At 38.9% G+C, this 288,358-nt stretch overlaps 3 protein-coding genes and 2 long non-coding RNA genes across 20 annotated transcripts in view; 4 read left to right on the forward strand and 1 right to left on the reverse strand.

Moving 5' to 3' along the window:
- Positions 1-4,164: 4,164 nt before the first annotated feature.
- LOC139627230 (uncharacterized) lies at positions 4,165-108,950 on the reverse strand. 11 transcript variants are annotated; one of them, XR_011692527.1, is made up of 6 exons: positions 108,719-108,949; positions 108,153-108,224; positions 96,097-96,236; positions 14,717-14,799; positions 10,421-10,539; positions 4,165-4,867 (listed from the first exon to the last, which is right to left on the reverse strand). It is a non-coding gene; the product is annotated as an uncharacterized lncRNA (long non-coding RNA). The 11 variants fall into 11 exon arrangements; XR_011692528.1 differs by lacking the exon at positions 4,165-4,867 and adding an exon at positions 4,876-7,603 and having other exon boundaries at positions 108,719-108,950; XR_011692530.1 differs by lacking the exon at positions 14,717-14,799 and having other exon boundaries at positions 4,642-4,867; positions 108,719-108,945.
- Position 108,951: 1 nt separating this feature from the next.
- adgrl4 (adhesion G protein-coupled receptor L4) lies at positions 108,952-125,091 on the forward strand. Of its 3 annotated transcripts, none has more exons than XM_071487986.1 (16): positions 108,952-109,064; positions 112,763-112,912; positions 115,975-116,124; positions 116,881-117,036; positions 117,439-117,509; positions 118,335-118,514; positions 118,969-119,152; positions 119,317-119,430; positions 119,571-119,770; positions 121,408-121,587; positions 122,562-122,765; positions 123,092-123,312; positions 123,805-123,871; positions 124,008-124,099; positions 124,254-124,422; positions 124,605-125,091. In XM_071487986.1, the coding sequence occupies exons 2-16, from the start codon at positions 112,780-112,782 to the stop codon at positions 124,665-124,667; spliced, it is 2,184 nt and encodes a 727-aa protein (XP_071344087.1). In that variant the 5' UTR covers positions 108,952-109,064; positions 112,763-112,779; the 3' UTR covers positions 124,668-125,091. The 3 variants fall into 3 exon arrangements, with proteins under 3 accessions (XP_071344087.1, XP_071344086.1, XP_071344088.1); XM_071487985.1 differs by lacking the exon at positions 108,952-109,064 and adding an exon at positions 112,174-112,324; XM_071487987.1 differs by lacking the exon at positions 108,952-109,064 and adding an exon at positions 112,439-112,460.
- Positions 125,092-127,754: 2,663 nt separating this feature from the next.
- On the forward strand, positions 127,755-139,879 carry vtg3 (vitellogenin 3, phosvitinless). The gene is made up of 26 exons (XM_071487988.1): positions 127,755-127,966; positions 128,611-128,862; positions 128,956-129,117; positions 129,229-129,377; positions 129,471-129,621; positions 129,930-130,087; positions 130,876-131,041; positions 131,149-131,274; positions 131,978-132,196; positions 132,606-132,823; positions 132,911-133,008; positions 133,088-133,212; positions 133,308-133,409; positions 133,509-133,628; positions 133,767-133,956; positions 134,091-134,178; positions 134,366-134,551; positions 135,696-135,834; positions 135,934-136,102; positions 137,174-137,283; positions 137,375-137,461; positions 137,886-138,092; positions 138,571-138,716; positions 138,887-139,025; positions 139,150-139,263; positions 139,483-139,879. Exons 1-25 carry the CDS (start codon positions 127,778-127,780, stop codon positions 139,255-139,257), a joined length of 3,804 nt encoding a protein of 1,267 aa, XP_071344089.1. The 5' UTR covers positions 127,755-127,777; the 3' UTR covers positions 139,258-139,263; positions 139,483-139,879.
- Positions 139,880-142,642: 2,763 nt separating this feature from the next.
- Positions 142,643-161,009, forward strand: LOC139627233 (uncharacterized). The gene is made up of 4 exons (XR_011692537.1): positions 142,643-142,724; positions 158,382-158,568; positions 159,910-159,944; positions 160,148-161,009. It is a non-coding gene; the product is annotated as an uncharacterized lncRNA (long non-coding RNA).
- Positions 161,010-182,659: 21,650 nt separating this feature from the next.
- negr1 (neuronal growth regulator 1) overlaps positions 182,660-288,358 on the forward strand; it is a 138,555-nt gene continuing 32,856 nt past the window's right edge. The window contains exons 1-7 of one of the 4 annotated variants that reach the window (XM_071487989.1): positions 182,693-183,138; positions 222,599-222,837; positions 246,717-246,842; positions 263,466-263,597; positions 273,905-274,025; positions 276,694-276,842; positions 286,338-286,379. In XM_071487989.1, coding sequence (XP_071344090.1) covers positions 182,969-183,138; positions 222,599-222,837; positions 246,717-246,842; positions 263,466-263,597; positions 273,905-274,025; positions 276,694-276,842; positions 286,338-286,379 — 979 coding nt within the window. In that variant the 5' untranslated portion in view covers positions 182,693-182,968. Of the gene's footprint in view, positions 183,139-222,598; positions 222,838-246,716; positions 246,843-263,465; positions 263,598-273,904; positions 274,026-276,693; positions 276,843-286,337; positions 286,380-288,358 lie in introns of all 4 variants that reach the window. The other 3 variants (XM_071487991.1, XM_071487992.1, XM_071487990.1) reach the window with 3 other exon arrangements.

Here is a 288,358-nt window from a genome sequence, read left to right on the forward strand (position 1 = left end):
TCGACATACTCAACACAGTTTGCTTGTGTCATGTACTTGAGTTCAAACCTGTAACTGAGACATTGTCTAAGCTACAGTCTTGTTTGGTGTAAAGTGCAGATAAAAGGATCCGTTTTGGGACACATTTTCTTCATGTCACATGTCTTCCAGCTATCTTAGAGCACAAGTTCAAAGTGAAGCTTTAAGTACGTGAACTGCGAGCCAGTCGTGTTTCTTTCCATGCTTCGTTTGCATGAAATCCAGCAGCTTGATCTGTTCCAAACCAAGGGAAACTCCTCCACATCACAACTGCCCCGACTTTTTTTTTTCAGTATTCTCTCATCAATTTTGTCAAGCTGGCTTTAGTGGGCTCCTTGGATATCAAACTCTCAGAGCAGACTCATAATCAAAGAAGGCCTCTCTACACAGTGGAGACTTGGTTAATATTTATGTAGCCATGGGTAACCATGCAGCTTGGAGTTTCCACCTCACTTCTGCAACACCTCGAGGAGCTGCCCTGTTTCTTGCACAGGATGAACTGGGCACAGAGCTGATTTAAGGAGGCAACAGGGCTTGTTTTAGCTTTTTTTTTTTTAAATTTGAGGTTTTACTGTGTATAATGTAAATTCTGTCTGTCTGAATACTTACAAAGCCTTCCAGTAAGTTGTTGAATTTCAACCTGTGGCCAACGATGTAATAAATAATAGCCTATATAATTTAAAGCTCTCTAGTAAAATTGGGTTCCTTAGGGATTTTAAAATGAGAGGACAGCTGGATACCACCTTAATTTTAGGCTGGTTTTATTTACCAATTCTTTGCTATGAATATGTTGCCAAACATTTTGAAACAGTACATTATTATTAACTGTTGTTATGTTCAGCAGCATCCTGAAACAGACAAGTTGACAGAGACATTATTTTGCTTTCACTTTGCTGTTGGGGTTAATTAAAAATGAATGGATTATCATATGTTAATGAAAACCTGTTGTTGTGCGTTTTTTATTTGCTTGCCAACTACTGGTTAATCTTCTGAGGCTCATATTTCATCATCATTTCTAGTGCTTTTTTCATTAAACAGATCTAAGAAAGACAGCCCCCCCCCCCCCCCCCCCCCCCCCCCCCCCAAAAAATCTACTTCTGTCTCAATGTAAATCAACACGTGCTGTGAGCTGGCACACCAAGTAAAATATCAAATCAAGTCCCAATGAATGATCTCATCATTCTGCTCAAATTTCAGTTATTTAATCACTCTGTCTGTTCACAAAAAAAAATGCTGCTAGAGTCAGTCCCCCCTGAAAAGAGCCCAGGACATATAATTGACCCAGCAGACAGGAAGCAATTAAAAAGAAGTCAAACACATGAGGGGGCTTTGAGATCAAATTTGAAAAAAGCAAGGTCCAGTGTTGGGCACATTGGGCTCTGGTTTGCACAACTGTCAAATAAGTTGACTGTTAAAAGACCACACGACATAAACAAATCATTTTAAGCAAACTGTGTCGTGAGGTAAACATTAGAGAATATTAGCACTCCTTCAACTGTGTTCTATAATCAAACCTTTTTCAGAAACACACTCTCTGGTGCAAAAACAGCCTTTTGCTCCATCTGAGGTTTGATGTATGAGAGACATGTTGGTTTAAACAAGCACAGGAGAGCAACAGAAATAGGTGAAGAATCTCCATTCAAATGTTTTGTATGGAAACTTAGCCAAGTGGAAACAGATGTGCTTCACTTGTGACCTATAAAAAAATGATATATGGTCACTAGTAATATGATTCAGCAGAGGCCAACAGTTCCAATTTGCTTCACTTTGCCGTGTTGTACTCTGTGTAGTGTAAATGTGGACGTATTTTTCAAACAAAGGTTCTGGCATTTTGCACTACAAACCCAGTGAATGCTCAGTATACTTTGAAATGACTTGGTTGAGAGAAAGATCCATTTATTCATGATTGCAACACATTTGAAACCAATGGTTTTCTGTCGAGTACAGTGTTATCACAATTATAATTCATCACGTTGATATATTATAAATTTGAAAACTGCTCAGGAGCAGAGAACATCTGTGATATTATTTCCACTTTTAAGTTTTTCAAGAAACCCTGAAATAAAATGATTACACTTTTTTTTTAAAGTTACGTATTCCCACAGCACTGGGAAATGTGTTGGACTACAAATATTATGCAAATTGCTCTAATGTATCAATTAGATGTACTAAAAAGGAAAAAAAAAAAAGGTCAGGTTCTTCAGTGTAGCACAAAGAGAGCTATTTTCAACTGAGCCAGACGTTCACTTCCTTTAAAACTAGTCAGTATTCAAATGCACTTGGACAAATTCACAGTTCCCAGTCTAAAACCCAAGTTGAGATGATTTTCTGTCAGAACAAAGCAACTATACAGCAATCTTCATATCGACAGAATAACAATAAATAAAAAAAGACTTTTGCATGTCTGAAAGGACAAGGAAGACTAAAAAGCACTGATGAAGAGGAGGAGTAGGTCAGTGTGAGGAAAACAATGCTTCGAAATCTCCCTTTACCTGGACAGGCAATAATAAAAATCAACTTTATTAGTGAAGTGTGCAGAGGATAATCTGTCTGCGTTAATACCCTCTAGTACGAACAGAAAAACGCCTTCAATTGTTCTCTCTAATGAAGATGAATACTATACTGCAAAGACAGAGGAAAATATGTGACCTCACCAGTCCCTTTAGAGGTCAATAATCTTTTAGAATAATTGCCTGAAATTTTAATTGAAGCAAAATCTTACTTAAGCATTCATCACTGTGGACAGACATTCCTCCCTTCAATTTTGCATTCCGATTAATTCTACTAATTTAAAAGTAACTGCTTTGTGCTAGTATAAAGGAACACAATTATAAGTTTTAAATACATATAGCTTATTTCCATAAAACATTCCTGTTCTAAATACAGAGGCTGCTCAGTAAGGCATAAAAAATTTATCCTGGCTATTGCTGTAGATGCTTAAACTTATTACAGAGTCAACAACAATCTTTGAAGGTTTTTCAATTTGCCAAAACTCGCACATATGACTAAACAAATTGTTCTTCAGGGCTGATTACTTTTTTTTTTAAGAGGTGTGCTCCCAGCCACACGTTTCAGGAAACATAGGCTGTGTGCAAATGTGCAAGGTCGTATGTAAATAGTGACAATACCAAAAGCACCCGCTGTAAAACACATTCCTTAATAGGTCTGGAACTGCACTCATCCCAATCATTTGACACAACTGTTTATTAAGCCAAATTAGTCCGAATGAAATCTTTCCAGGCCAATCAAATAGTTTGCTTGATTAGTGGTGTGTTCTTCCTGGCACACTGAAGAACAGATGAATCCAATAGGGGAGAAAGACAAGCAAAGGAAGGGCAACTCTAATTTCTGAGGACAATGAACTAAATTGTTCTGTCCCAATTTCTCAAGAGATACTTTGTAATCACAGCTAATTATTGTTGCATGGTAAAGTAGCAGAGGAACAATAGTCGTTGTTCCAGACTTGCTGCAAGTTTTCAAAATAAAGAGATTTTTCTTTTTTTTTTAGAGATTTACAAAAGTACAAAATAACCGCATGCCTGAGACTGTCGCAAGTTCAACACTGCAGAGGACAAAATAAAAACAAGTCTCGACTGGAATGTTCATTTGTCTCAGCTTTCTCCATTTCAAACATCACGCTGCTCACAGCTCAACCCCAGCAGTGGAACACACACATTAATTGGAATATAAATACACCACTGCACACTGGTGGAGGAAATATTAGGATTCTTCACGTTAGTAAAAGTAGAAATAGTACTAGAGTATATATTACTGTATACTGATGTAGTTGGTTGAGATGTTGAGATGTTGGGACCATTGTATATGCTGTCTACCATTTCTATGCTACTTTACATGCTATTTTTTTTCATTTGTAACAGCGTGTCATATTTTTTTAGTTCATCGTATGTTTTGTATGTAAAATCTTAATCTTTAAAGTGGCCTGGGTGTTTCCCCAATGAATTTGGTGAGGAGACCTAGTATAAAACAGTATGAGACAGTTAGGGAACCTGAAGTGCAGGGACCTCCAAAGTACTTAAAAAGTAAAAACTAAAAGCTATGGCTCAAAGATAATGTCTCATTGTCTCCACAGTTTCTCACCTATTATGCTTTGACCTGCTTGATGCATTGAATTTTCTCAAGCAAGCATGCATTATACACTGTGTCAGTGTTTTTTTTTCCCACAATAGCTACTCTCTGAGAAGCAAAACCAAATAACCTTTACAGAAATATCACCTGGATTAGACTGCATTTGACAATTTCTTCACCGTTGGCTACCCTCAAATTTGTCTGCATTAGGGTTCACCAAAGAGAGGAAATTAGTCAAAGATGTCAGGACTAACGTAAATACCTTTATGAAAGAAGCAGAATAAATAGGGGTCAACATAATAAATGCAATAAATGTTCCACAGGCAAAAGGAAATGGAAAAATGGAAATGCGCAATGGATCCCATCCATATTTCAGATGATGGGATAGGCTTGCCATGTTTAACCTAACGCTGGGATGTTTGATTAACTGTGTTAATCATTTCCCATCTGCACTGGGCCCCTGTCTCTGCCTTTTGATTAAATTCTGACTAGTCTTGCATTGTTCATTATGTGTACTTGTCAAATAATTGACTGCTTGCAGGCAAAAAAAGAACGTACGCCTTTCAATCTTGATGAGGAAGTGCTTTAATATCATGTCATTCACTTTGCATGGCATGTCCAGGAGACGAGTGGAAGACACGGGGAGAAGTGCCTTTCCAGCACAAGCTCAGGGGGGAAAAGGTCACCATGAATTTGGCCCATCAGGTTTTCAACAAGCCTTTTTCTCCCAGAGGTTCATGTCCAGGGTCAAACACACCGACTTCTGCCCCGGGGAAGAGAAGAGTGTATGGAAGACACATGAGTGAAATTCAATTTACAATATGATCTCCAATGATGGCAGTGTAATAGAAACTGATTAATTAAATGTCTTTAAAAAGGTAATTATGAATGTCTTTGTCAACCGATTCATGACATATTGCACATGTCATTGATATTCATTAATCCACAAATATGTCATGACAGACAGCTTTACTGTATATGCAGTATGATTAGAAACACTGCTATAGCATATGGATTTACAGTGAACTGTTTTCATGCATTCAAATGAAACCTGGGATCATTTCAAAACACTGGTATAATGCAATAATACCTTGTGCAGAATTTATGAATACTACCATTTCAGATGTCTACTTTTCATAATGGAGAGTTGCTACCCTCCTTTTTAATTACTTCACAGCACAAGTGAATCAAATCATAAAGCTGTCACTAAGACCTGCCGCGATAATGATACCTGACTGGAATGACAGCTCCATGCTGTGTTATTCCTGGGGTTAAGGGTGTGTAACTCCGGGCTCTTCAGCGTCATCTTTGCTCCCGACTCTTAATACAGTCTTGTTTGTATAGTTCTTAATAAAGAAGCACACCACTTTGTATGCATGTGCAGCGTGTTGACAGGCACTCTCTTTTTCCTCCTCAAGGATAAATGGGTACACTCAACACAATTAGCCTTGTAACATAAGTATAACTCTGCTGGAGAGAATGTGGGATGAAAAAAAAGGGAAGCTGGGTTTATGGTCATGTAAGTTTCTGTTTCTCAACTCGGATATGAGCTGAGATCACCGCATATGTGTGAATAATTCATTCGTTAAAAAAACGCTTGTTTCCTGCAGTTCCAGTCAAATCGCCTCAGTGTGGATGTAAAATGAATTTACTCGCATGGTTCCACAAGAATTGTCTAATGATGGACTTTTAATATTATGGCTGCCTATTGTCACCACCCTGCTCACTGTCAAATCTACAAAAGAGGCTGGATTTAATTAAACAACTACTTGTGCATTTCATCTCAATTGCTATGGCAACATCCTAACTTCCCCTGCCAGGCTGAAGGTTTGTACTGCACCACATTTCTCGCTCCTTTTCAGCTTTGCACAGGCTGCAGCCACGAAGATCACAGAGGACGCAGTTTCACTCAGAAACTACTGTGTTTTCCGGGTAACGATATTATGTTGCTGGCAGAAAGAGAGCCAAGAATTTCATCCTTGTTATTTTGTCCATGTTAAAGGAGGGTGTCAAATTTTCCATTTCAGACACTATTAGTTCTCAAAATGAAGGTAAGGAAAAATAGTTTGAAAGCAGCGTTTGTGTCAGCTTTCCTTTTTGTAAATGTCCTTGTTAGGATCCAGAGACAGAAATACATTGAGGCAGATTAAATGGAGCTGCAGAGAGAGAGAGAGAGAGAGAGAGATGGGAGAATATGTCTGAGTGTGTATGGGAGGTTCTCCCCAAATTACGAGAGTGAACCCATAGGTCAGTGGTTTGTCATGGTAAACATAAGCTGTTGGAATTGGGTTCAGGAGCTTTCCCACCATCGCTCCGAGGTGGCAAAGGCTCAGCCACCGCTGCATTCTTGTGTGTCTTACCATTAAGACCCAGTGAATACCTTGGCGACAATGGTCATGTGGTCAATGAGGAGGCAACAGTGGAAGCAGCTCAGACATGGGCAAAGGGTGAGCACTTTGGAATGGACTCATTAAGTCACAGCTGTTGTGTTCGGAACAATGAGGCTAGGGCTCTTCTCAAACCTCTCCAGCACCCAAACATTACAACCTCAGTGGAAGATGTGCTGTAGAGCAGGGGAGGACTACAATGGCTGGAGGTCTGATGGAAAGCAATTGTATCTTTACTTTGTCTCTGAGGACTTGGTAAATACTTATGGGTTTTTGTGTCCATTCTGTGTTTAGAAATAAGTTTGCGGATAAGAAGATCTCACTTGAATAGGGATTCACTTGTCCTTCAGATGAATACAGAATTATGCATTTGTTATCAATATCTTTGTGGCACAAATTAGAAAGTCACATCACTACTAATAAATGAGAAAACATTTACTATACTCTTTTTATTTGTTAGTCTTTATTTCTTATCTGGATATCTCAAGTCATTCAAAGCTAACCTTGCCTTCGTATTCACAGCCCCACTCAAACCCACACCTCATGTCAACACAGTAAGAGGAAGCCAGAGAAGCAAAGCCAGTGACCTCTCCATGGTTTGGGGGTCTCAAAATTATAACACCCATCCTCTCCACACAAAGCAGTCCCCTGCTGCTGCAGCCTTGGTACTGCAATGCCAGCACCATTGCACTAGATTGGATTAGAGAGACAGCTAACTGAGATGGAGCCCAGGCTCACCACCAGTCCCATTTCTCATGTAAATGCCACAACAGTTCATGGTGCCCGACATAATAGAATGGATACAACACAATAAAAGGTTCCTTTGTCTGCAAAATTACAAACGGTGGCATCAGTTGGTGAGGATCTTTTTCTTTTTTTGTTCACTTTTGTAAAACTCTCAGAGTGCCTGGGAAATAACTAGAGGAGTGAGTCCCTGACTCATGTCATAGGGTATTACTCTGCCAGAGGTTTTCTTGGAGCGCTGCACTCTGGATTTGTTCTCTGTTTCCTTTTTCCTTTCCGTCCTGGAGTCGGCGGTGTTTGCTTTGGAGCTGACAGTTGATGTTTTAGGATTCCGGAAGCCAGCCCACCAGCAGGCATGAAATCTTAACCTGTAACAACAAAGTTGTTACGAACCAGCGTTTCTACGGCGGGCAACAAGACATCCTCACACATAAATGCTAAAACCATTCTGGCATGTAAAAGTGTAAACTTGTCTTTAATCCTCATCAGCAAAATGTTTTTCAGCAGCATTTCTCCAATGCATGGCAGTAAAAATAAGACATGGGAAAAAAAAAGAAAAGAAAAAAAAAGGTTACATAAACAGGGTACAGGAAGATCCAAAGAGGCTCAAGTGCAGGTCATCAAATCTAAGAATTCACACCTCATCACCTCAGAAGCTGTGAGTCAAGAAACCTAGTCTCCAGATGACAGAGGAGCTAACTTCCACTTAAATATTTATTTGCGTTTAGGTGTCTGCAGATTCCTCCTGTTTCTTTCCAGATGAGGTTTGTGTGAGATCACCACTGCACATCTTCACATGACCCCTCGTCACTCAAGACCTTTCTCGCATTTTCATAATAAGGTCCACCTGGATCCTATCACCACAAGTCACCAGAGCAGTTTGTTCTGGGCAAAATGTAATTAAAGTTAGTGGTTTCACATGTAATTATCACAACAGAGTCTGGGCCTTGTGCGCTCTGAGTACTTTGCTGAAAAAAGAAACCAATGTTTGTGTTTATCTTTTCAAATTAGCTGTAACGTACTTTAAAATTAAGTTGGATCTCTGAGGGTCTTTTTTTTTAATCGTCACAAATCCTCTCTAACACATGCGTTCATGCTTCGTCACATGCCTGCGCTGAAGCCTTTCTAAATCCTCACAAACTTGTAGTTTGTTTAAAGTGAGGAGCAATATGATAAGACATCTCCTGAGAGGTGGGAGTCAGCTGCTTGGTCCCGTTTCAGTTAAGTGCAGTGGTGTGTATTGGTTAAGCTGGTATTGGACCATCTCAAATTTGCCCCTTGGTGTAAGATTAGCATACGTTGTGACCCCCCCCCCCCACCTCCTCTACACACACACACACACACACACACACACACTGCAACTCACTCTCTAAACAGCACCCCCACACAGCTGTCTCCCTCCTCTGGGAGACTGTGAAGGCCAACTGTGCAGCCACTGAAATGAGCTGCTAATCCCTGTACAGGCTCCCAAGCATATTACAATGCACAGAGCCATCGGTCCATCAGCCACTGTGTGAGTGTGTGAGCATGTGTGTGTGTGTGCATGTGCCATCAGTCTATATGCATGCATGTGTAGGTTTAGGCATGTGTCAATCTGTTTGAGTGCCAGCTGCATACGGCAGTGTGTGTACATGAGAAGGTGAAAATGATTGTTGTTCCTGTCCTATGTGACCTCTTTAATAGCTATATATCCCTTTGCAGCATTTCTTAAGAGCACAACCAATTGCCATCACAGGAAGAAGATTCCACTTCTCTCCAACAAGTGTTCCAGCCTCCTGTCTCTGCCTTTCATTGGAGCAAAGTCATTACTGGCGCTTATGAAAGTGAAATGACTGAAAGCGTAAGGGGATGGATGGGAGGTCATGGCCTCGGGGCCTCTGGGGAGTGAGGACGAATAAACTCATCACCTACTACTGATGGAGGACTGCTCACCTCCAGCGCCATCTCCATCCCTCTACCCTTGCCACCTCCACCAGATTTCGCCCTCACCACAAAGGCAAGCACAAAGATATGAGGCAGGAGCAATTTTCCACTCAAGTGATGTTCACAAAAAGCCATAAATAACACATTTGAAGGCAACCCAGAGTGATCACCTGAAATCAGCATGATAAGGAAGTGAATACAGAGGGCCAGACCAGCGTGCCCTCCCTTTCATATCACTCCTGATTGGTGTAATTGCAAAAGTGAGCCTTTGTTTGAATGGGTTAATGTTGCTATCATGGAGCTGTTATGAAATCATGCATTTTTAACAAGGAGAGCTGATTTTAGTCCGCAAATACAAATCGAAATATTCATCTGCGTGACTGCGCCAAGATTAAAATTAGCTGATCAAAGTAATGTTTAGGACAAAAAGTGTAAACAGCTGCTGCTTTAACTCCACACAGGAACCTGTTAGGCAACTGGTAAAACAGACTCTCTTGTAACAGAATGGTCACATATGCAGTCACAAAAAAATGACTTATTTTAAAAACTTGAAAGAATTATTGTCCTTCAGCAAGGCACAGCTTTTTCACTGCTCATCTCTGTGTAACTCCCACCCTTAAATATACACATAAAATAACTCAGGTAATGTAGTTTGACTGAACAGCAACAGGAGTTTACCAAACATTTCATCTCACATAGCCAGACCTATCTCCACAGCGCGGTCAGTGCCGGAGAATGGCCTGGCCATTATCATTCTGCTATAGGGGAAAAACACAATGACTTGTTAGTATTTCTTTAAACCAGTGATAATCGCCTTGTGCAGGAGGCAATGACTCATTTGCACATGGAGAGGAAACACCAAAAAACAAAGGCAAAGACATATGTTGACTGTGTAATTGCACGATCCAAATCTTAATCAAAACTTACCCTTTTTCAATGGCAGGCTTTATATCCACAGCCTACATATCAACATCTCACACTAAGCTTTGCCAAAGCTCTGGTTAAACGCACTTTGCGCCAATCCCTCGTAAAAACCAGGCTGATTTATGATTGAACAGTTGACTATTCTCTGACAATTCAAATGCAGAGACCGTAGACTATGATGACCACATAAAAAAAGCAACAAATATTAATATATACTATTGTTCCCTCCTCTAAGGAGAACGGACTGTCAAAAACTCCTGCGAGGACCTTCTATTCTTTGAATTACACAGATACCTTGACTGTCTACAGGCATAACAGGGGCAATTTTTCACAGCTACCTGTCTGTGACACATTGTCCACTTATCCATCAGCAGGCCTCAAAACGAAAGCATTTGCCGTCAGTTTTCATCTTGTGCCTGTGTCTTCTGGCCAGTCATATCTCACACAAGTCTTCAGTCTATAAGAGAGGGAAGGGTGTAAATATTGCACTGAAACTGGTCAAAGTAAAACATTCTCACCACAAAAAAGAAAAATCGCTCCATTTCCATTTTTTAACGGTTTGTTAGAAAAAGAGAGAATTCAACATACTGAACAATCATCATTCAAACCAATCATCACAAATTGAAGTTGCGGATTGATGCACGTCTGGCAGCCTTGGCTGAGACAATTGTATATGTAATCAGCAATTACCCTAATGACAGTGCTGACATACGTTGGGGTGTAGGGTTCGTGCGAGTGTGTCAGTGTGTCAGGGGGCTGGTGTGGGGAGAAGGGCCAGGAGGACGGTGGTCTGCTGAAAGCCCTGTCGGTGTCTCTGAGTGATGGCTTGTCAACGAAGCACTCCTGTTTCAGACAGAGTCAAGGCTCAGGTGGCTCCAGCGGGCCCTTCCACCTCCACATGGTGTTTCTCAGGTCACACCCGTCCGGAGCACTGGCACTTTTCCACACCCCCCTCCATCTGTAGCCTAGTCCTCCCTCCTTTTCCCTCTTCTTTAAAAGCCTTTTTGTAATCTGCTCATTTTATCACCTAAACCCCTGAGTTGTGTTAGTTTCCTTGCCACATGCTTGAGTAAATCTCAAACACAAATACCCAAGGCTTTCATTTCACTTATTGGTCAAACTCAAAAAATACCTTCTTCCTCTGCACGTTCAGCTATGCTGTGTTTTAGTCTGCTGGAATTCACACAGGTAGAAAATACTGATGTTTTAGAAATGTGGACTGATATGTTCAATGTTGGATAAAGTATTCAAATCCTTTACTTGATACTGGTCAGCTACACAAATGTGGAAGTGTCCTCAGTTTTTGGACTATTTGGACACATCGTTTTTATGCCTCTGTGCCGGCGACAGCCAGAGCTGAAGGCATATTGTTTTTGGGTTATTGTACGTACGTCCATCCCATTCTTGTGGATGTGATATCTCAGTGATGCCTTAACGGAATTTCTTCAAATTTGGCACAAACATTCATTAGGAGTCAAGGATGAAATTAGTTAATCTTGGTGGCCAAAGGTCAAAGGTCAAGGTCACGGTGACCTCACAAATCGCCGTTTTGGCCTTGTGAAAGCAATATCTCAGTTAACACCTTGAGGGGACTTCTCTTTAGCTTGGGCACAAGTATCCACTTGTACTCATGGATGAACTGATTACATTTTGGTCTGCTTGGCGGAGGCCAATTACCACAAGGTGGTAATTTCCATCCATTTTTTTGTAACTTTCTATCTTGAGTCATTTCAATGAAACAAACTGAGAAGTTTGGAAGTGAAATAAGGTGAAACTGTGCAGTAGTTAGTTGCCATATCTGTCAGATAAATGTAGAGGAGTAAAAAGTAGAATACTTGACTGTGAAATGTAGCTGAACAGAATATAAAGTAGTAAATTTGAAATAATCACGTCAAGGACTTTCCATCCCTGTATATGTTCAGTCCTGTTTATTTGCACATAATGGAAGCCAAACACTATCTCCCCAATAATATACTTACATAAATATATACTCATTTCTATATACTACTTGCAATTTGTATTGCCAATAATGTTTTGTGGAGAAATGTAATTGCTACTTTGATTTTGTTCACTGGAAGTTTAGACAAGTAAAACTATGTTAATCTAATATGCGTATTCACCAGGAATATATCAGGGTGAACGGTGGGGGTACATAGCACAACACGCTTATAGAGTTCACATCCTGAGTCTTGGCTTAAGGTTATGAAAAGATTAAGGTTTTGGGTAAATGTTAATAAATTCAATACTGTGTTATTCTTGAATTTTTCCAGGATCACAATCTTTCCCTCAACCTATGTGAGTAGGCTACTGTCAGTGCCTAAATATAAAGAAAAAAGTTTATTCATGCTTTAGTTGCAACCACATTGTATTGCAAGGGTGGATAGGGAAAAATGTTTTGCAATGATGTTTCCTCATTATGTTGATAGGAAACATAATCCAGGCTACAATACATTTCTTTCGAAATGCATTTGCTATTGCAAATAATTATTATATAAATGTAATTTCTACAAGACAGGGCTGTGCTATGATGTGTGAAAATCTGGGGGTTGTTTCTCTGCATTTACATTGTGCAGTGCCTGTATTGGTTTTGTCAGGTTTGCCACAATTTACAATATTTTAATTTGCATTTAAAATGATTTGTTGCAAACATAGTCATAAGGCCTTACCACAAGCTGTCTGTATTTAATGTTGGCTCAACCCAGAAAAAGAAGGAAAAAAATCCTTCATTTGTGTATGGTATTAGCCATTTGCTGCTTGCTAATCAAACATCCCCCACTTTGACACATCACTTCAGCAATCAAATAGTTAAGCACATACACAAAGTATGAGAGATCTATTGTCCATTATATGCACTCGACAGCTTAAGCATAACTATTATCATAGAGGCGCGTGTGCAGCAGTCGTTCCAATTAGTACATGTAAATGAAAGGGCCTAATAACTGCTGATGAATAATTCAGATGTAACACTGGTGTCACATTGATTTGTTCATATCAGGAGTTGTGATAAAAACAGCCTCTTCATTATAAATGACCACTGAATTACTCATTTGTGTCATGGCCTGAAGAGTGATGTGGGCTTCAGCATAGTAAGCGCTCATCAAATTATATTCGGCAGGGCATAGCCTTCAAATTATATTCAACAGGGCAGAGGCTGTAGTTTATTTACTGACTCACAGGAGAAGTATTTCCAGGTATGTGGTGTGTTTGGTTAAACATACAAGCAATCTTTTGAGCTGTGTGTACTGATGAGCAAGTCCTACTGTGCATGTATTCATGCCATCTTTGGAAAAGTAAGGATACATTTGAGGTTGTTTACCTTGCTTTATGCTGATTGCATTTTCATATTGAATTTAGCCTGCTGAGTTGGATCCCGTTCAAAAGTGCAGTGTGCTGCGATGCAAATGAAAAAAATGGGATATTGAACCAGGCGAATGTGCATTTCTATTGGCAAACCAATGTGCTGTAGAAGTATTTGACTTGATAACATCATTCTTCTTTCAGTGTTATACAAAAGAAGTCTGCATGCTCCAGGGCACCTAATCCAAGAAGATCATTTTATAGAGACTGTTTCAGTCAGGCAGAAGCTGACTGAAAAAAACTGGATAAATTGTTTAATACAAAAAGATGTCCACACTAAATTTACCCTATCACTTTAAAAAAAAGACTGAGGCCAGGATCATTCTGGATGTGTTGTGTGTGTGTGGCAGCTGAGGAACGCCAGGGTTATCATTTTGCGCCCATGTTAACGGATTAGAGCGGACACACTGCCTGCGTGAGCTGCGTCGTGGCTGCAATGCGTGATCTACAAATTCAGCATCTTACCAATTTTTGACGTGCAAGGCATGGCCTTGCAGCAAAAATACACAGAGAAAAGACCTGTTGAAAATCATTTTGACAACATACCAGCAATATTATGCAAAACTGACACCTTCCAGTGTAGTCTCTATGTCTAGGCTGAATCTGAACATGTCATACACATGAAAGCATATAAATATATATATTTCTTTTACCATTTTAGCAGCTGCATGTGGAGACAGTGGAGTTTTAGAGACATTTTCTGTTAAAAATGAATTAAAAATGAAGAGAAATCCAACATTCAGTATCCTGCAAACTCTATGTAGAGAGATAGAGCTGGCAGTAGTAGCGATGCAGCAGACACGCAGCCAGTGTGAACATGCGCGTGTTTTTACGATCAGCAACGGCAGCCGCGACACACACACCACACATCCAGTGTTTCTCCTTCTATTTCTGTTGCTACTGACTCACACAGTGTTGTGTGTGTGTGTGTGTGTGTGTGTGTGTGTGTGTGTGTGTGTGTGTGTGTGTGTGCGGGAGTGAGATTGTCAAGTTTTGACTGTGACAGAATTTAAATAACAGATTGTTGCTGACCTAATTATGGTACATCTGCATTAGTGTATAATGTGCCTGAACCAGATGAATGATAAATTAGCAGTTAGTGCGCTAACTGATGAGACCGCTGCAAACTAGTTGATTTGAAAACACACAAGGCCGGTGACACTGGCTGGAGCAGCATTAGCGTAGTTAACCGGCGACTCCTGACAGCTCACAACAGGGGAAGCGTGTCATAGCGGTTCACGGGTCTGTGTATGTCAGATAGAAATGAAAGTGCTTACTGGATCATGTAGTATATTGCACTCTACGAAGTCGCAACAGCAGCACCTGTATCACCAAAGAGACAGGACAGGAAGTTTCCAACCTGGAAAAAGTGGAGGAGAAGCAAAAAGAAAGATAATACATAGACATAAACAGGAATAAAAGATCCACTGGGGGGGGGCAGACCTGAAGTGAGAACTGAAGAGAGAGGAAGACAATTAGAACTAGATTGTAAAGACCAAGCTACAACAAAACCTTCCAGCATGAAAGACCCTAACCACTATATCTCCTCCCTGATAAGGCTCCAGAAGCTTATCAGCCAATGGGTAATTTCAATTAAAAGGGGTTTTGCAAGACAAGTGGTTAAATACCTCAGAGGGAACCTGTCACCACAGGAGAGGTGGCAGGCTGCCTCCACAAGACAAGGGGAAGAGAGGAGCGGAGGAAGAACAGAGTGCTGCATGAATGGCTGGACTTGGCCCCGGTAGCGGCACATGATGAGCGTTATTGCATTAGCTCCTCGCCAATCACATAATGAACTCTCTGTCAGACGAGACAAAAGTCCGGCCACACCCCGTACAGCATGGCAAAAAAGCTAGAAGAATGCGATCGGTAGGATTAACAATGAAGGAGCCCTGGAGGGAGGCAGAGAGAGGCCTTTTGCCAGAGAGAGATAGGAAGATTCAGGAGCTTAGCGTTGTCAAATGTTTTATTCAGCCATGACCATGAGTGCTGCCAAACAGATTAGCCTGTTTACCACAGGTTCTCATTTAAGAGATAAATCTTTAAATGTTGGATTTGGCATGGGGAGGTAAGGAAGGGCAGAATCTATGTCACACTAAGTAGGAGTGGGTGGGGGTGCATCTAATGCAACACCATAACAAAGGAAGTGAGAGCAGAAATAAAACTTCTCATTAAGCTCAGACTTGTCTGAATTAATGACAGCTGTAAGCAGACTATGATCAATATGCCTCAGTATATCTCTCTCCCAGGATGAGATGAGGATCGAGCTATCCTCACAGAAAAGCAGGTTGAATGGCTGCCGTAGACATTGGGATGGGGGTGGAAGGGGTGTGGGGTGGGGGGTGGGAGGGGGGTGGTGATGATTTGACTGTGTTCTTTGTTGTAGCTCAGTGGAATTCTTGCCTCTCTCCTCTCCTTCCCTCTCCACTCCTTTTGTTCTTGTCTATTACAGCGGGGGTGATGAGGCTCCCCTGGGCGTGTTCAGCTACAGAAGCCCAATCTCAGTGGATAATCATCTTCAAGATACATCAACAGGGTGGTGGTAATTCTGAACGACTGGGGAAAAAAACCCCCAGCAAAGGTAGAGATAAAGGCAAAGAAGCGAAGAGAAAAAACTAAACAAAACAAAAGGACAGCTAGCTATACTGTGTATAGAATTATGGTTCTCCTAACTACATTTCCCATAAAATGTTTCCTTTTTTCATCTACAATGGCACATTCCCATCACATTTGCTTTCCTCCTGACAGTTTCTGTGCTGAACGCACCCACAGTTTGGCTGTGAAAGCTTCAGTTCTCGGTCAACTTGTTAGAAAAGGACCATGCCAAGCATTCCACACCATTTCCAATTAATGATGCTGCTCTTGGCAGCAAAGCAGTAAATGACTACCAAGAGGGTTGTTTTATTTCCCAAGATGAAGTATACACAGCTTCCGTTTCTCACTCAAGAATTGATAACTACCAGATCCTATATGACCCACTTTCTTACTAATGAGAGGTCATCACACACTGGGTATAAATGTCAGGGGAAAACGCTGTCATTTCTGTTGGGCAATTCTTTAGTGCTTTATTGACCTTAAGGGACAGACCAGGTATTCCTGGCAAGTGGCAGGTGGATGAGTTAGGGACAAAAAAGGGAAAACTACTGTAGGGCAACTTTTAATGGAACCAATGGGACCTGTGTGTGTTTGTGTGCATGCGTGAATTCTTTGTCCCAGCGTGTGCACAGACACACACTACAATATAATGCAGACAGCAACTGGCTGATGAAAACAGCGTGATGGACAATGATTGGCAGATGGATTGTAATGTTGATGAGCTGTGGGTCTAACTGACCATTGCATTTCAGAATATTCAAGTCTCAACTGTCATTTCTCCAGTGACACATGAGAATTGGAGCACAATCTATGTGCAAAACAACAGCATCCTCTGGAAAGCCCATTGGCCACCTGGCTATCTTGTTCAAATCAATAACATCTCAAGCTATCACAGCTGCAGCCTGAGTGACCCTCCAAAATGGCAGCCATATGCCCAGTACAGCAAAGAAATAAGTTGCTAAACCTTCGCCAAACACGTTATGTTAGGTGTATTAAATGAGTCTTCTGCAGCGCAATATTTTCTTTTCAGCTGGGCCACAGTTGTCAAACCAGCTCTCAGAGTGCTCAAAATCTGAGGTAGGGAAGTTAAAGAGTTTCAAGTAGGCTCAAATGTGCAAATCTCAGAATTAACATAGGTCTTGACATGGAATAGCAGGGAGTTGTCATAGAGGATCATGAATATTCAAGCCTGTGACCTAGTTTGATACGCTAGAGCAGGACAGTGGGGTGCAGGGTAAAAATCCATCTGAACTCAAATGTACTACAACAGCGTGATAATACAAATCAATGTGGGAGGGATTTAATTTTAATTACTCAATCAACTGTTGAGCTACCTTCTGCTTTGCCAAAAAGGCGTCTATCTCTATCTCCTCACATCTTGATAATTTGACAATCTTGAGCAGTGAAGTAACAAACTGAAAATAAACCATTTTGATTTTCACTATCAGGAGACAAAAAGCTGTGCCTCTCAACTCGTCCACCATGAGAGCAATAAGTCCCTCCAAGACAAAGTGTGAACACCCTTCCTCTGAATCATAAAGCAACATACTGAAGTACACAAATGAAAAGTGTTTCATTCTTCCCAGACCATAAGTTAATAAAAAATCCACTCTGTTGGCACCAGACTGTCTGACACAAACTCAAATTGATTCATAATTGGGTTTGTATAGATTTTTGTCCAGCTTTTGCTGGTTACATTAGGGCTTGACTAGTCTCATTTTGCAGTGGAGTGTACAGCAAATGCAACCCATGCTCTGGGCTCACTGTGCACCGTGCATTGCAATAGCTTGCTCAAATAATAGCGGCCTTTGAAGGACAATTTTGCTTCCTTCTACTCATCAATGTGCAGCCACTGAAGGATGTGTTTAGGGTCACCTTTTTCCACTGACACAAGCCTTTTTTCTGACTATTAGGATTTACATTTTGTCATTCAGTGCTAAATGGGACTCAGAATAACATATGATTTTCGCATCAAATACAAAAAAAAAAAAAGCTTTTCTTGTAAACACTTGGCAACTTCAGGGAAGAAATAGTATTTGTGAAATTTTGTTTCGGTTTAGAAGAACCAAAAGATATAGTAGCATTTTTATGCATGAGCCCCTTGCTTACTGTTGAAAATGTAAACTTGTAGTTTTATTTAAAAATGCAAAGTAATTTCGTAAAATAGCTGGTTATTTTCAGCAAACGATTCCCAAACAGGAGTAAGATATGCATTATTTTAATTTATTCATATTTTTTTTTCTTTGTTTTAGCACAGAGGCATAAAATGGGTCAGGTTTTGGCTACAAATGCAATAGTTGTTCTTTATGTAAAATTTGCCATCAAATTTGGTGAGATCTTCAAATAAGTTACAATTATGAGCAAACACAATCTCTAATTGTAGCATTGTATTGTTCTTGATCCATGCCTTGCAGGGGTTAGGGTTAACCCCATAACCCTAATCCTATCTCAGAAGACTTCCAATCAAGAACTGTTGTAAGCTCAAAGGGTTGCAAAGTCATCTCAAAGATTTTAGATATTCATGAGTCCAGAGCTGGACAAATTGTTTATATATGGAAACAATTTAGTACCGTGGCTACTTGACCTTGAAGTGAAGTCCAGCTAAAATGACTTCAAAACCACAACACAGATGCAGAGGAAGCTGCTGCTCTCCAAAAAGAAAAATATCACTGTGCACCTGAAGTTTGCCAACGAATACCCTGACACTCCACTTGTGGATTGGTGAAAGGGTGAATTGTCTGGGAAAAACACGCAGCGCTATGTATGGTGTTAAAACATCATCGCAACTGTGAATTAAGGAGGAGAGAGCATCTTGATTTCAGGGTGCTTTGCTGCCTCTGGGCATGGCCAGCTTTAAAGGGAAAATTAATTCCCACGTTTATCAAGGAAAATGTCAGGATGGCTGTCTGCCAGCTGAAAGTCAGTAGAAGCTTGGTGATGCAGCAGAGCAATGACCCTCAACATCGGAGTTAATCTACTACAGAATGACTTCAAACTGGGGCAGTGGTGACCTAAAGGTTAGAGGAGCAAGCTTGTGACTGCAAGGTTGCCGGTTTGATCCCCAGATGGGCAGGATTAAGTCCAGGTGGGAAAAGTGAAAGAGCAGCACTTACCCAAGCCTCACTATCACCACTGTGGTGCCTTTGAGCAAGGCCCTTAACCCCAACTGCTCAGTGTCCAGCAGGTCAGACAGTGGTTCACAACTGGGCAGCCTCCAGGAGTGAATGTGTGTAACTGTGTGAATGTGATGAAACTAAACTGAATAAAAGGTAAAAAAAAAAAATCTAGAGTGGCCAAGACCTTGGCCTGTTCACACCAAACATCTTAAGTTGAGCTAAAAGGGAGAACTGTACAGGCGCTACGTACTTGAAAGATTAGGACTGTTTGTGTGTTATTACCTTAGGCACAGTTTGTGTTTGTCTATAATTTTATATATAGATATTTATTTATATAGCGCCAAATCACAACAGAAATTATCTCAAGACACTTTCCAATTAGAGGAGGTCAAGACCTTCTCTATAAAGCATAGGAAAGAAAGAGACCCAACAATCACATTTTATGACCAGTTGATGCAGAAAACCAAGTCATTCCAAAGGGTTCAAATATTTTTTCTTGCCACAAGGTAGAAAATTAAACATGCACAAATAGAAACTTAGCCAGTTGTTGAAGTGACTAACCAGGACAAGTCATGAAAAAGGCACTATGGTGATATACATCACGAGTAGTGTGTCACCAAAGGTATATTGAGATCCTCGGACTTGCAGAGCGATACTACACTCCACTTGGTTAGTGCCTCACTTGGTGTGAGTGCTTTGTGATTAAGAAGGAGGCAGGCCATTCATCAGACACTGTTGTCCATTCAGTCCTCGGCGGAGCCTGTCATATGGGTCTCTATCCAGCCCTGAGCCATGGTCAATCTACAGCCAGACAGCAACCTCCCTTTGCGATAAAAAAAAAGACTAAGTTTGCGATTTATGGCTGATCTGCAACAGGCCTGAACATCTCCTAAGGGATCACATAAAACACTGAGGAAAACAGAGTGAGAGCAGTAACACACACATTTGTCTTTTATGGCTCGATGTACTGATAATGATGTTTGATTTTCCATTATGTTCCAATGAAAGGTGAGAAAAACCAAGGCTGCTACTTTGATGTCCTGACCCATTGCTGTAACTGCCCATTATCTGTAATGTAAACTTTTCCCATTAATTCCAACGGGATTAGACAACCTGAAAAAAATAGTTCAAGTCATGCCACTGCCCAAAGGTGCTCATTAAATCCACCTACTGAACAATATCATTGTAATAAAAAGGATGCAGTGAATTCTATCTACATGCAATGTTGTTGTTTTTCTTATGATGGGGGACCCACAGCGGCTCAAAGAAGCTCTTCGGCTGTAAAAGGCACGTTAGCCACCATCACTTACCCATCCTTTGTATAATATGTCTTTGAAGGATTATGTGCATATTTACATAAGGCTGGTGTGCATTGACAGTGCTTCATTAAAGGACTGAAATATTCCCATTTCATTTGGTGGAATCCCTGGTGCCATATTTATTGGTTGTCCCTGGCAATACCATGGAACATTAATAAAGCACCCCAATATCATTCAGCTTGTGGGATAATTAGGCAGCCCATCCCTGAGAAGATGGTATATGGCACATAAATTCTATTAATAAGCCATATATTGGTTTAAGATCTAGAGGCACCAGATCTAAACTTGTCATGAGAGTAGCAGAACATTATAGCACCTTGGTTCTGTGGGGACAAGAATTAATGGATATTGTCCTCAAGCAAAGTTGAAATAGGTAAACACTCCCCTCCTTATGGTTTCATTTTGCTACTCAAATATATTCTAATTATGACAAAATACTGAGTCTTCCTCTAATATTGTTTTACCTTTAGAATGAACATCTTGGTTTTGACCAACTGCCTAAATCCTGTGACTGCCAATTAAGGGACTGTGAGAAATTTAGTGGCATGGTGTTGGGGGCAAAATTTTATTGTTTTTTTTTTTTTGTTTGTTTTTTTAGGACCCTTTCAATGATTGAGAAAAAACTGAAATTCCAAAACTGCAATATGTCAAAATATTTTTTGAATAAGGAGCTATCTAATGGTTAGGTTGATTACAGCCACCAAATGAGTGTACCGGGTTGAGATGTCAACAGCAATATTTTATTAATTAAAAAAACTAAACTAAACAAAAAAAACTTAAATGAGCACCTTTTCTAGCTACCCTCAAAATATGGTAAAATATTGACCAAAGATTTAAAAAGAAAATATAGAACCCTCTCCCTTTTTTGACCCCTGTCTTTCACTAATAATTTTTGTACAGTCCCTTACCTAATCATCATACAATATTGAGAAAAATATATTGCTTTTGCCAATAACTGATATTTGTCATGAATTCACTTTACTACTTTCAGTTTTTCATTTATAAAATATAAAAATTAAAAGACTGAGGATTTCTTGTAAATACTGTAGGCTTTCTAGGTTTTTGCTATTTTTGTTAGGTATTTGCCACTTTGCCTCCACTACTACTGAAACCAACAGAACAATTCTGAATACAAAATTCACATTTTATGGCATATTACCAATACCCACAATCAAAGAAAACACAAGAGTCATAATTTGTGACATTTTGATACTGAATTTAGCTGTGGTCTACAAGGAAATTAAATAACACAGATGAGCAATTCATACTTATTTCCAGTTAATGAACACTTTAACATTGGCTGCTTTAAACACACTAGAGATGGCCTTTCTTGGGAAAACCGCACAATAATTCATTTTAGTTTAGCACAGGAGCAACAGCTGTTTGTTTTTAACAATCATCAACAGAGTACCCACTGGAAAATATCTGGTTTAATAAAATCTGCTAAATACAATTAAAAAAAAAAAAAAGCACCTAAGCAATGACTGCTCAGCAGTTGCTATAATTATATCTCACAGATTACTTTCTACTTGAGCTGAGTACATTATTCAGAAAAATATTCAATTTGGTGCTGTGACTAATGTGAACTTGTAAAATGGCTCACATTTGCTTAGCTCTGTTGTTTCTGAATGACCAAAGGGATAGTCATTTATAAAACTCTGCTAGCCGACCCAGAAGATGGACATAGAGGAGATGGCCCGGTTCACAACTCAGAGGGCAGGTCCAAGGCTAACCCTCCAGCACTGACTCTCTCCCACCGCTCTGCCTATAATTGCCTCACTGACAGAGAAGTGGAAAGAGACAGAATGCAGGATTGCACTGGAGCTGGAGTATAGTGGCAGAGGAACAACAGGAGTATGGCTAAATGGAGCAAGGAGAGATGCTGAGGTAGAGCAGGGTGGAAGAGGTAGCCTGAATCCAAGTCTCACAAATCCACTATTTTTAATTTTTTATCCTCAGTAACTGTTATTCACTAATTTTCTATACAGCCATTATAACCTGTGATGCATTGGACTGGTACATTTGTCTTTAAGACAGCTTTCTAAACTTTATTGCTGCCTGGACCAGTAATACTCCAAACCTCAGCCTAAACTGATCCAGACCAATCACAGTAGCAAACAGCCGCCTTACTCACATGAATGCATATAAACAGAGGCTGCCCACAAATTGTTCAACAAACAGATTGCTGATTTTCTGAATGCCTCGACTGCAACCTCAAAGGAAACTGCTGCCACTCCCATGAAAAATTGCAAACTCTATTGATTAGTGGTCAATGGTTGATTTTAAGTGGAAATTGAAATTAAATGTACTTCGCTGGATCAAAGATCTGAACTAACAAATGGGGTGTGTACATTATTGCCTTTAAACTACATCCATGTCACATCCTGCTTAAGCCAATGGTGAAGAAAAAATCACAAACAAGCACAAAGACTTAAACTACTTGTAGATGTGACCAGACATCCTACTGTGCATAAGCTCTCTTTCCCACTCACACACATGCTAATTCAAGTAAAGCTTTAAAAATAAAAATGAGTCGGTATCTGTATCATTTCCACAGTGACTGCTGGCTGGATAGTATAAACTGACATGACTTGGGTACAAAGACCCACAATCACAAATAATCCATTAGATGAATAAATATTACATCATATGTATTATCCCTGATGAAGCCATTATCGTTTGTTTCAGTTTTGAAATGTGGATAGTCAAGAAATTTAAATGGATTAACAATGACTGAGTGCTGTGCAATGCATACTCATGGCCTCGTCAGAGAGTGAATGATAGGCTTTATGTGTGACCCACTTCATCTGACGGCAAGCTTTCAGAAATACTTTAACTTTTAGTGAATGACTATTGATCTCTTGTTGGCTTATTAGCTATGAACTGGCAAATACCTCAGCAGGAAAATGTCAGTATGCTGGCAGAAATGATCTCACTCACCCTCTTACTTCAGGAAACGGATATGTGATAGAAAAGTCCCATACACAACAGAACCTTCTCCGCACTTTGTTCGTTTCTGTACCAAGACTATGTCTTCATATTAGACATAATCAGCGTATAATTGAGACAATATGTTGATTCATTTATCAATATCAGCAGAAATGTTGATAATATATTAAACTGAAAATAAAAATAAAAATAAATCATTTTTCAACCGCAGATGCCAAAGATTCTCTGCTTTTAAAGCAAGGATTTGCTGGTTTTGTTTGCTTTATGTGATGGAAAATTGTAAATATTTGGATTTTGGACAAAACAAACTGTGATCGGTGTTTTTTTCATTACCTTATATGTTATAGAACTGGCAGATTTATTATGATTAATATAACAAATAATACATTTTTGAGCTTGCGAGCTACAGTATACTGTAAGTGTATAGATGTCTGTGCAATATCTGTACTCCAATAGTTGAAAAAGATTAAATTAAAAGAAGCATTGTGACTGGAAACATTTAAAATAAACACTTGTTAAAACAGACGGCCCACTTTTCTTTGCCTTAAGATAGTAAAAGCAGTTACTGTATATTTAAGTGTTAAATTAATCATGCATTTACTATACTTGAGAAGTAGTAGCTTGCCTTATAGGAAGTTTTAGAAATGTAGACCCTACACTGTGACAATACAGAAGGGAAAACCTGCTGTTTTACTGTGACTTTGTGCTTTGAAATGCTCTTCGCTAACTGGGCATTGAAAAGCTTCTCGCAACAGCAAAAGCTCCCTGCCACAGTGCCTTTCAGGTACCACACTGAACCACTTCACACTACAGGTGTGCAGGCTTCCACACGACCGTGACTTCTGAGCCCTGCGCCCAAACGCATAGCTCTCGGCCAGAGACGCAAAGAGAAAAACTATATGGTGAATGAAGCGCTCTCATTATTCCTAGAATGCCTGCAAAGAAGTTTACAATGACTGGATTTGCGTATTGCCTCCACCTCCAGGCAGCAGAGTCATGTCTGGCTGCCAAATGGGTTACTATCAGCAACAGTGAAGTGGCAGAGGACCCACTTAAACACAGGCTGAGCCAAGAAACTGATCTCCTGTGAGAGGAATGCCTGGCTGTCTTCCCATGTCATGCAGTGGTGCTGATGGGCTGATAACGGTTGTGCCAACTGGAGTCTTCCCTTCCTGCGACACCCCTGATTGACCAAAAGCATCTTTTTTTTCCCCTTCTGTGGAAATAGAGGGACCTTAAGGATAACTGTGACAAGCTGCTGACCCCCGTGTCCAGGTCAAATTTCTCCAGGACGGGGGCCACTTCCTGGCCAAAAACAAACTACCCAATGAGAAATGAAAACCATTACAACTGTGTTGCATTATCAGCACTCAGGGCTTGTTCCCCCTGGGACTTATTTACTTATCAGCCTCCTCAGTAAGATAAATGTTACACATAAACTATAATGGCTCCAACTGACAAGCTAGTGGTGTAACAAGATGGGTTCGGTTTGTGCTCAGCTACCTGTTTTTCAGAGGAACTCAGTCACTGCCGACTGATTAATGGTTATTGTCTCCGTTTTGTGTGTATTTCAAAGCATAAACTCAAAGCATCTCTAGAAATGATTTAGAAAGGGAACTACCATTTTATGGTTTTATGGCAACAATCAAGCTCAAATGGATCCTAACAAATATGAAAATGAGGAGGTACCTGTGAGATGATTTACTACAAAGCTCACAATGAAAAACTGAGATTTAAACAATGTGCGGTAGTTTATGAGCAATATATACGTATCTGGCAAGAACAAATAGCTTTCTCTTTTCTGGCATAGTTAAGACTAATGATGGTCACCAATTGATTTAACAGCAGAGCACTGTCTGACACAAATGTAAACACACGCATGACTTTAACAGATGATTTCCCCAGGAATGGTTTGTTTAGGGGCCTAATGTATCAGAGCTACGTCAACAGCTAGTTTCACATGTCAGCAGCATTGTGTATTTAAACCTTTTTACACTTGATGCCAAAGAGTGATAAACTAGGCTTTAATTACTGTAGTCTTTATTCTAAATGTCAAAACAATGAAGATACACGGAGCATTGCGCAATTGGAAGACTAGGCCCAGCGCAGTGTAGTATTTAGTGATGGCAGTAACAAGTAGTAAGAGTGAGTTGTTTTTTTTTATATGGAATACATTTTTCAGTCTTAAGGGTTGGTTTCACCTTAATTATCATTTATTTCAGACAATCTTTGTACTCTTCATACGAATTCAACCATCTACTCTCATTTCTTCATTTCCACAGTTTATGAATTGGTTTGCAGCAAAATACTTTCACAGTGGAATTACAGTAATGACCTGGCCTGCCGGTCAACACGGAGGAGGTGAAAGCAATTTTACACTTGGCCCACAGAGACCGTGATTCTAATTTGAATAGTCCTGAGTCTCTTGTTTTTATTGTTTGGGTCATTTATTTCAAAAAGCACGAGGGGGATTGGTGGACGCCTGAGCAGAGAGAGGAGAAAATTATGACAAGTATGGGCCTTATTAATTTATTGTGTCTTAATTAAAAGAAATTCTCCTTTCATTTGTTGGAGACTCTAATGTGCGAAATAAGAGTTGTGAGGAAAAGTAAATGACTGGAGATTATTTGAAGATTATTCTGAATGTTAGGATTAATGTTAAAAACATCTGAAGTAATACTAAATCATTCACAGACAGGTCTGAATAACTGCAGTGCTAATATGACAGGTACCGCTCCTAAACAGAGTTTGAAGCCACAGTGGAACAGCAGATCGTTTTAACTTCAGTAACGTGACAGATTTATCAGTAAAACTGAATATGTGGGCGTGGCAAGAGTACAAGAGGGATTTCAATCAAATCGGAATGATTTGAAATTGATGGCTCAAAATACACGCCTGTGTATTTGATTTTGCGCGGCTAGTTCCTACGACCAAGCACCCTGCGGTCAAGGACAGTTTTATATGATGAGTGAGGTTAGCTGCTCACCCCAGATCACTTCTGATTGGATAAATAAATTTAAACACCCCTGTGTTCAAGAGGGAGTGAGTCACACAAAATATTTTATCATTTTGCAGGAAAAGAACAGAAAAAGATTTTTACATTTATTCAAAAACACTTTTTAAAAAAACTTTCATCTGACAGAAATGAAAAATTAAGTGAGCAATTAACACAAAGATACAGTCTTCAGTCCATCACGTTTACTTCTACAGATTGCCACTGGTTTGAGCATCTACATGATGCAGGACATCGGCTACACATTCACATGTTTCTATAAAAACATATCAATTTTACAAAGCAAGTCTCAAAAGCTGATGTTGATGTTAACTATGTTTTGCCTCTCCTCAAAGCTGCACAAAATTTTCATATAAAAGGTTGATCATATTTCTACGTGTAATGAGAAATGTGTCACTTGCAGTGAGAAACCCACAGATTATCGTCACCCAACTGTGCTGTTTAGTGTTTTCACTTCATGTTTTACAGCTAGCAGTTTTACTGTTTTGGCTCACTCTCTCATCAACCTCATTTCCAGTCAGAGTAGACAGCTGTTTTGAGCAAAAATGTTTTCAATCATTGACTGTGTTTTATCTGCCTGGCACCAAACACTACATAAACAACACTGGCAACTAGCTAAAGAACAAAGCGCAGCATTTAGCAGCTAAAGAGTCAGAAATTTCCCTCAGCAGTTAGTGAAGACCGAATCAAAGCTGAAAGAGAGTGAGGAGGACTTAAGATTCGCCAGGTGGCCAAAGGCACCTTAAATGCTCCATATCTGCTGGAGGTGTAAATACACAACCATTTGCTAAAATATTTACCATACCAACTTTATAAAGGTGATATATGACAGGATTGTGTTTACAGCTTTTTACACTTGCCAAATTAATCTTTTAATGGAGGTTTAAAAAAATGACAAGCTACACTGAAGGCGATCTAGTATTTAACTGATGTTAAAGAGGCATCGAGAAATACTACAACAGCACCGAAAAAAAATTGAACACGCAGGTTTCCAGCACTGGGGATGAAATCTATTAAAAATGGTTTGTTTGTGGAGCATGTCTTCTACAACTCCAGGCAGTGCAAACACAAAGCACTTCCTTGCTCATATGCAAACATTTCATGCAGAACAGATGGGTCTGAATCTAAAGGTCATGTTGTCATATCACAAATGGACTTATGATGCAGACATATGTGGCAGCTTTTTAGAGCTTATGAGTCATGTAGTCTGGGGTGGCAGCTAAACGTTAGCCTTGCTTGTAATCCACAGTGCTCAGCCTCCTTCGGGAGGCACTACAAACAGTACCTTGTCTGAGCACATAAGCACTAACCCTGGCCGCACACGAAGCTTGTTAACTGTACTCTTAAGGACGGCTGATCCACGCTGCAGTAATTCAGAGAGGAAATCTATGCTGAATGAAATCTAATCTCATGCTCTGCCACAATTTTGAGCTTTATTGCAAATTCTAGAGTAAACACTTTCACACCTTTAATACTCTAGAACAGTCAGCAGGTACAGAGATTAAAATTGATATCCCGTGCTTGGTTGTCATGTTTGATCAACATTTACCGACTGTAAACCATTTTACCCCTAGAAGGTAGTTTCAATCAACTACTATTTGATAGCATATTCTCGGGAGCTCGTGACTTATACTATTTCCAAGACTCAGTTCTCACTTTCTGGAACAGAAAACGAGCCTGATGGTCTTTGCAATATGTTAAATGGTTGGATTTACAATAAATGAGGTCCTCCATCCAAAAATACTGAACCTGTTACTAACTCCAAACACCAGCATCTTTCTGCCCAACTTCTTCCTGTGTAGCCACAATTCAGGATTTAATCATAAGCTACAAATATTATCCTAAATCCCTTTCACAAGATCATCCTGCAATCTGCAATGGAAAAATGCAAAGACCTACTTTTATGATAAATTCAGTGGTAATCCTAGCACATTGTGATGTATTGGATTATAGCATCAGGCATTCAGCAAAACAGAAATTTTTTGAATTATTTCTTGTAGTTTAAGAATATATAAACCCAACTCTACAATACACCTCATGGAATTAGAATAAGCATGATATTTCTTTTTAAGTAAACACAACATGAAGTCACATTAGCAATAGAGCAAGGGTAATTAATTTTAATAATTCATTTCAATTTTTCTTTCTTTTTTTTATTGTCGAATGGTCACTAAGTTTAGCAGCTGAGTAAGAATGTTGAAAAAAGATAAATAAAAAGTGGAAATGTCTTTTTTTTTAAGACACTGACACCTGAGACAACTCCATTCACTGAGGAAGACCGTGAGATGCAACTGAACGTTTCTAAAAAGCCAGCAAGGAGACCTTTGGGATTATGTCATCACACATGACACACTTACTGAGAATCAGCAGTGTCAACACTGATGCTGTTTTTAACCACCTTTAACATGACTGTGCACATGCTTTACCATTTATCTGTATTCTAAATGCTGTATTTAACTGAATTCTGTTTTTGCTCTTTATCTGTATTGTATCTGTTTCTATTACGATGTAGTATGTTTCTAACATTACATATACTGTATTCTTATTATTCTTGGATGGCTCAAAACATCAGGCAAAGGGTAGATGAAAATCAGCCTTTTGACTGTAAATGTACTCAGGTACATTTACATTTATTTAAATGTTGATTAATGTGCATTGACCCTTTTTAGGTAAATACATGAATAAAAAGAAAAAGAAAAAAAAACAGACAATTTATGGTTCGTCTCAACATAACTATTTCCTCAAAATGACTGATAGAGCAGTAATGGTTGATTAGAGCTCTCCTTTTCATGGGAGGATATTAATGTATCCCATAATTTGTGTTTCCACAGAGCAGGTGTGAAGCGTCACTCTGCCTTATGGAGCTGCTGTTATAAAAGAACTGCATTAGTCTGGATTTCTGAGAGAGAGGCACAGGGGCTCAGTGACACTGTCACGCACAAGAAGAAGGTTCACGTGTTTGTCCCTGTGTTTTTGTGCATTTCCTCCGGGTGCTCCACTTTCCTCCTACAATCCAAAGAGATGCAGCTCAGGTTGACTGGAGACTTTAAATTGCCTGTAGGTGTGAATGTGAATCTGTCTGCCTGTCTGAGCGTTAGCCCTGTGATAGACTGGCAGGTGCTTCACCCTTGCCTTTCACCCAGGGTGTGCTGGGAAGGGTTTCAGCCTCGCATGACCCTAAAATGGGAATAAATGGATACAGGAAATGGATGGTTGAGCTTTAATGGAGAATTTTAATGCCCCAAGATGGTGTAATTCGTGTTTCATAGGCTGTCAAACCTGACAAGAAAACAAGTCATGAAATGACACTCTGCAGGTTAGGGGCACAGAGTTTGGTCAAAACATGAAGAAACTGGTACCAAAATACCAGTGAGTTAAATACTACAAATCAAACAAAATGTAAGTATTAAATTGAAAGGAAAACTATGTTAGCAATCCTCAATATCATATTTGTGACTTACCTCCCTCCACAAAAAGTATGCATTTATAAAACATTATTTATTACACAGCTATTAACTAAAAAGAAATTACTGTTTTGTGCACTCCAAGGTGTCAGCACGCTTTTCACGACATCATCATAGAGGCTTTACAACATTTTTTTTTTTTTTTTTTACTAATAACGAGTAACAGATGTGGGGATGCCGTGCACCTACAAACACCAAAACTGTGCCTTAGCAGCAGCTACACCAACAAAGCAAAAAGGAAAATACCTTGTTACTGGATTGACTAATCATAAAAAGTTGAAACTTTTTCACCAAAAGTTTTCAACTTTCTGCTCTCAAGAATAATGTGGAATAAAGGCTTTTGAAGGAATTTCTGAGCCTCCTGAATTCTTGTTTTTCATTATAATTGATAGTACGCATATTCCTCAAGTACATGTTTCATATTATTTGGTTTGTTAATTTATGCTGATTAACTGTTTTTTTTTTTTTGTAATTATGCTCATGTAATTACAACATAAATCTTTGGTGTGTGAATTCCTGGCACAAGACTTTCATTTGAATACTGATTCAGTGGCAAAGATGACACATTAAAAACCAGATGAATAATGTCTTTCAATTTAAGCAAATATATTTTAATGTTAAATGTTGCTCATGGGCAACAGAGGTTACTGAAAAATGAGGGGTTGAAAAGAGGGCTCACCCTCCCTTTAACTACCTATGATCAGGAGCTCAGATGGTCATTTTTAAGAACAAGGGTAAAAGGTCCCAGCAGGGGTCTCTCTGAGCAAGAAACCATCTGCAGGTCTATCAAAAAAAAATGGCTATAAGAGGTCTGTTGTGGTGGGCTCATCTACATTCCCCTGACACTGTGCAGGATCCCTGGAGGACTGGACAGGACATAAGAAGCCATAAATGATTTTCTTAGCACCGCAGGTCTTTACTGTGTTCAAGGAAATGACCAGAGTGTCTGAGATAAAAGCAAACGTGTTTTAGAGCCCCGAGAGTCAGGATAACGTGAATGACAATGTAAAGGTTGTGGATAGAAGGAGCAGGGGAGGGAAACACAATGAGGAGGTGAATGGAAGTCATTGTGGCTCTCATGTGCAGATATTATCAAGTATGAATTATTTTTTCTTTGATACTTCTTAGACTGCAAGGCTAGATTAAAAGACTGCTTGAAGAAAAGTTTTGATCTACGCCATACCTTTCTCGATTGAAAAATGACAAAACTACTTTTTGTAATCTCGCTGTTCATTATTAACACAGGTCACAGACCCATTACTTCTCAAGGTATTGACAAAACCTGCCTCTCTCTGCCACCCCCTCTCTAACCCAACAAACCTAAATTGGAGAATCGTTGAACAAACTTTTGCATGTAATCATGCACATATTTTATTCATGTAATGATATGCAATAATAGCTAAATCTTTCTGTGTCAGCAGTTCCTGCATGAGCGACCCAAACGCAGCATCCTGTAACTGAATAGATAAACAGTTTTTGCCAATAGACACCAGGGTGAGCCTCTAAATTTAGGACACGAAGAAATGCATATTCCTCTTAAGTTAAACACACTGTGCATTTTGTCCAACTTAATTGCACAGAATGTTGTGCCCTACTTATATCTGCACACTTGAGTTTCCCTAGTATGGGAGCGAACAGGCAGTAAAAATAAATTTCAGACTCTCCTCCTTGACAGACAACTTATCTAACTTTGAAAGCAGTAGCTCCAAGATGGCTAAGCTGCTCCAAAAAAAAAGTGAAAACTGTCAAGTATGACTTGTGTGTGGTGAGGAACGAGCTGGAAACTGAATCGCACTGCAAGAAAAATATTTCACATCCACTGTATCGTATTCTAATAAACCACATTCTCCACCAGTGGGGGGATTATGACTGTCCATTTGTCTTGGCTGGGCCACCACTGTTAGGGAGATACTCTCTCTCTGTGTCTGCACCATGCAAAGTTAAAAGCGACGCTGGCGACTGCTGCAAGTCATTTGTCTCTGGTAACACTGGTTCGTAGGAAGCCAGGACCTCTGGTGTAGTGGATGATACATTATTGCTATCACTTGCCCTTGTTTAATTACATCCACGTATGGGGTCTGGTATCATATCCTTCAAAGCTTAGCCATCATGGGAAACTTTAACCAAAGTCTGCGTTATTGTGTCATATAATCCTGTGTTTGACAGAATATGTGAAAGAATATTTCAGCAATAACTTAAGAAACAGTATGGCATCTCGACAGCCGATCCATTAATACGGTTTATCACACACAGAATATAAAATGAATTCTTTGGCCTTTTCCCGGACTTCAAATGAATAATGAACACCACATTTAGATCTTTCCCTGGAAAGCCTTTGAAAAGCAGCTTTTTAAATTTTTTTTTGAGTGACTGATTTTGATTTGAGCCCAGTGGTGTTGTTTATTTATCACATCATTTAATCTCTTCACCATTGTTCTGTTAATCACATCCAGTAAACCTTCATCTCTGCAGGACACATGCTGTGCATAAATGTATGTTCTGCATTAAACATAACCCAACATGTGTTACAAACGTTCAGGGCTATATATATAAAAACAGAATATTCAATCAAATACATGCGTATTCTGTGTATCTGTATATTCTTATTAGCTGTGTGCTTTGAAAAGACCTTCAGTTTATTGATGCTTGATCTTATCCAACTTTAAAATATATATAGCCTATAAAGACTGGAATTATTTGTATATATGTATATACAAATGTATATTTTATATGTGAAAGAAAGTTGTAATTACTACATCATTAACAATGTAATTTATCTAGTATTGACTCATTCACTGATAAAGTCAAGCTACCAACATGACCTGTGCAGTGGCTAACATTAATCAAAGTGGTTAAAAGTTGGCACCATCGGGGTGTTTGAATGAGACTATTTCATTTGAAATGTTCAGGTTTCTACTGCATGTTATAAAAATCCCATTCAATATTTTTAGTTTTCCTTTCAATATTAGCAATTATTTAATTCTTTCAATTATTTAATTTAATTCAATTGGCAGCAGGCTGCAAATACCATATAAATGTGATTTTACCGCGGTGGCCCCACAAGTTCAAAAAAATCTCATAAAGGTGTAGACAAATTCACTGACACAAATATATGTACGTTCAAACTCATTTTGCTAAATTTGTGGAAATTTGTGGAAGAGAAACAGTCGTGTTTGTGCTTATTTTCACCCCTGTAACCAATCAAAAACATACTTACACTAAAATAAGCTCTGCATGAAGGCTGATACATGTCGCTTCATAAATGTGATGGCACTTAAAATACAATCCTGGTGTTAATTTGCGACCTATGTATAGTAGACACAATGTTACATTCATAAGCCACATATCGGTGCGACATGGCAACACTCAGGGGAACAGTTGTTGTGTGAACGTGGGCTTCTCTGTAGTTTACATAATGTAAAACTAAGCAATCCAAGTGACTCCCTCAGTTAACACACCGCTTGGATATGTTAGGAGGGTCGGGCTCTTGTCCTGCAAATGTTTCCTTTTATTCATATTGGTCATTTTTCAGTTGTAAGCATTCCACATGCAATAAGATCCTTGTGTATTCATACAAGAGTGGACTCCTCTACATTCAGCAGCTGCAATCATAAGTCTAGGCTTTTTTCTTTCTTTCCCCGTGTTGATGAATTGAATAAGGAAATCCCTCTGTGTCTCCCCGAGGAGGATATTTCTCTGAGCAGCAAAAATGCAACAAAATCCACAATGAAAAGTAAACCGGCTCCGTCTTGACTGATACTCTCACTAATCTCTGCCTGAGAGTGAGATAGATCTACATTTTGAGTTTGCCACCAAACTCAATTGCTCCCTGGATGACTAATGTGTTGCTGGGACAGAAGCTTTGCAATGTGTGGTGAGATCTCCCAGGGCCTTTGTGGCTCTCACATGCTGGACATCCCCATTGAGACAGTAAAGAATAGGTGGTCACTAGGTATGGACACAATGAAACAGAACTCAGGGACTGGAACAATTGCTTGGGCTGTCAGACGGTGACAGAAACTGTAATTAATGATATTTTCTATTTTCACAGAGGAGAATGAGCATCTGACAGAAGCATTATTAATGAGCGCAGCCTTGTTGGAGGGAATAATGGCAGTTTATTAGCAGCAAGACAGATTTAACAGATCTCTCTCAAACAAAGGGTTTGGACACATTGAAAAATGGGAACAATCTGCCCTAAAGATCCAATGGGAGAAAATGTTCAATACAACAAAAATGTTTGTATTGTGATCATATTCTTTTTTTCCCTCGATACCATCTGTTAGGCAAGTCGCTAATAAAAGAAGTCTGTTTTTTTTTTCGGAATCTTATCTCTTGAAAAGAAAAGATGTTGATAGCGAAATAGTATCAAGCTCGAGGTTTCTTTTACCATCCCTGTGGTAATTAATCTACACACACTATTGCCTGACAGGTACATAGATGGATATTCTTAGCTTTAGATACACAAACATACATGACTTTTCAGCACAAACGTGATTTATTTAAGAATTCTAATGAGAATTGCTTCATGGACAGCATGGCTATATCAAAGGTTTAAGATGGTAGAGTAAAAAATACATCACTTTGGATTACTAAACCAAACAGACATCCACTGTACTGTTTATCAAAGCAGTGTGTATTTTATGAAAAAAAAAAAACATTTCCCAACCTTCATACAAATAAATGTGTTGAATAAGGTCATTTTTTTTGTTTTAGATAGAGGTTATTTTATTTAATAAACGACAAGGACAATAGTTTGCCGTCACCAATCCAACCAATCATGCTGAGAAACTATGTGATTACCCTGAAATTATCCCATTATTCCTTACAATATCTTATGGATTTAGGCAGGGAATAACCATTCTTGAAGTAATGCTGATAATGGCAATATCACCGCTGGGTGAAAAAGATTTATGAAACGTATTCCGGCAGTGTTTCAACAGATACTCCTCTGCTTCATTCATTTCTCTGGACTGAAATATGTCTTCGATGTGACACTACAGGCATATGTCATTGAATAGATGTATTAGATGACTTCCAGAAATGAAATGCTAACCCCCCCCCCCCCGAACCTATTTTCAGTTCATGTAATTGATTCTCATCCAGCAAGTTTGACTGTATTATGTTTGTTTGAAAAGTTAAAAGAATTCAGCTAATTTCTCCCCAACCAGGCAATACTTAACCAGATTAGAGTGGCCACTTCAAGCTTTGTTGATGCATCCAAGTGAGGCAGGGCAGCCCAGCTGCAAAAGCTGATCAAAAGAGAGAGGGGGAATGTGATATTAGCATCAAGTGCTTCAGTGAGTGACTCAGACAAAAACATTGAAAAAAACATCATTATTAGACACTTCCTTTACCCATGTTTGGAAGTGAATATATCTGTTTGTCAAGCAGCTGTGTGCATCCATACATGGCATTGATTCGTACTTTAACCAGCATTATAAGGCGATTCCTTTTTTTCCCTTTTGCATCCCGTTATTGGTAATATGCTAATGACATCCGCTGTGATTAGTGATTTTCTTCTAATCTTTATTCCACGGTGGCCTGAGCAATCACAGAGGTAGAGCTTCAAGATTTACAGCAGCGAGCTTCTTCTGACTGCTCTTCCCGTCTGCCCTGACTTGATTTAATTTGAATAATAACTAAAAATTTTGATTCAAAGGCCACTTTAGTGCACTACTGTGCATTAGCAGATTCAGGAAACACACTCACAAGAATGTAAGAAAGCCTTTTTTTCTGCCATGACCTAACCTGTTTTGGGTAAAAGATGTTTAAAGAAGGAAGCTCCTGATTCATCACTAATGCTTGAAATGGTAATGTCTTGCATCTGAATGTGGTAAGCTTGATTTCTTTCCTTTTTTTTCTTTTTTTCTTTTCTGCAGAATTTATTGGTTTTTCTCTTAATTTTATCACAAAATGAACTGATCCATTTCACATCCGACATTGAACAGGAAGCTTACACTTGTCAACGAAAACCTATACAACCTAGTATATCTCATTTCAAATCTTTAGTTAATGAAACCAATGACAGAAATGACCTGTACAACATTTGGTGAAAGGTGACTGAACGTGTCTGCTGCTTTTGTGCTACAGCCCTTGTAGAGATTATATAAAAGTCTATTGTATCCCCCGGGGAGTGTGGGGGCTGTCCAAATAACTGTGTGGTCTCACACTTTTTCCAAGCATTTGAACTGGAGTCTATCCAGAATACAGGCAAATGGATTATTTGATTTTTTCCAGTTAACTTTCAGCATTAAAGGAAAAAACAAAGGGTTACACAAACTGTACCGGCAGCAAGTCAATTTAACTTCCTGCTTAGAACATTTACTAAGACATCATTACAAAGTTAAGGACCCCCCACCCCCCGTGCAACGTATTTAAGGAAGGTTTGTCATTTAAGTGGTAGCTGAAATACTTTCATAAGTTTCTGTTGAAGTCTGCGCACTATAAAGTGCCTTTGACTGGAGACACTACAGGGTGCAGTTACTGGTGCGAGTTTGCATTAAAGTGCACCTGGAAGCCCTCCCTAATTGGCAGCCATCTCATTTGGCTTTGATACCGCACCCCATCATCTGCATGAGCAGAACAGGCCATTGTCTATTGAGGAAGTACAGGTGAGTAACTGGCTTCTCGCCAAAGGCAGCGCAGACAGTGCTCAGGAGAAAGCAGAAGTTCAACATGAAGCCATAAAGCTACTCCAAAATAGTGTCAATTACAGCATATATTCATAATATAGTGTACACCCCTGTAATGTTTTACCGTAGCGTGCAAGGAAGTGTATTATATAAAGTGGTAATGTGGGCAGTAAAACCTGAGTTTAGACAGCAAGATCCAAGGACCTTCTAATTAAGAGCGCCATCTCAGGGACAGCATGGGGAGTGATCTAATGGTGAGTGGCCATGCATGTTTTTACCTGGAGTGTGCTTTATCTACCAATGCCTCGCAGCAGGACCTTAGACCGACCTGTCTACGGCTTTACTAATGAGATATAGACTGAAACACGCAGCCACTAGGAGCTAGTCAAGCACCATTACAACTTGAGCGAAACAAATGGGAAAAACGTTTCTGCTAGGTTGTACAAACAGCATCACCGGTATGAGGTATCACAGAACAATCCTGGCTTTGGATACAGGCACGCTGCTCCAGAAGGTGTAGCAATAGCATTTACACCACCTGCAGAAGTGAAAAAGACCTCCTGCGTCTTCCTGTGATGGGGTGAAAAGAAGCATTCATGCTATTACTGTAGTGCAGGCTTCATCCTCTCCTTAGGAGTCAACCACAACCCATCTCAGAGACATGAGGTGCTAATTACAAAAGAATGAACTTGAACTTGGACACACACACACACACACACACACACACGCAGAAGATAACAATGGCATGCAAGCCCAAGATCTCAGGTGTCATTTTGAATTTTTTTTGTACTTGAGAAGATTTTTTTATTTTTGACTTTGTGCTCAATCCATACTGCTGCCCTCATAACCACACATTTTGTTTCTGTAAATCTGTACAGTTCTGTGCGGATGTGTAGCTGCGAGCAGTGATTAATTATCTGAGTTTGCCGCAGTCAGCATCCGGGCTACACAGTGTATAAAAAGCAAAGTCCAAAACACTGAGAAAAGAATCCATGCTGAGGGGACACGACAGACCCATGGCCCTCCTGACTGACCTCCTGGGGAAAATTGCAGTGAAATGGAGGAGTTCAGGCCGGTCGCTTTCAAAATTTAATAGAATTATTTTTAGTCCACTGAAGAAGTAATGAAAAAAAAAAAACATATTTAAAGGGTAACTCCTATTCAGTACAAAACCCCTTTACCCTATTGCCTTGCTCTGAAATCCTTTTCAAATTTTTGCAGTCCTTTAAATAAACATTCCTGCGTTACAAGTTTTGCACAGGTTAACATTTTCAGACATTTGTGCAATAATGTACTGGTGTGCCATAACTCTTCTGAGGGTTGAAAAATGGATTTAGTTAAGTGCAGGAAGTATTATGTTTAGCTCAGGGCAAAGTGTTCTGTTGAGTTATAGCAGCTGATTACCCACAGCTCTGGTCCGGGGACTACATGGGGTATTTGTTTACACCAAAGGAAATGAAACTATTTCCATTTAACTGCCCTGATTATTGGCCTCCTTTGCTTCATTCCTCAATACATGTGATATGTTTCCTACTGTTACAATGGGTATCTCTGCTTTGACCACAGCAGATTGAAAAAAAAAAAAAATCCTCTAAGTGAGGAAATAAAAAAGTTGTGCATTACATGAAGCATTGAGGAAGAATCCTGTTTCCCATTATGTCTTCATAACTGACTGAGTTTTTATGCAGAGGTGCTGATGCAATTAGCTGCTCTCCTCCTAAATGTGTGCCAGATCATGCTTGAGTTTCAAAGAGTCAAAGAAACCCTATCTTGCCTCAATTTCAGGGGACCTGTGCTTAATTTGGCCTCCTTTATCTAATAGAGTTCTTCTTTTTCTAACGCCACATGGTTTGCTTTCGGCTGAATCCAAATAATAGACCTCAATGGTCCGCCACAAGAGACAAAAGACTGATGCTTTATCTGTGATATCGCCACATTTTTATCTCTAACTAACAAGTTTAACCTTAAGAGTCCCCACTGCTGCTAAGACCATTATCGATGTTTCAGTTGTGAATATAATAAAAGCATCCTTATTGAACACTGAGATCAAAATGCAGAAATAGAAATCTGGCCTTTGTTTTCAAAAACAGCTGAGTGTTAGGCAGAGCTTCTAAAATGAACACTGAAAACACATATTTTACCCACATTTATCTCCATCACTTGACAACAGCACTGACAAAAGCTCCACATCTTGATTTTCGAGCGTGCATATATTCCTCCTACTACAGTGTCAGCATAATCCCTGCCAGGAGTGAGTGCTGCATAGGACTGCAAGAAAAGCAAAGAGGGAAGGGGAGGTGGGGGAGGTGGGGGACTGCTGAAGAAAACGATGAGGTTGATCCCTAGTAAGCTGGCCCATGGCCTCAACCCTCTAGCATTTATCTGAGCAACAGTGGTTGTGAATCCATCACAAATTGCTGAGATGAAGGGACACCCCCGCTGTCCCTGATTCTACTGCCCCCTAGAGGAAACAACACGGCAGGCAAATGTAATAAATGCATTTGGATGCATCATTAGATTCTACGTTCCAAGGTGGTTGTACATATCACTCATTTTTATGAGTCTCTTCTAAAGCAGATCTAGTTTAACTACAAGTGAAATGCTCTCCTCTACTTTGCTTCTCCGACTTTACAACACAGAGTATACAACACAAATCAATATGCAGGCGTAGGCTATTCAGAGTAAATGGACTCTGTGCCTTTGATTTACACACACAAAGCATGGTTAACAAAAAAAAAAAAAAGGGGCAAAGAGAGAGAGATTCCTCAAAAATCATTTGTTCTGTGCTGACATTGTTCCTGCTCCAGCGTTACAGCTTTGGAAGAAAAATCTACAATCTCTTGTCTCCACAGTATTAAATTGTTACCCACCCATTACACTAAGCACAGATGCCCCATCCAATCGGCAGCTGGTGTGCTGTATATTTCCGTTAATATTTCACATTAGCCTGTGGCGCTACATAATACCAGATGATTGCTTGTCTGTTATGGTATATGATGAGAAGTGTTCAGGGCTGCTAATGTGAGACGTCTCTGTTTACCACTTTGATGGATGGCCTCCCTGATAGGACCTGAGTTACGTTCAGGGGTGTCACAGGAAAAAGATGACAGATGGGCCCAGCTGTTGAAGATATCGACACTTTGACCAGACCATGAAGACATTAATCACAGCGCGGCAAACCAGCACTGAGGGAGAACGGGTGACTTCTCTTATTAAGACACGCGTTGAGACGGGGGGATATGCTGTATAATGGACCGTTCAGTGATCAGAAGTTATAAATATTATGGCGTAACGCAAATGAAGACAATGCTGAAAGCTGTAAAGAACTGAAGCGACCCGAAGAACTTGTAACATGATTAACTGTCACAAGAGATTAGGGGCCAGTAATGAAGATAAAGGGGGGGGGCTGTTGATGCTGTAATATAATATTAAGTGATGGCAGATATCCAGAAGTCAGTGTCAAAATGAAAAAGAGGACACTAATGGCTCTTTGGGATCTTCAAACTCAGTCACATCATGTCGTCATGCTGATAAGACACAAGTGCTAGACTCTGAGAATGCATATTGCTGTGTTGTTTCCATGTGGTACATAGTGATTAAATATTTATCAACGCTGACAAAATCACCATAAGTTCTTTTTACCATATTTATTACTGTTCTTTCATCTGCTAAATTCTTTGATATTTCATTGATCTCTTTTATACGTACATTAACATATTGTAGTACATAGTCACATGAGCAAAGCTGTGCAAGAAAGTCCTTCTACAGTTGCAGCAACTGTCACCGTTTCCAACAGACCAGTTGCATGTTACTGGTCGCCAAGGCGCATGAGGAGAAAATAAATCAAACAAATCAACAAAAAGTGATGTGAATGACTGTAAAGTTGTCCCAGCCTGGAGTTAGGATCAACATTGTCTGAAGTACAAATGCCTGACATCAAAATGCACATAGAGAAAAAATCTGGAGTACCACTGGAGTGGTTTTCGTACACTGGTACTTTCCTATTAGTTCAAAAGTTCTTTGGTATGATACAATCCCACCTTTCTCACAGCAAGTCACCCTGTCATTATTAAGGCTATTATGATAGGCCCTTAATGTGCATAAAAGAGTGATGGAACAGACAACAGAAGTCGAGCTGACAAATTAGACTTGAAATCGTTCATTAACATAATGTCTGGAAGTTCATTAATAACGCTGTTTTTAATTATTCATGGTCTTGTTTCACTAGTTACAGCATTTTTCTCCTGCTGAGCTACACATCTCAATTGGCTGAAAAAGTTGTTTTTTTTTTTTTCTAAATGGCAGAAAGTAAGAGAAAGAGGTGAAGAAAATACAGACAAAAGAGAGCGAGAGAGAGAGAGAGAGAGAGAGAGAGAGAGAGAGAGAGAGAGAGAGAGAGAGAGAGATCACAAAACACAAAGACGGGCCATTATTTCAGCACTGCAGGGGAGACAGTTAAACACTACTTTGTTCTGTTCAATTTGACTCTGTGCAACATAACATGCAACCATCTGGGTGCAAACCAGCTTATACCTTATTTCAAGCAATTTTATGCATCTCATAAGTACGACTGTTTGACTACCCATGGTGCTGTGTATTCGCTGCACAGCTTGGTATTCTATGGAAATCCAACTACTCTTATCAAACAGTCACAGTGACCAACATTCATGAAAAAATACTTTTGTTTTGTTTCACACACACCAACTATAATACCATTTTGAACAGTACAAACTTTGAAATAACTCTGGTTGAATTTGTGCTTTGTAGTATAAGTCGAGTTTTTCCTATCATATCTCTTATAATGATTGTTACATGTAGTGAATGCAGAATTAGAATAAATAAATAAATTTAAAAAAGTATTTTGCCAACAGTTTTTTTATATTGCCATGGCGCCCTTTAATCATCCAAATCTCAATTAAACCACAGCTTCATCAAGGTCAACATTAGCACAGCAAACAGAAAGAATCCTTTTTTTCTATCTTTAGTCAATCCTTTTATATGTTATACCACATGAGACTTCAAGAGACCTCCCTTTGTTTATTATAAATATTAATATCTCTGACAAATACAATCCTATGACAACAATTTGGTTGGACATGAAATACCATGGGGTTTGGCGATTGCCCACCCTGGCATACCTGCACAGATGAAACTCATCCTATATTCTAAATGCTAAGTGGTTTTATCCAGCAGTGAGGAATGGAATAAATATCCGGATGGCTTTCCTCACTCAAATATATTCTCAAACATGGTTGCTTGCCCCGGTGCTTAGCAACATCGAAGCCGAGCAGATCAAAAAGGAAAGAGAGAGAGAGAAAAAAAAAAAGCGAGACAGAGCGAAATCCTCGCTGACAGTTGCTTTCTCCATGCTACTCCGTGTTGTAAAGATGTTACCCTCACAACTGCATTGAGACAACTGACCCACTGTTCCTGGTGTAATTAAACACACCACAGCTGAAGACACATGGCCAGAGGGGGCTTTCCCCACTTTTCCAGCACACTATCCACTGTAAAGCTATTAAGAGTCAGCGGCAAAAGCCTGTGATGGCACAAAATCTAAATTTCACAATATTTTCTTAAAATTAAAGCCTCTATGACTTAATGTACTTGTTTACCTGCTTATGTATTCAGATATGTTTGGATCCCTGTTTTTATTTGATATATTTCTTACATAAAAAAATCAGCCCATTAGCTCTTTGCTGTTTATAAAAACGTTTCAAGCATAATACACATTTCTTAGCATCTGGGACAGAGTGGCCCCCAAAAATCCTTAAATATATTAATCCCAAGTACTTCAAAAGATGTTCTCTTCGTTGCTTTTTTAGTTTTCTTTTCATAATATCAAGCATAATTACAGATTTAAAGCAGCTCATCTCACTTAAATGTCCTTTTTCTAAAGTCTAAAGAAACACTTTAGCAGCAAAGCTTACAAATTTATACCGTGAAGAGATATTTTTCAATTAACTTTTGGACCACATTTATTACAGGAAAGGCACTGTTCTGTCAGTTATCTGAAGAATTTTAAATGACTGTATCATGGCTATGTTATAGCATTGCACATATGTCGGCATCCGCAGTCAGATTCCACTGACTTGTCCTTGAACAGCAGCTGCAAATTGAGTAGCAAGAAAAGTTGAGGACAGGCTTAGCAAAAATGTCAAATGAGATGGACATTGTTGGAATCACATTTATCCATCTGTGTGATTATTTGATACATATCTACTTAAGCTTTGAAAACAGACTCTGTTATTCTTTCTACAATCTGAAAAATGTCCTCATTCTCTTTGCCAGATAATGACCAGTCTGACTTCAAAACAGTCTATCCTAATTAAAATACTGGTCCGCAGCGAAAACCACATTCCACAGGCAGCAATCTGATGGAGTGGACAGATTCACATGAAACATGCAGCATTACAGCAGAATTTGATTACTGAGGTAATCATGAGGTGTCAATCATTCAGCATACCTGAGCAGCATCCATTTTTGGTGCACATTTGTTATTTGATATTTCTGAAGTTTTGCAATATCCATTAGCAGCACGCAGTATAGCACCAAATCAGAAACATACAGTTTGTAGATAATATGAGTTTGGTTTGAATGTTAATTTTCTTCTTTTGGGAAATGACAGCAAAAGCACTGAATAATTGGGCTCCACTAAAGGGAAAAAGAGGTTTTAGTTGGCAAAAGTCAAATGAAATATTTATCAAAACATGTTTTTTTCAATGCATGGGATGACTTGAAACAGCATGGTTAAGAAAATATATTGAATAGGCTTATGTAGTCTTGCAATCTTATCTAAAAGGTGTTGAGATCATGGGTCAGACAAACAGAGGATGAATGTTCACGGTATGCGTTGGCGGTATGAGGATGACCCTTTGCAATTTTGTTGAGCTTCAACCTAAAAGACATCAAACCACAGAGAATAAACTTGCCAAATATTAATGAACACAAAGTGCATTTAGTAAGGAGGTTATTTTTTCGGTTCTGTTTGTGCCTGTTTTATGTTTATCAGGACATCTAAAAGATTATTTCACATATTTCAATGAAATCTGATGGGGAGTTTGGTCATGGGCCAAGTAACAAGTGTTTAGTTTTTGGTGGAAATCTGGACTGAATAACACCACCAATGTGGCCATTTATTAAGTACTTTGCATTTTGGCTTATAACTCTTGAGTTTTAAAGACTAAAACTGCAAAATGTGGTGGTATTTTGCCAATGTTGTGCTCTGGCAACATGATAAATGGACAAATATAACCAGAACTAAGTGGTCATGGGTCTGACTCATTAAAAATTTGGCACAACTTTTCGCAGACAGGATGTACACTAGGTACTCTCCAAAAATCCATCACCACAATCAGCCAATCAGCCAAATGTTGTAGTTTTTTATATGGCTCTGGATCCAGATGTATTTTAAACTCAAACATGTTATCAAAATAATACATATTGAGAGATGTAAGGCCTTTTGCAGACGTGTGTACTTTCTGAGTGTTAAATCATCCTTCAAAGGTAAACCTGGAGCTTTAGTATAGGCAAGGTAGAGCTGCTTGAAACTCATTGCTGTTGTCTGTACTACTTCCTGCTCATATTGCATCTGCAAACACAGTGGGAAGTTTTTCTTTCTAAGGGCTTTACATGCTCAAGCCCATCATCCCCAGCTTCACGGCAGGGCTATCAAAACAGTTTCTCGTATCAGCATTTATGGTTCTGCACAGCTTCACAGCAGACATTAAGATATTTGGAAAATAATTACAAAGTATGGCAATTTGAAAATAAAAGTACACAGCAAAAGTATGTTTTTTATGGCCTGTCCCCTCCTCTGAGTGTGTGCTGATATTAAATCCCAAAAAGAAAAAAAACCCACTGTGAGCCATTATCAACCAAACGTGATGCCAGAATTGCTTTGACCAGCACATAAAAACTGTACCTTCAATTACTCCATCTACATTCTCTCTCTCTCTCTCTCACACACACACACCCGCTGCTCAGCTCACTGAAAAAAACACTTAACAACATCAATTTATTGAATTATATAAAGAAAATAGAGGTTTCTGAAAATATAGTCAACTTTAAATATCCATTAGGTATCCTTCTTTTTTCATTTGAGAGCATTTTGAAATATAGTGGTATGGTGAGTATAAAAAATGAACATCACTGCTTGAATATGTTTTGTTGATTTTCAGTATATCAACCAGCTGTGCCTCTGTGGCAAAATCTTCCAGATGCCAGAAACTGTTACAAGGTGGGCAATACTTCAGCGTACTGTGATTAGCCCATACATCAAAGTTTGTAACTCACTCTAACAAATGTTCTTGGTAGGCATAAAAATGAAAACTGGCCAAAGAACACAGTTGGTACACATTTATGACATCTATTATAAATCAACTATATTTCCATATGTATTAACCTCTTGAAGAACTTCAGTCTGCAAACCTGATTCCAAGAGATTATAAACTACTAAGTATTTTTGTCAAAGACATTTTGAAGGAAATGTCACTTCTGTTCACTGACAGCTTTATTTCCAGGCAAGAAAGTTTACATTCTTGTACTACACAGAAAGGTTTTGGTTAGATATTGAAAAAGGAAACATGTCATGTACTGTGCTTCAAGGAAACGAAGATTTAATCTTTCCCTAAGCTTGACCGAGGGTTCTGAGTTGTGTAAAATCATAAAAACATTTAGTAATGTTCCGAAAACATTACTGACAACTGAGCATCCTTACCGTGATTAATACATTCAAGTATTGTGTAGTTAGTAGCAAACTATGATGTTAGCGTCATCACTTTATTTTAAGTGTTGCCTTCTCCCTGTGTTACCTTTTAATTACTGTGTCACTGATATGGTGATGCTGAGTTAAGTCTTATTGCTTTGAGTGATGCCTCTCGACTTTGAGATTATTACTAGAATGATGTCTCAGTTAGTTAATGAAAAATCACTGAGTGGCTGTCGGCTCTTTATCTTCACTTCTCCTCCTATTGTGCACAAAGCGCTGGACTTTTCCACCACCATCATCTGCAGTCAGGTTTAGGCAGCAATCCCATTTTGGTTAAGGTTAGGAAAAACTGTGGTTTTGATTAAATGTTAATAAACATGCCACATCTCTAAACTTAACCACAAAAAAAGTTAAATAATGAAATGAAAAAAATGGAATACACTGTCACTGAACATGTTACCAATACATTAAACATTTCAAATTATGTTGACATTTCCTCATCATGTTACTATAAACTGTAATAGGGCCATCATTATGTTTCCCTCCCAACGTGTTTGCTGTTGCAAATTAGTTGTGAATAAATGTATTTTCCAGGGGACAGAGCTGTAATTTAGATATGAAAATGGTGCCATTAAAATGACGAGCACCCACTTACCGAACAATACCACATAATTACTTATAACTTTCCATATGATACGTTAGGCTTGGGCAATATGACTTGTGTGAGTGATTGTGTTCCAAGTGATTAAACAAACTGGTGGTGTTACCTTTGTTCACTGTCCATTTCGCATTCACCACCGTCTGGTAGTCATGAGTGATAAAACCCAATCAGGAGTCGAGGTGGGTGTCTGCGTCATAGTTTCCAAAACCGCCTGTTTCTGCCCATCCAGACTATAATGCAACCCTGTAGCTTATGCTCGTGTTATCCATTTCGCCAACTTCACTTGGAGGGGACAGATCATGCATGCATGCATTGGGGAAAATATTGACCAAATTAACCAACATGAACAAGATTAAGTTCGGGGAAAGGTTCAAAATGTCTGTTTTGGTAATTGTCCAGCCCTATGATACGTACATTATTACCAGCTGCCATTTCTTACCACGTAATTGTTTACTACATCCCAGGAATTAATTGGATCCTTAAATGAACGTGGACCTTTTTGTATCACTTTCAAAACCAATATATGGACATCATAGGAGCAATTATTTCAAAAATGAACTCCTGTGATGGCAACTGAAGGATGTTTATGCTACATGGAAGACGGCAGTTGAAATGTTGTAGCAGGTTATACTGAATCCTGTCTTTTACAGGAGCTGAAATCAGCCAAAGCAAAACTTTTACGATGTGTCAGCAAGCAAAGTGTGAAAACCATTGCTGCTGGGTTGTCATTCATTTTAATATATGAAAATAGAGCCATGGTGTGAAACACATCACTTCCAGCACAGGCTTCTTTTTTGAAAACACTTTATTGGCACTGTCAACTAGTACAACCTGAGAAGTACATTTTTGTATGGCAGTATACAGACAGCCACTCCAACCACAGGAAATGTGCCATATAGATGGATATATTTTATTAATAATACTAAATGAGGACACCAGCTTCACTAGAAAACTCACTCACTGGACCCTTGTTTGGCCAATCACTACTCAGTGCAGTGTTTTCTCAGGTGTTAATTAAATCTCCTGTAACTGCCAGGACTCCAAAGTACCATACCGTCACTGTGATTGATCTGAAATAACGTGATGTGTAATGTGACTGGAAAGGTTCATAATGTCAGCAGGCAATAGATTATAGTTACAGCAACTCACACATTTCATTATTTTTAATCAGCCCCACCTTTTTAGTCCATTAGCACCAGCTGCACCAGCTGTATGTATGTTGAACTTGCAAACCAGCCTTTTGTGCTGAGGATTAACACGACTGTCTCAACATGAAAGCCATTATTTTTTCTGCTTTTTCTAATTCAGGCAAATTAAGGCTTCAGCCTATCTCCCTTCGTTGCATACTGGATGGTTTGCCAGTACATCGAGAGATTAATCGACACAGACCTATGGGCAATTTACAGTCTCTGCTCAATTGTCAACACCAATCACACCTCAAATCAAATTCTGCCTTAATACTGTGAGGCAAATCTAGCCACCTTGAGTTCACTGTATTTTGTGACACGAAATGACTTTTCCATCAGTATAAAATCAAAGATTTTTAAATGAAAACATGGATGCTTCTATCCAAAGCACTTTACGATTTGCCTCTCATTCATTCACCTCCTGGCAGCAAGTAAGCATGCAAGGCATTGGCCTCACCATCGGGAACCATCTTAGTTCAGTGTCTTGCTCAAGGACGCACGTCTATGAGAAGAAGCCTGGTACTGAACATCCAAATCTGTTCTACTTTGCTCAGCTACAGCCACACTGAGCTCCAAACAGGGCATGATACACATTTCTGTAGTGTGAAACCTTTAATAAATGTGACATTTAAATCTTAAAAGCAAGTGTAACAACACCTCTAAACATTTATTGTCAAAAGCAGCATTTGCGTATTATACGTTTTTTTTGTAAAAACCAATAATGCTGTTCTGGGCTAAAGAGGTGAGGGCAATGGAAGAAACACACCTCAGGGAAAGACCTGTCATCACCTGTGGAGTTTATTCAGCACTGAGCGGCATTGATGTTTTCACAGCAATTGCACTGGGGCATATGCATCCGGCAGACAGCAGGTCACAGTCGTTCTAAGGAAACTGATAGACAGGTCTCTGTGGTGTTAAATGAAGTATTTCCCCAAACCCAGAGCCATTCCTCCTATTGGGAAAGATCTTCTACATGGTATAGGAGCTAGAAAAGTTTCAGAAGACACAAATTAATCAGGTTGCTCATTTTCTTCTGCTTTCTGAATGACATTGTTTATTGCGTTATTGCCAGGAAGATGAAGAAATTATTTATTTTCCTATTTGGCTCTGTAAAGTTAAGCAGTTCAATTCTTACATTTTTAGGTCCACCCCTTCTTTCATCTTTGGAACCCCCCCCCCCTCGAGAGATATCTCTCTACTACTGACCTCTCTTGAATATGAAAAATCTTTCTGCATACAGGCCTGATTATGCAAACAGAATCTGTTCCTCAAATGGGAGATAACTTCAACCTGCATAATATCCTGAAAATATATATTTTTTTGTTTGGATGATGAATAGGGAACACGTTGTTGCTCATACCTGCCCAACTGTAGCTCATCCTTCTTCCTGCTACCTTGGGCCTAATTTAATAACCTAAAACTCACTCAGCCAACTGTGATCCTACTGTGCACCCTGATGGCAGAAATATGTGTAAACACCTGCACTAATTACCTTCTCAGGCAGATTATTTATGAAATGCATTAAAGCATGTGTAAAACGATTCATTGGTCAGAATTCAGGGCAATTTTTCACTCGACCATCCAAATATCTTCCAGCCCAAGGGAAGCAGAGCACGTTCCCACTGAAACTAAACGGTATTATCTCTCCGTGACTGTTCATTTTCAGGACTGTTTGTTGCAAGGAAACTAAACAAGATTATCAAATAGACAAAGATGAGTATTGCTCTGCTCTCTAAAACAGTCCACATTGATTGTTTATGTTAGATGTAATCTCCTTAATGTGTTTATTGTCCCGCGGACATTTTACTTTTTCACAAATTTCCCGAAATAAAATGATGACAATACCTATTCTTCAAATTTGTATCTTTTGTGAAAAATCTATGCCGAGATATGCCTCATAAATATTTTCTTATTATAAAGATTGCCAGAGAGCGCATTGACTGCACTGCAGGTGCTCAGTAGAGGACAAAATTAGCACCACACTCAGCCTTGAGTGTTCAGGAGAACTAATTGAGCCCAAACTTCTCAGATATAGATATCTTGATTATATTACACCAGTCTCACATGTGCTGTTATTGGAATGACAATGAACAGGACAAACTTCCACCTTGATTAACGGTGGATAATGATTTTTCATATCTACCAATTATCCATGTTTGGTTATCTTGTACCAGAAGTTACTGGAAGTCCGCCAAATTGATCAGGAAAATTTGTATTCATTTTCAGCCATAATGATGAATGAATGTAATTTGAAGAGTCAAGTCAAATCCACTGCTATCTCATCGGTGAAAATGACGACAGATAATAGATTGTGAGACCTCACCATTTAGCCGGTGAATCATTTAATGTAGTTGATATACTGGATAATGAATTTCATTGATAGCCTTTTACAGCGACAGACCAGCACCAAACTCTGGCATCACACCCAATAAAAAATTCAAAAGCTTACTTGAGTGTATCACTTACATTTCTGCGGGCTTTACTAAGGTGTGATACACAGAATAGGCCTAATGACAACTGAATTGAGCACACAAGAAATGTGTGCTATCAGCAAAGTGTCTGACAATGCAGACAAGTGAAAAAGGAGATATAGATACGTTTCCTATTGAAAGGGTTGTGTGAAGGAGGTTCAGCTACAGGAGCAGGCAGTGGTTTGACAATGAAATAGCACCGAGACATGTATGATTATGAAGGTTGAGATCGTGGCAGGATAAATTGCCTTTCATTCTGAGTTAAACTGTGTGTGGAGGAGGAAGTGGAGTCTCTCTAATAAAATTTATTACCAAACATCACCTTAACCAAAGTTTCCTTTACCTGACCTTAACCCTCGTTTTGTACTTCCTTTTATTTAAATGTCCGATCAAAGTCCTTAATCAGTCTAGTTTTGGAGTGAGATAAATTTCAATGTCATTTCAGTAGGGCCACCCAGCAAGTAATTTTTGTTTCCCATTCTGCATTTATTTCACATTTTTTGAGACTGTGTTGTCCTGTGAATGCTGCAAAAATAAATATCCTGCGATGCAATCATCAGGGCCACCAAGAGACAGAGTATTCCCAAAACACAGTGGATGGGAGGGGTAAGTCCACCTCAAAGCAAATATACAGACACCTCACAGTGCATTCACATCTATGGACAATTTAGAGTGTGTGAATGTCTTTTGACTATGGTAAACAAAGGGACAGGAAATGATACAGCATCAATAATGTGCCATGAAAGCAAAAATCTTCCATCAGTTTAATTAGAGAAAATCAAGAAACTGAACAATCTGAGCCAATCTCCTGGATCAGGTTCAGGGCAGATTTTTTTTTTAAATTTAAATTTGTTTTTTAAATCGATAGTACCAGACAAAGTCCAGTCTCTTTAAAATACATTGTTTGCTTGCTCCAGGCACATCACCTATCAAAAATGCACCATAGCAAACCCTTAAAACACTGGAACCACACAGCTAGAGCGCACAAAACAAATAAACAGTGGTTTAACAGCAGTCAATGATATGACAGCCTGCGTCAGCAAACCATGTGAGCAGAGAGAGAGAGAGAGATCAAATTTTTAAAAAATTCAACCAACATTTTTCATATTTTGAACCTTAGTATTTTTTATGTTAAGATCCCGTGACCGACAGAGCCACACTGATGCTCTCAAAACTTAATTAAATAGCTTTATTAATTTTATGCTAATTGTGCACTGCTTTATGTAGAAAAAAGTAAAAATAATTATAGTATATGGTATAGTAATAGTATTGGATTGGTCTTGGTATTGGCAGATACTCAATAATGATCAAGATCATCAAGATCAGTCAAATGCAGATTCCAACTATTTACTATCCAGACACTGTGGGATCTGAAAGTCACATTTCCTGCTATGGGCAGCAGTTACTGCACTGCAAATCATGAAAATGTGCATGCTTTGTCTGTGCATTTATTAGCTGGGTGTATCCATGCTCCAGCAGGTGACAGCTAGTCAGATGTGACAGAGTGCAATATTATCCCTTAGACTGAGTCTCCCCAATTTCAGACAGCTACATCATGAGAGGATGATGTGTTTGAATTATTGATACATTCTCAAGGTTGAGTGCATCATGCTTTTTAAGGGGCTCTCGATGCGATGAAAGGGGTTTTAAAGAAAAGGAGTGCATTCAAGTCTGACATCCCACAATTAGGGACATATAAGTACACCAGAGCTATAAAATTATAACCCCGTCTGAGCACAGGAAGACTAAGAGATGCAGCTCTCAATGACCACACAGGGTTTAAGGTTTCTGAAGACAGAGACTTGTGACAGATGCTTCCATCTTCCCATTGCAGTTGGAACATCTGATCCATGAGCACAGCGGATCATGGAGAGGGAATTTGTTATAATTAACTATGCGAAGTGAATGCATCCTACAGAGATTATACTAATTACATGAGCTATCTTGGAGGTTCACTATAGGATCAGAGCTCTCAGTGTGCATTTCTGTCTCATATGGGGCTCTTGCAGGAACAAAAACATACACACTCGTTTTCTTTTCCTATTACAGTGAGTACTTAAGACTCAGCGATGGAAACAGTTTGCTTTTGACAATGGCGTAACGAGTTCCACATCTTCATTATTCATTGTATCTAAACCATTGATAACAAGGTCTCAGGTCAGCCATTACTCAAAACATCCATTTACAGTCGTGTAATTTATCAATTTGCATCAGTTGGTGCACTTTTTAATCTTAAAAAAAGTCTACATAATTGCTCCCTCACAATTTGCCCTGAATGTTTAGGACTTTGAACCCCCTCATCACTCCCTGTTCACCTGCCCTGATGACTTGCCTCAGGGCAAGAAGCCATTTGAAAGATGATTTGAAAATTTGTGAACTTATCCTTGAAAGTGACTCTTCATATTGAACTCACAACAACTCAAAGTTGCAAGCATAATGTGTCTGTGTTGTCAGCCATATTAACAAAGTGAACACACCATTAAACAATGTCATTAACCACCGACTCATGCTAATGTCTTCCTTTAACTATCAATGACGCTTAGCTTACTGGTCTGAAAGGGAAATCTGTTTTCTGGATTATTAGTCCAAAATAGAAAGCCACTGAGCACTTCGGATGTTGTTGTGGTGCTTGAAAGGGTGGGACACTGCAGTTAAATTGAACTGAAATAATTCAAATGGCAAGGATGGGCAGTGTAGGACTACTCGTGATTGTTTTTATTGATGTATTTGTGAGTGGTTAGCACAGAGTCAATGAATTGGGTGTTGCTTTTATATTGTGTCCTGTGCAATATCCCATTTACCATGCCCATCTAAATGCTAATAAGACGAAAGCTGTTTTAAAAATGCTCAGTATAACTGATGTGGTAATTCACTGATTGCTAACTAACTGTAACTTTGTGGCAACTTAAATTCAACCTGACACCACAAATTGTCACTAAAGCACTTTGTTAGTGCTGAGATACTTACTTCTCCGATAACCACAATCACTTCAGCAACCTGAGCCATGGGCCTTTTTTCCACATCATCTTTTTTTCCCCATCACATTAAACCATTCTGACCAAAATTTTGTCATTTGCTTCTTTATAGAACACCTCACATCTCTCCTGCCGGGGTGCATGTCTTTCAAAAACCATCTCATGGAGGCCACAGGATACTCAGCAAATATGACCCTGAAGGCACTCTAAGCAGTTTTTTTTTTTCCAAAACATTTTTTGCTCACTCAATAATGAGACATGACAGTATGACCTCAAGTCATGCCTCTCTTGTACATTTTTGATGCTACGTTGGTGAAGGATCAACAACTGTATGGTTGGAATGAGGCTTTAAATCCTTCAACTAGCTTTAGAAATATTGTAGTTGGTGCCTGTGACTTTAGTTCCTTTGTGACATTCTCATTCCATGGCTATATTAATCAGCCCCTGCCCGTAGGCCCAAACAGATGGCTTTGATAACTTGCTTTAAGCAGTCCAAAACTCCTCAGATAGTGCTACAGTAAACTAGACATCCATCTTTGGCTCTATTTGTTCCATTCCCCATGCAAACAGAGTCATTTTACACTTGGCTTGGGGGAGAGATTCCCTGTCACACAGCCTAAACCTCTTCTCTCAAGGATTTGGATCGGTGTCATCTGTATTTCTTAAACCAGTCAATTGACACAAATATTAAGTGAGCGTAACTGGTTCCAGCCACCTTGAACAATCTGACATTTCACCAGTCATTTTTTTTTTCTCCTCTATTTTTTTGCTCAAAGTGACATTCAGAAAGTAAACTTTTAAAAAAAAAAAAAAAAAACACGGAGGTGTGTGTGTCTGTGTGTTAGGCCTGAACTCTGACACTGTGCCATTTTACAAAATGAAGGTATTAAATAAGGCCTCCTTCCTTTTTGAAAGAACTCCTTTGACAAGCTATAGACACGGTTACCTTTTCATAAATTACTACATAAATTACTATAATGTGATCCTTAAAAAGGGTTAGCGGCACTGCATCTTTAAATTCATGGTATTTGCAAAATCTTACAAACAAGCATGACAAGCATGATTATTTTAAAGTGAATTGCTGTAGTTCCTTTAAACACCAGTTGGCTTAGGAGAATGAGATATTGTTGCTGAACAAAATAAAAGTTTTTCTTCAAATCACAGCCAGTTCTATCCTTAAATGTTTATTTGGCATGTGTGCAACACTTACTTATGGTGAGCTCCAGATTCATTTAGAAAGTGACTTTTTGGCTGTGTACTGTTATGTCTTTGGATTTCAAATAATGACTTTAGAGTAAACACAGCCAGCTTAAATTTAATGCCATGTTCATCCATTTCAGAGGAACAATTACACATCTACAGCTCTTTTGCTAGAGAGTTGTATCATGTCAAGGTGACACAAGTATTTGAGAAGTAATACAGTATTTAATACAGCTTCCCAAATAACACTTCCACATCAGTAAAATTTATGCAGTGTCTTAAAATCTGCAACCCTTAGTCACCATGAAGTGTATCTTATTTTCAGGTGGCCCTATAATCAAGGATGGAATCTCTTTGCATTTCAATGAGCACAAAGCTGTTTGCTCAATTTATTCTACTGTGCTACAGAACTGGTGAACCTTAAGAGTAAACATCTGGGATCTCAAGCTAGCTCAATACCACAGCATTAACACATTTTAAGAAACAAATCACTTAGACAGTGGTTCTCCTGCACTTAGCAGATTTTAGACTGCAGAGACATGTGTCAACCTTAAGGCATCCATATGTTTTCAATGCAGCATGCTTTAACTGTCATGTCATATCGCTGCATTTTCATACACAGTGTCATACACACACAGTCATTAGAGCCTGATATTCACAGTGAGTTGCTATTTTGTAGATATTGGAAATGTGGAGCCAAGCTGCAGTCAGTGCAGAATGGTGTGGATTAGTATCAGATATAGGTCAATACTCACTAGTATCCACAGTGGGAATCACAAATATCTTATATTTAGGTCAAGATCCATCTATACTTCTATTCATACCTTACCAGCCATTGCTTTCTTTTGTCCTACATTTACTTTCTTTGTCTAATTATCAGCAGATTTGCTGTCATTCATGTGCCATCATATCTACCAGCATTCATGCAAAAAAACCCCCCAAAAAAACCAAGATACAGGCCAAGATACGAGCTGACGTGCAAGCTGGAGTTTGTGATTTATTTATTTGAGCTCCTCTTTAATATCTACTTCTGTTATATCTTGTTTTTGTATCCTTTGCTTTCTGTAAAGCACTCTGCAACAAACCTGTTTGCCAAACAACACACAATATAAATAAATCTGGCTGAACTTGAGTTGACCCAAGAAAAGTCTAGAAACACAGATTCAGGATGTGGCATGATAAAATGCTCCCCAAAAAAAATTTATGAGAAGAGAGCAATGGTGAAATTAACAGATTGCAGAAAATCAATACAGTGCTACTGAGCAGTTCTACTAAGCACTGGCATTCAGCTTCAGTAGAACTTAAATTAAAGCAGTTTCACCTGTCAAGCTGTAAAAATACGCATATGTCAAACACATACATGCACACAGCAGATGGTTTTAAATGTAACATGCTAATCTAATAAGCACTGTTTTTACAATTTTCTGTGGTTGGTGAACTGTCACACCTTAAATATCAAGAAGCATTATGGTTTGTTTCTCTTGGGTGTGTTGGCTCAAATGTGACACAAGGTTCAATATATGAGAAAGAATGCCAGTTTTTACATTAGGAACGGAGGAACAGTCAACAGTGAGGAACGAAGCACTTAGGAAATAAAGGTAGATGAGGAAACAGGGTTACACTAATATACCAAGAAATAACCAAAATCACAAGTCCCAGTCCTTGCTGGTAAATAAATTATATCACATGGCTTTATAGCTGAAAAAATTTCAATTCATTATTTCTTTCATTAGGGAAATAACTTGATTAGGTTTACACACTGACTGTGGGTGATCTCACTGATTTATGCGTACAATAACATGTTTCATAAAGACAATAAAATAGTAGCACACAGTCATGTGTACTGCTATTCAAAGACTCTGCAGGTCCACCACTAGTATAAAACAGCACTGGAGCCGCACTGTAGCATCATGCCTCAGACAAACACTGTTACAATGACATGATGTCAGTGGAATCACAGTCAGACTTCTTAGAGAGCCAAAAGCCACAAGAGTGACTTTTCAATGATTTCCATGGTTTTACTTTCTTGATTACAAGTCAAACATTAGAAATCTGGCTCCGTTCCTTTATAAGCAAATCTCTTTTCTCTGTTCAATGTTACAGTTACGCCCAAATATACACCCATATAACACAACTGCAGCTACACCCATATATTAAAATATTTTATGACTGCAATTTATTTTTCATTGCAGCCGTGGCTATTAGGCCGGTATTCAAATGAGGCATTTGGCAAAAATTTATTTCTCTCAAAAGACGTTGACTATTTTTTTTTTCAGACCTAGCTATATACAACTATTACAAGCACAAATGGGACACAGCTTCGTGGAATCCCGGAAACTGGGCAGAGAGTGACTGGTGGGCAGATGGGCAGTGGATAAACTCTTTTATTTCCACCATTGAGCAGCTCCACACCTTGGATAATAGGAGCCAATTCAGTTCAGCCCATAAAGAGGTTTATCAGTTCCTGTCAGCATGCCCTGCAGGGGTGAGGCGACAAATAACAAGGTAGTGAAAAAGAAAAGTGGTAGGAGTCCAGCTCCCTAACCTGTTTCCCCTCTGCCAATGGCCATCTGCATTTTCAAAAAACACTCATTTCCGCTTGTGACTCCAGATAGGCGATAAGAGAGTTGAAAGTCATGTTTCAGCAGCATTAGAAAGAGATATCGATGTCATGGGATTCAAAGAGGCTGCACTCAGTGCATCTCAGAAACGTCACAAAAGTCAAGCACTGCATAGGATGCCTAGTGGAGGACTACATCACCCTAGAGTAGTCTTCAAATGTATACATCTCACATGATAGTTTTGGGTTTTTTTTTTAATCACGAAAAAAACAATAGTCTAACAACAAGATTAATTATGCTTCTATTGCAATAGATAATAAATAAATTCTTTCATATGCAGTTGCTTTTAGGTCAGCAAAAAACCTATTTAAGTGCAAGGGGATGAACAAACCATGTCAAAATACAGCCCTCGATCTGATTCGACAGGCTTGTCAGATCCAAACTAAATTTCTGTCTCCAACCTGGTTATATTTAAAAAAAAAAAATGACTGTACATTCTGAAGCCAAGGACCAATGAAGCTTCTGGAGTTGCTGTCAAAATAATAAGCTGTATTGTTGAAAATGTTTCACGTTCAACATCTGCTGGACCACATTTGAGGAATTACTTTACTTCTTCAATTTAACAGAGGCAAGAGACTGTTTTTTTTTCTACTATTAGTCAGCTTTCATCTGACTTCCCCGATATTTGATGAGGAGGGGGAGCAGGAAAACACAAGATGATGCTCACAGTGCCTGCAAGTGTGGTATTCTAAGTCCTACACACCCTTCATTGTGCAGTGTTAACCTGCATCACTGAGGCTAACATCACTTTTCCACGCATGAAAAAAAAAATGAAAAAAGAAAAAAGAAATGGAATGTGGGCACATGCCAGTAATAACAATGATAATAATGGGAGTGGATTTTAACAGTAGGTCCAGAGTAATTACTTATGACCTTTGCCCTTTGCCTATATATATGTGTATCTGCTTTTGTTAATAAATATGTGTATATATATATATATATATATATATATATATATATATATAGTTTTTCTTCTTCTTCTTCTTCTTTTTTGAGTGTGTTGGAGGCACAGTCGTGAGAGCTCCTCCACTGAGTTTGCCTTATGCTTGCCGGAATAAATTGGTACCATATGGCGTGATGACAGGATCACTCAATCTTCTGTGTACCTGAACACCACATTAATCATTTTTTGGGGGATATTCTTTCCCTTTCATCACACAGGAATTTCCAAATAGCCCCTGCCTTTATTTCTCTCACACATGTAGTGAATTTACATACACAGGCTACACTCTGCCCTTGTTAGGAGCCAGACCGTTTGACCAAGTTCACGCTGGAGCAAAACAAAATGTTAAGGTTAGGTGCCAGGTGAGACTTCCCTCTTGCTCAACATGTTGACTTACTTTCTTTGTAATGTGGTTAGGAACTAGGGGCATGTTTCAAATTAGCTTTCTTAGATAAACAATGAAATTAAAAAAATAAAATTATATGATAAGCACAGTATTTCTTTGTGAATTGAGAACAACTTTATAATAATAATAATTATTTTCCACTTAACAGATAAGAAGTTCACAGAATGGCTGAATAGAATATTTTCTCAAAATATTTCATGTGCAAAAATAGCACTGATTTAATAACTAATAAGAGAAAAAAATAGTCACTTTAAATGTCTAATAATTATATTTGCACCTACCTTAATTAAATGGCTATGCTGCAGTTCCACAGGTATATGTACGGACTTAAAGCTCCTTCCACTAATTTAGGGAGTTTTTAGACAGAGAAAGGTGAACGGAGTAAAAAAGGCTGAAGTGGCCCAGAGGTGAGAGGGAAGTGAGAGAGAGAGAGAGAGGGAGAGGGAGAAAGGGGACAAAGGAGAAAGAGTGGTCTTTATAGCAATGTCCGCTTGATGAATCAGACATGTCTTATTTGTTGGCTGCACTGCCAGGGAATTTGCATTGATTATTTTCCCCTCAACAGATACATTTAAATCAATGTGGCACAGCGCAGCCAGAAAAGTGTGAGAAAATGTACAAGGCACACAGTGCAGCCCGGAGCTGTAACCTTGGTCAGACAGGAGGAGCCACAGCTCCCCCTTCATGCCGAACAGATGAGATCAGGACTAAACACAAGTCTGAGGACAGCACCATCTCCGATCTGCCTAGGAAAAAACAATCCCCTCCCTACACCCATAATAACATTTCTATGGGCTAATATGTCTTCATTACACTGCAATTTTTCATATGCAGATGTGCCATGCTGTGTTTTTCTCCTAGTTTTATAAACAGCAGTATATTGCTTTATGTTTCACAGTTTTGCTTTCATTCTTTTTTTTTTCCTCCAGATTTTGGAGAGGTTTCTTTTAAAAGTACTTTTTTTGTCTCATCTGTCTCCAGGTGATTTGTACATTTTTTTCAAGGCTATGTTGATCAAAATAAATTTGAAATGATTTAACATTGCAGGAGAAACCGCTTCAGTTGAATTTTAACATGAATTTGAGAAATGTGTCCCTTTTAGTTTTAGAACATCATATAAATTTATTTTGACAAGACCGTTTTAATAAGAATTTATACAGCTTCCTTTTTTTCATTATTTTTAAGCTCCAGAATGGACTGTTACTCAACTACATGAATATATTTTTGCATTACATCTGACCCACTTCCTCTTCTTTTTAATACAGTTCAAACATGATGGCTTGCAATCTGTATATGTTTCATTCATAAAAGGAACCAGCAGTATGCCAACACTGCTTGAAATACTTCTTCAAAAATGTGCCTTAATTTGTAGAAATGGGTTACTCAGAGACAAAAAAAAACTGGTTTGTTTTTATGAATATATAAACAAGAATGAATAAAGAATAAACAAGGTGAAACATCATTTCACCCTCCTTTGATGGCAAATACTCCACAAATACACTGTTATTCAGCAGGAACACGTTTGATCATCTGATATCTGCCACTGAAAAGTAGGTTAGGTTATTATGTATTCAGTGACAGAATCCACTGGCTTTTATGCAGATCCATTGTGGAGCTGGACCACTGCTAATGCTTCATCACAGGATTTAGCTTAAATGAAGCTTTTACAGAAGTTGAGCAGTTAGAGGTTTTTGTCTCCTCTAATGAAGTCCTGTACTGCCCCCTTGCATACAGCTAGAGCTAGGGGTTTACAGGGTGCAGGGAACGTGACACTTTGGCAATAAGCTGCCATGAAAGAAACTTCTATTGTATGTTTGTAATTGAAGAGCACTGAATAGCAAATTTAACTTTTCCAAAAATGTTGTGATACTTTTTTTTTTTTTTTTTTTTAAATTTTGCCCAGATTTGTTAGCCCTGGGCATTAAATAAGTAGTATCACTTCCTAATTGGACCATTTTTAACCCTCCAACACACACACACACACACACACACACACACACACACACACACACACACACACACACACACACACCACCACCACCACCACCACCACCACCACACAGCACTCCCACCTCCTCTCTATTCCTGTCTGTCTCTCTCTCTCTCTCTCTCTCTCTCTCTTTCCCCATCTCATTGATAATTTCTCCCGGAGCTTCAGCCTCTCACAGTGAGATCAAAGTGACTGTCACACACACTGCCAGTGGAGGACGGTTCAGGAGCATCTCCCTACGATATATTATTCCTCTATGGATGATGAAAGAGTGTGTACCGGGGGTGGAGATGACGCTGTTACGAGGCAAATTCAGTAGGGGGCGTTACATTAGACCCACCTCACAGGGGATTGGTTTGCAGGAAGGCAAGAGTAACAAATGGTTTAAGTTAGGGATGTCCTCCAAACCAATCCACTACAGTGCTGACCATGACATTAAGACTCCAAAGTAAAATTAACCTTTTGTCACGGGTGTGTTGGTGGCGTTACGCACAGATTTACTGTATCAGCGCACAAATATACACACTTCTGTGATAAGGAGTTTAATCTTTGAAAAAAAAAAAAACAAGAGTTATTAGTCCCATCTTGAACTTATTTTGACTACAAATAGTCCTGTTGTTGTAAAAAGGAGCAAAGAATTATGCAAAGTTTGCCCACTACCATCTTTGTATGCAGTTGTCTTTTCTCTGCTGAGATAAAAAGAAAAAAGAGGCTTTCCAATATCTCCTGACTGTCTCTCTTTTCTCTGAAAGGCACATCTTAAGTCTGACTAAAGCGTACACTCGTCTCTCCCCTCGGGTTTAGTGGCAGTGGTGCAGAAAAAGTGAACTGCTGAGGACCCCACTGTTTAGCAAACACTCCTACTGAGGGGAGGAATTAATTATTCAGAGCCAAGGACCAAGGCAGCCCCATTTGATTGCACCACAAAAGAAAGGTCAGAGCTTTTCATATGAGGAACCTCCTGGTTCTGCACCCTGTCAGCTGAGGGGATGTGTACAGTGTATAAGGCTGAATGGCAGTCTGGCTAACAGCTCTATTAACAGCACAAGGATGTCTAGGTAGAGATGCGTTCACAAGACGTGTGACAAACAGCAGCTGCAACATGGTCTCACTAAAAAAAAAAAAAAAAAAAAAAAAAAAAAAAATTAACAGCTAAAGTGAAATTTGTGAGTTGGGAAAGGTTTTCGCTAATGGCACAGGAGCCGGAGGTATCTTTATCATGTGAAAATCTGATTTGTCTAAAAAGAATCAAGATATCAAGATAATTTTAATCTGGTGAAAATGATTAAAAGCTTATGGCCACTGAAAGCAGTTTTTATTCAAATCTGACCAAACCATTTCATTTCCTCTCCTCACACGTTAGCAAATGATCTATTACAATGTTTGAATAGTTAATAGGCAATAATGGAATCTATCAAATTAATAACACATTATTTAATCTGGGGCAAAATGGCCTTCTAAAGACTAAATTATTAGGTTTCGAATTCTGCAAATAAAGTATGGATTTTTGTGGCAATTAGGAGAGTTGGAGAAAGTTTGGTGTCAGGCTTCATTTCCATAGTGTGATCATCTGCATAATCCTATCAAATTTCACTGCGAAAGGCCAATGTTTTTTTTTTCTTTTTTTTTTTTTTCAGCCATGGTGAAATTGCCTGATTTTCATCAAGTCCTTTCTCACAGCTCTGAGCTCACAATTCCTCCTCAGAACAGACCATGTACATACAGTAGCAGTGCAACCAAATCCAGCTACAAGATCCTCAGGGTTTATGGAGTAAATCTGCCGTTAAAGTAGAATACTGTTGAGGCCTTATGGCATTGTGGTCCGTTACTGTAGGTCATAATCTCTAAAAACTGTGGACTGGCAAGCCCCGGCAGCCCGAAAATGGAGCCAGGAGAGCAAATTCTACAACCATGCAACAGGGGGTGCCTCTTCACTCACTATTGGTGTGTGTGCGCCCCACACATAAAGCCTAGCGATTCTATTGGCTCCTTCCAACGCTCTGTCAGCCAATCATCTGTTGCCCAGCTCTACCATTCCATAGAAACCAGGCCTGCACCAGTAATGACATCAGCTACAACTTCATTGAGCACCAGTCTTCTCCCTGTAACTGTCTCTAACAGTACGCTGCAAATTTACAAAAGGTCAGAAGGTTTAAAGACAAGAAGAGAGAAAAACAAAATCAACACAACATCCATATAATGGAACACATGTTTCTAAACAATCATATTTATAAATTACAAGGGAAACCATCAGCGTCAAAACAAATCTCAAAACATAACTCCTGCTTGACTTTAATTGCAGGTGAACAATCAAAAGGTTGTGTTTGCTAACTGTGGTGTCTTCACCTTCCCAGTATGAATTAGCTCACTGATTTATGCTCCTGGAGCATTATGGCTGAATAGACAGATACAGATAGGAAAGGGGATAGGTCCTTTCTAGGATGATTTCTTGCAGATGGTTCAGCCATTACATCTTAGTCTCCCAGATCATTAATTTCCCAGGTAATAAAGCCCTGTGTTGTTAGCACCCCCCCCCCCCCCCCCCCCCCCACCCCCTTTTACCCCGTGCCGTAGGATGCAGCTGGGTATAGCTTGTGAGTAGTTGCCAAATGGAGATGACAGTTTGCTCCACTGTTCATCAGTGAAACCACGGAGCCATGCTGAGTCTATAGCTCATGGATGAAAGATTAAACTCAGCACCAAAAAATTAATGTGTTATAATACTGTCTGCTATTTGTCCCCAACGAGATTTCTATCACTGCTTCAGGTCTGCTTCGAATGCATCAATTACGACTTGACAGATATGAGTTTTTGCAGACGTATTTAAACTGAAGTTCACGATAGACAATATTTTGTGTTAATATTTAATATGTGGCAGGTTGGGAAAGGACTTGAAAAAGCAATTAGACCATGGACAGCAAAGTTTTCAAAGTGAGACTCCCATATTAATCTTTCTTACGTAGAGTAGATCAAGTGATGGCAACTGAGCGTTCACCATCTGCTGATTAATACTGTTAGAAAGCCGTTAAAAGCTCCAGGAAAAAAAGCTACTAAACAGAGCGTGTGTTGAGATTTTTTTTTTCCTTTTTGTCACTACTGTTTTGAAAACTGTTTCCAAGGTCAACGTTTATGCTCTACATAATAAAATAATAAAAAAAAAAATTCCTTGTATGTGAAAACATACTTGGCAATAAAACTGATTCTGATTCTGATTCTGATTTAAATTAGAATATTATTTACAATTTTTTTAATCTATTTATTTATTTTTATTTTCATTCTAGGCTTCCTACACTTTTTTAAATGTGACTGGTCTGAGAGGAATGTCCATTTAATCTGTATTACTACCAACCTGAAATAAGAAGCCGAGTACTTAAATCATTGCAGAGGAAGAGGGCGCAACAAGATAAAGTACTTAAAAGTAAAGTACTTAAAACAGACTCTGTCAAACTGCAAAAAAAAAAAAAAAAAGAAAAATACAAGAACAATGTGAAAAACATGATGGAAACATGACACCATTTAATTTTGTTTCATATATTAATTTGTGGAACTTTACAGTCTCCTCAACACTGCACAACCCAATGACGATCAATTTTTTTTTGTCTCCTCTGTGTAGCTGAAGCTTCAGTGGATGCTTCCATTTTGCTTTTTCACCTTTGCCACGCATTTTTAAAATATTTTAGCTTTTTTTTAAAATTGTATTCTATTCATTTATTTATTTAATTTCTGGTGATTCTATTGAGTTTTTTTTTTTTAGTTTTCTTGTTTCCACTGTCATAGGCTCACTAACTTCTGTACGCATTGAGTCTAAACACAAGTGCCTCCAAATCCAGCTGTATTAAAAATGTATTTCTCCACTGAAGCTGAACTGATACTGTTCATGTTCGTCTCAGACAGATGTAGTGCTGCGAAGAGGCAAAAGTGAGAATTTATTCAAGATGGTGCAGGTATTATCTACAATAGTGAGTGAGTGTAGCCTTTATCAACTTTGAAGTCAGGCAAAATGCATAAGTCTGTGGAAACATGAAAGCCTCTCTTTCTGATAGCACAACTATTTCATCATTATTTTCGACATTTCACATCTGAATATACTGTACTGTTGGCTACTCACAGTAGTCTGGCAATCCAAAGGCTATCTGCTGTGCAAAGAAAAAGAAAAGAAACAACCTAACCTTCATTGTCAAACACTACAGTACAGTGCTGTGCCAGCGTCATGAACTTCTATGAGGCAAAACAGCAACACAATCTTCCCACTCATAACACATGCGTGGATCTCTAGAGCAATAAACTGATTCTGAGAGCTCTCATCAATCTTTAATCCTTCCTCAGGCTCTGTGGGGCTGCAGTGAGTAAAAACCTCCCTGCAAAACCAGAACAAGGCTGGAATCCAGCACATTCAAGGTTCAAGCAAAGGCCTAGAAGACTTGTTGACAGTTGATGGGGCCAAGTCAACTGAGAGGACCTTTTAACTCTTTCTACCCAGTGGCTGAGACAATACCCGTCTTCTGTCTGGACCAAAGGTTTTTGGCGAGACTCTTCAGAGCTTTGCGGCAGATCATAGTAATAATACATTTCACAGTTTCAGAGGATACAGCTAAGCTCTGTATTTAGCCTTGGTTGTGTTCTGCAATTCAAAGAGGTAAAAAAAAAAAAAATTGAGATTATGTATATTCAGGCATTTCACATGGGGTGACTGAAATGGAAATCAATAAATGTAATCATAAGCCACATTGATAATTTGCTGGAATTTGGTAAATAATTCCATTTTACAGCTTGTTTAGGATTTTTTTATAAGCCAAACTTCTTACCAGTGACATGCATTGGAATTCAGCGCTGGCAGCAAAAAGCTAAGAATTAGTTGGAAGGAGTTTTAAAACTAAAGCTGCCTGGTGCTGTGTGGGTTTTGGCACTTTTTCCCAGTATCCAAAAGTCAAGGACACAGACCAAGCTGATACGACAGAGGACGATCTAAATAACTATGTGTGTCATCGTACCAGAGCCACAAACATAGCAGCTGGGTGTAGCCTGTGAGTGGTTGCCAAATGGATTGGACAGTTTGCGCCACTGTAGATCAGTGAAACCATGGAGCCTTGCTGAGTCTAGAGCACGATGATGAAAAATTAATTCAGGCACAAAAAAAAAATTAAGTGCCTCAGGAAGAGTGTGTAGTCTGTCCCCAGAGGTTGTTCTCTCGGCAGTGAGGTCTGCTTTAAATGTGTCTACTCTGAGTGGAACCTGGCAGCTTGTAATGCGACCTAAGTAACTGCGTGCTGACTGATAGTCTGAGCTTTAGTCCCACCATGTGTTTTCTCACTGGCATATCACAACTCTCTCTTAATTCAGCCTCCTGATTACATTGCAAACAAACAGTGGAAAGGTGGCCTGAGAGCAAGAACACCTTAGAGGGTCTGATGAAATGTGTGCATCTCTGTCTGTCTCAGAGGAAAGCACAAAGAAAAATGTGTCTTATTCACACTGGCTATGGTCACTGAGAAGCACTTTAAAAAAATGTTGGTTGGACGCTGTTTTAAAAGTAAAGCTACTCAGTGTGTGGGCTTTGGCACTACCAACCAGAATCCCTACGTCAAGGACACAACCTAAGAGGATATGGCAGGGGCCAATCTAACCATCTGTATCATGAAGCTCGAGCCCCAAACAAACATACCTGTTTACTTTTAATATTAGACGAAACTAGTGAACTCGCTGGAGCAAATCCAAACAACCTCCACTGGCCTTTCTAGCTAATTTGTATCAAAATTTGATTTGCCCCTGAATAGTTTGGTTTTCTGTTAAAGCTTGTTTTATGAAGATATAACAAGTTGGACTGGGGAGGCGGCAGTGGGAGGGGGTCTACACTACCTCACCCGCTGCAGAAGCAAAGCAGGTGGCCAGGTTGATGACAATGAACAGACAGCATTGGTGGCCTAATTTCTTCATGTCAGACAACACCATATGGCTCCTCTGCACCCCTCTACCTATTTAGAAACTGCATCCACATAAGTATGCAAGTATCATAGTCTTCACAATTAATTAAAAAGGGGAGGAAACAGGATGCACTTCATTGTATATATTGTAAAAGATGTACCATTAAGCAGAAAAAAAACCTATCCCCCAGGTATTTATGCGTTATGTATGGCATGTCCTTGAAAGCAGCAAGGTTTCAACAGACAGTATCCCCCACTCCCCCCACCCCACACATCCACAACTTTTGCATAAACTGGAGACAAGGCCTCTCACTGTTGTGGAGCACTTGTAGGGAAAAGTGGAATATATTCAATTAATCTTTCTAAACTTTAACTTGATCTCAACTTGATATCGGCACACACCAAAGGTTTACAAAACAACATGAAATTTAAGGCACTAGCCAACTTAACCAACAAGTGTTTTTATTGGTAACAGTTCACAATACCATGATATTGTTGCTGTGGCTCTTAACTACCAGCGAGAAAAAAATCACAACAATGACGTAAATAAAAATGTGACAAGAAAAGCCTTAAAAAAATCTCGGTCAGTGATTGTTTCCCGGAATGAAACTCAAAAGGGTTTCATGACAGCTTTGCCTGCACACCACCAAGAGAAGTGAAAGACTCAGAGTGTTACCACTAGAATTTATTCATAACCATGTGACTTGTGAAAGTGATTGCTGACATGAAGTGTCTCACAGCTGAGGTGGTGACAGGTAACAGGGTAAACTATGTGCGCCATGGAGACAGGCCAATCCCTTATGTGCCAGCAAAAGAATATGGTGCCATATGGCTCATATGTTGCACTGGAAAGTAGAACACATGATTTATTGCTGTTCACACCCGATGTAAATTGTTTCAAATGCAATTGAGTTTTTGCTGATGTTTTTTGGGTCACATCAATAATAAATTAACAATTATACTGATTATAAACACGTAGCCCAACTTCTATTTAAAGTTAAGCAGATGGGATTTTGGTAATATCTAAGAATTGATTCCATTTACAGCTTCACTCCAAAATATGTTCCTTTATTCAGAGCATGGTGTAAAAAAAAAAAAAAAAATGAAATGACATGATTACAACATATCCATAGTTGTAATAGTTATTATGCATGTTATGATTATAGCATTTAATCCAGTCAATTTGAATGCCATTTATGTAAAAACCCCTGGGATTATTCCCAGGTGTCATCTTAACACAGAAATAAGACCACAGACAAAAGCAGAAAGTTTTCACTAAGAGAAGTGGTAAAGGGCTCTTGTCAATCCCCACCCTTCCGCCCCCCAATGGGTTCCCAGCATCATCATGCAGCGGGGGAGGACTAAAGCAGAAAATGGGTTTGTGCAGCATACAATAGCACACAGATAACAAGAAGGACAAGTATTGAAAATGTCCTATGGAGACGAGTTTGCAGAAATGCCTTGTTTCTATGAGTCTGTGGAATTCCTAGCTCTTAATGGCGCAGTAGTGGGGGTCACCATTAAATGACAAAACAATATCAGTGGGGAAACATTTGCATCGCAGTGTACAAATACGCAAGTTGTCAGGCATAGCAAGCCTGGCCTTTTCAATGTGACAGCAATCCCTTTAGGTGTGAGGCGAGTGCAGCTCAGTGGCGCAGGGGACGGCAAGAGATTTGGTGGTGGGGGACCGGTGGGACTGCGGAAGTTGCATGCAGTGAGGTGTGTGTCAGGGCACAAGAGACAAAGCAATGATTACACACAATGAGAGAGCAGAGCGCAGGCTGACACTAATGCAGTCCGAGGGGAGACACGAGACAGAGCACTTGTGACAACTGTGAGAGGGCGTCACTCGTTTGACAGACAGCATTATGGGTACCAAATAGAGAAAATGCTATTTTTTTTAACACACACACAAGTTAACAATGAATAACCCTGGAACAGTGCAAATAGTTAAAATGATAGTTCAAGAATCTCTGATTTTTTTGGGTTTGTTTGTTTTTTTGATGCAGCAAAAGCAATGTATTTTATTCCCCATTAGCAATGACACAAATTTGTCTGCAGTAACCATAAGAACTGGGTAGTGAGTGTAATGTGCAGTAAAACAGAGCAGGCTAAACAAAAATTGAAGTTAATCAAAAGAAAGCAAAAACAACAAATGTTAATTACTGCCAATATTTAACTCCTTGTTTGATGAATTCTGATTTTACATGTTGCTAGAAACTTACAGCAAAGAAAAAAAAAGAAGAAGAAAACACACACACACACACACGCACACACACAATATACTTATACAATATATATTTTTTGGGATAAATCTCCAAGTTGCCACTGGCAAGAGAGATATTCAGATCTATTGCAGTGCAGCTTGTTAGTATTGCACTGTAATTCTCATAAACCCGCAACTGCTACTGATGTTCCTACATGTCGAGACACGTTTCTGTGAGTATATGTTTATAAGAGTATAAACACAGTCCTCCTTGCATCAAACAGCTCTTGTATTTGATTGGAACACTGTCAAAGAGTGGATACTATCCTGATATGAAATTCCTGACCATGCCTGACCATCACTCCACTTAATTTAATCCTTGAGGAGTACTGAGTGTTGAGTGTTGATGCTCTATTAGTAGTGCTGATGGCTCTATTCACAACATAAAGCAGGTAGTTTTAAACACAAGATTATCAAATAATAGGTTTTACTTGTTTATTTTTTTTGTCAGGTTCACAATCTCAGAGTCCTAGTCACTGTATAGACCTGCTGGCAGCCTTCAATTTATTCACTTTTACCTGCCATTCACTGCTGAACAGAATGTAGGATGCTGTTCAGCAGGACATAATTATAATCAAAAGCATACACCATAGCCATAAAGTGTTGGTTCAGCTTTGAAAAAGCAGTTCCTACAGGTTTGAACAGTTTTCTCAAAGGAGGTGTGTCACGAAGTCTTTATAACTTCAAATTAAATTTGATTGGGAAAAAAAGGGGTTGTTCTACTATCACCAGGTCCAACAGCACATTATACATGCATAGAGTGTGCTGTTATTGATTTTACTGAGTCTACCTGTGTGAGTTCCTCTGAGCCAGCCTTCATCTCTTTATGACAGATGGGGACCTTGATGCATTCCTGACTGCATCTCACTTACGAGATGTGCATGTGCACATGCTGTTTATTAAAACAACACCTGTCTATGTCTCTGTGTGTGTGAAATATTTAAGTACTTCTGCACAAATACTTATCAGCATATCTAACATTGATGCCACTGAAATTTTGTCATTTAGGTTCCAAATAGTCACCTCATTAAATTCCGAATCAAACAGCAGATCGCTCAGCTTTGAATTCAACATATGCAACACAGAGGAGCTTGAATAGATATACTGTGTCTGACTCTGAATACAATACTCTGATTAGAGATACCTTGCAGTGACCTGAATAATTAGCTCACACCCACTTCGTCACACTTCAAATAATTATAAAACTGTCTTTGCACGTCAAATCTGCTATCAAGACACAGCCATCTTTCTATCATTAATATCTGTTCACACACTGGCGAATATGAGAGATTATGTCACATTTAAACACTGAAGCATAATTGAAAAGGGCTTTGGTGCAACTGACACTCAAGAGGCCACAGAAGAATCTATACAGAATTTATGTAACTTCTCCAGACTACAGACTCGTTGGTACACCCTAACTGCTATTTTTGAAACAAAGAAAGTCAAAGGTTTTTTTTTTTTGTTCTTTTCCTCTGTGTTGAACACATACATACAAAAAAATGCCAATAGCAAAAGTAATGATGCTTAGCTCAGTAGACACCTTTTTAGATTCAAAAAACAAACATGCGGGGGCCAAAATACATCTAGATTTTAAACAGATAGCCCCAAACTATCTATGAGTCACACTCTGGTGCACCAAAAACAACAGTGTACACCAGAAACTGCAAAGAGATCAAATGGTCAAAAACAGAATTCTAAGATGCACCGCTGAAATAATCCCTGACGTTCTATTTATGTACAGTTGGACATGCAGGTTTGTCGTTGGACGCTGAAATCTGAACGATGATCATCTTTCAAACACTGAACTTTACCCTCCAGAGTTGTGATAATGAGTATTTAAAACCTCTCGGTTAAAGTTCCAGTCTTTATGTTTCAAACAACAGGCAGCATGAACAGTTTGCAGATTCTTTCCCAAATAAGAAACTATTGTCTGGGTTAGTCAACGCCTGCTGCATTCCTTAAGGAAAGTTTAATCTATTTACAAATACTGTCAAACGCTAAGCCCAAAGGCAACGTTGTCACATCGAGAAGAGGAATTAGCTCTGCAAATGACAGAGAATTCCTATCAAAACATAATGATATTCTTTATTTTAAACCCACACGAAGCTTCAAGAATGGACTACCTCTCCCTGATTGCCAGTCAAGGTGTCACTGTAAGCTCTGCTCTCTTATGACTCCTGACTGGGAGACGCTTTTGGAAAAATCAACAAAGGAGAACTCTTCATCATCTTGGCAGCTAGGTCTCTTCACAAATTACCTTTTCCCCTCCATCCGTCACACAAGGGAGTTCACCTGCAACTGTAGCACAATGCTCTGCTGCTCACTTCTTTCACATCCCACTTCTCCACAGCTCATCTCATGAAATATTTCTTCATTATATCTTGAAAGAATGTCACAAATGCTGTGAATTTTAAATAATGTGCAAAAATGTCACTGGGGAGAAAATGAGATTGGCTTTCTCGCTTGCTTTAGAATTAATAAAATGAATGTCAAAGCAATAGCCCTATTGCACTTAACAGGGTTTCCTAAATACTTCCCCAAACCAGTGACAAACAAACAAAACAACAAAACTGTATTAATACTGGTTTTGATAGGTCCTCAAGGCAGCTGTTTAAGGTGCCACAGGTTACTGTCCTTTCATTTGCACTTAAAAGGAGGCCTATGTCAGCCCTCTGCCAGGTTGCTCTGCACCTCATTCACGTACTGCATCCAATGATTAAGCCGATGTGAAACACTAATAAGCAGCACGCATCACCCTGTGGACTGGGCCTAATTGGGTCAATCAAAGATGATCTACAGAGAGTCGCAGAGGGGAGAGAGTGAGAGCTGTCAGTATGCCAGCGGTTTTACAACTATCTGCACAGACCGCTGCAAACGAACAGGCAAAGGCTTGTGGACATTATGATGGGAGCCTTTGATTAAAAAGAAGGAGTCTCCCGCTAGCCTGGCGGTGACATTGCATATCTAGTTGCCTTTCTTTGAATCTAACATCTCTTTACGCAATTACCCTTTTCTCCATGCTCTGAGAAAAGGAATGGTTTAGTTAAAATGTGAGAAAGATGCTTGCATGTCCTCAACCCTTCTGTGGTGGAGTCCCATAAGGCTTGTGATTCTACAGCCTCTTGTCCAATGTATTGCATACTGATGGGCTAAGTGTGGAGGCGTGCAGTTGCCATTCGAGCGGCACAGTGTACTGTACAGTGATGCACTCGTTTTTCATTAGGCTTTATCTGGTGTCTGCAAGATGAAATATTGCATCAGGATTTCACTCATACTTTTATTTTTAAAACCCCTCCTGCCATTTACAATTGACCTCCATAAAATTCAATCAAAGCACCCAAGGCTGCGGTCTGGTGTCAGAGCATGATAAATATAATATGACAGAAATCACTGTTTGGTGATTTAAATATCTGAGCCTTATCTATACTAAGTCTAATTGGCAAGAGTTAATTTGCCCCTACTGATGCAAGCCAGCAGCATTACAGATTAAACCTCAATTATGTATTATGACGCACACATGTACACAGAATCACACGTAAGTTCCTAAGAAAGTGTTCACCCCCTCAAAATTCTTTATCCTGTTTTAAAATTTTAAATCACACAGGATATGATGGGCTTTTGCTTATTTTTGGGACTTGTCAAAAGAAAAAATCATTATGAAATGATCTAAAGTAAGTACAAATCTAAAATGCTAAGAGACCAATGGCAATCACTGCCTTCAAGTCAAGTCAATAGTAGAGAAACCTTTAGCAGCAATTAGGGTCTGTGTGAAGCGGTCTGCTTTGCAAATCTAATTCTATAAGAAAACAGCAAATATTATAAGTTCTCCTACAGGATTTCTCTGTATTTTTGTTGTATTCATGTTACCCTTCCAGGGCCTGGCTGCAGTAAAACATCCATCAGCAGCATCCACCACAGCATGATGCTCTCACCATGATGCCACTATGCAAAATGCTGCCACACATGTTTACAGTATTAAACACGATGGACAGAAATTCATTTGGCGAGTAGGTCTCACAATTTGGGAAACAGACAGGAAACCATCTGATCTAATGTGAGGTAACATGAGTGACCTCTCCTCTGACAACAAGCAGAAGCTGCAAGATGAAAACAGACAAAAGAGCTAGGCAACTGCATCCAGCTTGGGCCAAGTTTAGTAACACTGTGCAACTGAAGCATTGGTGTCATCAGTAAAAAGGAAAAAAAAAAAAAAAATGACAACACAGATGGTCCTGCTGTCCACAGGGGAAACATCATACAGACTGCACTTGGTTTAAATATAGCTAAGTGATTATATTGGAAAAGTAGGAGGCGATTAATTACTTCAGCAGTGTATGAGGAAAACATATTTTACACTTCACACAATGCTGCAGATTAAATGGCATTTACGGAGCATTTTAAGAAAGGTGAACCTCAAATTAATTTCATTCCCTAACGCCCAGAGAAATACATTTTATTGTAAGAATCAGACAGACTGCTGAAATCCTCACTTTGTTAAAAAAAAAAAAGAAAAGAAAAAGAAAGGTGTGCTTAAAAATCATAGTTGTTGTTGTTGGGGGGCAGCCGATGGCAGAGTGGTTAGGGCGTGTACCACATGATCGGATGCTCTTAGCAGGCAAGTGCTGGTTCAACTCCTGACCGGCCCAACTCTTTCCTGCGTGTCATTCCCCCTCTCTCTCTGCCCCTTTCCTGTCACTCTCTACTATCCTGTCAATAAAGGCAAAAAAATCTTAAAAAAAAAAAAAAAAATCATCATAGTTGTTGGCACATGCGGTACAGTTTTGAGTTCTACTAATATAAACATCTCAGAGATGTGATTTAACAAATCCATTTTCCACAACTCTCAAATTTCAAAAGTTTAAGTGTTCTTAAACGCACCACCAAGGACCATTTTCAAACCTGCTCGCAACTGTATTACCATACAACTATAACAAAACTTGGACATTAAGGAAGGGAGCCAAAAATCTTACAATTGTCATCAAACATTGTTGGCAACAATGTAACGTACAGTGGGGTCCAAATTTCTTACCATAAAACATATCTGACAAACAGTAAATGGGACACTTTGAACAATGCACACTAGCTTAAAATCCCTAGTAAGAAGAGTGAAAAGTGCAAGTGTGACTGGAAATAGTTTAAAACATGTAAACTTTATCTCTGCAAAAGTGGCATCATATACAGCATACTTTTATACTCAACAGCTGTGTATTGTTTTGGTAGGTTGTGTTTCCGTTATCAAAGAAAGACCATGCTACTGTGTACTGATGTACATTGCTGTAACTTTAATCAAAATACACCATTTGTGGAGTTCATGTGGACGTAACAGAACACAAAAAGTGTGTGAAGGAGTGATCGAACTGTCTTGACATCTGACTACCACTGTCAGCCACAAGACCATTAAATTTTTAACCAAATCTTTTGTTGTTAAAGTAAAAAATTCATCAGTACTCGACATGAGAAAGTTACTCTGTTTTTTTTTTTTTTTTTGCTTTGGCTGTGGCCATTAATAGCGCTTTCACTGTTGCCCAGACAGCGTGTAATTCTTTTTGACTTTGCTTTCCATTTGCCCGGAGGACAGGGCGGTTTAAAAACATTTCTGCACACAGGAGCATGGCTAACAGGTAATCTATCTAATTACGGCAAGGGAGGGGTTCCCCTGTAAATTATTGAAGAGCTTCCATAACCTTTGTTTCACCCTTGCTGTATACAAGCTTCTGAAACAGACACACTTCTTTCCTGGTAGCTCTATGTCCTAAAGCTGAGAGGTGCAGACGATGCATTACTGACTGGGATCTTCAGGAGTGTATTTTCACCACTGTCATTTCAGAGGCCATAAGAAGGCAATAAAATAACTTTTAATATCCCATTAATCACATAAGGTAATGGAATTACAGAGGTGGGAAAAGTAAAAGGAACACCTCATGATATAATGTAATCAAGTAAAATAGCCCTGCAGTAAACAGCACAGTGTTTGTTGTGTCAGAGAGATGTTGATTTAACTCTCTGACATTTCTTCAGGCCACACTTTCTGTTGTCATTGGACTGTATTACATTGTGATGAGTTTCTGTCCTCTTTCAATCAGTACAAGGGCTGGAGAACACTTCTCTTGACAGTTCTCGCTCTTCAACTAAAATAAAACATCATGAATTTCATGACATTTGCAATTTCCAAAAAATAAAACAGCAAAAAAAACAAAGACAAGGGTGTTGTTTGGTTTTTTTTCATTTTGTTTTGCTTGTGTGTTCTTAATTAATGCCAAATGTTGAGCATAGATGAAAGTCTGGTCTTGATATATGAGGCACTTAATTTGAAAAGTTGCTAGTCAACAAAGCAATGAGATTAAATTCCTATGATAATGCAGACGATCCACCTATACGTATACTTACAGTGGCAAGAAAAAGTAAGTGGATCCTTTGGAATTACCTCCATGTATATATACATTTGTCCTAAAATATGGTCAGAGCTTCATCTTAGTTACAATTATAAACAAACACAATCTATTTTAACGAATAACACAGAACATTGTATTGTATCTGTCCATATTGAAAACATAATTTAAGCATTCACAGTCTATGTTGGAAAAAGTATGCGAACCACTCACCTAATGACTTCAGTAAAAGCTAATTACAGTAAGGAGTTATCAAACCTAGAGTCCAATCAATGCAGTAAGATTGGAGGTGTGGGTTAGAGCCACTTTGACTTAAAAACACTTCAACATTTTGAGGTCGCTATTCATCTGCTGATGTGAACCATGCCTCGCAAAAGAGATCTCTTAAGACTTATGATCAAGAACTGTTGATTTGCATAAAGCTAAAAGGGTTACATAGTCATTTCAAAGAGTTAAGATATTCATCAGTCCACAGTCAGACACAGTTAGACAAACTGTTTATAAATGGAGACAAGTTAATTCTGTGGCTGCTGTCCATAGAAGTGGGCGTCCAGCTAAGATAAATCCAGAAGCACAATGCAGAATCTAACAAAGAACCTCAACGTAACAACTAAAGGCTTCAAGAAAATCATTGGAGCTGGTTTACATCTCTGTTAATGAGGGTATCATACACAAATCATTGTGCATGGTTTCATGGAGCATGATGTTCTGCCATAGACACTACAGAGGAAGCTGCTGCTCTCCAAAAAACATCCCTGCACTGCTAAAGAGCAGCTTGACACTCCACAGTACTACTGGGAAAATGTTCTAGGGACTGAACTTTTATGGTTCAATTGTTTATGAAGAACATGCAGCACTATGTATGGAGTAACTAGAATTACTGCCTCGCGGTTGTATGCCTCTGTCAACAACCCAAGTTGCTTAAAATATGGTCACAATCCTCCCTTCCTGAGTTACAGCATTGAATAATGGCCAGAAGTGTTTTTGCAGGACATTGTGATGTCACAGTGAAGTTGACCTTTGACCATTTGAAATGCCTTCACTACGATTTCATCCTATTAGACATTTGTGTTATACAGTGTCATAATTACCATATTAGTTTGCGAGTTATGTATTGTATTGTGAGGTCACAGCGACCTTGACCTTTGACCTCTAACCACCAAATACTTATCAGTACATCCTTGAGTCCAAGTGAATGTTTATGCCAAATGTTATGAAATTCCCTAAAGGCATTACTGAGATAACTTGTTCACAAGAATGGGACAGACTAACGGACAGCCCGAAATCATAATGCCTTGGGCCCTGGCTGTTGCCGGCATGGAGGCATAAAAAGGACAGCAGCATGAAAACCTCATCCTAAAGGTGAAGTAGAGTGAAAGGAGCATCATGATTTGGGGCTTTGCTGTCTCTTGGCTTGGACAGCTCGACATCACTGAGGGGAACATTAATGCCCATGTTTCTCAAGGTATCTTATAGAATAACTCAGGGTGGCTGTCCACCTGCTGAAGCTCACTAGAAGTTGAGTGATACAGCAGGACAAAAACCCTAAACATCAAAGTAAAGCTACTACAGAATGACTTCAAACTTCAAAAATCCACCTTTTGGAGCAGCAGAGTCAGAGGCCAGACCTTAACCCAGTAGAGATGCTGTGGAATGACCTGAAGAGAGCCGTTCACACCAGGCATGCTCAGAATATGGCCGAGCTGAAGGAGTTCTGTAGGAAGAATGATTCCTGAACAATGTGCAGGTCTGATCAGCGATTATTTGAGGTTATTGTTGGTGTGACAGGAGGAATCGTTAGTAAATCCAAGGATTGACTTACTTTTTCCACTGTGATGGCCACACTTGCAGCCACACATTAAAAGTTAGTAACCCCATGCACTGACATCTCTTTAGTTATTTTAGGTTTTTATACACTTTACACTCACATGGCACATACATGTAAACACATAAGGAAGGACACATAGTTCTTTATTTCATATGACATACTTATGGTTTATTTCATATTTTATTATTTAGTTTAATTGGCAGTACACATGTTTAGTTTTTCTCTACATTTAACATTTGTGTTTATTTATATAAGTTGCCTTAAGATGTGTTAATTCTTCCTTCTGTCGGTGCTCTGGGTTTCCTTACCTCTGCTGCCTGGGTCATCTGGCTGGGGTCGAGCAAAGGACACTCCCAAGGAAGCTGGAGACTTTTATAGTGGATGTGTTAATTAGGACTGAACTAAGTGTCTGTCAGTATGGGGGGGGATTGGAGTTTTTATGTTTGATTATTTACTTATTTAGATCTTAGTTTGACAGTAGGGTATTTCTTTTTGTTGTGCAGGTTTATTAGATATTGTCTTAAGCTTGAGACCAACTGTCCTGTTTGTTCATTTGTTAGTTAAATTGTAAGTTTTTAGGTTATCCCCCTGTGTGTCTTAGCTGGTCTGATCAGCCAGTATATATGTTCCCTTGTGTTCTTTGTCTGGAGGTCAGTTGAGTTAGGTTGAGCTCTAGGTTATTTTGCCTCAGTTAGTTTTGTTACTTTGACCTCTTTTATGGGCCCAGACTGGTTTAGTTTATTTTTTGTAATTTGAACTTTGTTAATTTGGAGTAAATAAACCTTTTTTTGATAAAATACCTGTGACTCCTCATAGCCTTACAGCTCGGTCCCTCACATCCACCAGCACTGGGAATGTTTAATGTACGTGTTCAATAAGGACACAAGAGATTATAAGTGTTTGTGTAACATTAATTTCGGGACAGTGTGTTTGCCAACATTTATGACCAATCAATGCAGAAAACCAGGTAATCCAAAGGGTTCACATACTTTTCCTTGCCACTGTACTTATAGTATAGCCTGGACAGATTAAAACTTTTTGGGAAAAAAAAAGGAAGTTCCATAATAGTCTCAGTTTTTACCATATAGTACGTACCTATAGCAAACATAGTAATTTCAACAACAAGCTGAACTAGTTCTGTGTATGTATTTTAAACATGAACCATGCTGCACAATATTAACGTGACACTAAGAAAGTGGTGACATTTATCATTGTAAACACCCATTGTCAGATATTGATATTTCCTGGAAGAATCAGAAGGGAAATTATGTGTTTTTTCATCTCAGGCAGTGGCAATAGCGATTTACTTGGAATAAAAATACATGAAATGTTGGTATAGGTGTATTTCCCCCAACTCTGCCACGTGTGATGATGTGTAATCACTTTAAAAAGAAAATGTCCATTTCCTTTGTCGTTGTATCAGGTAAAATGTTGGGGAAACATGGTGTTACAGTTCTCCTATGACTTGTTAACAAGCTCCAATAATGACATTTTCTGATTCGTTAGCATGTTGGATAAAATATTTGTGTTTTCTGTTTCACCAACTCAGTGACTGAACTGTATTATTCAGCAGTCCTACAGGATATTCCACAATTATTTCTCATTTGGGGGAGGAGGAGCAGGTTGTGGGGGGATGGGGGTGTTGCTCGGGTTGAAAGGGTCCAGGTGTAAGTATTTGACCGCTCACAAGGGGAGTCCTCCTCTGCGAGATAAATGGAGAAACCTGGTATCAGCAGGTCATGTGTAATAAGCATTCATGATTAATGTCTTTAAAGAAGAATCACCTAAGGGACATTTTAAGCTGATCAGGAAACCAAGCTGTGATATGATGAATGCTCACTTCTGAGTAAAAATACACACTCTGAATCCTTTGGCACATGGGAAAACCTCCTTACTTGCCTAATTGCCTTGGCATATAAAGATGATCCATTTGATCTCACGGATTTATTTTTCTAACTGGAACACATCTATACATTTTAGATCAACTTTGAGCTTTATTTTTTAATGATGTCTGATCAATATTGATATCTTACACTGATGAAAAGAGAGCGACTATGTGTGTATATTGTTTTATGCCATTTGAGTTTTTAACATGAATTTTCTGTGCTTCGAGATTACAAAATAGTCAAAAAGCAGCAATTACCCCCAGCAATCTGGTGTGGGTATTTTTTTTTTTTTTCGTCTTCATATAAACTACAACGGCTCATTCATTCTAGTTCCAAGTCATTCCTCAGGCACAGTGTGGCATGACATAAACACATACATCATCCACAGAGGCCAGCCACTCCTTGGTGGTGCACTTTTGATAATAAGCAAAACTCATGTTCGCCACAAACTGCTCAGTGATGAAAATGATCAAATTTGGATCAATTTTGAAGTGTGATCAGCAATTTATCGATAAGCAACAAGACACAAGGTTGGAAGATTTATGAGGCTTTGTCTGAACAGTGAAGTCATACTGTTGAATGGATAGCTGACTGGTGTAATGTAACAATCCTGTCTTTGTTTTTGTTGACCCACATATAAGAAAATATTTTTTTCCGTAAATCACATGATGAAAAGGTGTGGGTCATATTATATTCTAGTACTAGACATTGCGAGGCTACCAAGTTTTTAAAAGTCCATTTAGAATGATTTATAGAAAGAAACAGAAACAGACTGGGAACTAAATAATCTGTGAAGCTGCCAACAATTGCCGGTGTCACAGATGAGCTCAGAAAGAAGGAAAGTTTGGAAAATGCTATCTCTCAGAAATGTGATTCTGTGTGAGTGTGAGTGTCAGGATGTAACTGATACACAAGCTACACAAACAAATATGGGGTTTATGTTCTGCTGGAGTATTTTATGTTATACTTTTGCAAGAGAAAAGGCCCCAATGCTGAGAACTATCTCCTGCTCGGACTCACTGTATCTCAGGGAGTCCTCTCGAAGAGGACTAGTCTGAAACAGTTTTGTACCTTCAAAAAGCTCTTTTTCCAAAAACAGGTGTAGGAAATGGGCCATTATCTCCTACTGAGGTAAGTTCTGAAAGAAAATAAATGTCACCAAATGGTTATACTGAACATGTTTATCCTAGAGCATTCACTCATACAATATCTGCTTGTATTCACTTACAGCAGAGCTGTTACGATTAAGATAAGATTAAGATAGCCTTTATCAGTCTCGCAGTAGGGAAATTTGCAACTGTGTGTTTATGGTTATGTTTAGGCACTCAAAAGCTCTTGGATGGGATATACTCACCATCGTATGCCTACAGCTTCTGTGCAGTATAATAACATGGCACTTCCTTGAGTATTAATATATGTTGCCAGTGAACATAATCCAGGCAGCAATTATGTTTGTTTCAAAAAGTATTTGGCAAAACAAATTAGTGGCATACAAATGTTATTTGTAGTCGACAGGGTTGAATATGCAGTATTGGAAAAATGGCTACATAGTGTTGACAGCTAATAAAAAAGGGCCACATTCAAATTCCATATCTATGGCAACATCCAACTATTATTACGGCCTCTCTTCTGTGCACAAATTCAGCTAATTCTGTTATATATAATGCATTTCAGTCTCTCTCTCTCTCTCTCTCTCTCTCTCTCTCTCTCCCTCTCTCTCTCACATTTACAAAAAAGTACAGGAAAAAAAGAACAAGATGTATTGTTTGCTCATCTATTCCCATTTCTCAAAATGCCCGGCCTCCTGTTGGTTTGAGGGCTGGGGCTCTTTGACCACCGCCATAGCTGCAATTCCTCCCACACAGGAGAGAATGGCATGACATTTACCAGAGCTGCAAGCAGTAATACATTTTTTTTTTTGAAATGGCAGGGCTGGAATATACAGGGCTGAAAGGACCCACGCTGGGCCCCACTGGGACTCCTTCACACTGGCACGCTAAGCCCATTCAGATGGGGGCAGTAATTACAGGCATGGAGGCAAAGCTGAACTAATTCATACAAGGTGTAAAGCATTCGCAGACCAAACGTCCGTCAGTTTAGTGTTGGAACACCCGTTGTATTTAATGACTTAGACGCTTGTGACACAACCATTGATTTTCACTGTCCACAGTGACCTCACTGTTCAAAATGATCAATCACAAAATGACTTCATCACCATGGATTTAATTTGAGGTGATTAATTATGCACACAAATTCACATCTAATGCCATGGATCTCTGAAAGGAAGTTAATTATAGACCGCAATGGAGACCACTCATGTAGTTGTGGATTTTTACATTTATTCTCATTGGCCACTCAACAAACTTTTACTTTTCTTAAGTATGAAAGGCCTCATCAACTCAACTGCATTGCACCACAAAACTGACAGACTCTCACCTGTAATTGTGCATGGGTCTTTTCACCAAACCCTCATGTTGTTAACATACCAAACTATACCACCACAACCACACTAGTGTGGAAAATACTGCTTTGTAATGAGGCTTGCCATTATTTGGACTCACATACATAAAGCAACTGAATTTGCTTAACACAGAGAAGTATATTTATTTCCATCGACAGACATTTGTCCATGAAAATATTGTTAGCAGAAAACCTTCGGGAGCAGTAACCTCCAGCTAAAAGGCCATATTTTCTGATTTTAATTGGATGTCTTCACAGTGCCATTGAGAGAGGTCTCTGTTGCAATACAAAGGAGGAAAATAAGAATACCACTGCCCTTTCATTATTCCCATAAACACCACAATTGCTCTACAGTGAAATGAGAACTTTTGTAAACTCTGAAGCATATCATATAAGCACTTCAAGTTAAAACTGAAAGGTAACCAAGATTGGTTTTACTCCTTAGTCTGCTCTCGTGAATCTTTGCCTGTCAGTCTGTCAGCTCGTTTTGTTGTTTAAGCAATTTCAAATGTCTGAGACAGCAACCAAAAACATCATCTCAGTAGGGTGGCACTGGAGCAGTCATAATCAAAATCACATCTCAGCGTCTTTGATATGAAAGCTGACCCCCCTGTGAACATGGAAATCAATCTCTTTGACTGGCAGTGAGAAGTTTTTTTTTCATTACGAGAGTATAAAAACAGTGCATTATTATCCCAAGGACCTTCTTTTATTCTCATTCACTTTTTCTTGTTGCATTTAATTTCATTTCAAAACTATTTAAATGTATTTATATCTGTGAAAACCAACAGTTTGCAATCTGTTCTTTTTCAGATAAAGGCCTCAGTGGCCTCGCTTTGATTTTTACATTAGAAGCAAAAGCCAGAAAAGAGGAGTAGGAGTATGAGAGAATATGAAAGGTGGAAAGTGATCAAATGAATCACTAATAACTTGACTGAGCAAGAGAGAAAACAAAGAGACTTAACTTAGATTAGATTTAGATAGACTTAACGTATTACCAAGGAAAAATCACATCTTTTTAGCCTAAATCATAGTATGTGAATTCATAATCTCCTCTCACTGAAACCCTCAAATATTTCACTAAAATTAAAGAGTGGTATCATGCAGTGTTTGAAGTATTTATATGTGTTACCTAGGTTAGAGCAGCAATACCACAGTGTAAAAGTTCTCACTTACAAGTCCTGCATTCAAAATATACATAAACAAAAGTGCATAGATTGAAGTATCAAAGGTAAAAGTACTCATTATGAAGAATAGCCTCTCTCAGTGTTTAACCATTATATGATATTGATCTGTTATAGGCATCATTTTAATGTTGTAGCAGCTCAAGGTGGAACTAATTTTAATCATTAGAGTCTTTGTTATTTTATAAATAACAATGGATCATATTGTATGAAGTGATCCCATGTTTTATATGTGAAATCTTTTGCTCAGTAACTAGTAACTTTAGCTCTGAAATGAATGTGGATAAGAACAATGTCCAATATTTCCCTCTGGAATGTAATGGAGTGAAAGTATAAATTAGTACAGTACAAGCACCTCAGAATTGCACTTGAGCACTGTGCTTGAGTAAATGTACTCAATTCACCACATGTATCCTGTCAGAAAAAGCAGCAGATGAGCTTCAACCAAACTATACTGGACATGCCAACAACAGATTTTTTTCCTCTTTAACTTTTAAATTACATTTCATATTTGTCATGTTGTGACTTCTTACCAGTCTGAGCCACAGAAACACACCAATTTACCTCTAATGACTGACTTCATGTGAGTTTATGAAAAAAATCTTAAAGTCCAATTTCAACACAATACTGGAAATTAGACCTGAGTCCAGCCCTGACACTCATTCTCTGCTGACAAAATTAATCATATCAAGTTCATTTAGTGGGGGTGTTGTCCATGCTAAGTTACGCACTTAATGGATATGGTGTAGAGTTTCAGGTTCCTGTTGTTGCGGAGGTTGAAGGCCTTTAAAAGCCACCGTGAGCTAGTTACGAAGTACTGATCCCGTTCCCGGCTGTAATGAATCTTACCATGGGGTTTAACCCAAAGAATGAATAACCTAAGGATAAAAATGTCTTGGTCATACAATAGCATCAAATTTGTCCGTGAATCCTGGAGTGAGTCAAAGTAAAATAAAAAGAGTAAATCTTTAAGTATTATGTTATGCCAAAGGACATTGTGTCACAAATGTAAATACTTATCAATGAAGGGTCTGCACTGGTCATATATTTTTACTCTAGAGCTGCAATGTTTAGTTAATTAATTGATTAGCTTATGAGTAGAAAATGAATTGGAAATTATTTTGACAATTGATTCAGTAATTTTTCAAGGAAAAAGATTCCTTAGTTACAGTTTCTCATATGTAAGGATTGTCTGCTTTTCGGCGTTTATATAATTGTTTGAATATTTGGGCTTTGGACTGCTGGTCTGACAAAACATATGAAAACACTGCTTGGACATCTTGTATCTTCTGGCAGCTTTCTAACATTTTATACACCAAACAATTAATTAACAAATTTAACTGATAATTAAAATATTTCTAATTTACTAAAGAGTCTGAGAGTTTCTTTTAACATGCTTGGAACTGATGTATGATTGCTGATTTTGCCAGGTATTGGTATTCAGTGTTTAATACTACATCTGTTTGGCAATGCCTTGAAATTTAATATGCATGAACACTAAATCAGACCATAAAACAGTACTTAAAAATACTAATGAAACACATCTTAAAGGGTGATACACAATGCAATACAATTGTTAATGCACCAAATGGCTTCCTTTCAAACATTGCAGAAAAAAATCAGAAAAAAATGCAGTCACAATCATCTTTATGTCTTCTGAGTTGGCTGCAAGGAGAAAAATACCTTAAATTTTAATTAAGCTGCACGTCATAAAACAATGAAAGTGTATTGGATGTTGCATGATATAGTGAAATACAGAATCAAATATAATGAGCAGTAAAAATTTTATCCTGTCAGAAAAATCTTTTAGCGTTAACACCATAACGGCAGCATAAGATAATCCATAAAAACACATGAAATGTTAATAGATTTTAATGATTGATGCAAAGATAATTGGAATGTCAGAAATGAAGAAGTGTAGAAGAACAGAGGTGTTTTGGACCATAATGGTTGAGCTGGTGGCATAGATTCAATCAAATTATGGCCATTGCAAATTTGATGCAAAAATGACTCCCGTTGATAACACAAAATGATGAAAACCTGAAAAATCTAACTGCAGTTGAATTGTTCTTTTTCATTTTTTACCCTGAAGCAATCACATAAAAAATGAATGATGGATGGATGGATAATATGAGATACTGTATCTCACTGTGTTGTAAATGCCATATGAAATAAATGTGGGAAACTTTCACTCAACTTTCAGACAAAGTCAGATATTTGAGTACACATTATTTCGATCTCAAAAAGGGAATAATTTAAAAAGACAAAAGGACGAAGAGGGCTGCTTTCAACTAGAAAATACAAAATATCTGGTCAAAAAGCCACCTGTTGATCACCGTACATGCTTTTGAATGCAATTAAAAACAAGATCATTATTATCATGATTTTTGCCGGAAATGCAAACAGTAGAATATTTATTAATACTCAAAGACCTATCATGACCACTGACAACGAAGATATTTCCTTGACAACAAAGAGCCACAAGTAACAAGTATGTATCCCCCAAGGCCCACTCAACAGCCATGGGTGAAACGAACATCGACTCTCCAGCATTTAAATTAGCTTTACTCCCGAGTCATTTGTATGCAATGAACAGGTCAGGTGAAACTAAATTGATTAAGACAATCTCACAGTGGAGTTCGTCATCCAAAGAAGCTATGGCTAAACCTACTGTACTTTCTAACTGAATTTGGACACAATGTACAGACCTGCAAACCTTATGATTTGATCTGACTTTGAGCAGATGTAAAGCAGTGCAGAGGTTCTAAAACTAAGGGACTGGATTGATTTGTAGACTGGCTCAAACAAGCATCCCCCCCCCCACCCCACTCTCCCCGACCTTTAAAAAAGGACTCAAGACTAATTTTTTGGTCTTGGGTCTATTATCTACTCAAGTTAGTTAGTTCTTCATTTCTATACTGTATTTTTTTCTGTGCTTTTCTCACTGTTTTGAAGTGAGTAGGGTTCAGGTAGAAACAGATGATGTCACATACTTCCATGCACCAGTCAGGATTTAGCAAAATTTTACTCCAAATCTGACAACAGTTGTGGGGTTGTTTGCCTATGTTTCCAAGCTGCTGTCAATCGATTCTGATGAGACCATACCCACACAGTCCTGGAAAAAGCTGACTGGCTGAAATTTTGAGTGATAAATATTTAATTAATAATGACTGAGGACATTTTTTTTCATAACTTTAACTTTGATTGATGCTTAGTTAGACATTAATATTTAATGTTGAAGGGGAATACTTCAGTTGGGGTTTTAAAACTCATCATTCAAGTTCATGGTCGAAGTGTCAATGGACGTCTTATGCAAGGGTTCACAAGCTGGACTGTTGTTCTTCACTTTGCCTGAATTATTAGTGAGTGGCTCAACTTTTAACACGTGAAGAATGAAGACAAAACCTGACCTGAAGGCGTCTCCCTAAAAACCTGGCTGATGCTCCAGAAAGAGCATAAAAAACATGTAGCTGTACACTTAATAAGAGGTTACTGTCGATCACGGAGCAAAATGCCTCCTTGAACAAATTGCTATTCTTGTCACGTCACGCTTCTTGTACTGTACAATAATACTGCAGAGCAGAACGGCAGGCTCCACAGGGGTGTCCTACTTTAATAAATGAGCTGAAGCTCATATGCCTGCAAAGAAATCACTTGCTCCAGAACATCGGAACAGCAAATGTCCTTATGTAACAACACAATCTTGTGACAAGGTAAATTTGAGATACATTAGTGGGTTCAAAGTAGCAGAATTATTGTTTTTATGAGGAAACATTTTTTAAATTCCCATCATATGTACTGATGGGTACCTCAAGATTGTCTTCAGGTGTTTTACCCATGTAAATTCCCCACACAAATTAGTTTTATAACAAAAGCACAAATGATCAACGCTAACTGAGAGGGACTGAGTGGGACACATTCTTCACATCCTTCCCACATTGATGTTTTTGGCTCATGCCTCTCTATATCTAAATAGAGTTAATGACTTTTACATAAACCTGTAATGTGCAAAGGGCAGCAAGCAGATGGTCTGATGGAAATTGATGACAGGTTTAGGAGTCATTAGTAACGATACTGGCTGGCAGCAGAAGTGCCAAAGAGTGGCCCTGCGAGGTTGAGCCTCTGTACTCCCTGCCTCCGAGCCTCCTGGAAACAATATGTGGCAGGGACCTACTGTGAAACTCCATGTATTAAGGCATCAATATGTGGCAGTTGTCTGCACTGCCAGTTGAAAACTCAGATAGTATGATCAGTGCTGGTTGTTGAGCAGTATTTTCACAACGCCAAAACTATTAGAGTCATTAGTGGCCCTGCTGCGTTGCAATCTTTAGTCTATCCTGAGGGTGACCATTTGGGAATTGCAGGAACAAAACTAAGCTGTAAAATTACATTCCATATATTTGCTTAGATCTTGTCTTGATTCAAAGCAGAATTGCTTTGTGAAAGAGTTTTCCACTGACAATAACAATTACTTTTTACAGTTGAGCTGTTCAGAGATTTGTTGTTATGTTTCCTTGACTGTTTTAAAGACTTTACTTGATGTTATGGCTCCATTCAAGAGACATTTTGTTGAGGGACTTTATGGCCCTCTAAGCAAACAATCATTTAAATTCAATTAAGGCTATGAAACACAGTTGAAAGCAGTCCTTTTAAAGCTTTGTTTTTGTGCTGCCTTGACCTATGTGCAATGACTATATTCAGCCTAGTATATATATATTGCACATAACAGTAGGTGAACTGTTCAGTGTATGTGCTGTGAATAAAATGGAATCATTAGCACAAAGCTCAACATAATGAGGAATAAACAATAATGGGATGAACCCACTGTGCTTCCGCCCATCAGAGAATTTCATAATTAGCAATTAGTGGTCATTGTATTATGGTTGGTGCAACTGGAATCTGGCTGAAGTGTCTACATTCGCTTACCTATCCTGAGGCATTGCAAATAAAATATCCCATTGGATTCAGACGTGATTAATGTCTGTCGCAAGAAGGGCTGTAATGGCAGATTAGGCATGATTATGAGTGGGCTCATTTATTTTCAACATGTCATTATCGTTTACAACATTGACTAAGCAAATGGCCAGAGTGTGTTTATGAGTACAAATGTAAGCTGTGTTTTCCTGATCATTAATAGTTAGCATTAAAAAAAAAAGAAAAAGTTGATGAAAAGAAATTAAACAGGAAGGGAAAAATTGTGTTCCACAAGCTTGCATTAAAGTGTATAAATCTTAACATAGAAAATAACATTAAATTCAAATGTTATTCATTTAACCTTTTTGCAAAGAGCTTTTGTTATCAAACCAAACCTCTGTACTGACATTAGAAAATTATATCTTGCATTAGCCCTAATTATATATGATGTTGCCAAAGAAATGTTCAACTGCACCAAATCATGTGCAGTACAACAGCTTTTTCAAAAATGTAGAAATAAAAAAGTAATACAGGAGCTATTACTCCAGGAAAGTAAGAGTTAAGAATTAATTAAAGGAGTAAGCACAAGTACATAAAAACAAAATCACCATCACAATTTAAAAAATTATGTAAAAGTAAAAAAGACTAATTAAAATAACGTTACAAAGAATCCAGTCTTTACCTTGAAGACTCTACTATCCCATATCATTTCTCCTTATTCATTGTGCCGCGATCCAACAATATCATTATCAAACATCTTGTATCTTGTCCTCATTAATTCTGATGTTTTCACATTGTCTTCAAAAATTTAATTATGAAAACAAAAATGTTCAACAGCTTTTTTCCCTGTATTACTAGGTGTCTTGTCATTTGACCATTCTGATAAATTTTGATGAGCATGTTGAGCAATAACTGAATAATTGATAACTGTTTTCCGATGGCTTGATTGTCACAAACCAAGACAAATAGAGTGGAATAGAATCATAAAATATTCACTTGAGTGTTGGGCTGAACATTATTAACTCCAAAGTCATTTTCACATGGATGCACGTGTCCACATCCAGACAAAGTACTCTGAACAGTAAAGTAAAAGGACAATACATAATAATTGTATTGAAGAAATGTGTTATGCTTATGCTATGTTTTTTTTTAATCTCTTAGAGCATGCATCACAAGTAAAGTACGTCAAACATATACAATCAAGATATTAATACCTCTTTAGTTACAGCAAGAAACAGTGATGTAAAGTCTTCAGGTCAAGGTTCAAAGAGAGTTATCACCAACAAACACAAACCTTCAATCTGTCCCTGACATCTCCTCTAGTTGGTGCTGCAACATATTGTACAGTGATTATATTTTGGGGTAGTTGTAAACACTTCAGTAGCCCTTTTATTGAGCATCTCACACTCAACAAATGTAGCAACGCAAATGATGAACTTTCAGCTCCAATAAACATTAGCCACATAATAATAATAATAATGCCAGCATGGTTGCTGTTAAGCTGTATCTGTAACTGATCTGATTACAGATTGCTTCTTTTTCCTTTCTTCAAATGAGCTAAACTGCATTGGTATTTCATGTCTTCATTTCTAAATGTGGAGGTCTGAAATACAAAACTGCTGTAAAATTGTTCCAGTGCATGGATATGGATGGCAAGATATCTCCTCTTTCCCTCCATAACACAATTATTCATTGTGAAACTGGACTGAAAATAATAGTTGACTTAAATCTCACAGTTTACATCATGATGACATGGTGCCATCTACTGTTAATATAGAGATCATATTGCTTGGGGATGTTATGCATTTGCAAAACAAATGAGGGAGGCTCAGACTATAAATAACATATTTTAATGTACTTTCTGTTTAGACTTCTTTTGTCTAAAGTTCATTTTTTACAGAAGTCCAAAACAAATCTCAATTTCATTCACACTGCTAATATCAGCACGCTATTAAAGAGGAAAACAATCTGACATTTTGCTTCTTGTATGATCAATTTTCACAAAAGCAAACAAAAAAAAAGACTACATAAATCTGACACTATCTTATTTCACTTTGATATAATCTGTGTTACCACAAGGCCTGTGGTAATGTGCATCCATTTTTATAATTTTGTAAAAGTGCTGGACAATATTAAAAGCTAGCCTCATGACAAACGACTCACAAAGCAGCACAGGCCAAACGTATAACTACACAACATGGCACCTCCTACAACGAGTGTGTGTTGCCACCTCCACGGACAAGTTGGATTGTGGGAGTTAGGTATTAGTTAGCATATCAGTGACACAGATTAACATGCATTAACATACATTATGGCTGAATTAATCATGATGTGTAGTAGAACTTGGAAAGGCATCTGAAAACAGTCTGCTCTGAAGTGGATTCAAGGAAGAAAGCTCACTGTTCTTGCATAGTAATCTCATGCAGCTCAAATAAGCCCATGCATCATGTATGGTAGCAGCCTGTGATAACTGAGCTCTTGCATACATCTTATTCATTGATTTTTCATATTCAGCATCTTCTGTTGCCTTGTTCCGGCTGCTTTTCTCATTGGTAAAGATTTAGTTGTGATGTTATTGTGAAATATTTTTTTAATATATTCTAATGATTCATGATTCTACTAAAAGCTTTAATATGGCTTCTTTATATGTGGCTTTTAGGACAAATATAAACAGACGTCTTTGAATTGATTTTTTTTAATGCTAACTGGTAAGTTGTGACATACAACAAAATCATCATGGCTTATGGGAAACCAGGATATTTGAAATCTCCATCTTCATGGAGACCAAAAGATAGCAACTCAGAGCTAGCTAAGCACTCATGGATGCTACTATTTCTAAGGTTATAAATGTTTTGGAAAGAGTATGACTATTATTTTGTTATTGTTCATCTACATAACTGAAATGTTTGATTTGAATTCCTCGTGTTCTTGGAAATGGAACTTGAGTAACACTCAGTTGGTGAATATGTACTGTGCCATTTCATGCTAATCTTTGTTGTGTATATGACTTTTATAAGATATTTCATTTTAATTCTATTGTTATGATGCCTTACAAACATCTTTCCAGGGACAATGGATGGAAATCAGCCTTTATGCTTACTATGGTTTTGGTTTTTCTGTTCATGCTCAATGAACAGTGTGTACAGTCAAATGATCTAATTTCATTAAAAATGTACATGACTCTCTGATGGAGATAATTGGTGTCAACGATATTGGGACCTGAAAATGTGGTCACTAGTCCAAAATTATTATGTTAAGTTATTCATAAATTGAAAATAACAGGCCAAAATATAAACATCAATCTCTTCCCTTGAGGATAGAAAAGTTAGAAACATTGAGAAAGGACATGTTTTATATGAATAAGATAAATAAACCAGAAGTCCTCCTGCAGCCACAAATCCAAACCCCTCTTGGCCAAGGTGAAGCAAATCCACAAAATGAATTGATAAATAAAATGAGTGAGTCTCAAAGTCTGGGGATTAAACTAACACATCAAATGTCACTGATTCCATTATCAGCATTTTGGTCATGGCTACTTTTGTGGTTTGCTATCTCAGTGGAACACACAGCTGGGGTCCTATCTAGGTATGAACACAGATTCTGCCTTGGGCCTAGGTAGCACATTATGTGGCAGCGCTCTTGGAGATGAACACTAAGCAGATAATGTCATTCCTTCCAATACTCATCATTAACTCCTAACTGCCAGGCATATTGTTACAGCCCTTATTGAGGCAAGACCATATCATTGGTAGTATGACTCAGGTCCTGACCGCCTGTTCCACTCAGTTAGGAGTAATACGAATAGTTTCCTTTTAAACACTACTTAAACAGCCCTCAAAGTGCTCTTAAAATTGTAATGTAATGAAAATGCCATGCATGAAACTGGAATGCAAGTGCTGGAGCCGCTAGTATCACTTGAAAAGGGCTATTTAAAAAGGCAAGCTGCAGGACTTGATGGACAGCTTCTTCTCTATGTTGCAACATGGAAAGGGGCTGACAACTCAAATTATATGGTTATTACACTAGCCCAGTCTGGCTGTATGGACCTGCTGACACCTTCACAATAAACTTGACCCATCACACACCAAGCTTTTTGCTAGTCGAGAGCATGGGCTTAATGAAAAGCAACTCCTATTTCACTTTACTCTGAGCATCTACTGTAGGTAAGGCATGCTCTCAAGCCTTTGCCTCACATCCTCCAGCAATGTTTCAACCAAACAAAGCACAGAAATATATAAATGCATGAATCTGTCAGAAGAGATGAGTCGGCTTCCAACCCCACTATTGTAATCAATACAGACAAATGCTGCTCCATGTCAACATGATTTACAATCTCTTTTGCAGTACATATGATACTTGTGTGGAAACTAGACAACTCAAGCAAAAAATATAGAAAATTAGAGCAAAGAGCATTTGTTCATTTATTTTTATCACTAACCCTTTTTACCTCTTGTTTTAACCATGTGTTGGACTCCAAGTGATAAATGTTTCTTATATTGTCTCATGGTATGTATTGCCTCATTGTGCTTGACTGCTCATGTAGGTGAATCAACATAAGTAAACCACTTTGCTTGAAGACACTGGCATAGAGTGGACAATGTCCCTGTAATCCTTCTCATGCTTACTGAATAATTCACCATCCCTAGTGTAACTGCAGTTTTTAAAATCATTAATCTATAATTGATGACCTGAAAAACCATGTCTCACACTATTAGCCAGGTGAATTAAAACACCTTTGCTGTCTTGCATTGTGCAGCATTAAGGACTATAATAATGTATAAGAATTTCTGCTTTCCATGCAGCCCCCACAAGCAGGAACTGTGCATGTGGTGTACACATGTCTAAGACTCCACAGCCAGTTTACAAAAAAAACTTTGTAACCTGACATTCACCTTAAAATACTTGAAACCTTTTGTCATCCAAAATCATAACTTGAAAATTACCCTTTGAAATCTAAAATGCTGTGCAATCAGTCATTTTGTACAAATGTCAACACCTCCTTTAGGTATGACATTGTTCTTATTATATTAAAAAAAAAAAACAAAAAAAAACAAAACTGAGTTTGCATGAGTTGACCTGGCATAATGGTTTTTCTTTTTTGCCAAAGCAGACACAGACGTTTTGGAACAGAACCATTCATTCCATTATTCAGATCTAGATCTAGATAAAGAGAAAGAACAGCTAATCAGATGCATACACAAAATAAAAGTATCCATGTGTACAAATGTACACTGTTGTTTAAAATGTGGAAAACCCCCAAAAAATCTGGAGGTAAGGGGATTTCCTGTTTATTATTGAAGCAGTATCCCCTTCAGTAGACTCTGCATGTCCCTGCTGCTGAGATGGGTTTATTTGTTTTACCTTGGGCCACATATGTACTGGCAAAAGCATTAATACTACATATTATTATACACATTATTCATACCATATATGACAGACAATAACGTAGTGACTGTCAGGGTGAATACTGTCTGAATATGCTAAAAGTGTACTTCTACAGCTGCTCAAAGTAGACCAAAAGATTTGACTGGAGACATTTGGAGGTATATACCCACAAAATAGGTGAATCTCTACTCCTCTACATTTTCTTTTATAGTGATTTCAAATATATCACTAAAAGTTTGACATCGGAGGGTTGTACTATCACTGCTGATATTCAGAAAGACTGATTTACTTCTCTAAAATAATGCTTTAACTATGCCCCCATCCACCTTGATACTTCACAGCAGATCTTTTCATAAGATATTGTAAAATATGCCTTTTGGCCTGATGTGCTCACATCTAACATGGTGGATGGAATCTGCGGTGTTTTGAGTAACCCCACTTCCTTAGGGGAACGATTTATACATCACACAATGCTAGACCAGAAGAAGGCCTGACAGCCTCAGAAATGGTCATGTCAGATATCTGACTGAGGTTTTTATGCCAGTTTTCTGGTTGTAGAGTTCTGTGGTTTGGGCCAGGGAATACTCAGGCCTCAGAGAGATTCAATACAGACATTTTGTTGATGTTCTCAGAGACGGTCCGTTTGACATTTTGACACCACTTCTATTAGTTTTGTCTATTTCCACCACTGACTTGTCAGTCATACAGAGAAATACGGAAATATCAGGTCTGACTATGTAATAACAGTTGATTAATCACGTGTGAAGGTCTGTTAATCATCAGACTTTGGACCTTTATAAAATAGCCAATTAAAAAAATGAGCCAAACAAATGATTTTTCAATCACATTTATGTAAGGGTAAAAAAATCTCAGACAAGCAAACAATAGTAAGAGTCAGTAAGAGTGGCTCGTTTGGCAAGCTTTCACATCAAGATTTGGTAAAAATGACATTAAGATGAAAATTGTAGTTAGACAGAAAATTGAGATGTAGAAAGATGAAGCAAGATTAACAGATTGCTGGATCACACCAAAATATTCCCATCACAAAATCTACAAGGACTGAAGTGTCAGAAATAGTCTCCTTAAATTAGACAGAACTGTAATCTCCCAAGAGGTTTCAGAACTGCCAAACGTTCTAAACATCCCGACACTACTCTCGTCCGTTCCTGCTCCTAGTGTTAACACTACAGTATACCACATGCCTCTGCAGAATAATTTTGCAGTCTCTAAAAGCCAGTGCATGGGATTGGTGGGTGGTGGATTCGTGCATACAAGACCGCCATTCTGAAGCATTTAACAAAAGGGCCATCCAGTGGCGTAGCATGGCATTGAAATGACAGTCTTGCCCTTGCTTTGTTTGACATGTCACAAGATGGCAACACAGTATCTCTTTAGCTCCTAGAGGTCACGGAGGATGGATGCACCACTAATCTCTGACACTCACTCTGGGATGGCGGGGGAAATCAGCGCAAACTGGGGCTTTAGATAACTTTGCTATCCACCAGTGACCTCAAATGCTGAGACATCTCAAGGCCCGCTGTGCTCCGTCAACCAAATCCTTCTTACTGCTTGGTGACTTCAGACAAGGAGACGTTGTCTGCCCCACAAGGATAAACCCCAGCCAAGAACAGACTATACATTAATCTGATATTGTCGTTTTATTGTTTGGGGAATAATGCAGTGGAAAGCAATGATTGATCGGAGGGCTTGAGAGACTTTCATATTGTCAAATTGGTCCATTTAGAGATCTGTGGATGTTTCTCCAGGGGGAAAGATCTCACAAATCCAAAGAACAAAAGTGTCATCATGTCCAAGTGTTCCTGAGTGTTTCTTCTCAGTGCTAAAGAATAAAAAAGCACAAACATCAAAACCTGCAAACTTAACTGTTAACTAATACTGGATTACACTTCTATCAACTGATTCCCCTCACCTCATGCATGTATTACAGCAGCAACGAACATCAGTAACACTTTTGGCAAACATTTAGATTTAGCCATCTTATAATTAAGTGCAGGTCACAAACTAAGCCCTGAAATGTTTCCAGTATAGACTTCGGTGGATGGATAAATAGTCACTGTTTCTTCCACTGTACCCCAAGAGGGAATATTATCAGGAAGGTTTGTGGTTTCATTGATTTCAAGGCTGCAATCATCCCCATCTGATGTAGTGGGCTGAGGGAGGATAAGTGAGACTCCACAGTCCGTGGACCTGACAGTGGGTCTGAGATAACTTCAGCAATACAATCTACTCTCTACATGAGTTCAAAGGGTTATTTTCTGTAACCACCGCGAGCCAAATCATTCCCACTTTATTCTCAGCAACTTTCTAAATATACCAATACTGCATGAGATAGAAAACTCCAGATGACCCTATTTAGTCAATTTATTTGCCCTTCAACTTAAAATGTATCTGTGGTTTCCGTATTTAGTATTCTGGTTTAAAATGGTTAATATTTTCTTTTCCACTTTTGTCCAACAGAGCACATTCATAGGATGACCCCATTTCAATACTCTTCATTAAAAAAAACTGCATCAAGTACAAAACATGTCTAATGGCCCTCAATGGAAATTATCTCTGTACAACTCTCTAATGGTGCTGTCAGGAGTGAGTTTCAAACCATTAAGCAATTTGCGGTGAATCAGGGCACACGGAAATAAATTGAATTCACACTTGCTGTGGTTGAAAGTTCTCAAGACAGATGGAGAAGAATATGCTCGCACAGTTTTTCTGAAAGATTCAGCTCAGAGAAAACCAAAGCAAAACCATATTTGGTTTTATAAAGGCTTAATGAATGATGATGTTAACTTCAATGCCCTTTCCTCTTTTTAACCTGCCATGACAGCAGAGACATTTCAATCGACCATACAAATACTAAAAGAAAAAGAAGGGAAAAAAATCCATTGTCTCTCTTCATACTTCATTCATCATGTGCGTATTTAGGTTTTAGGTCAAATTTAATACTGAAAATATGCCACAGAAGCCCTCAAAACTTTTGGCGTCTTGACATCTTTATGATTACAGGGAGTTTATATATAGGCTACATGTGATCCACCATGAAAATAAACATGATGAATTAATCAGTTGTGCTTTAATGGGAATGTATTTATGGCACTGGACTCCAAAGCTTACTATGTCTGTGTGCTGTGTCGTGCCAGACCTCAATCCACAAACCTCTGGCAGCAGCAGGGAGGACCCTTACTTGTCTCTTCTGGCATTGTTCATCACTATTCTTACTGTTTGTCAGCAGCACAAAGAGAAGACGCTTTGGACCTTTTTCTGCATAGCAACCTAATTTTCATCCAGGAAAATAACTATATTAAATGGGACCACACAAAATACCAATTTTATGTAATTATAAAGAATTTAAGTCACATTTCCTAATGCAGGATTTTCGTAGATAAATTTCCCCTCCAGCTGAGGTACTCTATCAACATTATTATATTTTGCTATCAGCATTTTGCTATCAGTATTAAACCCTATCTTTAGATGTCAAATTAAATGTTGGCCACCAAAACATATAATTAATAAAAGCTTATAATAATTCAACTGGCAAAAGTAAATCGTTAAAATGCAATTATTATTCTATTTAATACAAATCTAAGTTTCCTTTTTTAGGGAGAAATTATTTTAAAATTGCTCCATTATAATTATATTACAATAATTACACAAAATAACAATATCCCCAAAGACTATGGTTAAATTATCAAACTTATGTTAATGAAATCCACACAGTTTGTCTTCATTAGCCTGATTGGAAATCATAGTATAAGAGAGATATCAGAAAAAAAAACTGGAGGATACAAAATAAGTGGCAAACATACTCCCTTTTTTTTGCAAGAAATATTCTGATGTCAGGGTGCCCATCCCTCTACCAAAACCACATGCATGCATAAACATGTCTACAGAGCTTCAACAGTTCACCACCGTCACATTTTACAACACAAAGCAGAATGAGCGGCCAGTATGAGCATTTTATCTGCCTATTAAAGACACTGCGAGCAGCTCTTCAACAGTGATGAACTTCCTAAACTAACAGTTGTCACCCAGCTTGGTGACAATCTCACCAGTCAACACAAACAATCAATTGCGTCTGCTGCAATAACATTATAAGGAAGTGCCTCCAATTTATCTTTATTAAATCAATAGGGATTTGATAGCCTTACCTGCAGTGGAGTGCTTTGCCCAGTGTTGGAGCTGTAAGTGTCTAGTGCATTGGGACGGGGGGAGATCTCTGGTTCACTTGTTGTTTGTCGGGGATGGGGTAGTTTGCTGTGTGGCTGGAAGCGACACTCCTAAGGGCCCACTGTGAATAGAGGTCAGGATAATAGACACAGTCACACAACAAAGACTGATAATCCTGTCTCGCCCCACAGCTCCCGTGTTGCAATCAGACATTTTAAGAGCAGTTAAGTTGCAGCGAGGGGCAGCTGAATGAACTGCGGTTAGGAAAGACTCCCAAGGTCCCATTATGGACAGTAACCGGTGTCAATTCGCAGCAATTAGACCACTCAGATGTGTCAGTAGACAGGCCTCAAATTAATAAATAAATAACGCCGACCACAAGTGCTCGCTGATATAGCCTTTTGAGTCATTTGAGTCTCCCAGTGGTCTATTTCAGAGCAGAACACTTAGTCCTTCAAAAAGTGACGAGGTGTACCTCCTCTTCCCCACTTATCCTGGATGACCTTTGAGTGAAAATAGTCCTTAGTGAGCAAGTTGCTTAAACCTGCTTCCACTGGTCATCAGAAACATTTGTTTAAAGTGGCACAGATCCTTTAATGCTGCTTTACTATCAGTTCAGACTGCTGAGATGAACAAAACAGTAAGCACGACCACTGCTCTCTTCATTCCTGCACAACATGAGTCAAGTCTGACATCAGCATTAGCCATAACTTAAAGAGCTTGTAATGTAAGAGTGAAGATAATCAATAAGTGAAGGCAGAGGATATATAAATCTCCCTGCTGATGTTGCAAGCTGTTGTTGAAATTTACAGACCAAGCTTGTTCCTCTAGGCCTTGGAGTAAAGAGAAGCAAAGGAATAGCCTCAGGCTCACTACTATGTTACCTCTAAAAAACAAGGATCATCACGGTCTGGGGGACATAACCCTGAAGTTAGGCCTGTGTATTTGTGTCACTATTCATTTTGTCTCAAGTGCTGTGAAATCAACACAATATGAGCGAGTCATTACGGTAATCTTTTCATGCCTACAAAGTCTTCTCCTCGTAAAGAATTTGGTAGGGGTAACATGAGAGAATGCTAAATACTATTAATGATAACTTTCTTTCTCAGGGTCTCATGTTTCATATTGTGGCCTTTTACAGTGAACAATGGAAAAAAGAACACAATGTGGAGCCTCTGCATTTGACTGGGAGCACTCCATCAAGAGGAAGTCATTACTTCAGGATAAGGGGTAGCTAAGCTTTGCTGCCTGACTTCAACCGAATGCCTCACCTTTCAGCAATGCATAAATAATGTGCCAACAGTCTTTGATCTGTTGGAGGTGATAACTTCACAAGCATGTGGACACCTTCCACTGATAGAAGAGGCTCTGCCCTGTCCAAATATGTGTCAACAAGCATCACTCTCAGAGAAATGTACTGAGAAGGAAAATGTGAACAAAGGGAGAAGCCAAAATGGACACAGGCTTTATAATGTCACGCCAGCACAAAGAGAAACATGTTCACTGTAATTTCATTAAAGAAATTAAGATGGTGATTTGAGAATAAGACCACTGCACTTCTATTTCAACAAGGGGGCAACTATTGATTATTTTTATTATTGATTGCTCTGACAAATATTTTCCTGATTAATCGTTTGGTCTTTTAATATCTGGAAATACTACAAAATAAACAAACAAACAAAAAAAACATGTCAGTGTGGCAAGTTGAAATATTCAAATATCTTGTTTTGTCAGATCAACAGTTCAAAGCAGACAGATATTCAGTGACCTAAACGATCACATTCTGCCAATTAATTGTATGTCAATTAGCTGGTCCAGTGATCCTCTACTCTAATTTCAACTTAATAGTTTTCATGTTAAAGCATCATGTTGATGCATTCCTCAGAGTCTAATCCTTGGAAAGTAACATTATTATTATTATTATTATTATTATTATATGTCCAAATCAAATCTATAGTTAGGTGCCAAGTTTTTGCCAAGTCTTTAGCAAAGTCATAGCAAATAGATCACATTAATGACAACTGTCAGCAGCTTTTCAGTGGCCATCGTGGACATTGTGATTCCCCCCAAGAAATCACAGAAGCCTGTAAAAGCCCTCTTCTATGTCAGCAGAGCAGACTGGGTGACTGTTCCTGGACAGTCAGATATCCTGACACAGCTGAAAAATGAGAAAAAAAAAAAAGAAAAAAAAAAAAAAACATGGTAAAGCGAGCATACAAAGCACTCCTCTGAGAGGTCAAAGCAAAGACAAGTCCCCCTTTCAGACAGAAAGAAAAATAAAAGCCTGTGTGTCTTTCAACACCCCTGGTTTAACCAAAGGGCCCAAACTGTGTGAAATGAAGGGTCACCATGCAATAATGGTGATATTAAAAACTGTCATAATTGCTTCTCATTTCCATTTCAGATTTGAGCTGTGAAAATACGACCAGTAATGGCCCAGCCCTAGCTGAAGCAATTTCTTTAATCCTTATTCACCGCTGTGAAGTGGTGAGGAAAGTGAACATAGACAGAAGGAGGCAGTCCTTAAGTTTTGAAATTTTTGCTTCATACATTTTATATATTTCATGGTACAAATACTCAATTTTTAACGTCCAAAACTATGCAGCAGAATATTTTGTAAAACTGTTAGGAGCTCTGGTGAAATGTCTACGAGAGCACATGTATCTTTAGTTTTCTCTATATTACAGGGAATGAGGCTGAAAACAGTTTGGGTTTAGCCCAGGGAACTTATTAGCAGAGCCTCCCTGGTGGGTGAACTTCCAGGGAAAAAGGAAAAGAAGCTCTTCTTCTTCATAGTTGGCTATAATGCCATGAGCATCCTCTGCTGGTAAAGACACACTTCAAACACCCAACCACTAATGAAACACACCAGAGAGGCCCTATACTAATTAATACACAACCTGCATGAATAACTCATATGTGTATACTGAGTGTTCAGTCTCACATTATAATCATGTCTTACATTGCAGAATACACTAATGAAGACATACATAAACATGGGGGAACCGTGGGTTCAGCTGTATGTAACATCATGATGTATGCAGATGACAGCCTATAAAAAATCTGTCTATTTTTATGCGGTTTTATTTTTTCCAAATGAAGACTGCATCTGCAGAGACAGGGGAAATAAAGGCAGGCATTATGTATGAGCCCCTCAGTTTGGATGTGCCAACAGTGTAAATAAAGCAAGTGGTCGAGACCACATCATCATATCACCGGGTAATGTGAAAACCTTGTAACTCGAATCAGGAGTTTCCATAAGGACTGAAACTCACAATTATTTTCATTATTGATTAGTCTGACAATTATTCTTATGTTATTAGTCTCATGTTTGAAAATAGTGAAATATGCCCACTGCCAGGGTAGGAATTTCCCAGTGCACACGGCCATCGTTGCCCCTCCTTCAGTTAGTGAGGCACCAAAAAAAATTGTCCACCCTACAGCCACCCTTTGTGCCCAAGATAATGTCAAAATCTTGCTTTAAAGGCGATACTGCAGTAGTCCTTGCAGCTTTGATGGGTTGTGCAAATATATATTACACTCTCACCTGCTACATGCACCACCTACATGTTGAAAGGAGCTGCACTACTTGTGTAACTCAAACTTGCAGATCTTGCACAAACTCACAGTGTAATTAGCTTGTTTACTTTCTACTGGTGCCTCTTAACGCTTAATGCCCAACTTAAGTTTCCGCACATGTCTGCACATGCATATAATGCGTGTAATATCACAAATGATCTTAGACCAGCAGAGGCTGGATAAAAGACCACTTGACAAGCTCCAGTTCATATCAACATGACACGGTCACGCCCTCGAAAATGACAGAAACTATAGTTATTTGAACTTTACTGTGGAAAATGATTTATTCGAGTTTGACACACAAGACTGCTCTCTTGCTTAAAGTGATATGTTTCTGTGAAATGAAATATATTTACATATAGACTCTGGTAAATTAATATATGATAACATGATGCATCTTAAAAAAATGTTTTCTTTTTTTTTAGTTGAGTGGTTAGGGCACATACCACGTGAGCGCAAGACGCTCTTAGCAGGCAGTTGCTGGTTCGACTCCCGACCGGCCCGACTCTTTCCTGCATGTCATTCCCCTCTCTCTACCCCCTTTCCTGTCAGTCTCCACTGTTCTATAATAAAGGCACAAAAGCCCAAAAAAAAAATTCCAGTAATTTTTTTTTTCTTTTTTATATATGTTGAAAAGTGACTAATTTAATGTCATTTTCTTGTTTGTAGGCATCAAATCAATTTGCATCCTGTTATGTGGCTTTTGTGCACTAAAAATTTTTGTGGCCAAATGGCCTTGCCTCTAAAATGACAAAATTCCTAGCATCCCCACTGCAATATCCCAAAGCCTAAGAAGATACATTCAAATTGCTTGATTTATTCAACCATCATCCAAAAACCCAAAACATTACATTAAAAAGAAAAGCATCAATAACCACATTTGAGAAACCAGAGCCCCCAGTAAATATTCAATTAAACTGACGACCAATTAATTTCCTGTTGAACTGTAGATTCTGTTGATTAAATCTACTAATCGACTAATCGTTGGCTCTGGTTTCCCTGCATTTAAACATACAGGGGTCTCTGTATATTGAGCCTAAGGGCTGAATTACTGTGTAATTTTGCATCATTGCCTGATCAACAGACGTTTGTTTATCTAAAATGACAGCAGGCTTCTTTCTATTATTCCTATCATCATTTGGACTGAAGCCTGACCGATAATTTGGCCAGACCTGTATTAGCGTCTCACAGATACATCTCTATGTAGTTTATTAAGTTTATTTTTCAACTGTAAAATGTCAGGTCTTAGTACACATGTATCAAATTTAGGAGCTCCTTATTAAAAATGTTTCTTTATCAATTTCTGGCTCATAAAACTTTTTTTTTTCTTTTAAAATCTTGTTTTTTTGTTTTTTTATTTAACTCTCCAATATTGATATCATTATTGGCCGAAACAATCCAGTATTTGTCGGGCTGTAAGTTGGAGATTTCACCCAACACTGCAAGTATGTGGTAAAAAATAATGAAGCAGGTCCGCTTTCCATACACATCCAATGTCTTGGCCGAGGGTCTAAAACTACTCAAAGCAGGAACTCACTCCCTGTCAACTTATAATTCAGCTTAACTTTGTCAAATGTCATAACTTTGCCAAAATTCTATTCCCAAAAAAACTTGCTCTATTAAAAAGGAATACTTTCACAACTTTTTTAATATTTCATTTAAAAAGTACTGAACAAAATACTCCAAACTAAAGTGGTGGTAGGTAACATTTACCTGTGAACCAAAAACAGGAACAAGAATTGCTTCGAGTTGTGCAGCTGCTGTAACACATACTGTACTGTATTCCCAAGATCCATGGCACAAAAGCTGCCTGGGCCATAAAACAGATTGCTGGGCCTGTGAAAAACCACCATGTGGGTACAATAATAACTCATTGTCCACAGAAACATGGGCTGTAGCAGTAATCTTCAGATCTCCTCAGTGAGGAAATATAGATACTTGTAAAAGCACTGAAGGGATTAGGCAGGGTTTTCTACCTCCTGCGGTACATGGCCTGAGTCATGCTGAGAGGAGCTCAGTGGAAGTCTGTTAAGGACGGAGAGGATTTGACCTAGCTGCTGCATTATTCTGATATGACCCAAACAAAGCCACCAGCAGGAGACCAGTGTAGGGGGTTCCGTCTCTTTCTGTCGCTTATCCTCCCTCTTTTCAGCAAAGACGAATTTATAGAAATAGAATTTACAATAAAATTAAGAAGTAATATTTTAAGTGTCACCATTAATTGTTGATATTCAAGCAATTAATCCATTATATATTAATTGTTATACATGCTCTTGCGCATACAGTATCATGAATACTACATGTGACGACATCAACTTACTAAAAATGCACACAATGTGAGAGGATTAGTTACAAGAAATATACAGCAGTCTTTTGAACAGGTTTGTCTCAAACCTATTAGTTCACACTGCTGATGTACATATACAGCCATTAACCCTCTCAGTGATTCTCCTGAGTTAATTCCTAATGAAAAATAAATTGAGTTGCTCCCTACACTTTCATAACATTTCCTCCTCAGAATAAATGGGCTCCTTTATGAGAAAAGACACACAGTTGTTAATGATTTTATAAGCAGGGAGCCCACCTGACATCCTGTTTTCTATTACTGTTCTTTATTCAATTTGCAGGGCGCACTGCAGGTGACCTAACCTATAAAAGGGCACTCCAAATTAAATTATCAGACCTCCTTGAAATTTTATAAATTCAGAATTGGCCTCACAGAGGAATCGCATACCAGAAACTAATGGCCTCACCTTTAGCTTTGCATAAATCAATCACACCAAAGGTTAGAACACATCATGCCAGGCCGTATCAATGCAGTTTTTAACATCATAACATGTAGTAATTTTGGAAGTGTGAATGGCAGGTGTATGAGGTCATATGTGAGAGACTATATGTGCTTGCATTTATGCATCCACTAATGGTTAAATAACTGTATCTTAAATACTGGCACTCACAATACAATCCAATAAGTTCACAAGAAAAAGTTTATATCTATAACATTAATATAAAACTATAATATGACCATGTTGTTTTATTTACAGCTTCATAACTGATATGGGATTTGAGGGTTAACGCAAGTACACCTCACATGAAAAGTGATTTAAATTTTATTTCCGCTCAACAGTAGAGTTGGAACAGTTCATTGAAAACTAATAGGTAACAAGGTCAATAACGGATTCATCTTTTAAATAATTTATTCAGTCTAATTGCTAAACATTCTTTGGTTCCAAGTTCTGAAATGATTTATTATATGCGACTAAAAGAAATTCATATTGCTATTATTTTTGGGAGATCTTGTGAGTGCAATATGAGTCACGATTTTAGTGGGAATGGTAATTTCTGCATTTCATTTTCACTGAAAGAAATATAAAAGCGATGATGTGATGATGATGATGATGATGATGATGATGATGATGATGATGATGATGAGATAATGCTTCATTTATGGTATACTGTGACACATTTTGCCATTAAAAAATTGCAGCTGCAAAGATTTTGATATTGTACTTGGCCATATTGCAATTACGATAATATCTCTGCCCTAGTTGCAGCCCTACTTACATATATTGATAAAATGTGCAAAGAAAAGATAATCTAAAACATTTGTCAGAGTTTAGATGAGATCTACCGAGAGTAATCCCCATTATATTAAAATTGTACTAAATATATTTGCCGTAATTGTTTTTGATTTATTGATCAGTTTACTTTCCATTGTTATTCAGCAATTAATTCTATTTGCATATCGTTGAAAAACATCACGTAAAAGAAATACTGATCATTTTATTTTGTGCATTGGCGAAAAGTGGCAGTGGAAAGCTTTGTCACCTCAAAAGGATCCCCTTTATCCTCGAAAGAGCACAAGCTCCTTCCAGTGTCATTTTGTTCCAGTTGGTAACCTAACAAGAGGTTGGTGGCACAAAAAAAAAAGGCCAATCAGTAACACTTGTTGCACCTGAGAACATGGAAATTTTACACTTCTGTATGAGAGAAAATGGAAAACATTGTCTTGTAAAGAAGTCAGGAATATGTATAGGATCATTCAACTGTGTTCAATCTGAGTCAGGACAAATGCTTCTATGAAGCAGTCGGGTGTGAAGGAAATTCATTTGTAAATTGCACCCAATCTTTGAAGAAATTGCTCCTTTTTCAAATTCAAGTCCAGATGTAGAATTGACACAGAACAAAGTCTATGTCATATATACAGAGTAAAGTTATATAATATTTCAGTATTTTCCAATAGTGCAATGAGCACAAAAAGCAACTGTCTTTTGCTACGTGCAAGTACTTATAGAAATGCAGGACCATGACCAGTTTTATTTAAAAAAAAAAAAAAAAAGAAAAATTGCATTGCATTATTTTGTACATTTAACAGTTTTATAGGGATCAGGAAACATGTCACATCCAGTAATTTCATGTAAATGATTTGTTCCCCTCAATTAACTCCAATAAAAGACGAGACAGATACAGATAGAGGGTCATAAGGTCTGCAGGAGTCACACAGTAGAAAATAAAATGAATGTGGAAATCCATGTACAAAGACTGCATGTATATGAAAGTAACAAATACTTTAAAAAAATTGTACTTAATGAATTACTTAGTCTCTAATATGTGTCGATTGTATGCATTATTTTAACTTTCATAAGCATGCATTTGATATTTTCACTACTTTCAGGACACCAAATAGCACAATACTTAAAACCAATGTACTGTACCTTAAAACTACAAAATACAATACCCTATTTTTAATTTGAAGATCAGACACTGATATCCTTCCTTCATCTTTTTCTCAACTCAACTGTCTCAACTTTTCTCAACTATAAAATAACATTAAACAACAACAATTACATTTTTCACAATGTAGAAAGTAGAATCAGTGCATATGCAAAAATAGAGACCTTTGGAAACGATGATGTAGACACAATTGCTCCCTGATTGGGTCTTACCAGCCTTGACTACCAGTGGTAAAAGCAACATGGATAATGATTTACAAGCATTACTGAACTTGTTCTCTTTGCTAGCAGCTGTTAAATTCTGCATCTTAATGCTTCACTGCCTTTGCTCTTTCTCATTCGTAGTATTTTGTGCAACTAATCAACTGCAGAGTAGACAATCTGCTTCCTGTTTACACCGGCTTGCGCATGCCCAGTGTACATGAGTGGTCATGTATGTTTGCATTTTCAGGTGTGTTAGTGTAGACAGAGATAGCTTCTGATGCAGAGCTAAAACGGTCATCTGGACAGAGATCGTTTTCATTTTAAAACACCGTTTTAAAATGACCTGTTGAATGGAGGCCCGAGGTGTGGCGGAAGAAGTGTTTATTTTGCCTGAGATTCTTATGGTCTAGTAGGACATAAAGCGGCCGTGGTGATCATTTACAGAACCTTTAACAGGAGCTGAATATTCTATGTGGATACAGAGGACATGAAAATCTGAACTTGGAGAAGTACTCTCTGCATGCCTTTGTACATGAAAACCACTGTAATTTACTCTGTACTGACTTGGATTTGAACTTGTCAAACTAAAGTTAGGTTGCAAAAATATTATTGAGCCCCCTTTTTTTTTCTTTTATTATAAATGAACTGCAGTTCTCCTCTCAACTATGTGAAATTAAGTACCTTTTTATTATGGACTTTGTGTTGGTCGGTTGCACAGAACACCACTTGTCCAAACTGCAGACCAAGACAAATGACCCCATTTCACTCCCTCATAATCACACGCAGGAACTTTGATCTGGAAGACCCACCCAATTATTTTTGCATTCACGCCAAGTGGTTTCAAGTGTGTTATTAAAACCTGTCAGATATTTCCAGGCACAATTTAGCAACTAGTAGCTTCACTGGCCTCGAGTGCTCCTGTGTAACCGATGGAAATGTGTGGCTTTGAAGACCTTGACTCTCTGAAGCTGAACTTGATTGACGTATCACTGTTTGGATGCTTGCTGTTTGGCTCTGTCACATTAGTCTGTAAATAGCACGCAGGCTTTTGGCCACTTGTGGCTCAAAAGCTGTTTGCAAAATCAGCGGATAAAAGTTTGAAGAGTCCAGATGTTACCATTTCAGAAATCCGCCCTCCACTAGTACACTCAGCACTGTTATTTGATTTATTATTTTACTCTGTAAACACAGCATTTAATGGCCCACTACATCCTTGGTGTAGTCAAATCTCTCTCAGCTATCTCTACAGTGACATTTAAACCAAGAGTTAAACACTATGTTTCCACTTAAACTTGATGAGTTAAAAAAGGTGAAAGATGGCAAAACTCAGAGACGAACTTAATATTTAGAATAAGTTATAGAACAATCAGGCCCTTCACTCTACATATAAACTATGTCAGCTCTGGGGCACACTCCCTAGCTGAGGGGAAAAATGCTGTCTGCTGCTTTGTTCCTGTTGTCTGGATGTGAGAGGAAGCAGGCGCTAACCTGACTCCTGACCACCAGGCAGCTGCTTGAACCCAAAGCCGAACCCCCGTTTTTCCACTGTATCTCAACTTTTATGGGAAGAATCTAGTGTGTGGGCGGTGAAGAAACACTTATGGCCAGACACACTTCAACATCACAACTTCTGGACATGCTGGACTTCAGGACTGCTCTCATGTTTACAGTGAAGACACAAAACTAAACTTCACTTCACTCTAAAGGGCTACTATGTCATGTTAGAGAGAATGTTGTTTTACATGTATTGATGGCAGTACTATTACATCTGCAAGCTGTTATAATCCATGTCTGAAAAAAGTGGAGGTTTCATTTACGGAAATTAACTTGTTGTAAAAAGAAAGCGGTCAAAGAACAATATTTGATTTTGCTTTTCATAGGTGTATAAAGCTAAATATAAGCAGTGTCTAAATTAACTCACTTATTCAGTCATGTATTACTCCCTATATGATTGGCACTCAGTAGTTTAAGAGTGCAGTAAAGTGTGATTTCAGACACTTACGTTCAATTTGTGTAATCAGACAGGTGTAATGTCACACATTTGTAAATCTACAAAACATCTGTGCATCTTTAGAACGTGATCGATGGCACTGCGGGACTGTTAGCGGAAAGTCAATGCAACAGATAATACTTTTTCACAGCACGCATCCAGGCCTTTTTCACAGCAGGCATTTCAACTTACTGATGGCTCTGTTGTATTCAAATGTCCAATTAAGCTTGTCCGATAGTGACCAATGTTCACAATACTAGGACCAGTGAATATAATTTAGCCATGAATAACTTTATTATGTACACCTGTGGAAAGTGCCTATTGTGGGAATTTTTGAGTAGACATTATAAAACATATAGTAAATATAGTGCACAGTGTAGTTAAGAGGGAGTGGTTCTGGGACACAGCTGTAGTTCTTGTATTTCTGCTGCATTCGCGCAAAGTTGTGAGAATGCGTAACCTTGTAGTCATCACAGATAAATAGCTACTACAATTGTGCTATGTATTTGTAGCAGTAAGTGAAACCAGATGTAAACAGTGTATGTAACTCTTATAAGATGAGCGGATCTGATTGCACGGGATGTTTTGGATCTTATTTTGATGATGTACCTGGCAGTGGTATTTTACCAACACTTTTTCCATGTCTGTAATTCCTTTTACCAAAAATCAGAAGTTCCCAATACCTGACACTCAGAACCTCAAGTCAGCGGCTGTCCTGGCCAGTTGTGGTGCTCATAATTACAGTTTATACAAAACGATATGAATGCAGTTCCTGCTACTTTCGTTTTCTAGGAAACTAGCTTGGCGAGTTTTAGAGTCCTGATAAATAAACTCATCAGGAGAAATGCTCTCAAATCTTGAACACACTAAACCTGTGAGACACTGCGTCATGCTAGGCAATAGTTACTGTATAAAGCACTCTTTTTATCGTTCTGTTGTGCACTTTAGTTTTCATGTTGTTTTTTTCTCTCTTACACTACTACCTGCAGCTTCTCTACATCTCCTTGTTTTCTGTGCAGTTATGGTTGCATTTCTGCTTTCCTTAATCCTGCAGCTGTTAATCAGACCCACAGGCTACTGACTTCACTGTATCTAACGTAATCCCCATAGTACTTTTTACTCCTCCCACCAGTAGTTGATTTGCTACATTTTCATGTAAATACCTCACACAATTTTAAACATTTGCTCAGCATTGTTCTCACTGAAGAATTTGTATTTGTTTATTAGTTAAAAAACAATAAACTCAATTTGAACCAATGTGCACCATACTGGGTGGAGAGATGGGGCATAGGCCAGGGAGAACCACAGGGAAGAACCCATTAACTTTTGGGGCAGATCCACATCATTTACCATGAATTTTAATTTTTTTCTCTTAAGTCTGGTGTCTGGTAGTGGCCTTGGCAAAGATATGCAGTCTGCTGAGCGCATTTTCTAGTTTATTTTCAAATACTCAGACATTCAAGGTCAAGGTCTCCACAGAACAACTTTCTCTGATCGGTAGCTGTGTCTTTTTATGAGTTTTTAGACTTACCTTCTGGCATAATGCTGGTCGCCTGCAAACGGTCCAATACATTTTTGTCCATTTATGCTTTCCACTTGATTCCTGGCAGCAAAACACAACACAGCAAAAAGGAAATCAGGTCAATTTAACAGGGATTACTGCTCAGTGCTTTCTTTTTACTGTAAACTTTTGATTGAAGTAAAAGTACCACTACCACGGGGTAAAAGTACTTCCCGCATTCAGTCACAGTCACAGCAAAAGCATTTCCTGTAACTGCAGCATCACAGTTGAAGTGCTTGTTGTAGTTACAGCATTTAGATTACAAACATTACACATTTCTCTGTAAAGAGCAACAATGTCACTTTGTGAAGGCGCAGTCACTCAAAACTCCCACACAGTCAGAGGGGGAGGTGTGGTGAAGGGGGGACAACTGGGGGCTCCTACCATAGACTGTATATTAAACCTACCTAGCTAGTTGTGTAAGCTGCTACAGCTGCAGAGCTAGAAGGTAAAAAAACAAGCTAACACTCAGCAGAGGAGCACAAAAGCTCTCCATGACTTTTTTCTATTTTCTCTTCAATGGGCCGTTTACTTACCCTGATACTTTGTTCTCATCTTACATCATTTGAGAGTAAGAGTAAGTGAAAGGATGACAAAATTCTCCAAGTTCCTCAGTTGTTGTTTTTTTTTTTGTTTGTTTGTTTTTTTGTTTGTTTTTTTTCACTCCTGTCTTGTAAATTATTCCACTTCGGGAGAGCAGTTTCTCCTTCAACAGGGCGGAACTAGTCGAAGAAAATGTATAAACGTGGTCGTGGACTCGCTGCACGAAGAAGACGGTTCGCCATTGGTCAGCGGATTTGGTGTCAAAGTTCACCAAACCTGAACTCCGTGTGAAAACATTTACACGGATTTATTTCGCCCCCTGGAGTGGATCCACTGACGGTAAGCTGTTGTGCCGCAAAAAATAAATAAAATAAAAATATATGTTATATTTGCCTATATGTATTTTGAGTACATCTGTGCTGTTTTGTTTTTTTTTTTTATCGTTAAAGCCTGCAGATGGGTTTAGATTGACCTTATCCAGCCATGTGTGGGAAGTTTTCAGGAAATTCACAAAGTCAATTCACTACATTTTATGAGTAGCTAATAAAAGACAAAATAAGTCGTTAACATGGACCTTTTTATTAAGTAGTTTCTCTAATTTCTCATCAGTGGAAACTCTGCTAGGATGTTCCCTTCTGTGATATAGATTCAGTTGTCAAGGTGTTATTATAGTTTTGACAATTTTTTGTGTGTCTGATTTCACAAGACATCACTGAGTGCACACAGCTTTACATCCTGTCTTACCAATCGCACAGTTTGTTCAGCTATAATGTTGGCAGAGTGGTCTGGCATTCATATGCTTCCTTATGCAGTAGGCCTGTGTGTATTGGCTGTTGCATAAAATCAACTTGTAGGAAGTTTTTGGTCTCCAAAAGTGCAGTATGAAACACATAAGCTGACAAAAATGGATTCTAAGGTTTGTTCTTTACTGGTCAGCCAAATAGCTTGTAAAAGACGTGAAATTGTGGTGATTTGTTGACTTTATAAGAGGATATTCTTGATCCTCTTATCTGCCCCTGACCAAATGCTGACATACGAAAATGACAAAATCTCATTTTCAACCAAAATTGAAGTTACTGCCTTTTACCCTCGCTATGCCAAACAGGTGTTTTTTTTTTTTTTTGTAGTTTTAGGATGGATATTCCTTCTGAATGAAGTGCAGGCTGCTTTGTTAAAGCAGCGCCACCTACTTAAGTATAATGTAAATGTTGCAGGCTTCTGCACACACACAGCAGCTGGCATCTCCGAACCAGAGCAGAAAGCGCACTTTTGCCTTGTGTACTGAAATATTCAAGAGCTCCAAGTTTATGAGACAGTTACTGCCATCTGCGTCCCAGCGTTCAGTCCTCCCATCATGGCTGAGCATAAGGCCAACATCACAACAGATACATGTGAGAAGTGTCAAAATAAATTCTCCAGTGTACTCTGTATTGCAAATCTCAATATCGCCCGAATAGCACAAACAACAGTCGTCGTTTGCTTACACATACACACACACACACACTCATGCACACACACACACACTCATACACACACACACACATACAAACCCACGCAGAATACTAGTGCAGAGTCAAAATTTCCATATCCATGAGAGGGGAAAGCAAAAGAGGAAACATTTACACAAGACTGCCTCCACACAGTTGAAGAGATCCTTTAGGTGTCTTTTTTTTTTTTTTTTTTTTTTTACAATGTCATTGTGGAGCAAGCAAGCTCCTGTGAGAGCTTCACAAATTTCTCCCTAAATGAGAGATTTCCTGAGACAAAAAAGCGGAGGAGGAAGGGTGCAATCAGTCCAGGTTTGTTCTCGACAACATCACTTCCTTCCTTACCGTTAGGCAAGTGTCAGAGCGAGACATTCAGATGTGGTTTTCACGGAGCACTTTCCCAGGACAGTAATGCAGAGCAGTTCTAATGGTGTCATTCAAAGCAGCTGCCTTTCTCAGGAATAAACTGAACGCCTTGCCTAAGCGATTCACACCGCCTCCACACATTGCAATACAGTCAACAAAGAACTTATCTTCCAAGTGAAACTATTCATCAATGAATGTGTTTGTGTGCCAAAAAGTGGAAGGTATTTTGAAAAGGCCTCAGTTACACCTGAATGGCCACTTTTCTTTTTTCTTTTTTTTCTTTTTTTTGACTTGTCACTGTTTCACATTGAATTCACCTGTTTCCTAACTGCCACTGCCACAGTCACATTTTACCTTAAAACAACAATTCTGAGTATTGATATTCATGGGTGTGGTGGCAAAAGCAAAAGTGTAAACATCTGCGCTTGAAATGAGCGGCAGTGGCTCTTAGTAAAGATGAAAAACTTAAAACTGCAACATTAGGTGCTAAGCTGCTTCTCGTAGCTTTGGTTTGTGTGGGTCAGTGGCCCTGCAACAAAAACACTACATAAAAACCCAGCCCTGCTCATTTCCCTCACAGAGAATGGGGTCATTAGTCCGTGCCAGGTGTCAAAGTGCCAAAAATAAGAAGTCTTGTTTTATCGCTTATCATCAAAGACACACTCAGTACATAACTGCAACACAAAGGGCCTTACATTTCTGTTTATACAGGGCATTTCTATACAACACAGCTATTACTTAAGTCATGCTGATAGAAATACAATGTTTTTCTTTAAAGGCACTGTGCTTACAAATGTGGACAATAGCAAACTTCACAACATTTCACCAACTGTATAAATGCCACATGCTATCTTCAATTGATCGCCGCTTTAGAGGAAATGTGTGTAAGACCACGCAGTTTAAAATAAAATCTGAAAAAAGACAGAATCTTTTATTCTAAATCTACATTTACTAATGATAAGACCAGACGTGTGTCTATGGAATATTTTCTTTCACTTTGTCTTCTTCTCATTTAAAAAAAGTGTAATTCATAGACACTGTGTGTGTCCAGGCAAGAATTTAGTTGTTTATGATATTAAAAACGAGGGTGAGTGACCCCAAATGCATCAGACGCTGCACTAAAGAATCTGCATCACATTATTCTGCACATAAACTGAAATTCAGTGGCTTCTATCCCCAGTTTGCTTCAGCAGCACAAGCCTGGCAGAAGCTACTTACACTTTTGTCTGAAGAACACTGAGATGGTCAATAGACGACACACACAGCACTGGAATGTGTGTGTGAATTTGTGTACAGTCCTTTGCGGAAGGGAGGGGGTCGTCCTTCAGTGAAGTTAGTCAGTGCTGTTTTGGCCTTTGTTTACACAGCCTAGTTCGTGTTCGTGTAGAGAACAATGGCATTGAGGTTTCCAAAATGGCGACATGAGTCACGATATCAACAACACTGTAATAAAACCCAATGCTGCTGAAACTCCTTTTATATTAGGTGTAAAGTGGAGCTGAATAAAAAAAGGGTGTTGGGTGCTGGGTTGGTGTGGTTGGTGAACGGATCAGGCTGCATGTTTTTGAAAGCAGATTAAAGACCAAGACAGGAAGGGCCAGGTTTAGGGAAACAGGAAAACTGATGCAAGGAAATGGACTACGTCACCAGCCAGCCCACCACAGTCTGCACTAAAAGTAAAATCCGGACCCAGCGCGAGTATGGAGTCTTTGCTCAAGTCACCAATGAAACTTGTACTTTTGACAGGTACGTGAGTTTATCTATGCCACATCATGGCAGGTGTCTGACATGGAGACAGTTGTAGATGTATTTGTGTTCATGGGAACTCCATACTACCTATGATGCGTTTTGGATTTGAGACGGTGCCGCACTTGAGCTCGATGTAATATTTCAAAATAATTTCAAGATCATAATTGTTGTAACTTGCTATTTTTTTTTTCCACAACAGAATTTTTGTGTTGCGACATAAGCTGTAGTCTGAACTTGTATGTGCTGTGGTCACCAACACTGCTCTTGTGAGCCGCAGGTTAAAGCAGCCAGAGATAGAGAGGACATTTTTACTGGAACTACATGTGAAAAAGGAAAAAAGCAGCAGTGGCATCATGAAATGGTCTGGAATATTAATGTCATGGTTTATGTTAAACTTACACACTTTTTCTGTGTCTTGTGCTTGTGTCTACGCAGCATGGCTCTCCAGTCTGATGGACCCATGCAGCCTCTCTGACATTTGTGATTCTTGTCACAAACTTGCAACATGCAAGACCCTAAATGGATCAAACAACGCCTGCTTCTGTAACCATGGATATACTGGAGATGGAACAACGTTTTGCAATGGTGAATATAGACACACAGATCCACCCATATTACAGAATATTACGATGATAAAAGCACACAGACAGCCTCATGTGTAGCTGCCATGGAAGCCTTGAATATTTTAGCAGGTTTTTGTTTGTTTGTGGCTGCTCATCATGAGCAGACTAAAGCAGTAGGGCAACCTTTGTACACATTTGGGTTCATTTAATATTTTTAGAGCGTGGCAGTTGACTGTGCACTGCAAAATAACTAGGATGGAAACCTTTAAAAATACCTCATGCACTAGATGTGTTAAATCTTCTTAAGATGCCTGATCATCAACAACAACAACAGCCAAGTCGATATTTTTATCAAAATCTAAAAACGAATACACACACAGTAAATGCAATTAAAGCACTATTTATGGTCATTTGTTCATAACAATTCAGCATGTTGTGTACAGTATGGCTCTTTTGCAGCTGTTTCTCTCCAGTTATGTCAAATAGTAAAAAATCACACACATGTACATGATAATGTTCCGCCTTGGTGAAGTTAGCATGTTACATTTCTTAGTCCACAGACAAAGAAGGGAATTAACTATATTAATCTTTTTTTATGTTCTTCTGAATTCTTTTGATTGATCTTAATAATAATTTTAGCCATTTTAAAACATTAAAAACACCATGTGAGTGAATTTAATCTGTGTAAGTCGTCTATATCTCTACCATACTCAAAAGTGGACAAAGTACAAAACTAGTATAGATACTCCTGGTCAAATATTGCTCCAATTCAAGTCAAAGTCGCTCAGTCAGATTTTTACTAAAAAGCTTGTAGAATACGCTATGAAGTCTATATCAATGGCCATAAAAACACAAAATGACAGCCAATGTAAAATCTTATTTTATTTAACAAGCCCCACCACCATCAAAACTGCATGACAAGGACGAAGTTTGGTCCTAACGTAGCCATCGTTAGGCCACTGCCAAGTCCAAACTGAGCAGTTCAAAAATGCTGCGAGCACAACATGACAGCGTAGGAGTTGGCTGTGATCAGTTTTCCTCCTGTGATGAATACAGCGTATGGTCCATCAATAGACTTTATATAGGGTCTATCCCATTGTAGAAAATAAAAGAAAATTCATTCCACTGACTAAAGGCTTTGCTTAAAAGTAACAAGTCCTTCATAGAGATGTAGAGGAGTCAAAGGTAAAATATTCTTTTAAGTGTAGTTGAGTAAAAGTCATACATATATATATATATTCAAATAAAGTACATATACCTGAAAAATATACTTAAATATAGTACTCAAGTAAATGTATTTTGTTAGTGTCCTCCCCGACCAATGTATACACAATTGGTATACATTGTGGTGGGTTACACCTTGCACATGTTGTACTGCCTACCACCTATAGTGGCAGCTCACCTCACTGAGATAATTTTACAGACAAAACACTGCAATGTTAAAAATCTTTAATCTTTAATTCGCTTTAATGGCCAGTGCTGCCATTTAGCCAGCTTTGTTTATGTCTCTGGGCTGTTTAGAATTCCTGGAACCCTTTTTGTTTCCTGACCAAACCTGATCACAATCACAGCACAGCTTACATATTTCAAGAGCCAAAAGTGAATCAGAATGTGAGTAATACAAACACTGTGGAGAATTATTTTAAAACAAAGATGCACAATGAGGCTCAGGGTTAATGGAGTTCCTTTGGAGCAGCAGATTTAAAAATAACGTTAGAAAAAGCAGAGATTTTAACAGAGTCTCAAAGTCACAAAAACCAGAATCACAGTATGTGATACACTTGAACATAAAAACAAAGGCTTCAAAGTGAATCATAAAATATTTGGGTGAAATGTTTGTGCATCCATGATGGTTTAAGGATCCTGTGTGTGACAGAGGTATTTCCCCTCTGGATAAAGTCACCTCCCTCATCAGAGCAGAGGATTTCCCGTCCCGGACAGCTTTTGTGCAAAAGGTGCAGAGGAGAGGAAGAGCAAAGCGTCCATCATACCTAGACAAGTGAAAACAACAGTGGAAAGTCTTACCAGGTCATTTCCAATAAACTGGGAGACCAGAGGCAAAAGGTGCATTTGGAAAATAAAGCTGGAACAGCACTTTCTATAATGAGTGGACCAAAGCAGCATCTGCAGCAAACTGCTCTGTATCTGGTGCGTTATAAACCTGGGCAGCAGATTCAAAAATATTTGAAGTAATTTGAGTTACCTGAAATCAAATAGAGTCAAACAACCACTCAGCAATCAGAAATGTGAATGTTAAAATTGACAATCAGCGAAGGCTGTAATCAAGACTATACTAGCTTAATGGAGCCTGAGAGAAGACCACAACTGAGTTTAATTCAACTCAAATCAACACCAGGACCCAGGATAAGGATCAACCTAAGGTATTCTTGAATTGCAATCTCATTGTGAAGGAAAGCTCGAGTCTATATATATGTCAACATTCACTCCAATCCACATTAATATAGGGTATCCACAGTCTTGAAATAATCCTACCAAATCATTGCTGCTGAAAATGCATCACAAGTCTGAGCACTAGTCGTGATTTCTGTTTTTGGAAAACAAATGTTGCCACCATGAGCCAAACATGTCACGGGTAATTTTGATATTTTGCGATGTTATCCTTTTACTCAAACGGAAATAACTTACTGCACCAACTTGAGTTCAGCACAAACGAGTAAGGCCTTTCTGAGAGTCAGCCATTTAGCACGATGCTCAGCAGTACAATAGGAATAAATTATCTGTTGCAGAGGCAGAGCACAGATTTAAATTCCTTCAACTGCAGAACAAAATGCTATTCAGTCACAAGACTTGCACTTTTCTGAGTGAGGAAAGATACACTTTCGATAAAAGTACACTTACAGAAGGCTTTACTGTTATTCTAGCACAATTTATACCGCCACCAAATTCCAGCACTTCTCTGGGGCATATTTCGTAGCATATTCTTAGTTATCCACTGCCTGGGTTAATCACAGATACATAAAAGCAACTGGTTAAATCTTCCACTCAGTTTTTTAAAGAGGCATAAAGTTTCTTGTCTTTGGCAAATAACCCAGTTTACTTTCTATCCTCATCTTCTCACCACAGATGACAACGAGTGCCAGAATGTGACTAATATCTGCGGGGACAGGGGGAACTGCACCAACACAGCAGGCAGCTATTACTGTACATGTACCTCTGGATACACATCAACAGGAAAGGCCAAGTTCCTGCCCAACGATGGCACTGAATGCCACGGTATAGTCTGACTCACTCTCTCAGCATTCTTCAGATCGGTCACATATTGATTAGCAACATTATATAAACTGTCCTGACAGAGGACCCCACATTAGAACTGGGCAAGATCGTGTGTGTGTGTGTGTGTGTGTGTGTGTGTGTGTGTGTGTGTGTGAAGGCAGTCACCACACAGCTGTGAGGGTGTCAGGGCTGCACGTGTGTCTGTGTGTGAACTGTTTTCCCTTTCACTCCACTGAGGAGGATAAACGTGTTGGAGGTGATTTTTCCCTCGGCCTTTCACTTCCTTCCCATCTGCTATTCTGAGAAACCATCTGAGATCTTTTGCTCCATTTGCACCAGAGGAACAACACTGTTACCTCAGCATCAAGTGGTGCTATAGATTTCCAACAGGGCGGTACATACTATTTAATATGGTGGAGGAGCATGTGGCTGATTTTAGATGCTGTTTTATGAATATTCAAATGTGTAACATGCATGGAAGAATTGCAGTTTCTCTTCCAAAATCAATTACACGGTATATTAAATGTAATGAGAAGGGTTTCTTATGACAGATTCCCTATATTGTATGAAGAAAGTCATTAACATCACTTCATCTTCCAGTATTGGGAGGTAGAGATACTGTAAAGGCCGATGTGTGTCAGTTACCAAATGAAAAATGTATGTTAACATGTAATTTATTTATGTAAAAATCAGTTATGTTGAGAGGATGTGTGCTTATCTGTAATTAGCGGTGAACTCTTCATTTGCATTTTTCAGATATTGATGAGTGCGCGACAGTACAGGTGTGTGGACCAAACTCCAAATGCCATAATACCAATGGATCTTACTATTGCACCTGCCAGCGTGACTACGTCCCGACCTCAGGTGCTCAGCACTTTAATCCAGAGAAAGAGAGAGGTGTAAGATGTAAAGGTCGGTATGAGGATGTAAGAGTGCACACACACACACACACACACACACACACACACACACACACACACACACACACGTAACAGATGCGCACTAGTACTTACATCCAAAGACATACATCTTTCTTCATCTATTTTTGCCCCCCTTTCTCTCTCACACGCTGCAGAATGAGCCATTTTAAACAGAGAATCTATTATGCAACACATCAAGCAAATGTTGCAATCTTAATTTTTTTTTTTTGATGTTTGAAGCAATACTGATGACAAAGAGAGCCAGGTGATGCTATGCCCGGTGCTGGTTTTATGAAATTCAGACTTCACTGTGACATTCTCTATCCTGGTCATGGAATCATGGAAATAAACTCAGCAAGCAAAGGGCATTCATTTGGTAATTGTTGTTTTTCAGAACATCCCCAAAAATACTGCCATGACAACACTGGGTGCATCACACAGACTGTCAACAAAACACTTGAATATGTAAGTACGCCCCCGCCAAATAATCTGACAATGGATGTGATGACACTGCCCTCTGTTGGAGAGAAGGGAAATGAACATGCGCTGAGGATTTACTGTACAGTAACAAGGACACAGGGCACCAGCCACTCTTTCCCAACTGCCACCTGCAGTCTAGTCCCGCCCCCTACAGGCAAGAAAAGTATCAGCAGCAAAGATTTAGGGACAGACATGTTGATTTGTGCCATCTACAGGCAAAGAAAGCAGTAGTTTTTGTAACTTAAGGCTGGCTGCAGGATATGGGTGTAAGACGTTACTGGGGAAGAAAGAAATAAAAATAGAGAGGAAGGAAATAAAAATGCTTCACTGGTTTGGTGACCGTCGATAAAGACAATTAACACAGGCTCTCTTTCCTCAAACTGAGTGTTACACTCAGTTCATGGATATTTAGAAAGGGAAAAATGAAAAAGGTAACATTTCTTTTTTTACAGCTTTAAACTGTAATTTAACACTCCAACAAAGCAGCAGCTGTAAAAAAAAAAAAAAGAAAAGCCATGACTCTCCTTGCCCGGTGGTGCACATGTTCTGCCGCTCAAGCTTTTCTTTCCTGCAAGTGGCAAAATTTTGCTTGTGCTGAACTGCTCTCATGTCCAAGCAGCCTCCCTCTTATGGGAAATCTCCTACAAAAATAATCAGTAATAGTATTAGTGCAAGTTTGCTCATTTCACAGTCAAAATCTAACAAAAATAAAGGATTAGATGGACTATGAGAGCAAATCTGAGGTCACTGAAAGCTCTTACCGTTTGAAAAATACTTGAATACAAATACTTTTTTTTTTCCCCGTCCTAGATGAGCAACCTCACGGAGCCCCAGAGTCTACTGAAGGAAATTGCCAAGCAGACGTCCGGCGAACTCACCTCAGTGGAAGTGATAGCATATGTTGAGGCCTTGTGTCGCTCCACATCATCGCTGGCTGCAGGAGAAAAGGATTATTCTGTCAAACCCTCAGTCATCAACTCAACTCTTTCAGTAATCTTTGTTTACCATTCTTGTTTGTCAGTCAGCATCTGGAGTTCTGCCTGAAATGCAGTTATGCTTTGAACTGGTTTAGGAAAAAAAAAAAAAAACGGTATCACACACAGTCCAGTTCCTTCTTATCATGTGCTGCACGGTTTAGAGACTTCAGTGCTTTTCTACTGAAGCTGCGAGTGCAGTGTAGCATTTTAAAGAGAGATCCTACAAGTTACTCTATGCACAAAAACACAAACATTCCTGATGCTTTAAAGTGAATAAACTGTAAAGGAAATGTGTTAGAGATGCCAGATCATATCCAGTAATTAATGTAGGGTCAAAAGAGCCAAGCCTGTATAAACATAATGTTCTAACCATACAGTACCTAATTAAAAACATATCGCAGTACAAGCATGCATTACATTGCATACTGTTATACACATGTCACGCTTAAAAAGCTTCTTTTCAACAGAAATTAGTAAAAGCAGTAAACAACCTGGTGGAGAAGGATGAACTGGTGGCTTGGAGCCGAATAAAAGAAGAGCGTCGGGAGCATACCATCACCAAGCTGCTGCATGCTGTTGAAGAAAGTGCCCTGACATTGGCCAACAACTACAAAACTCCAACTGAGCTCGAAATCAAAGCTAGCGAAATGGGTGAGATAATTATTAACACAGAGAGCTCTCACCGACACTCAAATTATATTAAATTGTCCTGCCATTTATCCCCACCTGTGTGCAGAGAGGGAGGTTTTGGATAATTGTCATTTTCACGCTTTTAGTTTCCTGATATTCCTGACTTATTTTATCCTCAACCACAGAATTAAAACTCTTCACCTTTGATGCTCGTCACACAAAAGCCAAGCTGTCTGCTTCCCTGGAAGGGGATCATATAAATCTGACTCCAAGACTGAGACCAGAGGAGGGCAGAAATGGTAAGATAACCTAGTTTAAGAAGAAAGTCATGATTGGAAATGATAGTAATGTAAAAGCATATGTGGTTATTGACTAGTGATTAGAATTACAATAAGTTTGACTCCCTCCTGCCTTTGTTAAACTTTTTTTTGCTCATCAGGAAGTGTGTCAGTGGTGTTTGTGCGATACGACAGCATCGGTGACATCTTGAAGCCGAGCAGAGACCCAGGTGTCACCGACTACTCGCGGTATGCAGAAACAGGGGAAATCACTGTCAACTCCCAAGTCATAGCAGCAGCCGTCAAACCTGCTGACGTTTACCAACTTGACCATGTCACCTTCACTCTGAGACACAATGAGGTAAAGACTACACAGAGTGCTGAGGCGGGCTACATTGTTTTTCTCCTCTGCATTTTTCTTTTTCTTTCTTTCTTTTTTTTTTTTAAGATTTTTGTGTTAGAGGAGGTGGATCTTTGAGAAACATTTGCTCAAACAAGCCCAGTTGCATATTAGAGAATGTGAATTATCTCACTATAGTATTCTGTAATTATTAACTCGTTTTTGAAATTTTAAAACATGTTTTACATGTTTTCTGGTTGTTTGGTGACAAATCTGAGCCCAATGTGAGAGACATTTCCTTCCCTTCTCTGCAACTTGAAACTCACTGCTACCTTTTCTGCCTTTATATGTGATTCATTTACCAACATTAGCTTCCAATAGGATCTTGTTCAGCTTGAAACATCAATATCCCAACACATATATCCTTGTCAGACTGGAGCCATCATTGTCTTCCCTTTTTTTTGTGAGGAGTAGCTTCCTTATTCTCAGACTGACTCTGGCAGTAACTTAATAGACAGCCAGAGTTTCCTATCAAGTCAGACTCACATGGGAGGAGTAGTTAGTGCTTTGTGTAAAGCTTTATGAAATTTAAAGATGTGACTCCATGTATTTCTGCAGTGACCTCCCAGTCAAAGGGAAATGGCAGAGGAAAGGTGAATAGATGGTGGAGGAATGCGGGTGATGAGGGAAATAACCCTAAAAGTTAATGTACTGGTATTTTCTTTTTAGATAATGAAAATGTATGAGACAGGCAAATCATTATTTTTGTTGGGCCCTTGAGGTTTAAGATGAACAAAGGAGGTGTTGATTTATGTTGAGCAGTGAAAATTCTCTCTAAATTGCCTTTAAAGAGCAACAATCAATAATTTGGGCTCCATTTCCGTGCAGACACTTTCTGCTAGTGAAATAGTATTTTCCTGTGACACACTGATTTTTTTTCTAGCCTGCACCTGTTCAGGAATTTATTTATTTATTTTTTTTGACAAATTCTACACACATATCATTCTGTGATTCAAAGGAACAAATTGCTAATTTGTATACACTACTTATCAAAAATGTAATACTGGCAGGGTTACACACAAATCTAATTGAATGTCAACTAAATAAAGATTTAAGAAATAAATATCTCTTAGACAATCTGATGAAGACAAAAAATACCAGACCACATTTTTACTTTATTTATTTATGACAGTGTTATGTTTGCTTGTTATGCTGATCATAGTAATATAAGTAAAACTGCAACTAATCATTTGTGTGAAATGTGTTCTTTATATTTGTAGATCCTGAGAAAATATCTATAGTGAGCTGCCACTGCTCTGGTACAATGTGCATAGTGCACAGTTTTGACCCTAAGTCACACATGATAATTAACTGACATTTTACTTTTCTGTAAAAAAGTCATTGAAAAATAAGAAAAACCATTAGAAAACACAGCAATAATGTGAGAAGCCATGGAAATGACAGCAATGAATTTATAAATGATAAACTCAAACTTTGGATGGACTATAATTAACTTTCACTCCAACTTTGATGACGGCTGCAAAATCTGTTTTTAACCCCCTGGTGATGTGGTATCACAAAGCAGCATGGTGCAAAAACTAATAAAAACAGCAGCATCCACAGTTAACGGTGCCTTTGCTCCTCTCTATCCCCTGAAGCCCATAGACACTAAAGCTGATGTGACGAAGTGCGCCTTCTGGGAGTACGAGCCGGACAGCCTGCAGGGCCGCTGGGCCACTCATGGCTGCAACACTGTCCACGTCACCAGCAACACGACCACCTGCTCCTGCAATCACCTCACACACTTCGCTATCCTCATGTCCTCTGGGCGAGCCAATGTGAGTGGTAATACATTAAAAAGTAACAACTGTAACAGCAAAGGTATTTCCTTTTTTTCATTTTTCCACCAGGGCTTTAAATTATTTATTGAAATGATTTTAGGAAAAAGGTCAGTCATGGTGAACAGATTTCCTTTCAGGCTGACATCTGGATTCTGCAAGCATTTTCAGGGATAACTTGACTGTTCTAATTTTCATCTTTTTGTATATTGATCTAAGACTAAATACAACCTTTTTTAATCAGTCTATCCTTTGATGAGCAAACAGTAAATGTACAGATGTTGCCAAAGCTATTTAGTGCTTAAAGTGAGTGGTTTTCAACCAATTAAGAGTAAACTAAGAGAAAAAATGCTGATGGTGTCATACTATATATTTTCCTTTTAAGTAAGTGATATATTCTTTTATGTTTGGGTCATATACAGTCACGTACAGAATACCATGATCTAAGACCACTTTTCATAATTTTCTCAATTCATAAAGGAACATTTAAAAGTTTCAGTTTGTCTGAAAAATTTAGATAACACATCTGAAAATATGTGGCTTTATTTGTTAAATAATTAATACCTAAAATGTAATGAATGTCCCTATCTACTGTATATGGTTAACATTTATTTAGGTTCAGCACCATATAGATGTACATCTCTGTGCGATTGTTTTTTTTTACCAATGCAGGATTTCTAATGTCCATACCAATATTTTGTGTTTATGTTTTGATTGATAATATTAAATATAATACACAATTGTTTCCACTTTTAATGTCAAGACTCCTGACTATTAGGTTTAGCTTGCAATAGTGTTATTGATGAGTTTTGAGACGGCATTTCATGCTGAAAAAATAAGAAGGACACTCATATTGCACTCAGTGATCTTAAATTCCACATGCTGGAGTTAACCCAGAACAAAACACAACAAATTCCAACCTTAGCATAGCATGAACTGTGAATGAAACACCTCCCTTTCCATTTGCTTCACAGCTGGTAGCCCACTACACCGTCCTGACCCGGATCACCCAGCTGGGGATGATCATCTCCCTCATCTGCCTGTCCATGTGCATCTTCACCTTCTGGTTCTTCAGTGAGATCCAGAGCACCAGAACCACCATCCACAAGAACCTGTGCTGCAGCCTCTTCATGGCTGAATTCATCTTCCTGGTCGGGATCAACATGAACACACATAAGGTGAGCTCTGGATGGACTTGAATCCAGTGAAACAGAGAATACCTCCTGTTTATGTGTGTTTGTGTGCGTAGACCTGACCCACTACTGTGACATTTCATGGATTAAAAACACTCCTCATTTGAATTGAAAGTATAAAAGTGGTAACTCTGTCAGTGGATATGATGTCAAATGCTAAAAAAAATGCAAAACATCTCATAAAGAAAGAAGCAAACATGTACCAAAGAGAGTGCAATGTTTTAACATATAGGAGCTAAACACCTGTAATTTGAAACATCATAGAACCTGTGTCTCACTCCCTCTCTCTTCTTTTGTCTGTTTCTTTGCAGCTTTTCTGCTCTGTTATTGCAGGGCTGCTGCACTATTTCTTCCTAGCGGCCTTTGCCTGGATGTGTATCGAGGGCATCCATCTGTACTTGATAGTGGTTGGCGTCATTTACAACAAAGGCTTCCTGCACCGTAACTTTTACATCTTTGGCTATGGAAGCCCAGCGGTGGTGGTGGCCATCTCAGCAACGCTAGGCTCTAAGTATTATGGCACTGATAAAGTGTAAGTACAAAGGAATTGAGTTTTTTTCTTATTGTACAGAAAGGTGGAAGGGCAAAGGCTTATACTAAGGCCTATTTAAACTCATTCAGCATTTTTCAGGGAGGAAAGATAAACAAATTACATTAATTATAAATACAAGGGACAGAGATTAAATTTGGCCTGCAGGGGCATGGAGGAACTTGAAGTTGCTTAGACTGCTTGGTAGAATGTACGTTATTAACCAAACTAAAAGAAAGTCAAAAGGTTTTGTGTACCGTGGAGAGTTTGAATAGAAATGTATAAATAAAAGTAGCATGTTGTTTGGAAAATACTATTAAAAGACAGAGGTTATGCAAAAGAAGCGCTGATTGTTCATTACTGTGTTTAAAGGTAGCTTTTCAACCAAGGTGTGTAGTAGAACATGCACTGTTGTCATAATAAGCTATTAAAATATATGTAATATAAAATAAATAATTGTTAAACATAGGAAGACTTTGTATATTTGTATTCTAGGTGTTGGCTGAGCACAGAAAACCACTTCATATGGAGTTTCATTGGGCCTGCATGTTTGATCATTCTGGTAATATCAGATTTCTTTGTGACATACTAAAAATGACTGAATTAATTGAAATCATCAAACAGGGATTGTTTCAAAGATAAATATTCATTTGATCGTGTTTGTTTGTCATGTTTGTTTTGGTCGGTTTCCACTGAAGGTTAATCTCTTGGCTTTTGGAGTAATCATCTACAAAGTGTACCGGCATACTGCTGTGAAAAAGCCTGAAATCAGCCACTATGAAAACATCAGGTAGGATTATCTGTGCTCGTGTTGAATAGTTCAAAAGAATATTGAAAATCAAGCTGTAAATTCCCTATCTGTTGGATTATTATGGTATCATGTGGTGTCCTTGCGGTGTCAAATGAGTCCCACACTCTATTGAAGTCAGTTTGATCACCCTCAGGTCCTGTGCCCGCGGTGCCTTGGCCCTGCTGTTCGTGCTGGGAGCCACCTGGACCTTTGGAGTGCTGCACATCCTCCACGAGACCACCCTCACAGCCTATCTGTTCACCATCACCAACGCCTTCCAGGGCATGTTCATCTTCATCTTCCTCTGTGTGCTGTCCAGAAAGGTAGGACAAATGGTTGGTTGGTAGCGAGCAGATTCAGATTAATGGTCAGATTTAAATGCCTTGCTAAAGAGCAGTTTGACAGTAGTAGACAGATATCATATCATATCATATCATATCATATCATATCATATCATATCATATCATATCATATTTATTATATGTTGTATATGTTGTTTTTCCAGATTCAGGAGGAGTACTACAGGCTTTTCAAAAACGTGCCATGTTGTTTTGAATGCCTGAGATGAATTAATGCAGCCAAAGCCTGATCATCTGCACTTGTACAATAATAGTCGACACTGCAGCTTTGCAATATCCTGTGACTCATGCTTTCATTTCTGGAAAATGCTGTGGGAGGAATTGTGTAGTACAGATGTCTAATAAACAAGAACATGTAGCACTTGTTTCCCTTTTAAAAAGACTCGAATCATCTATACGTCATCTTTGTGTTATATTCAGGAGCTTTCTGTACAATAAAAACATACAACTGTATCTAACATTTCACAAAAGACATTTTTTTCTTTTTAGATTAATACTGGAATCAAAATACTTTTAATTTAATTTAATAAATGCTCAACCACACTAAAAATAGCCTACATAGTCTGTTGTCTTTGTTCCTCTCTTGTGTTTGAAATTGATTTGTAAATTATTAAAATGAATGTGGCAAACCAACACATATCTCTGCTGCTCTCTGCTTTTTCATTTGCAAAATCAATGGTCTTGTTTAATGCATCATTTCACCCTCTCTTTCTGAACAACTAAGTGTACAATGAATAACATATGAATTGTTGTGAGGGCTGTGTTCTCTGGCTCAGGGCAGTCAGTAGGTAGGCCAACAGCCCCATCTACTGGACATAATGAGGAACTCATTGCACTTTGATCAGACAAATATTCCTCTGTGCATCTCATGTTTGTTGTTTGTTGGTCCATGTGAGCTGTGTTGTAGGTTTTTTTGTTCTCAACAAACTGCTTAAGAAGCACCTGCCTTGGGCTGGACGATAAACTGAATTTATCAAATTACTGACATTATGAATCTCTTTTTCATCTACAATGAATTTGCTTGTAATTGGGCATTCAATCAATAAATTGTTTGAATCCTGAATAATGAATCTAAGAAGAACTACAGAATAAAAACTAATGATTTTAAATTAGAATTACTAGTCTAGTCCACAAATCCAGTCCAGAATCTCAAGACAGAAAGCACCATGCATGTGATAATTATAGTAGTTATCTTTAGATTTATTGAATGAATGGAGATGAAGGACTGATATCCTCCAATATTAAACTAGCAAGAAAGCAGTATGTAGCCTACTCATGTGTAACTGTCTGTAAACCCAACTCTCAAGTCCAGATGACTTTTAGCAGACATATTTCAACCTTGCACTCTTTTAGACAAACCTTGCTTTCTCCTTGGTTGTCTGTCCTGGGCAAAAATTTGCTGAAATCCTGGGCAATAATATGCTGAAACATTTAGGATTCTTACAGATACTGTAGGTCAACATCTGTTGGTCTATGAAAAACTTCCAAAACATTTCTTTTTACACGGATAAAGAAATGTGTGCTATATTTCTCTAGATGGAATATTGAGAAGAATCCAAGTTTACCGATTCAAGTTCAGAAAGACAGAAATGTGATGTTGGAGCCCTCTAATGGCTGACGCTGACATGAAAAGAAAGAAAGGCAGCCGGTCAGGTGTATTGAAGCCTGAGAATAAAAGAGTTACGATAGCTGAGAGAATCCTTAAGTGCGATTACACAAAGGACTCCTGTGTTGTTCAATCTGAACATAACCCTAAAAGACAGGAAGAACAGACACTTAGACTGATTGCTGCTTGATGTCATCACCCTCGAACTGCACATATACGCAGAGCTGTTTGTGGAGGCGCGTTGTTAAAATTGGCGTGAAGAGCAGCGATTCTCCACACTGTTTGACTTTATTTTTTCCAGGAGGAGAGCTTTATGATACCAGGGGACAGTGTATAAAAATGTAAAACTGGGATTTGCGCTAATATTCAAGAAGTAAAAGAGTAAAACCAACCAGCATCTTCTCTTCCTTAAGTCTATGTGTCTGGGATTCACCGAGGGAACAGATGTACATCCCACTGGGCTTATCCCTCCATTCAGCTGTGAAAAGCCTGTTTACTCATTTTCTGAGTGATTAAGAATTAAGGTTTTAGTGCTGAATTATTTTAAATGCTCAAAACAAGCCAAGCTCTGAGTTCCATGATGTACAGATGTAAAAACTATGATGTTCTTTTCAGATATATAATCAATAAGTATATCAATTTTGTTAGTTTGTTGTTTGTTAGTTTTGTTTTTATTTTAAGTTAAAAAAAAATTTCACAACCACTCATTTGTCTTTCACGAGAAACTATTGAGACAGTTATCTACATTACTTGTGTCACTCTGACAATGTCACAGGTCAGCATGGCTCGAGTACAGACAACGAGTGTTTACTTTAAATCAGTCAGTCCCCAGTGAAAACCCACTCCGGTACATAAAGGACACATGTGAAATGTTTGTCTCCACTCCTCAGTTCCACCATGCAGGGTCTCCTACTCTGCTGCTTTGTGGCTCTGCTGGCAAGTAAGTTTGCATTGCTTCATTCATACTATTTTACTTGAAGAAGCTTCTTTCATGTTATTTTGCAGTCAAGGCACAGTCCACACTCTATCCACACTTAAAATCCTTAGTTTCAGAGATTTTGCAAAAGACCCCTGGGACTGATTAGACTATTTCTATGTTTTTCTTTTTGTGGTGCATGTTTTTTATATATATATATATATATATATATATATATATATATATATTCCACCATTCAACATGTGAGATGCTTTTTTAAATAGACGTTTGGGAATGTAATATATTGATCTATTTGCTGTTGATCAGTCATGAGTTAGCGCCATAAGTAATTTAGGCATCAACAACAGAAATACTTTTAGAGGTGAGTCAGGTGTCGTTTATGGAGCAAAGTGTCAGATATAAATTAAATTTAGCTTAAGTCATCGACCTGATCTTTGGTGTATATTTATTTTTTAGTAGAGTTTGCACTGATGTAATTTGGTTTTTAAAACTTTACTGTTTATTTTACTGTGTGTCTGGCTGTTCTTGTGCGAAAATAAGTATTATCACATTTTAACATGTTTGCGCCGGGGTTAGTATTTCCATAAATAACCCAAATGAAATATAAAATGTACTCATATATACTCACAAAAGTTCTAATACTGACACTATGTTCGACTTCATTCTATCAGCATGCCAAACTGTCCGTTATGGTGAGTCTTTTTCTCTTAATCTCTTCTCTTAAGTAAAAATAATGTTGTTGTTTTTTTTTTTTTAAAGAACTTCCCATAAAGAACATGTTAGTTGTCATTAAATTGTGGAAACATGTTCCAGAGCTCAGACTGAACCCTCAGAAGACACACGAGTACAAATATGAGGGAATGGTGAATTTTGGACTCGGCATGCCAAACCTTGCTGAGTCTGGTGTGAGAATGATGTGCAAGGTCAAGATTGCTGGTGTATCTGCACAAACATTCATCTTGCAGGTAAGAGTGGGAATAGAAGGTAATAAAAAAAGTTACGCAGAAGATGTTGTTTCACCATGTTGGAAATAATCTAATTGAGTAGTGCAGCATAAACAATGACAGGTTGTTGATTCGTTAATTTAATTTCTGATTCATAAGCAAAGAAGCTGGCGGTGCATCATTTGTAGTTTATCATTTATTTATGTGTCATAAATTATTTGGAAGTCATTTTTAATGAACACCTGTTGAAAGGTTGAGCAGGCTTTTGAAGCCAGAGTCATGTAGATTATTACTTCTACTTTAAAACGCTTTTGATTCTTAATGAAAGTTCAGAAATTGTTTGTTACAAATGTTTGTATTTCACCAGCTGTGTAACACTGTGTGTCTGTCCTCTGTAATGCACAGTCATCCACCAGCACCTTTCTGTCATCTGTCAGTCATGAACAGATCCTTCCATCAAACTCTGTTGGAAATATTGCAATCACAGTAAAGCAAGCTTTCACAATCCATTAAAAGAGTAGCCTACAGAGAAATACTGTTTACTGTGTTTCATCTGACATGAATTTGAGCAGAGAATGAGAAACTTTTCATGTTGCCTCTCCAAAAATACTCATGAATGTTGCACATGAGAGATGAAACTGCTTATATCCATCTCCGACTCATAGGTTTCAGATTTAGCCTTTGAGGAGTTCAATGGCTTCCCGGGGAAAAGCAGCTTTAACGCCTCCCCAAAGCTCACCCAGCGTATTGCTGCCCAGCTCGTCAAACCCTTCATGTTTGACTACACCAGCGGACATGTTGCTGACATCCGCGCCTCTGCTGAGATTTCTGACACCGTTGTCAACATTGTGAGAGGGATACTGGATTTCTTCCAAGTCACTGTCAAGACCACACAGAGGATCTATGAGCTGGAAGAGGTAAGTCACTGACAGACAAATAAATGTATTCGACACAGCATCACTAAAACAGCAATAAAAAAAATATCTAACAAGGTTAAGATTTGTTTCTAGGTTGGCATCTATGGCAAGTGCCAGAGTAACTACGCTACTGAGGAAAACAAGGAAACAAAGGACATGACCGTCACTCAGGTTGTAGATGTCACGAACTGCCGGGAGAAGGCAGCCATTTACAGAGGAATGGCTACTGCTGTGCTTGACCAAGTCTCCAAACAGGTGTGTTAATCTCACTGCAGATGGCACTCCTTCCTCAATTATAATGACACTCACCAAAGACAGATATATTTTTGTTTTGTTTGTTTTTTTTTTTTTTTTGCTTCAATCTAGAGAGGGGAATCTGCCATTTCAACAGTGAGATATGTTTACACAGTCAAACCAACAGCAGAGGGAGGTCTCATTACCAGGGCTCATGGCCTGGAGCGACAACACTTCAGTCCCTTCAACGTGAAGGGCGGCAGTTTCAAGATGCAAGCAACGTAAGACAATAAAATATACCAGCACATTATGTCAGCTCATCCACAATGCCTGTCTGATATAGAAATTGCCTGCTTTAAATACTTCCGCTGCAGGAAGGAAATGGTGCTACTCAGTGTGAGTGACACTGTGAGAGCCGCGACGTTTGGGCCAGTGGAAAGCAAAGGCAACCTTGTGTACAAATTTGTCAATGCAGCAGCTAATGTCCCCCTTTTGATGCAGAACCTGGAGGACCCAGTACCTAAGGTAATAATGATACCCCCGGTTAACATATAAAATGTGTATCTCCTCTCCGGAAGGAGCAGGAAGCACTCAAAAACATCACTAAAATACACAGGTAAGAGGAAACAATTACATTAAATCAACTAAATTTTGAGATATTATTTAAACTGTATTAAATTATTCTCCTTTTCTATGTCATGTCCTTTAAGTGGCCTAAAACTAAAGAAATGGAATAACGTTGTGTGCCAAGGACCAAATACCAAAGTAATATATGCTAATGGGTTACTGAAATAAAAAACATTTTTTGCTGTACCCTCTCATTTTCTTTCCAGGCTGTTGAGTTGATCAAGCGTCTGGCTGAGGCGAATCGCTATCACATTGACAGTGCGACAACTGAAGACACTATAAAGCTGTATCAACTACTGCGAGTGACGCCTTATGAAGGATTAGACGAGATGTGGAAACAGTTTGCAGGAAATGAAGAACACAGGTAGGTATCACATCGCATTGCGTTACAAAAAATATGAACCTCAGTTTTAACCAACAACACAAAGAATAGGCTATAGCATGAAATTCATCAGCTGAATAACAAACATGTAAAATATTTTTAGATGATTGACCTGCCTTTTGTGAAATATTTTCATTTGCTCTGTTCTTTATCTTTTTCTAATAAGAATAAAGGTGGTATTATGCTTCTCTGGGCAATACTAATTAGTATTGGTGTGGGGGTCAGGATGTCAGTATGGTCCGTGGGTGTGTAATTATTGCACCAAACATGTGATCTTTGACTATCCTTAATATATTACACCAGTCGAAGCTGTATGTACAGATGTCTTTGAAGCCACTTAAGACTCAAAGTGAAAATCCTTCAGTGATAACCTTTAGCCAAGCTTTTCATTAGAGTATCATAAGACGACAAACAAAATGGTCCCAGGCCATCTTTAAAATCTGATACTGATCCATTTCAACTGATTAGGTAATTGAAGAGTGTCTTCCCACTTAGTTCAGGAAGGATTTAGTCTGGTACATTACCACTGATGAATGATTTATTATCATGTGAGGCATGATGACAGAAAGGTGATGAGTGAAAGACTGCTTTCCCTGCTCATTAAGATTGAGACAGCTTGTATTTCATATTGTACAAGAGCAATTAAGAGAGACATCTGACCTTGTCTTCCACGGCTTTTCCTTTTTTCTCTCTTTTGCGTCATTTGAAGGGTAATCCCTATTTTAAGCATTGTCTGATTGAGCAATTTTCTCTCACTTTTCAAACATCAGACGTTGGTTTTTGGACATGATTGTTGAGGTCGGTGATGCCAGAATCCTAAAGTTCCTGGAAATGAGGTTTGAGGCTGGAGATGTTTCTGCAACAGAGGCTCTGGAAACCATTTTGCTGGCAATTAACCATCTCAAAGCTATTCCCGAGTTGGTTGAGATGGCTAAAGTAAGTTAAAGTAAAGTTAAAGTAAAATTGTTTGCATATTAAGGAATGATGTCATTCACACTCTCTCCAAAAGATTCTTTCAAACTGTGTCTGTCTCTGTTTTGCAGATGTTCCTGGACATGCCCTTCAGTAAATCCAATATCTATCTGTGGCATACTGTGGTGCTTTCCTATGGTTCTCTGGTGTACAAGCACTGTGCATATTACACACCCTGCCCTGTCACTGCTGTTCAGGTAATCAAAATAAGACAAATATCAATTTCCTTTGATAAATACTGAAAACAGCCTTTCCCAACAAAACACTTTAAAGTTGTTAAAGTATGACTTAAAGTTTGACTGAGTAAGTAGGATCAGCAAATTCAAACGTAAAATTTTCATGTGCCCAATAAAAACATTTCATTTAATTATTTATTTGTTTGATAGGGACAATGCAATTTAACATAATTCCAGAACAGAGCATGAAACTAATGTGCTGCACAAAGAGTTTATAGCTTTGCTAATTCTCAACTTTTACATGTACAGTCCAACCAAAAGTGTAAATTTTAACTATCATACACTACAGATATATAGGTGCAATAAAATCCTTTTTTTGGATTTCTTTGCTTGTGATTTATAGTGTAAGAAGAGACAACACAATTGATATTATGCAATTAGCTAAAATATACAGATGAGACAACAGTAGCACCATAAGACAAATAATCAAACAAAAACGACTAACAATAGATACTTTTACCTAGAAATGGGTACTTATGGTATTGCTTTTTCCACTGGAATTCATATCTGGAGTTAATTTGATTTCAGTTGGTGACAGCCCTGTTTGGAGAAAGCTTTGCTCTACAGTGTGGTATTTTGCAGTTGCCATTCACCACACTCCTAGTTGCACTACTACTGTCTTGCCTTTGAATATATCTATGTATTTATTTCACATCTGTACTAGCCACTGCTGGACATGGCCACAGAGGCTCTGAAGAATGGCAATGAGGTGGAGATGGTCATCGCTCTGAAAGCTCTGGGGAACGCAGGTCATCCAGGCAGCATTAAAACCATCATGCGCTTCCTCCCCGGAGTGGCCGCCAACCCTGTGGATCTACCACCTCGTGTGCTGAGTGCTGCTGTGCAGTCTATGAGACTCATAGCTGCCAGAGACCCCCACAGTGTAAGGGCAGCATACATTATGCAAGAGGATGAAAAGACTTTTTCAGAGGTTCATTTACCACAGCTATATGCATGTACTGTGTTCCATAGTCAAGTTTGATTTTTTTTTTAAAGGCTGCAAAGATTTGTTTAATCTTCTTCATTACAGCAGGTAAGAATAGTAACTTTCAACAGTCATGTCAAAATGGCACATCTGATTTATGCTATACTGTCATATAATATCTACTTTGTAGGGGTACATGAATTTCCTATTTATATCCACATTTACAGTTAACTGCCTTTCAAAATTCATTGTCACTTCAAAAAATTATAGTGACAGTGTTGGAACAGAACAGGAATAACTTCAGCAGTGGGTGGTTGAATGTGTGGGTTTACTGAATTCCTAATCATTATGATTCTTTTATTGTCAGGTTCAAGACATCACCATGGCTCTCTTCCTGCAAAAGAACCTTCCAACTGAGATTCGCATGCTGGCCTTCATGATCCTGTTTGACACTAAGCCATCAATGGCTCTGGTGTCCACAGTGACTGCACATCTACAGCAGGAAAAAGACCTCCATGTTGTTAGTTTTGTGTATTCCTACCTGAGGAGCTTTGCCAGATCCAGTACTCCGGACAATCACTTCCTGTGAGTATGACTATGAAAAAAGGTGCTGTACTTTATTGTTTATGTTATATGATACCTAATGCCTTTTTTATCTGGCCTCTGCATTAGCTCCACTGCCTGCAATGTAGCTGCGAAAATCCTGGCCCCTAAATTTGGTCGTCTCAGCTATCACTACAGCAAAGCAGTGCGCATGGACTGGTTTAATGGTATATTCAAATATAGATTCCTGCATCCTGAGATTTCTCTGAAACAGCTGTATGAGTATTTATTATTTTCCCAATGCAGATGATTTCCTAATTGGCACAGCAGCAGAAGTCTTCATGCTAAGAAGTGCAACAAACATCTTTCCCACTGAAATCATGATGAAAGGAAAGTTTTATTTCATTGGTAGAATTCTGCAGCTACTGGAGGTACAGAGAGATACACTCCCACTGACACTTGCATTGAACTTAAACCTACTGTATCTTTCAAATTATGAACAACATCATTTCTTTGCATGCCACAGATCGGTATCCGTCCTGAAGGAATTAAAGACTTGTTTGGTTCCAGCATCCCTGGATTTAATGGAGATCTAGGTTTCAGCGACCTCCAGGCTATTTTCAATGTGGTGAGTATATGATTGAAACTTAAAGGCAAAAAGATCATAACTGCATTACGATGCATCAGCTTATATGTCTGCATGACCATCATGCTGCCTCATTTACAGCTTAAAAATTGGGAAATTCTGCCCAGTGATAAGCCAGTCCTTTCTGCCTACTCGCGTGCCTCTGGACAAGAGTGGTTCTTTGCTGATTTCAACAAAGAGTTCATTCAAAATATCATCAGGGTGAGAGAATAAATGAAGAGACACTACTAGTCGTCCATTTGATCCATGTCAAGGCCAGAGCAGTCAACAAAAAGTATTATGCTGTTAAATGGTCTATAAAGCCTGTTACATGCCGCTGTCCTGTGATCTTACCTGCAGGCTGTCAGTCCCTCCGCGGGGAAAGAAAGCCCTCTGTGGGCCGTGATTGAGAATTTACAGAGGGGAGTGTCATGGCATTGGACTAAGCCATTCTTGATATTTGAGGTTCGCTACTTCCAAGCTACCACGCTGGGTCTCCCACTGGAGATCAGCAAATATTATGAAACAGTCAATGGGATCACTGTTAACGGTGAGGAGAAACACTTTGTAAATCTATTTAGTTTTGATTAATGATCAGATAAATGATTAATCTTAACCATTATCAATGTTTTGTGTGTGTGTGTGTGTGTGTGTGTGTGTGTGTGTGTGTGTGTGTGTGTGTAGCTAAAGCTGCAATAAATCCACCACCAACTGAACATCTTGGACAACTCCTGACTTCTGAAATTTCACTGGAGACTGATGGTTTTGTTGGGTAAAAATATTCAGTGTTCCTTTGATTTAAAGAAGATATAGTTCTAGCATGTTCAGCAACTACTATGGGAAGAAAACCATGTTATTAGGTGTTTTGCATTTATCTCATCAGTGCCAGATGGCCTTTGTATACCATTTATATTCAACTGTGGAGTTACAACTATTGAATTCGCCTCTACTTTTTTTAGTTACACAAAGGATTTTTGGGTTTTCTACGGGATCAACACAGAACTGTTTCAGTGTGGCTCTGAGTTAAAGGCCAAAAACCCTATCGCTGTTCCCTGGAAGTTTTCTGCCAAGATCAACGTCCGAGAAAAGAAGTTTGAACTTGACTTTCCTCCATGCAAAAAAGAGTTTGACATCCTTTCGCTCAGGTATGTTGTAATTCTGTGGGAGAAGAAAAGAACTGGTTTAATTAAGAAACATGATTTCTATCCTTTTAAATTCTGATTGCAGTGCAGTTCTCGATAGAGCAACAGACACAAACGATAAGAAGTGACTCCGCAGGTCGTCTGTGTAACAGATTATTATGACATATAGTTACATTTTATATATGAAGTAGATATGACTCACAAAATATACAAGCCTGGTAGAACAATTGTATAATATTTCAGGAACAGTACACATAGTATGCCATCACCCAGGGACTAACATTAGCGAAGTAATGCAGCAACCTCCAGCACCACTTGTAATTCAATGGACTGAAAATGTGACTGAATGGTTTTTGGCACACTGCTGGCAGTAGGGCCCCTTACCTATTTATTGAGCTCTCTATCGAACTGTGGCACTCAGAATCAAAATCAAGTTTTCCAAATGGTTATCATACCTCGTATGTATAGTGGTTATGTCACAGCATGCAATTGTGCTTTAAAGTGATAGTTTGTGTTTCTGGGGTTGTTTGAGGTACTTATACATAGTCAGTAGATTTGGATTGGCGCACTCCCACTCTGGAAAAATAGACACACGTACTAGCACAGAAGCTGAGCATTGTACTGCTGTGTCAGCAGGAAAAATACGTTTTAGGCCCTTATAAAATGCCCACCTAAAAAAACATCAGTTGAAGTGTACGCTACTACATTTTCTCGGCCGTTGTTCTCAGCCCTCTCACACAAGTGCACCTACAGCATGCACTGTATTCCACCGCAGATTAGCTGATTGAGTCAGAAAGAGCAAGGCAAAAGTGGAGAAAATATTTTAAATGATATTAGGGTACGCTTCAACTGATATTGGATTTTTTTCAGTGGGCATTTTTAAAGTGGCTAAAACATATTTTTTTCAGCTGACTCCAACCATGCCGATACATTGCTCATCACTTCTGTGCCAGTACTCATGTCTACTTTTCCAAACTGGTAGGGCACCAACCTGAATCTACTGCAGGTAATACACTGACTATGTAGAAGTACCTCACACAACCCCACCTCAAATAACTCAGCTATCACTATAAGTTTTATACATGCGAACCACAATGCAGCCAATTTGCCAAGTTTAAGAATTCTTATTTTCCTGTCCAACCAACAGCTCCAATGTGTACGCAGTCTCAAGGAACATTGAAGAGCCAGCAATGACTAAAATGACCCCAATAATGCCCAGCGCTATTGACTCCAATGATGAAGTGGTGCACATGGGCCCCACAGTTGTGAGGCCTGAGTCAGAGCAGGTACAGTCAACACCATCGGGAAAATACTGTTGGAGTTCAACTAATGCAGATTTATTTTTAAGGATTAATATCCTTGTGTGTTTTTTTCTAATCTAACAGATCCTGACACCAAACATCTGGCATCCAAGAGACACAGTGTGTGCTGAGAGTAACATTTATGGAGCTGGTCTCTGTGTGGAATCTGAATTGAGGAGAGAGTATTATCATGAGGAATACCCCCTGTACTATTTCTTGGGATACACCCACATGGCATTGAAAGTAGTTCCAGGTAGGCACAACAAGTCCAAAACATTACACCGCACAGTGCTGCTAAACTCACATGAGACATACTACTCAGTGAAATGTGGAAGCTGAAATGCCACGTTATTGGCCAGTCTGCAAACATTGCTGCTGCAGTCGCTGCATACATAAACCAGTCACCCAATAGGTTTATTAGAGCATTTCACTAGTGAGCTAACACCTGCAGACAAGTCCACTCAAGCTATTTCAGAGAGCATTTGTGGAGGAAATAACTGTGTTTGCCACATGGACACCTCTGCTGTGGCATCATTTTGCAGTTTTGACCTGATGACAGCAGAATGGGGAAGCGTAAGCCTTTTTGCCTCATTAAAGTTAGGCTTCTGCTTTAAGTAAGACTAACTGCTCAGCTTTTCTAATGGCCATTGTTTGTGTGTGGTCAGAAGTACACTCTGTTGCACACCCAAAAGTGATGTCATTGTGTACTGACAAACCCTGGATTGCACATCTACATCACAGAAAGTTAAAGAACAACTTTTCATTATTAAGATAATTGTAAAATAACTTCCAGGCAGGGCACACACTGTTATCATTCTTCTTTGACTTAGAGATGAATAAGACCATTCCTGAGCCTTTCTAAACCTCATAATGGTGTTATCTACTGGAAGGCTAATGCATTGGATGCCGTTAGATTGTACTTCTGTTCATGTTAGGTCATGGCTAAGAATAGATGCTCATCTTTCAGTTACTATGATGCCAAAATGGGGAATTTTCCTCCCTTACAATCTCAAGACACCTGAGTGAGCTCTCCCAATCAAACTGAAAAGAAAAACTGAGCTTCCCCTTCTTTCAGTTCAGTCCTGAATGTCCTGTCACTATCATTAAAATTAAAAGTGCTCTGAGAAGGCATTATTTTTCCTCTGTCTCAACAATTTTGAGATTTTCGAGTGGCCCATGTGTTGGAAAAGGTTGGGAACCACTGAACTAAGTTCTGTTTCATACTGTACATATCACTATATTATTATTATTATTATTATTATTATTATTGTTATGCATTTCTTTTTTTAACTTTTTGGTAACGTAACCTGTGCACCTTTATTAGCCCAGGCAATCAAAGCTGTTGACAAAATCCACATTGAGGTTAATGCCGGCCCAAGCAGACATCCAATGAGCGCACGCCAATTGCTTGAGACCCTTAGGAGGCTTTCCAAGGTATTTGGCTACCTTTGCAATGTTATTATCTCTGCGCCGGCTCTTGTGTTTTATCAATTTGAATTCTCATGTTGCTAAATTGTGTTTACAGGAGGCCACTCAGCGAGTACGTCTGTCCTCTGATTCGGCCTCTAGCATCAGACGATCTCATCACAGCCATCATGTCAACATAATGGAAGTACGCTGAACATGCTCTACAGAGTAAAAATAAGGCAGTTTGTACTGAGCAATCTAATCATGTAAAATAGCTTTGTGATTCATGATCTCACTATTACCATGAAAGAAGGGAACCATGTTTAGACTGCAGAGAATTTTTGTGCATAAAAATACCTCATATAAAGTGTGGCTCATCTGACATATAGAGCAAATATTAATTGTTCCCTCAGCCCCATTGTCTGCCACACCCACTGGTTAGATTTTAACCACAATCACAAAATCGTGCTCATTCCCATGGGTATTATTTTGAATTCACTAGCCCACACATGACATGAGATGATCAATACCCACATATTGAATATGGTGTACACAAACAATGGTTTGATTACACCACATTAGACTCCATTAGAGTCTAATGGGTTTTTACCATTTTTACTCTTCCTTAGGCCTGGGACTCGACACCTGAAGCTGTGTTCAACATTAAAGCTTTTGCCATGAGTGGCAACCAGAAGCCTGAGGGTTTCGATGCAGCTGTGTACTACGTGCCCGAGGCAAATCTTCAGAACACCCAACTGATTGTATCACAAGTTGGAGAGGACACCAACTGGAAGATGTGTATGGACACCACTGTGAATGCCCATGTTGATGCAAAGGTAGATATAAAACACACAGGAAGAGCAGAGGAATTATTTATATCTGTTGGGTATAAGATAGTAGAAATTTGATTAATACAGTTGTTAGTTAATGTTAACACTGTCTCTGAACTTATCCTTCTTGCAAGAATTGTTATGTCAGTATGTAGATACACAGAATACATGTTTGTAGGATACATTTACTGTCGGCTTTGGTTGGTCATGGGATTTGTAGATAATAAAGAGATATGAGCTGCTAGCTTCCCTTTTAAGGACATTAAAAAACTGGACAAATACAGTCTTGTGCCAAAGTCGTCTCATGTATACTGTGTGTAACTGACAAATCCCTGTGTAATTCCTGATTTAGCCTTAGAAGGTAATGTCAGACTGGCCACTGATTTGTAGCATTGTTCTTCATTGTTGAGCAATGAAAAAATGCGAGATGGTGTGATGGTTGTTTGTAGAGTTTTGCATAACGAATCTCTTGTGTTTGGTCTAGGCACACATCAGATGGGGAGCTGAATGTCAGTCCTATGAAATGTCAATGAGAGCCGCGACTGGACATCTGCCTGGTTCAAAGCCAACACTCAAGGCCAAAGTACACTGGACCAGGATCCCAGAAACCATGGCCGAGATGGGCAGAAGGTGAGCTTCAGTGGAAAAAAATTATTTGCAGCTTGTGTTGAGAAAGTAAATAAATAAAAAGTGAAGGATGAGTTCCATTCATATTTTCAAGCAACTTTCTATGCTTTGCAGAGCATCGTAGAAACATATACAAGCGTGTGTTGTTGAAGGAGCTTTTTTACTTCTCCTAGAATTGAAAGCTACATCCCAGGCATGGCGTTCTTTCTCGGCTTCTACCAGAAACATGAGAGAAATGCCAGGCAGGAGGTTTCTGCCTCAGTTGTTGCTGCCTCAGCAGACAGCGTCGATGTGAAGATTAAATTCCCAGAGGTGTCGAAGGAAACATTCACTTCCTACATTTTTATGCAAAACTTCTAAATCCTTGTATTGCATATGACTGATCTTGACTGCTGTATTTACACAGATGCGTCATTTTCTTCTGTCATGTCATTAGTATACAGTCTACGGCCAGGCTATTCCAGTTCCACTACCAGCTGCCAGTTTTCAGGAGTTTCAATATGACACCAGAAACACAACAATAGATGGATTTGGACGTGCATGAAAACACGTGAGCTACATAAACCACTTTGATTGAGCTTAAATGAATGTTCATACTCATTTTCTGTCTTTTTAAAATGCTGTGTAATTTTGTGTGCATAAGCGTGTGCGTGCGTGTGTGTGTGGCAGTGGATTGTTCTGACAGATTTCAATGCAAAGCAGATGAGTTGAAACAACTAAAGAGCTGTGCCATTTTTGCTTGCTTTATGAAATATGTTTTGCATTGCAGGGAGACAACAAAGCCCAGATGGGAGCCAGATGCCTCTTTTCACAGTGATAACACCGCATCCAAAATCCCACCACCGTGATGAAAGTCAGGATCATAAAAGATGTATCAGTAATCCCTCAGATGTCACCAGTTTGGAAGTAACCTGTAAAGGTCTTGATTTATTCATTTGAAACCATGTTAATATTTGAACGCCCTCTTTTGAAGAAATATTGTGTAAATTCATGTTATGTTAAAAAATATTGTACATAATACTGGATTTACCGAGAACTATTTCAGCTGTTTTTTTCTTATGATTCTGTCAATACAAAGCCTTGATTCGTCCAACATTGAACTAAATCTGTGTGATTAAAATAGAGTTACCTATTTCTGTCTTTTAGTTTTACAACATGCAATGATTCTCCACCAAGTTCTGCTTGTTAATGCATTAAAAAAAGCAGATTTTTTCACAATGTATAATCACCAAATCATTGATACCTGGACTTACACTGACTGAGATATAATCTAAATTAATAAATTAAAAATATCATACAGCACTGTAAAGTCAGACAATGATCAGCAGAACTGATGTAACCCTTGAAAAACCGAAGAAACTTAATTCAGAGTTTAAAATTGAGATTAAAATTAAGAGCGGCAGACCTGTCCGCTGCAAGCTTTGCTGTGCTGTTGTTAAAAAGAGAGCAATTTACGTGACATTATATTCGCCAAATCTAATTTTCCTTGCAATATGTAAGAGGTAATATGAAGTGGAAAGTGAACAAAACACAACCCAAATGGCTGGCAGGTTTGACATTTCTGCCAGCCAATTTGGCAAATGCACAGTCTTTGTTAACAGGTCCTGTTATTCTCTGAATATCCTGTTTGATAGTCTAAATAGTGAATGATGTGGGTGAGTTTTGGATTCAGTAAATTGGATCATAGTGGATTGGAGGGTTTCTATTGAAAGAGGTTCATGTTTACAAGGTCTGTATGACCGGCTCTGTTTGTTTGGTCACCTGATGCAACAGGATTGTTTGCAGATATCAGTACACAATGTCACCATGCATGCCCTTAAAGTTCAGTGCCTCTGCCACACAAAGCACTCGGTGCCCTTTGTTGAACAAAATGGCCAGTGTTCTTTGGATGGCTGGACTACAATATCTAACATTCACATATTTCATCTGGCTTTGAGAAGGGTCTCAAAATAGAGGTTTTACTTAATGAATGGATTAAAAAATCTGATGAACATTAATTGGTGCTCCTCAACTGGGCTCAGCCCAAATCACAGCTTTGAGTCCTAACAAATGGGATATGTCACCAGCCAAAGATAATGATTGCATCCTAATCAAATACTGGTCGTCCTAACTACCCCTGGCTCTGCTTCTCCTGCCTACGCTGATTTAGCCAGATGGTGTAGGATTGCAGAGAAAAGACACTGCCATCAAAGGCTGAACAGGATGAGCACAATTATAATGGCACCATTATGTTCCATTTACATCTCTAATATCCTGCGGGCTTTCAGAAGCCAGTTGACGGGCTGATTGCAAAACTGTTGTGTCTACATCGAAATCTACATCGCCTCCTGTCGCAGAGAAGATCAGGACACACTGACCTTGTTCTGACATGACTTCACCAGGTGAACTCAGCATTAGTGAATGATTGATCAGGTAATTTGGAGTAGGAGGGATAGGCCATCCCCTCCTTTTTACTGCTGCTCACTCTGTGATTGTGACGTGCCTCATTAGGTAGACTATACCAGCCCCGGCTAAAAGCCATTTGAGAGTAGCTGATAATAAAACCATGGTTACAGACATTTCTGTCCAACTGTAGCTATTGTTTCGTAGGGCATAGCATAGGTCATCACTAGAGGAACACACAAGCCAATACAACTCATACAGTTTTATTATAAAAACACAGTGACACGTTCTTGTAGAAAATACCTGTGGGGTCGTGTTTGTACAGACAGACCTACATTATCATCATTTGTGATGAATATATTTGATTTAGAAAAGGTTACTAAAGTCTATGATGTTTTAAAAGATGAAACAATATGCTGCAAAATGTAATTCTTTCCAAGTTCTTGATTTTTAGCACAATCCTATGGTAAGCATGTGTGTTTGTGTGTTAGAATGTGAGCACTAGAGGACAGTATTTACCAGATATTAAAATATTCCTGGCTCACCGCTAAAAGCCTGGCACCAGTATTTGTTCAGTTCACAGAAAAGGCTATGCAGTGGATGTTGACATTTTGAGGATAAATAAACATATGCTTTGGCACGGTCAAATTGCTCCCGAAACTGGCTTGCAAAAAAAGAGGACACATTTATTTTAATACAAATAAATAAATAAAACACTCACTGACTGCTAATAGCCTTTGCATGCTTATTAAGGCAGCAGCAAACTGTACAAATCACAGGACACTATGTAAAGGACCAAAATGCTCTCTCAGTAACACACAGATAATTATGGTTTATTCTAAAACACAAGTAGAACACGAGTATTAGCACTAAACAAAGCCATAAACTGGACTGCTTTTTCACCAACATTCATAATCTGACATACACTGCCTCCCTCCCTAATTTAGGACAGAAAGGCAGCTTATGTGCAGGGAGAAGTGTGAGTGGGCGAGACCTCTTATATCACTGACATTATCAAGCGGACACACCTCGTCACGGACACTTCACAACACCTTCAGAGGGCTCCAAATCTGACATGACGCCTGCTGTGAGACCTCCACTGAGCTCATATCCTCTCACCCAATAATTTCACAATCACTCTCACCCAAATGAGCTTGTTGCTATGTTTCCCCCCCGATGATACAAAAAATCTTGTTGCTCTGTGTTCAAGTGGTTGTGCCATGTTTTCAGGGAAAGATACAAAAAAAAAAAAAAAAAAAAGCTAATTCATAATCATTTTGAGAAGCTCAGTAGAGCAAAGACCTTCATTTGAAACATTACTATTATATTAATGAATATATTGATGATCAAGATGAGGACACATTTTAAGCTGTTATATGAATAATATACTATGTTATTGCTATAGACTTGAGTAGCAGCAGAGGTTGCTTCCTCTTTGTGGCTTTTGTATTGACAGAAGTGCAAACTGAGGTCAGCTGGCTGAAGTGAGGTTTTCATGCCACAGGCTGTAAGAGCTGCATCTTTGTCTGAAACACGGAGGTTGAGATGCCGTAGAGCCAGTGCAGATCATCTGATCATTTGAGGAGCTGTAAGGTAATAAATGATGTTCATCAGCCCACTATAAGCAAGGTATTCAACCATAACACTTATACTCAGTTCAAGATTAGTCAGCACTGAACTAATATAATGCCATATGAATATGTTTTGATCTCTTTATTTCTAGTTTGCAAAAAGTATGTGGTGCCAGTCTACAATTATTATATATATTTTACTTGGCATTTAATGTGTATAATTGCTTGGTGAAAAGAATGCAGCAAATTAAATGTACTAACTGTTCTATGTGTACATTCACTGTGTCGTTTTGTACTGAGTTTTGAAAAGAGTAGTTCAGACAGACTTGTACAATTCAGCAAAGTGGGTGTTTTTGTACTTTTAATGGCAAAATAGGCTGCAGCTGCCACGACCCTGAGCAGGAAAAGTAGTTCAGGACATTGATAGATTAGTGGATTAGTAGCATTTGAATTGACATGTTGATGAATGGTCAACATCAACTGATTTCTTTCAATCCGTGTTCTGTTCTGTAACCATCTGATAATACACCAAATTTGTTTTGCCTGAAAAGTAATTATAAATGTTGGGTGATTCAGCAAGCCCATGAGAACCATTTTTATAGAAGGTTTTGGGTCATATTTTGGCTTTTTCTGTCCTCTATTGCTTTGGTATCTGTTTATTCGAGACATTTCTTGAGGGGAACTGTCATTATAATAGCTTCTGTTCTGTCTGTGAGAGATGATTAAGGCCACTTACATCAATGCTTGGTGTTATGTGTATTATTTTGAGTAGCAGTTTGAAGTGACTACAACAAAAACAGTTTGTGGGAATGCTGATGCCCAAATGCTTGAGTTTGTCAAAGGCAGAAATCCAGATTGCATGATGAAAATATAGTAATTTTGCGGCACTTTTCAGTGGACTATTGTTAATTGCAACAATAACTTGTGTTAGTGATGCCACTGTGGTTTGCAGATAATAAAATATTAACACATATAATGGACCGATTTATCGATGAATTCTAAAACTGGGAATTCCTTTGTTGAAATGCCACAGTTCAATAAAAATGCCAAACAGAAGTGGAGAAGATGGACATCCTTGTCAGATGGCCTTGTCTAAGTTAAAGGTCTCCGACATCGTTATTGTTGTATTATTACTGCCCATTATCCAAATATTTAGAGAGATACCATCCATCTCACTCTGTAAGGGTTTTCTCTGAATCAAGTGTTTTTATGATTGTTTGTGTTTCAGCCTGTGTTGGTAAATTAAATTGTCTGTGCGTATTATTGCATGACCATCTCCTGAACCTTATCTGGAAGTACCAAATTCAAAAGCAGTTTTACTGAGGCAGCTTTTCCTTCTGTAATATTTTGGGATTACTCTCAGCTATCCACCAAGTAGATCCCAAATCCATAAACCCTGCCCCTGGCCACTATTGCAGTGAGGCTCCATGCAATGAACTGGAATAAGCGCACTGTAAGCTAAACAATAATGATCTATGAAGAGTGTCCTTCCTGCGGGTGCACCGGTGAGGTGAGCAGCTCGATGACAAAACGGCTCACATTGCCATGCTGAAGGCTCAGTGTCTTTTACATCCATACAATGAATATGAGCTTAAATATCAATGTTCATGACGATCAAGTATGTTGGAAAATGTTACATTAAACATGAAAGTCTCATACAGTTACACATACTTGAATGCACATGTCTACATGCTTTTTCTGCTCAAATGCTGGAAGTTACTAATTTAACATACAGTTGCATGGTGTATAATGTAGTAAGACTAAAAAAAACAGCTAATTTAAGGCAAATAAGATAAGATAAGATCGCCTTTATTAGTCCCACAGTGGGGAAATTCACAGTGTTACAGCAGCAAAGTGGCAGTGCAGCCAACAGGAAAGCTGCAAGAAACTGCAATAACAAATATTTAGAATTTTTTTTATATGACAACTCCTCTGACATGACTACTTGTATAGGAGATGAGCTGCTTGTAGAGACGAGAATTATCACCTGCAGAGCTTTGTAGCATTTAGCAGCTTTACAGCAGACAGCTTTTGATTCACAGCTGTTTTCAGCTAGAAAAATGGAGTGCAGTGAACATCGTGCAGCAGTTAGCAGCTAAAAGGACAGATATTGTTTCTCAGGAATTAGCAGAGACTAAGTCAGAGCTAAAAGACACAAAAGCAAATCCAAATGAATGCGTCCATTACTATGTGCTAGCTATGTAAGTTCATAATATAAACTTTAAAGATTACAATATGTCTATATTGCTGATCTCAATATCTGTTCATTAATACAGGTTTAATTTATGCATGGTTACGGTTTCATAAACGGCTAAATGTCTTTAATTGTAGTGTGCTTCCATAGGTCACAATATGCATCTGGTTTGGTTGATTTTCAGAGCTGGTCAATTGTTGTTCTTCTTTTCACTCCCTCAGAAAATCCCCAGGCAGGCATAACAAAAGAGTATAAGGAGATGTGGCAGTGACAGACCATAGCAGCCCTAAGGCATTGCATTTTTGGATATATATTTGGGTGGATATTTTTATGGGCATTTCTGACAGGTGAGATACAGACAGGAAACATGGGGAATGTAATTGAGTTTGAATCAAATCAAATTTTACTCCATGCATTAGGTATGTATATTTTTGATGTTTATCATTGTTTATAGTCTTACTTCCCAAATTAGGTGGACTGTACGGCTGCCCCAGCCCCTCCAAATGTCGATGACACATTGGAGTCATTGTATCTGTCGAATTCATGAGGTAAAAGGTTTCCCAAATGTGCACGCCTCGTTCGTGGTGCCATCCTGTGTAACATATTTTTATAGCAACAGGAACAATTTACCCCACATTCAGAGCCGATTTGGATAAACATTAACTTAGTAGGGAATATATAATCTTTTGATTCCCCAAACATCATAATTCTGTTTGACAGCACAGCAGACAAGACACATCAAGGCTTTAAGTATCAATTACTCTTGCCAGCATCAGCATTGTCTATTTTGGTCCTTTGAAATGATCAGGCATAATCACTGTTTTTACAGACATACACCACGGTACTTTTACATGTAATTCAATTTCCACAGAAACACATTAAGACTCAGCTTGTTCTTACTGAGGAGGTAGCATACACAGTCAGATCACCAGGTGGGGGCACTGTTGGTCTTAGCAGTGACGTAAGGAGCCTTTATTTGTGGAGCCTTCTATTTTTACTTCTTGTGAAAATTTTATGTCTTCCTGTACAGATCAGTGCTATTCTCCCATTACACCCATTTGACCCAGAAATTCAGATATACACAACAAAACAAGTCTCATGTCACAGAAGGACATGATTTAAATCATACTTTGCAGTGCACAGCATCTTATATTCTCAGGTCTATCTTTGTATATAATGAATGATTTTAATTGACAAAATAGCCTATGAGACCAAAACTAAAGAAAACAGTGTGAAAATCTGCTCCACTGCCAAAGCAGTCAAGTATGATTCTGTTAACTTAATATCGCAAATGACATATGTGCCTGAAAAGGCTTATGACATCCTCTGTTTTGAGATCCTTGAAAACACCCCACCCCACAACACACACACACACACAAACCAAAAAAAAAGCAACAGAGGAGGGATTCCTTTTCCAGGATGGACAGACATGCACTAGACGTCATGTGTAGAGAACAGAGCATCAATGTAGATTTACCGTATGGTTAATCAGGATGACAACATTATAGACTGTAAACATTAATGAAGAATATGATCATATATCAAGCAACTTCCAGGCGCCGCCAACAGATAGGACCTGAGCCATATGACCTCCTCTCCATCATAAAGACCTGGAAAGAGGATAGATTACACAAACATGCAAGAGGCAAAACCAAGCACATCATTCACATTTCTGGGAGAACAAAACAAACAAAGAGAGGGAGAGAGACACAATGAGGAGGTAGGGACTCCTAAGGGACAAAGTTCCTGATCTAAAAAAAAAAAAGAAAAGAGATAAAAATAAAAAAAAGAGAGAGAAACAGACAGAGATGGAGACAGGCACACAGCCTGGTCGCTCATGTGCTTGAGGGAATAAACAAAGTATATAACTCAGTTCCTCCTTTCTATTCTGAAACACACAGATGCTGCCAACAGATCCTTGATAACTGAGCAACTGAAATTGCACTGTGAAAGAGCAGCGGTGAAGTAGCCACCATGAATTCAGTAATTCTTCATGTGCTGTCTTCTAGGCTCTGTATCTATTGCAAAAAGAAGGCCACTGATCCTCCCGCCTGTGAAGAGCTGTCGCCATGGAAACCCCTCAGTTTATCAAGGTTTAAGGCAATATAGGGAAGGAGAGTATACGGGTGTTGCGCGCACACACATGCATGTGATTTACAATGACACACCTACTGTAGATGCATTGTTAGATGCATAGAAACAACATAATCACATTATGAGGTGTGATGAGTCTAGTTGGTGTCTTGTTTTGATCTATGAAAAGAGTCAGATGTCAAGCGAAAGTGTGGCCATATGCTCGAGCAGGATAAATAATTCTACCAGGCAGCTTATACTGCAGTTAGTAAACATATACATACTGAGGTGAGCAGGTGGCACAGCGACAGGGTGATTAGAGATTAGCTGCCTGACTGGAGGCTTGCAGGTTTGATCCCTGCAAAGACCAGAATTTACACTGTGTAACACGCTGATCCTGTAGCTCACTCAACCATAGTATAACAAGATACAATTAAGAATTTCTGACATCCCGAATGGTTAACCCATCAGAACCAAACACCTCCTGTGCAGAAATTACAGATAGAGCAGATTAGAGACACAATAAGTATAGAGCTCAAGCCAGGAGGGATTTAGCTTAGCTTAGCATTGAGACTGAGGGGAGAGGAAAACAGCTTGCAAGGCTCTGCTGAAAGTTAAAAACATTGCTTAGCAATGCCACTAAAGCTTTCTTAGGTTTTGTCTGAAATCACTCACTCTTTCACTACTCCCCATGCACTATCCAGGGAGTCCTATGTAGAGGCCTATATGGTGAGCTCATTGAAAAGATGAAAATATACTTTTGGACACTGCCTGGACCATTATCTCCGTGTCGTTTTTCTTTCTTTAAGCACGAGCGAAATGCAGGTATATATCGCTTGGTTAGTGACCATTGGTTGCACACTACTTTTCATGATGCATTGTGGGATACCATGAGAGAACTATACAGGGTATAATAGTTCTCACAATGCGTTTGGACAGCACTACAGAATGGCAAACTCACCATATAGTGGACTATACAGGGAGATCTTTTAAAGGTGCAACCTAATTTTGTAAATCACTAGTTAGTTGTTATTAAGAACTTATTAAGGACTTCTGACTTAGTAATGGACTTCTAATTTGTTGGTGCAACCCAATACAGGCCTCTAGGTGGATGTTTCCTGTGATGCAGCTGATTAACACTGACCACTTCCCCCATTTCATCAACAAGCACACAGCATTAAAAAAAAACAAAACAACAACAAAAAAAAACTAGGATCACAGTTGCCTCTGTCACTCAGACTAGTGTCAGATGACATCAATGTCTGTCCAGAGTCTTATAAAATATAATCATTTGTCTTCAATTTTGTCTTAATTGCTGTGTGAAGTCTTAAGTAATAGCTAAAAAGTGTTTTGTGACCTTTGACCTTTGATCACCAAAATCTAATCAGTTCATGCTTGTGTCCAAGTCAACGTTTGTGCCAAATTTGATGGGATTCCCTTGAGAAGGTGTCAAGATATTGTGTTCACAAGACCAAAATCATGTATGTGAGGTCACTAGGACCTTGACGTTTGACCTTCAGCTACCAAAATCTAATCAGTTCATCCTTGAGTCTAGGCAAATGTTTTTACCAAATTTGTGCTCACCGTGACAGCCTTTGACTATTGACTCATTTACAAGCTCGTTCTGTATCAAACATTTTATTTGAGACAGTGGTGGAAGAAATAGTCAGATTACTTGAGAGAGTGAAAGTACTTATATGTATGTATGTGTATATGTAAAAATATTCCATCTCAAGTAAAGTATTCAAAATCCGACTTGATGAGGATAGAAAAGTACTATCAGCAAAATATACGCCAAGTATCAAAAATAAAAGTACTTCTGCAAGTGAAATATTATTCTACTTTACATTTTTAGATAGTTAATACTAATGCATTACTGCAGCTTTTTTACTTTTGTAGGTGCTCAAGGTGGAGCTAGTTTTATCCATTTTATATACAATTAACTACTTTAGCCCTGTGGCTCGCAGGCTAGGGTCTGGGCCCCTGCAGAGGCTGACAAGATAAATCTGAGGGGTGATTGAGATGATTAATGGGTGAGGAGCATAGAGTATCAAAAGAAATGGACAAAGCCTCCATGATGTCACCCTTAGGTTTCTGAAGGGTAGTTTTGAAGCTCAGAGTAGGCTGCTCAGCTCTCCTTATGTTGGCCTGAGTTCACCTAGCTGCCAGCCAATCCAAAAATAGGCAAAGACGTGGGGTGTGTGTGGAGCCGAGACTTCGATGCATGCTGGTTTAATAACTGTGGCAAGCATACCCACTCGCTAGCATTGTTAGCACAGCTAGGCATCTGAGCATCTTGCTCGACAGATAACCCAAGGCTAATTCATTTGCTTTCTAACTAGCTAGTTAACGAGCCTTGTATAGTGAGCAAGGACACCAATACCTCCTAACTGTCATGACCTTAAGACCTGCTCTGGGTCTTAAGGTCATGTTTTCCTTGTTTCATATTTTTTAATCATTTCCCATTTTATTTATATTTATCTTGTTTTATTTTACTCATGTCTTCTCGTTGCAGATCCCTCACTTGCCCATGTGTTTCCTGCTGCTGTGATTGTCTGCGCCTGCCTGATTGGTGTCACTTGTATCTAATTGTCTTCGCCTTCCCTGCATATTTAGTCTGTCTGCTCCCCTTCCTCTGTGCTAGTTCATCTTTCTCCCATGTGTCAAACGTTACAGCCATTATTCCTAGTGTTAGTTTTCCTAGTTAATAATTTTGCTCGTTTCCTGGACCAAGATTTAGTTTACTGCCTATCCGGTTTTAGGGCTGCTTACTGACTGTCAAGTAAAGAGACTTCATCACTAAACTCTGCCTGTTTCTGAGTCATGCTGTTGACTTGAATTAGCTGAGGTGAGCTGAGCAGACAGCTAACAGACTGTGACAGCACCCACATGTTATTCAAAGCGGCCACGCCCTGAATTATGCATAATTTTAGGCCTTGATAAACTTTAACAAGTGAGATATATAAAAATTCTTACCCCGTACAGTTGCCACGAAGGGGGAAATTAGTTGTAGACCAAAACTGCTTTTTCGTACCAGACTGCAAACATGTTTATTTCTGCTGAAAAGTTGGGCATTTTAACATGGGAGTCTCTGGGGATTTACTTGCTTTTGGAGCCACCATCAAATGGCCATTGTAGGAACTGTGGTTTTTGGCACTTCCTTGTTGGCTTCAGTTTTCAGCCCTGGATGTTGCTGCTTGGAGAGGAAAGAAGAAAAAGCATTTTTTCTCAAATCGTTGCTTTAGTCCTCTTGAGAAGTTTACAGAGGAAAATCAGTAATTTGTGGACCTTACACCTAGTCATAGCTATCTGAAACATGGCAAGGGCTCCAGATTAGACACTGAATCTTTTTGAGGGGTCACAAGCAAAAAGCACTGGGAAACACAAAAAACATTGTTTTTTAATGGGAGCATTGAAAGTTTTTGTCCAATAAATCTGAGAAGGCAGTCGTAACTGCAGCTGTCAGATAGATGTAGTGGAGTACTTTTTTTCCCTGAGATGCAGTGGAGTGAAAATATAAAGTAGCGTAAATTGGAAATACAGAAGTACCTCAACATTTTAAATACTTGTACCTCTACCTCTTTATCAGTACTGCCTTGGTGAAGTGGAAGGTGGGGAGGGGAGTGTGGGGTTCTTTCAGATAAACTGCACTGAAACAAATGCTCCTTATAGCTGTATGTCTAAAATAAACAAATAATCACCAAAAAGCATACAGGGGTACACTCAGTGTGACACCTGAGCCCATCATGCAGTAATTGAGCGGCTCAGCTCAGTAATGGGGTTAGATTTTAGCTCACACTCAGGGATGTATTTTGAAACCTGTGTGAAATAGTTACTTTTCTTCCTAAAAAGGTTTTCATACCAAATGGCATTTCCCTTTCTTGTTACTGAGTCTTGCATCAATTAGATGTAATAGGAAACTGAGCTAAAGTGGCCAATGTTGAGGGACTGCACTCTTGCTTTTGATCTCGTCACATCCGTAGAACTGCATCTTCACTTTGAGATAATGGCCAAAAATTACAGTGTTTTTAGGCCCATTAGAGCGTCCAAAAATGCTTAAAGCTTGTTTTGTTGCTGTCTCTTTGCTAATATGAGCTATTATATTCTTTGACAGAGGTAAGAGTCATTGATGAACAATACCCCTTTTGAGCGTATGCACTATGTTGGCCCAATGGTGGCTAATATTGACTGGCTACAGGTTGTGTATCACCTTAATAGTTTCAATAAATATTTCAAATCCAAATTGATGGAGCAGGCATGATACAATGTGTTTGCCATTTACAAACTGTGACAAGCCAGACACAATATTGTGAAATGATGAAGCTACAAATATGCTCTACCAGTCAACTTCATTTGATACACTGTTAATGAGAAGTAGCATAATGAATTATAATGTCACCGTGTAAAATAAATGAGAGGATTTCAATTTCGCAACTATTAAATAGTTTTAGACATCCTGAAAGATGTGCCTAATCTGCACAGTGGTTGGCATTTGACTGCAGGTCTGCTGTCATGTCTGCTCTAAGTGAAGCCGAATGATTAAAGTAGCACTAAAGTAACACTTAACAACTTGACAAGTTGACTGTGGCTGCACTGCCTCAGACATAAATAGCCTAGGTATAATCTGACACACACCACAGTATCTGTTAAAACACGGGACATGCACAAGCACTGTGACATAGACATAAACATCGTAATCTGCCATGGTTGCCTTGACAAACTTTACAATGGCACAGGTAAAATGTGACAATCAGGTCCCTGGGAAAATTCATTCTGTTACACCAAACCCTTGCTTATTGGTTCCTGTCGACAGGCTGCTTTTCTCACCTTACACATATTACTCCCAAGCTCATCCCTGGAGTGACAAAGCCAAGCAGACTGTGTTAAATAACTGTTTTATATGAATGTCATGAATTCAGAGAGCACCTCTCATCTAACAGCAACAACACCTTTCACAGAAATGACAGAATATTCTGTATGTGTTTTCCTACACAATTGGCTGCAATTCTGGAAACCTAACCAGTTGTAGTATTTTTAGCAACACCAACAGCATTGATTCATGGGTGGCTTTATGTTTCCCTGGTATTCATGCCACAACTTTGGCCCAGACTGAAACAACCAATGACTGGATTGCCATGCAATTTTGTACGGACGTTCATGGTGACCAGCTTAAGAATCCTAATAACTTTGGTGATCCTCACACTTTTCTTCTAGCACTGCAATGAGGTTTATGTTTTTCAATGAAATGTCTCAACAACTGTTGGATGGATTGCTATTAAATTTGGTTCAGAAATTCATGGTCCCCTCAGGATCAATTGTGATAACATTCATCCCCTTACACTGAGTGCCATCAGCAGATCAAAATTTCCCTTTGTCCAAAACTTTAGTTTCTGAGTAAATGCCAAATCCCAGCAGCCACAACTGCACATTTGTGATAATTAGCTAATGTCAGAATGCTAACTAAACTAAGATGATGATCAAGGTAAATGTTATACCTGAGCATTTTAGCATTCTCATTTTGAGCATTTTAGCATTCTGATGTTAGCATTTTGCTCAAAGCACCACTGTACTTAAGTGCCTGTCATTGCTAGCAAGGCTGTAGACTAATAGTCTTGCTAACAGTTAAAGTCTTTCTTCAAATATATAAAAAATAAAAAACAAAAAAACCACATGTACATAAGTATTCACAGCCTTTGCTCAATACTTGGTTGAAACGCCTTTGGCAGCAATTACAGCCTCAAGTCTTTTTGAGTATGATGCTACAAGTTTGACACACCTATTTTTGGGCAGTTTCTCCCATTCTTCTTTGCAGATCCTCTGAAGCTCCATCAGGTTGGATGGGGAGCGTCGGTGCACAGCCATTTTCAGATCTCTCCAGAGATGTTCAGTCTGGGCTCTGGCTGGGCCACTCAAGGACATTCACAGAGTTGTCCCGAAGCCACTCCTTTGTTATCTTGGCTGTGTACTTAGGGTCGTTGTCCTGTTGGAAGATGAACCTTTGCCCCAGTCCAAGGTCCAGAGCGCTCTGGAGCAGTATATCATCAAGGATGTCTCTGTACATTGCTGCATTCATCTTTCCCTCAACCCTGACTAGTCTCCCAGTTCCTGCTGCAGAAAAACATCCCCACAGCATGATGCTGCCACCACCATGCTTCACTGTAGGGATGGTATTGACCAGGTGATGAGCGGTGCCTGGTTTCCTCCAGACATGACGCTTGGCATTCAGGCCAAAGAGGTCAATCTTGGTTTCATCAGACCAGAGAATTTTGTTTCTCATGGTCTGAGAGGCCTTCAGGTGCCTTTTGGCAAACTCCAGGCGGGCTGTCATGTGCCTTTTACAGAGGAGTGGCTCCGTCTGGCCACTCTACCATACAGGCCTGATTGGTGGAGTGCTGCAGAAATGGTTGTCCTTATGGAAGGTTCTCCTCTCTCCACAGAGCAAAGCTGGAGCTTTGTCAGAGTGACCATCGGGTTCTTGGTCACCTCCCTGACTAAGACCCTTCTGCCCTGATCCCTCAGATCGGGGAAGAGTCCTGGTGGTTCCAAACTTCTTCCATTTACAGATTATGGAGGCCACTGTGCTCATTGGGACCTTCAATGCTGAAGAAATTTTTCTGTACCCTTCCCCAGATCTGTGCCTCGATACCATCCTGTCTCGGAGGTCTACAGACAATTCCTTTGACTTCATGGCTTGGTTTGTGCTCTGACATGCACTGTCAACTGTGGGACCTTATATAGACAGGAGTGTGCCTTTCCAAATCAAGTGGTAGAAACATCTGAAGGATGATCAGTGGAAACAGGAAGCACCTGGGCTCAATTGTGAGTGTCATGGCAAAGGCTGTGAATACTTATGTACATGTGATTATTTTTGTTTTTTTATTTTTAATATATTTGCAAAAAAAAAGCAAACTTTTTTCACTTTGTCATTATGAGGTATTGTGTGTAGAATTTTGAGGTGAAAAATGAAATTGATCCATTTTGGTGCATTTCCTCATTTATAGTTCTTTCTGGCAAACATAATATGCTGCACTGAATCCTGTAAGATCTTGCAAGTAATATGTGTATGCAGGCCTAAGCTGTATAATTGAATGTTTACCTTCTACTCCACCACTCTAATCCAAACATTTCATGAACTACATTGATTGTGTGTTTGGTTTCAAGCTTGTACCACTTGTGTTACTGTTGTCATAATTATAAGTAGACTACACTGTCTTGTCACTTTACTTTAGTGTTTGCTTCAAGATGCACCAATTTGGTTCAGTAGTTTTAAACTATTCTGGTAGCATGGGTCTAAGGATAGTGAGGTCAGTCAGTGGGTTGGCCCACCTCTTCTGTCTGGACTGAAATATCTCATGGATTGCCATGAAATTCTGCACAGACAGTTGCTGTCCTGGTTGCTGTCAGGCATTTTCTGTGAGAATTATTTGGCCAGATGTTAAATATCATTCAGTGTTACAAACTTCACAGATGTGGCCCCGCAAGCAGAGGAAAACAAACATTGGAATTTAAGAGACACTATGATGATATAATAAAATATACAGTGCAATCCAAACATGTTCAGCTCATTTGTTTCCTCTGCTGCAAATACAATGCCGGGGAGGCAGGAGGCAGGTGGACTGACATTCACTGAATTCAGAGGTGATTATTGCTGCCTATTTATAGATCTTTCCAGGGCTTTTAATACTGTTGATCACACTATGCTCTGACAGATTACTTGGCATAAAAGCTGTGGTTTGTAAATGATGACTGATTTTTATCAGTCATCAAAGGAGCTCAATGGCTTTGTGCTTTGTTCTTTTCTTTTAGCCATTTATATTGTTAATTTATGTCACAGTGTGTCAGTGTTAATCTTTGACAATAAACTGATGATGCAGTTATTTAGTGTTGCTAATGATGTTGATGCTTTTTGAACTTTCTAAGCAGCTTTTCATGCTCTATAAGATTCTTTGTTTTACTTCCAGCTTGTTTGTATTGCTGAGGAAACTTAATCTTTGATTTGCATTTAACCATGGAAGATTTTTAGGAATTTTAACAGGGCTTGTTTTTCCTTTTCCTCCAACGCTCATTTTTTCTCAAAGTCTTTTTATTCAATTTTGAACCAATGGAGAATGTGCACACAGATTTGTAATATGTACAATGGGTATATCAGTGAACCAAAGTTGTTTCACCAAATGCAAAGAAAGTAGCACAAAATGCAGCTTTATCCCTCTCATCAATTATCAGTCTCAGCCCCCTACACAAGCAGAATTCCATATATAAAAATGTACTTCACCCTTTGGAGTACTGCAGAGAGGTGCTGGAAGTTGGCTTTTAGATTTAGCAAAGAAAGAGAGAAGAAATAGATAAATTGACAAAAGAGAGGTTAAGAAATATATACTGTAGATATACTTCTACAGACTACCACTGACAAAAATCAACAAAGACAAAAAACAAAGAGAGGAAATAAATCTTTAGTTGGACTGAAGAGTCTGACATTATTTTAGGAAAGGTCCACACACCTATAAGAACTTTTTGTTTGAGTTATAAACTGAATAGTGGATTTTTGTTTGCGGATTAGACAGAACATAGTGTGCCCCAGCCACTGAGTGTGTGTGCCTGGGGCAGCATCCCTCTATCTTACACAAAGGGGAGGCAAAGGACAATGTATGGCACTTGCTTGGAGACAGGCATGCTCTCCAATATTGGCAAAAGGGCGACCAGAGGATTGGGTTCTAGGTCAAAATTGAGAATTACAGATAAGGGAAGGGAAAACATCCCTCCAGTATTTTCCCAAGCTAGGACATGTCCAGAATATGTGAATGAGTGGAGCCTCACCTCTTTTACATTTGTCACAACAGGGATTCACATCTGGAAAAATAGGAGATAGTTTGGCTTTGGACTTGTGGGGCTCGTGTACAACCTTAAACTGTAACCAACTACACCGAGCACGGAGGGATGTTGAATTAACGAGTTTAAAGATCAAATCCCATACGTCGTCCAACATTGAAAGGTTTAGATCTCGCTCCTAAGCAGATTTAATTTTGTCAACAGGGGCTGTGTTATATCAGCCGGCTTGTCATAGATAGCGGATATTAAACCTTTGTGTGATGGGTGTAAACTAAGAAATGCATCTGCAGTGAAAAAATGGATATTTGATAAGGGTAAACTTTCCAGAAAGATGTTCAAATGACACAAAACAACTCTTAAAGTGCTTCATATGCCTATTGTGTCTTGAAATGCAGAATCAAGTAAAAAGGTTGGAACAGATGATTGGATAAGATGGGACTTAAAAATCATGGAGACTTAAGTGTTTTCTGAACTGAGCCCACACTCTCACAGTGTGCTGCACAACCTGATTGTCAACTGATTTATTTGGGGGGAGAGGTTGATTATGAAAGTGAGAATAAAAACATAAGGCGGCATATATTGTCTGCCCAGTAATAAAAGTGAAAATTAGACAGTGCCATGTGTCCAACATTTTTTAAGTTTTGAAGATTGACTTATATAACTGAATATAACTGACAGTCAAAAAAGGTTTGGGGGATGAAGATTCATATAGATTGAAAATATAGTATTCATTTTAACAGAATGAATGTGGCCCACCAGGGACGTGGACAGGGGCGACCATTACGTTAGGCACTCACATGATTTGACAGAGTAAGGAAGTTTTCTTAAAAAAGACACTTATGTTTTCTTGTGACTGTAATAATCCTTCTTTTGTATGACTTTATGCCAAACCTGCTGACCTTGTACATGTTTTATCAGTCTGTAAAAGGTGTGTGTTTGTTTCGAGGCTGCGTACTTAGAAAGGTGCCTCTTAGAAAGAGATGTGTTATCTCTACAGAACTGACATGGGAAAATAAAGTTTAAAAAACTTAAAGGGATGGCTTAGTTGTGTAAGTAAAAAGAAAGAAAAAAGAAGTTAATCAATCTATAAATGACTGCAAAAGTAAAAAATATGCAAAGACATTCTGAAAATGAATTTTTTTAATTAAAAAAATCTGGATTCAAATAAGCAAATTAATGCATAATACAAAAAAATAATAATACACACATGGAATTCTACATGCCTTGATCTGTGAATAAAATTTTTGAGTAATTTGTATTGTAATAATGTAGTAGGCTATATGTCAATGAAGTAATGACTATTAATAATACTTGTATCTATCTAGTAATTATTATTTATTTTAACCAGCTATTCTTCTAATGTTGTCTTCTGCATGATATCCATAATTTTAAAGGCACTTCAGTGGGAACACCATTATAAAATGTGTTTTTTTGTAAGAGCTAACCTCAAGAGGAACATGATGAGGCTCAGCCTTGATAAAAAGTGTGAAAAATGTGTTCTCATATTCAGGGCAATTTCTTCATAAGGCAATAAAAATAGAATAAGTCCAAAGAGAGACTCCATCAAAACTACTCGTCTGTTTAGTAAACTGTTCAAAGTCAGAGCCTTTGGCATTTCTTGTTTATTGCCTTAACCTTTGCACTGTTGGCCCCTGTTGACCAGAGGTCACTTCCTTCAAGGGATTATAACACTGATCAAGGCCGAGTGCTGAATCCCATTTGATTCTTTCATAACTGCTTCTGCAAAGTCGAGTGATTATATTTATTTTCCCTGTGTACGTTACTTTGCTGTGCACCTGGCCCTCCTCAAGCTTAATTCTGTGTCTTGTACATGCTTGTACAGCACACCACCCCTTTGTTCTCTGTGAATTAATACTTGCTGTTACACTGCTAATCTATAGAGACAGATTTAAAGTGTTCCTTCCTTCCTTTGATCCAAAGTTTTCATTATGATGCAACATGGAAATTTCTGTGCAACCCCTAAGATCTGAACAGATTTCATAAGGGAAATCGCCAGGAGGGGTAGAAAAATGTGATTATTTCGACCAATTTCTGGGTTTCTCTGTAATGGTACGTAGAACTTGCTTGTGGGTACAAAAAATGAGGATAATGTGCTGTAACTGTGGGCAGCAAACTTGATTTGCACATTTCAGCAACATCACAATGAATGCAACAAACTGGTTGCAGCCTAGTGGAAAGCTGATGCATAAGGCAACATCCAGACCACCCGTTATTCAAACACTTTGCCTGCGAAGAGTATCCCTTACACTCTCTTTGAATCCTTTATGCAGTGCAGTGTAACTTGATTGATACATAGGAACATCTACATAAAGTTGAGCCATGCATTAAAATGTTTGTACTTGCCTCAGGTTATTCCACAGCAACATTATTAGCATGACCTCCATTTAACATGGCTATATAGTTACCATGCAATACTTTCCAGCCTTTGCACAACCTCACTCGCTCCTTCCCTCACCACTTTACGTGAGCATAAAAAAGGCTGAAATGGAATTTGGTGTACTTGTGTCCTTCACTGAACACTCTTCCCAGGAGGCTCAATATTGTGAGGATAAAAAAAGTGGTGAAAATGGATTAATTACTGTGGTCACTTTCCACTTGCAGCCCAGGAGACTAGCCGTAGGACTGAAGGATTCACCTAGTCTCCCACCGCTCCTTCCATCTGCCGTGTCACACCTACGGTTCACAGCCAGCGCACTGCAGTTCCTCGGGCCCACAGGGCACAGGGGCAAATTGGAAATACCTGGCTTGGAACAGGATGCAAGGAGAAAAGTCTGGGAGCAAAACAAAGGTGAGGGTTAAGGTTCATGTGGGGAGAGGGTTGAGGTTAAAGTGGTTTGACAAGAGCTTTGAAGCCTACCAATGTGTGTGTGTCAGCTGCTCCCCGTGAAAGCACCACAGGGTTTGTTATATCTTTGGCAGTAAGCTCCCTACCAGAGAGTGAATGTCTACGTGGCAATGCAATGTCGTCCTGCCTTAGTGAGGCTTGTCACTCACACAGTGGGCTTTTTTTTCCCCCTTGCGATAACACACTTCAGTCTTTTTTCTCCAGTTCTATGGGGGTTTTGAAGACGTGTTTGATGTATTGATGGACATTCAAGCGCTCTCGCACCAATGCCTCCACAGAGTCCCACATTGGCACTGACCTGAATTGAGAGAAGAGCACCTGGCAATGTGACCAATGCTGTAAGAATTCAGCACATCATAGCCTTGTCATGCTCTACAGCCACACAAAATCCTCAAAGGAACCCAATCACTACTTTTCTAAATGTGCATTTTACAGTACAATAGTTCAAGGGACATTATGTAACCTGTGACTTAGCTGAATGCCTATGGCCCAAGGTTTTGGTGTGTGTAAAATTGATTAAACACAAATTATTGTAAGAATATACAACATGTAAACACAAATACGACATAATCATGGTGTTGAAATTATATTTTGCACAAAAGTTCTACAAAACAGGACCCCGAGCTCTGATATTAAGGCAGAAAAACACATTATGAAATTGTGCCATAGAGATACATATTCATAAACAACTTGATGCACAGACAGCCACGTGGCCTCTCGTATGTGTGGTTAAGGCTAAGGGACAAGTTAAGGTTAGGAAAAGATTGTGTTTTTGGTTACATTTTGAACATGTAAGCACATCCTCTTTGGTGTCATAATTGGCTTTTCCAATAGTTAAACAACCATCAGAAAAACCACCAGAAAGTACACTACATGTCCATCCTTTAAGACGATACACTCTGTATGAACATCAGTGATTTTCCGGATTCAACACATTTAAAAGCATTTAATCATTTGTAAATCATCTTAATTCAGGTGGCATTATATATATTTTTACAACACTTTTTTTCTGTTTCAAAATAGTTACAGTATATAGAAACATAATTTCTATGAGGCAAAGTTAATGTGACTCTATCTGTACCAAGAAATCATCAGCATCATCAACCAGTTAATAATGCTGGCCTGTAAATAACAATTAATAAAGTCCAGTCTTCTAGACAGAGATGAGGGAGCTAGAGACTAAGGTAACTAATTAAATTTTTTTTTTAAATATAATAAATCACAAGTGAAAAGATTTGAATAATGTAATTTTTTTCCCTTGTCGCACTGCATTGTTCCTTGAAGGACTGCATACTTCCATGGATGAAAAAGAGCAAAAGGTAATCATTTCTATTTTGAAAGGCAGACTGTTCAGTGTCTGAGGTGAATCACAACACTATTAAACCCTTACAGTTATGCTGCTTATTACGGTCATTTTCTCTCACTTAATGTACTTTTGACAACTACATATGCACAAAAATACATACAAACCTGTGTGGGTGGGAAAATGGAGTTAACAGATATTTTTGTTTCTGACTCCAAGGGCGAGAAAAGAATGACTTCTGTAGCAGATCAATATTAACTCTGGTGTGAATTTCATGGTGTTTTACCAACTGCAAAGGTAAAACTGTCCATCATGTCCTTGCGGTGAGAAAAAGGCCTTCCCTTTTGGGGAAGTCTCAAAATGGAGCCTCCAGGCAGACTTTGTCAATCGAGTGGTTTGAGTGTTGCCCTCACCACAGGCAGAAATCAACTCTGACACACTCTGGCTGCAGCAATGGCTCCTGCTCCCCATGACTGTTTGCAGCAGACAGTAAGAGCTTTGGATCACTGGGGCATCATATTCTAGAAAAAGACACAGCAAGTTGTTTGTCTAACAGTAAACCAAAGGTTTTTCTGTAAAGCTACAATATGTAGTGTTACAACTACTGCTGCACCACCTGTTGACTTATTGATATTTATTTGTTAACATGACAATATGAATTCATAGTGATAGAATAAGTGTACATAAGTTATCTCATATTGTTCACAGTTATTCACCATAAGAATGGTATAAGTGCTTGGCTGACTGCATGCATAAGATAAAGGTCGGAGACAGAGCATTTTAAGAATTGTTACGAGGAAGTGAGTCAACAGGATGCACCTTGAGGGTGAAGAAGCCACAAAGGAGAAGTATGGAAAGGGTGCCGGGTGAAGAGGTCACAAAGGAGAAGTATGAAAAGGTCATCCTTGCGACACATCTATCCTTATGCTATGAAGCAACAAATAACAAGCCATGTAAGGAGTTGTGTTTCTACTAATCGCTGTATTTGCACGAAATGTGGCAGTTGCTGATTGAGGAGACCCTACCCTTTAGAACAGCAACTGTCTTGTGTAACCAGGGACTGCCCTAAGGAAATAAAAAGAGAGGGTTCGGAGAGATATGCTTCAGAACGTTTGGAGATTGTAACTGAGCATATCTCTGTCCGTTCTCCTTGCAAGTAAAAAACTCTAACGCTGTGTCTTGTTCTCCTTTTGTCTAGTGTTTCTGAATGTCTTAGGTTGTTTAGACCTGACACATAATTTTATCTATGAATTAAACATTATGCACACTGACATGATTAATCGAAGGAAAGATAATGTCAAAGTCACATATGAACCTAAATATAGCATCAAGTGTCCTTTAACGTTAACATAATGCTAATTTAGAATGTTTTTTTCCTTGGGTTAAAAATTCAAACTGGCAGTGCTATCCCATGCTCTGGTGTAGCTCTGGGGTGGGGGACACCCAGTCCGGACATCCGGACAGTTTGATCTGACCAATGAGGCAACTCAGAAATACAAAAAAATCCCTACACAGCAATGAGGTGTGTTTCTGTGATAAAAGAAAATAACATATGACATAGATGTGGACTGTTGGGCTTTCCAAGAGAAATGGACAAGAGATTATTTTTGTGTTGATGTAAAAGCCAAGCCACTGTGCTGGGTTTATGGCGACGCATTTGCAGAGATGAAAAAGGCCGATCCTGAGCACCATTACAGTTTAAAACATGCTAAACTGAATAAGTCGCAAGGACAAATGTGCTTGGATGAAGTTAATAATCTTCAGCGGAGTTAGAGTGCTGATCAAGCAGCTTTCACAAGACAGTGTTATGCAGGCAAGTTTTATGGTGAGTGAGCTAAAAGCTAAGAAGCTGAAACCCCATTCAGAGGGAGACTTTGTGAAGGAGTACCTTGTTGCTGATGTGGAGCTGCTGTATAAGTACTATTCTTTCAAAGTGCCAATTTGTCTTGTAGAGATAAGTGACATGGCACAAGATATTGAAAAAACACAATTTCCAATTTTTCTCTCTGACCTGTGATGGAACGACAGACATAAGAAATACCACCCAACTAGCCATTTTTGAGCCCATGATTACTTCCAAGTTTGATACAAGGGAGATATTGCTGTTTTTGCAAGCCATGCATGGCACTACCAATGGTGAAGATTTGTTTGAGCAAGTTGTTTTGACTATGAACACATCTGAACTATTGTTTGAAAAGTTAAGTGGCTATTTGAAGGATGAGGTAGAACAATTTATGGAGATGAGTGGAGGTCAGTGGTAGCAAGAAGCTGTGTGATTTGGCCCTCATGGTGGACATTACCAAGTAGCTCTCAGAGCTGAACATCAAGCCCCAAGGTCCCATGCCGCTTATCAGCTCTCTGCGTTCAAATGTGAAATAATTTGATGCAAAATTAAAACTGTAGCAAGTGCAAATGATAAGGACTAACACTGTGCATTTTCTTACCCTGCAAGAACAAAAGCCTGCTATGACATCTGGATATACTGGTGAGTGTGCAAAACTCCTTCAGGCATTTGGCGAGAGGTTTGAGGACATGAAAAACAAACAAAAGGAACTGAGCATATTTTCTACACCACATAATGTGGAACCAGCTGATATGCCTGACAACCTACAATGTGAAATCATTGAGCTGCAAAGCAACGACAAGCTCAAAGCTAGGTACAATAACCTCCCTCTGCTCAAGCTCTATGTAGGTATGTACGTCCAGAGGATACTCCCATCCTGAGGAGACATGCACTGAGGTTTTCATCTCTGTTTGGGACAACCCACTGCTGTGAGCAGTTCTTGTCAAAACTGACTCTTGCAAAGACTCAGTGCCACTCAAGACTGACTGAACCAAACCTGGAAAACCACACTGTCATCACCACTACTATCTAACATCAGACGCCTCACCAAAGAGAAGCAATTCCAGTCATTGTTCTAAAGAGGTTAGTGTGATATATGTGTTCAATAATTTAATACGGCCCTTGAAGGATGTTGTAAAAACTGAAATGGCCCTTGATAGATAAAAGGTTCCCCACCCCTGCTGTAGCAAACAGGAAGCTGGGACCATCACATTCACTGCATGAAAACTGAGCTATTAGCTTGGTAGCAGTAGTCAAAGTCTCCCAAATAAATCTTCAGCAAAACACTACAATATTTTCAATATTTTAAGCTTACAGCCCTGTAAATCTGGCTCTCCAGAGCTTTAAACACCAGGCAAACAGCTTCATGTCAGTCTTAAACATAACAAATAAGCTCTGTGGTCAAAGTGAGGGCTGAGAGCTATTAACATCATCGTTTAGGGGTTTTAGTGCAGATCTGCTTACTAGAAATGTGTCATTGTCACTTTTAAATGTCATTAGGGTTAATTTCGAGAATAACCTCTAATGCACCACTAAAGTACACCACTAATATATAATCATAATTCAATGTAATGTGCAGGGATAATAACTTTATGGTAAACATAAACTGCATGACTTGTGCTTCAACTGAGGCACAGAATAATCCATGCTTTTAGATGAAAAATGATTCTGATAAAAATGTTTATGTATAGATGTATCGACTATTTTACTCCAATATCTTGACTTTAAAAAACACATCAGCTTTACGGTTATAGTTACAACTTCTAGTTTCCATTAAGATAATACACATCTCCAGTATATAAAGATTTCATCGATATATGCATCCTAATTTCTATATGAGGTAACAACACGTACGAAAGCGTGGTTGTAGGTCGGTGGATGAACGACTAACTGGATTATGAAGCTTGTCTTTTGATTTTCTTTTTCTAAATTGAGCACAATGTCTTAAAATGCAAATACATGCTCCATGCATGAAAAGTAAGAGGAATAAATTTCCCCAGCATGAAAGGATTACTTGAAACAGACACGGTTAGAACCAGGCCACAGTTTGTCATTTAAATACAGTACAGAGGAAAAGAAGGGCATTGGGATTCAGGTGGTGGATGGTCAGACCATAAATAAAATGTTGTAGCCTTGTAACTTTCAAAGTGTTGGGAGACTCAGCAGAACTGCAAGTCATGTTGTGTCATTTGAGAAAAAATGTGAAAATATCACAAATATATTGTGTTTATTCTTCTTCTTCTTATTATTATTATTATTATCGAATATCAACCTTCCTTTTAAAATAATAATGTAATACAGTATGTGATTCACTGTTTAGTATTGTATAGCAGTGAAAATGATCTTGAAACTAAATCTATTTCATTTGCTATTAACATTCAAAGTCATTACATGTCTGAAGACAGAAAATATCAACTGTGCTTTTGTAATAGAAAATAAAAAATGCAGAAATGTCTTAGAATGACCAAGACTACCTGTCACATGGGTCTAATAAGTGACTCACTGTTTAGCATTGCATTGCAGTGAAAATGTGATAAACCGTCTCATGTGGCAGCTTGTTTTTGTGGAAGGATTTTGTAAATGCTCTTTGGGGACAGTAAATACAAACATGTCAATATTCTTGCGGGGGAGAAAAAAAAAAAAGATATTGATATGTTAATGTTGAGATGTACCTTCCCAGCTTTGAAATGTTGTTGGAAATAAGCCTCTGGAGACCTGAAAATAGTTTGAGTGATCATGGGGTGATACAGATAATGCTGTCTCAGCTATCATAAAAATGTGTTGGGCTTGTTGTTTGGGAAAAATATGCCTGTTTGAGTGCACCACAGCATTCATATCAGAGCTCTATCCCCCCAAGCACAATAATGTAAAATAATATGCAGCCCAACTTAAAAGATGTCCCCATGTATAGTACATTCCTCACAAATCCATTACACTGAGGAACTCTTTGCACTATATTAAATTACAGTTTACATCTTCCATTTTAGTGGGCAAATATTGCTTACTTCTAAGTGGTTCCACTATAGTGTGCTGTGGTGAAAAAAAAAATCCTCTATACTGGCAGCGAATGCAAACACTTGAACTAAAAATATCACAAACACTGAATGTAACATATGAAGAGACAAGAGAAAGATATGAGGCGGAGAGAAAGAGAAAAGGACACATAAACAGAGGAAGATAAAAACCTGCCTCTGGTATAATAACTCTACATACACTGTTAACACCCCTATCATCCTTACAGTGAACCCAAAGAGATAAGATGCCATTACAGTAGAAATCAGTTCTGCATAAATATACGGATGTCAAAATATGCTGCTGTGGCTGTGCTCGGCAGAAACAATTGGCTGAGCAGTTACGCTCTCCTCAAAAGCCTCAGTGTTTGTTGATTTCAGGGAGCAGTCACCTCTTTATGCTGCAGCTGCATGAAGAAACTGAACCTGTATTTTCCCATCTATGCGCCCCATAGCAGTGTTAAATTCAATGTTTCCGCTCTTATACCCTGTCTGACAGGAGCAGGGTTTGTTTTTGAAGGACTGGGTCAAGACAGTAGCAGCTTAAGATCCCCTCTGCTTAAACAAAGGGCCTAAGTGTTTTACAGACAGATCCCAAACCCTGGGTAAATGATCTGTACCAGCAGCACTGTGCTTTCTGCATAAACATGGGGCCCCTGTCAGACATTTTTATAGCTCCAATCTTGCACTTGTCAAGCCAGACGCAGTTTGATTAAACTTGTCAACACTCCTCATTTCCCCCGCTTCTGACTGGTGGTGAACACAATCACCCCAGGATGCACCCGTGGTTACCGATCCCTGCCACTCACCTCGGGTCACTCCCATAGCACTGTGCTTTGTTCTCCCTCTGCCATACAGCTAACCTCAGCAGCACTGGAAATATGGCATTATCATATTATTTATGAGGGCTGGCCTTCCGGGATGCAACTCAAGCAGGAATACCAATTGCGCTCTCCTGCCGTCCTGCTCCCAGGCCTGCCTCCTGGGCTAAAGCATTTGTGCTTGTCCTCCCCGGGTAGTGTTATCTTCAAGTTGAGGTTCAGTGGCTGCCATTTAAGCAGACACTGTGTATACAGCGTAGGTGCCTTTGTCAGAGCCTTATATTTGCAACTCAGGGGGGAACAATCTATAAACCTGATTCTTGTGTTTGAGATTGTCTTGCACCTGACGATTCCCAGCTAGTTTGCGTTAATATGAGGATTTGGTTAATACGCTTGAGCTCCACTGTAGCTCCCTAGTGGCAACACAAGGATATGATCCACTGTCTGTCTTGACTACAGACAATCCGCCAATCTGTTCACTGGGATGTGAAACACAGAGCTTTTCTCAGTGTTTGTACTGACAGATTAGATTGTTAGCAGAAAGTCATTATTTCCAGAAAGCACACTAATCTGCAGTAGCTGTCTGAAACACAGACCTTTACTTTGCCTTCAGCCACAAGATACTGTTTCAAAATTCACATTTTGAATGGAAGTAGCAAATGTGTCTGGCATTACGTCAATATTTGAATCACATCTAACAGCATGACTCAGGTTGCGCTATTAGTGAATAATACCTCCTGGCTTTCTGTTGGTGATGACTGATAAACCTGGGTCTGCATTTGATTTTTTTTTTTACACTTAAACAACATCAGACTGCATCACGCTTCCTCCTCTCCAGAACACTTGAACACTGTGTTTATTACAATCTAATACTGCTAATTAAAAAATACACCCATTTCTTTATCTTGGATGTGAAAACATTACAAATGCGTTCGCTTTGAAATTTCCTCTGTCTCAGCAAGATAAGCTGTTTGAAACTTAACAATTACCTACAGTGTTGTGCAGCAAATCAGAAATATGGAATATATTTTAAAACATACAGTGTTTCTTCAGTTTTTCTTTGGTGAGAACTCATTTTGGCTCAGTGTGTTTCCTTAAATAACTCGGCTGAATTAAATTTCACCTAATACATCTGCTTGGCATACTCCTCCGGTATCTCTCAGAGTGATTGTACATTCTGCCGGAGAAAAAGGCTTTGAGTGTGTCTCTTTGCATGACAAAGAACTGGCCAAATCTTAAACATTTATATGGCTGAATAGGCAAAGTGAAAGGGACTCTTTTGTTTCTTGGCATTATTCGCCAACAAAGAGAGGATGAATTCATTTTCAACATTGTGTGAACTTGTGCTGAGTTAAGTTGGGTGAGCAATACCTTTTTTTGGGAGGACTGTAAAAAGCACTAGCATTTGCCTTTTGCAGTGCTTTAGCCAAAGTGGCTCAGCCATCACAATGAGGGAAGTATTGGATTGCTGTAATGATTTCACCAATCTTTACTCCACAATGATCCTCACCCTTGTTCCCTTGTTCCACAATCCAATCGTAACAAACACGTATCATATGAAGGCTGTATGCGTGCCAGCAAGGACTGATAAATGTGTTGCAGACACATTGCACAAATTGCCTCATCCTGCTGTGAGCTTTTTCTCCTATACTGTCCTCAACAGCAAAATACAGGGAAGCAAAAGGTTGTGGGGCGGGGAGTGGCATCCTGGGAACACACTGGCCCCAGCAGCATGTCTCCTTTCATGCCTCATTCATTCACTTTATCACCTCATTAGACGAATGTGAAGGTGTGGAGGAGAAGCCTTGTCACCCTGAGACAGAAAGGGAGGAGCCGCACTCCATCTTCTCCTCCCCTGGCCCAGCTCGCTCCTCTGCTTGCTAGCTGCATGCATGGCTAACATTGCTCCAGGCGGAGTGCACGCTGCTATATGAACACACTTCATCAGGTGACAAACAGCACACATGGTTTTATTACTGATGCATATGGGGGAAAATGAGGAGGCTATATGGAAATGCAGAATTCCTTTTATATTGGTGTTTTTTTTTCTTTGTTTTATTACATATGAAATAGTTGCTAGCAAATGTCTCACACCTCTGATAGGATAACATATCTACCTAACATTGTAGGAATATGATATTATAATGTATTATAATATGGACTCTCATCCCAAACAAGGATCGAAGGACGGAGGGTGTTGTATGCTGTATTGCAAAGCCCTTCAAGGCAAACTTTTGTGCCATATAAATAAAACTGACTTGACTTCCGGCAGCATGAAAAACCTGCAATTAAGTTTTATTTCCTTTGTACATTTCATTTATTCATCGCAATTTGATTTATACATTTTATTTTCCTTGCACATTATATTTATTGATTCCATCAAACCAAGTCATATATTTAATTAAAAAGTGTAATGTGTCCCAGAAATTCCCTCTAGACTGAGCAGCGTTTGAAAGGTTTTTTCTTTAAGCTTTTTCTATTCAGTATATCTGGTATTTTGGTATGAAAATGGTCAAACTTGAAGAAATTTGCTCCAGATTTTGCTCCAGAAATACAACATTACAATAAGTGTCTATATATGACTAGATGTACACTCTAGGTGTATATCTAATACTGCTCCGGTTCCACATCTGTTTTACCACAAGTTCCCAATGCTGCCAGATCACCGCAGAGCGAAAAAATAGCAATCGTCTGGATCATACAGGGGGGATAAATTACACCTACCCTGTGGTTTACAAGAGAACATCGGTCAGAGCTGCCCTGGATACATAACCCAGATGAAACCATGCATACACACACACACACACACACACACACACACACACAAACAGAAAAACCTGCAATTTGTCATTTTTGGGGGGAGAACTAAAATAAGTATGTCCTGAGCAGATATGACATTAATCAGAAGTTTAATCCACACTGATTTAAGAAAGGTGAGAGGACAAACCATTGTCTTCGCTGTGTCACAGTATCACTGTGCAGAATACAAATGGAGCTTTTTATTCCATGTGTCAGGGTCCCACACAGTCAGGAGAGACAGCAGTGTAATGTAAGAGTTTTTAGGGGCTCTATCATTGTGCTCTGTCTTTTCATTGATTTCCTCTGATCTTGAATCCCCCTACTACAAATTGCCTTCATATTATTGGGATATAGCCCCAGCACAGGCCACTCCATTTATTAGATGCATACTTGGTTCAAATTGCTTGTTGCTGAGAATAAACAATAAGTAGCACTGATGAGAAAAGATACCCTGTGATGTCTGAGCGGTGGCCTTCATGTATCCTGGGCTTTATGTACAAATAAACACACTCAAATCAAATGCTCCAGGGTAAACTCTGCTGTACATGTATATTATGTATATTCCTCACTATCTCCTACACACAAAGGAGAAATTAGGACTTTTAACTAACAAGATCAGATGCCAACATTTTTGAGGCTATCCTACACATTTTGATTTTCAATACCGTTACAACTTTTTTGAACACCTTCCTGCCACCATATCACGATTCCTTTTCTCCAAATACCTTAATGCAGACTTCATTAGAATCTAAGATCGCTGAAATTTCCTCTGTCACTGGAGGATAAACTTCTCTTCTGACAGTGTTTGCATCTGAATATATTTTGGGATTTTACAGGGTGTGTTTTAGTCAGCCCACCTGTCAGTGTGCACCATATAGATTTTTAGGTCTATATTGATGTGACACTCATTAAAAAAACTTAACCTTAGCAAATAGTAAAATAGATCTAAAAACTGGAGGACAGACTACTTTGAAATCATAAACTGTCACGGCCCAAACATGGCTCAGTGAAAGCTTTTCATTTTGAAGCAATTACACTGAACCATAAATTGATCTTGAAGATGAACTCTTTGAATAATTCATCATGAACACTTATATTTGGCTGGTGTAGCAGAAATTTCTAGTTTTTTGCACAGCTTATAGATTTTCAGTGGAACGTAAATGCATCATATAATAGTTTAACCACAAGGAGAAACTGTCGCGTATATACTGTAAATTATTCTTGCTGCTGCAGTATCACCGGTGACTTTGGCTTTGTCTATTTTTTGTTTATTGTTTGCTCTTTTCTCTATTTAATCTCTGTAATTTAATGTTGTTAGCTCATTGATTTTCACAGACAATGAAATTAAGGTTTTTCTATGCTTGAAACCCTGCCACTCCTTTGATTTGCTTTGATCATAAAAGTAAATTAACTAAACATTAATGAGGGTAACAACATCACTGTAGCTAATGAGAATAAAATGATTTATCTGTGTGCTCACACATGGCCAGCTTGTTATGTGCACTCTCTCAGTTTTCATTTATTGTAATAGCAGCCAGCACATGAATCCAGTCTAAGTTCAGGTGTCAACTTTTAATGAAAGATGATGTTTATGTCATTTTATAGGTGGGATGCAGCAGTAAGAAGCAGAAAAAAAGAGAGTTGATACTTGTTAAAGGTCAAAGTGGGATTTAAACTCATGGCTTCAGCAGTAAATGGCACTTACCTTGGTGCAGCAGGGTGTTGCGGTGAATGAGACAACACAAACTCTGAATCTGAACCTCTGGCTGAATCTCCACCAACTCCAGAGGTGCTGCTCTGTAAATCAGCCCTTTCTATGAACCGGAACAAGTGAAAATGATAATAATGAACATTTTACTACTGACAATTGATAATAATATAATCCCTTTTCCCTATTGTTGATACATGTATATATGAACTGACCCTGGTTCATTCTGAATAGAGCAGTCATTTGGTGATTCTACTTACAATTTGTCCTCATTACAACTAGCAACAACAGATACTTTCATAAAAATATTTTTATTATTATTTTAAACCCATCAGGACACTTTGATTGTGCTCCTGCCACATTTTTAGGCAGATGGCTGGGTAATTTTGAGGGTGTCTTTATGTGCCTGAAAGAGTTCAAAAATATCTATTAAATAGCGAATAATGTTATATGATGAGGAAAAGGTGTCCAATTAAACACTGAACAGGTTCAATTAAAGATATAATTGCCTTAGGCAACAAAAAAGGCTGACAGTATGGAGAGAAAGACTTGAAATAATGGTATCAAGAAGCAGCGTGCATTCAGATAAGGAGCCTCTTCATTTCAGCAATAATGTGTGTGGTCAGACTGAGAAACTAACTTTCCAGTCGAGGAAGAAAATTGCAGCTCTTAACTGTTCTCAGAAAATAGAGTAACTTCAATGTGAAATCTGTAACACGAATGCGAATGGCGAGTTCATGTGTGCTGTAAAATGTGATATCAGGAGAAGTTTGAAAAAAGTGCCACACTATTAAAGAGCATTTTGAATTAAAAGTAAGCTGCTGACTTTATGTTCAAATTTTAACTAAATTACTTCTAATAGAAGTAATGTATTTCAAATGAACTCAAAGGTTAATATCAGGCAATTATTTAAAAAAATGCACAGACACGACTTTGGAAATGTTCTTTTTTAAAAGATATGTGTGATATGGCAAACGTGTGCCCGCATGTGAATAGTGATGGCCTCTATGAAGGGTGAGATTATGTAATCAGTGTAGCATTCACAAAATATCCCCCCCATCACCACTTGGTAGGTCTTTATATCATTACAAATTAGGAGTGACTCAGACTTAAGTCATTTGGGGGATGCTTTTATCCCAAATATGAAAAAGCACATTCAGTTTTAACTGAGTGGGAATGAAAGAATGAATTGTTCACTAAATCCCTTCCTCAGACAACAATTATCCAATCATATCTTAGCAACCGTAACCATGCAAGGCGGCTTCAGGTTCCTCCACATGCTGAAGTGTGTATGGGGCTTTAGTTAGAGAAATACTCACAATTTAAAGAGTAAGTTGTCTTTTTTTTAACTTTTCCAAAGCAACAACACAAGATTAATGGTGGATTCAATGATGTGTTTATCTGCTCTAAAGTAAGTGGTTATCTTTAGCATGTCCAGCTAACCAGGTTACTACCTGGTCATCACATTATTAACTAACTAAATTGGTTCGTGGGGGTTGCTGAAGAAAATAAAAAGATTCGATAAAAGACGAGAACATCTGCTGTTTAGTATATTTCCGCACTGTGTGGAAGCCGTCCCTGACTGCTTTAAAGTCAAGCAGTCAAACCAACGTAAAAATTAACATCAAAATACCATTTTCCTTATCATAGTTATAATTATAATTCTCTGACAGTACAATGCATTGTATCTTTATTTCCACTTCTTTTACATGGATCAGCGACTGGTGAAGAGGCTTCCCTGTTTCCCTGGAACATTAAGCTTTAGGCTCAGCCGTTGGCTTGTTCTCATGTACAGTATGCAGCCCTCAACTATATACTTAATACCTCTCTAGGGTTCCTGTTTTTAAAACAAGTCAGCTGAAACATCAGCCAGAGACAATGTTTTCAACCCACTCATGGCTAGCTAAATACAGCTGATAAAACCTCAGGTGGCAAAACTGACACTCTTTGGTTAGAATTAAGAAGACAGCCTTTATGTGCCTATTTGTCTGAAATCATGTGTGAGGAGAATTATGATTATGATGTGTTTTCATCATGTACTGGTTTTATAATTGGGCTGGTTAGCTATGGTTGGAAGTAGACAGAAAACATCTGCTATGAAATGTGTACTGATATCTAAGAGCCAAGGCAGGGACATCTTCTCTCTGACTCATGTTGACCTGGACAGATTAAGTGTGTTAATGTTAATGCAGTATGACCATCAGTTCTGAAGAGAGGGGTCTACTGGGCCGTATTTGGTGTTGTTTTGTTCCTGGATCTCTGATAAAACTGTGGTGTCGACTGTGTAAAAGAATTGGATGATGCTTGCACATGTACTGAGTGTCGTGTGTATTCTCCGTATGCACAAAAACTTTACAAAAATATTAAAGGAGCATTTCACCCAATTCACCTCTCAGTTCAGAATTCTTTCTTTGCTAAGTTATGAAGAGGATTTTTGTCTTACACAAAGAACCAATGTTTATCATTATTATTATTATTATTATTATTGGGCATGTTCATTGAGAAATTTGCAACTGTAATCACTACAATCTGCACAAACTTTACATAACGTTTTCAACATTAATCCCGAGACAATAGTGACCCATTTCCCTCAAAGTGTTACACCAGGTCCACATAACTGGTCAGTTTCTGAAGCATCACACACTCAGTGAATAAAAAACATCTTTAAGCTGTGAGCTTTAATATTTCAAGTCTGAGGAGGGGAAAGCTTTGGTATATATCTGATTAGAAAAGCCATTATATTATAAGTTTATTCCACCAGGAGCAATGATCAGTCATTTATCAACCTCATTAAATCTCAACGTCTCCTCTCATGGAGCTTGAGATTCATTTTAAGAGTATGCCAAGCACTGTACCCACCAAATATGTTCACAGGATGCCTCAGTCACATTCTTCATGGATTAGGCTTCATCTATTATCAGTGATCGGGGATTAGTGATCAAATCTGGTGTACAATCACACACAAAGGCAGATGGAACGAATAGCTAACTACACTTGAACAGGTTTGCACCATCATCTCTTCTCAGTGCACTGACATGATTTCACTTCACAGTCAAATGTCCATGTTTTCACATAAGATACCTCAACAAGTCCGCAAACACCACAATGTTATTTCTCCTTGAGTGGCGGGCCACATAGAGCAAGGACCTCCCTCAGGAGATAGAGAGCATTTCATTTCACACTGACATGTTCACCTCTATCCTCACCATCCCGCTGAGGGTTGCTGGGGTTGTCAACCGTGGGGAAATGAAAGAGGAACTCAAGCTTTTTGCCAGAGTCAAAACAACGTGAAAACTACATTTGTGACCGCAGAGCAAAGCTGGTAACAAAATCGCTTGGATCTCTCCAGTTGAGAAAGTTATTCATGTTGTTGTATTTCAATGTCCCTGTTCTATCTCTCACTGAGTTTTGGTGCAAAATAGCCTGAGGAATTATATCACCCTCAAGTAAAGGGTAAACACGGGGGGTATAAAGAGACAAGTTTTGCTGTATAGGAGGAATAAAACTATAATGGCTTGTTTCATTCCCCTCTGTATTCAGATGCAACGGGTGAACAATATAGTGTAGCTTTGTTTGTCTTTGGTCAAGTCAGGGTCAGCCTTCCAATAAAGCACACATGGGAGCTGGTGGCAGTCAAATAAATTGGATTTTATATGCTTGCCGTGAATATAAGGCTCATCCAATCTGGAGACTGCTCTGCACTTTTTAGAGCATTCATGGTACCCTCAGGCTTTTCATCTCCGGCAAAGCTTTGGCATATCACTTCTCATTATTTCTTGCTGAATCTTCCAATCTAGCCAATTCAAGGTAAAATATGACACATCCGAGATTCTCCTGAAGTTGAGCGTGTGAGGTGAACTCAAAGCATTAGGTGTTGATTTCTGAGCTATTAATTCACACCATTTGCTCCTTCCTTATTCCCCTCAACATTCATTCTGTTAATGAGCAGGAAGCTGATAGTTCTTTGCCATTCGGGATAGCTTTTTTATTCAATTATAGACTTTTTTAAAAAATCACATTAGACAGTATATTTAGTTGTTTATCCACATCTGTTTGCAGAGGCTGTTCTTAGTAATCCACTCAAATGTCATTTTGTTCCTGTAATTGGACATTTCAGTCATAAATGTCCACTGAATTTTTTGGAGGAACACTCTTATTTCTGCTGATGAGATTTGTGAAAAAGCAGGAAAAGAACCCACACAGTAAACAACTTTGCACCGTGTGTAGTGATCACCTCTTTTCAGATGAACACAGAGAGGAGTTCCTCTGCTTATTTTGATATGATTGGCAATTGTTAAGATGCACACAGGCTCATCCAATAATCAAATGGACTTGTTTTTGAAGAACACAGAAGAACCTCATCGTATCCTGTATTGATAAAATACAAAAAACCGCTGATGATGTACATAAAGCTACTAATGAGCAGCCAGTCAGATGTCCTTTTTGGTATGCATAAGGCAATGCAGGTAGTTAGAGTGGAGGCTCTGGGGGTGTGGTAGGTAATCTATTTCTCTGTGCCAGAAGGTCAGACAGATTAAACCCTGCTATGAAGATCCCAGTTTTCCATGACAGCTGTCTGCAGGGGAGCCACACAGCTCTAAAACTGAACTCTCAATGAGATGTAAAATTAACTTCTTGTCTTCTGGTGTGAAGGTCAAGCTTTTGTACCAAAAAGAACAGCCGCTCAATGCTTTCTCACTGTAGCCAATGCATTTTTTTCCAGGTCCACATTCAAATGGGTGAGACCGAAACCAAAAGCCTGAGAGAATTGTGAAACCAGTCAAGGGGCACTTCATTTGATGAAATGTACATTTGCATGTAACGGGCATCAAGGATTAGATCTAGTTCAAACAAGTGCAAAATTTTGAGTTCATTGTAACATAAAATGACATCGATTTTTAAAAAAATATGAATTTCAGTACCATACATGCTAAATTACCAGATTCATCCTGAGGTCTATTATGCAAGAGTTATCTTTTCCTGTCTGGTACTGAATGAGAAAAATCACCTTTTGGTGAGGATATTTTCTCTCCCTCATTTCACTCACTGCAGAGGTTGTATTTTAACTTAACTCCTCTTATCATTGTCATTTTTCATTGAAATAATCACAGATAAAACAGACTTCTATTGTTTCTACTAATATAATTTTTGTTCTGAAGGTTTTTGAAAGTACAGATTTGGTACTTTTCATTGAAATAATCTATGTAATAATGATATTCAAGAGCTCAGGACAAACTGCTTCAACCATAGCTGGTCAGCGATTCCACCTTAAAGTAGATACCCCTTTAAAAAGGGCTTAACATTAAGTGATTATCTTTAATGACCTAGTTGTTGTTTGGAATACCTTAAAAGGTCACATCTATCTAGGTGGTAAGATTCATTTCCAACAAATTTAATTTGTTGGTGACATTTAAGCTATTTTATTGCACAAGATGCCATTTGAAACACATAAACTGAAGACATGTTTTTATAATATTTGAAGAAAACAAGATAACAGAGCAGCGCTGTTTTTAAATTATGGATTTATGACATTTCAGGTTAAGATACATGTGGGGAAAATGGTTATATTGATATGAGCATTTACTTATTTGCTGTGATTTGGAGAGTTTCTTCATGGTGAATTTCTATAGTAATTTCATGATGCCTACATTTATTATGAAAGAAAAGAATCTGCACAAAAATACATTTTTTGGGTACAACCTTCTCTTAAAATAAGTTTACTTTGAAAGACTGCCTTCCTCGTGTTACAACGAGACACCAATTTTAGTCTTAGTGAAAGTATAGTGGTGTATTACACAGGTGATCTCCTCAGTTGACTTAAGGCTCATATTCTCCATCAACTGCACCAAGCAATTCGAGACAAGTCAAAAAATTTAAGCAGAGCTGGTCAGGTAGCAATGAAGAGCAGCAAAGTGTTTTGATTCACACATTTTCCATTAAAGAATCGAGTGCTGCTTGGGTTGCTATAGTGCAATATTAATACTGCCTGCAGGCTCAGCACGCTCTCGTCAAAGAAACCTCTGCTGCAGACAACAGCAACAATGAAGATGATTGTGATGTTACGCTGCTGTTTTGGTCACAGACAAGGTCAGGAATGTGTTAGAAATAGATGTGGGGATGGGAAATGAAGATTAAAACCTGGTGAGTGACAATCAAATCAGCGTCAGCGTACAGCCCTTGCCACAGATCACCATTGTGCATATGCTGCACCTTTCTCAGCTGCGACTTAAAAGAATAATGCACCCAAAGGATGCATTACAAGGGCGCAGTTGGGGATTAAATGGGGTTTATGCTCATTTTTGCTGAAGTGCCTGCCTTTTTTTTTTTTTTTGTGGTCACACATGGAATCTGGCCAAATATTATTAGGTGCTGAAACTCGAGATCTGACTTGAGTGTCAGTTTGAATTATTTATATGTGTTTTTTCATTTTAATTTTCTTTTAGCCAAAAACCTGTTGGATGAAATTTTATTTGGCAGCAGTTCGCTTAAGTTTGACTACAATTCTCAATCCTGGTCTTGACTAAAATAAGACTTAAACATTGACATCTTTGTCAACTAATATTCTGATGACTAAAAAAAAGACTAAAATGTTAATGGTTTTCTTTGACCATGCTTTTCTTGAGACCAAAATGTCCATAATTTCAGTCAACTAAAATAAAAATAAAAAGGATAAGACTGACTAATCATGATTTAACCTAACACTGACTTTTCATTTCGGATTTGAATCTAGAAATAGCTGACAAAATAAACACCATTCATTACATGCACTGTGCTTCCAAATTAGATGCTTAATATAGTACCTGAAAGGACCTTTCTTGTGATTATGATTAAAACAGTAACATAAAAGGCAGCGTATAAAGGAGGTCTGATTACCCTGGCAGCACCGGCAGCATAATAACAGTAGATTATCCTTGAGTAGAGTTGTTTTAGCTTTTACCAACACATTTCTTGTCTGAAGTTTGTCAGCATCCATTCAGTGATACTGTAATCCAGCAACCAACACAGCACAACTAACTGAAGAGTACTTTCTAGGTGATAGCTAAGCTAAAACTTCTCTCTGTGTGAGTACCTTTTCCATCCAGTCATTCTGCTCAAAGCAGTGTGATAGATGACTAAAAGATGTGTTTTTTCACAAGGAAATTAATCAAACCAAGTTCTCTACATTGCAGCCCCTTAAGAGTTGGTTTAAGTAATTTATGATATGGAATCGACCTTGTATCACTGACTGAAGATTTGTGACAATGCACACAGGTCTCTGGCAGAGCTTGCTGCCACCTCAAAGCGAAAGGCATACAGCATGTATCACATTTTCGTGATAGGAGGAGGTAGGTAGATAACTGGGGCAGAAATCCTAGAGAAGGGTCAAGTACAAAGGAGATATATCATAACTTAAACAATATTACGATGTCATTTGCAGTTCTGGCTTGATAATGAAACGACCCGCAATGCCTGACACTATGCTAAATAATTCTTGACAAGTTGTATTTGTTAACCTCTGAAAATCCACTGGCAAGTTTATTAAAAGTAAACATTGTTTTTAAAACAATAAATATTGCAACCAATTTTATTATGGCGTGTCATTAAAAAGGTTTCTTTGAAGAAACTGCGGTTCAAAGTGTTGCTCGACATTTACCCGCTGTAACAAAAACTTTTTGGTAGATACAGAGAGGGGGGCTTTGCCCTGCTAGCTCACACAATCAAAGAAAACAAACAGGAGCTGCTGCTTTGCCTGTGGCTGGTGTTTGAGCGAAACATAAAAAAGAAAACCTAGGGAGTGGGAAGGCAGCGTTACACTTTCCTTCCAACACAGTGAGGCTCTTGGATGCTATGCTTACACTGCTACGCAAACAAAAAACTAACTGCTCATTACAATGAATACATTCAGTTAGAAGGAAGACATACAGAAAAATATGTCTATCAAAAAGTAAAGGTGACAAAATTGTATTGAAAAATACATTTTTTATCACAAAAAATGACAGAGAAAACCACCTGCCAGTCACATCACAGTCATAAGCCCAGTTCCACTGATCAATATTTGTCATAATAACAACGGAGCAAGATACTACAAGTGAAGCGAAATGGGTCGCTTGCAGTGACGAACCCTCACAGACTTAACGCTCAACTTTGCAGCACCCATCAGCTCTCTATTGTGCATCATTTGTGTGTTTCTGAACTCCAAGTCCACTCTCTGTTTCCTCCTGTAGCAGACAGAGGTTTCCTGCAAAAGACGCTCTTACCCTCTGTACACTTCACTACACTACGATGTCTGTCAGCTTCACTATAGAATTCTTCTTGTCTATTTAAGACACGCGAAATTACAAGTGCAACTCCAAAGTGTTGTATTGCATCCTTAAAAATAACACATTTTATATATCAGTAAATTATCGGTTTAGTGTTGAGAAGGTTTTATGTGTGGCTGCATCCACTGTTGGTTCCCAGAGTCTCATTATTACTTAGCCTGAAGCGTCCTTGGTACACCACGGACCACTCTGCATTCTGCCAACTGGGCACTCAACTGTTCCAGACAGCTGCTACACATTTAAGTGATAAAAATTAACAAGTAACTACATTATGTCGTATAAAGATGTCAGTAACGTTTCAGTGTTGCCTATTCTTAACATATTTTGTGACAAGATGACGTTTTCACTCGTTAAAATCTACTTGTCTGGTGGTGCTGCACAGCTTGGAGAAAGTTCATTGCAAACACTATGCACTCTTGGGGCTGAAGATCTGTTTCTTGCTATATTTAATGACTCAAGGGGAGCTTTATGAACTATTCACCATGTATGAAATGTGGTAGGTGCTGTCTGAGAGTACAAATAAGTTATGACTCATAAGTGTTGTAGGTTTTGTCCCACATGAGCAGTGCACAAGAACCAAAGAAAGGAAAGGCTCAAAATAAATCATTGCTTGAGGGCTACATATATCAAACTCTGTATTTCATTCAAAATGCCTTTTGTCCACTATATCTAAGTTATAAATGTGCATTTGGACTTTGACAGTAAGGTACAGTTTGAGAAATGCAATACATTACTCTCTGCACAGACAAGTGGCAGTTGTTGAACTATACCATAATGGAATTTCTTGTTTGAAGAACTCAGGGCAAAAAGTAAGGGCATTTAGGTTTCCTTGTTTTGTATTCCTAGAAAGTCAGGTCAGTCTGTTTCAAAAGCAAGATGTCGTAGATGAGAAGGTGTAGTTTTTGACTTTGCAGGCGGACACATCCAGTCGATGTTTAACTGTAATTTTCTGCCCTTCTGTTACCACCCACACCTTTCGGAAAGCTTAAAATCTGCCACGCACCATACCGTCGAACGTTTGTCAAACCATCTCTGTGTTGCAGGCGTACCTTCACACTTTGACACACTTTACTCCCCTTTATTGAAATGTCGGTAAAACACAATTAATTTCTGTTTCGTGCATGTCAATATCTACAGATTTTAATTTTTCTTTTAAATTAATGTGGCCCCACTTGAGCCCTTTTGCCTCTACTTTCAGAGGCATCAGTGCAGGAAGAGACTCACTGCACCGCAACGCTGTGACCAGCAGTAGCTGCTGATAAGAAGCTGTGGAAGAGTTTCAATGCCCTCTGTTTCACTTCTGTGAAGACATGTTGATATTAATAGTTTTATGTTTGGTTAAGGTGTAGAAGTGTAGAAGCTGTCCTCCTAGAAGTTTCTGTCTCAAACTGGAGAATGTCAAACAGAATATGAATGAATATGGTTAGTGAATTTACAAGCCGGTGCTGCCAATTTACTGCGTCAAGAAATGTGACAATTTAAACGTTGGAACTGGAGATGAAGGGGCTGTTTTTACATTAAGAATTATAATTATTTAATTGATTAAAATAGAGCCTTTGTAGAGTAAATTTGGGATTAAAACATGGATCCTTTGAATGTGAGATCAGTTACCCACACATTTTCCCTCATGGATTTTTCTTATTTCCTATAAACCCAGGCTACAAAGATGAATTTAATAGAACCTCTCAGCATTTGTGTTTCGACGTTTGTTGTGATCGATTGGCACACTTCCCTGCTGGATGTCAACCATTAACATAATAGCCAACCAAATCACTATTACAGAAAAATGACCACACACTACTTCAACTACTTCAGGAAAACAATAGCTTTCAATATGCTGCAATACTCATGTCAAATTAGGCCCATAAACTGAGGTTGGTATGTTGTGTAAAAACCCATATACCTTCATAAAATTGTGTAACAACATTCAATAAGACGGCAAAAAAGGAATAATGGTTCTTAGCTGAGGCTTTTTGGTTTAGGCCCCTCATTCACTCACAACAGTCAAAAATAAGGCAACATATGCTCCAGTGGTTTTTGCTTCATGTAAGCATACAATTAACACAATAACCACAGTTTCAATGCTGCAGATAGTCTCCATAACCACTCAAACAGACACACAAGCAAGTACATTCTACTTGCTTCATTTATGAAGATGCTGATAACACTGTGAAGTAGAATGATAAACAAAAATGTATATGTCATTTCATTCAGTCCCCATGCATTGATTTCACTCTGGTTTAAAAAAAAAAGGCTGATTATGAAAACTGAAGAAATGTCCGGGGTATCTTTTACTCAAAACAGCTCAGACGTTGTGATAGTCCAAAACCTGATCTCTTTCATCTTGTTCGTAATTCCTGAGGTTATTATGAGTTGAATATGAGAGGCTGCTGCCCCCCTGCACTGTGCACTAACACTAAATTAAGTCATAGTAATTATAGCTTTCATGCATGGGAAGGTACATTTTCTGGGGTAATTTGAAGGGCTCAGAGAAGAAAAAAAAAAAATCCATCGTTGTGACTGACAAGAGAAGGATGGAAAATATCTTACTGCCTCCGCCCAAAACACCTATGTCGCAAAACCGCAGTATAAGAATTTGTATTGATGGTATTATCAAAGCTATTAACAGTAGAGGGAGCTTCAGTTATGCAAATTAGAATTGTGTTTGTGACAAGATGAACTTTTCACTCCCCCTCTTTTAATGCTGCTTGTCATGGAACATTGGTTGTTGACTCATTTCCAACATGGTGAAATGTCCCTTGTAACCTCTGGAAACCAGTTTCCTGGCTCCCTGTCACAGCTAGGCCTGCAAATAGAAATGTGTCCCAACTCCTTCTATCTCACACCACTGTGATAAACAATTTATCTCCTCAGGTAGATAATAACCAAAGATGAAAAAGGAACTCTCACAGAACTCAGAATGACTTAATAGACGACCAAGGCTCCCTTCCTGATTTTAAACAAAAGGCAAGAAAATAGTATAAAGCTTGTTTCAGTGTAAAAACTGAAGCAAACCTTTCTAGAGTTCAGTCTCTCACCCCATTTAATTTCAGTCGAGCAGCTCCAGACAGTGCATCTTGATAACATCACAGGCTGCAATCTTGGCTCTGTGGTCTGTGAGATAAGATTTTAAGATAAGATATCATGAGACTGTATTGATTCCGGTGGGGAAATTAATAAAAAAAGTATAGCAATTGAGCAAAGGAAAGTGTTATATAGGATTCATAACAAAAGAATTGGATACTTTATATATAGGATTTAAACTCAAAACTGGAAAATAACAACAAATAAATAAAACAACAAATACACTGAAACAATAACGGCTGCATGGCTAAAACATAAAAATAGGGATTACTTACACTATGGATTAACGGCAGTTACTACTGGATTTATTTTGTGAAATCTTAAGTATCTTTAAGTGCATGTTTTCTGAAATACTCACAAAAGCTGAATGCTTGTTGCAGGTTGGTTTTTTTTTTTGGTTGCTATTCTATTAAATATCCAGTTTTGCTAAATGTTATGTTCATAATGTGTCTGCAATAATGCAGTGGCACCAAGCCAACATGTCACCTCAGAGAAATGTGTCATTTCCATGGCCACGGCTGTTCAGTCTGTTAAGTCTTATGTAGGCTAAGTCAAAGGGCTTAGAGCAGCATAATACAGGGGGCAATGGCTCTAAAACAAACTTTCTAAGCCCCCTGTGTCCCTGTGTATTTCTGCGTGTGTGTGTGTGTCTGTGAGAGCTCCCACATGCTTGTTGCACTTTCCCTTCCTTAATGAAACAATATAAAATATCCCCAATATCTCCCCATAGGAACTTAATAATAATGTCTCAATTGTAGTTTGTGTATTTTTCTTTTCTTTTTTTTTTTCTCAATAAAATCACACCCTTTTTCAATGCATAAATGATGATATATAATGATGCTCCTTTATATTAGTCGCCTGCTGTATCTTTATAGCATCAGACTGAAATCTTCTCTAGAGTTTTTTCGTATGGGATAAACCTGCGTCACCATCACTGAGCTCCATTTTCACCACATGCTCAGACTGCTCATTTCCTTATGGGAAATAAATAGGGGGTGGTTCTCCAGTCGATATCTTTAATTGCTCCTGGGTTGTATCAATACCTACCGGTTTTACTGCTCCATCAGGAGCCACTGGGAACGGGTTGCCCGGGAAACGGCCGCATGGCAACAGGATCAGAGCCTGGGGGTTGTCTGCTTCTAGGTCTGCTCCCATTTTACATCGCATTTCCTCACTAGATGGTGTGCGAGCCACTGGAGAGTAGTACACTTCCCCGCACAGTAGTGGGCTGTACATCCAGCACAACAAACCTGGGAAAGTACACGGCGGACCATTTCTTTACGGGGTTCCGAGGAGGCAAAGTGTGGAAATAAAGCGTCGTTCGCGTCAAGGTTTTGCTGGGGTTTTTTTTTTTCAAGCTAACCAACAACCCCCCCCACCCACCCCCCCACTCGGTTTTTAGCATCAAGAAGACTTGGGAAAGAGCGACCAAAAAAAAACAACAACAACAACAACAACAAAAAACCCAGCTGTGATGGACATAATGATTGCGGTGCAGGATGCTTGTGTCTCTGGTCAGTGGCTTACTGCGATAATTCTCAGCCTGTGCTGCTTTCTGCCGTCCTGTTTGCCCGCTGGACAAACTGTGGACTATTCCTCGGTTGAAAGTGTGGTCAGCAGACAAGGCGACACGGCTCTACTGAGGTAAAACAAGCTAACACAACTTCACCCGCTCCCCGCTCCACACTCTCACTCTGTCGGAGTTCTTCGCACACTCTTTAACACCTGATGTCTGTTGGCTACTTTCGGACACCGGGTTGCCATTCAGCGCCCTGCGGTAAACACACAATGGGTCGTTTTCCCTCCATCCCGTCCTTGTTTTCGCCTGACAGCGGGCTGGAGAGGGGCGGGGGGGGGGGGGCTGCTACACAGGACGCTGCTCCTGGTGGTGTAAGCTCGGCTGGTGACAAGCAAAGTTTTCTAAGATACTTTCCCTTTGAATACATCAGCCAGCAGACATGGCGTATCGCTTTTTGGACGTGTTTCGTTGCATAGCTGCTCGTATATGGGACGGCGTCGCCTGAATTCTCAAATAATCGCAGGCTGTCGCTTATGTAATTTGATTTCATTATGCCAGTTGATTCCCACTGTTGCAAACGCCACGGGTGCGAAACGTGGAGTTTAATAGCCTATTTTTCCAAAAAAAAAAAAAAAAAAAAAAAAAAAAAAAATCAGAGCCCAATGTGCTATTTTGAGTGCTGTTCATCAGTTTTTGCTGAATGCACAATGTGATGTCGCAGTTTCAAAACGCACACTGGAGAGTGCATGTGTGGTCGCTGTTGATCAGCAGTCGAGTTAAAGAGCTCTCCCCCATCCTCCCTCCATCACGTAGGCTGCGATGCCAGCTGCACAGGTACCTGCCCATTAAGGGACTACATTAACCGACATGGGCGTAGTTTGAGGAGTTTCTAACGGCAACATTATAGTCTTGATGTCAGTATATAATCAAAAACAAAATCGAAACAGTACCCCACAAAATATGTTCTAGTTTAAATAATAAAGTATTTTACAACAGATGATTTACTGTGCAAGTTTTAGACAGACTAACATCTTTTAGACAATACATCAATCTGTGTGGTCTATTTCAGCCTTTCCTAAAATTCAAAACACTAGTACACAAAAACAGAAAAAAAAAGATGTGTAGTCTTTGGAGGGCTCTGATATTATCTTGTTCTACTGATATCAAATATCCGCTCTGATGGCTCTGAGGAAAGGCTGAGGGGGGCAAGCCAGCCCCATTTCAATATGAATTCTGTGGATGCTGACGCTAAGAGATGCTGGGTGTGGACCTGAATACAGAGCAGCTAACTGTCTAAACTTCCACTCAGCTTGGCCTTTCGTCACTGTTGTCTCGTTCTTGATTGTTGAAGAGCTGAATTGTTTCCTTGACATTAGGTCATCGTGAGTGGTTGAATGGAGAATGATGATGCACTGTGCTCATTACAGAATTACCTTGGCAACAGCTGAGGGGTCTCACTTCTTTTTTACCATGTTCCCTCCATACCCAAGGGCCGTCCCATCAAAGAGACTCACACATCTGACTGTCTCTTTAGAGAGGGCGTCTAATTCCATGATGTCAATCTGGGTTGGCTGTGATCAGTGGCAGTAGCTTTGCCTGAATCCTGATAGCTCATTGGACCACAGATTATCCCTGTGCTATGAATCAGCTCAATAAACAAGTTGCCTCCCACCCCCTGTGTATGGCAACAGTCTCCATAAGCGGGTCATCGCCTCAGTAAATGCCATCTAGAAATTTAGGAAATGGATAGGGAAAATATTTTCAAGATGCTTTCAGTGCCTGTCTCTTATAGTTAATTAATGGGTTATTCTCCACTTGCTGTAACCATTTACTGTTTTTTTTTTACTCATGAATGCTGTGAGTGTCAAGTTATCGCTTTGCTATGCTTGCACCTGTTGACCTAATGGAGATTGTAAACCTCTTCAACTGCTCTTCTTGCTTCTCTGGTTTGCATCTAATTGCAAAACACTGTCATCACCAAAGTGATGACAAAAGGCCCACTCTGTCTTTTTTCCTCCTTTCTGTTTTTTTCATTGGTCTTGAGAGCCAGGCATCAAAGCATGAACCATTTCTTTTAGGAACTCAGTGCAGAAAACAGTGCCTGTTTGTTGAGTTTCTCTGTTGTCAAGACCCCTGACTATTAGAGGGCAATTTTGCTATGCCCCAAGGTTGATTGCTGGCTAAAAAATGTGAGCATTCTCAAGTACTGACAAACCCAGAAGCACGCAATTAGTCACTGCCTTTGGATTATGGAGTAGATCCCGAGAGGTGCGTCTGTTGTCATATATTCATTGCCCCCACCTCTTCAGTTCTTAGCGCTACATTGCTGCTGCCCTGATTCATGTTGGACAGTGGGTCCACATCAATTAAATGATTTGAGCTTCTTGTGGAATGAGGAATGGTGCACATGTGTATCATCATCCTTTTAATCTTGTTTGATTACCTAAAACCTCAGCCATTTTCAGCCTCTGACGAAATCCCCTTGCATTTGAAATTAGTTTTACTGCTGCATTAAAGCATCCTACATGGGTATGTTCAATGTCTGCACATATGCTGCTTTTTTTCTTTTTTTTACATACTGGAAATCTGTGAGCACATTGTTCAGAAGAGCTACACATTCCTTTTCTTTTCCAAGTTGTTACAGGTTTCATGTCATTTGGTTTCAGCTGAATAAACATTGACTGTTCCTAGTAAATGACTCATCTGGTTAAGAATTTAAGGGGAACAGTGAGATAAAAAAATAGTTCCCTGTGCTGTCAGAAAACAAACGGTATCAGTAGCAGCCTCCTCCACATGGATAAGCAGCTGTAATCTACAGCAAAGATCTAGTGTCAGTTAAGCATAGGCTGCCACCATACAGTTACTACTTGTAGTACTTTTCTTTAAGTATGTTCTATATTTTTATCTTGGTGCTGTATACTTTGTCCATCAACAGCTGTATTTCTATTTTCCAATGAAATATGTATGATATGGTAAAAACTAGACTAAAGGTACCCTTACATTCTACATAGGCAGAAAATAGGAACAATGCGAATAAATAGGAGCAAGGCTGTGCACAGCAAGAATAAGACAACGGTCCAAGATTATTTTTGTTATTTAGTTTGACAGTTGGCCCTCAGCCACAAAATAAGGTCTGCACCACAGGCCTTAGTCTCTGTAATGGTGCAAAATTGACCTGTCACTAGTTTGAAAGTCTGGTATTCATATAAATCTAAAATCATTGCCTCATGTCAACAGACCAGTTGATGAAAATCTTTTCTGGCTGTACATGATTGTACTGGAGCTCTGTTTTCTAGCCTTATTCAGGACAAAAACGGTGCCATGTATCATTTCCCTCAACTGTGTCATTATTATGGCTCTGAAAGGTCTTGACATTTACTATAAGCACTTGTGCCAGAGACAACATCGAGCTTTGGTGGCCCCACCCAAGAACAGATAGTGCTAAGACAAAATAAAGGATTATTAAACTCCACACGACGCAATTTAAAGGAGGAATTGTTGACTATCTCCCTAACAGAGACAATAACCATAGCTGAGAAGCACACTCTCCACTTTCTGCATTTCAGCACTATTTTAATTAGGCTGCAGCCAGTTCTGTTTAAAAGTATATGCATTGCTGCTTCATCTCCAACAGCTTGGTTGGAGATGTAGCAGATATAGTGGGCTCTGAATACATCAATTATCTGCCAGATATCTGCAGTTTCATGCACTCATTTGGGGGAAAATCTGGTTTACCTGACACATCTGGGGGCACACCTGAGTCTGTCACTATTAATTAAACGCCAAAATCCTCTCGCCTGTTTGCTGCACCACATGTTTAATGCGATCAGTGTTGCTGTCAGCATAATGTTGCTCTCTTTCATCCTTATGCTCATCATGGTCTCCACATCTCAAGATCAACTAAGTATTAGGCACATCATTTGACCTCAATTTTTGGCTAGTGAATAGACGCTATGGTGATGCAAAACAAAAGTCATCAAGGTGGGGTTGATGTTGGGGAGGGGCTGCCAGCTGGAGCTATCCCTGCACAGATATTACTGTGGGTAAAAAAAAACCATACTGTGTTATGTCAAAAAATCTGACCTTTTCTTTTGAACAGTAGAAAGCAGGCATGTTGCTCATATCAGGGTCTATCTCCTGTTGCCCAAGGGAGGTTGGCTATACTAAAGTATTCATCAGATTCATTATTCTGGCATCCGTTTGTAATAGATGTGCTTTGGTAAAGATGGAAATCAGCTGACAAGGTGACATGCCAGAGCAATGGCTAAGAAGACTTTCATAGCACCTTTCTCCTTGAAGACCTCTAGTTAACCTCCTCCACAGTATTGAATTGAAACTCAACCTGTCATGACTTTTTTAAAATTTTCATTCAGCTTGTTGCTGAAAGCAGCGTAATCTCTTTTAGATGGAAATTTGCAAAGTTGCAAAGCTATTTATAAAGGCAAGTGTTATCCAAAACAACCCTGTAGTCAATTTTAATATCAAGGCTTGTTGTAATAAACACTCGTCTGAAAGTGGTACTTATTCATCACCCAATGACGAGAAATTATCTCTGGTCTGTGTACCTTTTAGTATGCTGTGTCAAGTAAACCATATCAATTCAATGTGGAAGGACACCACTCATGAGATAATTCAAAGGTCTTTGTAGGTTAACAGTTTAGCCTTCATTGGGCAGTCAGACATATGTGTTAAAGTGCACCTATGTCTTTTTTAAGCAGATATACAGAAAATGCAAACTTCTCCTGGTGGATTTTTTTCTTGCTACCTCCTGTCCATAATGTAACACACAGGATGCTGCCAGAGCATTTTAGTTACATGGCATGATTTATAGCCTTATGTTGTAACTATGTAGTGATGCTAAATCAGAATAAAAGCCAGATTTGCACACTGTAAACCATTTCAAAATGGATTATATTTATGGTCATCATTTGTCAGGCAAATCAATCCATTGTACTCTCTAAAAATTGAGCATTTCTATTTCTAATATATTTCAATTAGCACTAAAGTGATTTAGTGCTTTGGTGAATTAAAGCCTAAATGGAAATGCTTTCTCAAGGTAAATCCTTCAAGGGAAATAGATGCTATGCTAGGTTTTAAAGCATCTTTCTAATATTCTTATAATCACTACAATTATAGGGGATAGGAAAAAGGATTTGGAGGGGGGGAAATGGAGCTTTTACCCATTCCCAGCTGTGAGCATCCACATAATTGCAATAATTCTACAGGAAAATCACAGAGGAGTGTGTTTGTGTTGTGAGAAAGCTATGAGCCTAAAAATTAAACTTGACAGACAGTGACTGGAGAGGCAATAACAGGTTATCGTTTGGGCAATTTTAAAGTGAAGTTACTTGAAACTGAATGTTTTAGAAGAACATGTCTTCTCTACTGGAAAGCTTCTCTTTTTTACATCAGTAACACTTTGGCTTAGAAATAGTTTATAATTTAAATTGAACATTATGCTGTGAATTGTCCACTTGCTATTTGCAAATGTATTCATTACAAGAGTGTAAATACTTGTGTTGGGAGTTTGTGCAGACTACTTAAGCAGATAATCAACCTGTGCATTGATTTTCAATTGGGTGTGTCAGACATAGCACTGTTTCTGTGCATGTCCTTTTGGATATACAGTATATAGTCTTTTTGTGTAGAAGATTAAGCTACACTCTGACAGCTTTGCCAGAGTAAATTTCTTTTTACCAGTTCTTTTGTTGAACAGTGTACAGCATTTTCTGCTCCAAATCATATGCCAACATTTCCAGTCTTTCATCACAGAGAGCTGAAAGGATTCCTCAGAGCCCCTTCAATTAACATCGTCAATCAATCAGTTAGCATCTCCTTGTGTTTCATGAGAATTAGTTGTGCTTCTAGTTTTCTCTATTCTTTCTTTCTTCTCTATTTCGTAGTGTTATCTGTGCCTCCTCAGTTGAGCCGAGTTGTGTACCAGCAAGTCTTGGTATGCCTCTCATGTCAGCAGGTTATAGACAAAACTTGCTGACATCAGAGTTTGAAGCCTGAGTGATGGTGAAGCTTTGAAACAGTGCAGGCACAGGGGTTGTACACTTTGCTTGGTATGCTGAGCATGGAAAACAGCTCAACCTTCAGAAAGTTTCGGGTATATCTCTACAGTCGGCATATATCATATATCCCTGAATTCAGTTCTGTTTTGTATATATATGTATATATATATATATATATATATATATATATATATATATATATATATGTTTGTGTATAAATGTGTGTTTGTGTGTGTGTGTGTGTGTGTGTGTGTGTGTATTATTTCGGTGATATATATATATATGTATAAATCTATCTAGCTATCTGTCTATCTCCCTGATTACTAATCTATTTCTAATATTTTAAGCCTATTCCCAATGAGTTTTAATTGGTTAAGTGAGACTGAATCATCATCATGGGTGATATTCCCTCAGGATGGAGTGGTTGATGACATTATCTTCAATGCAAGATCTTTATGTGTGAGCATGAGTTGAGGCTGGAGCGACCACAGGTAAACATTAGTTTGATCCTATGGGAATAATAAATCAGGAATGTAGACACATGGTTATCTTAGTGATGCCCTTCAGTGAATAAAAACAATCTAGAGGGATTTCAGCTCTTAGAGGGTATTTTCTTGTCCTCTAATGAAATCTAACATTAGTGTTGTATCTTGGGTTTACTGAAGTAGATCTTTCTATTAGGTGAAGCATGAATTTTATTCCAGGGAACTATGATTTTGGCGTTAGGAACATAAAGCTGGCTTACATTGTTGTCTGCTACGTATTGAATGTGATTGAGTGTGACCTCACATCCCCTGGAAAAGTAATGGAAAAGAAATGGTTAGCAACTCTTATAAGACACACATATTTAACTTCTCTAACAGATAGTCCAAGAAATCTTCATAGTTACATTGTCAGTGTTTTCAATCATCAATCAAGGATATTCTCCAAATTAAAAAATAGTTTTTGACTATCATCTCTATTTTAGCTTACTCATAGATTCATAATGGCTGGTCTCTTAACTCCAGCAGCTAAAGGAGGTATGTATTGTCATAAGTCATTTGATTCTATGTTGGCAGAGCTAAAGAATTTTAATTGCTTTCGCTCTGAGCAGGTTTGGTTTTTGTTTTTTCTGTATCTCTCTCTCTCTGTCATCTGCATAATGAGTGTGTGGATTTCAGACTGCTGTAAATGTTTGTTGGAGCCAAGTAATTGGAGAGTCTGCATTGGTAATTATTAGTAAATGGAGAAAGAAGCAGTGGAGCAAATCAATATCACTGAGAATAATGCTACCTTTTGTTTCCAGTGGCGTCAGGAGTTAAGGTAACAGAAGTGACATCCTGCACAGAGATTAATGAAAGCCTTATTTGTGAGAGTGGTTCATTAAAATTCTCCAAAGTTATGCACTGTAAATACATGTCTAATATACTGTATGATGTTTCAGTGCTGATGAAATAGTGACGCTTATTTTACTGAAAATCTTTTTAATTAATTTTGTGGGTGATGAAAGGCAGCCATGACAAATGCCCCTATTTGATATTTAATGCTTAATTGAGAGTGTATTAACTCTTTGCTGTTTTGCACAGATGGCACAAATGGTTCGTTACTGTAGAGTAATTCAATTAAACAGAGCAAAATCTGGTGTTGCTCAATTTGAATTTAAAACAGTCCCCTCAGCACTTGACTTATTATGGGAGCACAGAACACTATCATCAGTCACAAAAGTTAGTGCTGTTAGTGAAAAGGCCCCGACCTCCATTGTTTAATAGTATGTTTAGCAGTAATGTGTAGTCAAGACCTGCTTTAACTAGCTGTTATGAAAGGATTGTTTGTTTGTTATTGAATTTTATTGAATCTTAGAGGAAAAACTTTGATATTAATAAGCTGTCAAGCTTTGTCCAACCACCTCATGGCAGGGACAGTGCCTCAATCTGTGCTAATGTTAAACAGTGAATTAATCAACTGATCTGTGAGACTGCCATCATTAGGATTCTAATTTTAGACCAAGACTTGCTTTTCATAACGGGACTTTGGTTTCTTCCCACTCCTCCATCTCCATCTGTCTCTCTTTCCCTCTGTTTCGCCTTACCTCTACAACTATCTCTCTCTTTCTCTCTGCATCTGTCTGCTCCTTAATTGCATCTAAAGGTAAGCAACCAAGACAAATGTAGTCGTGATTAGTTACTACCTTGTAATGGATGAGCTGTCTGGTATTCTCAGCAAACAATCCAGAGTTCTGCAGTATTTGGGCTGCTCATATGTTAGCTTAGTGATATTCTTCTCCGTGTGATATTCAGCTGTCAACTCACTGTGCTAAACCAAAGACATTAAAACAAATCAGGGACTGGATAATGAAAAGAATAAACTGCAGCTAGACTCATATCAGTCATTGAATTATCAATTATACCATATTACATATATTGCACCGGTGCTATGTGTTGTGATGGGATGCTGATGTTGAGTCTGTCTAGTGTTCACTGTCCTTGTCTGATGCCACATGTTAGCCTACATTTGGATGAAGCCATGTGCAATACTAACACTGATGTGACTGAATATATTTTATTTTGTCTGGTTGTATGCTAATGCCAGTGGAGGATGATGTGTTCACATGTTCACTCACTGGGAAAAACTTTCCCCAAGGGGACAAATAAAGTATCTATTGTATTCTATACCACTTGAGAAAGAAAGAAGAAAAGAAGAAGAAAACCAAAAAAAACAAAAAACAAATATCAGATTCAATAATTTGGCCAGGACAACAATCTTTCAGCCAACTCTGTATCTAATGATAACCCAGTTAATGATGGGCTTTTCCTTTTCCAATGAATGAGTGGTTTCACTGTCATCACATATGTTTTTCCATAGAATCATCCAACCTCGTGGTAATACAATATTTTCACTCCAATACAAATGGAAGTTGTGCTTTTCATTAAGTTTATTTACTGCCTTAAGTTATGTGCCATTCATAGCACTCATGGTGAGGAGGTGTTGTGGCTTACATCATAAATCAAGATCTGACTGAACAACTTATAGTAAGACACATGGTTTTTGTTTTCTGTGTGTACATACCGCCATTCAAGGCTTTATTCGAGTTTTTTAACCCCAGAAGGAGCTACATATGTCTTCTACTGGTGTCTCAATGTTAACAAACATGCTACTAATTCAGAAGCTCTTGGATCAGAAAATGCTTAGTATTTCTTTCTCTTTAACTCCATCAAACTTACATCCAAGCTTTCAAGAGCAACATGGAATTAACCTCAGCTAGGTTCTTTACAGTGAAGTCTGGCTTTGTTAGCATTATGAAAGGGGGGGATTAGCTTATTAGCATCCAGCCCTGGGAGCTGCAAATGAAACATATGTGTAGATAATACAGTGTATGTAGCCACCATACCACTGTCATGTTTAAATGTGCCTGCTGATTGTTGGATTTAGCACAGACACTTACTGTATTGTATGAGACACAGTCAGGTGCCACAGTGGCACTTCCCTGAGACATGCAATCAGTTTCCAGCTTCTACAGTACATTCTGTAGTCTCTTAAAACAGCCAGTTGTCTTTAGTTGAACTGTGTGGGCCATGTCTTTCTGCCACAAACCTCAATCCAGGCACTGTCTTTGATTCCAACACAATGCCCCCGCTGGCTTCTTTTCTGTGCTGTGTGAGTGTTGCTTTCATTTTAGAATATTCACCCTCGTTTTTGCCACCGCAGTTGCTAATGGGTAGTGTTTTCAAAGCCTGGAGAGGATAATCCTGTCATCTTTGTTTTCATGGCCACCTCAGGAGCATTAAGAAGTTCAAAAGAAAAAAATCTGGAGTGCAGTTTTTGTGACGTTGGTTCTAGCTGTTGTGTTCTGTATCTGCCATCACAGGAAGGCCTACATGTGGGAACAGGTGCTGTGCTGAATGACTTCAGTGGCATGTACTGGCTGGAATATCTGAGCCAGATGCTTTATTATGTTGTGTTAATGTTGATGCCAATTTTCCATAACACAAAAATGCAGGGGCGGGATGTGGTTCTTGAAACAGTTGTACTCCAGGATGACTGCTTTCACAATGAATTTTGGCTTGTTTTCCAATTTTCCCATCAGATGTGTTGACATGTAAAACAACACCTGAAAAACAGCCATATTCTCTGTGACAGGCCAGTGTGGCCGTTTAGAGATGATTAAGTTTATAGTCTCTGTGGCTGCCACTGATTTTTCTGATTTCCACTCTACAGTATTGACTGGGTATTTCTTTCCTAGGAACAAAATGATTCACCTTAAGGGAACAGCAATGGTTGATTTGATTGTAAGGACTGCCGGAGAAGAGAATCCTATGCATTCCAGTGATGAGGAAATATTTTCAGATAGTGTAGTACAGATCATTCTCTCCATTATCCTACGAAAACACTCTCCAATCAGAAGTGTTCACGGCAAAGCAGAACCAAAATTTCCTTGCTTGTCCCAGTACATGACAAGAATAGTGGAACTGATTGAAATAAATTTCAAGACTTACAAGGTATTTTTATGACACAAAGAGTTATATTATGTGTATCATCAATATTAGAATGCAAAGTAAACCTGGCTACAAGTAAAATGAGCCAGATTCTTACATGGAAATAATAAATTAAAAAGTGAACAATGTAATGAACAAGAACAAAGATTAAATGAATTTGATGACAATGAAATAATACAAGATACAGAGCACTGTACAAAGCTTGCAAACAAAATGTGTTTAGATATATATTGTAGATTAATAAGTGCCATAATTATAGAGTCTGAGAGACGTTTGTGACTTAAGACAGCTAATACATGGCTATATTATACTTTTTACAAAAAGTAAGTTTTTGTGCCAATTGTAGTAACTTCACTGTCATGATGTAGAAAATGTACCCATTGTGCAAAAGCACAAATTCAGATTAATCAAATTATCGATTTATTGTGACTTCAGTTCTTTTGCACAGTTCATTGAAGCAGCATTATGGTTACATTCTTGAATGATTGGGGAATTACAGGACACCACTTGTCACTCTAGCTAGTAGACAGATATAAACAATTTTCTGACCTGTAATTGTACAGCTGGTATGGGATGTTGGCTCCTCTGATTTTGTGTTCATTATAGTAGGTAATTCTAAGAAATGTTGATTACATTATTCAGAACTCATTATCAAACATAAACAACTCTACAGAAAGTGGGGAATATGAATTTGTATGACAAGAGAAGGACTTACATCATTATGTCCACTGACCTCATAATGAGACAGCTTTCCTCCAGAAATATTGTGCAGACAGGTGCATTCAAATTTGCATAAGTGACGGTTTGCACAGATGCTTTAGCACAGTAACAGGTTTAGCTATGACATACCTAAGAAGGTGATTGTGTAATAGTCCAAAATAACAAAGGATACTGTGTTGCAAGTTAGACGACAGAAAGATAATTGGTCACAGTATTACAGTCAGTTAGTAAGGAAGAAATCTCCCCTACTCAAGCAGAGTGTTTAGACTTTGCCAAGGTAACATGTATCAAGGAAAACCTTGTTTTGTGTAGGAGTCCAATTTGCTCTCATTTAAAACTCTAGACATGAAGAATTGCCTATGTAAATGGCAATTTATGGCAGCGTAAAAGACTTTTAAAAGACACAGCAATAAAGTGTTCTTACTTATATAAGCAGTGAGGAGTGTGCAGCATAGTAACTGATACAAGTCTCTTGCAATCCATAAGGTTTAATTTTGCCCTAAGCCCTGACACTTGACACAAAATTCAGGTTGACAGAATGTGTTTATTGGCTGCAGGAACTATCTATTTACATGCTGTGTCACATTTTGTTTTCCAGCTGCCAAGGCAATTGACAAATAGAGTGAAAGCTTTTACAAAAATAACAAAATTATTGGGCCACAGTGTAAAACACCCTTGAGAGACTGACAAATGCTGCATGTTAGTCTATTAGTGTGTATATATGTGTTGATTTAAACTTGAAAAGACTCATTTACAGGGATTCCAAGTAACGGTATTGGTGAGTGTTTCTGGTTATACAATATAACTGGATACTTTTCACAGTATAGTGATATAGTGACTGGCATAGCTGAAGTAGACATTTCACTGTAGTACATTTGACAGCAAGGAAACCTTTCCTGAGAGTAAATCACAGCACTTTCTATGGACACTTGCCGTGTCCTCCAAATTGATTTTTATTTTCCGCGATCAGCTCAAATGTACACTTATTGTGTCTCAACTCAGCTGCTGCTTTTCCCACGAAATTATTCCACAGATATATTTTTTATCTCACAGTTAATAATAGGGGGAATACTGTATACAGCTGCATGAATAATTCATGCAGGCATTCCTTTGTAGAGATTAAAAATGGAATAAGAATAATTTACACTGTAAGCTCACATAAATGCTTTTAGAAACAGCTAATCAACTAGCAAACCAGTCTAAGGCAAGGCAGCTACCTAAAGTTCTGAGTTTGTCCTCAGAAGTGGCTGCTTAAGCCCAGATGAGAGCCAGCCAGAGAATAAATTCAAAGGCTTCTGTACATATCATCTCCACCTCCTCCTCGATCTAAAGTCTTATGATTTTCTCCCGTACGTGACATGCTGAAGCCTCTACTGGTTTACTCTGCCGCTGAGGAAGTGACAGGTCCTAATTATACCGTTTGGGGGCCCAGAGACACTTAAACATTAACAATTGTGTAGGGATAAAAGAAGCAGATAAAAGGAGGAGAATAACGAGAAGAGAAAAAAAGAGCAAGAGAGAAAATGAAACAGAAAAGGGATTTTAACCCCCCCACCCCCCAAAAACATAAAGAAGAAACATTTTGAAGGGTTTGCTGATAAAGCAAGCAGGAGATTGAGTTTGTGGGGAGCAAAATGACAGTAATGGTTCTTTCGACTTGTTTCAGTATCGTAATCAGATTTAGAGGCACATCATGTATATTTATTCAGGAGGGTTTTTACATAATACTCTTTGTGCCCACCAATTGCACAGATCAGTCACGCTTCAGTGCACAGCAACAATTTCTCAACCCATAAGCTGAACCTTTGTCCTTCATTGAAAACCAGAGAACATACAGCAGACTGTTATTAGATATCTTCCCAACATATGGTTTGCAAGCTTAGTAATTGCCTGAACATTGTGGACGAATGTGGATGATCTAAACAAGCTGTTTAGCAAACAGCTCTCAAGGACGCTGGCCTTCTGTTTGCTCTGCTGTAACCCTTCGCTCCCTAAATGGATCAATGACCCCGAGGTTGTCAGTTGAAACGCAGGCGCAGAGGAAACTGCTGATGTGTCCTTGAGCGGGGCACTTAGTCTAAATTGTGTCAGTTAATATCCATCTTCATAAATGCATTATACACATATCATAGGTTATGTAAGTCACCCTCAATAAAGTCAGGAGAAGTAAACAATGTGATAGCACCTTGGCCCGCAACACGGATTGGATTGCATTGCTTTGTCATTGTTTAGAGTCTCTATCATAATGCATTGTGTACATGCATAGAAGCCATTTTTTGCAGGTGGATATGAATAGTTCCACTGTTCCGAGGGGATAGTCAGAGGTTCTCATCTTATGTCAATATTATGGCTCATCATATCCACCTTAGTGCCTGGCAAATGTGCACTACACAGTAAACAGGACCACGGTGTGCTGCAGACATGCTAGGGGGCTTGTGGGCAGTGTTTAATCAGAACAGTATCGCTCACACACTTCTCTGAGTGGGTGGTTTGCTTAGACCCGGACCCCACATACACAGTGAGGGGAGTTTGCAGGGTTGCCCAATTAGTGCTGAAAAGTGTAGCAGTGTGAGAGTGTGTCAGCAGGGAAGTGTGTACCAGAGGAGGCGTGTCATCAATCATCACTCCAGCTCCAGGCTCGTTCCAACCCTTTTCCCTATCTGGCAGACGGAGAAGGAAGGAGAGGAGAGAATGACAGTGGCCAGCCAATTCCAGGAACGACAACAGACTGCACTGGAACTGACTGCATGAAAGCGTGGCTCAGGGCAACAACAAAGGGCAATTTCTTTTTCTTCTGATGTATTGTTTTTATTTATTATTTTATTTCCTCAGAGGTAGATACAGAGAGGAGATTCATGAAATATACATGTACTTAAAGCATGTCTGATGGTGTTCAGCATTTTTATTATGGGCAACTAATCTTATAAAAACAGATAATGAATTGATCACTAACTAGCGAATGTTGCCTTTGTCACTCAATCCTGATATATTCTATCCATTTTGTTAAAAAAACATCGATCCACCACATCGGTGTATTGGGTAACATGTTCCTTCATTACCATGAAGTAATGCAATTTATTTTGAGACAGTCTTGCCTGCACCGTCCTGCTATTGTAAATACTCTCTAACTCACCAAAGCTGTGCTGAAAATAGTCCTCAACAAATGCACTTTTTCATTCTATTTGAGCAATGTTTTCTAAAAACTATAGCGTCCAGCTGTTTTGAAGTTTAGCTATTAGTTTAGTAGCATTTTTTTTTTAAATCCTCATACCGTTGAGAAAGTCTAAAATTACTGAGCCACACTTACATATTGTTGGCATTGGTTTCTTAACAAGATTTGTTAACAGTAACGAAATTATAGAATATTGCCGGCTGTATCCTTGACGTTCTACATAAGCCTACTTAAAAACAAGTACTGTAGTTTTAAAACAATGAATAGTGAAACATATCAGTACTGTGTATTTTTGGCAAAGCTGTTTAACTGGGTCTGACTTTTACATGATGGATGGTGAAATGTCACACATTTTGTATTTGGTCACTGATTGCCATCATCAAATACTGCCAGTATGCAACATCATGCACCATGGTCTCAGACAAATATTTTAAATTCAACCTGTCAAATGTTTACACTGCTCCATTCCCTCTTGTGTCAGCCATGTATAAACCAACTGTTCCTCCTTGGCTTTAACACTGACACATTGTGTGACACTTGCTCAGAGATTTGTAACGTTTCCAAAAATGGGTACTTAGCTCTGTGTGGAGAGTGTAATGATGAATGATGAATGATGAATTATATGATGAATGACAGTTCATCATCATATAAAAAGCCTCTCATTTAGAGAGTCTCCTCACTGCTTTGTTACTTGACAGTGTCAGTAGCAGCTGATGAAAGCTTAAAAAATATTTTCTGAATATTATCTTTGAGGTATTTTATCATATGTAAAACTTATAATAGCCCCATACTACAAAATTAAAATTATGGTTATGGTCTTGGCATGAGTCCTTTTGTTCATTTTATGCCCTCCACTCTATAGCAGAAAATGTCCATGTGGAAAATGCTTTAAGATAATCTCTCCTTGGAGAGGTGTACTGTAATATAATACAGGATATAACTGAAGCTGCTCACATGGTGCAGCGAGACAAGGGCTGTGATAGAGAGAATTAAGCTAGATGATAATGTATTTGCAGTTATGGCTTATTTCAGCCTTTCAAAATATCTGCATGCTCAAACTGGTCATTTTGGACTATTATATCAAGTCCAGGTTTGCAAACATGATATGGCCTGTGGCTTACTGTCCAGCTGCCTGACATCCACCCTCCATAAAGCAGTCATCAGCATTAGCTGAATTGTGTAATTAAGTTTTTGTCCCTCCATTAGGGCAATATTTCATCACTTACAAATTATCCTCAACAACATTATCTTGATGTTAATGTCCATATGGCATTTGTGATGACTGTACCACTCTCACTGGCAGGGGTATAACATGTTATTGGATCAATGGAGATCTCCCTTGATTAGGGAAAAGCAAATGACACCATGATGTCACTAAGGCTTGCCAGGATTTTACGGCTGTAAGGTCAGAGTTCAGCTTCATTGGCTGTGTTCAGAGAGCATGACTTCATAGCAGCATGTGCTTTTCATAAACTATCATGCTCAGGTGGGAGAAGCACGCTGTTTTAGACAAAAAGCGTCAGTCAGAGAGTAGAGCTTGGATCTACTGGTAATAACCTCTTCTTTGGACCGGCAGTCATGAAAGGCAGGGCTGACCTACATGCTGTAAGGAGGATTCTCACTCTCTTGTTAGTGTGTACTGGTGGGGAATTGAGGTCTTTTCTGTCAGGAGGTAATACGTTGAAGCTGTGGACTATCTCAGCAAAGCCCAAGGAAAAAAAATAATAAAAGAGAGTGAGATAGAGAGAGCAAGCTCTGTGAGAAGGGGCCAAACAGTATTCAGCTCGGTCAGTGTGTGTGTCTGTGCACATGTATGATTATGATGTGTCGGTGGGCACATGGATTTGTGCTTGCCTGTTTGTATGTGTGTGTGTGTATACATGCGTGTGTGTGTGGGAGAGAGACAGGGGGAGGGGTTGACTGACAGCCCTATAACCCACAACACTGTGGAGCTCCATACATCATTGATCACTGACAAAAATGAACGTTCTGCTGTATTCTTTAAGGGCTGAATGACCATACTGTCAGCTTTCCCCTATTGTGAGCTTGTGAGTGTGTCGACGATACATTATATGTAGGTGAGGATTCACTGCCAAGTTGAGGTTTCTGACCTGTGTGTTTGGTTCAGTGCCACTATGATGGATGACATGGTTATCAGAATCTTGCCTTCAGGATGGGGGCTGTCCTATTTAGCTGTCAAGGTCAATGGTTACTAGACCCATAACAGATTGGCAACCTAGTGAGCTCACTGAAACACTATATTTAATAGAATATCCATCATTTCAAATGTCAGAATCAGAATGACCGTAGTCTTAAAACACACCCACGAGGAAGCCAGTCTTACCCTAGCAGGGGCAAAATTATTGTAAAATTAATACTACATAGGATTACAAGTACAGGCTTATTTGTGGCATTAGCTGAATATTATGATGCTGAATAGATTTGTTTATTTGATTCAGAAGACATGCAGCCCTGTGTGAGCGGGTGCATTTCGAAAAGACATGTGTGCCAGTCAAACGGCAGCTTGGTTACAGCTTGATTGGGACTAATGTTGAGCCTGGGAGTTAGTCTGTCCCATTAGTCCACAGGGAGTTGATAACAGATTGCAGGCTTTAATACTAAAATAGCCTCCCCAGAAATGAGCATACACCGTAGCTTGGAGTGCAAAATCCACTTATTCTGTTGCCACATTTTGAACAGCGTAATCAGTCAATAGTAAGATCAAAAGCAGCGTCAAGACATCCCCCATGCATTTAGTTTGAGAAATAGAAAATTATCCTGCTTTTTTTTCTGACCTTGCTCATTTTTTGTAGAACAAAATCTTTCTGTGATATATTTGTGGTTATACAAACACACGCACCTAAATTAGCAGTTAGTAACAGTGTCTGGATGTGTATAAAACAGTGATTCCACTATACACAGAATTCCGCCGCTATACACTTAATTTTGCAGTGGAAGGCTGCCGCTGCAAGATTGTTGCCGCAACTGCTTCAGAGTCTTCGTGTCATGAAGTCGCAATTACACAACTTTGCAGAGGCACGGTCCTGCTGTGGCTCGCTGGCTGAGCAGACAACCTACTTGGTTCACTCGGCTTTCCATACTATCCCACTGCGTAATCCAGTGAAAATTGCCAAGTGACAGTGAAATATTCATTGAGTGACTGAGTTCAGACATTGAGATTAGAAAGAGTCACAGGTTCACTAAGCCCCAACGCTAATAATTATTAGCAAAGCAGTGTAGCTGAATCAGCTGCAGCTACTCATCGCTGAGTGTCGCTTCAGTGGTTAACATGACAAACGGTCGGTGGTACATCTTATCAGCTCTCGCTAATTAATGGTAATTCTGTCACAAACTTCATATTAGGCCTAAATTAAACTTGGCTATTGTTTGTTTGTTTGCTTGCTACACGCGAATGTCAGCACTTGTCAAAGATAGGTTGTGAGGGAAGAAGCTCCACTCTGTAACACCTCTGTACAACCACAAAAAGTGTTTCTTTTGTTCATACAAACACAATGAGATGTCTTCTTTCCCGTCATATCAGGGGACAATCTCCTAACTGAACTTTCTTTCATATCAGTAATTTAAGATGGTAGACTATTTTTTTTTAACCATGACCTTCAGTATTTGTTCAGTATTAATGTCGTGATGACTGTCATTATATAATTCCAGTAAGAAATAATTAAAAATTGAATTTTTAAAACCTTATTTGATTAATTTTACGAAAGTTATTTATTTGTCCCTAAATTATTCAATTTCTAAGCACAAGTGCTCCTTGCCATTGAAAAGTTAATTTAACAAGCCAATGCTAAGTTATGACAATATTCAATTAGACTGACGGGCTGGTGAAAAAAAAAAAAAAATCCTAGAGGAAACACTGAAAAAGTACATCAAGTATTTTCTGCCTTACCTTGCTTTTTTAATACCTCTGTGGGCTTCTCACAGACCAAGCTCGTGTTTTTTTTTTTTTTTTTTTTTTACATAATTGTGCAAAGTTTGAATTTTCTCAGCTAACCTGCTGATCACAATTTTGGTTGATTGCCTTCCGGAGGAGCTGCTACAGCTACTCTGAGTCTCATGGGCCAATAAGATTACAGTCCATAATTCAGCAGTTTCTTTTGCCTTCACTTTCAGGCTCTTCTACAAGTGATGGCCCTCTCTGCCAGAGCAGGTGTGCCCCCAGCAATCTCAATGAGGTGCATTGTTCTATCACAGGCTTTGGTTTACATTTCCAGAAAATTAAAGGTTTATTTAAAATACAAATCTTTAGGTCATCTTCCCTGCCATACTCTCACCTTTGTGCAGAAGAAGGGGCAGGCAGAGAATAAAACTGATAATAAATTATACCAACTTGAATATATCTTAGGTGTACATCAGGAATGCAGGCGTGGAGGATTTGAATGAATTATTATTTTTTATAGTGATAGGAAAATGCTCATGAGGATGTACAGCATTATAGGAAGTGGATACCAGACCTATTTATCTGAAAAAAAAGTGCATAAACCAATAAAATGTTCTCGCTTTCAGGTTTGCGTCTTCACGCTTCTGTCCCAGGCTATATCTGCTTAGATCTTCAACTTAAGACATCACACACGTTAAAGCTGCTTCTCTAGGTTCTGAGACAGTTTTACAAAAAAAAAAAAAATCAAAATTATACCTCAAAGGTTTGTAACTAACCTTGTCTGCAGTTTGAGGTGTTCTGTCAGCAGTCTCTTTTAGAGGAGTGGTCTCGGGGGAAGATGCTTTCAGGCCACACAGGGATTTTTTTTAGCACAATACCATGGTTGACCACTGGGACAAATTGGCTGCAGAGCTGCCTGCCTGTGCCATATCCAGCTCTCTCAATACATTCATGGGTGCTTCCCCTTGATCATGCAGTTAACTACAAAGGACTTACTATAGTTGGTCAGTGGAAGGCTGGAATTGTGGCAGAAAGTGTTACGTTTGCAACAGCAACTTAAAGTAATTGCTGCTCCAAATGGAGCAGATAAAAAAAATAAAAAAAATTCAGCTTACTTCCATTAATGTTGCCTGATTGCTCTTAACAATTTGTGGGCTTTAGATAAGAGAAAAAAGTGGTAATGAGCTAAATCTCCCAGTAAGTGTGTATTATGTGCTGTAATACTGCAGTAATGTGTGCATAGTGAGCTGGGTCAGAAACATGGGGTTCCTCCAGAGCTATAATGCAATCAATAAGTGTATCTTTATTGATGAGCTGGCTATTTTTGGAATGCATGTACGGGTGTGTGTGCACTGCCTTGTTAAATGGGAAGTGGAGGATTAAAATACCTTGTATAGGCCAGACATTATACAGAATTGTTATCATATATGTATTGCACCGTACCAACAGAGCCAAGGGTCAGAGCACCTCTACAAACAGTCAGCGGAAAGACATCTGTGCTGTGAAGGACTTGGCTGAATCACAACGTAACCAAACCCCCGGATGATGGAAGCAAAAAAAGCAACCAGAGCTCTGTTCAGCCATGCTATACTAAGCTGTGTTTAAAAATAGAGTCCATTAAGCCCTGATTTTCACAGTGTTGATATGATTTGCTTCCCAATGTATAGGGTGAGTGCTTGCAATAACTCGTGCTGAATTTTTTCTCCAATCATATCCAAAGAAGCAATTAAAAAATCCTGCACACTGTCTAACTTGCAATAAACAATTTATTTGTGATCTTCCACGAAGTCAGACATTGCTGTGATGGCTGAGGTGTGTCCAATGCGTCAGCAAACCGAAGAATGTGGTGGCTCTCTTTGGTTTGCCGAGGCATCAGACACACCTCAGCCAAGATCACAAATAAATTGTTTATTGCAAGTTAGTCAGTGTGCTGGATTTTTTAATTGCTACCTCAGATTCATTCATTCTGCTTCTACGCATCTGCCTCACTCAGTAGATTCAGAAGTTTTGAAGTTTTCTTCTGTTCTTAAAGACTCCAATCATACCTTAAAATGAGGCTTGCTAGATTGCCTACAGGCTCTTGAGACACTTTCTGCCAGATGTCTATAGTTAAATGAATAATGTTCAGTAGTTGGATTATATTTCAGCATTTATATTGTGAGTATTATATTCATAAATTATAAAATAAATACCTCCCATCCATCTCAAGGTGTCCAAGGCCTGAATTTAGAACGAGGAAAGCATTCTCTCCCATCAAATAGAAAGCATGTCAATGGAAAAACCCATTACATTTGCCCTTAGGCACTTTCCTATTTAACACTGTTCTCTTTAATGGGGTTATTCGGTAAACCTTGCGGCCATCTTCAACTAATTGCATGTTTCTGAAACTGATAAGGAAAAATCACATAGATTACAGGCTGCAGCCCATACATCTTATTTAGATTCCAGCATTTCTGTAACCATCCAATTTAGGAGCTTTGCTGACTTTTCTTCTTATCAGCCATTTTACCCTCAGCTGAAATTACATACTCTGTAAACTGGGTTTGGAAGGCGGCTGGATTTGATATAAGACACACTTGACTGTTGTGATCCCAGCCATACGCATGATTAAAAGAAATGAGCCTGAATCACAAAATCAGTTTAGTGTTGTTTCTTGTCAGTGTTTGATGAGGTGAGTTTGTTGTGTCTTGTGCAGAATCATCAGTCCATCCACTCAAACCCCACAGAGTACAGTATTGTGTGTTTGTGAGCGTGCTCATTTGACATTGGCTCATTTGAATGTGTGCAATGTCAGTAATGAGCAGCCAGAACTGGTGAGGCATAATAATACCCAAGCAAGGGATGAGATGGATTCTCTGCTGGGTGTTTCTCTTTTACCATTATAAACCTGGTTGCCAAGATGCTAAAGTCCCGGATGCTGCAGCAATTTACATGAGCTTAATGAACCTGTTAGCTTAGACATGTACTCCTGCTATTCCCCTGCACTACTGGCACATGGGTGGAGAGGAATCAGGCCCAAATCCATCATTTAATAGGCTTTAGATAACAACGTCATGATGGTTGATATGTTTTTGTGCCAATCTGGTGCTGCTTTTGGATCTGTGTCATTGCCCCTGAGCATGTTTCAGTGACTTAATGCAATTGATAGGATGTGCTGAGCAAGATGAGAAATTTTCTGTAGGATTTTTGATTGGTTTTGTCATCAAGGAGATTGAGGGGAAGAATAATTAAGACTCTGGTAGGTTATTGAATTAAACCAAATTGTAATATGTGTGCTGCTGCACTTGGATGATTTTTTTTGTGTTTTAATAAGTTGGAAGATTATTGTCAATAATGCAAAACTTATTCTGTAATTTGGTTTCTTTCTCACTGCCACTGAATATTTTCTTTCTCAATCCAGACACTGGGGCTTGTCTCCAGAACATAGAACATTTCTAGACAAAAAGACCAATTTCTTGTTCAACACAACAATACCCTCATTTAGCTCCAACTAATTATGCTTAACAAGGTCATTTCATAACAGGCAACTGTTACAATAATGACAATGGGGGTTTTGGGTAAAGTCCATGCCCTCATGCAAAATGCAATTATGCCATTTAGACTGAAATTGTATAACTTTATGTAAGTCAATTGCCAACATGTCTGTCAGTACTTCCTTCGTCTATACACACCACGCTCAAGGCTCTTACCTATTTTTTGATGACTTCATTTCTTTTCTTGACAATGTAGAGAAAGAACCAGTGAAACCAAAGGGAAAGCTCCTAAAATAACCAAACCAACACACCTATCTGCAAGTTCAATGGGTTTGTGTCTTAGGATTCAGACAGAAGCAGGGTATCAAGTCATATTTTGTTGAAATATGATCATTTGGGACATACAGGGCATTTGCATGGAAGGGGGAGCAATGTTTTATACTGCAGGAGTGGATTCGAGAAGTCATGGATGTCATGAATGCAATAAGTTACTTTTGTGATGTAACCCAGATACAAGTAAACAACCTTTCTGAGACAGAAAAGCTACACTAGATTTACATATATTTCACTCCTAGAAATTTGGAACCAGAATGAAAAAAAATAATAATAATAATTCGTTAATAGATTAATTCTGTTAACCAAAACCAAATTCTGTTTATACTAGTAACTTCCATAACGTGGAGATGTTAAGATTGTTATACTATTAATTGTAAAACTGGAAACTGTAAGCTAATTATTATTCCTGACAATGTCTTACAGTGGACAGTGTCATTGGTTCAGTGTCTTGATTTCCAAATACATACATTAATTTTCAATTGACCACACAAATGCAAACACATAGTACAAACTGTAAGTGGGTCGAATCATCAATGCTTATCTGATGAGGGCCAAGAAAGCCAAAGTTAAGATCGGTAACCCTTGTGTTTTGCCTTAAGAGGCCTCGGTGATATCATTGAACAAGAGGGGGACCTAGCCAAAAAGATTACCAGGTTCTCACAGAAACTTTCAGATTCTTGGTCTACATGACGCACATTTGCCCACCACTGCTATTTGAAGTGAATTTAGTTGGCAAGTAAACAAGAGGAGAAACTCAATGAGGAAGCACGGAACTTAAAAACTGTCCTCTGTTCATCATTTAACTTAAATTGTTTGGTCCAGCTTGCCTTGCACGTATCAGCCAGAGCTGTGGATTGTTTGACTGCCTCTTAAAAACTGTATACCAGTGTTGACACTCCTGGAGGAATTGGATTGTTTTTCACCCTGCTGACCACCACTTCAGCGAGTTAAGTGCAACAGGCTCTGAGCCCAGGTGGAGTGAGGTAAATAAGTGCCTCTCCAACCCATGTTGTGCCCCCTGTTGGCTGTCATCAGGAAGTAATGTTTAGACCCTTGGTTTGCTGACTCCTGTCTGACTTATTCTTTTCACTGTGTCCTCAAGTCAACCCAGCTAGAGCCCACACACACTTTAGAGGCATATTGATATCTTTAATTGCTGTGATAGCATTTTACTCTTACTGATGTCTTCCTGTGGGTATCTTACAGTGATTAAAGCAATCTCAGAATGGAGTATTTGCTCTATCAATAAAATTACTTACTCAAATCACTGTTATGAATCAGGGACCCTGTTTCGTGGGACAAACCCTAAGCTGAGCGTAATCCTTGCCAAATGGACTGGCGATTAGCTTAACTAAGGACTTTTTGGTCCCTGCCAACACACAGGCTGTGCATTTTAAGCAGAGGAGCATTCATTGAATTTCTGTATTCATCCAGCCTTCTGTTGCCTCCTCCCATACAAACTGCATACGGCTGCATGCATATACACACACAAAGAGAAAAAAAAATGCTGAAGATTTGTTGACACTTTTCAGTGTTCACGAACACTGCTTTTGAATAATATATAGAAAGATTGACAGAATGTAGTACTCTGCCTGGCATTAAGAAATCTGCTGAATTATGTCATGATGAGGAACACTTACCCTACAGGCTTCAGGCATTCCCTCAAACACCTCAGTCTATACTCCATAGTTCTGATATCAGTAGGGGCTTTGGATGAAGTGTTCCCTAATGTTTCGTGGTAACAGCAGCATGTTGAAACTGTTCATGTTGTACAGCCCAGTTCTTTCGCTCAATCTGTAAACTAGGAGGGGGAGCCGTGTGTGTTTTTTGCATATATGCACATAACACAGCGTGCAAGCAAGTAAGCACAAATAGGCCATGTAAGATATGAGTATGCCCAGAGGGGCCTCTTCTGCGCCCGATGTATTTATTACAATATTTGCAGATGACTGAAACCAGTTGAGTGCTGTGGCAATTGCTTATTTCCCTTTGTCAGAGTGATGAATGTGGTCGCACCTATCGGACTGTGCAGGGGTTCCAATGTCCTGTGACAATGAAGGATTGTCCATTTGTGCCATGGACAGAGCACATCAAAAAGGGTGGATAAAGCCCCGCAGGAAAGCAATAACAAACACTCCCTTGTTACTGTCATTGTTTATAACATAGGGATTTTAAAGCATGGCATTTTATATGTCGTGTGCATACATTGAAGACCTGACACCACCTGACAGCAGACCTGATAGACCCCGACATATCTTATCATCAACACTCAGTTAATATGTCAACAGGGGATATAGCAAATAAATTATATATATTAACCCCTCAGTTTTGTAATCCAAAGCAGTTTAGATGCTAAGACACCCACGGTATGTTTATGGTTCTATGCTCATTGAATACAGACTAGGGTTCCTACTAGAATAATATACATACAGTACACAGTTTACTGCCATCATCATAACCTCACAATGCCCTAAAAATGTTTGTTTCTTGTCAATATTTTATTTGTGCTCTGGCAGCAGCCTGGCCATACTAGATTTGGCCGCACTTCCTGATACTTGACTTCCTTTCCTGTAGACATTTGAACTTTGAAATGTTTCACAGTATCAATTAAGCCTTGTGCCAGTGTTGCGCTGTTTGTCATTCAAATTATGGCAAATGTTGATGTTTGCCTGTGTCTTAAAAAGGCTTAGACACCGCTTCACCTCAGCTGTTATTCCCTGTAAAGATGCCAGAGCTGGCTCACACAGTGCCATTGATTAGCTTTCTAGAAAACTGCTCATCCACTCTGATCTGCTGTGATGTAAATGGACAGAGTATTCAGTTTTCATGTCAGCTTCACTGTGATAGTTATTTTTGGTTCATGCAGCACCAGATTCACCGAACATTTTTAGCTCAGTGTAACTAACTGTAAAGTGTAGCCACTGAATGAGGGAGCATATGTAGGACATCATATTGGCTTTGCCATTTGTTGTCTTTAAATTTAGTAGAAATGTCGCTGAGCATTCTTCTGACTAAATTTGAAGTCACTGTCATGCAAAATGATTCTCCAGTCTGTGGACATGTGGCATTAGTTTTGGAGAATGAAAACCTTAGATATACCAAGTGTTAACAGTTTGTTCAAAAATGAAAGAAATCATGATCCTAATAGAGTTTTGCATGATTTTGGTTGATTTGTGCTATTTTGATCATAGTTAAGGACTATGATTTCTAGGTTTCGAGACAGCATGTAAGTGGAATTGCATACAGACACCTGTGGATGAAGGGACAAAACAGATCATGACAGAACCTCTTGAGTTTCTGTTGTCCTTCTCTGACTGTAAAGAGATACTTGAGAATACTTTTTTACATGTGAGGTGGCAAGCAGATTGAAAGATATTGATTTTGTAAGGAAGAAAGTAGTTGGTGGAACAAAGGGTCAATAAACACGCTACAGATAATACTATAATAACTGGTGTCTGTGTAAAATTAAGTAAGAGTTAAATTCAAAAATATAGAGTGACGGTGTGGGCAGGCAGTCATTTGCCTTGACATTTAAAATCACAGCAAGCATGGCCTTCTTTGCCACCTCGAGAGTCCTCACACAGTCTAGACATTGCACAAACAAGCTTGTTTGGGGTTTGTCTGATTTAACTTGGGGTTAAAGCTCTGCAATTGAGCACAGTAAACTCATCTGTAAACCCTAGTGCTCCCAGGCTAGCAGGCAGTGAGTGGCTCTACCCCACATCCAGACTTGACCTATCCTCCTGACTCCACTTCCCTCACTCTCTCTCTGGCACACTGCCAAGCCTGACCTGTCACTTGGGCGGGTGAGTGGTGTAGGTAAACAGTTTGGCAGCAGGATACCCATCCAGGAACATACTGAAGAAAGGAATCAACTCACACACACTTAAAAAGCACAAATGGAGTAGAGGAGTGCACAAGAATAAGGAAGTGACACTGATCAGGATCAGAAATTTAAAAAAAAAATTTTTAGTCAAACAGCCTCTCTTGCGCTTTTTATTCCTTTGAATACATGATTAATTTTCCTAGTAGACTTACCGTTGTAATCCCAATAAAATATCACATGACTAGGGCTGAACAATTGACTGAAATATTGTCGGAATTGCAATATGGCCAAGTGCAATATCCAAATATCATGAGCTGCAATATTTTGATAAAATGAAGAATAAAATTTCCAAAATGTACCATAAATGAAGCATTGTGGTGCTAGAGAGATGCCCTGGCCAAAAAATGATATTCTTTAGATGTAAGGGAATATGCTTGTTTGGTACAGACCTCAGCAGAAATCACACAATCATTTTTAGATTTCTTCTCTTTTTTTCTCCGTGAAAATGAAATTCAAAAAATTTACCATTCCCACTTAAATTGTGACTCATATCTCAGTTGCAACAGCTCTCATTTATAACTGATGTGAATGTCTTTAGCTGTCATCATGGATTAAAGACCATAATGAGTCTTTCCACTGTACTATATTCGCCCATGTGTGTCTGTGAATGTACGAGCTAGAAAGTGACGACTGAGGAAGGAGAGAGACAGGGAAAGGTTGACAGAGAGAGGGGGATTAGAAGGACCTGGGCGCAGATGGTTGTGGGAGGCAGATGTCTACGCTGAGCTGTTCAGCGCAGTCCCTGCCAGCTCAGAAACGGTAACAGAAGTACGCAGAGTAAATAGGCTACCTCAGAACGGGTGGTTAGATTTGGGAAAGCAGATGCTAAAAAAATGCGTTCAGTGCTCGGAAATGTCACTAGAACCGGCACCTCGCAGCAAAACAGCAATCCTCATAAGAAATGTATAAAAGTTTTAAATCCCCCAAAACAACATTTTGGATGCAATCAATTGAATGGATTTTTGTATTTATCTTTCAAGCAGCACAACACTATGAACATATAGTGTCTTACAGGACTGTAAATAAATGCAAAAAATGGTCAAAACTAATCTTGAGTTTTCCCAGTGGTCTGTTAATACGTTTGTAATGCTGATGATAACGACACAGTAACTCAGCAATGAAACATTTCATCAGTTGTGGCAAAGCACTGAAGACATGCACGTGGCCAGCTGGTGTATATCATCTTTCAGCAGCCTTTATAATCTGACAAGCTTTAAGTCTAACTTCTGATTGTAATGCTACTGTTGGTGGTTGTAACATTGCTGGTTGTTGTGATTGATTTTCCCCCTCACTTCTTCAACTCAGTGGTCTAGTTTCCTACCATACTTGATGATGGTATTTAGGGCTGGCTGGTAAGGCCAAAAAAAAAAAATCTTGATTCTCAAGCTTGTTTTACGTGCAAGACTAAAAACATGTTTTGAAACATTCTATTTTTTAGGACTTGCATTGCATTGCAGTTGAGCAACAATAACAAAGGACCAGAGCCTCTTGTAAAGCTGGCATCATTATCCACACAGCTATGGAATGCTTCAACTAAATAGAGCACTGTCCTCCACTTCAATAGTCAGTTTCAGCACAAATAAAAGTAGAGACGTCCACACTAATTCTGTTCCTGCTGTTTGTGTGTCTTAACTGGACTGAACATTAGCCTTACATCTGCAGACTGCTGGCTAGCGTTAGCGTTAGCATTGCAGTCTGTTTTACTCGCAGATGCATTTGTTAAATTCCCAACAAGATAGCCAGGGGCAGCTAGCCACCTTTTAATTTTTTTTATTAAAAGTTACCTTTTTGTGTAAATTTTTAAATCGACTGTCATGATGTAGAAAGCCACTTTCCTGTATTGTAAAGTCAACTTCACAAATTGCATTTAAGTGAAAAACTGTTGTTAAAATTTCACCTGTGGTTTACTTGCCATGGTGCTGGTGATGGCCATTAGTTTGCTGTTTTGTGCACTAATGAATGTAGAACTCAAACATTGAGTATTTATTAATTAATTAATCGTCAGAAAATTAATTTGCAGTTTCCATAATTATTTGTTAAGATAACCTTTCAGGCTAACATGCCATACACTCTTTTTATCCAGCTTCTCAATTCTGACAATTTCTTGCTTTACTGTACTGTGATATGAACTGTAACTGAATAATCTTGGGTTTTGGCAGGTCGTGGGGCTGGTATTCCTAAAGCCCAAGATCTCACCTTTTTGTGATTTTTTAAAAATCATTTTCTGCCAAACAATTAACTGAATAATTGTCATCAGATTGACCTGAAGAAAGAGCCTTTTTGCAGCCTAGATGAATGGATCCAGTCATGGAGGAGAAAAAACCCTTAATAAGTTTCCTGGTGTACTGTTTTCTGTCCACACACAATACCACATTTGAAACGAAATGCAGCATAATTAAAAAGCTCCCGGGGCCCAGGCAATATTACACCCTGAACTGCAGTGTGGTTGTCTGGGGTTTGTCAACCACCCACTGCTCGCCTCAGCTTGATCTGTGGGTCTTTAAGACACAGCAGAAATGCAGTTATCTATCATATTTGTATTCTCCTCTCCTTCCCAGCTATTGCATATTATCCCTCTTACTTCCTTTCCATAGGGGAGGAATTACACAGACACATATTCATGGTGAATGTCAAATGCCAATTTGTCATTACAAACTCACAATTCATTAATTCATTAATAGGAAATTGCACAAATGTGCGGCTGTGAATGCCTCTCACTGTTTTGTGGTGGACAGCAACTAAGGTTGATGGATGACCCCTCTTTGTGAGACATTTTTTATAACTTTCTTGGAAAGTATTTGGGAAATTGTCAGTCCCTCTTCATGCTGAAGCCACAGGGAGGTGGCAGTGTGCAGTGTGCAGTTATTACTTTTGAAGGACGGGGTAATTCGATATGGGAGATGCGTTGTTGGTGATCTCTGCATTGAATTACAGTAACCCAGCAAGTACCTAAGGGACAAAGCAGTGCAAGTTCAAGTCAGCTTTTCTATAGCCATCTCTCATGTTAGTGATACATTGATGAAATACCCATAGAGATCTCCACCTGGAGTCTTTAAGGCTGTGTTACAAGTAAAACACAAGGTTAAAGTCTCGTTAATCGCGGCAATAAAGGCCTGTTTACACTATTGTCAATAACAGCTCTCCTTTGCATTTGAGACCTCAAGGTAGTGTTAGATTCTATAAAAGATGGAAGTCTAATATTGTTATTGAAAGAAGGATGATCTTAGAAAACACTGTTGAAGGCCATCAGTTCTCCCCTTTGACTCATTTGCTTGGAGATTGAATATAATGGATCACATCACCTGGCTCATTGACACCTGGTAGCAGAGATGCTGTAGGTGAGATTACCATTGAAAAGCACCTTTCTGAGATAAAAAAAAATGCTTGGTAAAATGAAGTGTATACGGTTCAAGAAGGCAACGTTTGCCTGTTTTGCACCACAGGATGCCCGGTGTAAAAACATGTAAAAAATAACTGACTTGCGTCTTAAGCCTGCAGCATAGATTTCCTAAACAGTGTCTCCCCCAGGTTGACTACTTTTGGCAGGGAGGGGTGGGGGGGAGTCTGTCCATCTTTTTAGGGCTTTTATTGCACTTAATGTGTCAACCTGTCTCTCTCCTCTGCTCCATGTGTATGTGGAGGGGCTAAGACGCACATGGTGAAAAAGAAATCAGAGGAGTGAGAGAAATGCAACCGTGAATGACGCAGATGCAAAAAACGCAGCAGAGACTCTCACACTCAGCTGAAATGAAACAAGCACTCACAAATTAGGGAAATGCCATCAATAAATTTTGTTTTTGTGTTTTTATCTTGTTTTTTTTTTTGTTTTTTTTCTCGGGAGGGCGGCGAAGTGTTAACCAGTGAATTTGTCTGCATGGCACGCTCCTCTCTTTTGTTTGGCTCTTTTTTAAAAAACTGAATGTAAGAAAAGTAAATGCTGTTTAGACATAGGTGCCACAGTACATTGTGTGTCGTAATCCCACACACTATTTAGCTGTCTTGACATTGTGATTGTGGTTCATGGTAGTGAATTTCTGGTCCAGCGCTGTGTTCAGTGAAGTGCTATCTGACAGTGATATTGAATAACTTTAGAGTTTGCCTTAGGAAATAGATTCCCAGTCAATATACTATTTGTTTAAAAGATAATGGCGCAGCAGATTGCTTAAATGTTTAACCATCCTTTGTCTAGCTGCCTTTGGAATGTGAAATGTAAGAGTGTCTGGGTGTGCAGTGGTTTCAATTTTGATATGAATGTGAATTATGCCAAGCACATTCACATATAAGGAGGAACTTTCTAGAGTGGAAAATGCTCACCCATTATGCCTCAGCAATGGCTACTCTTTATTTTCTCTCTGAATTTTGGTTCAAATTGTATTCAACTGCTAATTTGTTAGCCCCATTCATTTTATTCACACAGAGTTGAATTCATTCACTCAATGTCAATGCTTAGAAAAAATAATTAATATTGTGAATTAATCCAGAGATTACTCGTGTAGGGCTCTGAACGATTTTCTGTACATGAATTAGTTCTAGTGAAAGACTAGTGTTGACTAATACTCAAATTGAAAAAAAAAAGCAGCTTGGGAAATCTTGCCCATGTAAGGGATAGAAACAAGAGAGGAGGAAGCTACAGTACGAACATAGCCTCTCACTATGGCTCACACACGAGGGATCACTTTTTCATTGTTACATATTGTGGGCTGCTTTGACTCAGCTGCTTCCATGCATGTGAAACAATACAAAACCATTCAACCACAGCCATTCAAGCACGGGACGCTTTATTTTATGCACTGGCAGGGAGGAGGGCGGGTACACCTTAAGGGGACCCAAAGCTGGTGGGGAAAAGATGATGCTGTAGAGGGTTTGTTGTAATAACTTCTGTGGTAACAACGAACTGGGGGCATTGATTTTTATATGTAGTCAGACAATTCCTGGTTGCTCCCTCGGCCAAAGGCTCCATGTCCGTGTCAGTGCAGACAAAAAATATACTATAACAAAAATCAGAATAGATAAACCACAAAGTCTCCTCACATGAAGAGACATTTCCAGTAGCTATGAGACAGTTTTTATACCTTTCTCCGTGTATGTGATGTAAGGTGTTGGTTTCAGCATTGGGTCTGTGTGGATTATTGTTAGAAGGCTTCAGATGTGTCCCACCGGCCACAGTCGACAGGATTATTTTAGGGATTAAGGGCCTGGTGCGCTGTACCTTGGTTGCACAGCACTACTCTATGTCCTCATTCTCCCTCATTCACTGCAAAAACGCAACACCCCACCCCTGAAATACCAAACCCACACCTATCCGCAAGGGAAAAGGGAGCTCCACCACATAGAAAAAGTATTATGTATTGGATTGTACATTTGTGGAAGAAAATAGTACAGAATTGACTAATTGTTAAAATCTGAAAATAGTGAAGATATTCAGTTTACTGCCACACGCAAGAAGCAAGTCCTCATACTTCAGTAGCTGGAACTACACCATGTTTGGCATTCTTGCTTAACAATCTGTGATTTATATTTAGATTAGGAATAGTAGGCAGTTCATGTTTTGTCAGTCAACTACCGGTAATCAATTAATCAACTAATCACTTCAGGTCCAAAGACATATATAAACCTTTTAGGGCAGTAATTCTGTCATTTATGTTGTCATTTTTCCAGAAATCATATTTGTGTAGAGTATTCATGCTCATTTAGTTGCCAAATAATGAGAAAACAAAATTGAACACCATGAACAGTAGAAAGATTTTTACTTTGTTTTAGTACGAAATGATCTCAATGTATTTGTTGATGTAATGTGGTTATTAAGAAGGACTTTTGGTCAAATACTGAGATAATGACTTTCAAATTGTACATTTAGTTTGTTTTATACGTATATATTTTCATTTAAGCAGTTTCTATGGTAGTAGCTTACTCGAGCTGAAACAATTTGTTGCAGCAATTTTGATAGTCAATTCATTGTTTAAGTCATTTTTAAGCAATGCTGGTCCTCTATGAAAGTAAAAAGATGATCTTTGGTTTATGGATTGTTCATATAATGCAAACAATTAGAATTTTTTCACTTGAGGGAAATTGTGAGCAACATTTGTCACTATTTTTAGACCCAGCAATCAGTCAATTCATTAAGAAAGTAATTGGCACAGTAATTAAAGATGAAAAAAAATGTTACTGCAAGTCCTACATATTACCTTTTGAACATGTAACATCCTCCCTGATCTTTGTCATTCCTGTTTTTACCTCGGCCAAGGAGGTTATGTTTTCACCCGTCTCTGTTTGTTTGACATCAGGATCGCGCAAAAAATACTGAGCTGCTTTGTACCAAACATGGTGGAGGGGATAGGGCATCGGCCGGGAAAGAACTCTCTACTGAGTGCCATTCTAGTTTAACTAATAAAGCAGAAGTACCTCAGCAATCCTTAAAAAAAAAAAAAAAAAAAAAAAAGCACGAATCCTTTCACTTAGCAAAGACCCCAGATTTTCACACACAGGCTCCTTTCACCAGTGCTTCAGCATCCAGTCAGTCAGCGTGAAATGCATTTTCTCATTTGAGGATTCATAAGACAGTTGAGCTCTGTGGGGGGCAGTGAGTTGTTATAAAGGTTGTAGAGTGCAAAGTGCAGTTGCAGTCATCACAACATCTCTCTCTTCATGTGTGAAAGGGCTACAATGGCATGAAACAGCCGTCCCTGACATTACAATTAAAGGGTTTTCCTCATGCATTTTCTGGCTGGCTCACACTCGCTCATTATGCTCTTCAAAACACTTCATTCATGTGGGTTAAGTGGGTGCCGCTATTAACAGAAACACAAAAGCATTGTCTTTAAGCAGATGTTCCACTACAATGATACAGTGCGCCACTGATATTCGGACTTATTCCAGTTTAGCACAGACTGGAGGGTGAAATATTCCAGGTGGCCTCCTCAGTGTCTGAAGTTTAATGCGTACTCCAGTGATTAAGTGTCAGACAAACTGATGGAGGACAGAAGCGATACAGAGCTGACTATTTTGATAGATTTCAGTGTCAGACAAAAATCCAAAATATCTTAGCTATAACATGTAAACAAAGCACCATATGACAAAGTTCTGTTGAATGACACTTTGTGCTGAAGAATAAATTGGCCCCTTACTTAATTTGCCAAGTAAAGACGCTATAATAATTTTAACCAAACGATATGAGATATAATAATGACCACTTAAAGCTGTTGATCAATATTTTTATATTAACAGTGGATCAGATGAATAACTGTAGTGTTGTGTACCTCAGAGAATTATCACCAGGCTTGGCAGCTCTATGAACTCTTTTGCATTTAAACACTAATAAAGAATTGCAAACAGGCAGCTGTTTGTTTGCATGTTCATTAGAGTTGCAGCAATTAGTTGTTTAATCAATTAGTTGATGGAGCGAAAATCGGCACCTATTTTGATAATTGATTAATCATTATAATGTTTAAAGCAAAAATGTTTAAAGCAAAAATGCCAAAGATTTGTTTCCTCCAGGTTCTCAAACCTGTCTTACATTATAGAAAAGTAAATATTTTGGGGTTGAAACATTTGATGACAATGACATCACCTTATACTCTAGGATACTATAGTTGGCATTTTTGTGTGTTCTTGACCAACTATCAAACACTTAATTGAAAAAATAAACATCATATAAATTGATGATAAAAATAACCACTTGCTGCAGGATAACAAAAACTGCGACTCCATCTGATCTACTGTATTCACTGGAGAAAATAGGGAGAGGTGTAAGATGTTCAGCCGTGTCCCTCGTTAATTGGAGTTAAGGAAGACAGACAAAAGTGACCTAACATGAGGTCTGCATTGCTTAAGGTTTAAACTTCCTGTTTTTTTTTATTATATAACTGTTACATAACAACAAAACTCAGACTACAGAGGAATGTATCCAGAAGTGTATTCATTTCTTCTGCCAAATGCAGAAACAGAACTGCTGAATGTAAACTACTGGACTGCGAAACACAGAACTATTTTTGCAAGACAAGCTCTTTAGAGTTGCTGCCAGGAAGAAAATCTACAGTTGAGAAACCTAGAAAACAATTTTTATAAAGTAAATAAGAATCTGGGTCAGAATGATGTCCCAGTGTTAATTATGGCATCCAATCAAAGAGCTTGAGTGAGTTTGGCTAAACGGATTACAATCTGCTCCTCTTACCAGCTGCCATACTGTAATTAATGGTTTGTCATCATTCTCCATTCATGTGAGGTGCTGAAACACCAGCTTATCACTTTCCTTTTTCGAACATTGTGCATAATCACTGTGGTTTGAATTGAACTCTGGTATTTGTGAGCCAAAATCCAAAAAAAGAAAACAAAAAACAAAAGAAAAAATGAAGCTTGTAATGAGCCTGGTTCCTCTACAATCACTCATCAGAAGCAGAGATACATAAAAGTATCAATTAGCACATGTTTGAGGTGTCAGAGCTGCTTCAGAGTGGATGAGGTCTGTGGAATAATTACCTGAGCTTTGTATAAACCATAGGACGTCTGTATCCTGGTGGGCTCCTGGAGAAAAGGGACCTGATGAAAGCAAAGCCCACCTTAGGTGTTATCAGTTTTGTGCTGCTATGTGTGACTGAGGGAATAAACAAAGGAAATGTGGCAGAAGAAAGACCTGGCTGATGACATTACTTTGCTGTTGTTTTCATTTAACACTTGGTTTTAGAACATGATGAAGCATGCTGTTTTTAATGGGAAATATAGTACATAGTAAATATACTAATAAAAAAAGGATATGGTAAGTGATGAGACAACACCAACTACTCAAAATATCTATAAATCTCTTATATGTCTTATATGTTATTATAATATAATAACAATTATATTAATTATATAATAACAAGGATCGTAATCACCAACATCCTCACTCTATACAGGCATTGAGCAGGTGATGACAAGTAGGTAAAAAGTTCAAGCTAAAGTATCCTGGTGATGTCACACATCTGTATCTAGCAAAAACAAGCAGAATAATTTAAAGTGAAAAAAAGTTACTTTGTAATAGATTTGCAAAGTAAGAGGAGTTATTTCAGGCCCCCTTAGTTCGTAAAGGTCCCATTCATTTTACTGAAGACAGTGTTACACAACTCAAAGTTAGAGCTCTTGGATCAGCATGAAACCTCTCCTGGTTCAACTGTCGATCCAAATGAGTAACAGCTGTTACAAAATATCCGATTCTTTGGTAAAATGCTGAACGTGCACCTAAAATTTTGCGGGGAGAGAACATCCGATCAGGCAGAGTTATCACCACAATTTTATCACAATACTGTGTGCATGTATGTCGCCTGTATCAGTTGGTTTTATATTAATGTTTTGCACTGCGTCAACACTCCATAAAATTGGTTGACATCACAGGCTCTGGATGAATTCACCACACAGTGATGTCAAACACGTGGCAGACTTGTGATGAGTTCCCATGTACAGTAGTTCTTATTTGACAGCAGCAGCAAAGGAAGCAGCCGCTGTAACAACACCTGGGACAGTGTGCAAATGTAAAAATGGGCTGTTTTAACACACCTTCATGACGAGAAGTATAAATACAGCCATCTGTACGGCTCCTTGGTGTGATATTACAAAGACAGGGAGATAACAATAATCATTTTTTGAAGGAGACTGCAAAGATACTCAGCAGTGATAAGGGAACTGCAAAAACAGCAAAAGAACATCAAGGACTGGTTCATCAAAATGAAGAAAAATGTCAAGTCTCTGAGTAGAGATCCTGGCCGGGTGAAGTGTCCTCCAGCTGTACTTCTGGCACTCAGCTTTGTTTAAGAGATACTTCATCCCAAATCTGTCCTTGAAAAGTGGCTGTTAAAAGTTTTTAGTTTCCTCACAGACAACAGCAGCTGTATGAGCAGCATCGACAGCAGAGAAGCAGGATATGCTGCAGGTGTGGTTTGAGACCTTTTAATTAAGGTTGCCGCGGTAATCTGTGTTACACAGTGTTACACAGTGTTCACACACTGTCCTACATAACTTGTCCATCATCCCCACCGTCTTTTTTCCTCTTTTTTTTTTAAAGACATAAACATATCCCGGTCCTTTTCACGTGTCAGCGATAGCACCCACATTCATCAGTTGAAAAAAAAAAAAAAAATCAGTTCATATTAGAATCGCAATTCTATCTCTACCGATTCAAAATCGATTCATAAATTCCAAAAAATAGAATTTTTCCTGACACGACTTTAGCTTGCCAGACCTATAGATGTGTTGGTTTCTTAACAGATACTCTTCCTTGGCGTGAGTGACAAGAAAGGGCAGTGTGAGCACTGGAAAACGTAAAGGGGAAGTTATTCAACCTGCCCCGTCTTCACTAAAGGCAAGTGTTTGGGAACATTTTGGATTTTATAACATCAAGAGGAAGAAGGAGCTTGATAAGACGCATGCGTTATATGCAGGCTTTGTATACATTTTAACCACTTCATCATGCGAGAGAGCTAATAAAAACGAATGAAGTAGTCAAAGTTCTATCGACATTTAAGGTGTATTCATTGATTTCCAAATGTCTATCATGCATTGAGTAACATGGAGGAGAACATTCAACCTTAAAAGTTGCCAGTGCGGCCAGTAGCCTTCGATCTGCACAGTGAATTAAATCGTTAATTAGTAAAGAAGAAAAGGCAGAACATATCCTTTCATTCATCATTCACTCTTCTGACAGTTAAATTATTTGTGATGCATAAACAAGGACACATGACGGAGTCAGCCTGTTAACCTTTGACAGCTTGTGCTGCTTCCATAGTGCTGCTGGAAATTAAAACTAGCTTAGCTATTTTTGGTAGCCTTGTATATAAGCTTAGCTTGACCTCTGCCTGCATTCAGCTTTTCCCCTGAATGGATGTTTCCAGTGTGGCTTCATTTGCCGAACACAAGTAAATGAAATCATTCAAAACACAGACTACTTGTGTTCTTTCGCCTATGCTGCTTAAAGCCACGCTTATTACAACCTGCTACATCCATGGTATCGTCTAACACTACTTAGCTGGATGTTTGGTTGACATGATAACTCTGCTCATACAGTCAATCTAGCATTTGATGACGTGGTCATAGCAGACTGATGTATGTAAACTTGCCACCGTAGAAACAGTGGTTACGCGAGCATGCATGTGCCTATGTCCTAGTTGCTCCCTGGTACTTAAACAAATACCTCTGATCATCATATAGATATAGAATATTTAGCGGCATATGATATATGACCTATCCCCGGCTGCCACTTTTGAATCAAGAATTGTTTTTGAGTCAAGAATTGATTTTAAATCAAATCCTGAGCTCAAGGATTGAAATCAAATCACATTGAATTGAATTGTGGGATTTTGAACTGTGCGAATTGGGAGATTTTCTAAATCGTCCAGCCCTATCACCATGTCACGAGTGGAGTGTTGACTGATAAAACAATGGAGGAGGATTTGGTGTCAGAAGGAAGAGCATAAGCACCAACTTGGAAATATTTCAGATTTAAATCCAGTGCCAAAAGAGAACCTGATAACATTAATCAGGCCATCTGCAAACTTTGTCTGCTGAAGGTGGCAGCATCTGGAGGGAACACTTCTAATCTACAGGTATTGCGCCGACATGTTTTTTTTATCTTGTCAAATGTCCAGTGTAATCAGTTACACCAGTGTTTATTACCCAGTAAATTCCCACACCATGGTGTCCCTGCTTTTGATCATTATTCAAGTCGTAAAAAAACAGTCACCAGAGAAGTACATTGGAGGTGGCATGTACTCAAGCTGACCACAGCATCTGCTCTTTTTTTGAAAAAGTAAAGTGTATACCAGCCTCTTTTAAGCCTACATGGAGTGAATGTTTGGTTCTGAAAGGGCTATTTTTGATGAGAAAACAGAGAAATCAATAGCATCTACACTGGAGAACATGTTTTTATGGTTATCTTGTTTTACAAGGGTATAACGATAAAAGCCCAGCAAGTTGTTGACAAGTTCTTCACATCAGTGGTTGTGGGCTGCACACAGGTGGATTGTGCGTGAATGTTCAGGCCTTAAGCTGGCACTCTCAGTGGTCCCTCAAAAGTGTGTTAAATTATTATTCGCTGAAGGCCTGTGATCATAGAGGTAGGTAACTTTAACACAGTTTCAACTGCTTCTCTCAAAGACAAAAAATGCATTTAAAATTTGCTTTATTGGTGCAATCTCGTCCTTTACATACACCATAGTTTGAAGTTTCAAAATCTAGAGTTAAATTTGCACTTACATCCTGTAGACCTGGTAAAATAGATAAATAATCTGCACCCTTAAATTCTTTCAAATCCAATGCATTCCTGTTGAGTATAAAAAAAATAAACAAAACAAAAAAAAAAAAAAAAAAAAAAAAAAAAAACACAAAAAAAGAGAAACTTGCCTTGAGGCTCCTTCAGTAAATCTTGCCTAAGGGCCAGAAGCACCATGGCTCGGGTGGTCAATGGGCTAACTAACTGACAGGTCTGTGTGGACTTTCCAAAGCGCTGAGACTTCTCTCTTGTGTTGTTGTTTTTTGTTTTTTGTTTTTTTTTTTACTATCCATTCTCCATTGTTTGCCACTTTATTTATCACAATACCTCTAGGGCAATGCCTTCACCAGGGGAGACCAGCCTGGACCATACCATTGTCCTCTATCTGCTTTCCTGACAGACACTTTCTTGGCATAGAGGGTAAAGAGCTTTGTGGTTAGTGCCAAACTGATTTCCTCGGTGGCTTTACTACTGGTGTCGGCTGTCTGCATGGCATGTTGACAACAGCTAAAGAGCCAAACTTGATTGCCTCTTTTCCTACTCATTATTACAGTATTTGTCACAGAGTATGATGTGATTCCTTATGCCCAAACTCTGCTGGAATGATGAGTATAAACAACTGTGCTTTGACAGTGGTGACCCTACACTTATCATGTTGCACAATTTCCTGATCCTTTGCCTTAGCTTAGTTTTCAAAAGTAGATAGTGTTGTCCTCACTAATGGTAACACTTGCATCTGTCCAAGAATACAGCGTCCTCAGAGCCAGGGATGTTTGATTGAACTCAAGGCCTATACTATGTTCACTAGATATTTGACTTTGTATTGATGCTCAACTTTTCATTCTACAAAAGTTCTGAATGGCCACTGTCCTTCTAAACCTTTTAACAAAACAAAACTGGACACACGCACAAGCCTGATTTCCACTTTACCGCTGCCATAAATGGAGGTATACTCATTTAAATTTCTGTCAGCTACACCAGACCTTGACAGAGAAGTACACTTTCACCAGATGACTTTGTCTGTTTAGATGCTGCAGTGACAATACAGCAATCATCCTCATGCCCAACGGTTATTTATGGCTCTGGCTATTTTAAAGCAGCATTTACAGGTTGAACCATACTCCTCAGGTGCTCAGATTTCTGTCTTTTATGACTCACTTTCTGGCACATTACTCATTCATGTCTATAACTAAAGTGTATACTTCATTTGATCCATATGCTCCCTGGTCTTGAATTCAATAAAAATTAATACTGAGCATTGCACATTTTCAAACACACACAAACACACACAGACACACACACAGACACGCACACACACGCACACACACACACACACACACACACAGATCTAACTGAGGTGTCTCCTGTCACTGTAGGTGCTACCTGTTGGATGGGATCTCTAAAGGAGCCTGGCTGAACCGCTCAAGCATCATATTCGCAGGGAACGACAAGTGGTCTGTGGACCCACGTGTGTCCATCGTGTCCAGTGTCGGCGACAAACATGAGTACAGCCTTCAGATACAGAAAGTGGATGTAACTGACGATGGCCAGTACACATGCTCCATTCAGAGTGAGCGCAATCCACGACCAAAGCTTCTCAACCTTATTGTAAAAGGTGCGTATAGATAATCCTCGTTGTACTCTACAGGCATGTGTCTATGTGTGCGCTCATTCCTTTGTATACGTGTACATATGAGCAAGTATTAAATAACAAATGTCAGGATTTACAACCTTTTCCATTAGTAGGTAGTGATGGCTTTTAGTTGTGTGTGCCTGCATGTGGCATCCTCTTTGATATCTGATTGGATGGTGCAATATTTTGAAAGATTTTGTCCTCCTCTACCCTTATTTGTCTAACATCTTGTTTGTTTCCTATTACACGGATCATTTAGCCAACAAAATGTTCATAGCGAATCCGACAGTATTCTTGTGTGGCCCGTGTACCTATGGTCACAGGTGTATCTTGGCACCATCTGTGCTGTAAAAATGTCTGTCATTCTCTTGTACTCTGAGGCAGAAGAAGAGCTTGAGCCAGTTTGCTTGTGTGAAGTAATAAGATAAAATCTCTTCAGCAGAGAAATATCTTCTGTGGAGGCAAACTGACATTGTAGGGTACATTTTGTGCCTGTAGGCTGTACAACACATCGTAGAAGCCTGTTGGTTTAAATGACTGGAGGCAGTCTGTGTTGTCTTAATCAAGCCTCCCTGGGTTTGATCACAGCAGGTAACAAAATAAGATGTGATTTTTAGAGCTCTTCGCTGTATCCTGTCTCAGTATTGACATGCTGCACATACCACTGCACTGGTTAACAGGTGTTGAGGCTTTGAATTAACATGAAAGTGAAACTGCTATTGAGCTCTGGAGAAGCTGTCCAGATTGAGCCTCACTTTTGGCATCTGACAAGGTCGATAGATGTATTTGCATTCATGTGACATTAGGTTGCAGGCACAAAGAACTTATTGACAACGGTATCCTAATTGTTACTTGTTGGAGTAACAGGGTGATGGCTAAGTTTGTGTGCTGATGCCTGAACAGGAAAACGGCCCCCACTGAAAATCCATCTGTTCCATCTCTTTAACAGGCTGGTGCAAAGATTCTGAATATGTTTAGGCAGGAATATTAATAGGAATATAATCAGACAGGCCATCAAAGGACCGTTTTTCCTTTAATCCCAGCATTTATTTCACAACAGTGGTGTGATGGCAGCATTCATTGTCCACTGTTCTGACCCTTGTTGTAGCCTTAAGCAGAAAACAGATGTTTTACAAGTGCATACCAAATTATTTTTATTCAGTTTTCAAGCCAAACTAAGGTTAGGATTAATTTCAATGTGATGTTGGAATATTCATATTTCTACACAAGCATCCCAGTATTAATAGAAGAGGTAAACACTCTATTGTAGAAGTGAGAGCTGTGATATGTGAAATGTGCAAGTAGGCAACAGCTCTCCAGCTGGCATTGCTTTCATGACATATGGAGTGAGCTTAGAGAAGTTGTTTTAGGGGTGTGATTATACCTGCAGTTTGTTTTGTTTGGTCTAAACTGTAATTTAAAGTATTTATTTTGTGTTTATCCAGACTGTACTGGTACAAACACAATTGTAAAAAAAAACAAAAAAAGAAAAAGAAAAAATAAAGTCACATCAATTCACAAATGGTCTGGACCATGTTGGTAAACTGTCATGCCTTTGACGTTGCAGATTTTACTTGGAGTGAACACAGCAGTCATAGCAAACCCACTCTCTCTTGTTTGTACCTGTTAAGAAAACATTAACAAATAGCACACCCCGAGCAAAAACACAGAATGCAGTGTGCTCTCAGCTCATTTTGTTATGTGAGATTTTCTAAGCCATTGGCTATCAGATGTCAGCATCCATCTTCTGGCACTGTACTTGTACAACTGAATGGGTGCTGCATCGGTTTGAACATGTCCTAAATGCCTGTTGAATTCTTGCGCTTGTTTATGTGCTTGTCTGTTACTGTATACTGACAGGCACGTGGCTGTTGATAAGAGTGCAGCTCACTTAACTCTCCTTGAAAATGGCCCACTGGTTAACAAGCCTGTCCGCTTATCAGAGGGTCACAGAGCTAAAACCCTCTGTAATTTGGAAGTGTCCCAGATTGTGACAATGAGCATCAACTGGCTCACTTAATGTTTGTTGATGTCGATACACATAAGCTCAATGTTTGAAACATAAATGCAGTGCTCTATCAACCCCTGTCAACTTGTCAATGTGCACCATGGTGCTTTGCACTTACAGCGACCGTCCCATAGCTGAAAGGTCACAGGGGCAGGCTCTGCCTCTGCCAATGTGTCCATCAATAGCCCTGTGTCTTGTTATAGTTCCCTCAAGCAAGCAACCCTTCCTTCTGTACTGCACTTTTTTCTTCCTCTCTTTCCCTCTTGTTTCCCCCTGGTGACTGATGAAGTTGCTCTTGTAAAACCTGCCAACTTATCAGTATTGGCTACAACACTGACTTCACGAAGTGGATCTCATATTGGCCAGATGTGACTAATCCACAATAAACTCTTAAAAAGTAGATTTTCTGTAATGAGCTCATTTTAATTGGTTAATTTACTGCTCCTAATCATCACATCCTGAATGCCCTCTCTCATAAATGCATTTTATTGCAGAGTCAGTTGAGACTTTTGCTGTGAAACTGAAGTGTTGACAGAGCCATTTGAAGTTAGCTGACATTACTGAAAGTTGACTTTATAAAGTTTTTTCTAAAAGTACATTATCTGCACTTTTTCTAGATAAGTCAATTTGAAACATTGCATGGACAAAGTAACTTGAGATATTACCACCTCTAACAGAGATCAATAAAGCAGAATGGCTCAGAAAACAAGGACTCACATTATATATCACATTGAACATTTTGCAAGAGGAATTTCACAGAGTTCTTTGCCACGAGGAAGTGTAATACAGGTTTTTGGTTTGGGCAGAAAAAATGCACTTGTATCAGATTGACATATGATATTAGCAGGTACCCTGAGTTTTGGCATCAGTAGGAAAAAAGTCAGATTGATGAGCCCATCCAAATAGGACTAATTGCAGGTCAAAATGTTATCATGAAAAGAAAGGTCGTTAAAATTAGATTTACCCCTAAGTCCATGGTTTTAACAAGAAGTAATTCAGCAGTATTGGCAGTATAAGTCCCACCCATGTCCACTGTGCTCCAGCTGTCAAAATTGCTCCATTGTCTACTGGAACCCTGGAACCCTTTTCTGATGTACAGTCCTGTGAGCAAATGAACTGTGAAGTGGCTGAGTTTCACATGACATTCACACTGACAGCGAGCAGAGCTGCTTTGGTTTAAACACTCACTTTGCCTCTGCTTCAGCCATGTTTTACAGGTGCACATTGCCTCTAAATATACCTATGACAAACCGTAGTCAGCTGCTTGGCAGGCAGTAATAGTCACTACAGGACCATCATGTTTCGTAGATGTTGGCTTTCTAAAGAACATTCTGTAATGTTAATCTTACCAGGGGTGTTCCGGGTCATGGCGGCTCCTCACCACAGGCCATATGGCCACAATCAAACCCAAGCTAATGTGCCAGCTGTCAGCTGTATAATACATTTTGCAATGCCCAGAATTCCTGATGGATGTGACCTAGTGGCTGAGATTTGGCAACAGTTTGAACTACAAATACCAATTGTTGTTCTACCGTTCACAAATGGAACATGCTGGTAATTTTAGTCAGTGATTGCTCAGTTATACTCTGAGACAGGTGTTTTTATTCCACAGAAACAATAACATGGTTAAGTAAAGCTTATTATAATAGCAATTTGATTCGTAACATCCAATTTCATAACATGTCTAGAACCGAGAGTCAGAGGAACAACTGGTCAGTGATGCAAGAAAACAAAAATACCATTAAGTGACAGCAACAGACAAAGATGTGGTCAGTATCTCTTTGATTAAGATGATGATTGAACAGTGTAACTGTAAGAAGAAAATTGAGCATAGAGTTACATAAACATGCTTTGTTCTTGTTACTTTTACTGTTATCATCTATTTGTAAAGCTTGTTGGTGTTTTGATTTTGTTATCTAAATCTGCTATTGTTGAGTCATCAGGCAAATGGGTGGCCAGCCGTTGAGACAGAGCTGTGTATTTGAGTTTGAGCAGCAGGCAGGAAATATGTATATGTAGATACAGATGACTCACTCCAGCTGATAAATGCCTCCGGTCATGTTCCTGACAGGGCACTCAAGGTAGTTAAAAATTTGGTTCATTATATTGCCACACACTCTGTCATTTCATTTTTTTTTTTATGTAGGGCAGTAACATATTTGTGCTATTATGGCATATCCATAACTTCACACAATATTGTACTTTTGTTTATTTACTTTGTCAAACTCTGTTGTGAGTCATTACCTGTCACTGTGCGGTGCTTGTGTACACATGCTTAAGCCCACTCATGGAGAACAGAGGGGTTTCTTTACAGATGAAATGTAGCAGGGGAGCAGCTCTGTCATGTTGCAGAGGCTTCTGGGAGCATGCTGTTTTTTCATCTGCTGAAAGGAAAGGGAAGACTTGCTAAGAAAAAAAAAAGACACTTTAATCTGGGCTTTTCAGTCCAAGCATACAACATTTATTAATGCTGCAACACGAATGTTACAGTTGAAGTAAAAGGATTTCATGGCATTGGATTTTTTTGGCAGTTTTGCTTTGCTAGACTGTGCACCATGAGGAGTAACACAGAAAATCAGAGCAAGGAGGTATTAGTGCATATGTATGAAAATATGCAACGGTCTCAACTCATTTCAGGTGCAGGGTAGGGTCCTTGACCTGCTGATCCATTGAGCAATTATGTTTATCTGAGATGCATATCTATATTAGCAGTACTGGGTGGCTTTCTTGTATTTGGCATGTCATTATAGTTTTGTCAACACATGTATTTCATGTATTCATATATTTTTACCACTGTTTGGGGTGTGGGCAGAATAGGAGAATGCTAAAATACAAGTATGGAACTGTCTGCATCTTGATATTGGACTATTTTATTTTAAAGGAAAGCTATTGTTTCTTTAACTGGTGATAGAGATGGAAATGTGTCCACTTAAATCCCTAAAATTAATTCCTGAGCAGGAAGGAATTTGTTTCTCTCTTTTTGTCTTTTGTATTTGCGCTACTTAAAACCCCTCCATACGTTGTCTCCTTTATTTTGTCCACCATCTCTTTATCAGCAAAAAACTCTTGACTATTAATGGCAATGAGAAATAGCCATTCATTTTAAATAAACAGACCAAGAGATTTACAGTCTGTACTTATTGTCACACCTCTTAACACATGAATCACATGCTGCAGCATTAAAGGCAGGGTTTTATATATGGCCGTGACTGCTCCCTCACCTCTCAGAATCATTTAATCTCTGAATGACATTTATCCCCCCAGAAACCTTGCGTCACCTCAGCAAATTAGACATTTGCATCTGTGCCCCTCTCCCCATTGCTTCATTGCCATGAAACAGAGCTCATGAGAAGTGAGAAAATTGTTGAATTAAAGCACTATTGCACCAGCATTACAGCTTGGAATCACACAATTTAAAGGGCACGGCCTCCATGTGATATTTGTTCTCTTCGTTTTTGTTGAAAAGGAAAGAAATTGGAAGCTAAATATGCTGATTTGGAAAAATAACTCAATGTACTACAGAAGCTGAAAGCACTGTCGGTGCGATGCACAAGCATATGCATATATGTGCAGAGAAACCTATGAGAATATTAATGTTCTTTACAGTGATGCAGATGTGATGCAAAAGTGTTGTTGCAGCATCACACCAGGAAACATGTTTATCACAACGCTCCACCTCAAATCTACCTGTGCCTAAACGGGTCTCTCACATAATCTCAGCCAAAAGCAATAATCATCAGGGCCATCGGGGTCTGCTGAATTACTAAAAGGGTCCATGTTTTCCTCCAGGTACATTTGGCACAGGTGACTCCTGAGCAGTTAAACCCTTCCTTTAAATACTTGACTTAACAAGATTAAACTGAATGGGTTCTGCCCTGTGGCTGTGAACTGATTATGGAGCAAAACTGATATATTAGTGACATCACACCTGACAGCCTGAACTATGACCACTAGCTGCTTATGGTCCACATCATCTGAGTTTTCTTTCTTTTTGTTTTACTTCTATACTGTGCCCCTGATCCTCATCTGCATATCCTCATTTCCACCATCTATATGATGACCTATTTACAGTCTACCCTGACCATTATCTGATGTAGCACACAGAGGAATGAGAGATCTGTATCAGAACCAGCCCGCCCTTCTACACATCACATGATTACCATCCTCCTCAGCCGCCATTCTTTTCCTCCCTCTCTGTTAATTAAGATTGTAGATGTGATAATGTATTAAATATGCACAGCACCTCTCATCTAAGAATATCTTGTCACAGCGAGGAGTGGGGAAGAGGCACATTTCCCTTCACCAGTAACTGCTCACATGGGCATTGCTAATGTGTTTGAAGCTTTCGTTGCTAAAAACCCAAAACTGTAGGCTGAAGGTGTTTGAGCTTAAAAATTCATTCAAAGGAATCCTGCTGACATATTGTGGTGGAAATCAGTGTTCTGCATCTCCCATCAAATTATCACAGATTGACGTAATACTTCATAGGGTTAACACTTTCACAAATGCGTGGCATAATCCTGCATGTGATGAAAACGCTTTGGACATTAATATGGATCAGAGCGGATCCACATTGAAAACTCATCGCCCCCGCCCGTGGAGTGAGTCAGTGTGGGAAGAGTGTTTCTCAGCAAGAAGTGAGATGGAGGGTTAAACCTCCAGGTCGTTGCTCCTCTCTTTGATGTCAGGACAGAGATAGAGTATAATTACAGAGCAGAGCCTAAAAGACCCAGAAAAACACAGTTTATTCTTTATATGCTACGATTCTGTCACTCTCATTTATTGCTAGGTGCTTTTAAAATAGATTTCATTGCCTCGTGACCCGAGTCTGCCTTTTATGAATTAATACACAGAGCGAACACCTTTCCAGTGGCAGGCCTCCCTCATTTACTTGTGTGGATTTCTCTTGAGGATTAACTATATCAATACTACAATGTTTAAGTATAATTGCAACCTAGCTCTACCTTGCTCTTTATTCACTTAAAAAAAGATTGCACTGTGTGGACATATTGATTAAACAATTTCCCATTTAAACCTGGTGTCAAGTAACAGTTAAATGTTAAGTTCTAGATATTTCATTGATACATAGCAGAATATTTTGCCAATAGTGACTCACTTTGACTCACCCAAAGATGAAAGGGAATGATGTTATTAGACTTGCAATTTTCTATAATAGTCTATAAGTCTTATAAAAAATGAACAGTGGAAGAAGTCATTCTCCTGACTGGGCAGACATTGCAGTAAATTAAGTCAGTGCACACGCAGGTGTTATTTCTTAACACAGACATAAAGTGTTTATTGTAGATCATGTAGTGAGTTCAGATCATGTATTTTGTGTGAACAGTTACCGGTTGATCCCTGCTCACATGTGTAATATGCAGTGGTGGAAAAGGTACTCATATATATCATTTACTTAAGTAAAAGTACCAATACTACATCAGCAAAATGTACTAAAATGATCAAAAGCAAAAGAAGTACTTTCTGGGAAGAATGATCGCTCTTTTAGAGTTAAATTATTATATCATATCATTGGAATATTATTGCTCATGCATTAACACATTAGCAGATTATATGCTTTGTTTGTAAACTGTTTCCCTTTAAATTGTAGTGGACTGGAAGCATAAAGTAGCATTACATTGAAATGCTCAAGGAAAGCACCTCAAAATTGTACCAACACTGCCTCCTCAAATTATGTTTAGATACAACTAAATGGCAACAGCAACTATGTTTTATAGGAAACATAATAGCTAGCTGAGTTACGTTCAGGGACAAAATGTTGTTTTTTTTGAATGAATAAAGTGCTACATTTTGTTAAGGAGGTAGTTGTGGTGCATGGTGGGCGTACAAAGCTCACAAATGAGACCAGGGTTTGCATCCAGAGTCTTGCCTGTGGTTAGGTTCAGGCAACAAAAGCACTTTGGTAAAAGTGAGGGAGAGATTGTGAATTTTGTGAAATTTAAATTAACACATTATGTCTTCAGTCACTGAACTTTTTTCTGTATTAAACCAGCCCACAATCTCTCTCTAACCTTAACCAAGTGCTTCTGTTACCTAAACATAATCATAAAAATTATTAATGCTGTAGTGAAAAACAAACAAACAACAAAACAAATACATTTTCTGTGAATATTTTACTGGTATGTTCAGTATGAACTTATTTGTGATCAGACAAATGTAGATTAACAACATATCCTCATTACATTAATAGAAAATGTAATCTGGACACAATTACGTTTGCTGTTTCAGTTTAGTTGTATATCAACGTCATTTTCAGGGGGCAGGATTGTATGTACAGTATATCACTTCAGTAAATGTGTTTACTTTATACCAAGATAATATGTGGTCCTATAAATATGTAAAGCAGTGTGGACAAGATGACATAGATTTTGTAGTCTTTTGAGTCTGCTTTGAAAAACTGTGGGATTCATCATTAATGCGAGTTGTATCAAAAAAGCTAAAATCCCTTGATCCCATTAAAACCAAGGATGTATTGTAAGCTGTGTTATGGTTGGAAGCAGCACAGGAAAAGGTGGACCCAGATACAGACACACAGACAGGCTGAAGTAGTCAAGCAGCTTTTAGTGAAAAAATAACAGGCTTACTGGCAAATGAGATGACAGAATAGCACGTAGGTATCCGGGAACACGCATCAGAGGCCTGTAACACGAAGCAGGATTTGGGGTTAGCAAGGTTTAACCCTGGTTTTTGCAGTGTTAGGGCTGTCTACTGACCAGGGGACATTGCCATGGTAACTTATGCTACACACCTAACATGCTCTGGATCAGGTTAACTTCAGAGGATGAGATCAAACCACGTCAACAGTCCAAATACTAACCAATCAGATCACTGGAAAACCAGAGTCTTCATTCCTACAGGATCCCAACATGGACAAAAGAGTTTACAATAAAATGACAAATAATAATGAGCGACAGATGTTTTTATAGATAAGTCAAATCCTTTTGCTGTTTGAGTCTTTTCATGTCTCCACTCTGGTTTTAAAACGGAGCTTCTAATAAGCTGAGGGAGAGTTTATCACACTAAATAACTACATAATAACTATTATAGCTTCATTTTAATGAAACACATTTTTTGATGTCTGACAGGATTCCTGACAGTGTTGATACTTTTACACGCCTCTTCCATCACTGTTGTCTTTTACAAGAAAAAATATCTGCACTCTGTTAAATATTTCCCACGATTAAAGATGAACATTTCAGTCAGATATTAATTACTTTTATTTTTTTCACTCCTCAATGTGACATCAACTTTTTTTTTTTAATCTGTGTCACATATACATAATCTCATCATCAGACAAAACAGAAAAATACTCACTTGGTAAAAAATTTTATAGTAATTTCTGTACTTATTTACAGTATATCCATAGCCTGACTTTAATAATTGGAAATGATTTCTAGTGTTTGTTTTCTATTCTGATTATGTGATCATATTGTTTACATTTCGCCTTGTTGAATATCATTTTTGGGTTTTGCAAATCTACCAGGTATCAGGTATCAGCATTTCTTCTCATATCATATTAAATACTTTATTCGTGGTTGGGTTGTTGGTTCTAATTAACAACTGTGCATCTGTCACATGAATGCGCTCATAGCCAGAGAAGAAAGCCCAGAGTTAACTGAGCCAGTTTACAGCCAGCCTTCTGATACAGGTTATCCAGGATGGCCGATGTTAGGCTCGGTGAAGACAGATAATGAAAAGATATCCTGGTCAAGTTGAACTTGCTTCATGTTACTCGCCCCAGGAAAATAAATGCAGGTACACAGGTAAACAGGGAAATTCAGGTGCTAACACAGGGTTCAGATGAGGAACATGAGGCATCCTACACGGACGAACAGAGACTAAATACACAATAAGATAAGGGTAAGGTCATCAGAAAGGCAGGAAACACAAGGGTAGGACGTAAAACAACCAACAACTTCAAAGTAACAGTCCGGGCATGAAGTCACTCAGAGAGGCAGATTGTGACAAGCTGTGACATTCCCATTACACTTGCTGAAACATATGACTAAGCCTCCTTCACAGCTTCAATTAAAGCAATTTTTTTTGGATCCTTTTAAAACTTTGTTTAATTCATTAATTTTCGATGTTAATGTGAATATTAGTGAGTGGAGATAATGACGTTGAGGTCTTTGACTGTAATTGTTGTGTAATGTAACACCTTAATGCAGTAGTTCGTCAGAACTGTATGTGTGCTGCAATGTTTGAGTGCTATGAAAAGACTCTAATGAATCAGTGTTGCTGCCCAACACTGGAATAACTGTGTATCAAGAGTCTAAGTGGAATAATAATGCATTAAAACAGCTCGTCATGCTATTGATATTGAAGGCAAAGTGTAGAGAGAATGTGAGTGTGTCTAAAGGAACAGGTTTGCCATTATGGCCCCTGACATTTAGTTAGCCGTTAATCATTGTTGTTTGTGTGTGTGTGTGTGTGTGTGTGTTTGAAAGAGAGAGCTTGTGAATCCTTATCTTGGCCCCTGTAAATTTCTGTCCTCTATTATGTGTTTGCACGTGCATGCAGCATTGTATGTGTGCGTCCTCATGGACGGGCGTGCGTAGGTGATTGTGTATTTGTGCACTCACAGTAATATGACTCCTCATCACAGAAATAGCTGATATTAGCGATGGTTAATTAAAATGAGCAAGGACAAAGGTCAGCTCACTCAGCTCTCACGTCTCGCTTCTCTAGAGAGGGAATAGATACAACATGAGTGGAGAGTAACTTGGGCATTTTTTTATTTGGGCACTTAAAATGTCCGGTCTTCACAGGTAAAACAGCCAAACCTGAATTCACATAGTCATGGACCTCCTTCACTCAGTGAATTGCAATGCGATGTTTTTGTACTCTTTGTACTTTGAAATGCATGTTTACAATTCCACATCAAAGTGAGCTTCAGATTATAGTAATGGGGTTGTTCCGAAGCAGAAAATGGAGACTTACTCCCTGAGAATTTTCTTGGACGCTGTTCCACTTCAGTTATCCTTCCTTTTCCAACATATTCTCTATCTGCCTGTATTTGTGGATAACACTGATAAACATGCAAGACTATTCATCTCTGATGTCACTCACTGTTGCTAACACTAGTAAATATTTAGTGACACACTGCAAGTTTTCCTGGTGCACAAGAATGAGACACTCCAACAATGATTAAAATGATAGTCAGGTAAAAATGTGCTCAATGCAGTAATACAGGTGTCAGCATGCACAAGTGTCTGATTGCGCAATTGAAAAATAAATAAAACTAGGAAAATCATACCAATTAAATAAAAAAAGCACAGTAAAATGTTCAATGTTCAGTGTAACCTTGAATATTCACTTTCTTTACCTGAACTGAAAAAAGAACCAGGCCTTTAAGACAGACTGTCATCAGGCCTGTTTTATCAATTTATCTTATTTCTGCTGTTAACTAAACACATTTCCTATGTTAATTTGCTTTTGCTGCCATTTCCCTTAAATTTAAACTCTACATTTCTGTCATGTTTACCTGTTGTCATAGTAAGTTCAACATAATGTACACAAACACAGCTTGATTTGTATCACTACCGTACAAATCTTATAATTAGACTTAATTGCTGTTGTGTTTTCACTTTGTTTTTATGTCTGACTTATTGTTTATGTTAACTGTTTTCTATATGGAGGTGTTTTGGTCTTGTTGACTGCACAAATATGCCAATTCAATATCTCTCTAATTGTCTTACAACAACTTGCATCGCTCTGTCAAACTCATCCACATGTTTATAGCCTTTTTTCTATCACAGTTTTTCTGGCTGTGGAACGTTCTTGTTTCCACATACAAAGCTTAGGTTGGTCGGGTCATATTTTTCAACCAGGAAAATAGCCGTCATTGAGCACAACATCAGACATATTTGAATTGCTTAAATCACATTTCACCACACTTGCTCTGAGTAAGGGTTGGGTGATCTAGCCATAAGATCATATGACTGCAGGCTAGAATCACAATTCACTTCCTGAATCACAGTTTCCCCCACAGATTTAGTTGATCTCATGTGATCACATGATTAGTTGTGCTTATGGTTGCCTGGACACAAAGCCCTCTTCAAACTCAAGGCTAAAGGCCCAAATCACAAATCTCTGCATCCTTTTTCCACTCTGATTTTATTCTGAAAGTCCTCACCAGAAGTTGTGATTTGTATCTTTCCACCAATTTGACCGTTCTTTTGGATGTTTGTTAGCTCGCCGCTATTCTTCGCCCACAATGTTGTCTTCTGTTTACAAATAGTGTCACAAACAATCACACTTTCAGCCACGTTCATACGGAGCATTCGTTTGGATGGCACTGTTATTTACTTATGGGGTGCTATATATAAATACTTGTTATGGACATTTCCAGTATTTTCTGACTTTTTTTGTCCAAAACATTAATTGATTAATCAAGGAAATAGTTGTTAGATTAATTGATAATCAAAACAATTCTAAGTAGTAGCCCTAGTCTGGTATGAACCCGGTTTCTTTTATTTTATAATTTTAAAAACAATGTCTACCCTTAATTTACATCATCTGCAAGTATTAATCGCCCACACAAAAGTCTTAATGTTCCTTGTTTTTAAAGTATATTAATTAAAGAGTGTCTGACAGTCAACAGAACATGCCCACCAGCTTTCCGTAACCCTTCCTCTCTTGTAAATGGTTATGTCGAGAAACTCACAGGCGACTCCAGCAAGTTCAGGGAAGATGAGACAGACAAACCGAGTGTGAAAACACTAAACGAAGAATTTTCATCAACCGGTGGTGTTACCCATGGCTTTTGGTGCTGTTAAGCAGTTGGTTGTCAGAGGTGTAAATCACAACAGAGACATGGGGTCTGTCACTTCTATGTGGATCCAAGCACGTCCTCTAGGCAATATTTATCATACAATACAACCTTCATCAACGGCAGGATGGCTGTGAAACAGATTTGCTAGGGGGTAAAGCATTGGCAGACATCTCAGAGATACACTAGCCTTAATTGGGCAGATGAATATCACAGGCTGCGCTCCCTGGCCCTACAGCACTGTCGCATACATCACCCTGAATGCAGACTGGCCACCAGCAGTGGGGTGCCACCCGCCCTGAAATTCATCTGGTGCCCAAAGAGCAGTTAAAGAGTCTGCTTCAGTGACTTATAGCTGTATTAGGAAAGTCAGTGGTCATCATTATTAATAGACTTAAAACAGCTTACAGAGGATGTATTATCAAAGACTCGGGCAAATCAGAGAAGGAGCGCTGTCTTATTTCATATGATCAGAGCCACTGATGTTCTGCATGAACATCATTATTTAAACAATCAGTGCTCCAGAGTAACGCCATAAACAAACAGCAGCAACTGACATCTGTATTCTGCAAAGTACGAGCTCAGGGTTTTTAATAATGAGCAATTTATTGAATATTCATGACTTTGGCCTTTCCAGAGCCCTCAGTGGGCACAAACTGCCCTACGTGTTGTTTAGTCTAAATCTTCTCCTACAAGCCCGCAGGCCAGATCGGGAAGAAAAGCAGTCGATAGTGGGCATCATCAGAGAACGAATGTGGCAGCTGACACACATGAACAACAATACACATGCTTTATGCACACACTGTCAGTGTTTGCGGGTATGCATGGAGGCCAATACCACACACAACACACAAACACACACTCAGAGAATAATCACTAATCCTCTTTAGCACTTGAACCTTGAATTGTTTGGCAGCCACTGTTATTCATCATGGACTTATATGACTCACCAATGAGAGAAATGAATCAGGACAGAGAGACGGAGAAACAGAGGAAGAGAGAGTTTGACAAACAATACATGAATGTGTTTCGATCCTCATTCCATAAAACTTCTTTGTTCCCCCATAATTCACTGCTCCTCCTGAAAATCCAGGCTTCTCTACAAGATGACCCAATCAGAGATACATATGAATATTTCAAGGTAATAGCTTTAACTCATTACAAATGGATGAAAAAAGACAGGGCATTGCACATTGCCCTGATGATGATGGGTTCTAGAAGCCCAAACTAGGATATTTTATAGGAAACTCATCAAAGGGCACTTTGAGAAGTATGACAGTTGACAGTTTCTGGGCCTAAAAAGGCTTCCTGGCAGCAAATGGAGAGTTTAAAAAAAAAAAAAGACATCTCTGAAAATGCCGATTCAAAATAGTATTTTCATGATCATTTGATACATCTTATGCAGGAGATGAACTAAGCTATAGATCAATAAGTACTGCCTTATTCTGATGGCGTTGGACTATAATTCGACAGTATGTTTTGGATCTTGAGTTTTGACACTGAATTTTGATAGATAATGATAACAAGTGAATCTCACTAGGATAACAGTGGCACCAAAAGCCTTTTGTCTGTCTTGACTCACTGCATTTTCAGAGTATTGAAAACCAAAGAGTGAGAGCAGATCCAAGCACCCGCTGAGCAGAGCTCCTTTTCTATGACCGGTTGTAGTGAGTGTCAGCTTGCTGCCAAGTGCTCTCTACCCATTAATCACGACCCGGGTTCTAAAGTTTGAACTTTGACCTTTAGTGCTGCATCAAGGCCCAGTGACAGATGGAGACGGAGCTTTGTGTCCTCTCATCAGATCATCCATTTCACACACACACAGACACACACACACACACACACACAGGCGCACTCACGGCCCTCACATTGGCTGAGAGCTGAGATGAACAGAGGATCACCCATAGCAACGGTCGTTTGGTCACCGGCTGATATTTCGTTGTTGGACAGCAGCGTGCCCTCTGAAAGCCTCAGTGTTTTTCTAGTAATAAACTATTTGAAATAAGCTTTGCGCATGGCCGCGCCTATCAAAGAGACTTTGTAGCCACGCAGCTAATTGAAAAAGCAGTGATCATCCTTGAGACAGCGAAGTGGCCCATGCAAAGGAATTTTGTTGTATCATAAGCAAGATGCTGAGGCTGAAAGACACTGATTAGCATGAATAAATTAAAAACTGTTTCAATAAGTGCATGATAGCTTATCTTTGAATTACATGCCCAGTGCAGCTCTCCCATTGAAGATTAATTGCTTTTCGCAAGGTATTTCGAAAAGTTCACTTTCATCAATTGATTTCCCTTAATTTGTGAATTCCCCATAAGTGCATGAAATTGGTAACAAGCTCTCCATAATCAAGCTTTCTGCATCGTTAACCCCATTGGCAGTTACTCATCATATATATTGGTTGTGACATTTGTGGAAGCATGTTATTTTTGCACCATTAGGTCATGACAGGAATATTATCATAAACTAATGGTTAATGACAAGTTGAACAAAAATTTTTCAAAGATTTCTGCAAGGAGCCAGGCTTGTTTCCAGCATTTTCGTCTTTTTATTGTTTATCAGCCTGCTAATAGATAAAGTACACAAATAGCACTGTAAAAGCCTAAACACACTTTGCTGTTTTCTGACAGTATGTTTTACCAAAAACTTGGTCACATGAAAACTGATTCCCTATATGACTCCAGGGACATCTGTACATTGCGGGGACATTTTGGAGGCTCAAGGTAAAATTGTATAATGTTTTTTTTTGTGTCCAAAGCTATCATCACCTAACCAGTACATTATTGTTACCACAGTATTGGTGTCATATCTGTTTCATTCACAGACAGGAATGCTGTCTTGAAGCTAAAAAGTGGGCCACTGAGAGAAGAAATGGGCATAGATTGTACTGTAGGAGTGTATGCCAGGAGCATGTACAGTACAGTGATATAGTGAGGTGTAGGTGCTCATTGAGACACAGCAGCAGCAAAAATAACAACTAGGTCACACCTACTCAAAAAAGGCACTACAGGGGAATCCCATGTTAAAGACAACAATTTGCACTTGTAGCCCAGTATTAAGACAGTTTTTAATCTAGTCTTTGCAATATAAGCTTGTGCAGAAGATGACATACTGTATATCATCATACTGTACTGTTCCCACACTATCACACACAGTCATTGGACCCTGAGGCGAATTCCTGCAGTACATTAATAGGGTAAATCACTAGATTCATCATACATAATGATACCATTATGGAATAATGTTCATCAGCTAATGTGCACTTGCTGGGAATCTATTTGTGTCCTTAGCCGTTTGGTGTCTGCTCCAACTCTTCACATCTCAATTCTTTATTAACCTACCCAACAACTTAGCCACAAGGAGATCTTAGAATATGAAGAGATGCCAAAAACAGACAAGCAATAAGAGCTGATGAGGTTTTATGTCTCGGCCCTGCCATTCCAGCACTTAGTCCACCTCCTCTATTGCTGCTGGGCTCAAATAAATGGAAAGAAAAAGAAAACATCCTTTTTTTCTGAACTTTTTTATTGCTTTTTATTATTGGCGTATGGTTGTGTGTGTTTTTCTGTTGAAAATGATTGAGATTGATATGTTTAATAACACTATGAGAGAGCAGCAGGTGATATTGGAGGTAAAGCTAGAGTGACTTTCAAAGTTTATGGGCTCGGAGTCAAGTGAGGTATGTTATTTGTTTGAAAGTATGCACTGCAAACACATGAGCATGCACCCATGTACACACATTGAGACAAATGTAGATCATGCTGTCAGTGTTCCTGGAACACATTTCATTCCAAAAACTCTTCTCTTATTACAGGCATTTTTGAAGATTTCTGTTCAGTATATTAGAGTCAACTTACTTAGCTTGAGGGCCATGAAATACTGACAGACAAAGTCAGTTATCTTTATAGTAAAAAATGCTAAATTGGACCCAGTCGCTTAAGTTATGTGTCTTTGTCACGAGCACGCGGTGAAAAGAACTTGCCAATAATGACAGATTTCTCTTTCTACTCGGATGAACTTTTTCCAGTGTTAAGCACTACAAATTATCTGGGCCTGCTTTATGACACTGCAAATGGAGGTAATCCCTTTGAGTAATATAATCTGTCACTGTTTATGTTTAGTTTCCGTGTCTGACACCTAATTAACGGACTGGAAGTTGGTTCTTTTTTGCTGCCTGCAGTAAGGAAAGGGAATTGAAAACCTTTAGGAATAGCTGTGTGGGAACAGTCTCATTACTGAGGTTTATATTAGGCCTTACAAACACAGGTATATTTTACAGGTATATCATAATCCATCTCTATCAGTATCATTTTCAACAACCAGCGGTTTGAGGAGGCTTTGGGGTAGGTAATTTAAGAATTGCAAATAGCTATTCAAATATACCCACAGGATTTTTCACTGTTTCCAGCAAAGCTTACAAGTAAAACTCAAATCTGCCCTTAATCCAATTTCCAAGTGCTGCATGTCATTGATTAAAGACAATCTATCCTCAGATCACTAAGCATCTGCGATCTAATAAGACCATTACATTGTATTATGTTTGGACAGGAAATATGCTCGGGGCAGTTACAGCACCTTCATCCTTTTCTGCACTGGGTGTATGATCATATGAAGGATTTAAATTTCAGAAAACTGAGAAGGAATTTCCCTCTTTCTCTCTCCTTCCATTCCTCCCAGCTTTTCCTGACACCTCTGCCTCCCCAGCGCTCATGCTGCCGTCCATTACAACAAGTGGCCAGGCTTCCCCCCTGTTCTCTAATTGGAAAGCTGGATGGCAGTAGGTTTAGCCAGTAATGGGGTCCTGCAATTTGGTAGCAGAAGTCATCCTGGACAGGCCTGTTAGAATTCATAGAAGAGCCCAGTTGTGTGCTTCCCTCTTTGCACCTCTAGAAAAAAAAACCCTGCATTTTTTAGTGCAGCTGTAAGCATTTTCATAATTCAAGGTGGCGTCATTAGAGGCTTATTTATTCACCCGAGGTGTCTGCCAAGAGGGAGATGACACCGCCCAGATCAGCTGTGGCAGCTCTCTCTCAGTACCTCCCGCAGGGCTGGAGAAGGGGAAATTAGAGAGGAATGGGCAAACATGACAATCATAGCATCGTTAATGAATTAGCACGTAAAGAAAACAACAAGCAGTGTATGTCGGTACCGAGGGAGGGGTTATGATGTTCTGTTGCAGAAGTGGCAGAACAGGGACGGCAGTCTCTGATGTTTCAAGAGATGGAGGAGGTGGATAATATAGAGCACTCAGAGAGAAGCACCCTAGAAAACATAATAGTAATGGACTTTGCTTTCTATGTAGCACGGTAACCAAGAATTCAACCAACAGGTATTATCACAACAACACCTGAAAGGCTTTTCTCAGCAGGAACAAACATCCATAAGAATAATTTGCACCTTAGATTTAACCGCAGTCTTTCTCTGAGATACTCCAACCAAGTAGTTGCATCTCGAGTACCTTAACTATAATGTATTGTTAACCCTCTGACCACAATCCCTATCGTTAAATAAGCAGTTTAGTTGCCTAAACTTGAAATCAGTGCACTATGTGTCTTTGGCATAGAGATGGGTGCACCAGTTCAGCATCGTACACATCCTAATATGATGGAATTCCTGGAGTAAGAGGAAATATTAGGTATGTTTTTGAACACATAGTACTGTTTCATTATGAGATTTTTTTAAACCAAGCTTTAGAACATAATGATACTCTGTTACATCTCAGGGTTTAGGTCTGTAGAACATTGCTTGACTGTGTGTCTAACAGCATGTTGTTACTGCACAAATGAATGTACCCTTTCGTAAAAGTTGACTTCCTTAAACACTCAACAGAAACACAGTGTGAGCCTTTAGTACCTATCCAGCATTTACTGTGTCATATTACAGTTCAAGTGGGAAAAATTAGATGAAAATATGCACCTGAAGCACACTACCAACCTTTGCTCAAGTTTGGTTACGCTAAAGTATTTACATGTTACCTTCTGGAACCAACATTTTCTCAACAGCATTAAACTGCAACTGACATTCAGATATACTTCCCAAAACAACCACAGTATCATTTTAGCTCAAAGAGGAACAAGGTCATCTCTGACACTACTTGTAGACTCAACTCCTTTCATCAAATCCAGGTGCATTTTTCTGTTTCAGTGTGAAATTCAAGACAAAAATGCAGAAAATTGTCACCAGAGCCAGCGTGACCAAGGGCTGAAAGCTGTAATTCTGTATGTGAGTTTTCTTCTGTGCATATTTGCTTTTCTGCACCACGCTGGTGTGAAACGGCTACAGTGCTGTCGAGTGCCAGAAGGTTTCCACTGTGTTCCGCTTGTGGAGTTACCATTACAATGCTATTCACACCACCACTCACATATACAGATGAATACTTTTTTAAATCAACATATGTGTTATTAACTGTTATAATTCAGTCAGATATTACCTGGTTAGCTGGTTCACCAATAAGAGCCAACACTGAAAAGTAGACGTAAACTGAAAAATTTAACTTTTGCAGCCGCTTGTTAACTAGATTTTCTCATTAGCAGGAACAGAATTTCAAATAGAGTTAAGTCTCTATTTGCTAAATGGAAATCCCCCCTCAGCCTTCAGGATCAAGAGTCCGTCCTGTGGCCTCTCAGCAACAAAGCTTGCAATGCCTCAGCACTGTAACCTAGCAACGAGACCCCTCTTATATAAGATCTTGTTTAGGATGCTTTATTTATTTATTAATTTATTTTTTTTAACGAGGAACTTCAGATGGCAGGATCATATATTGCTTATGCACTAGCTTTGTCCGAAGTCTTTTTAACACTCTTCACCATTCGATGCATCATAAGTGTTTCCTACTTACAGTGACACTTGTGAATTGTCACTGTTTTGCACCATAATTGACAGCTATGGAAAGTAAATATCCAGACACAGCCATTGTCTAACTTTTTACGTAAAAGCTGTTTTTTTTTCATTTCAGTTAACAAAATTATGCCATTGTTCTGAATTGTTTAAGTTGAGACCGAGTTGAGGTAAACTTTGTAAGGTACTTTGCCGTGGTGAGCTTAAAATACCACAGATAATTACAAAGAAAACCATGAGCCAAGAACATACACCATAAAGTGCCAAAGGTTTACCATGCACAAGTAGAATAGCCTCAGGTAGTTAGATGGTGTCTAACTGCAATCATTTGTAAAGTTGTGGGAACAAAAGCCTGGGTTACTGTCTGGTGAATAAATTGGCTTTCAGTTCTTCACAGACATCCCAGTTGCATAGATGATAAAAGTTTATATTTTATTGTCTAAAGTTGGACTGTTATTTATTGATCTTTTATTCTGTTTCCCGGACTTGGTTGTTATTCTCAACTGGAGCAAACAGTGTTATACAGTAAAGCAACTGAGCCAGAGTAGCTCTGAGCTTAAAAACTGAAGCCTCTTCATGTGAACCTTTGAAAACCTCTCAGTCCCTGCCAAGGAGAGATAGGATCAGTAGACAACCCCAACATTTTCAATTTTGTGCTATCAGACACTGAGGAGATGTGTCAACAGTGGGGTCCTACAGCAAGCAAACACAGGAGTCTGACAAGCAATAACCTAGATTCAACATCGCCTCCGGTCGTCTCCCACTGAAGGTCTGCCACTTTCATCTCATTTAGATCCAGATCTGTTGATCAAAAATGATGCCTATCCCCTCAGAAAACAGAAATTTCCAGTGCTGAGTGTTTTTGTGGGCACTACAAACTGGTGTGGTACCATTTTTCAATCATAGGAGGTTTTTCCTTGAGCCACAGATGTTCCAGTTATATGACTATGGTTGCTTTTAATGTTTCGTTATCTGGTATATGACTCTAGGCTATTTACTCTCATTATACAATTAGTGCTCATAAGTGCATCCAGGTTATAGCACAGTATTATGGCCTTAATGCTGATGATAGATGATCGATAATCACAGATTTTATAGTAGTGCATGTTACAGACTCCACACCACAAATGTTTTTTCTCTTTAGTAAAAATGTGTTCCTATTTCTTCCCTTTAACTTGATTGTACAGTATTTTAGGAGGGGAGAAGGAAAAGAGCAATCATTTAAATCTACTTAATCAGTGCAAAACATATGGTAGATGTTATTCATGCTTTATATTCTTAGCAATATGCTCTGTATGGTTGGTGAAAGCAAGGGAGTGTGGCTGCAGCTAAGCTGGACAGAGCTAAATGACAAAAGAAACCATGTGACTCCAAAAAGTGTCGGGGTGAGTCTAAAGAGGAACTCGGGAAATTGTTGAATCAACTTGTCTTTTGTTCGTTTTTTAGCAGGCATCAGGAGGGATCAGAGGGTAGAATAGTTGGAAGCCCCAGATGACTGAGAAGCCATTACTGTATAGCACACTCCACTGCAGAAAAGCTCCCTCAGAGATTCAAATCTTGCAGATTAAAATAGTGTTTCTGTATGTGTGCATGTGTGTGTGTTTATACGCACATGTGCCTGCATGTGAACTTATTTTAATGTGTTAAAATGCCTTTGTGGGTGGCTGCATGTGTGTCTGTGTGTGTTTTCAGCAGCCTAAATACCGAAGCTTTTAACATCAAAGCACCGAGAGGATTTAAGTGCCCAGAAACTTGCCAATTATGATTGTAAGTGATGTCCAGCAGGGACTGTTGATGAGCTGCCCTCAACAAAAAATAACTTCATTTTTCTTTTTCAAAAATGCTTTTTAGGGACTTGCTTGGATTTAAGAGACACAGCCACCAATGCACACAGTGCTCCACACAAGTGTAGCCTGGCTTTTTTGTTGAGTGATTCAAAAAGGTCTGATTTTGTTCTCGTGAATTGCTGTAAAACTATAAAATAAACACATATTAAACTTCATTGTTTTAAAGAACAGTTGAGTTTATCGTGCACTGTAAGAAGACATTGGCTCAACAGTTCAATAGTGTTATCATTTACCAGTCAATTTATATATTTAGGTTTTACTTTGAACTGTGCAAATGTGTGTCATGTTTCATATTACACTTCTGGCATTTGGGGATTTCATGAAAAGGTTAATTACAGAGCAATTTGATCGTTTTTGGAAGTTCATAGGCTTACAGCAGTTTCCCCCAGTGGTGAAATGAGATGGGAACCTCCAAACATCACAAATGAATGTGAGATGATTTGACATTGGAACAGTTTTGTGAAAAGCAGCCGACTTAAAAGATCTTTAATAGGGCATTTTGCATGGACAACCTTCAGTTAGTGAGGTGAAACCTTTTCTTTGTGTGACTGATTTATTCTTTATTTTTTTGAACAAATTGCAATGTAACATTCATGATGCTTACTGCAAATTGTGTACAAGGAAAGATGGTCTGTGTATGTTTGGTACAAATCTAAAGTAAAACCATATTGTCCAGTGTCCACTTACAGTGAAAAGCTTTTATGTGGAGCAGAATTGAACCAAATGTCAAAGATCTCTGTGTGCGCAATTACGTTCAGGTACATTACCATTAACGGTAGTGACAGGCAGGTTTACTGGTCGCCCTGAAGAGAACAGACTGTTTGCTGTGTGATTTAGGTGAGATTGAGGATGAAGAAGTTAATTTCATGTTTTATTGCTCATTTAACAATGATTTAAGTTTGACTCTTTTTAGTAAAATGCCCTTCATTTCTGATGAGTTTTTCTGCTTGAATGATTACAGAAATCTTGAGCTGTTTTTCAGGAAGGGAAGCTTTTGAGTGGCTGATTTTATTTGTAGAGCCCAGGACAGGAGGAAGTTATTTGTTTGGAATATAATGTAAGAAGCTGGGTTCGAGTTTGACAAATGTTTCACTTGTATGTGCACATGACACACTAATCAACTAACTAACTACTTAATGCAGCCTAGCAATTCAGGCTGGATAGCATTTATGATTAAGCTACACTATCTATCATGTTAGCAATGAATGCTGAACTGCTTTTGTCTAGTTCAGTCTATTTTTCCTCATATTAACATGACAAATCTGTAGTTAAATGTTTTGTCTTTGTGACAAAATGATGCCTCGGGGTCGGAGCAGGACATGGTAATAAGTTTGCCAGCTAGTGATCTTTTAACAATGATTTTTTTTGGGTTAATTAGAAACACCCTTGTTTAGTTTTTAGTAGCCATGCCACAACAGTATGCTTTCAAAGTCTTAGAAATACAAATGTTGTGTTTGTTTTCTGTTATAAAGCGACCTTGTGATGCATTATTGCTTTTCAACCAGCACATTTTTGGCTTTAACCCAAGACAATGTTCATGACTGACTGAATGAGTGATAAAGTTACACCAGTGGTCAGCCAAATCCTGCGTGACTTAGTGATGAAGGTACACCATTGGTCAGCCGGCTGAGTGTTGGAGTTTCTCATTGGTCGTTGCTCTATCAACATGAACAGTTTCTAATACATCATCAGGGAGGGGTTTACAAGAAGTGTTAGGCAAGCTGAGCATCTTTCTCGCTATATTTAACAACTTTTCAGACACCTTTAGTGGCATTCTTTTTTAAAAAAAAAAAAGAAGCAGCAGCTAGTGCCAATCTAGCGACTCTCAGTACAAACCTTTCCATCTGCTGAAACTCTGCTGTGAGTCACCCATATTTACTGATGAACACAAGGTCAGGCTTTCCCTCTGCAGGCACACCTATCTATGCCTCTCATTCATTAGCGTATTATCATCTAGGAACATTTAATGACTTTTCGAGCAGGCTTTAGCTACTTTCTGTCAAAAGTAGTTGTTTTCAGCGGTTCCACAACAGTTTTAAGCTATGTCGTCAATTTTTCACATTAACCATACATGGTCCAGCCATACAATAGCTTTTGACCTAGTGTTGTCTTTTCTGTAAACCTGCTTTACTTATTCCTACTGTACATTGGTTAATAGAGACTCAGTGTGATTTTAACTAAATTGAGGGATCATGACAGTATAGCATGTAACTCAAAACGGGAACACGTCACGTGTTACTGTAAAGATAGCCATAATACCTTCTTTTTCTCTCTAATGTAATATTACATACAGATGATACTGCTGCATGAACCGAAGGTTGCAGATTTGAAATGCTAATCTTGTTTCTGTATTTTTTATTTTTTCATTTCTCATTTCTAGTTCCTCCCAAGATATATGACATTTCCTCTGACATCACGGTAAACGAGGGCAGCAATGTGTCGCTCATCTGTACAGCCAGTGGGAAACCTGAGCCAACCATTTCCTGGAGACATATAACCCCATTAGGTGAGTTCACTTCAACTCTCACATACCTATGCTAATGAATGGGTTGGATGGATAAATAGATGAATGGACAAATGGATGGATAAATAGAGACAGGAAATGAGGAGGTATGGACGGGATCAATAGGTGGTAGAATAAGAAGGAGAGTACTGGTAGTTATGTTGCAGATGAAGAGATGGAAGGGGGAAGGGATGCAGTGAGAGATGGATTTGATTGGATAGATCCATGAAAGAGGGAATCGGGCTGGGGGTAGGGTGTCTGGATGTAATAATAAATTCAAGTGAACACAGAGTATTATGGAGAGAGTAAGACCTGAGTGCATAGTGAGGTCTTGCAATGACATCTAACTCAATGTATTGAAGGGCTGAGGCAACGGCTAATTCATCGTTCCTCTGTGAATCAGTTTCCACCCACTGACTGCAAGGCTCTCCTCAGCTGTAAATAGCTGGAGAGATACAGTGGGTAGATAAGGTAAAAACTTGTTTACATCCCTAAAAATTGCATGTATCCCCACTCAACCTCAGCTCACCTGGAGCTAGCTTTACAATTATGAATAAAAAAAAATATATATTACCGATATATAATGAATTTATCAGTAGCTGCTTGTTGTGAGTTGAGTTGAGTTGAGTTAACTTTATTGTCCCTATGGGGAAATTTGGCTTGGGCACAGTGCATGGTTGCTACATAAAACATTACACTAAAAAGACATTAGAAAGCTAGCCGAGTTGCTACCGTGCAGCGCCAAGGATCGTCAATGTGTCCACGCCTCTTGACCTTATCGATATACCTCACCCTGAGTTGCACCCTGCATGTTACATTTGACTGCAAAAGAAGAAAAACACTGGTTACTTGCTGTTACTTAAGAAATCCACATTCACTTTCTAAAAGAATGTCTTTTGAAAATAAATTTAAAAAATTAAAAAAATAAGGCCAGTTTTATTGGCTGATGTTGGCATACATCACATATATTGGTATCATTGTATATGTTTCACAGCTACTTGAAACATATACAATGCTACATAGCTACATATCTCCTAACATGTTGCTCCTTCTCACATTCATAACTCTATACTTTCAAAATGAGACTCTTCAGTTAACAAACAATAAAAGATACTCCAAGCTGCCACTAAATCAGACATGTTGACGAGTATTGAGGATTTCTAGTATTAAAATCGCAGCTCTTATCACTGCGGGGAGGTCTCCATTTTAGTTTAGTTTGTAAACATCATTTAAGGTGCATTATCAAAGAATACTCTTATTGTTATCATTATAAATGACTTAAATGGCTGCTAGTTTGAGACACACATACACCATTAAGTGCTTTGAAACCTGAATCCTCCCTTTGAAAACTCATTCCAAAGCATTTAACTGTTGCTGCAAAGCCCCCACCCAGCCACTTCTAGTCCTCCCTCATTTTCATATTAATGGATTAGAGCATGCTGTTCTTATCTGATAGCTGTGAGGAGGACTGCATTTATCTTATGGCTGTCAAATCCTCCTCTCTGGCGTACTTGCCCTGATTGCGTTATGGGAGTTTCAGCAGATGATCAAAAGAGCCATCCTCAGAGTCCGAATGGCAGTCACTCATTCTACTTTGAAGTGTCCACACTTTGAAGTATGCCACAGAAGAAATGATATGCTGGTCAAATGAAAGGGCCCGGCACTAAATGTAATCACAAACTGTCTCCCAGCACATCAGAAAAGAAGCTATTTGCAATGGGATCTTTGAGTCGGTTATTGTAGTGAGGGCGATTTGTCCAAAGGACGTTGTTCAACTGAAAGGTTGTAATAGGCTAATTACCTATCTATGGAATTCCATTAAAGGTGTTGGATATGCAGAGCAGCCTGCTCCAACCAGTGTATAGGCAACCTGAATATGCAATCACAGAATATGTAAATATTTATCCAGTTATGAATGACTCATCAAAGAGCAGCATATCGTCAATGAACTATCATGAACTGTAGTATTTGGACTTCCATTAACATCCAAAATAAATTTTCACTGTCTGAAAATACCGACCGGTCATTAATTATTGCAGGAATAGTGCAAAGTAGTCTTAACTCTGATCTTGTTAAATTATTTATTATCTCTTATTATCGAATTTTTCTTGCAGACAGATGGGAATTTTGGAAAAATTATTTTTGTTGCTATAAAAGTCATGTCATTCACCACATTTGCTTTGGAAACAAGTGTTTGTTTCCAACTAAAATGCTTGGAGCATGTTGGTCCAAGCAAGATTAGTTTGCTTTTTATTTGGCAGTCAGTTAAAGTTTCTTCAATAAAAGTTCGATAAAGGTGCAATTTGAGAACACATTAAGAAATGCAAATTCTGAAATTCAAGTTGACCATAATGGAAATTTCCTGGGGAAACCAAAAACTGATGAAAACATCGACCACTCAATGATCGTGTTTCCTCAAATTGGCAAATTTGTTTGTTAATTTGGTTGTGCTTGATATGTTTGCAGCATTTTTATTCTAGATGCTGATTATGTGCTGTCAAATTGGTAAAGATGCTTTCCTCCTTTGTTATTTTGTTTATTTTGTTTTTTCTTTCTTCAGTTGCAGTGTCTTGATCTTGCCTGGTCACTATATATAAGGATCTGCTTGTGATGTAGTTATTTATTTAATAGAGCATTATTTGAATTTGCAACACAATCTGTAAGAAGAACTACTATTAAAAACAGAATAACATTTTTTTGATGTATTTTCAGTCAAACCTGAACCAAACTAAATCACTGACCCAGCTCTTTTCCTCACTTTGTTTGACAGGAGGCCAAGCAGCTGAAAGGGCTGGAAAGTGATTAACACGTACACATGTTAGGTTTCATTTGCTGGCCTCACTCTTGTCAACACTCAGCCAATTCTGGGCAGGGGTGGGGATTTTTCACACTGTAGGGCCCTGTTAAAGACCTGGCATTAACATCTGTCTCAAGTGATCTGATCACAGGTGGAAGTACAGGTGTGAACGGACCCAAGACACATTGAAGGACGCATTTGAGACCTCACTCAGACCACATTCGGAGGTGGTCTGGGCCACATATATGCAGTGTGAAAGCAAATGCATCAGGACCACCTATTCAGCTGTTGTCCTATGCTAAAGTCTGATTTGTCCTGCCACAGTTTCATAATGAACCAAAAATATATTACCATTTCAAATGGCTAAAACCTTATTTTACTGTAGAGGTGTGAGCAGCGCAGTGATTCGCTCAGCCACTCCATGCCCCACTCCCTCTCTCTCGCTCTCTCTCTTTCTCTCCCTCTCACAAACACATTGAAAACAGACCTGTTACAGTCACAGTCAGACTGGCTAAAAACAACAATGCATGCATGTTTGTTTGCGGGAAAATGAAATCCGATCACAAGTGGTCATTTGAGACACATGTTTAGACACATTTTAATGCCAGGTGTAAACTGAAGAGCTTAGAGCCGGCCACTTGTGATTGGATCACCTGAGATGCATGGTAATGCCAGGTCTGAACAGGGCCCAGATAGCTGTGCTGCAGCAGTCCGTGAGGTTTGACAGAGTGATAAATTGCCCTGACTGACTGTCAAGTTCCCATTCTCACTCTGACTATTTTGTGTTTGCATTTTTTGCTTCTCTCTCCTTCCTTCCAACCAGCAAACTGCCAGCTAATAATAAACGTTGTGCATCCAGTGATGTGTGGCCATAAACTGTTTATTGAGACGAAAATTTGGCTCAATATGTGTGCATATAAAGTCAATGCATATTCTTCAATTAGAAAGATGCAAACTGAAGCAAGTACTTGTAACACACAGATCATCTTTGTTGACATTCTACTAGGAGAAGGAATGGTGCCAGCATATGTCTGCAGCTTAATGTGCTTAATTACTCATGTAAAAATTGTGCTTGACAATGAGGTCCTCGGGAGTTTGGGGTGATTGTTGCATGACAGGGGTGCTTACGACTGGAAAACCCACTCATCAGCTGGTGAAAACTGGATGTACAAAGTGTATGCTTTGTGCTCTCCCTACCCCTACCAACCCCTGTTGATGTGCCCTTGAGCAAGGATTCCCCCCTCTGACCGTTGTAGCGCTGCAGCTTGATCACCAGTTGAAAACAACCAATGGGAAATTGCGTATTTTGGGTCATTTTTGACCCTGCAGCTCCTCACCCAGGCTTTGGATGTCATTAAAACATGCTCTGAATTAACTTGTATGTTTAAGTAAAAGCTGAATTTAAATGAGAATTGCCATTAGACAAAGTACGCTGGTAACATTCCCAGAAGCCACTCTGTCATTATTAATTTAGCTCTTGACACTTACTTTTCTCAAGCTTACAATAGCTCTGGTGACATGTCTGCCTTTCAGGTTATTGCCTACATATGAAGTACTGTGCCATGGTTCCTCACCAGTCTTTTATAGGTCATGGGGGGGGGGGTGAAATAGCCTTTAACATGGTCTGTTTCAGTCTGGTTTGGTTGGGTAGATGGCTGGATGGCTGGGCAGAATTGCCTTGATAAGCTTTTTCCATTGAGATTTGAATCCATGGGATAGAAGTGTGACCTTTGAAAAGGCTGACTAGAATACTAGAGTAGATATTTGATTGTTTCCTGTGATGGGACTCAGCTGGGGCACATTTTTCTCTCTTTTTCCAGGCAGCTAATGTACACTTATCAACTGCATACTGTATGTCTTCTGTTTTGCCTTTTCATCTAAGTGCATGAGGCAAATCTTCCCCAAAACACAAGCCGTGGAAAAAGGCAACAGCATCTTGTACACTGACAACCCACGGTAGCTCATTTAAAGCTGAACCCAACAGAACTTCCTTGGTCCTGAACTAAGTGGCAATAGCAAGCGCATAAGTACAAGAGCTCAGTCAGTTTCTGTGTGAACGGTGCAATGAATTATTCAAACTTGACTTAATATCACTGCTACATACCTTGAGTTGTGCCTGCCATGTCGCACTGGAATTTGGCAGCTCTTTAAGAGATGCAAAGCAGGTTTTTGGCAGTCTCTTCACCAGGGATCTCTCATTCAGCACTGGGTTCCTTTTCTCATAGTTTGCAATGAGCTGCAGTTCAAGGCCTGACACTTGAGCATACTTTAAACACGATGGGAGGTGAAAGATAAAGAGTTAGGCACTGCATTTCAAATTTCAGACACCAACAGCAGGAGCTGTGTCTAACACGCAGTTATTGAGCTGAGTATTGCTAACTAAAGAGGTGCTCAATGGGCACATGCTTTATTGGAGGGTCTGTAACATGATGAGCAGTAGACCTTTTTTAACTGATGTTTAACTGAGTTACTGCCACACTACACACATTAGATAGCAGTTGGCAGATAATTTCTTTCCAGGCTGTGATTTTTTTCTTTTTTCTTTAAAATTTAAACACCCACCCCCCTTTTGGAAGACATTTTTCAAAATTCAAATGATGAATTTTACATAAAATTTTCAACGATTTTAGGGCAGCAACTAACTTTTTAAATATATTATTTTCATTAACAATTAATCTATTGATTATTTTTTTGATTATATCATTTGTCCTTTGTCTATAAAATTTTCTAAAACCCAAATATATTTAGTTTCTTATCAGAGATATTCAGGAAATCAGAAAACAATTTTGTAATTCTATCTTAAACAAAAATGACACAAAATACTCAAATAATGACTGAAACAAATCTGAAGGCAAACTTAACAAGACACTATTCTGATGTACAGCTAACTGCTAACATTAAATGAGTGGACCCCTCTCATTTTACTCTGGAACAAACACCGATCTCAACTAATTTTCCTATGTATAGACTTAGACTTTGCTCTGTTCAGGACACCTTATTTAACTCTTTTAAAGCTAACTTGTTTGGCTGCACCTGTTTGAGTTGCATGTGCTGCAGTAACTGATCAGGGACTAGAGGCTTCTCTGTGTGCCTAGGTAGTGCCTGTGAGGCGTTTGGGGAACATCGGTAAATTGCAGTATCTACCAATAGTCTGTGAGGTGTTTAAGGGACATCTGTAAATTGTAGCTACAGAAAAGAACCTGGACTGTTCTTCCCCCTTCTAAGCTGTCTCTGCATGCGCATCGGTCACACACTGTGCCACCCCTGGCCACAAGTAAATTTTCAACCTGTGGGAAACACTGAAAGATATGTGCCCTCTCAGTATTGTATAGAATGAAAACTAATGTAATATGGTGAATACAATGGAACCTTGTTACACCATAGAATCCTGTAAGCACTGTGCTCAGAAGAGTGGTGCTGTGATTTTGGATATTACAAAGACTGTGATAAATATAAATTCAGATCCCACTGTTCTGATTGCATTTTTTTTCTTAGATTTTATGCATATTGTGGTATATACTTTACACTATGACAGTTTTCCTAAAACTAGATAAAACTAGATGCAATATGTCGCAATATATTAACTTGTAACTCTTCTATCGTGATACGCATGTTTTGCCAGATTCATACACCCCCTTGCTTTTGTGCCATTTTGTTTCATTTGATCAAATCTTGTAAAAGCGATTCTGAATACAGACAGTAAGTGAAATGTTGTTAAATACTTATTGCAGTGTGTTTTGTGTATTCAAGTAATCATGTGTTGGCCACACTCAACAGATTGATTGAATTCCATACAGTGTGGTAGCCAAGGCAGTTAATTAAACACTGGGCACAATCAAGCTGTTGTTAGGAATCAACTTTTTGTCATGTTTTGCATACAACACTATCTTCCAGTGTGATGGTAAAGCAAAAAGTATTTCGTAATTTTAACTGAAATCCTCTGAGACAGAGGGACTCATCTGCTATTACCTGTTTTATGTAGTTCTTATTAACCACATCTTTGTATTTCATTCTGAAATATATCATACAGAAAATAAATTAAATCTCTGTGTAATATTCGCATATGTTATGTTTTTATTGGGATCAACAAATTGTTTTATGCATTACTCCTAATGCACAACACAAGCAAAAGGTGCTGATCAAATATTTTTTCTTAGTCACGCTAATTACTTTGTTTGTCTCTCGAGCTTGTTACTCAGTACGCCTGTTTGCCATATGAAGTATCCCACTCTCAGCCTTGTTTAAGCTGTTTTTGTAATAACACAGTCACATAAATCTCTCAACCGTGCCTGGTTCAGCACCTGAAATTGTTTCCCTGCCTACACGGCATGTGGCTAAATATGTCAGCACTGAAAGTAAGTGTGAGGTAATTGTACAGGTCGCAGAGGTGGCAGCACATGCAATCAGACATGACTTAAGGCTCCTTTGGCCCAGTTCCACTCTCTGGATTTTAGCAGCCTCAGATTGACAGCCAGAGAGCAGGGTAGGTGTTATGTATCAAGGCAGACTAACAGCCTGTTTTTCAGACAGGCCCTGCACACAGTGTGATTTTACCCCTAGTTCTGGCCCACACCTTGAGTTGGGGCCAGAAGGCAGCAGCGCACAATGTAGCAGCGTGGGTTGTTCTCCATTTTCAGGAGTTAAAAGGATAAATTGATGTAGAAAATGCTGCTCTATGCTATAATGGATTCTTCAGCGATGCCTGCCCTATCTGTGTATTGCAGCCCTGAAGGAAGTGTACTCACAGCTCCCCTACACAATGTGGGAAATTGCTTACTGCAACGGCACTTAGCCAGCATTGGCACTGAATGCGAAATTAACCTTGCTATGATTTCTTTAATTTGCTTGGAGTGACATCTCCCTCAGGTGAGAGGAGCCTCCGTCAGTTTCTCAAATATTTCTTAGCATACACTCACACACAACTAATGTTAGGTCCCTTGGTAGTTTTACATTACTTACACCAACAGTGGAGGTTATTTTCTTCCCTAAGACATCCATCTTTTATTTTTCATATTTTTTCAGCCTAGATAATGCTGCATCTGTTTATGTTTACTGTCATGTCAAGGTGGAGCACTCAACATATTATGATGATATAAGTACAAGTATATACAGTATAAACATGCAGTAGGGTCCAAAAGCCTGAGACCATTTTCCCATTCAAGCAAAAAGGAAATGATGTCAGACTTTTGGGACCCCTGTATATAAACATATAAGTATATATCAAGGATGCAGTTCTTGTTTAATGGTTTCCATGACCTTTGCAAAGCCTCCTTTCTACAGTAATCGATAGGAATACCATTTGTAGCCTGGGCAGGATCATGAAACTAGATCCTGCATGAAAAAAATATATTGGCTTTCATTTATCAAGAAAGACTGCAGCCTAATTTGATTTTTCAAATGGAAATGTGTCCATTTATTTCAGGAGGATCTGCATTTGTATTTATTTGTTCAAATGCAAGACCACATCTCCCTAGGGAAAAAAAACTCAAACAAGCAACACTATACATACTGGTAAATGAAGTCACACCTGATATTTTATATAAATTTAAATGATGATTTGGGGGGGACAAAAAGAAAAAAAGAAAAACTAGTACTGCAGCCAAAAATAAACTTAAATGGGTGAGTTTAAGAAATGTAACACTGACAGGAATAAATTAATAAAATACACATTTACGAAGCATACAACAGTCCTTTAACCACCACACTGGTCTCAACTCAACCCACATTTGGTCCTATAACTATTAATCTTTCAATTATTAGCAACCTTCTTTTTCCCCTGAGTTTCCTAAGCCTAAAAACTGTAGTATTGTTAATTTATTTGGCTGCCACTCAGGGTTTTGCTTCATATCCTATCAAATGATCAGTTTGTACAATGCAATCATCTTTTGGATGTCTTTATTACAGCTTAGCAAGAGAATTTGGCTGTGGTGTAAAAATGTATTTGACACAAAAATCATGAGTAAGCCATATCTCTGCAATGTTCTCTCCAGTCATAATCAAAATTGCTTAGCGTGAAGACAAGTCCTCACTGTACCAACCTGCAATGTGCAATGTGACTAATGCTCGACATAGATGCCAGACAATCATGCTTGTAGCAGAAATTATCTTTCTGATTTATTTCCTTATGTATACTTATACACAGACTCAAATTGTATTGGTCAGCCATTTACCACCATAACCTGACTGCACAGGTTGTTTGCACAATCATTAGTGAAGAAATTTACAATGTGATTTCAGCTGTATAGTTATTACCAGCAGTGCTGCAGGACTTTTTATGTTAGAACAGATTCAGCCATTTTACATTGACCGGAGTATTTATTTAGTGGTTATCAGCAAAGTTAGATTCTTTGAGTAGCCTGAAACATTCAGAGGGAGGAAGATCCCTCTGCACAGCTGAGAAACAGCAGAGTGCATCAAAAGCAATGTTAGGTGGATGGTGAGAACAGGGATGTGGGATGTAAGAGCGGAATAAAAGCCTGCTAATGCTCGATATCATTTTGTGGGCTTGGCAAAATTGATGTAATCAGGGCAATGATGTTATATCTCCCGTCCTACTTCATTCTGTTTGACTGATCTTGGAAGCTTTATTAATGTTTGACCATCTCAGAGATGCCATGAGAAGATATTTTCATTCTGAATCATCAACACTTGCAAATTGGAATATTTAGCTCAGTTTAATTGGAAGCCTACATGCCACCTGTGGATATCACCAAAGGGTACTGCTGAATGTGGGAGTCATTATTACTCACGCAGGCTTCTCATAATTGTACCAGTTAAATTGAGCCTTAGATTTTTAATGTAGGAATTGTGAAAGAAGCTGAAGGGCTGTTTCACAGCAGACATTTTAACCTGTAATAGCAGAAAAACCACAGGAAGAGCAGATAACAGCTGTGACCTGTTTAGAAATACCAGTCCAAATGCTCCAGCATACTGGGACTCATCAAAGACAGGAAGCCATTGTAAATCGCATTAACTTCACCCGTGCTCTCCTGTGCTAACATAAATAGTCAAAATGTCTGCCATGGCAAAGGTCAGGTTAAATATGTGACAAATGCTATGTCCATATTGTAATGTTTTATGGTTTCCTCATTGCCAGTTACCATAATTAAGGCAGAGACAGCGAAAAAGTTGTGGTGTTTAGGTGGATTTACACCTTAATATACATTGACATACTGACATGATGTATCCTCATAGCGTCTGTTAACTGTTCGTCATTGATCAGAGATGTAGACTTCATTTTGTCAGTTAGTTTTATATTTAGTTGATGTTGAATCTGATGCAGGGTTCTCATTTTCACACCACTTAGCCGGAGGCACCGAACAGTCAGTCTGGTGCTTTTTGTATCATGTGGTCAACCAAGCATAGGTGACACATTTTGCACCCACCCTCTTCACCCTCATGAAAGCTACATTTGTTAGCAGCATTGAGGAGCTCTAATGTTTTCTCACTTTGCAGCATCAGGACTATACATTTTTTATGGCTCATCAAAAGTAGGTTTAAAATGAAATTAAACGAATAGTTTGAGTGTGATATATGGTGCAGTGCAACTGGACGGCGGGCTGGGTGGCACCAGAGCAGCAGCCTTGATCTAAATAACTTAGGACCAAATTAAATTAGGCACCATCAGGTGAAAGAGATATGTCCACTACAGTGAAATTATGTTCTGCAGGCAAGAATATTTCCGGTTTGGATTTTTGCCATTTAAAGGAAAAGATCAGACTTGTTCCTGAATAGATCCTGGTGCCTTGTGTGAAATTAACTCAATATGTTAGGGAGGTTGATTAATGCCTAGAATATTCAGTCCACTCAAAGAAAAGGACGTTATACTGTACATCCTACAAGCAGGTGCGGATGACATTACTGATAAGAATGACACAGTGTGTTAATCCAGTACAGTCTCAGTCTTAACTGCATTGAAAAAAGGTGCTATTAAAATGTGAAACTATATGAAAAATTAATATGAACATGAAATGTAAAACTCAACTCAAAATCAGATAAGCTGCTCTCAATATGAGAAGAGTTGGTGGTTTTACAGAAGTCTGTAAGTGGACTTCTGCCAACTAAAATAAAAATGATCCCTTGCAAATGGATTTACCATTATGGGTCATCAGAGCAGGTGGAGACACCACCCCAATTTCAGGTCAAACAGGAAAAAAATATAGGCTTAGGCCTAGCCCACACGTACATGGGTAGTTATTAAAACAGGGAATTTCCTCCTTCATTCTCAAAATAAATCCTATCCACACAAGCACTGTTTAAAAAAAAAAAAAATCTCCATCCACATGAAAAAGCAAAAACATGCTGTCAAGATCAAACCGTTCCAACAGGCAGTGTTTTTGGATGATTTGTCTTTGGCCACAGGCAAGTGCTGAATATCGCAGGTGATCCTGTTGTCCATAATTTTAAACCTGGTGGTGCTGAAGCACTCAGATTGTGTTAAGTTGGCAAAAGGGTTGCAGGCTTGTGTTACCCACTCGTGTTTGTAGCCTCTCGGTAGGAATCTGTGTTCCATCTTTATCATTTGTTCTCTGAAATCTGTGTCTGAGCTGCATTTCAACTGTGAAATAGGAAGACTGTTTTTAAAGGCGGACTGTGATATGATTCTCCACGTGGTACTGAGTGAAGCTCAGATGTGCACTCTCTGTGATATAACCCTAACCATAAAGCCATGTTCGCCAATCAGAAGCCTGAAAAACCAGTGGCGCATTGAGGTAGAGGAGAATCATGTGTGGACTGATATTTGTAGTTAGAGTAGATGTACTGTACATGTAGGTGTTAAATGTAAAAAGTCCTGGTAGCAAGGTTAAATCCAGCCCTGTTTTGGCTACGTCCAACATTGCACAAAGTTGCCTAACGGCGCACATTACACAAAGAGAACAGCACACACTGACATCACAAGCCAAAGCCCACATTCCCCTGTCTACATGTCAACACAGAAAAAACAGTTTCTGAACGTCTTCACCCTGGAAAGAATTTTGCAAAAAGTCTGTTTTTCAGTGACCTAAAATGTGGACAAAAGATCAAAGCTCATACATAATACAAACAAAATACTGTGTAGACTTCATGTGGACTAGGCCTTAGAAATAATTTTGCTTGCAAAATTGCAATGACATTAAGCCTTGTTGCCCATGAAAAAATTTGTAGAAGGGAAGAAAGCCTTTATCCATTCTCATCCTGTGGCTCTTACGTTGCATTACATAGAATAGGAGTCTAACAGTATATTTCATGTATGACTTTTACTGTTATTTAACGTTTATTATTTTATGAACAATGATTGCCCTGCAACCTCACCCAGAGGCAAATAAGTGATTAGTTGTGTTTCCCAGGAAGTGACAAACAAGTTCCTGTGCGTTTCTGTGGAAACCGCAGCATTTGATCCAGTCATTTGGTAAATGGTATTGGAAGCATCAAGCACACTTGGCCTCATGGGTCAGTGCTTTTGATTTCATTGCCCTAGTAAAAGACACAAGTGCACACAGTGGCTTTCCACATACTGAGTGTATAATTCCCATTACAGTGACATACAATGAAGCTGTGTATTCAGGGCAGTGTATAGGTCAGCCATGTCAATACAGGGCACTGAGACATAAAGTCCTGTGAAAGTCTGCAGCTTTTTTATCAGAATAACCCTGCTGTGTACGCGCTGTGATTTTTAGCATTGATCACAGTATGCAGTAAACAAGCCAGACATATAGTAAAGTAGTGCAACAACGAATGGTTCACAAAAATCCATAAAGCTGTGTTTGCAATAAGTAGACATTCATTAAAATGAATTTATGTTATTTTAGCTCTGACGTGTACAATGCACATGACATGATGATCAAACTGACACACATGTACACACCCTGCTCTCTTTCTATGAATCGGTGGTGCATTATGAAATGCAGTCAGTGGTATGATTCCGCATTTGATTCCACAGTACTACTTACCATTACACAATGAAATTTACGTCCATCAAACACAAATGACAATGATATTACAATGTTTTGTTTTTAACAACAACACGGTTTTTTATTTGTTTATTTGTTTTTTTACTTTTTAAGTAAAGTAAGTATTGTTTATATTAAGCATTGTTGCAAGAGAGACAGCAGGCTGGTAAGATTAACACACTTCTCTGCCTTTTACACTCGTTTGCACAATTTTAAGACAGATGGAGTACAGTGAAGTCTTTTAAAAGGTAGAAGTCCTGGCTTGGGTAGCCCAGCTGAGCAGGAGACCCACTTATTCAGTGGAACAGATAATATGTGATCTCACTACATCAGTCATACCTTTAATTCTAGGTATATTGCTGAGGCTATAGGTTTCAGCACAGCTACTGCACAGGCAATCACTTGGACGGAAGCTACAGCAAGAATATTTCACACCACACTGTTAAAGTTAAATTTCATTTAAATGTATTCATTTATTTTTTGATTACATTTAGGACCTTTCGCTGTACGTAACTGCTGACCCCTGGTAGCCTGTAGAGATCCCAGACATTGTAGCAGATATAGGGTCAAGTCAAATTTCCCAGCATATTATTCACAAAAAGCACTGGTATGTCTATACATCTACACATCACTTGGGTAAAGTCATAGATACAGGTCGAGAATGTTGATGTTACCGTAGTCTGCTCAAATGCCTGTTATTTTTTAAATCAAACTTGCACTGCAACATTTGATCACTATACTGACACGCTCTGTACTGCACATCCCCCTCCCTCATCTGTGGGATTAAGTTTAAAAAACACTGTGTGCACCCAATAAAATCTGCTTCGACACTGGTGCAAAGCCCAGCCATGTGCCATGCACCATCACAAAAATAGAGCCCTTTGTGTTATGTCTCCATCCCCGAGCACTCTTGGCATATTAACAGGTCTGTTTTGGAGACACATCCGGGGTTTGTTTATGGATCAGTTTTTCAAACATTTTCATTCCTTTGCTGTAGTTTTTGTAGCGACAGCTTTCTTTGCCAAGAATCTTGGACTCACATTGTTGCCACCACAACAGTGTGACAAGAGAGAGGAAAGCTAATTATCGACAGTACCTTGAGTTTGAGGTTTTCTTTTTTGACATCGTAGTTAGCAGATAAAAAGCCTACACAGTTCAGAATAAGACAGTGACATTATATAAAAAGTCAGCACAGAATGGCAACATTTCAACTCCTGAAGCAGGGATTGTCTTGACTCTGGCTGCTCTTTTATGAAATGTATAAAAGTTCCCATCATTGATTATCACACTAATAGGCTTTGATACAAGAAGAAAAAAAAGTTTTCTACCAAGTTAATTTTGTTTTAAAACATTAAAAAAAATATTTATACTTTTAATTTTTACATCTTTACACCACTTTTATCTTTTCACCAAAAATTAACTGTTTTGCAAGTAATTTGTCAGCCCACTTGCAATACCTTCCTGGCCCACCAGTTGGCCCCGGCTCACAGGTTAGGAACCACTGTCCATCCCAAACCACCATTATCACCCTGAAAAGTTTTATATAGGCCTAAATAGATTTCACAAACACACACCGAGCACCACTGGCATTTCTCATAATACAAAACCTACTATGACAATCAAAACATTGTTCATGTGTTGAAACATACCAAGTAAATTAATCACTTCAACAATGTCACCAGTGAATAAAACTCTTTCATCAGTGCTTTAAGACTTAGACGTCAAATATTTTGATATTTTAATAGAACCTTACTGATTTTAGAAAAAGAGTACTGCAAAAATATGATGTAGAAAATATTCAGACACAACAATGTAACATGAATGATTTACTGTAACTATGAGAGAGACTGGACTGAGAGTCCAACCCAATGTGAGTCGCTTTACAGTGGCATCCATAATTCAAACCTTCAGAAATGAGAACATGTGTGCCACTTCAGCATTACTGTAAAATACTTATTACTGCACTGTATTAAAGGTTTGTAGGTTTTATTGTAGCCCACTATTTACTGCACTGCATTAAAGGAATAGATGGTTATCATACTACAATACAGCCAACTGCAAAAAACATTTGTGTACTAGACTGCACACAGCCACACTGTTTTTACTGTAATCTCCTCCAGAGTGGAAAGGCAAAGATATCATGAAGGACAAAGTAACATGCTTACAGAGGAGAGGTGGCTATTCCAAATATGGTTTTTGCATATGAGTATGGTTTTTGTTCTGATTCCCATATGGTATATGGTTTTGTTTTCTTGTATGCTTTACAACATTGTACTACAGTTACAACACTAACATTTTGGAAAAGTAAATGTATTCTGTCTCAGCATGGCCTTGGTGTTTCGTGTGTACGTTCCAACCCCTCTCAGCAGATTACTGTACTTTATTTACTATTTATTATACTTTAGAACATTGTATAGAAATGTATATACCAGCCTATGGAAGACAGAAGAGCTTTAGAATTAGAATAATTAATTGGCACCTGTACATTTGGTATTTGATGCAAATACTTGATTTTGAAATGTGTTTATGATATTTTCAATGCAGTGTTTTATTTTGCAGCAGATATGTGGCAGTTTTTTGGATTTGGGAATAGATTTTGGAAAAAATGAGATACATCTTCTTGTTTAGAAAATGTGTGAAAGAAAAAAACTGTATTTGTAAATTCACGCAATATAATTGCTGTAACTGAGAAAAGCAAAATGATAACCATGGAGTTATGAATCGGATAATAGACAGAAGAAGAAAAATATGCAATCATGCAATCAAATGTTTTCATGAGTTGTCAGAGTCAGATGAGAAATGCATCAACATAGTGACAAAATGCCTTTAGTAGTGAAATGTGTATGCTCATAATGACAGCTTGTACAACACAATGAGAAATGCTAATGTGTTTGGGGAAAAGATGGACTGTTTTGAGAACTGCATTAAGAGTTGTGAGAATGACGTTTCTGATGTGTTAATTCCATCACAGTGATTGAGAGTCTAAACAATCAAAAGTCTAAAACTCATACATATTCAGTTTACTGTTGAGATTCTGGGACCAGGGAATACCAGGAAATGACTGCAATGGTTGATTGATTATTAAAATAATTGTTGATTGATTTACTGTTCCTCAACTAATCGACTATTTATTGCTGCTCTAATGTTAATCAATACAATGAATGGCAGACCTGTGCTAAGATCTCTTATACTGTTGATTGAGGCAAACTTGATTTGTTCTTTTGTTCTGGATAAAATAATATAATTGATAAAAAATAATAGTTTATACTTTACTGAAAGTCAGTTTACCTCTATATTTATTCCCGATCATTCCGGCCGAATTATTTTGGATTGTATCTCATTGTTGCATCCTCCTCATTATTATACATTCAGTTCCTAATAGTAATGCATTTGCACAGGGTGAGCTAGACTGCTCCTGTGTCTCCTCTAACTGTTTTTCTGTGCGTTAGATTTGTGTGGATTTGTACTCCCTCCAACTTTTTAGGTGTACTATGCCTCTGCCAGTATGCCCGTCATGGTGCAATGCTGCTCCAGCCTTTGGCACCGTCAGCTAACTGTAAAGCACTGACATGTGCATTGAGCCATCAAATTTGTCTGTCTTCCAGGAAGTAGCTCTAACTGGAGTGGAGTTGGGCAAATGATGAGTGGATGACTGGAAATACTACGGATGCGAGGAAGTTGATCGGGGCTCAATACAGTACCTAATCGCATTGCATCTTCTACTCAGGCGTGAACTTGAAAGCCATTTACTACAAATTAGGGCTCCCCACACACTAACTACAGGCTAGAGAAAGCCTAGCGCTACAGACGGAGTGTGTGTATGTGTGTGTGTTTGTGTGCTGTGTCTGTATTCTTTGTAGACACGGTGTAAGTACTTTGCCTCCATTTTTCTATTTTCAGCCAGGACATATGACAGTGGTGAATCTCTTAACATCACCGGCATCACAAGGGACCAGGCTGGAGACTACGAATGCAGCGCTTTAAATGACATCGCCTCTCCTGACACCAAAACAGTAAAAGTCACAGTCAACTGTAAGTATATCTCTTTCTCCTTCCTTGCTTCCTTTTTTTCTGCACTGGCCTTACAGACACCAGGGCAGTCTTCAACGATACCAGTGTCATGTCCCTAACTGTGCACCTTCCAGAAGTTTGAAAAAGTAGAAAGCTAGAGCTTGAAGTTTCTTAATATTTAATGTGAGAATTCCCTTTTTGTCTGTGCATGTAGGTGATTAATTCACACTAAGGAAAGGTCTGACTGTTCTAAGCACTATTCCATTATGCAGGTAATGAGTCTTTCAAAAGTGTGAGGAGACAGTAATGAGGAGCCAGGGCATTAATGAATGATACTGGGCTTTAACTGTCTCGGCCACATGGAAATCACCACTCGTAAGTATGAGCAGGAATGGGTGCTGGACAATTATTGCCATTCCCTCTCTTTTTAACAGTGGGCATTTACTTCAGTGTTATTCATAGAGGTTTCTGCATAGATGCCCTGTGCTAAATCTCACTTTTGGCAGAGCTTATCAGGCAGTCAGCTACAGAGACGGGGGGACAAAAAGTGAAAGAAAAAAAGACTCCTCCTGGCTCAGTTACTGAGTCATATCCTGAAAGTTAATCATATAAGTTTTCTAATTCAAGTTTTAAAGAAATTGAATATTTTATTTAATGCACAGTTTTCACAAATTAATTCTTTTTTACAACAACTTTAAAATCCGGTAATATGTGTACTCTTTTTCCCCCACTCTGCATTAAAGCAGCTTTCAGCCTGGCTTTGTTATAAAACCAAGTCTTGTGGCCATTATTTCTGTGTAATGTCTGCCTCTAATGAGGTGGGCCTGAGTGGAGTTTTAGAGGCCAGTTATTTATAGCTCTACTGAAACATGGGTTCAAGGATGAAAAGTGCTTTGATGACTGGCAGTGTCTTTATGTTAGAGAACAAAGGAGATATTCACAATGATTGATAAGGCATGTCATAGTCAGACGCCAAATTTTAAAGTGAGACAGCAGGGGTATGAGGTTTATTATCCACACTGAGTGAATTGACTTTCCTTTGCTGTCAGACAAAGTCACCACAGCTTGAGCACCGGAGCGACACTTTGGGTGGGAGAATGCTGTAGTTGGTCAGGTGTTGAGGCAGTATTTGCCGGCTGCCCAGACTTATCTGAAGCTCCCAGAGCTACAGAGCTGTTCCTGTCATTGACTAGTTATTCATTCTTTGTTATGCTTCCATATCACAGAGGAGAATTGTCCAGGTATCTTTTGTAGACTCCTTTAATGATTTTTATTGGTCTACAAATTAGTTACTGAAAACTGCTTATGGTTTCTGTTTAATATGATATAATCCTCTAGGTCAAGGGTCGGCCAGTAAATTTGGCGTTGGGCCAGTTTTTTTTCTAATCCATTAGATGGCAGCCCAGAACAGAATCAAAGGATAATTTAAGAAATTGAAGAACAGATTCACTGTCGGATACTGTTATGTTTTATCATATTACATATAGATTTTCAGGATAAAATCTGTCATGTTGTCAATGCTATTTTGATCAATCACTAAATACTGCACACCAAGCTAATAGATGACGTCGCTGTGTGTCAGTCTATTTTGAAGTGGTACTAGCAAGAACATTTATTTTGCAGAAGATCAAGATTCTCCTCATTTATTCATGCTCCGCATGCAACAAGGAATCCAAATAGCAATCAAGACAAGAGCTTTGGAGAGATGTAGAGAGATGGATTTACACCCAAACAGCTCGAGGGTACTGGCTTTAACTCTACTTAGGACTGGATCAGAATCCAATTCTAGGAAGCCTTCTCTTATGAATTGAACGCCACAGTATTTCAATGGATACTGCAAACTGTCGACAAATGCTCAGCTGAGACTTTGTGCCTGTTGTTAAAATACCCCCTACAACAGATTTCATTCAGCTGTGGAATAAACATTCATTCTACCTTTGATCTGACTGTGCTATCCACCACTGCACTGAGGCCGACCTGGACACACAGACATGCATACACAGGGTGTAGGAGATGCACTTCCTCAAATGTAAATGCTGTGAACGTTTATGCAAATGTCACATTGCATAAATGTTCTTAATAAAAATAAAATAGCTAATACTGTGCGAGCATGCTTACACTTCACTAATAGTTGTTTATTTTCTTGTCACTACTCGACATTGTAATATTAGGTGGGCATTAAGATGTGCCCCCTGACCACAAGTAAACAGGTTTTGCCTTTGCCTTTATTTATCTGAGATGCCCATGACTCCCCTTAACAACTCTGTCAGGGGAGTCAGAGGAGCATGTTGTGGGTGTTTCTACCAGGAAAGGGCCTGAATTCCAAATAGGCCCAGATGACTGGGGCTTTCAAGGGAAAGGCAGGGTCAGTGCCATCAAAAGACATGGTGATGTAAAGAATTTGAAGTATTTTGAGTATATCCCTGCATTTCAATTATGCTCAGATATCTATCAATACTATTTTGCTCACAGCAGTTCTAATGTTCATGCTTATAATTAATTAAAAATGATCACAGTTTTGTTGGCCAATTACTGTAATCAGGAAAGAAAGTGAGGTGCTCTTCTTTTTATAAACATGGCCATGGTGAGTATGTGAGCAGAATTCACAGCTGCAGGGCACTGGAGGAGGAAGGAGGCGTACAAATGGCTGGCAAACTTGGAAGCACACAGGGCACAGCTTCACTGTGCAAAGCAAGTGAAATGTTGCCATGAAGGAAAACAAGTGATGTTGAAGAGATGTTGGTTCAAACCTGAACCCAACTTTAAGATAGGAGGGGATGAGATCATACAGTATAATTAAAAAAAACCAAAACAAAGTTACATCTACCGTGTCAAAAGGTGCCCAATTAAACATCTGTGCTGCTAACATGGCATCAACTGATTTGTCTTCTTTACACATTTATTTCCTGAAAATTGACTTGTGGCAGCTTTGTGATTATCACATGGACAGAGAGAGATGATCATAACAACTGGCTTGGTTTCAGACAGCTTCAGTTGCAGCACATGAAACAGTGACGAGCAAGTAAAATGTATCACAACAAGACAGTTGGTTGCCTGTGTTCTTTCCACGTGTGACTTAAGTTTGTGCAAACTGCCATATCCCATCTTGGAACATGTTGGTGTTCGAACTCTGTAGTGTCACTCATTCAATGAGGAGTGAGAGCAGACAGCTCTCTCTGGAGAGGGAGAGCTTTTCCAAACTACAAAAGAAGGTCAGACAACTTTGATTTCTTAGCCTGAAAAAGAAACTGGTTTTTGTTATTGTTTTACGTGTATGTTGGACCCTTTCATTCTACATCGAGGTGGCTTCATTAATTAATCAAACATTGGCTTTTTATCTCAGGCGGAGGTTTTCCACAGTGGTTTCCTTCTCATTCATCCCTCCGACTCAGCCAGCTAGATGTGATATTTATGCCTTTGAGCCACACTGTGCAGTGAGAATTTCAGCCAATAGCTGCACCCACCCGCAGTGAAGATGAATATGTAAATTTGAAAAGTAGGTCAGAGATCAAATTTCATCAGGTAAAATCGCTGCTGAAATATCCTTTTGCCAAGCAGGGCTTTTTAGCCAATCTGATTCTAGAGTGACCTTCGGCATGACTGCCGTCATTCAGGTTTAGCAGATAAAAGTATCCAGTCACCATTCATTCATCACCAGACGTATAAATACAAGAGGCGCAGGCCAGTAATTTAATTAATGCTGTCTGATTAAGGTAGTCTTTTGAGTCTTGGAAATATTCAAGCAGAGGTTAAATGTACTGGACTTAACACTTGGAAATAGCTGCACAATGACAATGCCCATCATATCATAGAAAACCAAATGGCAGGCTTAGTGTCACGAAAGCCCTAGTGTTATTAAAACTCCAAACATGCTAGAGCTTAATTTTGTTTTCATTACTTTGGTTTGCTTATTTTAATTAGTGGCCTTAATCTGCAATTAGCCTAGAGGTCAACTATACTCATAATTTAAAAAAAAGGAATTGTTTTGAAAGAGAGAGAGAGAGAGAAATTGTTTGAACATGTATTTAATTAGACTGTTAACCCATGAAATGTCAGTGTCACTCACTCTTATGCCGCCTTATTAGAACGATGAAAGAGAAATAGTGCAGACATGACTGATTGATGTTCGTGGCTTACTTTAATTTAACTGCTATTAACAAGAAAGCTATTCTGAGAGGATCAACACTGATACTCTGACAGGGTCAATGCACAACATGATGGCCTTTTAAATAATTGAACAGCAAATTCCAATGAAAAGATAAGATGTTAAAAAAGAGTTATTACACTGTGAGATAAAGTAAAAGGTTTATTTACTTTAAAATACAAATGGCACATTCCTTGTTGTTGAGTAAAACTGACACCTGGAGACAGGAGAAGCTTTAAACATGAGAGGGTGATTTTGTCAGCCAAGTTAAACAGCTGTATGGACATGTGTCCATACTGTTTAGGATTTTTAATAAAGTACATTTCTTGCTTCTTACTATGTAATTATTCTCTCTTGTTTGAGTTTCAATGTCAGCTAATGTCTTTATCTTAATTCAGAGTTTGGCACACCAAGCTCTCATCAAAGCACGCTCTGGGGCACCTCGTGAATAAAGTCTGATGTGTGACAGTAGAGCATGAATGATACAGTAGATTGGGATGTAGTGCAAATGCTTCTCTTTTTCTTTCACAGAGGGAGAATTGCACTAGGGTGGAGAGAAGGCAGTGAAGAGTGGCCACCAGCTGGCTCAGGCTCTGCCTGCTGTGGCCATATCAGCCGCTCCAATGGACAACTGTAATTCATTTATTCAGCCCCCTTATCTTTGTAAATGAGCACATGTGTCACCAGTCACCATGTTGGAAGAGTGACCAGGCAACTTTCATAAAAAAATACAAACATATTTACAAAATGGTTTGAGAGCTGATACACTGACTATTAAAGCTCCATCACATAAAGTACTGAAGTTACGAGCTTTTTAAACTGCTTGGCCCTATCTCACTGCCATTTGAAGGTGTTGGTGTTGCCTTTTTCTGGTTTACTGTCTGGGACATATTTTGTTTATGCAAGTCTCATGGTTGCGCAGCACTTTGAATGCTAAATAGCCACAATAAAACACAGGACCTTTCATGTGTGAGGTGCTTGTGAGGCCAGAAAAGTCAGACTCAGTGGAGCTACATATTGGCCATAGCTCAAACAGTGTGTCAAGAATTATGAAATATTTCTAACTAAAGGGGGGAGATCTCAAAGATTAACGCTTTGTGCAGACACAGGCTGCCCCATCACCCAGGCTAAACTAATTACTGCAGACAGCTTTTGAATTAAGACTTGTCAGAGAGACATGGCATATGTGTCACAGAGCTGCTGCAAGAGAGGTTTTATATCCACTGGAGCTACCTATCAACACTGTCTGATTAAACCACGTACATCACACAATTTAAGAACTACATGTTTTTTATGGATTCTGATATTTCTCCTAACTCTCTGGGTTCATGAAATCCTTCTGAAACATACTCATTATTTCAAAACTGCACTGTCAGCCATCTTGCAACAGGCTGTTTTGATATAATGGTCTTTATTGAACGTGGACTCTAAAAGTCTGATTTCAAAGTATAGACATAGCATACTTTTGATAACAGTGTCCAACAAACAAGAAAAACAGCAGGAAACTACAACTTGTCTATGTTTTAGGTATTATAATTCCATAGCATTACCAAGAAAGGCCTGTGATATGTCACAGTTAGACTGGGTGTGATACAGAACCTCAATTTTTCAGCACAGAAGGTAGAAGTAATGTATGAGAGTTTAAAGGCTGTGCAGTTACCTCAATTGTATTTTGAGACAATTTCTATTTCTGTAGAGAAGAAAAAAATGAATCTTGTCTATGCCTACGAGCAACAGGTCCCCAGTTCCACTCCTGGCTGGCTGGACCTTTTATTGCATGTCACTCCCCCACTCTCTCTCCTGTTTTTCCTGTCTGTCTTGACTTTACCTGTCAAACAAAGGCATAAAAACGCCCCGAAAAATAACTTTATAATGTCCATGTAGAGAATCTATCCCCACCTGAAGAATGCTTATTAAACTTTTCTCCATGTTGCGAGTGAATGACAGACAGTCATGCATCAGGCTGCTGAAAATTGTGGTTGACAGTTACCAACAGAATCGCTTCCTTCCTTTTGCTTTCAAAATAAAAAGGCGAGAAAGTTTTTTTTTTTTTTCCCCATTCATTGGGGAATGTGTGTCTTGGTTGTAGAGTGATCCTCATCAGAACACACCACTAGCTATATGGGTAGTAATAAGTAGGAATTTCTGTACCTTGAACCATTTAGTGTTGAACGCAGACAATAGATTGAATTCCTGCTACTGTCGACCCACACAGTCCTGCACGCTAGGCTGGTTATTTATATGCTTTGCATTGTATAAAAAGAAGGAACACAATGTTCCCTAGCTGTTCTGAATAGAAATCTTAATGAATTAATAAATCTTGGCAGCAGAACCATTCCTGACTGACAAAAAAACAGGACAATGAAGCCCACAGATGGCAGTGGGGAACAGTGTCTCTGTGTGTAAGCTGATAAGTCATGCACTGATGAGTCCATTTCTTAATTGCAATGAAAACTCATTTTCAAATCTGGCTGAAGAGGTAGGGTTATTAATTGATCTTTTAATTAAAAAGCCTGCGTTCTGTGGGTTCTCTTGGCAAACAATAGTTTGTAGCTAAATAAATCATATTCAATCTTGAAGCACACCAATTAATCATTAATAGTCACATGGGGTTCACTTAAGGCAAGCGACTTAGTGAAGCCCTGTACATTAAGGTGCGATGCTTTCTACACAAACCCTGTCCATTAATACCAGAGAGAAGGTCAAACATTTTATTCACCATTAACATGCTTCTATTAATTCACTTAGATGTACAATTGGAGACATCATCTTTATGTTGATGACAACCTCTATAGAAGGCAGATGTAATGGAAGTTGGTTTGTGAGCAACCTGCAACTGGCCATTTGTCACCTGGCAGGGCCTCGCAGCACCCATTTTTCTGCTGCGCCTGTGCTATTCCTGGACCCAACCCCTCACCCCCATCTGGTGGAGTCACCAGGATTCCAGGCATGATTAACAGCACCACAGCTTTCTCTAGACACTAAATTACCTGGATTATTGGGCCTTCATGACTTTTAGTGCACTGCTTTGCATTACTCTTCAGTTTCTGATGGTGTATTACACAATATATGATGATATAGGACACGCCAGCAAGTTGAAATTGGAATTATTGGATTGGACTGGATTTTATGGCTGTGATCTGTCTTAACAGATCCCAGTGCCAAGATCCAAATTGGTATTATTGATATGCATATGAAATTACAGCAGTTTGGACCACCTACAAAACCCAGGGGGGATATTTTTCTTTATTCCAAAATGTTGGAATGAGTTTTAAGGGGTATGGAATTGTGTGACTTGAGTGGTAAGAAGGACAATTACTTAGGCCCCCACTACCTTTGAATTTTTCTCCTTTGCAGAAAAGAAACTTTAGTGGCGGTGAGGTTTTATGAGAGGTGCCCTTGGTAAGATAGATTATGATAGATGGTACATGTGCCTGGTCTGACAATGGATCATTTAAGGAGAAATCTGGGTTTGTGTTCATAGGTACCTCTCTTGGGTTACACAACCAGGAGGGATAGCCTGTAGAGCTCATACTATTTGTAGAGATTTTCTTGATTACTTGTTTTTTTGTTTTAAACTAATTTTGCTTGCCAGAATTTTAACCAACTTTTGATAGAGGACAGTAATCCAAGTTCCAACTTTGAGTCCAATGAAAAGCACAGTGTTCTTTTTGGCAATTAGCTGATCCTGTTAGTAATAAATAAAAGGAAACACATCTCAATCCTCTCTCGTCCAAAAAGTAAATCGGCAATTTGCCAGTGGTTTTGTGTTCTCAGTGTTAGCATGAAAGACAGTGACTCTATATGTGAGGTCTCAAGTATTGACATACCTGCCTGGGCCACCATGTGCACTGTCCAAGTAACTGTACAGCACGACAGCCAGGTCACCCTGACGCTTTCAGAGGCTTCAGATAATCAATGGCCCTGCACAATGACACCAATGGAGGATTACGAGGATTCACTAAGCCTCTGTCAGTCGGCATGCTGCATTGATTTTGTTATACTTGTTATTACTTATTTATATTTCTGTGCTCTAGAGAACCTTTACATTTTTTTCTCCTTGTTCCCTTCCTATTTTGTAAATATTTCTGGTCCAGATTGTCAAATGTCAACAATCTGATTTGACTTTATCAAAAGCTTTAGCAACCATTCTTATTCTTTGCTACGGGTTGTTAGCTCTTGTGCCTAGATGCCAATGGCGTTTTGTTGGCCGTCTTTATGGTGTGGTGACCACTACTGCTGGCTGTGTGGTGCGTTAAAATAGACACAGGTCTGAAGTCAGAAAAGTGTTGATATTTTGGGTATTTCTGAAGGGTACACACTCCCGCAGCTTGCACACATACACACACACAGACACAGCAAGCACAGACATCCAGTCAAGGTCTACTAATACCCCCCAGTATGGCATCCAACTTTTCAAACAGTGATAAATGAACAGGAAAAGCTGTGGCATAACCCATCGCTTAATTCACTGTCTCAAGTCCTTCGTATTATTCAGCTCGGCCACGGAAGAGGGAAAATAGCTGAATAATTGGCACACATATGCAAGGACAGAAAATCAACATACACTAGTCATATGAATGTGCTCATTAGGATGCAGAAGGAGGTTGGTGAAAGGGCATCCATCATCAGAGAGCACACTGTCACCTCACTCTGCCGCTCCTACATGATCATGCACCACATGTACAAACCCTCACATGTATCTTTTACACCTCACGCGGATCTGTTGCACCCCACCTCATCTATCTATGTTGACTCTCACAGGTTGGCAGAGAGACCATCCACACAGTGGGGCATTCTGTATTCCCTTCATTAAAATGAGAATCAGTTGTTGGCAATCCCACTGTCTCAAAGGAATGCATATATTTGCTATAATGAAGCGTGTTGTTACTTTCACATACCTGGAATACACATCAGAGCTACCCCGTGTTGTAGGAACAGGGCATGCAGACATCTTTACTGTATTAATTTATCACTGTTTGCATTTTTTCGAGTTGGATGCCAGTCAGCTTGTGCTGTGCTGGGGAGGCTGCAGCAGTCCGTACTGAGGTCATCCTTTAGGAACATCTCCAAATGCAATTGGAGGTAAAGGTTTGCAGGCGCTTGGCCAAGCCATTCCACTTGATAGAGGCTAGAGCTCTGATTGACACGTCGTTCTTAAAGGCTCATTGTCAGGAAAATAAATTGTCCCCGCCACATCTCACTTTCAGACATGTATGGGCAATTTGCTGCTAGCTGCAGCACTGACCCCGAGAGTGTGGACTTTTCCATGTATCATATTGTTTTAATCAGAATCCGTATGAATGGCTTAAAGTAATATTGCTTGAGTTGTATGTGAAATGGCTTCACATCTGATTTGGTGTTCACAACACATTTATTATTTGTCAGGCTTTAGGGAGTCAAGCCAAGTTAACATAATATGTACTGTCAGATTGAGTCCTATGCCTTATTATGATTGGTTCTCCTGTTTCCTAGCTTCTGTTGATTAATTGAGAACAGTCACAATAATACCAGTGGGTACGATCCATTGTACATATTCAGTTCTGTGGGGAACAGCACTCCCAAGCACTCCTTGTCCTCAATCCCTTACCCCCCACAGTTTCAGCAGTACCAATAACTAGAAATGTAACAATTCTTGTTCCTATTTTGTGACTAAGGGAAAGGTAAGAGTGCTGGAAATCGTATTGTTTGGCAGGTTTTGTCCGTTCTTGTAGGTCTATATAACTTCAATTCATTAATTTCATTTCTTTCAAGACTGTGTTACTGTGTTAAGCGGGGTAAATATTTGAAGTACAAAAAGGAATTGGCTGCTTTAGAATCCGTCCATATGTAAAGCTGCCTTCATGACACTGGCAAAGAGATTTACACTACATTTCAGCACATGAAAGGAGCCTCATTCTGCATTCACAGAACCTGCCTCTGCCATTGAGTCTTTGAACTTCCATTAAGCCATTTAACACCATGCAGTGCAATTCATTTCATTTTCCTAACATTGGGGACGGATGACCCCCCCCCCCCAAAAAAAAAAAAACTATGTGGACTCTGAGTGTTGAGTTTACAATATGTAATGTGTGCACTGACCAGGAAGTTGTACGTTGTCATTTTCAAGGTCAACAACCCTCACAACCGTTTTTCCCTCAAATTTTTTCCCTGCTAACGTATTTTATCTCCTTGTTTTCTCTAGTTGCCCCAGCTATCCATGAGATGAAAAGCCATGGAGTTGGTCTGGGGCGCACAGCTCTTCTAAGGTGTGAGGCAGCTGCTGTGCCTTCTCCAACATTCGAGTGGTACAAGGGTGAGAAAAGGTGAGCCCAGTTTTATTGTATGAGCTGTTTTGACAAGATGTATTGACCACATCACCCCAGACACCCACTGGATGCAGTTAGTTTGCAGTTCATTTATGACACTGGTAACAGGTACTTTGTGGTTGTGCTTTACAACTTTAATACTTTAATAAAAACAGCGCAGGTAGGGATGGGTACCAAAACCACGTATTAAACAGGCCCCATGGTTACAATTTAAAGACCATAGTATCAATAAGCCCTGACATTATCGGTTCAGCTCTCTGTACTTGATAGATTAAGGAAATGGATTTCCTATTTATTATTACCATAAAAAATATCTTTCACATCTTATCGCACCAACTCTGTTTATGATTAAGACACTCAACTATAATGCATTTTCGCTATTCCCAACAGAGAAGACAGATCTCTCTCTGTGCCTGTTTGTGTGAGGGGCAGGGGCAGGGGCAGCTCTGTCTCACACGCTGCAGCACTATGCAGCACGCACACAAACACAGAGAGACCCCGCTCTTAGTGACAATGGCAGAGAGAATTAAACATCAAAAAGTCTTTGAAGTCTTTTGCATGTCAGGGCAGAAACACAAGCGATCTCTCCAAACATCTAGTGAAAGTCTATCACATTCAGGCGGAGAAATGTAGGGTTTTCAACTGTCTAGCACGTAGTTCACCCGTCGTGCGCCAGGTGTGTTTTGAATGCTCGCAGCCTGGAGCCCACACACAGAGTTAACTAAATTACTATTCCACATTAAACCCATGTGAACTGTCAGTAAATATGCATTCAAGTGCATTTCACACTTCAGAGATGCAGGCTGGTCTGGGAAGGTACTGCAAGGCATCTAAAGGTACTGGAGCTGGGACAAGAGCTGCAGCAATGAAGCCTGAATACAACTTAGCTACATCAAGTGGGCATCTGGGTTAGGTCCCCAACATGAATATGAATGGTTACAGTTGGTACATATGTCTTACCATGGCAAATGACTGCATTCCAGTTAGGAGAACTAGTTCCAGGATCATGGTATTGTCTGCTGTGGAAAAGGTCTATTGAAAGAACATATACGATAAAGAAATGCTGATTAATGTTTATAAAATACAGTTTCCTCTATCTCCACATGAAAGTCTAAAGACTGACTGTGTTTCATTCTTTGTGTTTATTCTAAACTGTAATCTTTAATGGAGACATTTGACAATAATGGTTGCATTATTAGGTCCTCCTTTCCTTGATTGTGGACAAGTACATGATGACAGGGCATTTGTTTGTTCTCCCATTCGTCCAGCCTAAAGAAAAATATGTTCCAGCAAGAGTCATTTGTGCCTTGTCCTCACCTTGCATCCTAATAAAATGTTTGCTGGCAACTGGCTTAAATCATTCGCGGCACACACATCAATCAGTCTAGATTCAAGTGTCAGTTCTTGAATTTAAAAACCAAATTACCCCCATTACCCATCATTTACCCACTCCTAGTGAGCACAATTTCAATCATCAGCTCACACTGTGCTAATTGTAATTATGGGGTGGATTCAATTTATTCAAATTGCTAAGGAGGCAAGTTGGCATGATTCTAGTCTTTACTTAATTCAAGGACTTGTTCTTTTTGTGACTTCTTACATGGCTTAATGGTGATTTCTTCATTTACTCATCATAATGAAACGGACATGAGCACAGAACATGTATAACTTCTATTCAACATTAACACTGGCTGTGTCTATTTCATTGCCTCATTTTAGCTCTGTATTGATTCAGCCATACCATCGGTGCATTGCTGCTGCCACTTTGTCTCTATCAGAAGTAGTGTGACAGTGTTGACAAGCAAATCTTTCTCCTGACATGTCGCTGCTTTCATTCTTGAATTGGAATGGGTGAGTGTTTATGTGTGTGTATGCCAGGGTGTGGAGGGCTTTACTATAACAGAGGGGAGCAGTGACTAGTTTGATGTTGAACTAGTGAAGAGGCGAGACGCCCGCTGAGATTATCAGTGAATGTTCAGCTAACATTTGAGGAAGTCGCTGTGGGAGTGGGAACAACAGATTTTCTGGACATAAGGTCACACATAGTGTTTAAAATCCAAATGTCTCTCAGGGATACTCAAGCCAAGCCAGGGATCATGGGGGGCCAGAGTAAGGCCAAGATAGAAACATAATGGTTTATAATGTGAAACTGTAGCAGTGACAGAAACCACACTGATAAAAACAAACTCATCTTTAATATCCACAATAATCCCACAACCACGATGCACAGCATATGCCATTACAGAGTGAATTTTAATCTCTACAGACATTTCACTTTACAGATCACCGCGACCACCAAAGTAAACAATTAGACATTCATCTGTTTCACAGCACAGATGTCAGGCACAACTGGAATAGGACTTTTTGTAATCCCCCTGCACCTGTAACAAAATGATGAACAACATGTCAAGTGGCACCCAGCAGGTTCACCCCTGGGTCATTTCTCTCTCCTGTCAGTCCTTCAAAGCATCTCTCCAAGACAGACATGACAGACCAAGGGATAAATAGATCTGCTGGAGTGGGCTATGAAGCACTGTAGAATCTGAAGATCCACTAAAGGATGACAAACATTTATACCCCCCTTGAATGCCACTTCCCCTCTGACACTTTGTGTGTGGGTGAGAAATAAAAGCTTCATTTTGTAGTGATTGTGTTCTGTTTTCAGGATTATCAAGGGTCAAGGCATCGACATCAAGAGCCTCAGCTCCAGATCAGTCCTCACAGTGACCAACATGACAGAGGATCGTTACGGGAACTACACATGTGTCGCCTCCAACAAGCTAGGGACAGCCAATGCCAGTGTGCCTCTCATTCGTAAGTTGCCATTCTACCTACTTGTGGCTAACTGGAGTGGTGAAGAGTGAGAGGGCTGAAAGAGTGTTGTGGAAATCAGTGGGGGTTTGTGCCCTCAGAAGTGTTTGTATTTTTGGTGCAGCATTCTTGATATATGTAGTGCTGCAACTGGGTGCCCATATATCATCAGTAGAAGTGGTTTCATCAGTTTTGTGAATGTTGGTTATCTAATATAGTTGCAAAGTCTTTATGTGTGTGAGTGGGTGCTTTTAAAGTCTACTAGTGCATGTTTACTAGAAAAAAACACCTGGAAAATGTTGCTTTAAGGAAAGAGAATTGCAATTACAAATGCAGCTGCACAGGTCAGTCATGCTAAGTTGAATGCCAAGTAGCAGTATGGCTCAGATTTTAAAGAGGTCTGAGAGTCAGCCCTTTCATAGTTTTCAAAGCGCCATGAGGCATCTATCTGACTTTTTGCAGAGGCTAAATAATAAGAGGCCAAGCTGCTGGTGCCTCAGTGATAAACTGCAGAATTATTTAATATGGTTTGGGAAACACTTTTACATACACTTACAGTAAGTCCTGAAAAAACACACAGCAAAATATTTCTTAAATACCTCGAGAATGAGACAGCAAAATCAGGCGCAAGCAAAACAAAAAAAGACCTGCCCATCACAGCAGGAACTTGGGTTCAATCCCCAAGTAGCAGGGGCACCAGCCTGGTTGTGTGTTCCAGCGAACCCAAGTGGCAGTGTTCATAGTTGGGAAGCCAGTGAGGGATTATGTCCATATCACTGTACTGGCAATTTCTTGTACAGAGCAGGTTGACATCATAGGGAGATAGTGAAGCTCTGGCCACATTAGTGAATGTAGAGACTGAAAACAGCCCTGTGTTAAAAAGAAAAATGTAAGAGGCTGCTTTGGTTGGCATGTGTTTGAGTAACAAGTCCATGACTTTGAAAGCCTATCAGATGGCAAAACACTGCACAGTGTTTTATAATAATACGATGAAGGTTTTTCATGTCACAGCGCTTATTATTTTATCTTTTGTCACATGCTGCATTATAAATATGGTGTTCACGTTACAAAGTCCTGTACCATGCTTGCTCATATGTAATTGCCCATTCAGTGCCTCACTGGAAGACGTTGCAGAGCGTACACTGTGGCAACAGTTGATCCAGGTTCAACTTTTTTGCCCGGTAACCCTGTGGTTTTTTTAGTAGCAGCACTGTGTCTCACAGTCCCAGACCTCCCCGGTGAAGGCTGGTGACTATGTGGCTGCCTACTCTCTTCCAAAGTTTTAAACTGGTGAAAACACTGGTGGTAGATTTGTACTACATGTTGTACAGTAGGCATAGTCTTACCATAGTCATGAGATCCAATCACTGAAGCTCAATACACACTGGGCAAAAGGCACAGGATACGCAGGCCAGCATGGGTTATCACTTTCTTATTCCAATGGCTGATTGAAGGTCTTCAGTGATCTATAAAGTATGATATACCCATTATGTCAGGGATGCTCAAAACACAAATTATCAAAAAAGACAATGCTACAATGCTCAAATAGAGTCACATCATAATTTTCTTCTATTTTCAGAAAAGAAATCCTCCATCCGTCACTTTTAACCAAATTCTGGAGTGGTTTGATGAGTATGTGGATAAAGACATATTAAGCGCTATGGGAATTGGCTTTTAACCACTTTAATTCCTGAAATAACGAAACACTATTCTGTGTTGTTGAATATTCCAGTATCTGTCTACATACATTCTCAAATGTGTTCACTCTTGCTGTTTTCACGTGCCGTCCACTTATTCTGAGCCTTATACTGCACTTCTGGCTAGGAATTTGATTTTCCACTGTTGGGCATTTACGGTATTTTGTGTACCTGCTGGTAAACAGCAACTCACGCAATGACAGCAAGGGGCAAGGAAACATATTTCCCTCAACATTTTAGATCAAGGGAGTGTATGGAGGAAAAAAATTTCAGTTTAATGTATTCAGTGATGAAATATGAACAGGTGAATTAAATTATTCACCACTTTGCACTGCACCCTCTGATGATAACACAGTCCCTACCAGGCCAGAGACTCCAAATACAAAAAGATATTTCTGTAGAGTTGGCAATTGTCAAAGGAGCACTCCACTCTCCTGTTTGTGTATGCACAGGAACATCAAAGGCTTGTCTCAGATCCTCAAATGGATGATCTTAATGTGACACTAGCAAGGCCTCAAAGGCAGAACGGCAAAGAAACCCTCAGAATAGATAGAGTAGGCAGCTTCCTGTGCTGCCACCCCCAACTTCTCACCCCTCCATTCCCTCTCCTTGTCTCTTGGTCTGTCTTGCTATCATGGCTTTCTCTGTGTGATTCTCCTATTTCTCTCTCTTACTCTCTCACTCTGCCGTTCCCTCTCCCTCCCTTGTCTCCCTTTCTTTTTCTCTGTCATTCTCTTTCTCACACACGCAGTCTCTCTTGTCCCTCCCTTTCTCTCTCATGATCTCCACTAATGGAAGAGAGGCCAATTCTGCTGTTGCTCTTAATGAGAAATGGCAAGCAATCGCCGCAGCGCACTCTCACCGGTATGTTGACGCAAATAACAAAACCCGGAGGTTAGATTTCACCACGGGTGACTTTGGATTGCTATTTTGGAAGCAGTCGATGGCATTGATGAGCAAGATGGGAAAGGGGAAAGGGGCATGCATATTTGATAGAGCATCAAATATTGTGGTGAATTTTAAGTGTCAACACAATGATGTGGTTTGCGGCAGAGAAATTGTGTATGTATGTGTACCTACAGTAGATTTTTGGTCATTTCCATTACACCAAGAGGTTTAGTAGATGCATATGAATTGATAAAGTCAAGTATTTGTCATCCCCATTGAAAAAGCCTTGAAATACAGCCACTGGGGGGAAAAGATACAATAGAAACAAAAATATTCAGCATTCAAGGCTCAGTTTCAGTAGTCTATTGTCATGAATCTGAAGCTGGAAGGTCCTTATCCTTAAGCAGCGTAAATCCTTTTTGTCTTAACCTAACAGAGTCACTTTAAATCAGTTCAGCTAAAGACTCGCCATTATCACCAATGAGATGAACTGTGACTCTGGAAAGCCTTCTCTCAGGGAAATTAAATGCATTTGCTTTCCACCTGAAGCAGCCACTGGAAGACAGATAGTTTGTCTTCTGTTCCAGATCAAACACGGATGAAAAAAACTGAATTTGCATTCTGGCGTTGTGCACATGTTTGCGTGGTAGGTTCTGACTAATTTCTGCATTTTTGAGATGAGTTGGATGGCCGAGTTCTCACTGCATTCTTCTGTGGTGGTTGGGTTTCAGTTTTGCCAGCTGTGTCAGACCATGTGAGGGTTTTTTTGCTGTTAAACCATTTGTTAGGGATTGTGATCTCTTTCAGCTAAGTACCACTTTAAGCTCTGTGTTAAAAGCTGTGATAAAACACAAACTGGGTTCTTTGGAGTGGAAAGAAAGCATACAACCTCTATGTCATTACTTGTTGGAGTAGTCCGTTTGTGTGTGTGCACACAAAGCTTTTATACTTACATTTTATACCTGATCGCTTTTTGAATAACACTTGTTAGCGCTTGTCATAACTGTACTTCTAAACAATTGTTAAGCTACAAAAGTGTAATGAATCGTACACGATAAAAGGTTTGAGTGAGAGCATAGAAATACTCTAAAATAACTTTGGAGACTTTTTTCCAGATAGAATATTTGTATTAAATTGATTACAACTGAACCAGCGCTTGCACAGGTGTAGTCAGTGCTGTGATTCATTTTCTGTCAGTTAGGTTTAATCAAAAGACACAGGCTTTCTCTCAGTAGCTTCATTGTATTTTTCTCATCATTCTTTTTATCAAATGGAGCCACAAAGTGCATACAATAGAAAAGCAATCTCAATTAATGAGGTATCAGCTTTCTGAGAAAATTAAACCACACTCTTTTTTTTGTGTCAGTTGGTATTAGCAGTTGTCCAAAATGAAAGTGGCTGGAACAAAAACTGCAGTGTGGGACTGGGTCGATGCATTTCTCCATAAACTAAGAATGATGCCAGTTTCGTACAAAAGGAGAAGTCATCAACTACAGAAGATTACATGCAGGTTGTTTGTTGATTTACCTATTACGTTTATTTGACAGGGACAGTGCCTATTAATAAACATGACCATGAATTTGCCAGAGCTATCCATAGTTGTTTTCTGGACAGAAGTTCAGTCGACATGTTTATCATCTTGTAGTATGTAGTTTTGTTGCTATGGTTTTGTTGATATACCATTGATGCTGGGTTTGTAAATGTTTGCAGGATACTTCAATCGCAGGTAATCAACAGTATGAGCATTTCCACTGGATTTGCTCATAAAAACAGATGAGTTATCTTTGAAAACTAGCAACAGCCAGCAAATCAGGCATCAAAGAAAAGAAGAGGAGGAAGGAATTAAAGTTAAAATGAAAAAATACAGAAGATGAAAAACTGATGCTTTCACAGAGCAAACTGTTACAGATGGGAGAAGTTAAATGCTTGGATTCAACATATTGTGACAACACGTAGTGATAATGTTTGATAATCTAGACATTAATGAATATGGTCTGCCATTATTGTTGAACAAAAGACACAAACACATCACAAACGTGTGTGTTACATTCTGTGTTATTCGTCAACTTAATCTTTAGTCAATGATTCATGTTAAAAATATATATATTTTTTCTTTTTCTTTTTTAATTTTTTTTATTTTACCCATAAAAAAGTGTTACTGGTGAGCTAAGTCCAGTTTCTGCCACTTGTGTCACCAACTAAGTCTCACATTTCAAGGTTGTTTGACAACACTGACTGTTTTTCAGAGGGCATTTTCAGAATCCTCGAATTTGAATCTTTAAACCATCCAGATTAAAAAATACTCCATCCACTGCACAATTAAAAAGATTTAACCATTTTTCAAGTTGCACATATTTTTAATCCAAACAAGGATGGTAGGCAGAAATGGAAATCTCCTTTCTCAATTTGTAAGTTTTACAACTGATAATAAAAATAAATATGGTCAGTTTTATTGATATATATATTGCTTTTTTCTAAATGTTACAGTACTTTATAATTAACAGAAAAATACATTAAAGATCAAGGGCATATGTCATTTCCTTTTATTTGTTTAACAAGCCTTTGGGGTTTTCAAAGATTTACCGGGCATTTATTTTTAGCTCTGTGACTATCAGGCCAAAGAGATGTACTATGCTGTATAAAACAGTTATTCTTTAATGAAGGTTTATGGAGTATTCTTGTTGAACACAAGAATACAGAGGGAAAAAAAAACAAAGAATTGCAATTATGAATTATTTGCAAATGTACCAAAGCACTCACTGCAGGCTGTATTTCTGAAAGTTTCTCTTTGCACATACACATATATACTATATGCACCCCACTCATACCCAAACACACACACACACACACACACACACACACACACACTTTATGATTTTAGCTGAGGTATAACAATCACCACACTGGCAATCCCTATTTCAACTTCCAATTTCATGTGCTAGATGGAAGTGAACTGCGATGAAAAGACTGAGGCTGTTCACTCCAATTTTCTGAGGAGTCCTCCAGCTTAATTGGTCAAGCTCTTATCCCCCAGCCCACCTCGGCTTAGCCCTGGAGGAGATTTTCTCCACCTATACTTCTGCCTTCATTTCCTCCTTTCTCTTCTCCCCTCCTCCCCCCCCCGAGCAGTAATCGGAAGAGACTGATGGGGGAGAAAAAGAGTTACACTCTCTCTCTCTCTCTCTCTCTCTCTCTCTCTCTCACTGCCACTGCTCAGCCTCCCTCAGGCAGGAGAGACACTGCTGGCTAGTTGGTTAATGAACGTCGTGTTCGTTTGTCACGCTTATCAATCACCGCATGTGTAGGTGTCATTTCGACATGTCTCCTCATCTGCCATTGTTGTTGATGATGTTGTTTGTTCCCACACCGTGTGATTGTACCTGAGTCATGGAGCAGAGCTGCAGGAAAATTGGAGCTAAAGGTGCAACCTGAAATGTGGGTGTGTGATAACAGCTTAAAATGTAGGGAAAATAATGTTGAAGCCATGTGAGGAGGGCAGTATGTCACTTTTCAACACATTTTATACGTCTTTGTCTTTTACAGTGTTAAAACTTAAAAGAAACAAAATTAAATATTTTTTATGACATAGTTTTTAGTTGTTTTAATCTTCAAACACTCACATATCAAAATAAGCTGAATAAATTAAACATGGTGAGGTTGGAGTGTTCTTTATTATTCCCAAAAGCACCCTTACAGTATTGTGCCATTTACCTATCATTTGAATGCCTGCATTTCCATATTTGAGCAATCAGAAAAGCCATTAACATTTTCCAGTTGTACTGCGACGAGGAAATGTTTGGTGCCTTAGCAGTCTTCATCCTGCAACCCAGCGGGCAATGGACTTTATACCCACCCACACCCCTCCCACAATCACTGACTCCTGTAGGAGACCAAATGCACTGCTAGGGACGTTCATCCCTGGATGACTGAGCCCAGTTGATGCCCACAGGATGATACATGCTCTGGGCAACATTAAAAATGAGATAGGATAAATAACTAATTAGCTGACTCACAATTTAACACAGTTGTTAACACCAACTATTCCATCATTGTGGAGGGATAAATGAGGAGAATGTTTAAGAATAGCCGGACAATTCACACATGGAGTGTGTCCCTGCATGACAATAACTTGATAATGCCCTCAAATGGAGCAGTGAGGATGAATTGGACATCTATACTGCAGAGCTTCTTTCTTTCTTTCTCCTCGTACCTACTCATTTAAGGGGTGCTTACGAAGACTTTTGCATCACTGTAGCACAAAATTGCCATATTTTATCTGTTTGATCAGATTTTTGATCAGTATTATTGACTAAGGAAGTAATTCATGCACTGATGAAAATCTTTTAACAGTCATTTTTAAAACCTGGGTTTTGGCAGAAACTCTGAACAAATGTAAATCTTAAAAACATCAACATTTCTTGTGGATCTTTGCTTTTATCAGCTTGCTGTCTTGTCTTTACTGTTGTGACAGAGTAACTCCAAACACTCATGTGTGGAAAACTCCACAAGCAAGAGTGAAGAGACCTTATTTTGTGTGATGTAGATGTGTATAACTTACGTTTTAACAATGGATTAATCTTGTGTTGAGCTAAACTCTGAGCAGAGCTCAACATGAACATTGATTCCTACAAATCATGTCACATAAATCTCTAACAATATCCCGTCCACAGGCAACAAAGAGAATAGCAATCCATGAAATGAAATAGCTGTGAAAACTAATGTGTTTTATCTTGCAAGTGAGCAAGCTGTGCAAGAGGTCGACTGCCATTTACAGTACGTGAAATGATGCGTTGCTGCTGAGAGAAAGAGTCCAAGTCAGTCTGGAGCAGTGAGGGAAAGATTGCATGTCAAAAGATATGTTCCACAGTAATGGAGGAGTGTCTGAGAGCTCATGAAATGATTCACTGGTGAATTCATGCTCAAGTATTAATCAGATAGCACCCGCCTGCCTGTTTGAAGAAAGAACTAAAAAGAAACTGCCTTCACATATCTGCTCCCCCATGAGTACTTGAAGTGGAAACATTTGTGGAAGAAAAGATTCATTTGACCATTTCTCCACCGATATACCAATGCGAAAGGCATATCATTCCACGTATGAATACTGATTCCTACACAACTCCCCTTTCAAATACAGCGATGAAATCAATTGAAAGCAAATGTTTTATTGTTGTTGGTACGACAGTGGCCTGTTTGACAACAACACAGTCATTACACAGTTCACACTTCAGAAAAGCGACGCAGATTACAGATTGAGAGCATGGTGTGGACGAGGTGCACCCCCCTTTTGTCCCGCAATTGAAATGGCGAGTTCCCATGTAAATGGATTAAAATGGAGAGTCTAAGTAGGCCTCTGCACTGTTGCGTGGCCTAGATACTCAGCTCGCTGCAACAACCTAAAGTAGAGTTCTTTTTGTGTGTGAAATGCGTGTGAGGTGTAATCATGGCTGTCATGGTTTCCCTTGTGACACATAAGCTCCTCCTCTGCCGTGGAGCCTTCTGGAGGAAGTTGTTTTATACCTCTGTGGGGAGTATAAATAGTTTTTTCGCTGCAAGTCTCACTGTTTGTGTGTCAAAAACGCAAAGCTGCAAACAACCCTATGAGCCCGGCCACTGCATTGCTTTGACTTAAGCTCTCATGGTAAAGAGCAGCTTCGTTTTGCCACACATGCTAGATCCTGCTCCCGAGTGAGTCCCCGCACAAACCTGGTCACAGCTTATCTCAAATTAAGTGCTTGTTTAGCAAACAGAAAGCCATGTTATTTATTTATTTGTCTCAAACTTCAGATCAAATGGGTAGTAATGTTTACATTACAGTGATATCTTCATACCAAAGTGGCATTACATAATTTATGCTGCTCAGCAGAGTATGGGTTCAACTGTGAGTTTTAGAAGCCAGAAATCAAAGAAATTGTCAAAGTGTTAGGTCATTGGTTGATAACCTTAACAACACCCAAATGTGTTGCCTTTTTCTTTTTTTTTCATGCTGCAATATATGACAAAAGTCACTTTTATTGACAGGACCTGTTTAAACCTCGTATCAGCTTATTAGCTATTGGAGACGTAATTTTCATTCCTTCCACGACAAACCTGCAGGAACGTCTTTACCACAAATGTGATGAAACACAAAATCTACTCAGTGTGACATTTTACACATACACTTCATGCTGCCGTGCTTTGGTGGATACACTTAGTACTGGTAGTCCGACACACTAGACTGAACATTTATGGACGTCACATTATTCCATCGCTCAAATGCCACCAGTGGCTCAGCCTGAAATGAGTTCATAAGGTAATCAGATTGGGACTCTTGAGTTCGCTCCTCAGAGGGATCAAAGGCAGACTAAAAGTTTCCTTTTTTTTCTTTTTTCTTTTTTTCTTTAGTCAGGTCATGCAACCTAAAAGAAGGACATAATATGGCAAACTGTGCTATAGCCTATGGAGAGGGAAAATAAAGTTAAACTGATGTGATTTAACAACTACCCGCCAGGTGCAGATGAAATTATGGGTGCTAACTGACTACGGGGAGATCTTGCACCATCAAAGTGAGACACGCACAGTTGTTTCGCATACCAGAAGTATGATGAAAGTTTTTTTTACCCGGTCACAAAACACCTTCGGGGCTTTGGAGCAGTCTCAGTTCCCAGGTTCCCCTCAGTTTTTGTCTTAGCGCTTACCCATGCTAATCGGAGGCGATTCAGGGGATAAAACGTGCTGTTTATGAGCATGTGGAGGTTGCATCTTGCCACAGAGACACCGGTCCTTAATGCATAGAGAGGATTTGTCTCCATTCCCTGTCCTTTTGTCTTTGCATGCATTTTTTTATTTTTTATTTTTTACGTCTCCATTCTGTTAATAATACATGAATGTCCTCTTTCCCTCCCCCTCCCTCTTCCCCTCCTCTCCTTCCCTGTAGCAATTATTGAACCCACCACCACTAGTGCTGTCTCAAGCCCAGGTCAGTATGTCACCATGCTGTACACCAAATCAGCAAAGAGGTCCGCTGCCTCATACTAACCTGAGCCGAAATCTTCTCCTCCATCTTGATTTATTTGAATTGGCTGGCTGGAATGACTTCTGGGTGTACAGCTTCATGTCCTTTTTTTCTTTTATTTGCATTTCCTTTTTTTTATTTTGTTTTATTTATTAATATTATTATGTTGTTGTTAATTTTGGGCTGGCCTATACAGCCTGGCTACATATACTTCCTACAGCCTGTGTCATCGCAACACCCTGCCCCCCTTCCTTTCATTAAACCCAACTTCTGCCACCACCACCCCCAACTGGAGCAAACAGTAGTAGTCATCAAAGTGGCTGTTCCATATGCCTCTATGCCTCTGGGTTTGATGCTTTTCATAATGCTGATGGCTTCTTCTTCTCTTTCTGGCTTTCTCACCACCAACAACTCCACTCTCCTGTTCCTCAGTGCTGGCTAAATGCAGTATACATCAAAGGCAGGACGCTGTTGGTGTCAAAGGCCCTTGGTTTGTTGTTTGCAAGATGGAATCTCTGCTGCCTTTGTACTTTTATCATTCCCTTTCTGCCTCACTCTCTCTTTCTGTCTTAATCTTCCTATATTCTTCTCCCTCCTTTCTTTCTATGTTCTTTCCTCCTTCTAGAACAATCAGTTGGCGCTCTGCCACCCTCTTTAACCTGATCTCCTGCTATTGTCGGTGCTACACTGTCAATGTCGCCCTTGTTTCCCCCTCGCTGTATTCTGCAGCTTCCACATTCCAGCCCAGAGTAATCCCCTCTGCCTGGTCGTCTTTTCTCCCTCTCTAATGGTTTTAAGCAAGTCATAGAATGTAATCTCTCATGCTGGTTACATTATTTTTGCTTAATACTTTTCACACGCATAGTAACATGCAGACACGCACTCATACTAAAAAATGTTCACTGGCACAGACACACACAATAGATATTGAAATGAAAACATGTTGACATATTCAAACATGCTCAAATGCACCTGCACTTACAGTGCAAATATAATCAAACGTAATGATCCATATTGTATGAGGAATCTGCTAAGATTTTTTGTGATTTTCCATGCAGCTCTGTGGCTAGACGCCAATGTTTTTCTCCTGGGGTTTTTTGGAGGCACAACCCCTGGATTAGCACGGGCTTGCCTGCGTTCTCTACCTGTCTGTCGGAGCCAAATATAATTATCTGTGGAGATTCTGTCAGATAACAAGTTAAAATAAGCTCAGCAGCAACGAACAGTCCTGGCATGGCCCTGAACTCTCATTTGATGTAACGCTTGCAGAACAAATGACAATTTCATGGTCCAAAGGAACACCAGTAGTTTCAATCATGGAGATAAACTCACTCACCGACCCACTGTTCTTGTTTTGTTCCAAGTTGTATTTGAAGTTAATTTTTTGATGGCGCCCTCACTAAGTGGCTTGGCAAAGGGAATTATTTTAGATCCCAGCAAATGGCTCTTTGTCCCAACTGTTGTTTAATCACTTTTAATAATTAATTTTAACAGGTTATTATCCGCTTTTATTTCCCCTGTGAATTGGTTTGAGAAGATGTGCTCCAAATGTAAGGAAATGAAATTCTAGTCTTGTAAGGTAAGCAAATCAGAAGATCTGAAGTAGAAAAATTGCTCACCCACAGCACTAGCAGGAGAGCATGTTTCAGTCCATTGATTTGGGGCAAATAACAAAAAAAAGATTCAAATTACAAAGAAAAAACAATGTTAATAGGCAACATCAGTCATTGTGCTTTTATTTCTAATCTTGCTGTGCCAGTGCTACTCTAAAAAATCAGCTCAGATGTTAATGTGCAGGTTAATTGGATCCTATTTGCTTGTTAGATATTAGATTGTTTGACTCAGAGCTTGTGTACTGTGATCTTTCAAAGACAAAATGGTGGTCATCCTTGTGCTAAGGGATAGTTTTCACAATTGTCCCAACTGTAACACTATAAACATAC

The sequence above is a fragment of the Trachinotus anak genome, unplaced genomic scaffold, assembly GCF_046630095.1.
Source record: "Trachinotus anak isolate AG129_WGS33_773 ecotype Australia unplaced genomic scaffold, CSIRO_AGI_Tana_v1 ptg000010l, whole genome shotgun sequence".
Lineage (NCBI taxonomy): Eukaryota > Metazoa > Chordata > Actinopteri > Carangiformes > Carangidae > Trachinotus > Trachinotus anak.

Excerpts from the sequence above, each read along its gene's own strand:
- vtg3 (XM_071487988.1), top strand. The coding sequence starts at position 127,778 with ATGTTAGTTGTCATTAAATTGTGGAAACATGTTCCAGAGCTCAGACTG. Across the intron at positions 134,552-135,695 it reads TTTGACATCCTTTCGCTCAG|CTCCAATGTGTACGCAGTCT; the intron begins GTATGTTGTAAT and ends TCCAACCAACAG. Across the intron at positions 139,026-139,149 it reads TGAAGATTAAATTCCCAGAG|TATACAGTCTACGGCCAGGC; the intron begins GTGTCGAAGGAA and ends TCATGTCATTAG.
- adgrl4 (XM_071487985.1), top strand. The coding sequence starts at position 112,279 with ATGGAGTCTTTGCTCAAGTCACCAATGAAACTTGTACTTTTGACAG. Across the intron at positions 118,515-118,968 it reads TCATCAACTCAACTCTTTCA|AAATTAGTAAAAGCAGTAAA; the intron begins GTAATCTTTGTT and ends TCTTTTCAACAG. Across the intron at positions 123,313-123,804 it reads TATTATGGCACTGATAAAGT|GTGTTGGCTGAGCACAGAAA; the intron begins GTAAGTACAAAG and ends TTTGTATTCTAG.